At 42.2% G+C, this 288,358-nt stretch overlaps 3 protein-coding genes across 5 annotated transcripts; 1 reads left to right on the forward strand and 2 right to left on the reverse strand.

Moving 5' to 3' along the window:
- Positions 1-55,215: 55,215 nt before the first annotated feature.
- Positions 55,216-205,184, reverse strand: GSTCD (glutathione S-transferase C-terminal domain containing). 2 transcript variants are annotated; one of them, XM_075860600.1, is made up of 12 exons: positions 204,676-205,124; positions 176,811-177,249; positions 172,563-173,000; positions 166,756-167,007; positions 162,051-162,144; positions 78,220-78,335; positions 75,994-76,038; positions 69,946-70,074; positions 61,103-61,236; positions 60,668-60,698; positions 56,436-56,505; positions 55,216-55,857 (listed from the first exon to the last, which is right to left on the reverse strand). In XM_075860600.1, the coding sequence occupies exons 2-12, from the start codon at positions 177,228-177,230 to the stop codon at positions 55,721-55,723; spliced, it is 1,866 nt and encodes a 621-aa protein (XP_075716715.1). In that variant the 5' UTR covers positions 177,231-177,249; positions 204,676-205,124; the 3' UTR covers positions 55,216-55,720. The 2 variants fall into 2 exon arrangements, 1 of the variants encoding a protein (XP_075716715.1); XR_012883029.1 differs by lacking the exon at positions 55,216-55,857 and adding an exon at positions 57,408-57,490 and having other exon boundaries at positions 204,676-205,184.
- Positions 204,775-215,293, forward strand: INTS12 (integrator complex subunit 12). Of its 2 annotated transcripts, none has more exons than XM_075860601.1 (7): positions 204,775-204,985; positions 209,638-209,803; positions 210,655-210,798; positions 210,936-211,123; positions 211,535-211,694; positions 213,090-213,245; positions 214,599-215,293. In XM_075860601.1, the coding sequence occupies exons 2-7, from the start codon at positions 209,648-209,650 to the stop codon at positions 215,160-215,162; spliced, it is 1,368 nt and encodes a 455-aa protein (XP_075716716.1). In that variant the 5' UTR covers positions 204,775-204,985; positions 209,638-209,647; the 3' UTR covers positions 215,163-215,293. The 2 variants fall into 2 exon arrangements, with proteins under 2 accessions (XP_075716716.1, XP_075716717.1); XM_075860602.1 differs by lacking the exon at positions 204,775-204,985 and adding an exon at positions 205,060-205,103.
- Positions 215,294-229,243: 13,950 nt separating this feature from the next.
- LOC142735826 (rho guanine nucleotide exchange factor 38-like) lies at positions 229,244-269,837 on the reverse strand. Its single transcript, XM_075849616.1, has 10 exons — positions 269,716-269,837; positions 267,809-268,008; positions 264,196-264,326; positions 261,122-261,226; positions 260,788-260,910; positions 253,953-254,273; positions 246,763-246,903; positions 243,408-243,606; positions 241,129-241,391; positions 229,244-230,028 (listed from the first exon to the last, which is right to left on the reverse strand). The coding sequence occupies exons 1-10, from the start codon at positions 269,835-269,837 to the stop codon at positions 229,843-229,845; spliced, it is 1,791 nt and encodes a 596-aa protein (XP_075705731.1). The 3' UTR covers positions 229,244-229,842.
- Between the last annotated feature and the right edge of the window lie 18,521 nt (positions 269,838-288,358).

Consider the following 288,358-nt stretch of genomic DNA (forward strand, 5'->3'; position numbering starts at 1 on the left):
GAATGCGAACGGGAACCGTTCCATTCACTGCAGAGTACGCAGTCTTTGTGGGAACGGCGCATGCGCCGCTCCCACACAGACCAAAACGAAGCTCGTTAGCCGAGCGAAATCCGGCGCCATTTTCATGTGGACCGGAAGCTGCTGCCGGACAGTCAGATGACGACTTCCGGCCGTGGCTTCTGGGCCATATGTTTAAGAAAGCGAAGACGCAAGGAATAGGAGCGGAGGCGGCAGCAGCGGCGGCAGGAGCAGGTAAGTTATGTTTGTGTATGTGATGTGTGTATTATGTTCGTGTATGTCAGTGTTATACTGTCTGCTTAGCACTGTATCTAATCCTCCTACACAGTGTAGGAGGTTTTCAAGATTCAACCCCCTCCTTCTCCTGGCACTAGCCAGAATAAGGGAGGGGGGATTGTGTGAGGACACTAGAGCGAGTGTGTCTACCCCAAATTTGCAGCATAAAGCAATGAGGTTGCTTTACCACATTGACCATGATGCAATTTTGGGAACTGCTCCCTCTAGTGACCAGCACATGGAAATGTTATAAATTAGAATCTAATTTATAATATTTCCTGACTTGTGAAAAAATGTAAAAAATTAAAACAATGTGTAATCACTCAAATAATGATTGTTATACTAAAAAAAAAAAAAAAATTCTAGCGACACATTCACTTTAAGTTAACAAGTAGCAGGATGCTGCCCATGTCTGAGAATACCAACGTGGATATTTTTGTGGCAAAGGAGCTAGAAGAGCTGGGCTCTCATATCACTGTGTGAACCTCCAATCTTACATCGGAGGAAAGGCAAGCCCTTCTTAATATCAAACCCTCAGACAAGGATAATAACCTAATTAGGCTTCGTTCACATCTGCGTCAGGGTCCAGTTCTGACGTTCCATCGGAGCTTCCCGTCAGAACAGGACCCTGACTGAAGTCATGACGGGAAGCTCCAACGGATCATCAGAACGGGACCCTGACGAAGATGTGAACGAAGCCTAATTCGGGATCATCCTGATTATCAAAGAATGAGTAGAGCCGTTCTTAACAAACTATTACCGTATCTTGGGTGCTGATCCTACGAAGTCATTCAGTAGAGGACCTGTCCCTTTCCTAATATATACATTTTAGTAAATACTTGTATTACCTATGAAATAGCAATTCTGGAACATATTTTCTTAGAACTATGTGTTGTGCCGTTCCTCTGTTACTCCAACTATAAATTTATGAATAAATTGACAACTGTCTGGCAAAGGGGCGTATTAAAATGCATGTAGTAAAGTTAGAAAGGACCTTCTTTCTCCTTAGTCAAACAACAACAAATAAAAGCTATTATTTGGCACCTTTAATTAATACTATATGGGATCTGTAAATGCAAGCTGCTCTCAAGATGCTAAGCTACTACTGAGGGTTTTTGCAGCTGTTTTAGGAAGCCATAGAAATCGGAAAGAATCCAAATGTAAAGTGGACCCAGGTTAGAAAATGGAACTAATTCTCCACTTTTCCTATGCACTTCTTTTTCCATATCTATGCATTTCTTTTTAATATCTCCCATGTTCTTTGTATGCAACCTTCACAACATGAAGAGCATTACGCATAAGTTCTACCAAAAAATGTGCTGAATGTTTCCTAACAGTGTGGATAAAGTCTGGATTCAAACAGGTTTTTGCTGTCTATAAAATGTATAGCCTTTGAGAAGACAGCTATATGTCCTTGATGTGGAGCCAAATGAATCTTCAAAGCGATTGTAAATTATTTGATTGCACTTGGACACAGAAGTAAAAAATGTGAAAGGAAAACAAATCACTCCCTCACATTTCATTCTGAAAAGCACCGGTATAGTAATTTCTTCGCAGAGATCGAAAACTGACCATGTTCCATGGAAAGACCATAAGTTAAAGGAATGTTATCACACAAAACCACTATACTTCTGTGAAACTCGCACACTTGTAAACAATGGAGCACATGGTAATAAAAAAAAATCAAGTACTTAATTGGTGCTAGAAGTTTATAAAACTAACGATGAGAGGGTTTACTCTCAAAAGGCAGTAGAGCTGACACAGCATTCTTTTAAATCTATAAGAATGCTGTCGCCTCTACTGCCTTTTGGGATTTATGCTTGGAAGTAAAGACCATCACATATTTGTGTATCACTGCATCAGTCTGCTGCTGTGTCACCTTCTATACATTTTTGGGAGAGGATTTACTCTGCCCACTTTATATTGCGGCAAACATTTCCAGGGGCACTATAGGCACACTAAAGGCCCTTTTACATGGTCCAATTATCGGGCAAACAAGCGCTCACAGGGCAATGATCAGCCGATGAACGTGCCAATTCTCGTTCAACGGCTGATCCTATCGTTTTTACAGCCAAAAATTTTTTCGTTGTCAGCAGCACATCTTACTGTGTATACAGGGAGACGTGCTGCCGACATGATAGAAATGTATGAGGACGAGCGATTGGAGTAACGAGCACTCTTCCCCATACATAGAAGCATAGAAGCGCCGATCAACGAGCTGTCCTGTTGATCAGCTCTCGTACCGGCCAAAATGGGCCGGTGTAAAAAGATCTTAAAGCAAGTGTATTTTAACCTAATACGCACCATGCTATCTTCAAGAACCAAAGAACTTCAGTGTTTATAAGAGCTGATATATTCATCAGACTTGTAGTAAGACGCCACGCCAAGATCCTCTGGCGCATAACGTGGCACCAGTATTATCAATTATTATGAAAATTATTTATTTAAAGTCCTATCAATACCTGGGCACTATATATATATATATATATATATATATATATATATATATATATATATATATATATATATATATATACATAGTTTAAGTTCATAACATGAGACAATAAAAACAAGTACAATAAATATGAGCTCAATGAATGACAGACTGGTACAGAAGGTAAGAGGACCCTACCCGGGAGGGCTCAAAATGTACAAGGAAAGAGGAAAGAAGACAGTAGGTTAGGGTAGAAACCGTTTATCTGGTAGAGTAGTGGCGGCAGATTTTTTGCAGAGGTGGGTTTTTAGGTTGCTTTTGAAGGTTTGGATGGGGTAAAAGAATCTGATGTGTTGGGGTAGAAAGCTCCAGAGTATGGGGAAAATCTTTGAGATGATGATGTGAGGAGTAGGTAAGAGGAGAGCCAGTGCTCTTGTGAGGACTGGAGATCATGTGTGGGGAGGTACCAGGAGATTAGAGCAGGGATGTATGGAGGAGACAGGTTGTGGACAGCCTTGTAATTTATTGCTAATATTTTGAACTGAATTCACAGGGCAATGGGTAGCTAGCGAAGGGATTCGCAGATGTGAAATGAGGGAAGAGGTAGATTAACCCGTCTGTAGAGATGCGGGTGGATTGCATTAGAGTGTTAGATGGGAGGCCACAGAGAAGAATATTGTAGTAATCCAGGCGGGAGATGATGAGGACATGTACTAGCATTTTTGTTGATTTGAGGTTGAGGAAAGAGCGGATTCGAGAAATGTTTATGAGGTGGAGACGGCAAGAGGTAATAAGGGCTTGCATGTGCAGTTTGAAAGATAGGGTGGAATTAAAGGATATCCCGAGGCAACGGACTTGTGAGACTGGGAAAGTGTGGAGCAATTATCTGTGATTGACAGTTCTGGTAAGGGGGTCAGATGGGGGAAAGATGATGAATTGAGTTTTCTCCATGTTGAGTTTAAGGAAGCAGAAGGAGAAAAAGGAGGAGATAGCTGCTAGAAACTCTGGAAAGCAGAGTTACATCTGGGCCAGAGAGGTAAATTTGTGTGTCGTCAGTATAGAAGTGGTACTTATAACCATGGGCTATTATGAGTTGTCCAAGGCCAAAGGTTTAAATAGAGAAGAGCAAGGTTCCTGGTACAGTGCCCTGAGGGACACCAACATAATGAGGGCACGTTGTGTAGGTGGTGTGTGATTTGAAGGCACTAAATGTTCAGTTTGTGAGGTATTAGGAGATCCAGGGGGCAAGTCTGTGATACCAAGAGATGAGAGAATCTGTAAATGGCATATGATAGGTTGGGGGGCCTGTTACAGATTTTGCAATGGGGCCCATAAGCTTAAAGCGTAACTAAACGTTCGATCAACTTTTTATTTTCTAGCAGCATGTGTAATATAAATATGTTTTGTAATATACTTTATTAATGAATTTGGGCTCCTTTTTGTTTTATATGTGTTTTAAATGGCCACCCTGACACTTTTCTACCCCATTTTATTTCTTGTATTTCTCCTGTTGCTAGCAGAAATCCGTACACCGTTTGAATGTATCAGTGTACGAATTCTGCTGCCTATGAGTACGGGTGGGTGGTGGCCCCATCCTGACGTCAGATGTGCACGCCCCATCGTGACGTCAGGAAGATCTGTCTGCCTCTATACACTACACAGTTCTCAAGCAGCAGAGCGCATGGAAGAGACTGTGTGCACTGGTCTTTGTGCCTGCATGATTCTTCCCCCTTCTCTCCGGCAAAGACTGTCAGGACACTAATCTGAGCTGCTAAATAGCATCAGATAAGACTAGGACTGCTCCATCCGTCCCCAGCCCCTCCCCCCAAAGCACCCTGCCGTCCTGTCTTATCTTCCCTGCACTTGCCAGGGAAAGTGAAAAGAAAAACTGATTGCTTTCTCCTGGAGTGTGCAGAGATAATAGGATCTCAGCTAAGCCGGGACAAAAGTGGCAGCAGAAATCCCAAGTATTTATGTGTCTTCCATACTGCAGTTTTGTTTAAATTGTTGTGGTTTAGTTAAAGGCTATGTACACCTTTGAAAGGGATTTTTAAAATTTGTTTTTAATAAAAAGGTCAATCAGTGTGTTTTGTGCAACTTTATAATTAGTTTTTATTAAAAAAAATGTTTACGTTTTGAGATACAGCTGCTCTGTATTCTGAGTCTGTCAGGACCGCGGGACTGACGGGTTTAGTGTCAGCGGGTCCTGCGTTTCCCTGACAAGCAGGATCCACCAGTAATTGATCAAACCTAAGTTATAAACTTCGATGTGATGGATAACAGGTGGATCCTGCATGTCAGAGACACGCAGGACCTGCTTACACTTCACCCATCAGTTTGGCGGACCTGATGGGTACAGGATTCAGCAAAAGATACAGTTGCTCTGTATACAGAATACAGAACATCTGTACTTCAAAAAGTAAAAATAATTTTTAATAAAAACTAATTATAGAGTTGCACAAAACACAATGATTGAAGTTTTTATTAAAAAAAAAAAAAATCCCTTTCAAAGATGTACAAAGCCTTTAATAGAAACAATTCTAGAATTTCAGAATTGGAACTGTTTTTATTCAAGACAGATAAATGTGCAAAAACCATTGAAAAAAAATAATTAATGGAAACACAGGGCGGTTGATACCGCCACATTTGATTGTACCTTATGACATATATTTAAGCATACCTCCAGTGATTCACTTAAAAACCTCTTAGGGTATCTATTTTAGTGTGTACATTCAGGTTTCTAGTCTAGAAATAATTTTATTTTATTTTCTTCCTCCATCTGGCTGGAGCTGCTGTTAACAGAATTTAGAGATGTGCTTTACAGCAGCCACATGGACCATAGGGACCTGTATTGACTTCTATGGGAGAGTTTTATAGGCATCCTGTAACACCCATGGCCACGGGATTACATGATTTTAATATGTAATTAGCCCATACTCACCCTGGACTATAAGAAGGGCCCTGCCCCTTCCCTCATTGCCTGAGCATTGTTGTGTTTACCCGTGTTAGTCTTTGCAAATGGCCTCTTAGTGGTTTCCAGTTCCCAGTGTTCCCGTGCCTTCTACCTGCATCCTGTATCCCGTGCTACCTTGTTCCTGTGCCATAGAGAGTTGGAGTCTTGTTGTGCCGTATACTACGCCTTGTGTGTACACCGTGCCTGGTGTCTGCCTGCTGCAAAGGTCCCATCCAAGCCTACCATCGCTATTGTCTGAATTACCACAGGTACTCTTATTCGAACTATAGACATTGACTTGGTATCCTGTTGGCCAGCTGCTATCCTGCTACTGCGGTACGGCCCAGTGAGTCCACATACCCACAGATCGTGACACCTGCTCTGTGACCTGTGCAGAGGTCATTGTGCAGAAAGGGAGCTGTGCCCATCACTTATTGTCAATGGTGGATCCTGTGTTATCTACAGTATATATAGGTGTTACCTTTCATTGTAATCCTGCCTGTGATGATAATGAGATGACTGCTGAATAGGGGATCATATGTTATCTATATATAGGTGTTACCTTTCATTGTAATCCTGCATGTGATAATAATGACATGACTGCTGAATAGTGGATCATGTGTTATCTATATATAGGTGTTACCTTTCATTGTAATCTTGTCTGTGATGATAATGAGATTACTGCTGAATAGTGGATCATGTGTTATCTAGAGTATATATAGGTGTTACCTTTCATTGTAGTCCTGCCTGTGATGATAATGAGATGACTGCTGAATAGTGGATCATGTGTTATCTATCTATAGGTGTTTCCTTTCATTGTAATCTTGCCTGTGATGATAATGAGATCACTGCTGAGAAGTCATCTCTACAGAACAGGAAGTGTCAATCTATTGTTAGGCTCAGTGGTCAGAGTAAAAACTGCAAGATTTTAGAATTAAGTTTTATTATAGAAAAAAAACACAAAAAAATTCTTAAAAAATGTTTTACATAAATACTTTATTTAAACAATAGTTTATTTTGTGATGACACATTCCCTTTAAGTAACTTGAATATCTTACCCAGACAGGTGATTGCAAGCTAACAGTGTGTCTGTAAAGGGAAATGGCTAGCTAGTAAAGACCTGTTATTACTGCGTCATTGGCACTTATTAAAGAAGTCTCTGCAGCATAAGAGGGGTGTGAGTACAGGAGTGTACAAGGGGTGTAATCACTCACGGTAGATTTTGTTGCAGAAATTTCTGCGACTGAAAATCAGTACCATTCATCTGAATAGAACTTCCAGAAATCCATGCACCTGCTGCAAAAACAACCCAATTTAGAATTAATTTTCAGTTAAAGAAATTTCTGCAACAAAATCTGCTGTACTTGAATCCACTCTAACAGTGACTGTGACCGGGCTGCAGCTCCCCTGTATCTGTAAAATGTAAGGCGATAACAACTTCCTGTTATTGATTTAGGAAGTAGGAGAGGTCTGCAACACAAAGAACACTGTGAGGTTTGCTTTAACTGAAGATCAGTACAGATAACAGATATGTAAAACAAAGTATTTGCCATGTTTCTAAACAATTTGTTACACATGCCAAAAAACAATTATATATTGATTTAAATCAGGGGTCTCAAACATGCGACTCGCGGGGAAAGGGGAGAGCAGACGGAACGAGGAGCGCTCCGGCACTCCTTCATGACATCAGTCCTTTTCTCGCAGTGCCGACGCATTGGTGGTCGGTGAGCAGTGGCCCGAAAGTCCCCTGTAGTGCAACCCCCCTGTAGATAGTGCCCCACACACACAACTTTTGACAGCACTACATCCCCCTTCCTGTAAATAGCTCCACTGGGGCTCCCTCCAGGACCGGAATCCCCAGCCAGAGCGCTGCCTATGCACTGGCCTGGGATTCCTCTGCTGTAGATAGCGCCCCACACACACCAACCTGTTGACAGCACTACACACACCCTCCATGTAGGTAGCTCCATTGGGGCTCTCTCCTCAACCGGAATCCCCGGCCAGAGCAATGCTGGAGATTCTGGCCAGGGATTCCGCCCCTAGAGGTAGCCCCTGATGTCACTGTCCATATATGGTGATGACGGGTTTCCTCCAGCAGAGAATTACGGGCGAGAGCGTCGGCAATGCTCTGGCCGGGGATTCCAGTCGAGGAGGGAGCCCCAATGGAGATACCTACATGGAGTCGGTGTGTAGCGATGTCTAGCGCTGTGTAACGGGTGGTTTGTGTGAGAGCTATCTACAGCAGAAGAGTCCCAGGCCAGTGCATCGGCAATGCTCTGGCTGGGGATTCCACTACTATAGGGGGGATGTGTTACTATCTGTATAGGGTGTGTGTGTGTGTGTGTGTGTGTGGCAATACCTACAAAGGGGTGTGTGTGGCAACATTTACAAAGGGGTGTGTGTGGGGCTACATCTACAAAGGGGTGTGGGGCAACATATACAAAGGGGTGTGTGTGGCAATATCTACAAAGGGGTGTGTGGCAACATCTACAAAGCGGTGTGTGTGGCAACATCTAAAAAGGGGTGTGTGTGGCAAAATCTACAAAGGGGTGTGTGTGGCAACATCTACGGAGGGCACTGTGGCAGTATCTAAAGTGGGCATAGTGGCAGTATCTACAGAGGGCACTGTGGCAGTATATACAGAGGGCATTCTGGCTCTATCTATAGAGGGCACTGTACACTATCTACAGAGGGCATTATCTACAGAGGGAACTGTGGCAGTATCTAAAAAGGGGCTGCCAAATATTGACATTCTTGTGTCTGCCAAATGCTGCCAACTGAGCCACCAGACTACATTTCGCAAAACTTAAACTGGAAAACTGCAGTATTAAAATAAGCAAGTGAAGAAAATTTCCTGTAAGTTTAAACCTAGCGGTAATATTATAGTACTGTAGTATTGTTATAGTAGTTCAAATAACTAACTGATTAACAATAATTTGTTTTGTATCAAATTTGAAAGTAATGTGGCCTGTCAAAGTAATGCGGTCCATTTACCCGCCCGAATTTGAGACCCCTTATTTAAATGATCAAAATATTGTCCAAATTTGATTTGATTGCAATCTGTGTAGAGTGCTGTAATTAACCCCTTCCCGCTATTGGGCGTGACTGTATGTCCAGATTCAAAGTGAGTTCCCACACAAGGGTGTACAGTCACGCCCTGTAGATAAAGCCGGCACAGGAGCTGTGCGCGCTTCATCTTCAGCGGCTGTCAGCTGTAATACACAGCTAACATCCCGCTGCAACGGAGGCGATGGCAGTTACCACCGATCGCCACCATTTAACCCCTTCAATGCAGCTGTCAATGGCACCCGCCGCATTGAAGTGGTTGACAGAGGAAGGGGGATTGCGGGTGGCGATGGTTGCTATGGCAACCAGGAAGCCATTGCTAGGCTTCCTGCTTGCCCAGGTACGGGCCTGAGGCAGGACCTAATACGCTAAATGTCAGATGAAGTATGACAGTTACAATACACTGCACTACATAAGTAGTGCAGTGATTTGTACCGGGGATCAGAAGACCAGATCTTCAAGTCCCCAGGTAAGTGTAATAAAAAAACGTGAAATAGGTAACAAAAAATGTTAAAGAAAAATAAATAAATAAAAGTTAATATAATAATGTTAAATAATAAATAAATAATAAAAACAACAATCGCCCTGTTTCCCTGATCAACTCCTTTATAATAAGAAAAAAAATGAAAACATGAAAAAAAACTATACATAATAGGTATCGCCGCGTTCGGAACGGCCTGATCTATCAAAATATCACATTATTTTTACCGCATGGTGAACACCGTAAAAAAATAAAATAAAAAACAATGACAGAATTAAATTTTTTGGTCATCTTGTCTCAAAGAAAAGTAATAAAAAGTGATCAAAAATTAATGCAAAATGGTACCAATGAAAACTACAGTTCGTCACGCATTAAAACAAGCCCTTCCGCAGCGATAGCAACTAAAAGTATATATATATATATAAAGTTATGGCTGTCAGACAATGGCGACACTAAAACATGATTTTTTTTGAAAAGAGAATTTTTATTGTGGGAAAGTAGTGAAACGTAAAAAATCTAAATTTGGTGTTACTGTAATCGTATCGACCCGCAGAATAAAGTTAACATGTTGTTTATACTGCATGGTGAACACTGTAAAGAAAAAAAAGAAAAACCGTGCTAGCATTGCTGTTTTTTGGTTTCCTCATCTCCCAAAAAATTGAATAAATAGTGATAAAAAAAATCGCATGTACCCCAAAATGGAACCAATAAAAATTACAGCTCGTTCCACAAAAAACAAGCCCTCACACAGCTCTGCCAACGAAGAAATAACACGTTATGACTCTCAAAATGCAATGATGCAAAATGGTGCTAAATGACGGCCCAGACTAGTTTTTTAGGTCCAGTAGAATTTCACTAAATACCCCACATCGTCATTTGCTGGACCCCACAGGTGGACCCTGTAGATGCAGCTGAGATGAGGAAACTTTAGGGCCTTGTGCTGCTTATAGGGCTAGTGAGGAAGTCAAAGATTAGGCAATACTTGAGCGCAGATATTTAGTATAATACCCAATAAACGCGGCCTGTGCATAAAGGATTGGTTCAAAGCGTACAACACCAATACATGGATTATTCATTCACTCCATTATTACATCATCCTATTATGCCCTGATACACTCCGCCCAGCTTACATATACCCTGATGCACTCTGCCCAGCTTACATATACCCTGATGTACTCTGCCCAGCTTACATATGCCCCCACATTATAAGCTGAAATACCACTAAAACACCAAGCAAAATCTGCGCTTCAAAAGCCAAATGGTGGTCCAACTGAGCCTGGCAGTGTGAACACACAGCAATTTATGACCACATATGGGGTATTACTGTATTCTGGAGAACCCGCTTAACAATTTATGGGATGTACACTACCGTTCAAAAGTTTGTGGTCACCCAGACAATTTTGTGTTTTCCATGAAAACTCACACTTATATTTATCAAATGAGTTGCAAAATGACTAGAAAATATAGTCAAGACATTGACAAGGTTATAGAAATAATGATTTTTATTTGAAATAATAATTTTCTCCTTCAAACTTTGCTTTCGTCAAGGAATGCTCCATTTGCAGCAATTACAGCATTGCAGACCTTTGGCATTCTAGCTGTTAATTTGCTGAGGTAATCGGGAGAAATTTCACCCCATGCTTCCAGAAGGCCCTCCCACAAGTTGGATTGGCTTGATGGGCACTTCTTGCGTACCATACGGTCAAGCTGCTCCTACAACAACTCTATGGGGTTGAGATCTGTTGACTGCGCTGGCCACTCCATTACAGATAGAATACCAGCTGCCTGCTTCTTCCCTAAATAGTTCTTGCATAATTTGGAGGTGTGCTTTGGGTCATTGTCCTGTTGTAGGATGAAATTGGCTCCAATCAAGCGCTGTCCACAGGGTATGGCATGGTGTTGCAAAATGGAGTGACAGCCTTCCTTATTCAAAATCCCTTTTACCTTGTACAAATCTCCCACTTTACCAGCACTAAAGCAACCCCAGACCATCACATTACCTCCACCATGCTTGACAGATGGCGTCAGGCACTCTTCCAGCATCTTTTCAGTTGTTCTGCATCTCACAAATGTTCTTCTGTGTGATCCAAACACCTCAAACTTCAATTCGTCTGTCCATAACACTTTTTTCCAATCATTCCCTGTCCAATGTCTGTGTGCTTTTGCCCATATTAATCTTTTCACTTTATTTGCCAGTCTCAGATATGGCTTTTTCTTTGCCACTCTGCCCTGAAGGCCAGCATCCCGGAGTCGCCTCTTCACTGTAGACGTTAACACTGGCGTTTTGCGGGTACTATTTAATGAAGCTGCCAGTTGAGGACCAGTTGAGGACCTGTGAGGAGTCTATTTCTCAAACTAGAGACTCTAATGTACTTGTCTTGTTGCTCAGTTGTGCAGCAGGGCCTCCCAACTTCTCTTTCTACTCTGGTTAGAGCCTGTGTGTGCTGTCCTCTGAAGGGAGTAGTACACACCGTTGTAGGAAATCTTCAGTTTCTTGGCAAATTTCTCGCATGGAATAGCCTTTATTTCTAAGAACAAGAATAGACTGTCGAGTTTCACATGAAAGCTCTCTTTTTCTAGCCATTTTGAGAGTTTAATCGAACCCACAAATGTAATGCTCCAGATTCTCAACTAGCTCAAAGGAAGGTCAGTTTTATAGCTCCTCTAAACAGCAAAACTGTTTACAGCGGTGCTAACATAATTGCACAAGGGTTTTCAAGTGTTTTCTAATCATCCATTAGCCTTCTAACACAGTTAGCAAACACAATGTACCATTAGAACACTGGAGTGATGGTTGCTGGAAATGGGCCTCTATACACCTATGTAGATATTGCATTAAAAACCAGACATTTGCAGCTAGAATAGTCATTTAGAACATTAACAATGTATAGAGTGTATTTCTGATTAATTTAATGTTATCTTCATTGAAAAAAACTGTGCTTTTCTTTCAAAAATAAGGAAATTTCTAAGTGACCCTAAACTTTTGAACGGTAGTGTATGTCTTGTGGTACAAGCTGGGCACAACACATTGGGCACTGAAATGGCATATCTGTGGAAAACGGCAATTTTCAATCTGCAACATCTATTGTTTACTCATTTTTGCAAAACACTTGTGCGGTCAAAATGCACGCTACACCCCCAGATAAATTCTTTGAGGGATCTAGTTTCCAAAATGGGGTAATTTTTCGGGGGTTGCACTGTACTGGTACTATAGCTCAATGCAACATGGTGTAAAAAAAGAATCTTGTAAAATTTCCCTCCAAATACTAAATGGCGCTCCTTCCCTTTAGAGCATTGCTGTGTGTCCAAATAGAAGTTTATGACCACATGTGGGGTATTTCCCTACTCTGGAGAAGTTGCTTTACAAATGTTGGGGGGATTTTTCTCCTTTATTTGTTGAGAAAATGAAAAATTTTGAACTAATGCTACGTCTTATTGGAAAATAATTTCATTTTTCATTTTCACTGCCCAATTCTAATAAAATCTATGAGACACCCGTGGGGTCAAAATGCTCACTACCCCCCTAGATGAATTCCTCAATGGGTGTAGTTTGCCAAATGGAGTCACTTTTGAGGCGTTTCCACTGTACTGGTACCTAAGGGGCTTTGCAAATGGTGCAGAAAAACCAATCCAGCAAAATCTGCTCTCCAAAAGCCAAATGGCGCACCTTCCGTTCTGAGCCCTGATGTGTATATATACAGTGGTTTATTACCACATATGGGGTATTTCCGTACTCTGGAGAAGTTGCTTTACAAATGTTACAGTGCTTTTTTTCCTTTATTTGGTGAGAAAATGAAACATTTTGACCTAAAGCTACGTCTTAGTGGAAAAAAAATTACATTTTTCATTTTTACTGGCCAATTCTAATGAAATCTATGAAACACCTGGGGGGTCAAAATGCTCACTACACCCCTAGATGAATTCCTCTTGGGGTGTAGTTTCCCAAATAGAGTCACTTTTGGGGGTTTTCACTGTACTGGGTACCTTAGGAGCTTTACAAATGCGACATTGTGCAGAGAAATCAATCCAGCAAAATCTGTACTCCAAAAGCTAAATGGCGTGCCTTCCCTTCTGAGTCCTGCCGCTTGCCCAAACAGCAGTTTATGACCACATGTTGGGTATTTCCGTACTCGGGAGAAGTTGCTTTACAAATAGTGGGGTGCTTTTCCTCATTTATTTGTTGAAAAAATAAAAAATTCTGAGGTAAAGCTACATCTTATTGGAAAATAATGTAATTTTTCATTTTCACTGCCCAATTCTAATGAAATCTATGAAATACCTGTGTAGTCAAAATGCTCACTACTCCCCTGGATCGATTCCTCTAGGGGTGTAGTTTCCCAAATGGAGTCACTTTTGGGGGGTTTCCTTTGTTTTTGCACCACAAGACCTCTTCTAACCTGACATGGTGCCTGAAATATAATTTAAGAAAAGGAAGGCCGAAAAATGCACTAGGTGCTCCTTTGATTCTGGGGCCTTTGTTTCAATCCCATAGCACTAAAAACTGCAGAATCAGGGCAATAAATATTCAGTTGTGTTTCTCTGGTAAAAACATTCAGTATTACAGTAAAAATTGATTAAAATGGAATTTCTGCCAAAAAAATGAAATTTGCAAATTTCCCTTCCACTTTGCTTTAATTCCTGTGAAACGCATAAAGGGTTAAGAAACTTTCTAAATGCTGTTTTGAATACTTTAAAGGGTGCAGTTTTTAAAATGGGGTGATTTGTGGGGGTTCCTAATATATAAGGCCCTCAAAGCTACTTCAGATCTGAACTGTTCCCTAAAAAAATAGGCTTTTGAAATTTTCTTGAAAATGTGAGAAATTAATGCTAAACTTACAAGCCTTGTAACGTCCTAGAAAAATAAAAGGATGTACAAAAAATGATGCAAACATAAAGTAGACATATGGGAAATGTTAACTAGTCACTATGTTGTGTGGTATAACTATCTGTCTTACAAGCAGATACATTTGAATTTAGAAAAATGCTAATTTTTGCAAATTTTCTCTACATTTTGATGTTTTTCACAAAATATATTGAATTTATCCACCAAATTTTTTCACTAACATAAATTACAATATGTCACGAGAAAACAATCTCAGAATCGCTTGGATAGGTAAAAGCATTCCGGAGTTATTACCACATAAAGTGACACATGTCAGATTTAAAAAATGAGGCTGTGTCATTTGGTCCAAAAGTGGCTGCGTCCTTTTAGGGGTTAAAATACAGGTATGGTTTAAAAGGGTTGAAAGATATCAAAAACCTTGTTTTATTTTTTAGGTCCCTCTTCCAAAGCTCATTTTGTGAGATTATGTGGCAGGGAGCCACCCCTATTAACATTAACTGCAATGATTAGTCTTGTATTAGCAAGCGTGTCCACTGTTGACATGGATTACATTTGTATACCTTCTGTGCCAAGAACTGCACTGCATAGATTTAGCTAATAGAGCAGATACTAATAGCACCGACAAAGGGGAAGGACGCTGATACAATTTAATGTAGTGATTACAGGTTTTTAGAGACAGAGGCACAGGGCAAAAGACCGAGGGCATGTGCCCATGGGTCAAAGTGCTAGCAACGCCACTGCATAAGATGCTCGGTCAGATTGGGGAATCCACTATTTATTTAAACATAATAAACACAGGCTTGAAAAAACTTGTTAATGTAACATTTCACTACATTTGTGCTATTTTCTGAGCAGTGTTCATACAGACTGGTATTAGTGGATATGAGATTCTCCAGATGGTTTGGGTATTAATTGTTCGTATAATAAGTCCTGCATTCCTTCTAGTTAAAAAGTTTACATTATCACAAGTATATGGTTTGTACTAAAAATGGCATTAGAGCACATACCCGAGAAAGTGGTTATTTACAACTCTTTTCAAATTTCTCTTGTGCCCATTTTTCACAGGCCGTTAAACCTAGTCCATGTCCATAGTTCACATGGTTTATAACATAGCAGAAAAAGAGAAACGTGATCCAGCACTGGGTTTAAAAGGAGGTAATATTCCAACTTTATTCCAAATATATTAAAAAGTCCATATACAAATGCATGGCTTAAGTCTTGGTGTAGAGGAGAAGGCTTTGGGTTCCTAGAGCACTGGGCTGACTTTTCATTGGGGTACAAACTGTATTCTGCAGATGATTTGCACCTAAATGGAAGGGGGTCAGCTGTGCTGGGGGAGAGAATTCTAGCTGGGGTGGCGGAGTATTTAAACTAGGGCTGAGGAGGGAGGCCAATGTAGAAAATAAAGGGGTAGTTAGGTTAGAGAGGGGTCAGACTATATTGGTGGGGGGGGGGAGAAACAGACTGTGGCGAGAGGACTAGGCAACAAAATAAGGAGATCCTTTTGTTACAAAACAGCAATGAAAATAAGAATACCCAAATAATGTCAAATAATAATTTTTATGATACCAAATGTGGCAAATTGAAATGCAAATTAAAGTGTATGTTCACAAATGCCAGAAGTCTAGCAAGCAAAATGGGGGAGCTGGAGGCCTTGATACTGGAAGAAGATATAGATATAGTTGGTGTTGCTGAAACATGGCTGGACTCTTCACATGACTGGGCTGTAAATCTACAGGGTTTTACACTGTTTCGGAAAGACAGGACAAATAGGAAAGGTGGTGGTGTATGTCTGTATGTGAGAAATGATATGAAGGTGAGTGTGAATGAGACATTAGAGGGTGAAGATTGTGAGGAGGTTGAAACCTTGTGGGTGGAATTACAAAGGGAGGTAAACACTAAAAAAATTACTTTTGGTGTAATCTATAGACCCCCCCCCCCCCCAATATAACTGAGGAGATGGAAGGTCAGCTATATAAACAGACGGCGCAGGCTGCACAGGTGGGTACTGTAGTGATAATGGGAGATTTTAATTAACGGGATATTAATTGGTGTCATGGTTCGGCTTCAACTGCAAAGGGGAGACATTGTTGCAGGAACATTTTATGGGCCAGTTTGTGGAAGACCCGACTAGAGGTGAAGCTCTGTTGGATCTGGTCATGTCTAATAATGCAGAGCTTGTTGGGAATGTGAATGTTCGTGAAAACCTAGGTAACAGTGATCATAGTATAGCTACATTTTACCTATACTGTAAAAAGCAGGCTGGAAGGGCAAAAACACTTAGTTTTAACCCCTTCAGGACTGAGCCTGTTTTGGCCTTGAGGACGAAGCCGATTTTTTCAAATTTTTCAAATTTGACATGTGTCACTTTATGTGGTAATAACTTTAAAAAGCTTTTACCTATCCAAGTGATTCTAAAATTGTTTTTTTGTGACATATTGTACTTTATGTTAGTGAAAAAATTTGGTGGATAAATGCAATATTTATTTGTAAAAAACACCAAAATTTAGAGAAAATTAGCAAAAATTTGAATTTTTCTAAATTTAAGTGGATCTGCTTGTAAAACAGATAGTAATACCACACAATATAGTTACTATTTCACGTATCCAATATGTCTACTGTATGTTTGCATCATTTTTTGAACGTCCTTTAATTTTTCTATGATGTTACCAGGCTTAGAACTTTTGCAGCAATTTCTCACATTTTCAAGAAAATTTCAAAATGTACTTTTTCAGGGACTAGTTCAGTTCTGAAGACGCTTTGAGGGCCTTATATATTAGGAAGTCCCCATAAATCACCCAATTTTGAAAACTGCATCCCTCCAAGTATTCAAAACTGCATTCAGAAAGTGTTTTAACCCTTTAGGCATTTCACAGGAATTAAAGTTTTGTAGAGGTGAAATTAACAAATTTCATTTTTTTTGCAAAAAATAATTTGTAATACATATTTTTCTGTAACACAGAAGGTTTTACCCGAGAAATGCAACTCAATACTTATTGCCCAGATTTTGCCGTTTTTAGAAATATCCCACATGTGGCCCTAGTGTGCTAATGGACTGAAACACCGACCTCAGAAGCAAAGGAGCACCTAGTGACCCCATTTTAGAAACTACACCCCTCAAGTAATTTATTTAGGGGTATAGTTAGAATTTTGACCCCACAGTTTATTTGCTGAATTAATTGGAATTAGTCTGTGAAGATGAACATTTACTTTTTTTTTCTGAAAAAACGTAGACATTTTTAATTTTTACTAGGTATATAGGAGAAAAAACAACCCAACATTTGTAAAGCAATTTCTCCCGAGTACGGCTATACATTTGGTCATAAATGTTTTTCCCTCCCCGCTTTCCAAGAGACATAACTTTTTTATTTTTCAGTAGATAGAGTGTTGTGAAGGCTTGTTTCTTGCGGGAGTAGTTTTACTTTCTATTGACACCATTTAAAGTACCATTTAATATACTGGGAAACTGAAAATAACATTCTTTGCAGGCTGAAATTAGAAAAAACTGCAATTTCTCCATTGTTTTTGGGTTTAGTTTTTACGGCTTTCACCATGCAGTAAAATCGGCAACTTACATTTTTACTGCGACTCAATACGATTACGGTGATACCAAGTTTATATTGTTTTTTTTTATATTATACTACTTTTACAAAGTAAAAACTATTTGTTCAAAAAATAATTGTTTTGTTTCACCATGCCTCCGAGAGGCATAACTTTTTTTATTTTTTTGGTTGATTGAGAGGTGTGAGGGCTTATTTTTTGCAGGATGAGCTTTAGTTTTTATTGGTACCATTGTTTGGTACACACAACGTTTTGAGCAATTTTTATTAAATTTTTTTCGAGAGCTAAGGTGACGAAAAAACTGTGATTTTGGAGTTTTAAATTCTTTATTTATTAACGGCGTTCACTGTGCGAGTTAAATAATGGTATATTGTTATAGTTTGGACTTTTACAGACGCAGCGATACCAATTTTGTGCATTGCTTTTCTTTTTTACATTACTTTAGAGAAAAAATGGGAAAAGGTTTTTTTTTGGACTTTAAATATTTATTTAAATTTTATCACTAATAATAACTTTATTTACTTTTCTTTAACACATTTTATTAGTCCCCCTAGGGGACTTGAACCAGCTATCATTAGATCGCTGGTACACTACACTGCAATACTAATGTGTTGCAGTATATTGTCATTTTTACAGGCTCCTGTAACAGCGCGATCGCTGTTCCTGTCCGTCAGTCCCGGGTGTCAGCTGTAATACACAACTGACACCCACAGCGTATGACTGAAGACAAATACCTCATAAAATGTTAATCTGGTTCTCGCAGGTATGGCAATGCCATATCTGTGGACGTAAACTGCTGTTTTGGCACGCTGTAGGTCTCAGAAGAAAGGGAGTGTCATTTGGCTTTTGGAGCGCAGATTTTGCTTGGTAGTAGTTCTTTTTGGGGTTTTGCTGGTATTTTATTTTGTAATGTGGGGGCATATGTAAGCTGTGCGGAGTAAATCAGGGTACAACTAGAGGGTATACTAATGGGGTAAATAAATAATAATTCATAGATATGTGGCCAGTGTCGCACTGATCAATGGTGCCCGATCTTATCCGCTTTCGGAACACTCTGCACATTTTGCGTCGCCATAGTCTGAGAGCCAGAACTTTTCTATTTTTTCTCCAACTGAGCTGTCTGAGGGCTTATTTGTTGCCGGACAATCCGTAGTTTTCATTGGTACCATTTTGGGGTACATGCAATTTTTTTCAATCACTTTTTATTCAATTTTTTGGCAATTCTCACAAAGTTTTTTATTGTTTTTTTTTACGGCGTTCACCCTGGGATATAAACTACAAATTTAGTTTATTCTGCAGGTCGATACGATTACACTGATACCATATGTATATAGTTTTTTTTTATGTTTTGCAGCGTTTCCGCAATAAAATTGCTTTTTTATAAAATAATTACATTTTTTTTCAGTCAAAAAAGCTGTGTAAGGACTTGTTTTTTTGCGGGATGGGTTGTAGTTTTTATTGGTACTATTTTGGAATACATGCGACTTTTTGATCACTTTTTATTCTATATTTTGGGAGGGGTGGTGACCAAAAAAAATATTGATTCTGTCATTGTTTTTTAGTTTTATTTTTTTGCGGTGTTCACCGTGCGCGAAAATTAATATAATAGTTTTATAGTTTGGGTCTTTATGGACGCGGTGATACCAAATATGTGTACTTTTTTTGACGTTTTCATGTTTTTCCTATAATAAAATAATTATTATAGGAAAAAAAGCAGTTCTTGTTTATGTAACTTACAACTTTTTTATTTTTACACTTTTATAAAACATTTTTATTACCTTTTTTTTTACTTTTTTTTTTGTCCCACTAGGGGACTTAAAGAGGCTCTGTCACCAGATTTTGCAACCCCTATCTGCTATTGCAGCAGATAGGCGCTGCAATGTAGATTACAGTAACGTTTTTATTTTTAAAAAACGAGCATTTTTGGCCAAGTTATGACCATTTTCGTATTTATGCAAATGAGGCTTGCAAAAGTACAACTGGGTGTGTTGAAAAGTAAAAGTACAACTGGGCGTGTATTATGTGTGTACATCGGGGCGTGTTTACTACTTTTAATAGCTGGGCGTTCTGATGAGAAGTATCATCCACTTCTCTTCAGAACGCCCAGCTTCTGGCAGTGCAGATCTGTGACGTCACTCATAGGTCCTGCATCGTGTCGGCACCAGAGGCTACAGTTGATTCTGTAGCAGCATCAGCAGGTAAGTAGCTACATCGACTTACCTGCAAACGCCGATGCTGCTGCAGAATCATCTGTAGCCTCTGGTGCCGATGTGTCCTCGCTCGTCTGACACGATGCAGGACCTGTGAGTGACGACACAGCGTGATCTCTCGAGAAAACGGCTGTGTCTGCACTGCCAGAAGCTGGGCGTTGTGAAGAGAAGTGGATGATACTTCTATACACAACGCCCAGCTAGTAAAAGTAGTAAACACGCCCCGATGTACGCACATAATACACGCCCAGTTGTACTTTTACTTTTCAACACGCCCAGTTGTACTTTTGCAAGCCTCATTTGCATAAATACGAAAATGGTCATAACTTGGCCAAAAATGCTTGTTTTTTTAAAATAAAAACGTTACTGTAATCTACATTGCAGCGCCGATCTGCTGCAATATCAGATAGGGGCTGCAAAATCTGGTGACAGAGCCTCTTTAAAGACTTGCAGCTCTGATCTACCTATGTAGTGTAATGTATTCCAACTGTCATTGTGACGTGTCAGTCACTCTGACAGGAAGCCTATGAGGACCAGCCGGAGGCTGGTCCACATAGGCTTCCGTACATGGCAGCCTGGAGGCCATCGTGTGGCCTCCGGTTGCCATGACAACCATCGGCAACCCCCGAAATTGCATGTGGGGGCTGCTGATCTGCTGTAAACCCCTTAAATGCGGCGATCGCAATCGACCGCCGCGTCTAAGGGGTTAATTGCCTTTATTCAGCGGCGATGGGCCGCTAATCGGCAACGGGGAGAGCAGGGCAGACACATTGCACAGTTAACTGCTGCTGCAGTATAGCGCCGCGCGGCAGTTAACTGTTAATGCACGGATGTAACTGCACGCCCAGGTGCGTGAAGATACTGCTCACATGGACGAGCATGTAAATGAAAGGGGTTAAGATGGCTAATTTTCCCAGGATGAGGGCTGGATCTAGGACATAGACTGGGAACAACTAATGTTAAATAATGGGACAAATGGTAAATGGGAAAACTTAAAATCTACGTTGTATAATTATAGTGCAAAGTTTATTCCTATAGGTAACAAGTATAAACTACTAAAATTAAAAACCAGGCATACTATTGAAGAGTGCCACACAGCCATTGTAGAATGCCACACAGCCCCCCGTTGTAGAGAGTGCCACACAGCCCCCTGTAGATAGTGCCACACAGCCCTCCTTGTAGAGTGCCACACAGTTTGCCCCTTGTAGATAATCCCACACATAGGGCCCTGAGCGCCCCAGGCCACATAGGCCCCAGAGCAGAGAGCGCTAGCTTACCACTATGCTCTCCGCTCTGCCTGATGTGACTCACATTTAGCAGGTCACGCGGCAGCGGTCTGAGTGAGGTCAGAGCCGGCCCGGGAATGAACCAGTCCAGTCACTGATGCGATCTCACTCAGGCTTACTCACTTGGCCGCGGCCTGCTTATTTTTAAATTGAAAATCTGCCCGCGGCCGCCTACTCTTCCCTTTGCACTGCGCAGGTCCTTTTTGGCGCATGTACAATGTAATGTTCCAGGAGAACTAAATTCCCGGACGATGCTTTCTTCTGCCGGACACTACGGACGGCAGAAAAAAACACGTGTTTTTGTAGACTTAGAAGTCCTGCTGTTGTGGTGCTGCATGTAAAAACCTGATTCCGATTTTTACATGCAGGGGACCACGCAGGCCACAGAAAATGAGGTGGTGGGCCGGATGCGGCCCGCGGGCATTATGTTTGACATAATGATTAATAGCACTATTTCTATTTTTGCAGATTACACCAAGCTATGTAGTATTGTTCAGTCTATGGAAGATGTTCATAAATTACAAGTCGATTTGGACACACTGAGTGTTTGGGCATTCACTTGGCAAATGGGGTTTAATGTAGATAAATGTAAAGTTATGCATCTGGGTACCAACAATCTGCATGCATCATATGTCCTAGGGGGAGCTACACTGGGAGAGTCACATGTTGAGAAGGATCTGGGTGTACTTGTAGATCATAGACTAATTAACAGCATGCAATGTCAATCAGCTGTTTCTAAGGCCTCATTTACACGAGCGTAATATACGCGCGTGCGACGCGTGTGCTTTTCACGCGTGTCGTACGCACCTATATTACTCTATGGGGCAGTGCAGACAATGCGTGAATTTTTTTGCGCAGCGCGAGTGCGTTGCGTAAAACTCACGACATGTTCTATAATCGTGCGTTTTTCGCGCATCACGCACCCATTGAAGTCAATGGGTGCGTGAAAACCACGAAGGTCGGACGGAAGCACTTCCGTGCGAACTGCGTGATTCGCGCAAGAGCTGTCAAACTGAATGTAAACAGAAAAGCACCACGTGCTTTTCTGTTTACAAACATCCGAACGGAGTGTCTTAGAGATGAGCGAACCGAACTTCACCGGGTTCGGCCGAACTCGTTTTGACCGAACCCGGCAGGAGACAGTCACTGTCCAGGGTGCTGAAAGAGTTAAACTGGTTCAGCACCCTGGACAGTGACTTCCGATCGCAATATACGTGAACGTGTAAAAAAAAAAAAGTTCTGACTTACCGATAACTCCCGGCTTCTTCCTCCAATCTGACCTCCCGGGATGACAATTCAGTCCAAGTGACAGCTGCAGCCAATCACAAGCCAAGCACAGGCTGCAGCGGTCACAAGGACTGCCGCGTCATCCAGGGAGGTGGGGCCAGATGTCAAGAGAGGCGCGTCACCAAGGACGCGTCACCAAGGACGCGTCACCAAGGCAACGGCCGGGAAGTTCTCGGTAAGTACGAACCTCTTTTTTTTTAAACAGGTTACTCGATATGGTGATCGGAATTTACTGTCGAGGGTGCTGAAAGAGTTACTGCCGATCAGTTAACTCTTTCAGCACCCTGGACAGTGACTGATGTCGACAAGCCTCATCTCTATGATGGCGGCTGCGCGTAAATCACGCAGCCCGCATCATACACTGATGACACACGGAGCTGTCAAGTGCCTTTTGCGCACACTAAACGCTGCATTTTTTTGCGTGCGCAAAACGCACACGCTCGTGTAAATGAGGCCTAAAGCAAGGAAAATATTGGCGTGTATTAGAAGAGGCATGGACTCGCGGGACAAGGATATAATATTACCATTTTACAAAGCATTAATGCGGCCTCATCTTGAATATGCAGTTCAGTTCTGTGCTCCAGTTCATAGAAAGGATGCCCTGGAGTTGGAAAAAATACAAAGAAGAGCAACAAAACTAATAAGCGGCATGGAGAATCTAAGTTATGAGGATAGATTAAAACAATTAAACCTATTTAGCCTTGAAGAGAGATGACTTAGGGAGGACATGAATAACTTATATAAATATATTAATGGCACATACATAAAATATGATGAATTCCTGGTCCATGTAAAACCCCCTCAAAGAACAAGGGGGCACTCCCTCCGTTTGGAGAAAAAAAGGTTCAAGCTGCAGAGGCGACAAGCCTTCTTTACTGTGAGAACTGTGAATCTATGGAATAGTCACCGCAGGAGCTGGTCACAGCAGGGACAGTAGATGGTTTTAAAAAAGGGTTAGATAATTTCCTAGAATGAAAAAATATCAGCTGCTATGTCAATGTGTCGATTTTTAGTTTCATCCCTTCCCTTTTTCCCATCCCTTGGTTGAACTTGATGGACATATGTCTTTTTATTAACCGTACTAACTAAGTAACTACTTTTACAAAGAAAACCTTTTTTTTTTTTTTAAACAACCACTTTGTTTTAGTGTCACCATAAGTTTTTGATTTTTCCGATGATGGAGCAGTGCGAGGGCTTGTTTTTCATTTTTTTGGGGGGAGCTTAGATGTAAAAAAAACGAAAACAATTCTGGTGTTTTTTTTTTCTATGGTGTTTCTCCTCTGGGTTTAATAACAATACATTAGAATAGTTCTGACTTCAGCAGAAGCCGGTACAGGGTACTTGAACTTCTTTTTTGTAACTTTTACCGACCCCTACTACGAAGTAATGGCTTCTGGCAGGGCTTAATATAAGATAGATGGCAGACCTGGGGGCCTTCATGAAGTAAGGATGTGCTGCCGTTTGCTCCACCCCCACCCTGCCTCTCTCTGGGCGCACTGACAGCAAACCCGCCATTTGCTCCATGTGAAGGAGCGATGTGAGGGGAAGTCAGCGTGACCGACCCTGCACTTCTCCTGCCTCTCACGCCGCTTAGCACACTAGACCCAGACCCTGATGTTGTGCATACCACAGATATTACTAGTGACTCTAGTGCTGTTGCTGAGACTACCGCAGCCACTGATGCCTGATGCCATATTAACTCTGATATTAATGCTGATATCGCTTGTTATAACTGCTGGCCTCGCATGTGCTCCTGATCGAGCTTGATATTGCCTGGCGGAGGAACCCTGAGCCCAGCCTGATATTGCCTGACACCTATACTGTTTTTGGCCGCTGGCCCCTGAAGCTAAGTCTGAAGGCCGCATCCTCTTCGATAAACAAGCATTTTGATCCGGTTATTTTGGGGAGGAGCGCTGAAGATATTTCAGAGCTCAGGATAGCGAAGTGTTGTAATAGCTCCTAAACTTGCCAGCAGAAAATCATTGGGAGACGGATCCCTTAGAGATGAATTCACTAAGTCTAAACCCTAAGGTTAGAATGGACAAATAATGAAAATCACCTCAGGGTAAAATCCGGCTTGCTCAGAAAAACCTAATTGTGGAGACCACACAGGATGCAATGTTTCAGGCTCTAGATATGCGACTTCAATCAGAGACAATTTTAATAAAATGTGTAACCGACGTAAAGATGTGAAAGGAAAATTTGTGTTGCTAGTCGAGGAATCAGGTGCCATTAAAAAGGAAATTGATAAAGTAATAGAAGAAAATAAAGAGCTTAAAAATAAAATTACCGATCTAGAGGACAGGTCAAGAAGATGCAATATCCGTATGGTGGGTTTTCCGTAAGGCTCTGAGGGAAAAGATGTTGTTGCCTTTGTATCAAAATGGCTGCTTTAATTGGTCGGCACAGAGGTGTTATCTCTGCTATTTGGCGTGGAACATGCTCATCGTATGCTGGGTAGAAGACCGCTGCCAGGTACTTCTCTAAGAGCTATTCTCGTAAAAACCTTATGCTCGAATGATCGGGACACTATTTTTAGGAAAACGTATGAATATTAAATATAATGGGTGTCAGATTGCCTTATATTTCCCTTGGGCGACCCAACAAAAGAGACGTCATTTTTCTGAGGTTAAGAAGATGCTGGCTCAGTCTTAAATTCCGTATGCCTTAATTTTTCCAGGAAAGCTGAGAGTGGCATTCCAAGAGCAAGTGCAATTTTTTTCTCTCTCCTGAAAAGGCTGTATCTTCGTTGGACAGTCTTGGCCTGCGAAGGGATCTTGATGATCTTGTTTGTTTTTCACTTTTTTTGATACGGCAAAATAAATATGTTAGGCACCTTGGGGGGCAGGGGGTGGGAAAGGTGGTCTTGTGCTTTGAAAGCTGTTAATTTTTTTGGCAGGTCATGAAGTGGTTTTGGTAGAGGGGATTTGGGTGTGATATAGATCTAGTGTTTTTCTTTTTTTTCCTACTTCACTCTCTTCCAGATGTCCGCCAGCACTTTTCTACGTTTTGCTTTTTCTTCCTTTTTATCTAGTATTGATATTGTTCACTAGAATACTTGTTTGGAATGTAAGAAGGTTAGGGGAATGCATTAAGAGATGTACTGTTTTGGACATAATGAACAGGCTTCCTGCAATTATTATGCATTTGGAAGCTGTTGCTGTGAACCCCCAACATGAGGTCAAAGGAGCTCTCAATGAAAGTGAAACAGACCATCATTAGGCTGAAAAAAATGAAGAAATCCATCAGAGAGATAGCACAAATGTTAGGAGTGGCCAAATCAACAGTTTGGTACATTCTTGAAAAAAAAGAGCGCACTGGTGATTTCGTGAACTCCAAAAGGCCTGGTCGTCCACAGAAGACAACAGTGATGGATGATCGCAGAATCCTTTCCATGGTGAAAAACCCATTCACAACATCTACTAAAGTGAAGAATACTCTCCTGGAAGTAGGTGTATCAGTATCTAAGGCTACCATAAAGAGAAGACTTCATGAAAGCAAATACAGAAGGTTCACCACAAGGTGCAAACCATTAATCAGCCTCAAAAATAGAAAGGCCAGATTAGACTTTACCAAATAAAATATAAAGAAGCCAGCCCAGTTCTGTAACAGCATTCATAGGGCAGATGAAACTAAGATCAACCCGTACCAGAATGATGGGAGGAAGAAAGTATGGAGAAGGCTTGGAACGGCTCATTATCCAAAGCACACCACATCCTCTGTAAAACATGGTGGAGGCAGTGTGATGGCATGGGCATGCATGGCTGCCAAAGGCACTTGGTCACTAGTGTTTATTGATGATGTGACTGAAGACAGAAGCAGCCGGATGAATTCTGAAGTGTTCATGTATATACGTTCTGGTCACATTCAATCAAATGCAGCAAGGTTGATTGGACGTCGCTTCACAGTACAGATGGACAATGACCCAAAACATACTGCGAAAGCAACCCAGGAGTTTTTTAAGGCAAAGAAGTGGAATATTCTGCAATGGCCAAGTCAATCACCAGATCTCAACCTGATCGAGCTGCATTTCACTTGCTTAAGACAAAACTTAAGGCAGAAAGACCCACAAACAAGCAACAACTGAAGACAGCTGCAGTAAAGGCCTGGCAAAGCACCACAAAGGAAGAAACCCAGCGTTTGGTGATGTCCATGGGTTTCAGACTTCAGGCAGTCATTGCCTGCAAAGGATTCTCTACAAAGTATTAAAAAAAAAAAAACATTTTATTTATGGTAATGTTAATTTGTCCAATTACTTTTGAGCCCCTGAAATGAGGAGGCTGTGTAGAAAAATGGTTGCAATTCCTAAACGTTTCACAGGATATTTTTGGTCAACCCCTTGAATTAAACCTGAAAGTCTACACTTCAATTGCATCTCAGTTGTTTCATTTTAAATCCAATGTGGTGACATGCAGAGCCCAAATTATGAAGATTGCGTCACTGTCCAAATAATTCTGGATCTAACTGTCTATGCCAACTTAATTGAGAAAGGGGGCATTTTGGCTCCTTTCAGCCCTCCTCACCATAACTTTGCTACATAATTTGGATGTTTACTCCGTAAGCTCAATAGAACTATGGTTTCCATATCTTGCACTGATAAAGGCTGAAAAAGCTGTATGTAAGTTGGAATAAATGGCTCTGTACTTACTTATTTCTCTGCTATACACTAGTGTTTCTCGGTACATAGTTGGCCATTAGAGACAGAAAATGATTTTCAGGTTAAAAAAAACACTGGTCAGAACTGATCAGTAAAGAGCAAAGTTTATTAGAAAGCTCCCATTATACATCGAATAAAGTTTTGGTTCAGTTATTCACAAAGATTGTATTTTTGGCTAGGTATCTGGACCTTTAGAAGATGCATTGATTTTTATCATGTTGCTTTGACTTCCACCTGTTCAGGATGCAAACAGTAGGAAGAAAAAGCAGGGCGATTGTAGCGCTGCTAAACATCACAAACAGACTTCCAAGTAAACATGGTGGTATTTATTGGGAAATAACGGACAATGCGTTTCAGCACCGAACCAGAGCCAAGCCTGGGACTAGGACCTGACGAAGGCTCCGGTTCGGAGCCGAAATGCGTTGTCCGTTATTTCACAATAAGTACTGCCATCTTTACTTGGAAGTCCGTTTGTGATGTTTAGCAGCGCTAAAATCGCCCTTCTTTTTCTTCCTACTGTTTGCATCTGAATTACGGCCATTACTCACGGATCTGGCACCAGGGAAAGCAGCAGCTTGTATCATTTCAGCCTATTAACATATTCACAGAGTTGTGCCTGCTCAGCACATCCTGACCAGGTGAGCAGTTCATCTTTATTTTATGTTCATCCAAACCCACTAAGGTTCCACGCTATGGAACGCCATCCTTTTCTCTTTTAATCACCTGTTCAGGGTGGCAACTAAAAATGTTTTTTCAATTAGAGCACAAATGGGCATTCCCTTTCACCACTCTAAACTGTAATATCTCTTTAGTTCTCACTCCCTGCTGCTGCGATGGTCCTTCTCAGTCACTGCAATCTGCTGTGTGACATCTTAGAGAGAGCATACAGCTGCAGGATTAATCACTAGACAGAACAGTCTGTCTGCTGAGGAACCTAAAGGGAACTTCTACTGACGGAACCTGACAACAGAGTGGACTGTTTGTAGTCAGGAATGACTAGTTAAAGATAGGATTCTGTACACCTGTAGCCAATTTACCCAACAGTGAAACAGGACTATGGAGGCAAAATAGATAATTAAAATACATTACAAAGTGTTACATGTTTTATATGTTATAGCTTTTGGGACCCTATAAAAGATAACCTGTGCTTTAAAGAAACACTCCAGCGACGTTTTGTCTCATAGACTTACATTAAGTGATTAAGATCACGTGACCCAACGGGACGGGGGGGGGGGGGGCGGACATGGTAGTGCTTCGTTTAGCTTTATTTAGCTAAATTTGAAAACCACTTTATATTGTTTATCCACTGAAAACCTGCCTGTATTCTGTCTATGAAGAAGTAAATACAAGGTTTCATAAAAATGTGTCTGCTGGTGCATTGACACAAAAGTTTTTTTTATTAATGGAATATTACTCACAAAGTGCAATTCCGATATCTTTATATAATCATACATAACTTTGTAGGTTCAGTGTGGTGTTATAGGTAAGAGAATCAAAAGTAGGTTACTAGGAGGTAATTTCATAACTCCCTCTGACACAGAAGATACATCTGATTTGCATAGGAAATGCAGATCTTTGGCCATCAAAGGATGTCCACTGTCTGACAAATGTTTAATTGGCTCTTTCCTCACCAAGGTGCGAGATGTGCTGATTAAGGATTTGTCACTAGGGCTGACCAAACATCCTGACCAAACATCTAAAGCTATGCAAATGGCTGCCTGTGGTGTGTCTGTCTGTGGACCAGGAGAAACATGGGAGAATGGCATGGTGTTCAAAGAAAGTATGATACATCAAGGCAAACCCCGTCATAATTTATATTTGTAATGACCCACATAGCTAGTTATGATCAGGGAAAATAGCCCTCATATATATGTCAAATTCAGATCCCTACACTCAGAGGAACTACCTGGGATTGGCTATTGGCTAAAAACATGGGCCTATTATAGTGGTGTTTGATATGCCCTGGTTGGTAAATGTCTGCACAGGTGAATGCAGGTAATATTATATTTCTAGGGGATTCCTGCAAGGACACATGATCACTTTTATGTTTCTCTATAGAAATACAACTGTGTAATGGGAGGAGTACCCTTCATTATCATATGAACAGCCTCCTCTCAGTGACATCACCAGCCAGTGAACTGGAGGGAAAAAACTGGGTTTAAAATGCCAGGAGAAGTGAGGGTCAGTGTCAGTCGTTGGGGATCCATATCTCGGTTGGAGTGACTGCCCATATTTTCAGCTGTTCCCACAGCCAGGATATCGCCGCTGTACATCAGTAAGGTTTTGTTCTGTTTCTTTTATCCCTTTTATTTTCATAAACTGTTGGATTGCATTGTAACTGTATGTATATTTTTTTATCTTTTATTCTGACAACTATTTTATGTATTGCACTGCACTATTGTGTATTAAATCTGAAATATTTATAAGTCTCTTCCTTGTAGTCTTACAGAACTTAATCTTCCGAAGGTGAGGGACGTTACCTGTATTTTATGTTCAATTTAGATAACCTGTGTTATAGGAACTGGTCAGTGGCGTAACTACCGCGGTAGCAGCAGTAGCGGCTGCTACGGGGCCCGGGGCTTGAGGGGGCCCGGTGGCGCCGCTAGCAGCCGTTATGGCTACTACAGCGGTAGCGTCGCTACTGTGGGGCCCGCGACGCCGAGCCTTACACAGGCCCTCTCATGCCTGTAGGTGTCGCTAGCACCGGAGGGGGCCCCAGTGCTAGCGGCAGCCAAATACATGTATTAGCACTGAATGGCCGGGCATGTTCCGTGCCTGACCATCCAGTGCCTTACAATGACACTGATTGGCTAGCGGCGCGATGACATCATCGCGCCGCTTCCATGCTTGGAAGGTGCTGATTGGCGGGGCAAGTCATTCTGCCCCGCCAATCAGCGTCATTGGAGGACGCTCGTTCAGCTCCTGCAGACATGCTCAGAAGAGAGCATGTCTGCATCGCCAGTGAACAGCGTGGGAACCGGAGACTGTGAGTATGTCAAGTTTTTGGTTTTTTTCCCTCATAAAAATGTGAATGGCATTATCTATAGTGGGGGGGGGGGGTCATCTTTATGTGGGCTATTATATATAGGGGGTCTATATGTGGGGCAGTAGCTACAGGGGGGTCTATATGTGGGGGTGTGGGCCATTATATACAGGGGGCTCTATATGTGGGCCATTCTATACAGGGGGGTCTATATGTGGGGGTGTGGGCCACTATATACAGGGGGCTCTATATGTGGGCCATTATATACAGGGGGCTCTATATGTGGGCCACTATATACAGGGGGGGGGTCTATATGTGGGCCACTATATACAGGGGGCTCTATATGTGGGCCATTATATACAGGGGGCTCTATAAGTGGGCCACTATATACAGGGGGGGTCTATATGTGGGCCACTATATACAGGGGGGTCTATATGTGGGCCACTATATACAGGGGTGGGTTACCTGTGGGGCACTAGCAACAGGGTGGCTATATGTAGTGCACAGTCTACAGGGGTGGGCTATATGTGGGACACTATATACAGGGGGAGCTATATGTGAGACACTATATACAGAGGTGGGCTAACTATAGGGGAAGCTATATGTAGGGCAGCACCGTGGCTCAGTGGTTAGCACTATTGCCTTGCAGCTCTGGAGTCCATATGTGGGCACTATCTATAGGGGCTTCTATGTAGGTCACTATCTATAGGGGCCACGTTGTGTGTTTGTGACAGTTATATTTAGATGTGTTGAGAATTTTAACTTTGTTTACAGGTGCAGAAATGTTTTAAAAGTGAGAAGCTGAAGACATCTGAACGGAAAACTGCAGAAATGGGTCATGGCCGGTAGAAATCCATCATAGATGTCTGAACCGGAGGGAGAAGAAAAGAACTAGAATCTGAGACGTCACCGGTGAGTCACTTAATGTAAATGTTTATTCTGCCTCTAATCAGTAATGTAGTCACTGTATGATCTGCAGCGAGATGATGGTGATAGGATTTTTTTTGTGAAACCGCATCTCCCAGCATATCCTTATCATTGTTCAGGCCATGCTGGGAGCTGTAGTTTTACGCCGTACAAACCTATACGCAGTGGCGTAACTACCGCTATAGCAGCCATAGCGACTTCTACAGGGCCTGCAGCATGAGGGGGCCCGTGCCACCCGCCGGCACGGCCCCCTCCCATGGCCGCAGGCTCCGCTAGCAGCCGCTATGGCTGCTACAGCGCGACGCCACTGAAGGGGTTGTTCCTACATAAGACATGTATCCCCTATCCACAGGATAGGGGATACATGTGTGATCGCTGGCAGCGATGAGGAGAACGGGGGACCGAAAGTCCCCCCTAAGTTCTCCATGACAAACCTCGGACTTCCGGGGTCTGTGTCGGCAGCTCCGTAGAAATGAATGGAGCGCCGGTCGCGCTTGTGCGCATGCGTGACTAGCGCTCCTTTCATTTTTATTGAACTGCGCAGACGCCGGAAGTCCGAGGTTAGTCATGGAGAACTTCGGGGGACTTTTGGTCCCCCGTTCTCCTTATCGCTGCCAGCGATCACACATGTATCCCCTATCCTGTGGATAGGGGATGCATGTCTTTTGTAGGACAAACTATAGGCCGTTTTTTTTTGGGGGGGCTATATGGCGTTATCTACAGAGGGGTTCTGTATGGCGTTATCTACAGGGGGGGCTGTATGGCGTTCTCTACAGGGGGGACTGTATGGCGTTATCTACAGGGGAGCTGTATGGCGTTATCTACAGAGGGGGTCTGTATGGCGTTATCTACAGGGGGCTGTATGGCGTTATCTGCAGGGGGCTGTGTATGGTGCTATCTATAGGGGGGCGCTGTGTGGTGGAATCTATAGGGAGGCACTATCTACAAAGGGGGGGGGTTGCGTGATACCCAGCAGAGGGGGGGCCCCAGTCAAAAGTTTGCTATGGGGCCCAGTCTTTCCTAGTTACGCCCCTGGAACTGGTGTTAAGGGAACATAGAGACTTAGGCCCCTATTGCCTAGATAAGTATAGGTGGTGGTAGCATACTGTGGTATAAATTATTGGGGTGTTGGAAACTACGGGAGTAATTTAGCATAATCCTGTCATCTAGAGTAGGTGGGCGTGGATTTATGAGGTAAATTAATAAACTCAGTAGTGTAGTTCACCCCTGTGACGTGACCTGAGATCGGCGATCGTCACATTCAGTAAGAGTATAGTAAATAGACTGGATTTTGAATTATGGTGCAAGGCTATGGGGGTCTGTGAAAATGGCCTGGTCAAGTTTTCCAGTGTTCACTATTCAATTAACTGCTCAGACTTGCTAGAATACAGGGAGATGTATTGAAGCCGCTGTGAATCTTAAATCTTGTAAAGACAGGAGCAAAGCCAAATGTGCTGACTGGTTCATAAGAACTATGCCACCCGTGACCTTCCTCTTACATCATTTGTCAGCAGAATCAGCTGTCTGTAAAGATGACTCCTGGCAATGATCGTCTTGGATTATTAAAGCAAGAGTCTTGAACTCTTGTAGGACAGGTGAATGGATACAGAATGACTACATGCTGAACAATATCCATAGAGACAAGTATTCTTGTAAAATTCCTGTCAAGCAGAGCAATAAATACTTCAGAAAGAAATACAGTCTATGCCTATCAGAGGAATGCAAAATATGAGAAGGCCCGAGGAAAAGGCCTAAATTGTCTGGAAAGCTTTCAGCTAAAACACTGCTAAGCTATAAAAAGTATCATCTTCAGCGAACCATTTGGCGTTTTCTATAATAAAACATAATTTCACTATGACACATAAAGGCGTACTCACACACATTTGTTCTATTGTAGATACAAACTCAAAACTATGTTATAGAACTTGACACAATTTATCTGAAAACAGAAAAGATGAAGAGTTATATGGTAAAAGGTGGGCCAGACATCAAGGCACCAACATATTTCTTATCATTTTCTTGCTAATACATTTTCCATTTGTAGAAGGAGCGCCGGTTTTGAACTTGTTAAACATGATGTCTCTTTACTTAATATCTGTATTTTAATGCCTTCCCTGGAAAAATAAATAGGTATGCATTTCTTCTATTATGTAATGATAGCATTGACATAGCTATCCTATTAGTCAATGCTCCACCATGATCTTAGACTAGATAATGTTATAATGCTGGTTTGGATCATTTGGATTGATTGGGTTTTATTACAATATAGTGAAATGCTCTGGTTAACAATGTGAAGTGACATCTCAATTTAAACAAAGGAGTTTACCCACTCATTCCGTGAATGGTGGGTTTTAGTCCTGGCCATCGATGGAGAGAAGAATGCACATGTGAGGTGGCTTTACATTGAAAAGGCTATGGCCATTTTTGCAACCATTTTCTTTATTACTCCAATGTCAACAGCTCATGTGCAGACCTATGTGTAGTCATGGATACAGACTAGAGAAACCTTAACCCCTTAAGGACGCAGCCTAGTTTTGGCCTTAAGGCTCAGAGCCCATTTTTCAAATCTGACATATTTCACTTTATGTGGTAATAACGTCGGAATGCTTAAACCTATCCAAGCGATTCTGAGATTGTTTTCTCGTGACACTTTGGGCTTCATGTTCGTGGTAAAATTTGGTCGATATATTCAGTGTTTATTGGTGAAAAATTGCAAAATTTAGAGAAAATTTAGAAAAAATTGCATTTTTCAGAATTTAAATGCATCTGCTTGTAAAACAGACGGTTATACCACCCAAAATAGTTACTAGTTCACATTTCCCATATGTCTACTTTAGATTGGCATCGTTTTTTGAACATTATTTTATTTTTCTTGGACGTTGCAAGGCTTAGAACATAAACAGCAATTTCTCATATTTTTAAGAAAATTTCAAAAGCCTTTTTTTTAAGGTACCTCTTGAGTTCTGAAGTGGCTTTGAGGGGCCTATGTATTAGAAACCCCCATAAAACACCCCATTTTAAAAACTAGACCCCTCAAAGTATTCAAAACAGCATTTAGAAAGTTTTTTAACCCTTCAGGCATTTCACAGGAATTAAAGCAAAGTGGAGGTGAAATTTGAAAATTTCATTTTTCTTGCTGAATTTCAATATTATTCCATTTTTTTCTGTAACACAGAAGGTTTTACCAGAGAAATACTACTAAATATGTATTGTCCAGATTCTGCAGTTTTTAGAAATGTCCCACATGTGGCTCTAGTGCGCTCGTGGAATAAAACACAAGCCCCAGAAGCAAAGAAGCACCTAGTGCATTTTGAGGCCTCTTTTTTATTAGAATATATTTTAGGCAGCATGCCAGGTTTGAAGAGGTGTTGAGGTATGAAAGCAATGGAAACCCACCAGAAGTGACCCCATTTTGGAAACTAGACCCCTCAAGGAATTCATTTATGGTTGTTGTTATCATTTTGACCACACCGTTTTTTCACCGCACCTATTTGAATTGGGCTGTGAAATTAAAAAAATGATATTTTTTCCATTAAGATGTAATTTTTGTTCAAAATTTCTTATTTTCACAAGGAATAAAACACCCCATTTTGTTGCCCAATTTGTCCTTAGTGCGGCAATACCCCATTTGTGGTGATAAACTGCCGTTTGGGCCCATGGGAGGACTCAGAAGGAAAGGAGCGCTATGTGTTTGTTGGAGTCCAGATTTTGCTGGATTGGTTTTCGGGTTCCATGTCGCATTTGCAGAGCCCCAGAGGTATGAAAGCAATGGAAACCCACCAAAAGTGACCCCATTTTGGAAACTAGACCCCTCAAGGAATTCATTTATGGTTGTTGTTATCATTTTGACCACACCGTTTTTTCACAGCACCTATTTGAATTGGGCTGTGAAATTAAAAAAATGATATTTTTTCCATTAAGATGTAATTTTTGTTCAAAATTTCTTATTTTCACAAGGAATAAAACACCCCATTTTGTTGCCCAATTTGTCCTTAGTGCGGCAATACCCCATTTGTGGTGATAAACTGCCGTTTGGGCCCATGGGAGGACTCAGAAGGAAAGGAGCGCTATGTGTTTGTTGGAGTCCAGATTTTGCTGGATTGGTTTTCGGGTTCCATGTCGCATTTGCAGAGCCCCAGAGGTATGAAAGCAATGGAAACCCACCAAAAGTGACCCCATTTTGGAAACTAGACCCCTCAAGGAATTCATTTATGGTTGTTGTTATCATTTTGACCACACCGTTTTTTCACAGCACCTATTTGAATTGGGCTGTGAAATTAAAAAAATGATATTTTTTCCATTAAGATGTAATTTTTGTTCAAAATTTCTTATTTTCACAAGGAATAAAACACCCCATTTTGTTGCCCAATTTGTCCTTAGTGCGGCAATACCCCATTTGTGGTGATAAACTGCCGTTTGGGCCCATGGGAGGACTCAGAAGGAAAGGAGCGCTATGTGTTTGTTGGAGTCCAAATTTTGCTGGATTGGTTTTCGGGTTCCATGTCGCATTTGCAGAGCCCCAGAGGTATGAAAGCAATGGAAACCCACCAAAAGTGACCCCATTTTGGAAACTAGACCCCTCAAGGAATTCATTTATGGTTGTTGTTATCATTTTGACCACACCGTTTTTTCACAGCACCTATTTGAATTGGGCTGTGAAATTAAAAAAATGATATTTTTTCCATTAAGATGTAATTTTTGTTCAAAATTTCTTATTTTCACAAGGAATAAAACACCCCATTTTGTTGCCCAATTTGTCCTTAGTGCGGCAATACCCCATTTGTGGTGATAAACTGCCGTTTGGGCCCATGGGAGGACTCAGAAGGAAAGGAGCGCTATGTGTTTGTTGGAGTCCAAATTTTGCTGGATTGGTTTTCGGGTTCCATGTCGCATTTGCAGAGCCCCAGAGGTATGAAAGCAATGGAAACCCACCAAAAGTGACCCCATTTTGGAAACTAGACCCCTCAAGGAATTCATTTATGGTTGTTGTTATCATTTTGACCACACCGTTTTTTCACAGCACCTATTTGAATTGGGCTGTGAAATTAAAAAAATGATATTTTTTCCATTAAGATGTAATTTTTGTTCAAAATTTCTTATTTTCACAAGGAATAAAACACCCCATTTTGTTGCCCAATTTGTCCTGAGTGCGGCAATACCCCATTTGTGGTGATAAACTGATGTTTGGGCCCATGGCAGGACTCAGAAGGAAAGGACCACCATTTGGCCTACTGGAGCTTTTCTTGTGCTAAGTCATGTATGCAGAAGCCCCTGAGGTACCAGTACAGTTGAAACCCCCGAGAAGTGACCCCATTTTAAAAACTACACCCCTTAAGACATTCATCTAGTGGTGTAGTGAGCATTTTGACCCCACAGTTATTGTGTAAAAGGTAATGCGCAGCAGATGGTGCAAAGTGAGATTTGCAATTTCCTATGCATATATGCCATTTCAGTGTCTGATATATTGTGCCCAGCATGTGCCACTGGAGACATACACCCCATAAATTGTAATGTGGGTTCTCCCGGGTACGGCAATACCCTACATGTGGCTGTTATTAGCTGCCTGGGCACACGACAGGGCTCAGAAGGGAAGGACCACCATTTAGCCTACTGGAGCTTTTCTGGTGCTAAGTCATGTAGGCAGAACCCCTGAGGTACCAGTACAGTTGAAACCCCCGAGAAGTGACCCCATTTTAAAAACTACACCCCTTAAGACATTCATCTAGTGGTGTAGTGAGCATTTTGACCCCACAGTTATTGTGTAAAAGGTAATGCGCAGCAGATGGTGCAAAGTGAGATTTGCAATTTCCTATACATATATGCCATTTCAGTGTCTGATATATTGTGCCCAGCATGTGCCACTGGAGACATACACCCCATAAATTGTAATGTGGGTTCTCCCGGGTACAGCAATACCCTACATGTGGCTGTTATTAGCTGCCTGGGCACACGACAGGGCTCAGAAGGGAAGGACCACCATTTAGCCTACTGGAGCTTTTCTGGTGCTAAGTCATGTAGGCAGAACCCCTGAGGTACCAGTACAGTTGAAACCCCCGAGAAGTGACCCCATTTTAAAAACTACACCCCTTAAGACATTCATCTAGTGGTGTAGTGAGCATTTTGACCCCACAGTTATTGTGTAAAAGGTAATGCGCAGCAGATGGTGCAAAGTGAGATTTGCAATTTCCTATGCATATATGCCATTTCAGTGTCTGATATATTGTGCCCAGCATGTGCCACTGGAGACATACACCCCATAAATTGTAATGTGGGTTCTCCCGGGTACGGCAATACCCTACATGTGGCTGTTATTTGCTGCTTGGGCACATGGCAGGGCTCAAAAGGGAAAGATGAGGGGGATAAGCTGTGCGGAGTGCATCAGGGTAAATTAAAAATCAAGGGATGTATGGTAAATTTTAAAACAATCTTTCATACAGAGCCCTGGTTTTTCGGGACACGTGTCGCATTGGTATGTTGTGTCCTTCCTTATCCCCCTCTTATAGCACACTTTGCACCTCTTTTGACTTTTTCCCTTCTTGCCAGTTTGGGGAACTTCTCCTGGAAAGTGTTGCCCTGGTACGATGCGTGTGGCCCCGCTTCCAGAAGTACTGGGTGCCCCTCCTTCCTGGTCGCCAAAAATTAGGTTCTTTATAACCACCTCTTGAAATTCCAGGAAAGTTCCCCTCTGGCCTGCACATCGACGTAGCACGTACGCATTGTACAATGCCATCTGTATGATGTGCACGGCCAGCTTCTTATACCACACCCTCGATTTCCGCGTAGCGCTGTAGGGCTTCAGGACTTGATCTGACAAGTCCACCCCTCCCATGTACCTATTGTAGTCCAGGATGCAATCTGGTTTGGGGGTCTCTGTACTGGTACCTCGTACAGGTACATGGGTACTGGTGTGGCCGTGTATTGTTGTCAATACAAGGACATCTCTCTTGTCCTTGTACTTGACACACAATATGTTGCTGCTAGAATGTGCCCTGCTCTCACCCCTTCTGAGTGTTTGCCCAAGCAGTGTTTTAGGGAGGCCTCTAAGATTTTTTCTAGCAGTGCCGCATGCCGCAGTCCTTCTGGAAGCGAGGCACTTGAAGAGCGGGACGCTGGTATAAAAATTATCCAGGTAGAGGTGGTAACCCTGGTCCAGCAGTGGGTGCACCAAATCCCACACAATTTTTGCGTTAATTCCCAGTAAGGGGGGGCATTCTGGGGGCTGAATACTGCTGTCCTTCCCTTCATATATCCTGAATTTATATGTATACCCTGATGCACTCTCGCACAGCTTATACAACTTCACGCCATACCTTGCCCTCTTACTTGGCAGGTACTGGCGGAATTGAAGCCTCCCTTTAAAATGTACCAGGGACTCATCAATGGAAATACACTTCTCGGGGGTGTATGCTTGGGCAAACCGGGCACTGATATGGTCTAATAAGGGTCTCAGTTTATATAAACGGTCAAAACTGGGGTCATCTCGGGGTGGGCACTGCTCATTATCGGCATAATGTAGGAAGCGAAGTATTGCCTCATAACGCATCCTGGACATGGCCATACGGTACATCGGGGTGTGGTATAGGATGTCCGTGCTCCAGTAGGTCCTAATGGATGGCTTTTTTAGAAGCCCCATGTTCAAGAGCAGTCCCCAGAACTTGCCCAACTCTGCTGCGTCTACAGGAGTCCACCTCTGGGATTGGGCATAAAATGAGTTGGGGTTCTTGGTGATATACTGTTGGGCATATAAATTAGTCTGGGTGACCATTAGCTCTATAAAGTTATCAGTGAAGAAGAACTTGAAAAAGTCCATCTCACTGAACCCTGCCGTGTTAAATTTGATCCCTGGGCTGCCCGTGTACTCAGGGATTTGGGGTTCATAATGGTCTGGTGTGGGCGTCCAAATGGGGTCACTTTGCTCAGGGGTATCACTTGTTGTGGGGTCACTTCTCTCAGGGATTTCTACTATGGTGGTGGTCCTGGGGCGTCTCCTAGGGGGTCCCTCCTCTTCATCGCTGGATGAGGAGGTAGACAAATAAAATAGTGTATCGCCATCCGACGAGTCTGTGTCGGAGGCCAGAAATGCATACGCCTCTTCAGCAGTAAATGTCCGTTGGGACATGCTTGTTGTGCTAAGACAAAATTTATATACAGCAAAAAAATAAATCACTAACTGGGAGCAATAGGATAGCACAAATGTGTGTTTTGTTTTTAGAGAGCAAGTGGACTTCCCTGACACTAAAGCTAACTAGGGCGAGGGTTCCTAACACTAAACCTAACTAAATTTTATGTGGACTTCCCTAACGCTAAACCTAACTACGGCGACGATTCCCTGACACTAAACCTATCTAGATTATTTCAAGCTTCCCTGACACTAAACCTAACTACGGTGACGGGTGCCTGACACTAAACCTATCTAATTATTCCGAGCTTCCCTGACGCTAAACCTAACTACGGTGATGGATCCCTAACGCTAAGCCTATCTACGGTGACCGATTCCTGACGCTAAATTCCCTGACACTATACCTAACTACGCTTTTTGACGGTTCCCTGACACTAACTAACCCTAATACTAAACTAACCAGTTAAATTTTCAAAATTGGCTAAACTAACTATTTTTTTTTGTTTCTTTTTTTTTTTTATATTTTTTTTTTTGTTTTATGTTTTATATAGAAAAAAATGAAAAAAAAATCCCCAGGGACCAAGAAATGTGGTCCTGAAGACTGAAAAGTGGTCAGTGATAGGAGATCACTGACCAAAAAACGTGGGTAGAACTCAAAGAGGAAGGGAACAGGAGTGGGTAGTGGATGGGGTGGTGGGAAGCAAAAAAAACGTTGTTTTAGAAACTTTTTTTCACTTTTTTTCACTTCTTTTCTCTCTGACTCTCTGCTCACAACCGATCTCAACGCCTCGCTAACTCCAACAGGGCGTTCAGGGCGGTTGCAGCAGGATGTGAGGTCAGAGAGAGGAAGTGACGAGAATGATCGCTGCTATTGGCTAGTTACTCACTGACTAGCCAATAGCGGCGATCGGCGAGGCGGGACCATAGTAAATGGTCCCGGCCCATTATGCTGTGATAGCCTGCTGTCAGAAACAGCAGCTATCACAGCTCATGAACGCGCCGAGCGCGCGCACCGCTGTGCTCAATGAGACCGATCGCTGATATTGGCTAGTTACTCACTGACTAGCCAATAGCGGCGATCGGCGAGGCGGGACCATAGTAAATGGTCCCGGCACATTATGCTGTGATAGCGTGCTGTCAGAAACAGCAGCTATCACAGCTCAGGAACGCCGGGCTCGAGCACTGCTGTGCTGAATGAGACCGATCGCTGCTATTGGCTAGTTACTCACTGACTAGCCAATAGCGGCGATCGGCGAGGCGGGACCATAGTAAATGGTCCCGTCCCATTATGCCGTGATAGCCTGCTGTCAGAAACAGCAGCTATCACAGCGCATGAACGCGCCGGGCGCGCGCACCGCTGTTCTAACTGCAAGACGTACTATTACGGCATGGAGCGCGAACGATAGAGCTGCCATGACGTAATAGTACGTCAAGGAGCGGGAAGGGGTTAAATAGTCTGATCCTGCAGTCATGTCTTGCTTTACTCTCTATACCCTCCTTCTATTGACTCTAGGTTAGCAAGATGAAAGGTAGGAAGTGTGGAGTAACACATAACTGCAGCATCTAAAGCAGGGGTCGGGAACCGTTTTTCTGAAAAGGGCCATTTGGATATTTATAACATCATTCGCGGGCCATACAAAATTATCAACTTGAAAATGAGTCTGCTATATTTGGTCAAACATTTAATTAACTCACCCCTAATGTGATGGCTGGAACTGTTTCTCTTTGGTGAGGCGCGTGATGTTAGCCGGTATTGATGATGTTGCTACTGCATCAGTCAGTCTGGAGCGGTCGACTCTTTGGTAAGTTTTGAAAAGAACTCTCAGCAGAAAGTTGTTCCAACTTACTTACTTAAAGGGGTTTTCCCATCAGGGCCATTTATGACCTATGCACAGGATATGTGATAAATGTCAGATAGATGCAGGTCCCACCTCTGGGATCCGCACCTATCTCTAGAACGGGTCCCCCTAAACCCAGTTCTACCGCTCTGTGTTCCGGCTGATTTCCGACCATGAAGAAGAAGACAGCGTGGCTCGCTGAGCTGCGCTGTGTCCATAACTCCCCCAGTAGTGAATGGCAGTTATGGAAGCAGCGTAGCATGCGAGTTACGCTGTTTCCGTAACTACCATTCAGTTCTAAGGGACTTACGGAAACTACGCTGGTTTCTTCTTCATGGTCGGAAATCACAAGCTTCAGCCACAACACAAAGCGGTAGAATGGGGTTTAGGGGGCCCCGTTCTAGAGATAGATCTGGGACCCAGAGGTCGAACCCGCATCTATCTGTCATTTATGACATATCCTGTCAATATATCATAAATGCCCTTGGTGAAAACAAACCCCTTTAAGTCACCTGACCTCACTTCGAGTGAGTAGGGCATACAGACGGAGCCAAGGATGGAATGACACGGCAGCAGCGGTCAGAGTGATTTCGGGGCGTACTGTGACGGGAGTGGACAAGTCCAGTCACCTGACCTCACGTCACTGACTCAGGTCAGATGACCAGACTGGTCCACTCTTGGGCTGGCACGCACCGACCTCACTCAGACCGCCGCCGCCATGCTTGGCAACGTCCGCCCTTCTCCTGCTCCTAGATGCGAGTGAGTAGGGCGGACAGAGCCAAGTAGCGAATGACCTGTGCCGGACGTTCCCCACCCCTGATCTAAAGAGACACAGAGTTTGTTTGTAGTCTGTAACCATAGAGCAGTGACTCCCAACCATGCTACCGTGAGGGAACACATGAAAACTGTTTTCACACCTGGGGAACCCCTTCTATTTCTACCTCAAAGAAGCTTGGTGTAGGGGAGGGCAGAGTATTATATATTTTGCCAAACATTCGTTGACTGCTTTGTCTGTACCCATGAAAGCCCTCTATGAGAAGGCTGAATTTGCTATCCCAGCTGTAAAAGTGACATCTCTTTCTGCTTCTGGTGAACCCATCAGTTTCTAAGGAAACCCAGGGTTCCAGGAAACCCTGGTTGGGAATCACTGACATAAAGACACAGAGGTCTGCATAGGAGCTGTATACACATAACAGTAGAATATTTTTAATCAAGGCTATTAGCAAAGTTGCTTCATTTTTTTTTAATATGCATTAGAGTAATAAAAAATAGACCAGTGCAAACCAGGTGTTTGAAATTTCTGATAAGCCCCCCCCCCCCCCCCCGCCCTACCTGTCAGATTTTTGGACTTCTACAGCACTCTATTTAAATATTTATTGTCATTGTCCTACAGCCCAGATTTAGGGACAGAATCCCCAGGTAACAGAAACGTGTGCAGTGAAAACAATGTTATGTAAGTCATAGTTGTAAAAATCCTTTAAATGTACTGTCCTTATCCAATGCCGGGTGGACAATACATTATCTCCTGACAATTTTCTAACAGTAGCTTTTGTAGAATGTCCTTCAGTAGAGAGCAGCAGCATGGGAGTGAGAATGACAAAATAGTACTACGTATTATGCATAATTTCTTAAAACCATGTGCTCAAACTGATTAATTCTTATTTATGTAGATATAGAACCTAATTATTAACTTCAAATATTAATAATAAACTCTGTGTGCCTCGAGCAATTGATTTGTACAATATTCTCTTATGCGTGGCATAATAACTCATGATTTATATGCAGGAGATTTGGCAAGCTGACAGATTGTGCATAATATCTGGCTTTAGGCTGTGTCATGAAATACAGATTGTGGGTGTGGAAACCGTCCTAAGGCGGGGGCGAGTGGAGGCCAAATTATCTTACTTCATTACATTGCTAATAGCCAGAGATTATTAACACTGTTCTAGGGATATATCATAATAAGCAAATGATGGAGCTGTGGAAAATTTGACATTTCCGAGGTTCAAATAAGGTAAAACACTCAATAAGAAAATACCTTGGTAAATGCTGCATTGTAATAGGGCATAATCAGAGTTTAGCTGAGGTTACTTATTAACAGCTGCTAATTACTAAGTAAATGGGGGCACACGGACAGGTGTATTGTTAGCCAAATAAACACCCATGGGCAGAAATTTCAGCCCCAAGTAAAGAGTTTCTTGTCCTGGTTGAGTTGCACTTGAGTTTCGGAACCTTTTCCCTAATTTCTATACAGTACTAGAGGCTGTCTGCCCTAGAGCGATATACCTAACACCTGGGGTACCGTAGGAACACTATTTTATTGCCCATTCAGATAAAATAAAGAAAGCAAGGGCATAATTTGAAGCCACTGGGTCCCAGTGCAAAATTTTAATCAGGGCCTCCAAAGATGACATGCTATTTATAGTACTGCTATATACTGATGTGGCAGAGGGGTCAATGAGGCCACTTAGGTAGCAGATTCCAGGTCCGACTACAACCTTTGCACTCCCTTTAGCTATGCCACTTTACCTGCTGACATGTGTCCGCGAGAGCTTTTCCACCTAAAATAAAAAGATTGCAAGTAAATATAAATCCTTGGATTATCCCGTCCTATTATTACAAATAAGACGTATCATAGTCATATATGCTTCTGGGAAAGCTTAGTGACAAATATAAGCCACAGCTCCTACAGGACACGTCACCCATTTCTCAGCCTCTTGAATGGCAAATTTTACTAGTTTTATATTGGTACATCAAGTGGTCCAAACATATGTAAATCTGCCATTCTGGTTTTGTAAAAAGTTGGGTGTCAACCCATAGAGAACCTGTAATGGTAGGTGAATACATTAAAAAAGACGAAACGTCGATAGGCGTGGCCGGAACCCTGAGAGCATGGACGCCTGAGACCTGAGCTCCGTCCTCCTACACTCCCCATGGGGAAAAATAACTGCCAAAAACTCCAGCCACACTCTGCTGCACCTCCGGGTGGCTTCCCTACCATGGAGCCGTAACTCTTACCGCAGCCTCTTCCTGCGTGGCAGCCGCCCGCCATAGCTGCCTGCCACGTGACCTTCCCACCTCAGTGCCCGCACTGACTACTGCAGCGGATGAACAGTCTGAGACTCACCTATATCCAGCAGTGTCTTTGTCCTCACTATCAGGGGGATATATCCTCCCAACGACTACAAGGTCCAGAGCCCATATATCGGCTCTCCCTGCTGGGGTCACTACCTTCCAGCCGGCGGGAGACACCTCTGGAGGCCAGGTACGTCCTACCACGACATCCTTTTCCCTGGCGACTCCCCTACTGCTACCCGGGCCGCAATCGCCATCACGTCAGCATGCGTGTGATGCATCAGATATCCCCCACTGCACACAGGCCTTTCCCAGCCTGAACCACTCCCTCCATTACCAACATCATTGCGATGGTCGGACACCCAAGCTGAATTGGGGGCCACCCCCTTTATGAGTCGATATGGGATTGATGAGGACCCCTGGAATGGCCTCTCGTTTAGCCAGGCTGCTGACCCTTTGCCACCTTGCCAACTGCCCTTTACGCTGCCCCACTGGCTGCCATTCCTTCATGATCTACCCACCAAGACAGACTTTGATGCGTTGATATCTAAGGTCACTTAAACCTGCAAAGCAGAAATAGGAATTGTACGCAAAGATCTTAAACTGCTTGCTACCCAAGTGCTAAACAATAAAAACATAAAAAAAGAATAACAATGCGCACATAGTTCATGAACCAGTAAGGGAACAATTGAGGATGGAAACGGTGGTCAAATATGCTGACCTGGAGGAGTTATGCTAGGAGCACAACATCCAATAGAGCGTGATCCGATGATTCACAGAGCCAGAGGGGTTAATAAGGTTGCAGCCCAGGTTCTGATCCAAGACCTTGGCGGTCCAGATTTGTAGTAGATGTGAGGAAAGAAAAAACAGATTTTTTACTAGGGCACAGCCGAGAGGTAATATATCACTATATAGGAGAGAAACCAATTGAGTTCCAAAAGTTATTTATTTGTACAATTAAAACAACGCGTTTCGAGGTCGGACCGGCCTCTTCATCAGGTTAGGTACAAATGATGTATACGTACAAGGTGCATGCAAAAAAATTAAAAACATATATTGCTGTTGCATAACAGCACTTTAATATATTGTTAAAAATCTATGTATAAAACTATATCAGCAGAATATATATACACTACCGTTCAAAAGTTTGGGGTCACCCAGACAATTTTGTGTTTTCCATGAAAACTCACACTTACATTTATCAAGTGAGTTGCAAAATGACTAGAAAATATAGTCAAGACATTGACAAGGTTAGAAATAATGATTTTTATTTGAAATAATAATTTTCTCCTTCAAACTTTGCTATCGTCAAAGAATGCTCCATTTGCAGCAATTACAGCATTGCAGACCTTTGGCATTCTAGCTGTTAATTTGCTGAGGTAATCGGGAGAAATTTCACCCCATGCTTCCAGAAGACCCTCCCACAAGTTGGATTGGCCTGATGGGCACTTCTTGCGTACCATACGGTCAAACTGCTCCCACAACAGCTCTATGGGGTTGAAATCTGGTGACTGCGCTGGCCACTCTATTACAGATAGAATACCAGCTGCCTGCTTCTTCCCTAAATAGTTCTTGCATAATTTGGAGGTGTGCTTTGGGTCATTGTCCTGTTGTAGGATGAAATTGGCTCCAATCAAGCGCTGTCCACAGGGTATGGTATGGCGTTGCAAAATGGAGTGATAGCCTTCCTTATTCAAAATCCCTTTTACCTTGTACAAATCTCCCACTTTACCAGCACCAAAGCAACCCCAGACCATCACATTACCTCCACCATGCTTGACAGATGGCGTCAGGCACTCTTCCAGCATCTTTTCAGTTGTTCTGCGTCTCACAAATGTTCTTCTGTGTGATCCAAACACCTCAAACTTCGATTCGTCTGTCCATAACACTTTTTTCCAATCTTCCTCTGTCCAATGTCTGTGTGCTTTTGCCCATATTAATCTTTTCCTTTTATTAGCCAGTCTCAGATATGGCTTTTTCTTTGCCACTCTGCCCTGAAGGCCAGCATCCCGGAGTCGCCTCTTCACTGTAGACGTTGACCCTGGAGTTTTGCGGGTACTATTTAATGAAGCTGCCAGTTGAGGACCTGTGAGGCGTCTATTTCTCAAACTAGAGACTCTAATGTACTTGTCTTGTTGTTCAGTTGTGCAGCGGGGCCTCCCACTTCTCTTTCTACTCTGGTTAGGGCCTGTGTGTGCTGTCCTCTGAAGGGAGTAGTACACACCGTTGTAGGAAATCTTCAGTTTCTTGGCAATTTCTCGCATGGAATAGCCTTTATTTCTAAGAACAAGAATAGACTGTCGACTTTCACATGAAAGCTCTCTTTTTCTACCCATTTTGAGAGTTTAATCGAACCCACAAATGTAATGCTCCAGATTCTCAACTAGCTTTCTAATCATCCATTAGCCTTCTAACACAGTTAGCAAACACAATGTACCATTAGAACACTGGAGTGATGGTTGCTGGAAATGGGCCTCTATACACCTATCTAGATATTGCATTAAAAACCAGACGTTTGCAGCTAGAATAGTCATTTAGCACATTAACAATGTATAGAGTGTATTTCTGATTAATTTAATGTTATCTTCATTGAAAAAAACTGTGCTTTTCTTTCAAAAATAAGGAAATTTCTAAGTGACCCTAAACTTTAGAACGGTAGTGTAGATATACATTTATATATATATATATATATACATATATCTTATAAGAGCAAATTGTCTCACGTATATTAATAAAAGATGTTACGAACTTGTTCTGAGGTTGTATGCGAATTGAGAGGAATGAACGGCGTTGTGTGAGTGCATGGTCGTCATAGCGACATGACGCTAAGGGACTACGAAAGCCTAGGAGGCTCAAACCCAAAAGTGTTGTTAATGCCTGTGAAGACCGCAGTGTGATGATAGATGAAGAACGAAAAGAATGGCAAAGTGTCCTTTAGTAGAAGACTACAAAAGGGAAGTATGAACATGGAGTGTGCACATGGAGTAGCTACATAATGACTTGATAGAACTATATGGCTATTCCGTATGTCTTATCTCAATATCTATAGCATATAGTATCGGTGGTTAATGCAGTTTAAGGTAGAACAGTAGTTCTATACCTATTGTAGAGTCTGGTACAGCTTAAGATCTAGTATAGCTCTATAGAATAAAATAAAATAAATGTAATTATTGGGAGTAGATTTTTATATATTATTATTATTATGACTCCTCTAAAAACAATTCATTTATAATAAGATAATTAAAATTAATTATTAAATATTGGTTTCAGTAACCTCATTGAGACCTAACGGTGTGAGTGTATTTATAAACGGGAGGTCTTTTGGGTTTATAAATTAAATACACTCACACCGTAAATATAATGAGAGGTAACAAACCCCACACCCTTCTCGCCAACAGCTATGTGACCAGACTGAGCAATCAACGCCATGTGCTCCAAACTGTATTCTTTTCCGGACTGTTTACCCAGTGATCTGGGTGAGAGGGAGAATCGCTTGCGCTCTTACCTTGAGTCTTGTCATCTTCCCCCTCTCCTCTACGGAACTCGCCTCCATTAATGAACCCATCCCCATAGGAGAAATTGACTCTGTTATTAAAGACCTACCAAATGGAAAATCTCCAGGCCCTGACGGACTGACTTATCTCTACTACAAAATATTTAGCCCCGAACTCTTACCTCGACTCCTGCCTCTTTTTAACTACTTTATGTCTGGGGACCCCATCACCCCTACTATGTTGCATTCTTTCATTACTTTAATACCTAAACCAGGAAGGGATCAGACAGATTGTAAAAATTACAGGCCCATTGCATCACTGAATGCCGATCTTAAATTATTCACTAAAATTCTAGCTTTGCATCTTAACGACTGGCTGCTGTCTCTAATCCACAAAAATCAGGTGGGATTTGTCCCATTCCGACAACAGGGGACAATACCCGGAGATCTATAGACCTATGTATAGATCTATGTGATGAACAGAACATCAGAACCCACCCTCAAGCTGATCCTCGATGCCAAAAAAGGCGTTTGATCGCCTGGGCTGGCCATTCATGTTTTCCTGTATGAGGACTTTTGGTCTTTCTAGTCCCTTCCTGACCACCCTGACTCATCTTTATTCCAGCCCGACAGCTAAGATTAAACTCCTGCATACTTCTGCCCGTCCATTTCAAATTAGAAATGGCACCCGCCAAGGATGCCCCCTCTTTTTACTCCTTTTTGCCCTTTCCATTGAACCCTTGGCTGCTGCTATACTGTCTCATCCTGACATTAGAGGCGTGAAGGTCCAAGATAGAGACCTTAAATTATCCCTCTTTGCGGATGATATTTTCCTTACTCTTACCCACTTGCATACTACTTTCCCTAATCTTCACACCCTCCTGCAGGTCTTCGGCCGTATCTCTGGCTACAAGGAGAATACCACTAAAACTGAGGTGCTCCCGTTACATATTCCCCCCGTGCAGAGGATGAAGGCTAATTTCCCGTTTCGGTGGCAGTCTGACTCTCTCAATTATCTGGGGGTCTGGCTGACGCACACGTATCATTCTCTTTATGCCCACAATTTCCCCCCTTTGTACAGGAATATACGTAACTTGTTGAATAAATGGCTGAAGCTACCCCTTTCTTTGGTCGTATGTCTGCGGTCAAAATGACTGTGCTACCGAAGCTACTCTATTTGTTTGAAACGCTTCCTATTCCTGTACCCATGAGTGATTTGAAAGCAATATAGGCAGCATTACTACAATTTATATGGGCACGTGTAATGGCCGCGGATCGCAGACCCCTCTCATCCTGCCGACGTCTCCCTCCTCGGAGACGCCAGTACATGCGGTCGTCCTGCCCTGCAGTGACCACTAGGGTGCGCAAACAATCTCGTTCCCGGCCTTAAAGGGCCAGTGCGCGCACATGTAAAGAATTAAGTAATTATCCCCAGATCACCCTGAACTATAAGTAGGGCCCTGCCCTTTCACTCCTTGCCTGAGCGTTGTTTGTATTCCTATGTTAGTCTTGCAAAAGGTCCCTTAGTCGCATCCTGTTCCCAGTGTTTGCGTGCCTTGCTACCCGGATCCCGTGCTGTATTTGTTCCTGTGCTCATTCTAGTGTTGGAGTTGTGTTGTGCCGTCTGCTATACCTGCTCTCTTGCACCACGTTTGGTGTCATCTGCCATGCCTGGTACCTCCTGCCACGTTTTGCATCACCTGTCGTGAAAGTACCATCTGTGCCTAAGCCGTTGCTACTGTCTGGACCATTGCAGGTACCCTTGTGCTTTGTACAGACTTGGTACACTGTTTGGCCAGCTGCTACGGCGGTGCGACCTAGTGGGTCCACATACCCACAGATCGTGACAGCACGAAAAAGACACAGACTTGCGACTATTGGGCCTCACATCTCAGCTGTATCCCAGCATGGCCCACACTAGCAGCTTACACTAAATGGATGGAAATTGAAAAACTATGGTTGGCTCCTGCACACCCAAATTCTTTACTATGGAACCCATACTCCCCTCCCAATAATCTCTTACTAGGTCCCATGATGCAGACCCGTGACATGTGAAAAACGTGCTCTAGGCGATTCCCCCTCTGTTCTACGAACTCCCCCTTGACATCTTTCCTGTTTCATCCAGACTTTCCTGATGACCAGACAGCGCAACTATCCAGACCTTGGTTCAACAAAGGTTTGTTTAACTTTGTGGACATAGTTGATCACACCACCAGGAAAATACATCCCTTTGATTGGCTACAAGACAAATTTTCCCTGCTTATAAAGAGTAAATTCCATTATATACTCATAATACACTATGTCAATTCTCTCTCCCGTGGTCATTCAGTGTCCATCCCTACTCAGTTTAAACGATTATGTAGGCTGGGCACCAGGGGCGGATTGAGGATTAAAGAGGCCCTGGAAAAAAATGTAAAATTGGCCTCATGTTGTGGGTGGGTCCAAATTGGCAGCAGGTGGGGCTAACACAAGTAGTCAGGATCGGAAAACCTGTAGCCATATCCACAAGGTAGTAGGTTGGGCCAATGCACAAACACATTGGTAGGTGGAGCCTATCGGTGGTGTTAATGCACAAGTAAGCGAGGCATTGCATTTGGGTACGTATAATTTATTGATTAACTTTTATTAACTTTATTGGTGGGGTGATGGAAAAAAAACTCTGAAATTTTGCTATTCTTTTTTGCATCTTAAATTTATGCCGTTTACCTTTTGGTATAAATAACATATTAACTTTATTCAGCAGGTCGTTACGATTGCAGTAATACCAAATGTAGGCTTCGTTCACATCTGCGTCAGGGCTTCGTTCCATCAGAGCTTTCCGTCAGAACGGAGCTGACTGACACAAATGGAAACCATAGGTTTCCGTTTCCATCACCATTGATTTCAATGGTGACGGATCTGGTGCCAATGGTTCCGTCGTTTTGACGGAATCAATAGCCTAGTCGACTACGCTATTGATTCCGTAAAAACGACGGAACCCTTGCACAGAGGAGACAAACAGAAACCATTGGCACCTGATCCAAAATCAATGGTGATGGAAACCTACGGTTTCCATTTCTGTCAGTCAGGGCTCCGTTCTGACGGAAAGCTCCGATGGAACGCCAGAATGGAGCCTTATATAGTTTTTTTTATGCTTACTACTTCTAGGCTACAGTCACACGACCGTGCAAAAAGATGGCCATTAAAAACTGATCAACTGTCAGTTTTTCATGGCCATTTTGCATCAGTGTGTCTCTAAATTTTCATCCATTTCCAGTCCGTCTTTCATGGCCTTTAAAAAAAAAAAGCATGGATTTCATGTCAGTTTTTTTTTTGTCCAAATCCCCTGAAAACACCACAGTGCTCATGTAGATAGTGCCGCAATGTCTCTGTAGATAGAGCCACAGTGCCCTTGTAGATAATGCCCACATAGGGCCAGTACCCACACAGTGCCCACTGTAGATAGTGCCACAGTGCCCACATATAAAGTGCCAGTGCCCATTATAGATAGTGCCACAGAGCCCACATAGTGCCACCACACTGCCCATGTAGATAGCACCACAATGTCCCCTGTAGAGTGGTGCACCCCCATATAACACCCCCCTGTAGATAGCACCACTGTAGCTCACTGTAGGAGCGGAATCCCTCAGGCTGGGGATTCCTCCCATAAAGGAGCCCCTGACGTCTCTGTTCATATACGGACAGTGACGTCAGGAGAGCGGAATCCCCTGCCAGAGCGGGCTGGGGATTCCGCTCCAGGAGTAACCCCTTGATGTAACTGTTAATATATGGATAGTGACGCCGGGGGGCTTCTCCAGTAGCAGAATCCCCTACAATAGTGAGATCTGACCACCGGGGATTTCGCTCCTACAAGGAGCTACAGTGGCGCTATCTACAAGGGATGGGTGGGTTGCTATCTTCAGGCAGGGCGTGCTATCTACATGGAGGGGTGCTATCTACAAGAATAGAGTCCTCGGCCAGAGATCTTGCGATGCTCTTGCCGGGGATCCCATTGTTGACAGCCCTGACTTCACAGTCCTTATATGGACAGTAATGTCAAGGGCCTCCCCGAGCGCAGTGCTCAAAGTAGCACTGTGTGCGGGGAGTCCTCGAGCAGGATCAGTTTTTACCAGCTGTTACAAGGATTATTTCTTAAAAAACGACCGGTAAAAACTGATCCATTGAATTCTATGGGAGCCGTATGGCCGTGAAAACTGACAAAAATAGGACATGTCCTATTTTTTCATGGCCAATATTCACGGGCCGTTAAAAAAATGGCCATGTGAAAGGACCTATTTTACTTTACTGTTCTGAAAATGGCAGTTTTTCACTGTTGTGTGAATGTAGCCTTACACAGTAAAAACACTTTTTTCAAAACGATTTGTTTTTGTGTCACCATATTTTAAGAGCCATAACTTTTATTTTTGTTTTTTTGCGGGACGAGTTGTATTTTTTAATGGAACTATTTTGACTTACATATACTTTATTGATTAACTTTTATTAACTTTTGGGATGGGGATTGGAAAAAAAAACCAGCAATTCCACAATTATTTTTTGCTATTAAAATCTACACCGTTCACCGTGCGATAAAAATAACAAGCTACCTTTATTCTATGGTTTAATATGATTACGGCGATATCAAATATGTATAGGTTTTTCATGTTCTACTACTTTTGCACAATAAAAATTATTTTATTAGAAAATAATTTGTTTGGGCATCTCTGCATAACGTTTACATTTTTCTGTTGATGTAACCATAAGCAGGCTTGATATTTGCGGGATGGGCTGTAGTTTTTATTTGTATAATTTTGGGGTACATGGGACTTATTAATTAACTTTTATCACTTTTTTTGGGCATGGGGATGGGAAAAAAAAGCAATTTTGCAGTTTTTTAATGCATTTTTTACTTAGGCTGTTCACCATGTGGTTTAAATAACATGTTAACTTTATTGTTCGGGTCGTTACGATTAGGGCAATACTATATATGTGTATTTTTTTATTTTGTTTACACCGTACTACGTTACTATGCAGTTTTTTAATAAATATTATTTCACATTAAAGGGGTTCCTACAAAACACATGTATCCCCTATACATGGGATAGGGGGATACACGTGTGATCGCTGGGGGTCCGACCGCTGGGACACCCAGCAAAGAAGAGAACGGGGGACCGAAATTCCGCTGAAGTGCTCGATGAGAATAGAGCGGTGGTGCTCATGAACGACCAGTGCACCATTAATTTCTATAGAGCTGCCGGAGACAGCAGTCTCAGATGTCTCATAGAAATTAAGGGAGCGCTGGCCGTTCATGTGCACCAGCGCTCCATTCTCATCGAGCACTTCAGGGTAATTTTCGTCCCCCATTCTCCTCATCGCTGAGGGTCCAAACGGTTAGACCCCCAGCGATCACACATGTATCCCCTAGCCTGGGCTGACATGATTTCTGTACTAGGCGCTGATAATTAGCCCCTAGGATCCATAAGTTATATCAGCCACTGGTACAGAAATCATGTGAGCTCATACATAAGTAATCAGCCTCTAGCCTTGGGGGCATAAGTAATAGATATCAGCATGGAAAAAAAAATATGGCTACTAAACATAGACACACACACTTCAAACTCAGCTCAGCTTAGGAGACGGAAGACAATGGAAGCGGCGGAAGTGTGGGAGGCGGTAGACAAATACTGTCTCTGAGTCTGATGGCCAGGCAGCGCTAGCCCCACCAAGAACATTGACGCTGGCGCCGCTCACAATGCTCTGTCATTGGCCAGCACACTGTGTCTGGCCAGGGGGAGAAAAGATATACACAATAAATGTAAGCGCAGAGGAGGGACGGGTGGGCCAGGCAGCCCAATATGTCTTATATACGAGCGGCCCACCAGGAATCTTCCTGGTAATTACAATAGCCAATCTGCCCCTGCTGGGCACCTCCACTAAGGGCCTTATTTCTGCTATCTATAACATTTTGCTTTATCCAGCACCTGACCAATTACCCACACACTCTTACATGCAGCGGTGGGAGGGGTATTTAGGGAGACCAATTTCAGCTACTACATCTGGAGGAGGGCTGCTAAAACCTTGGTATGTATTTATAGGGAGAACCAATATAAAGTGTTGATACACCGATACCATACACCCGAATTCCTTCACCACCTGAACCTAACGATCCCTGCTACTTGCTGGAGATGTCAAAGTGCTAGGGGGTCTTAATTTCATATTTTTTGTGAATGTCCAAGAATAGGATTCTTGTGGGATGGAGCTAAACAAATCATATTCAATACTCTTCACTTGGACGTCCCGTTGGATCCTCTATCATTCCTGTTGAATGTCCTGCCCGTCCCAATAGGGAAGCTTTCCCTAGGACTTCTCTTACACATTTTGACAGCGGCCAGATGTCTCATAGCTCGCTGCAGTAAGCAACCTCCCATGCTAACTCACGTATACTCCAGGATTAAAGATATTAGATGTTTAGAACATCTTACTGCGGGGATTTTTGATCGCCTAGAGGATTTCTCAAAAGGTGACCTCACATGGGATGTTTTTACATGTCATTTACAGATAGTGACAATTGCCCCCTCAACCTTATTCTGACTGAAACAAAATGGTCAGGAACCCTGCAATCCCTCCCCTTTTGCCCTTATTGTACTCCTTGTCTCGTTACGTATGTCTTCTATGTTTTTGTCATTCTGCTCATCACAAAAGCAAGTGAATTGATACTTTCTAACTGGTATGTTATTACTGTTTATATGCCGTAGATATGCTTAACTTGCATTGATGTGATGCTAGAAGTACAATAGTGATGTGATTGTCTACCTACCTTGTTCATGGTTAGGGCTTGTCCACACGTAATAGAATTATTGCAGAAAATTTCTGCAGCATTTCCGCTAAAACGCACAGACATTCCACTGCGGAAAAAAGCACAATTTCCTGCATTTTTTTACGCAGAAAATGTTGCGGATTTTTCTTCATTTTTTTTACAAGTCAGTGATATCACCTCCGAAAAACGCAGCAATTCATTTTACTTTCCACAGCAGGAATTGACATGCTGTGAAACTAAAAAATACGCACCGCAGGTGAATTTCAGGACAGAAATTTTACGCGGCGTGTGAATGAGATTTGTTAAATCTCACCCACCGTGCTCCTACTGTATTCTGCTGCGTATTTTTTTACGTCCGGACAATTCCGGACGGAAAATATGCAGCAATTCCGTTACGTAAGCCCTTATTATCGCAGAGCAGAGCTTGTTTCTTTTTATTTTTTGTTTGTTTTTCTCTTTGTTTTTGTATCTGAAAAAACCCTTTCAATAAAAACGCAGTTGAAGAAAAACAAAAAAGACCACACGTCAACTCTTTTTATCTTTGTAAGGTATAGCTGTGTACACAACTGCGTTGTAGCCTCTGTTGCAGATTCCATCAATAATGTCGGAAAAAAATATCTCAGCATGCTGCGCTATTTTTTAAGGTACAATGACGAACACCATGACGGAAACCCGGTGGACCCCATTGAAGTCAATGGGGTCCGTCTGCGCCATGGGGGTCCGTCATGTGATGAATCCATTACAGTATTGCACTCCGCCTTTCTGCTCTTACGACGGAAGAGAAAAACAAAATTTATAACACATATGTGAACAAAGCCTTACATTCAAAGAAAATATGTAGACCGAGAAAGAGGAAAACCTCTTGAATTTTATTAACAAAATTTCACACTTGAGAAAATTATAAAGAAATACAAATTAAAGTTTTGATCTCCTTTATTATAGAACTTTTGGCGTGTAAATAAAACAAATTAAAACATACTGAGAAGAATTTATAAAAAATAATAATAACATGAAGTATTCTTGGTATATGGAAGAGTCAATCAGGCCACACAATTATTTCACCAAGTCAATTCCAGTCACTTAAAGGGGTTGTAAAGGATTAGAAAAACATGGCTGCTTTCTTTAAACAGTGTCCTTCGGTTAAAACCTATCCTTCAGTTGTGTCTGATATTGCAGCTCTGCTGGACTGAAGTGAATGATGCTGAGAGATAATACCACACACAACTGAAGGGCAGGTGTGGCATTGTTTTTGGAAGAAAGCAGCCATGTTTTTTTTTATTCTGTACAACTGATTTAGGATTAATTTCTACTGGATTATCTTTAGGCACAGCTATAATTATTCTTTAGACTAAGATAAATTACTCAGTACTAGGTTATATGTGGACAATATAAGAATGCAATAAAAAAACAAAACATCAACTCAAGTGGGGCACCCAACAATCAAGTTATTTTTTGGTGAACAACTCTCTGGTTCCATTGAGATAACCTGGGCTTTGTAGCCATATTGTTCAGCGGCCCATGCTCGATCCAGGTCAACCAAACCCATGCAGTTCTTTCCTGCAAAAGAACACAAAAAGCAGTTTAGAACACAAATACACTTCCCTATACACACTCGGTCTCAAAAGTCTATGCTATAAGACTGACAACTGAGTGAGCATATACACTTAAATGTGGTATACCATACAAAAAGTTATATTACGGACCAGTAGAAATTCCCATGTGCCGCTGTATAGTGCCCTTCTCGAGACACCGTTATCTCCCCTAAATGCAAAGCTTCTAGTAGAGAATACCTTCAATTACTTTACAGTTTTAAAAATCACAACAATAAGGTCGAGTAGGATAATGGCTGGTTCTTGGCCCACCCATGAGTCGGCATCAAGGTCTCGTAAACCCCATCTTCTCTGACGGCATACATATGAGTTCGTACTTGGTAGATTCAAAAACAAGACCATCACGAGTAATTCTAACTAGTAACTGAAACGTAAAACCTCAGTGAGCACCCGCTAATTTGCTGAGCTTTTATTTAGTATTCATATAATGATATTTAAATAGCCAAAATGTTATCTTAAGTGTTCTTCACATTCTAGAAACCGAGAACATGCATACTAGAAGTAGACAGCATAGCACATGCATACCTATCAGCCTCCGCTCCGGAGGAAGCTGGACAGCTGTCTGATCCGCAAATCTACACAGCATCATGTGCTCCTGGAAATGGGGAGAGAACATCTACTGAATCATGTAGGCATACAAGATATTTTAAGAAATCTTACTATTTTATCACAGGAAAGACATATTTTAGCACAGTCCCCATTGAAATTGCAACAAATTTACCAAAAACATACCTATATTTTTGGAATGTACATAACATTCATATTGTTATTCTACACAGGTAAAAGATGTTGGGTGATCACTAATAGGAGACTTTACCCACTCTGAATTGCATATTAATTCTTAGGTATCATGCAGGTGGCCTTATTACGGCTCCCTTTAGTACAGATAAGTAATAGGGCACCCACAGAGGTGCATGGGGACATACTATACTTCGGCTCCAAGTGGAGTATGGTATATATGTACTACGGAGCCACATAGGACTGCACAGATTCTTTAAGAAAGAAAAGTGGTGCTTGGGGAACAAGACTCACATCTAGTAAAGGCCACTTAGCATTAGAATAGCATGTCTTCTTAATACCGGAGAGAATGGTCTAGAGCTTGAAGTCTAGTCATTTATTTAGAAAGCAGTTTATAAAATATTCGTGTTTCGGATAACTGTGAATACAAACATTACAGATACTGAGATTTGCACCAGACATTGTGTGTATTTTACCCTAAGATTTCTTTTTCCAAGCAACCTAATTAAGAAAACCTTTGAAATACGTGAATTCCTCGCCACACTACACATTTTAAGTATTGGCTTTCAGAGTATGAATAAAGAAAAATCTTTAAACTGTGTAACTCCATCAAAGTGGGATTTAGCTTAGATAATTGATGGACGAGAGGACTAAATCTGCTTGTCCAGCCACGGGGACAATGTCTGAATATTGGGCCTTCCGCCAGTTATAAAGGCTAAGTCCAGAAATAGACCTATTAAAAGTACCACACATCCCTACCAGCATTAGCGTCCATAAATTGATGCATTCTGTCCTGTAGCTTGTGCAAACACATTGCCTCCTCACATTCTTACAAATGGCTCCTGGGGTCCGGGCAATATACAATATAAAAGAGGAATATGACTAGTCTAAACTTTTCACATAAAAACGTCTTTTTTTCCACAGATTGAAAATGGAAAGGAAGAAAACTTGACCTGCATTTTTCGCCCGCGGCCATTGATTTCAATAGGAGGTCAGATGTGAAACCACGTCAAGAAAGAGCATGGCGTTTTTTTTTACCACGAAAAAAAACGCCGCTGCCCTCCCATTGAAATCAATGGGAATCTGTTTCTGACTTTTTTTGCCGCTGATACTGACGCGGCTTCCGAGTCGAAATCAGCATAAACAAAACTGTGTGAACCGGGCCTTAGAAGGGTTTTCCAGGATTTCTTTTTTTTTTTTTACTTAGCCCACTTATTTAGGAAGTATTTCAATTACACGTTTAACGAAAATGCCTTCCGACAATACGGAACCCACTAAACTGAGCGCATACATAATCTTCTATATATTGTATGGCACACCCGTGCATTGCACAGAGAGGGTGTTCCTCTCAGTTTCTGACACAACTTTCAGTGGTTTAATCTCAAATGCAACTTAAAGGGGTATTCTATTTTTTGGCAAATAAAGCTTATTCATTGTGTAATGTAAAGTTATACAATTTCCTAATATACTGTCTCTATCAATTGTCTGCCTTTTTCCCTGTCTCTGCTTGCGGTCATTCAATAGGAAGCTTCGTTGTTTACTTGCGGTGGTTAAAAGTCAGTCCTGGTCATATATGAACAGCAGCTCAGCTGTGAGATGGCAGGTTGTTTATTAAAGGGGTATTCCCATCTAAGACATTTATGGCATATCCACAAGAAATGTGTGACAGATGCGGGTCTGGGACCTGCACCTATCTCGACAAGAGAGGTACCCAGATCCCATCAGGTAAAGCGGCTGCTGCATCCAGGTGGAGACTGTGTGGAGAGGTGGCACTGCTTACGGAAACAGCATAGCTCGCTGTGCTAATCTGCTTCCGTAACTACCATTCGCTTTTTCTGTAAGCCCGGCCGCATCTCCACAGTCTCTGACTAGAGGCAGTGGCCGCTTCACCAGGTGGGATGGAATTGGGGGAGCCCCGTTTTCAAGATAGCTGCAGGTCCGAGAGCTTGGACCCGCATCTATCAGACATTTATGGCATCTCCTGTGGATATGTCATAGATGCCTAAGATGGGAATACCCCTTTAATATAAATGGTCCAGTATACTTGTATGAAGCTATTTTGAGCTCACATTTAGTCATGTAATGTTACGTTTTGGACTTTTAGTACACTGTGGCTGCATCCATCAAGCCAGTGTTCCTGTCGCAGAAACTAGTCCTCTCTTTTCTGGAAGATCACTTACATATAAGTAAAAATTTCTCCTCCCACAAAAGGGGATAATACGGCTCACGTATGACATTTTAAGAGACACTATGTGACTCTGATGCTGTTTACATGGTGCTTGGCAATGGTTATTATTGAGATTATGTGATATGTATTGTGTAATATTACTTGCTTTTTAAAGCAGTTTTTTTTTTAACCAAACACAGTAGTAGATACAAAAGAAAGGAGAATACAAGTGTTTTTTTTTCTACTTTATTTTGGATCCACTCCTGGCTTTGGCTGAAACAAAAAACTGCACTTGTGAATCCAGCCTAAAGGCTCATGCACAGTGGCCTAGAACCTGTATGGTTTATACAATACAGATCTGCACAGGCTACGTCGGACTCCGTGGGTACAGAGATATTCTGCCTAGGATTGCTTCTAAGGGGAAATACCGCCGGACATACGGAGTCTAATTGAAGATACCTCAATGAATCATTTCTGCTACATTCATACAGAATCCGACAGAAAAAAACCTTTGTATGCCTCCAGAGGTATCCAGATGTACAGTAGAAAGCTCATGCACCTCTCTGGAAGCCCTATTATGGCCCCGTGTGCATGAGCCCTTAAACTGAATGTTCATCTTTACACATCCTCAGACCTGTCACTGAGTCATGTCAGAAGACTTCATTGGTGGGACCAGCTGGGACTTCCACTGATCTTTAGAATGAACAGCTTGCGTATTTACAGTCCAATTCATTTCCAAGGCAGCTCTGTCAACCAAGACCCATTATCTAGAAGTTAAAACTTGAAGGCGCACAGAACCCATAAGATTACTGTGGTCCCCTTATTCAAGAAAACTCCCATTGAATGACATGTCAGAAGATTCGTAAAGGTAAACTTAGTAAAGGTCAGGGATATATTTTCGTTAATACGCATAGTGGAAACCTATATTCAGAAAAACGGTGAGGGCACCTGATGCAGCAACAACAACCCTACATTATATTCTTTGAAAGGCGTCCGTTCACCAGTAGTTGTCGATTTAGAACTGATCTGCACTACGTGGACTTCCTATAGGGTCTCCACTACAGCTACAGCGTTCCGTTTTAGGATTAGGCTGTAAATACTTGGGTACATGCAGTAAGACACAAATCATATGAGAGCATGAACTGTGAGAATATGACCTGGCTGACTTACTAAGACAACAACCAAATAGCTTAAGCTGACTAAAGAGATCCTCGTCTGAGAATTAATTAACCAGGAGGTCGGTGACCCTACAGGAAAATGAAACCTCCCACACTACTTAAAAGGATTAACAAGAAGTATGTTTTCAGACTATATTGTTCCATAAATGCTATGTCCAGGGAGGACTTCTGTTCATTAAGCTGCAATTGTGTAATAGAGACCTGACTGTGCAGATCCAATATTAACTTCAATATCCAAGCAGCTAAATCATAGGTTTTATATCTCAGGCCTTGTTCACACATGATAATATGGATCTGAATGCAGGAAAGGGATATGTTTCATCTGGATTTTTGCATGTATTGATTGTTTCGTGTTTCACCTTTTTTCTTCCAATGTTGCTAATGTCTCACAAGCCTCCTAAGCTTAGCGACTTCCATGGAGACTCTGGCTCAACGTCCCCCCCACCTGCAAACCTCACGATTGGCATGGGGAGACGGGGTGTTTATTAGAAAGTTGGACCCTGTCCCAAATGCTGGCTCCATTATATTACAGTATAAAAACCCTTTAAGTTCACAGACAAAACACTTGTAAACACATACCTTGCAGTTCTCTATAATGATACCCTACTGTACATACAGTAGTCACAATCTATAAAACATTAACCCATATAATAATGACAGAACAGGAAAATTACCTTGTTAGACAGTACTTTCTGAAAGCGGCAACTGCAATTAGAGATAAGAAGTATTTAATGGTTGCTGGATATATCATCTTTTCCATTATTCCTGTACATCATAGTATAAAGAGTCGTATATACTAATGTGAATGGGAAATCAACATTAGGTCAGGGCGGACAATAATACCATTTCGTCATGCCAGTCAATATGAACATGAGCCTACCAGGTTAGGGCAACTGATTTGGTATAGCAAAACATGGCTCCTAATTCATGGAACCTTCATTCAGCTAAGAATAACTGTAATAACCGTGCGCATATAAAATGTGGACCATCTAAAGCGAAGAATCATATACCGCACACTAGCACCATGCGATCACATATTATAATTCATGTCTGCATTGGGAATATACATGAAATAATACAGTACGTTAATGGAGATATATTTCTTTTACCTTCGTGGAAATGTGGCCTTGACTGTATTCTGTATAAAACCGTAGCAGCACGGGCAGATGACGAATGCCGCTCCAGCAATGATGCAGTGCTCTATCACCATATCTGTTGCCACTCCACATGCGTGTAGTGCCACCTACAAAACACACATTCAGGGATATATGTAGACTTGTTACATGACAAATGATATCCCAATGAGGGAAAGAAGAATTGTGTAACGATAGGAGATAAATAGTCTGGGAAAACAATATAAAATGATTCTATTAAAGAGGTCCACAACATAATCAATGGGTTTTACGATGTTCTGTTCCCACGAGGTGTAATTTTACGAGTCGCTGTCAAAAGATGGCGCGTAAAAATACACCCGCGTCAAAGAAGTGCATGTCACTTCTTGGGACGTTTTTGGAGCCGTTTTTCATTGACTTCATTGAAAAACAGCTCCAATAAAGTCTGTAAAATACGACTCGAAAAACGGGCGTTGTTAAAAAACGGCTGAAAATCAGGAGTTGTTTTCAGGCGGAAACAGCTCCGTAATTTCAGACGTATTTTGCTACTGCGTGTGAACATACCCTATTACAGACGCTTAAATTCGGCCTCATTACGGCCATCTGAATGAGGCCTTAGTATTACGCATAGTATTTTCCTTCTTAGAGCAGCTTCTCATCCTTCTGTAACTGGAGAAAGGAAGTTGCAACCATAGGCAGCCATTTTGGTAAGTATGAGAAAAATGAAATTTCCACTCAGTCACATCAACGATGTACGGTTATGTAGTTCCTTACACTGCTCTTCACTCTCCTGCCTCCCACCTCTTCCATGTCAGTCATTATTATGTATGTTAGTCTCATAGTCACATGCTTGTGCTTTCTGAGACTGTTTGGATTACTAGAAAAGTGATGGGCACCCTGAGTTCACAAAGGGCCAATTTCACCTTGGGTGCTTGTAATGCAAAGACCTCTTAGAATGGTAATGTATTTCAATAGAGGTAACTGTGCAAAACCACATTCAAAACCTAGTAAGATGTGTATTTGCAACACTAGGGCCACAGGCTTCAATCTGACAGGGAAGACATCTGCATAGAGTTTGTATTTTCAGGTGTGTTTGCGTGGCCCCCCCCCCCCCCCAAAAAAAAAAAACATTCTAAGATAATTGATTTCCAATGAATTGGCTCTAGTGTGTCTGTATCTGAAGAGGGAAATTAGATTGTTAGGAATAGGAACTGATGACAATCTCTGTAGAGCGCTGTGGAATATGTGTCTGTCGTGATACATTGCAAACAAAATCTGTAGTAAATGAAGCGCAGCACTAAGCTCCAGGAATGTAGAAACACTTAAAACAAGCAAGGCTTCTTCAGATACGATGAGAAATGGCCATGATCTGGAGGGTCCAATTCCTTGCAAAACTATTGCTTTTTAAAGGCTGAGGAGATGTAATTGTCAGAGGTCAGAACTGACAGGATGATGATAATACACTTGCACATGACTCGTATATACGGCATTGTGGGAGAACAGGTCATGGCAAATCGCTTTCATCACTGGGTAAAACCACATTATAGGTCAGCATTCCTCCAACATCTTTAGGAGACTTGCTAATCTGGTACATTGTTTACCCAAGCTCAGTCTCAAAAAAAATTAAAAAATTCCACACGGACATCTTGTTTTGAACCGCTTCAACTGAGAAATGTGTACAAAATGCATGATTGTTTTACTTTACAATGGTATATACACTCTTCAAGTTGTCTGTTGAGGTTACGTACTCCAAATATGTGTGAAACACACACTACTGATCGCCAAAATATTTCATGAAGCTGTGCGACACTTTTGGTACACAGTAGATCTCATAGTACAGACTGTATATACTGCCACACAGCAATTGCCAATCCCCTTGTATATACTGCCACTCCACAATCCCCCCTCCCCTTGTATATTATGCCACACAGCAATCCCCACTCCCCTTATATATACTGCCACACAGCAATCGCCAATCCCCTTTTATATACTGCCACTCAGCAATCTCCCCTCCCCTTGTATATAATGCCACATAGCAATCACCCTCCCCTTGTATATACTGCCACACAGCCCCTCCCCTTTTATATACTGCCACACAGCCCCCCTCCCCTTGTATATGCTGCCACACAGCAATACCCCTCCCCTTGTATATACTGTCAAACAGCAATCCCCCCCTCCCCTGGTATATACTGTCACACAGCAATCCCTCCTTGTATATACTGCAACACAGCAATCCCCCCTCCTCTTGTATATATTGTCACACAGCAATCCCCCCTCCCCTTGTATATACTGCCACACAACAATCCCCCTCCCCTTGTATATACTGCCACACAGCAATCCCCCCTCCCCTTGAATATACTGCCACACAGCAATCCCCCACCCCTTGTATATACTGCCACACAGCAATCCCCCCTCCCCTTGAATATACTGCCACACAACAATCCCCCTCCCCTTGTATATACTGCCACACAGCAATCCCCCCTCCCCTTGAATATACTGCCACACAGCAATCCCCCCTCCCATTGAATATACTGCCACACAGCAATCCCCCTCCCCTTGTATATGCTGTCATACGGCAATCCCCTCTTGTATATACTGCCACACAGCCCCCCTACCCTTGTATATACTGTTACAGAGCAATCCCCCCTCCCCTTGTATATACTGCCACACTGCAATCCCCCACTCCCATTGTATATACTGCCACACAGCAACCCCCCTCCCATTGTATATACTGCCACACAGCAGTCCCTCCTCCCTTTGTATATTCTGTCACACAGCAATCCCCATCCCCTTGTATATACTGCCACACAGCTCCCCTCCCCTTGTATATGCTGCCACACAGCAATCCGTCCTCCCCTTGTATATACTGCCACACAGCAATCCCCTCCTCCCCTTGTATATACTGCAACACAGGAATTCCCCCTCCCCTTGTATATACTGCCACACAGCAATCCCCCTCCCCTTGTATATACTGCCACACATCAATCCCTCCTCCCCTTGTATATACTGCCACACATCAATCCCTCCTCCCCTTGTATATACTGCCACACATCAATCCCTCCTCCAGTTGTATATACTGCCACACAGCAATCCCTCCTCCCCTTGTATATACTGCCACACAGCCCCCTTCCCTTGTATATATACTGCCACACAGCCCCCATTCCCTTGTATATACTGACACACAGCAATCTCCCCTTGTATAGTGCTACACAGCAATCTCCCCCTGTATAGTGCTACACAGCCCCCCTCTCCCCTTGTATATACTGCTACACAGCACCCCTCCCCTTGCATATACTGCTACAAAGCCCCCCTTCCCCTTGTATATACTGCTACACAGCCCCCCTTCCCCTTTTAGATAGTGCTACACAGCAATCCCCCTGTATATTACCACACAGCCCCCTCAAAAAAAAAAAAAAAGATTGTACTTACCTTGCCCCGCTCCCACGGCAGAGCGCTACACTGCCTCTCGGGCGGGACGCATGCGCAGCCCAGCGTGATGTGATGTCATGTGATGTCATCACGCCGGCCTGCGCAGGGAGTCTTCCCAGCGTCTTATAGGCTGCAGGCCTAATGTGGCCTATAGCTTATAGTATTCATATGTATGTGCGTCCTGAGGACGCACATACAAGTGAATGTGGCTGTCACTAGCACCCAAGCCCCCTCCGGTGCTAGCGACGCCACTGCATCCACCCACCACCCGTTTAAGCTTTACTGAGCATGCGGAATGTGGAAGGTGCGCGGCCGCGCAGCCACGCACATTATAGGGAACACTGCTGAAGAGTATAACTAGGTATTAATTATTATTACTTAGCAAATAAGAAGTCTTTTTTTTGCCACAAGTTAGCATGTGAAATTTCTGATCTGCTAGATCTGCCATGGTAAACTGCTGTTATTGTGAAGTGGAAGCCTCTAGAAGTACAGCCATAAAGTGGTTGACAGCGCAAACTCACAGAGCGGGGCCACTGAGTGTTGAAGCGCGTGGCGTGTAAAAAATCGCCCATCCTCTGGTGCATCACTCACTACAGAGTTTCAAACAGCATCTGGAAGTGACATCAGAACAAGAACTGTGCGTCAGGAGCTTCATGAAATGGGTTTCCATGGTCGAGCAGCACACAAGCCTAAGGTCACCATGTGCAGTGCCAAGCGTCGGATGCAGTAGTGTAAAGCACACTGCAACTGGAGCAGTGGAAACGTTCTCTGGAGTGATTAATCATGTTTCACTATCTGGTAGTCTTATAGACGAATCTGGGTTTGGCCGATGCCAGGAGAACGCTACCTTACGGAATGCATAGTACCTAATGCATAGTGCGGCTAAAAGCTTTAGGATGCTGAAATCCCCAGCCAGAGCGCCGGCAATGTTCTGGTGGGGGATTCTGCACCTGGAGAAGCCCCTGACGTCACTGTTTATATGTGGACAGTGAAGTTAGGAGCTTTAAAGGGGTATTTCGGTTACAACAACTTACCCCTATCCGTAGGGTAAGGGGTAACTTGCTGATCGGTGAGTGTCCTACAGCTCGGACTGCCACCATTTACCAGAATGGGGGTCCCGAACCCCTCGTTTGAACCGAGCGGCAGGGCGCTCATGCACCCTGCCGCACCATTCATTCTCTATGACAGCGCCGGAAAATCTCTGGCGCTCCCATAGAGAATTAATGGAGCGGCAGTGCATACGAACGACCTGCCGTTCGGTTCAAACGAGGAGTTCGGTACCCAAGTTCTCGTAAATGGTAGGGGTTAGAGCTGTTGGACACCCAATAAGTATAGGGGGTAATTTGTTGTAACCGGAATACCCCTTTGAAGAAGCACTCCACTTTTTCTTCCCTTTATTTGTACATTTGTGTTTAAGTGGGGTGCTGTGTGCAGAAAAACTTACCGATTCCTACGTCATATAGTTTTCGGTCCGGCACTGCCCACGTGATCTTCACTCTGACCTGTCTGTGCTCACTGTGCTTTTGAGTAAACCGGAACTCAAGCTCTCAATGCATTCCTATGGGAGCCAGAACGAGGCTCCCATAGGAATGCATTGAGAGCCTGAGTTCCGGTTTACTGAAAAGCACAGTGAGCACAGACAGATCAGAGTGAAGATCACGTGGGCAGTGCCGGACCCGAAAACTATATGATGCGGGATCAGTACGTTTTTCTCCGAACAGCACCCCACTGAAACTCTAATGAAGGGGGCATAATAAGAAACAAGTAAAGATGCCGGAATCCCCGACGATAGTGTCAGCAATGTGGACAGTGACTTTAGGGGCTTTCCCAGGGCTCGAATCTCTGGGACGAGTGCTACCTGATGCTCTTCCTGGAGACTCCGGCCCTGGGGAAACTGCCCAACGTATACGTTTAACGTATATATGTGACTAAAGCCATACAGTGGCATCCGTCATGCACAAGATCCCATGTAAAAAAAAAAAACGTATACAATGCGGTACACATTGTTTTGCGGGATCCCTCAAGGATGCAACAGCGTAGTCTACTACTTTCATCCTTAAAAAGAAAAAAAAGTATACCAGTCCGACAGAGGCCAAAAGGAACAGGCCCTTATACATTTGGCTTGCCACATTTTTAGATTAAACCAAATAAATATATAAAGTCAAGTCAAATTTCACAATCACTTTTGTATTTATTAATCAACTTCAAAATCAATGCTATTTTGCAATGTGTTAATTTTATCATTGACTGAGTCATAAGTTTTCCACACACTTTACTCATCAAATAGCAACATGGAGAATTTATTAACATTACCTCATTTTTTCCTGACAGTAATGAACTTATCTGATCTGAATAGAAGAACTTATGGATAAAGGAATAAGAGATTAAAAGCTAAAATTCATCTATTTGAAGCAATGTTTTCCTATGATTAGAATTAACATGAACTGTTAGGCTGGGTTCACACGACCTATTTTCAGACGTAAACGAGGCGTATTATGCCTTGTTTAACGTCTGAAATAGGGCTACAATACGTCGGCAAACATCTGCCCATTCATTTGAATGGGTTTGCCGACGTACTGTGCAGACAACCTGTCATTTACGCGTCGTCGTTTGACATCTGTCAAACAACGACGCGTAAAAATACAGCCTCGGCAAAAGAAGTGCAGGACACTTCTTTCAGACGTAATTTGAGCCGTTCTTCATTGAACTCAATGTAGAGCAGCTCAAAATTTACGGCTGTCAGAGAAGCCTCGCAAAATGCGAGGAGGAGCATTTACGTCTGAAACGAGGCAGCTGTTTTCTTCTGAAAACAGTCTGTCTTTTCAGACGTAAATGCCTGCTATCGTGTGCACATACCCTTAATTGAAATGCATTGAAGTCACACAAACAGACGTTATTATTGTTTCAATGCACCTAAAATATAAAATGAATTAACTTTGCAAATAGAGGACATGATTAAAAATATCCTATCATTTTGTGTCTACAGCTCCTGCATATCTATACATCTCCATGGTAACAAACCCTGTGTAGTCTGATTCTTCAGTCATATTGCCATCCACTTGTCCTCTATTTTTTTTGCTAACCTACTGAATGTAGTGAAGAGTAGAAAAAATATGTAAGGGAGTGTGACTGAAGGATCAGACTACACAGGAGTTTTTGTTTGTAGTCTGTTACTATGGAGAAATATAGGTCTGCATCTGAGCTATAGACACAAAATGATAGGATATGCTTAATCATGACCATTTGCAAAGTTATTTCATTTTTTATTTTAAATGCATTGGAACAATTATCAAAAATGGTTGTGAAGATGGACTTCTCCTTTAATATAAACCTGTGAATTGTCATTGAGACAAGGGAACCCTTCCATAAACACAGCAGTCAGGGGTCCATATCAGAAATTGAGAACGTTAAAAGAGAAAGATATGCTCAACCCTTTAATTAAATCTTTCATTATTAACAACTATAGTATGTACTGCAATTATTATGCATGTAAATGGTGGACATCTCTTTAGGCTGCAGAATTTCCAGTAGTTTCCAGTTTGTTTGTTTTTTTTAGATAGTGGAGACCTAAAATGTTGTATATACAAATGTTGGGGTTTATAAAAATCACAAGCACATTCTGCAGAAACAAACCCATTCAGATGTATGGAATGAATTTCTACCATTAATATGCCTGTAAACGTGGCCGTGGAGAGCAGAAAAAATATTACTGATAAGTTCAAAATGACATTACTTTTCACCAGTTTAATATCTTATTGCTACATATTGTGGGGATGACGTCATTGTCCAGGTCTTTGTCATTATATTTTTTTGACCATGTTTATATCTATATGAAATTTACTTTTTGTATTTGGTTTGTTTGCAGCGATCACCCCTGTACATTTATGCAAAAGACAAATTTAGTCAGCACCTTCTAACAAGGTGAAATAAATGTGCAGGTGCTAATCTGCTGTGACTGCGATGCAAACAAACACAAGGAAGCAGCAGCACTCTGCGGGAAACAGAGAAAAAGAGCTAACCCGCAAATAACAGCACAAACATACCCTCTTGGAGCCAAAACGCTAGACACCATCTCGGATGACTGCCGTTTTTACTTTATTATCCAATTATTATTCTGTATACCCTGTTGCTATCCCAAACTGTTTGATTTGAGTTTGGTTGATGTGGCTTGGTAGTATCTTCATGAGTGACATTCATAGCGAGAAGGGGTTTTATTTTATATATTATTTTAGACTGTGGCTGAAGCCCCGACCATTTTTAAAAAGAGTTTGTCCATCTCCATTTGCTACTTTAGGTGGGAAACGTAAATTCTACATATACTTGTAGGATTAGCTTATGTGCAGTTGCAGACATTTTTAATTTCTACTATTTTGGTACATCAATCAGCACTGGGTGGTAAGTGCCTCAAGATGGGCCAAATCAGGCCTAGGGAAGAGCAGTTGGTAAGACTATATGTGGCAGAAGTTTTCATTTTTCCCAAAAAATGTTTGGATGATTGGGTAAGTCCACAGGTAGTGATAAAGATCACCTTAAAACTTAGAAAGGAATATATAGATGAATTCTCAATGAAGAAATTCTAAAGTGGTGAAATGTAGCCTCTAAAGGGAATGTGTAATGAAGATATCTTACGAGAGCTTACGTGTGAGTTAAGGTATCACCCCTAGAAATCCTGTTCGAGTGGTAAATTTTATTTTAGGCGTAATCTAGTGGTTGTCGTAGAAAGGTATAGCAGGCAATGGGCCTCTTATGTAAAATTGTCTTACCAGTCTATTCTCTTGATGGGCCATCCAGACACTTAAAAGGGGTTGTCCGGGTTCAGCAAATGAATGTTATTTTTTGTATAATTAAAAATTATACAGTTATCCAATACACTATCAGTATTAATTTCTGACAGTTTTCCAGATCTCTGCTTGTTGTTATTCAGTAGGAACATTTATTGTTTACTACCAGTGGATAAAATTCTGTCCATGGTCATGTGATGGACACACAGGTGCTGGGATCGTTAGAAGACACAGCTGTGATACACATACTGTAATCAATCCTGCACCTGTGCGTCCATCACATGACCATGGACAGAATTTTATCCACTAGAAGTAAACAATGAATGTTCCTACTGAATAACAACACGCAGAAATCTTGAAAACTGTGAGGAATGAATACAGAATGTATACTGTACTGTAAATTTATGAATTTTAATTATATAACGTTTACATTAGAGGCCCACCTCCGCCTATAGATCTAGTTACTGGCTTACAAATAATAAATGAAATGTATTTACCAGGTTTTCCAATATAACAGAACAATACCAAAGAAATATACAGTACCAACATAAATCCGACAAAAAAATATCTAAAACGACATTACATAGAAATTCCAACAGAAAACATAACTAGACGTGACAAATTACTTACCCCAATATTAAACTCTCCTGTAAAGTAATCCAGGTTTGCTTGAACGAACCAGATATTCGTTAATCCTAATTCATTACTTCTGTCCCTGGCCCGCATCAAAGACTCCTCTTTATTCTCTATCAGAACGATCTGAAGTCAGAGAAGCAAAACGTCTTATGTTATTGTATTACATGAATATGACTGTTCTGTCTATTTCTATTTGTACTGTAAGCAACAGAAATAAATAACATATATAGCCACCATGGTGATAACTGTCATCCACTGCTGGGACGTACTGCGGCAACATCATACAGTAAAGCATGACTAGAACTGTTCACCCCATGGTTCCTTCCTTCACATCAATCTGTGGTTGTCCTTTATGAAGAATGAAGCGGATGGGTTGAGATAAAGCAACTGCTGATATGTTTCTGAATCTCTGGATTCGAGCTATTGCTCCTGAGTTATAATAGAAGTACTGAATTATAAAATTAATTTCCCCACCATAATAAATCCCAATATTACCGAGTAATAGACATTATAAAATACTGTGCTGGAGTTTAGCCCGTAAGTGCTAATTTGGAAACGGCAATGAATGGGGATGGGGATGAAGAATGGTGAAGAGGCAGTGTACAAACTGTATGTCTTGTCCATTTGAATGGGATAGGGATACATATACAGATCTCTATATACTATGGACCTATGTAAACAATGCTACCCCTGTAGCTATGAACCTAAAGATCAATAGTTTATCATATAGCATATTGCACAGCTAGAGGGTATCTACCAGTGAGTTATATAAACAGCGTTGTGATATTCCAGTGAACACTATGAATGACAATGGTTTGTGGCTGGGGAAATGCTACATTTTGTCAGGTTAACTAATTTCCTTAACCCTATCAAGATGCTGTGAATGACCTGAAGAGGGTTGTGCATGTAAAGCTTCCCAGAAATATTGATGAATGGAAACACATTTGTAGGGAGGGATGGTCCAAATTTCCTTCTCAACGTTGTTCAAATCTTATTTGCAGCTACAAGAAACGTTTGGTAAAGGCGATTCCTGCTAAAGGGTTCACTTACTTTTTCTCCCTCCACTGTGTTGTATACTCAATGTGCTCAATAAAAGACATGACCAGTACAACTGTTAGTGTGTTATGTTTAGATTGTGTCGGTCTAGAATTGTGACTTAGGTAACAATCAGACCACATTTTATTAGTAATCAATGAAGAAAACCAGGTAATTCCAAAGGGTTCACTTCGTTTTTCATGCAACTCTATATAAATTATAGAAAGACCTATAGCAAAATATGTTTCATTCATCTTTTAATATGAAAAATAATCTGAATTTATTCAGTTAGAGGCCTGATCTTGGGTCTGAATTACAGGGTTATTCCCAACATAGATATGTATGCCATTTCCACCAGTTATGCCATAAATGTCTCAAAGATGCGGGTCTAAGCGCTGCTCGAGCTGTTTCCGCAACTCACAATGAACATAATGGAAAGAGCCACCAGTCTGGATTGTGGCCGATCCACCAGGCAGAATGGGGGTTGGTTAACTCCTGTTCTCTAAATAAGTGCAGGACCTGCAACTATCATGTGGATATGCCCCTAAATGAAGAATACCACTTTAATTTAGAGGTCTGGATTAATTTAGGGGACTGGTCTGTGGTCTGAATAAATTTTGGGGTCTGGTCTGTTACATAGCTGGAAAAAAGACACAGGTCCATCAAATTCAACTTTTCTCAATCAAATACTTGTCTTTCATTGCTAGATTAAATATAACCCTCAATGCCATTCATGAGTAAATAAACATCTAGGCCTTTTTTAATGATGACATAGTATCTGCCATTACTAGCTCTTGGGGTAGGGCATTCCATAGTTTGACTACTCTAACTGTAAAAAACCCTTTCCTATATTGATGTCTGAAACGCTTTTCATACACACACAATGAATGTCCCCTGGTCCTTTGAAAGAACAAACCATGTGCTAGTTCTTTATATTGACCACACATATATACATGTTAATAAGATCAACTCTAAGGCATCTATTTTCCAAATTAAATAAAGCCCAATTTTCTAGCCTTTCATTGAAAGAGAGACCTCCTATTCCATATAATAATCTAGTCAACCGGCTTTGCACCTTCTCCAGCTCTCATATCCTTTTTACAACGTGGAGCCCAGAACTGAATCCCATATTCAAGATGTGGCTTTATAAGTGACTTAAAGAGGCTCTGTCACCAGTTTATAAGTGCCCCATGTCCTACATAATCTGATCGGCGCTGTAATGTAGATAACAGCAGTGGTTTTTATTTAGAAAAACAATCATTTTTGAGCAAGTTATAAACAATTTTAGATTTATGCTAATTAGTTTCTTAAAGACCAACCGGGCGTGTTTTTACTTTTGACCAAGTGGGTGTTGTAAAGAAGTGTATGACGCTGACCAATCAGTGACCAATCAGCCTCATACACTTCTCATTGTTCCAGCCCAGCATGATCCACAGCACAGTGTGATTGTGCAGTGAAAGAAGCTGGGCTGGAACAATGAGAAGTGTATGACGCCGATTGCTCACTGATTGGTCAGCGTCATATACTTCTTTACAACACCCACTTGGTCAAAAGTAAAAAACACGCCCAGTTGGTCTTTAAGAATCAAATGAGCATAAATCTAAAATTGCTCATAACTTGCTTAAAAATGATCGTTTTTCAAAATAAAAACCACTGCTGTTATCTACATTACAGCGCCGATCAGACTATGTAGGAGAGAGGGCATTTATAATCTGATGACAGAGCCTCTTTAAAGAGAGGTAACATTAAATTTGAATCCCAGGTTTTTATCTCCCTTTTTATACACCCTCAAATCATATTTGCTTTTGCAGCTGCTGCTTGACATTGAGTACTGCTGCTTAACTTACCTGTAACCAGAATACCAAGGTCCGTCTCTTGTTCTGCTATCCCCAGTTTTATTCTATTTAATGTATGGGTGTGGTTTGGGGGTCTGAATTTATTTAGGAGTTTGGTCTGGGGTCTGGCATAAGGATCTAAATTTATTTATTGGACTGGGTTATGAATTAATTTAGTTATGGTCTGGGGTTTGAATTAAGTTAGGGGTCTGGTCTGGACTCTGAATTAATTTAGAAGTCTGGTGGCGGAATTATTTAGGCGTCTGCTCTAGGGTCAGAATTTATTTGTATTGTAATAGAAGCTGGGGATGGGCTGCAGAAGTTTGGGGTCAGAAATGTCTCAGCAGCAAATTTTGCAGTCGACAGGATAAGTCGTCAACGGTCTGGGCCGGATGGAGACGAAAAGAAAAAATAATACTCCAATCAGAGAAGATGTTACCGGTGAGTCACTGGGTTTATAGAAGACCTGTGTGCTCGCCTGACATGCCTGTTTTAGTAAATACTTGTATTGCCCATGAGATAGCACTCCTGGAAATGTATGAATAAGGCCTGGCCTACAAGTAGACTTTTTGTAATGCAACTTATTAATTTTACCTATTGAACTACAGCTGTAGTACCAAGCAACACATTGAGTTGCAAGCAATCTTGTGGACTGCAGCTATCACTCGATCAAGTAGCGCTACATATAGTCTCTAAATAGCCCAGGCCTAACTGAAAACTGGGTATTACTATTTCCCTTGTCAGACCGATACGGTCAGCGATAATTTGACAGTGTCAGACTGTGTAGGGATATTCCCCTTTTACAAATTGAATGGTAACACTCATTTGCCAATTTATTCATACAAGCAGAGCAAGGGCTTATTGTTTGACCATAATTAAACCTGCTTGCAAAGAAAGGTGGTATGGACTATTGACAAAGCGTATGAATATAAACTGTGGCACTCTGTTAATTTTCCGGGTGCTGTAGGTAGGGTTCCCACCCCATCAATACTGTAAAGACAAACTCGAGCACTCCGTTTGAATATGCAATTAAAGGTTAATTCGGAAGTAGGCAACAAATTGAGACTTATAACGTCTCGGCCAATACATCTGGCAGACAGCACCTATCATTGGTATTACATAGCCCCTACTGCAGCGCTACTTTCCACCAGCATTTACACAATTGACGAGCGGCAATAGAGTTTGACAAAGGCCAGATGTATTGGCCTGAAACGTTATAAATCTCTATTTGTTGCATACTTCTGAATAATCCTTTAATTGCATGTTCAAACGGAGTGCTCGAGTTTGTCTTGACAGTATAGACACAGAGTGGCAGGGGAAGGTGGAGTTTGGGGAACAGCCCAGAGTCTATGGTTTACTTAAATGCTGTGTACACCTTCGACAGCTATTTTGTTTTTGTTTTTTTATAAAAATATGAATCAGTGTGTTTGGTGCAACTTTCTAATTCGTTTTAATTAAAATGTATTTAAAGTTAAGGGGGTTTTACACTGGGCGAGTATCAGGCAGACAATGTGTAAACAGGGCAGCGATCAGCAGATGAACGAGCAAGCGCTCGATCATCTGCTGATCGTATCGTTTTAAAAAAGTAAAACATTATTGTTGTCGGCAGCACATCTCCCTGTGTAAACAGGGAGACGTGCTTCCGACATCATAACGTATAGGGACGAGCGATCGGAGTAACGACCGCTCGTCCCCATCCATAGCTCCTTGTGAGAGGAGCAAACGAGCGCCGATCAATGATGTCTTGTTGATCGGCACTCGCTGCATCGGCCGATAATTATCGGCCGGTGTAAAAGGGTCTTTAACTGGTTGCCGACACAGCGGCTGCGGGCGGCAAGTACTTGGCGCATTAGGATGAGCATTCTCGTCCAGTGTGACAGCCGTCGGTGCACGCGATCGAGAGCGGGGCAATAGCTGTAATACACAGCCACGGCCCCGCTCTGACAGCGGAGAGGAGAGAAACCTCTTCTCTCTGCCATTAACCCTTTGAATGCTGCGATGAAAGCTGATCACGGCGTTCAAGGAGAGGGGACTGCACTTTGATCGCGTCACAGAAGATAAATGTGACGCGATCAAAGCCCACAACTTGTATGGCCAGACAGCCCAGGGTCCATTGAAGGACCCCAGGGCTGTTTGAACTTATTTCCTGTTGTTAGGGCATACTGAGGTATGCCCTAACAACTGCCTGTGTACAATCAGTACACAGGCTAATGTACTGTAATATAGATCGATGCCAGTACATTACAGTTACAAAATAAAAATCAAAATGATAATCCTTTATGGGATTAAAAAAAAAAGTTAAAAGGAATGTAAAAAAAATTAATGATAAATAAATAAAAAGTAAAAAAATACACAGAAACACACACATTTTGTTTTATAATAAATAGACTTTTTAAAATATAAGTCCCAAAACATGAAATAATATAGACATATTTGGTATCGCCACGACCCTAACAAGCTGTACAACAAATGTATAACATTATTTATGATGATCGGTGTATGGTGTAAAAAAAAAATATATTAAAACTGCTGCGGAACTGCTTTTTTTCTGCATTTTCGCCAAAATAAAAATTTATAGAAATTAAACGATAATGTATTTGTACCAAAAAATGGTACCTACATAAAGTACAACTCGTCCCGCAAAAAACAAAGTCTCATACAACTACCTCGTACAAAAAATAAAAGAGTTATGAGCATCGGGATGCAAAGAGGGAAATATAAAAAAATTGTTCTGTCCTCAAGGCCAAAATTGGCCCTTTCCTTAAAGAGTTAAAGAAAGTTATGACATCTGGTTTATAGTAATAACTTTGAACACCTACTTCTGCAAAGAAGCAAATCCTTACTATATGCTACAACACCACAGCAATGATTTAATGTCAATTTTAGTAAAATGTGCAGCTACCACCAATTTTATAAGGACTAGGTTAACATCCAAAATAAAACAGCTGGTCTATAACGCTGGATCTCCTCCTATTTCCTTTGTTTTAGCAGTTTATCTAAACTTATTTAATTTTTTTCCTTTTTCCTTTTCTGGCTACCACACAAAGAAACAGCTGTTAAAAAAAAGTTAATAAATAAACAAATTAAACATCCTATAAAATAGAAGAATGCTTTCATGCAAAACCATGTACGTGTGTGATCCGAAGCTCTCTTATATATTGCAGATGCTTACCTGACATGATCGCAGCATATATGCCAAAACAATCCCAACGTGACCCTGTATGAGAAGAAAACACAGTTTGCAAATAGCAAACCAATCAGGTCACTTGAGATGAGAATACATGTGAATGGGAAACCACAATGTTGTAAGTCACCTGCTCTGGATTGTGGGCAATGTAGAGGGAAGTCCCCATATATTGGAATAAGTCTGTGTATAATACAAGGTATCTCCTCCAATACACCACCCAATATAGTTTAGATTATTTAACAACATCCAAGTGACCCATAAACAAAATGATTGATTGTAATGCTTTCTTTCCCCTGTGGTGGCACTTCAAGGTAACTAAACACTTGCTGCTGTGTTCCCTCACAGACTACAGCTGAACATTGTGGGTGCCAGCGGCAAAATATCCTGTTAACTGCTTCTAAGGCCTAATTCACACCACCGTGTTCGGTCCGTGATATACGGACCGCTTGTCGGCCGCATTTCCCGTCACAGGGAGCCGGGCTCCTAGCATCATAGTTATATATGACGCTAGGTATCCCTGACTCCCCGTGGAACTACTGTCCCCTGCTGAAAACATGATTACAGTACGGGACAGTTTTCCTACATGGAGGCAGTAAAAATGTAACAATGCCTTCGTCCTCCATTTCCCCTATATAGCGATGTTTACAGTTTACATGTTTAGCAGTTTTGAGGCTTCAAAACCGAGACTGATGCTTCTAGTAAGTGCTTTACTGTCTTGCTCCAGTGCAGGATTCTCAGCTACCCTGCTTATTACTACTGTATAATGACCTCCATGCTGCTGCTATTTCTGAGTGTGTAAGAAAGATGGGCGACTAGGATCTTTTCTCTGTGTGCTGTGTATGGGAGCCATCATAGCAGCTAATAACCACTACAATTTGCCATTAAGACAACAAAACCCTATTTCCCACTCTACTATTCCAATGAATCTGGATTTATTCTTAGTAATCAGAAACATTTAAAATGATAACCTTTACTAGAAGGCACTTAGCCTCACAGATTTGAACCCCACTTGGGGTCCAATGTTGGCCGTAAAAACGAGCACCAGTCAACGAGACAGCTCATTAATCGGTGCTCATTTGCTCCTTTCACAAGGATCTATGCTCAATAATGTAAGGGGAAGAGTGCTTGTTACTACGATCGCTCGTCCCCATACATTTCTATCATGTTGGCAGCACATCTCTCTGTTTACACAGAGAGATGTGCTGCCGACAACAATAATATTTCTTGCAGCATAAACAATACGATTTGCTCGTTCATCGGTTGATCGTTGCCCTGTTTACACAGGGCAATTGCTCGTGAACGAGCATTTATATGAGAGGTCGTTTTGTCTGATTATTGTCTCGTATAAAAGGGCCCTTAGTGTTTTGTCAACAAGTCACTATATATATATATATATATATATATATATATATATATATAAAAGGCCTATCAATCTCTGCTATCTAGCAGTAGAGGAAGTGTATTCAGTAGCAATCGGTACTTTATACATGTATAGTACATGGAGAGCGACTGCAAATCGCTACCGCGGGCCATGATGGCACATTGGGGGGGGGCACCCCGATTCTTATTATTTAAATGTCACGGTCACGATTTACCGCTGCATTTACGCGGGTGGGCTCAAAGTGATCTTGGATTCTGTCTATTGCAGTGAGGTGTTGGCTGTATAACACAGCCATCACCTGCTAAGTATGGAGCGAGCTCAGCCCGTGTGCCCACTCAATACTTCCCCTACCGGCTGTCACGTACATGTACGTGACATGTCGTTAAGGGGTTAAATAGTTCTGATTGCTAAGATTAAAACCCAGATACATTGGAATAGTAGAGTGGGAAATAGGGTTTTATTGCATTAATGGCAAATCGTAGTGGATATTTATAAAATTTACCTGCTTTTACCACTTACTAGGGCCTTTTTTCTTTTGTTATTTATGCAAGGTGAGAATCATATCAGCTAGTCTCCTGCACCCTTGGAGCTTAGGGGCAAATGACAATTAAAGATAGAGCCTACAGGGGGGGGGGGGGGGGGTAACTGCTAAAAAATGCCATATAAATGGTGAAGATGTAACCCATAGAGATAGAGATGTCTATGCGGAGGTCACTGTATCAGGATCGGCCAATAATAATCCTTATATAACATGCAATGTAACTGGATGATTAAGTGAGAACTAAAAAGACAAAAAGAACCAAAACAGTATATAACACAAGATACATTACCCCTCCACTGCAAAAGTCCACAATTGTGTCTCCTGGTTTTGCCATATTAGTGACGACAGATAAGAGATTATTCAGTTGCTGCTGTTTCCTCAATGCACGGTCACTGGACATTTTACCTAAACAAAATATAAAAATACTATTGAACATTGTGTGGAAGGCATTTTGCTTAGTGCACATTATCCCTGTATTCCTAGTTATTAATGTTTATAGGATTTCCTTGGAGTGCGGTCATATGAGCGGACGTGTGTGTGTGTGTCCATTCTCATTTTTTCTCCGGCCCATGTGTTCCTACGCCGGCGTGGCGCTCTGCTGTTTGCAGCTAGGTTCGGAGCTCCTATAAAAAAAAAAATGTTAAGAAAAATTTCTGTGTGGATTGAGTCCACTGGATTTTGGTCAGATTTTATAACCCAGCAGGAATTTCCCTTGGGACCATATTGTTAAAACTGCTGTGCTATTAAGATAGCAACACAATTCTTTGTGAGAAAAGAAAGAAGGGGCATCTGTTTTTCAATAGGGCTCGGATTTTAATTTATCCAGATTTTACTATGGCTGCAAAAAACCTGAGTTTTTTGGAGGTTAAAAAGAAGCTGACGAGGGCAAATATCCAGTACTTTCCCGTCTTTGATAAAGCTTAAGATTGTTCATGAAGCAATTGTTTTGTTTTTCATGTCAGCAAAAGAAACGGCCCAGTATTTAGATTCTAAGGGCATCTGAAGGAGAAAAAAATGTATTTTTTTTTTTTCTGTCTGGAACGAGTCCACCGGATTTTAATATTGGTCAGACCCTATAGACCAGCGGGAATTTCTCTTGGGCCTAAATTGTTAACATTTTTGTGTTATCACGATAGGGACACGATTCCTTGTGAGAAAGGGAAGAGAAGGTATCTGTACAGGCTCGGGTCTTATTCTTTTCTAGATTTTTCTATGGCTACAAATATAGTTAAGGCTAAAAAAAGAGGTTGATGAGGAAATGCTTAAAGAGGGGTTAAATTACAGCGTGATCTCGCGAGATCACGCTTGCTGTCATTAAGTCCCACACAAACGTTACCGAAGTGTCGGGATTGTGAACAGATATCGCGTCCTGGCTGGAAGCCATGTCTAGTCACTCTCAAGACACTCCAGTAAAGTTAATGTGTGAGTAAGTGACAGCACATCGTGATCTCTCAAGATCACTATGTGCTGAGTAAATGAATGGAGAGAAGTGTATGACACTGATTGGTCAGCATCATACACTTCTCTCCACAATGCCAACTTGGTCAAAAAGTAAAAACACGCCCAGTTGAGCATTAAGAAAGTCATTGGCATAAATATAATAGGTCAAAATTGATCGTTTTTCTAAATAAAAAAACACTGCTGTAATTTACATTACAGCACCGATAACATTATGTAGAAGATAGGGCACTTATAATGTGGTGACAGAGCCTCTTTAAGATTGGTCATGAAGGAACTGTTTTGCTTGTTACACTGGCAAAAGAAGTGGCCTCGTGTTTAGGTTCTAAGGGTATTTGAAGCGCATTTTGTCATTTTCTTATGCATGATAGCTCTTTTGTGAACCTATGTATTTTTCCATCTTGTGGGCCCGTGGGAGGGAGAGGAGGGAGTGTGGGATGTTGATTAGGAGTTTTTCTGATGCACGGAGTGGTTGGTGCATCGGGGAACTATAGGTGGCGAAATGGGGTGGTGTTCAGCTGGGGGGGTGGGCAGAGGGAGGAATTATTTTTTTTTTTTTTTCTCTTCACTTTTTATATCCAAAGGTTATATATAAAGGACAATTATGTTGAAAATAGTGTCATGGCATATTAGGGGGGCCGGTGCAAGCATAAAAAAAATATGCCATCTTTAATTATATGTCTTCAGGAGACCCATCTGGTTAAAGACAAAACTGGTTGTTTTCAGAGAGGCTGGATATCCCAGTCATATCACTCGATTTATACATCCTCCTCAATAGGGGCCCCTATACTAATACATCAGAAGGTAGATGCTCAGATTTATGAAATTTCTATTGATACTGAGGGAAAGTATATTATATTATATGGATGGTTTGATCTGTGTTCTTGAATCGGTTTACATCCCCCGCCCCTCTCTTCAAGTTGATTTTACAATACGTGATCTCTAAATCGAAGTGCCCCTTTTTGATAATAGGTGATTTCAATGAAGTGATAGATGAAACGTTAGACTGTGTCATGCCCATAGCCGCAGGTTGTCAGGCTCACTCACCTTTTGACGGCCGCAGCCATAGATCTGTGAGCGTTGGCCCCCATCTCCTCCTCAGGAGACGCCAGCACTCAGTTCCGTTTCTCTCGGCCGGGTCCCGTAGGGTGCGTGCGCACGCTCGTGCCCGCTCTTAAAGGGCCAAAGCGTGCACCTGAGTTAAAGTACCAAATTAGCCCATGAGCACCCTGGGCTATAAGAAGGGATCTGCCGCTTTCCGCATTGCCTTAGCTTTGTTGTCATTACCCTAGTCTGTCTTTGCAAATGGTCTCCTAAGTGTTTTCCAGTTCCCAGTGTTTCACGTTCCTACTACCTGTAACCTGCATCCAGTGCTATCCTGGTCCAAGTGCCGTATTGAGTTGGAGTCGTGCTGCGCTGAGTACCACGCCTGTCCTGCTACACCACGCCTGGTGCCTGCCTGCTACCTAGTCCCAGCCGAGCCGGTCTTGCTACTGTCTGAGCTACCACAAGTACACCTATACGAACTATACACTGTGACCTGTGTCCTGTTGGAAAGCTGCCATACCGTCAAAGGCGGTGCGGCCCAGTGGGTCCACATACCCAACGTGACAGTAAGCTAGGGCCATGGACCCCGCTGGACAATCCAAGACCATGATGACATCACAAGAGATGCTGGCGGATATACTAGACCTCCGGTCTAAACAGGACCAACTCCTCCAGGCATTGAACATTATTGCACATCAGCTGGATGTGCAAGCTGCCGTTCCTCCTACTAAACCTCCTGGCAGTACAGATCCTCCGACTACACCTCCTGGCAGTGCTGATCCACGATTTTCTTTGCCGCTAGCTCACCGCTATGATGGAGACGCGAAGACCTGCGGTGGATTTTTGAACCAGTGCCAGATCCACTTTAACCTGTATGCAAGGGTATTTTCGACTGATGGTGCAGGGGTTGCTTTCATCATCCCTCTGCTCACTGGCAGGGCCCTTGCATGGGCGAACCCTATCTGGGAAAGACAAAGACCAGAGACCCGTGACTTCCAGGGGTTCCTACGGACATTTCGCACGGTGTTTGAGGAGCCTGGACGTGTCTCGTCTGCAGCCACCTCCTTGCTGAACCTACGCCACTTCCGTTGGCGAGTACGCCATCGCCTTCCGCACCCTGTCGGGAGAATTGTTGTGGAACAATGAGGCCCTGGTGGCTACATTCTGGCAGGGACTGTCTCCTGAAATTAAGGACGAGCTTACGGCCCGAGAGCTTCTGGCCACCCGGATTGATATAAGGATCCGAGAACGGTTCTAAGAGGCTCGCCGGGAGGGAGGACTCCCTAGCCCGGTTCCTACTTTGCAGCAACCCCTGCTGTCCTCATCAGCTGTTCCTCCAAAGGAGTCTTTGAAGATGGACCATCTCAAGCTGTCTACCCTGGAGAGACATCGCAGACGACGCACTTCGGGACTGTCTGTATTGCGGCCTTGGAGGCCATCTTGTGCGGCTGTGCCCCCAAAAGCCCAAGAGCCTAGGGTTGGTTGGAGAGACAACCCTAGGTGAAGAACTTATTTTTTCTAAATTGTCCATTCCAGTGACCATAATGTCCGACGAAAAAACGCACCGTCGCTGCTTATCTGGACTCTGGATCCGCTGCTAACTTCATTCGGAGAGACCTAGTGGATCTTCTCCAGTTGCCCACAACCCCTCTGGAGAGGCCTTTGATGGTTGCTTCTGTGAATGTACTACCTCTGCCAGACCCAGTTGTAGCTGTGACCAAGCCGCTCAGGGTCCAAGTGGGAGCCCTCCATTCCGAGCTCCTCTCGTTCTTTGTCCTGGATAAGGCCGTCAACCCTGTTCTGCTGGGCCTGCCCTGGCTCTGACTCCATGCCCCAGTCCTGGACTGGAATTCTGGAGAGGTTCTCCAGTGGGGTCCCGAGTGTCTCAACCGCTGCCTGGTACAGGTTCATCCGGCTCAGCCTACTCTGCCTCAGTCCTTGGCAGGATTGCCTTGTCATTATTCTGCGTTCTCGGATGTCTTCAGCAAGAAAGAGGCGGAGACGCTGCCCCCACACCGGGCGTATGGCTGTCCTATCGAGCTGATTCCTGGTGCATCCCTTCCCCGTGGTAGGCTATATCCTCTCTCCTTGAAAGAGACTCAGTCCATGTCCGCCTATGTTAAGGAGAACTTGGAGATGGGCTTCATACGGAAGTCTTTCTCCCCGGCAGGAGCTGGGTTCTTCTGTGTCAAGAAAAAGGATGGTTCTCTGCGTCCCTGCATCGACTACCGGGGTCTCAACCAGATCACGGTAAAAAAAATTATATCCATTGCCATTGATTTCTGAACTGTTTGATTGTATATGAGGAGCCAAGATTTTTTCCGAAGCTAGACCTGCGTGAGGCTTACAACCTAATCCGGATTTGCCGGGGTGACGAATGGAAGACGGCATTTAACACCCGTGACGGACATTATGAATATCTAGTAATGCCCTTCGGCCTGTGTAATGCTCCCGCGTTCTTCCAAAATTTCTATAATGACATCTTCCTCTATGTTTGTGTCGTGGTCTATCTTGATGACATCTTGATTTTTTTCTCCAGATCCATCAGAGACATGTCCGTCACGTTTTGCTGCGGTTAAGGGAGAATCGCCTGTATGCCAAGTTAGAGAAGTGCGTGTTTGAGAAAAATGCTCTACCCTTCCTGGGCTACATCATCTCGGATCAAGGCCTCAAGATGGATCCTGAGAAGGTAAAGGCCATCCTGGAATGGCCACGCAGCGCTTCCTGGGATTCGCTAATTTCTACAGACAGTTGATTCCAAACTTCTCCTCACTGACATCTCCTATCACTACCCTCACCAAGAAAGGCATGAACGCCAAGGTGTGGACTCCTGAGGTGGAATTCGCATTTAACAGCCTGAAGAGTGCCTTCACGTCAGCCTCTATCCTCCATCATCCAGATGTATCTCGACAGTTCTCGTTGGAGGTGGACGCCTCCTCTGTCGGTGCTGGTGCACTCCTGTTCCAGAGAGGTTCCAAGGGCAAGACTATGGTATGTGGCTATTACTCTAAACTCTTCTCTTACACAGAACGCAACTACTGGATTAGGGATCAGGAGTTACTGGCCATCAAATTGGCTCTGGAGGAGTGGAGACATCTACTAGAGGGTGCAGTTCATCCCATCTTGATATTCACGGACCACAAGAACCTCACGTATCTTCAAACGGCCCAACAACTGAATCCCAGTCAGGCAAGGTGGTCACTGTTCTTTGTCCGGTTCCAGTTTGAGCTCCACTACCATCCGGCCGACAAGAATGTGAGGGCTGATGCCTTGTCCAGGTCGTTCGAGACAGAGGACACTATGGAGTCTCCACAGAATATCATGAATCCATCCTGTATCATCCCTGTCAACCCTCTGCAAGTTAGAGACATTCACCCGGGGAGGACTTTTGTGCGTCTGTCAGACAGAAGACGAATCCTCCGCTGGGGACACAGTTCCAAACTGGCAGATCAAGCGGGTGCCCGTAAGACCCGAGACCTGATTGCTCGTTAGTTCTGGTGGCCCATGCTGCCCAAAGACATCACAGACTTTGTCTCCTCCTGCAATAAAGTTGCCCACTCCAAACCGGCTGGCCTGCTCCAGCAGCTGCCTGTGCCCGATGCCCCCTGGCAACATATTGCTATGGACTTTTTCACGGACCTGCCTCCCTCTGCTGGATGCAGTACGGTCTGGGTGGTGGTGGACCGATTCTCCAAGATGGCTCATTTTGTTCCACTCACCGGCCTATCTTCTGCTTCCCGACTGGCTGATCTCTTAATCCAACACATCTTCCGTCTGCACAGCTTGCCTCTGCATATTGTGTTGGATCGGGGGGTTCAGTTCACCTCAAAGTTCTGGAGAGCCCTCTGCGGACTCCTCGTGTGAAGTTGGACTTTTCCTCAGCCTACCATCCCCAGTCCACTGGTCAAGTCGAGAGAATAAATGAGATTATGGAGAACTATCTACGACACTTTATCTCCAGGCAGCATGATGACTGGGTGCAGCCGCTTCCTTGGGCTGAGCAAGAAAGCATGAAAAGAAAGGCAGACACAAGAAGACGAGAGCCTCCCCAGTTTCTTCCAGGCACTAAGGTCTGGCTGTCCTCTAAGAATATCCGCCTGAGGGTGCCATCGTACAAGTTTGCTCCCAGGTTCCTCGGACCCTTCGAGATTTTGCAACAAATCAACGCTGTCTCCTACAAGCTTCGACTGCCTCGTACCCTCAAGATCCCCAACTCCTTCCGTGTCTCCCTTCTGAAACCTGTGGTCCTGAACCGCTACTCCAAGATTCCTAGTCCTGGAGTGGCTCCTGGCGGTTCATCAGATACGGTACGGCCCAATGGGTCCAAATACCCAACGTGACAGACTGTTTTAGGAAAATCTAATAACAACACAGAGGTTGGCAGCTAAATTAGCAGGGTTAACATCTGAGCTTGACTGGTTTGATATTTAATGGATGAGGAATCCATATGCTAAGAAATTTTCATGCTATTCTAGTTCCAGGATTGTGATGTCGAGAATTGATATAACCTTTACAAATGAATTCATTCTGAAGTACATAAATAAGGTGTCTTATGAATCACGAGGGATCTCAGATCATGCTCCTCTTATGGTGGAGTTGACCTGAGACAGGGATCGGCTAATAAGGACTATAAGATCTTTCCTTCGGTTCTGATGAAAATACAACTTCAGAAAATAGATAGTGAACTATTAAGTATTCTTGGCAGCCAACTCCGGTTTTCCGGATTTGGGATTGTATGGGCCACCCTAAACACATATACTAGGGGTATTATCTTTTTAAAATCAAAAGATTATTAAAGCGGCTAAGAATAAGCAGAGTGATATAATTAAAAAATAACTGGCTGAAGAGGAAAAATTATTTATAGAAAATCCCTCAGAGGCGGTTGAAACCCAATGGGAATATATACAAATGAAGTATGATAATCTATTGATGGAAGAAGCACAATGTGACTTTTTAAAGTTGCAAACAACATTATTTTGAAGCTAATAAAACTAGTAAATTTTTAGCTCATATTGTAAATAACCAACAATCCCCCAAGTACATCACTTCTATTAATATAATAGAGGGCAACTTTTACATGAGATACATCAAATCGTACAGGAATTTAAGGGATACTATCAAGACCTATACTGCTCAAGATGTCAAGTTGCTGGCCAAAGTTTTGGCCAACAGATGATAAACGTAATGAACACCCTGGAGTTTTATGGCAAATAATGTTCGCCGTGTTTTCTCTAATTTCCAGTTGATGAAAATGTATGCTATGGGTGGGGCTATCCTCTCAGTTGATGTGATGAAAGCCTTCGATACATTAGAGTGGCATTTTCTTTTTCAGGTACTGGGCCATTTTGGTATAGGGAAAAAATTTATAGATTGGATCAAACTATTATATAGACCAATGGCTAGATTAAGTCTGAATGGACATAAATCACCTTACTTTAACCTGGAAAGAGGGGTGCGACAGGGCTGTCCCCTCTCTCCTCTCTTATTTACTCTGGTAATCGAGAACTTGGCTATGAAGATCAGGACAGCTGAGAATATAGAGAGTTTTCAATTTGGGACTAAGGTCAATAAGATTTCGCTATATGCAGACGATGTTCTTCTGTTTACTGGTAATCTAGCCTCGGTGGATCATGTAGTCCGCTTATATCAAGACTTCAGGAATTTAGCCGGTCTCCAAATTAATTCGAATAAAACAAGTCTGCTAAAAATCTCAGCTGAGGTAAATGCCAACACGGATTCCTCCTTGAATCTAGTTGAGGTATTTCAATACCTAGGGGTGAAATTCTCTATAAAGTCAGAATATTATATTACATTAAATATAATTCCTCTCTTTGTATATCTGAGAAGTAAAGTTAGAGTATGGAATAAATTACCCTTGACTATAGCAGCTAGAATAGCATTGGTAAAAATGATCTTTTTGCCCAAAGTATTAAATTTCGTTACTAATTGCCCGATCTGGCTTCTGGATAAAAAATTTAAAACACTGGAAGCTATTGTTAATAACTTAATTTGGAGGGGGAAAAAAACCGCATTAAGTATTCTGCCTTTACTAAATTAGTAAGCAAAGGGGGCTTTGCCCTTCCAAATTGGAGAAAATAATTTTTGGCTTCACAATTCCAGTATTTACGGGACTGGGAGAGGTTAGGTGCCAATAATTCTCTGGTGGCGACACTAGGTGACAATTGGATTAGAATGTTTGTACTACTAAAGGCTGGAGTTTTGATGTCTTCAGAATTGGGATTAGGGTGTGTGTATGAAAAATCAAAAAAAGGGTCTGGAATGCGGTTAAGGCTATTGAAAAGATAAAAATGGAAGTTACCCCGCTATGAGGCAACAAGGATATTACCGAGTTTGCCGGTCTTCCAGACTCCCAATTTTGGCAAAAGTACCATATCACTAGAGTGTCACACTTATTTGATAATGCACAATTAAAACGTTTTACCCAATTGCAGAGACTGTATAAGGTCCCTGATTACGGGCTCTTTAGATACTTTCAAATAAAACACTCCTTTTCGGCCATTAACCCCTTCCCGACATTTGTCGTAAGTATACGTCATGGAAAGCCAGTGCTTCCTGCAAAAGGTCGTATACTTACAACAAATGTTTGGCACAGGCTCAGAAGCTGAGTCGGTGCCATAATCGCCGGATCTCAGCTGTATCTGACAGCTGACATCCGGCTGTAATGGCGGGGACCGAAATTAGCTTAGATCCCCGCCATTAACCCCTTAAGTGCAGCGCTCAAACGCGACTGCTGCACTTAAGGTGTTTGCAGCTCATCGGAACCCCAGCAATGAAATTGCCGGGGGTTCCGGTGGCTGAAATGGCAACCGGAGACCTAATACTGGCCTCCCGGACTGCCTAGCACCGAAGCCGGTCAAGATCCGCCCAGCGGCGGAGCCTGATCGGCTACCGTAGCCGCCGGAAAGATGGCGCCGGCTCAGGAGCTGATCTGGCGTCATCAGCGGTGGAAGTCAGCTGTATATTACAGCTGACATCCACCTGTAACGGCAGGAACCGGAGCTAGCTCCGATCCCTGCCATTAACCCCTTCGATGCAGCAATCGAAAGCGATTGCTGCATCGTAGCGGTTACTAGCAGATCGCCAGCCCTGACAGGCAATCAGGACTGGCGACTGCTGCTATGGCAACAGGAGACACAATGGTCCCCTGCTCTGCCATTACGGAAGCCGATTTAGGCCTCGCCGGGAGGAGAAGCCTAATCGGCTTGCTGTCAGTCAATGACTGACAGATCTAATACATTGCACTACGTAGGTAGTGCAATGTATTAGAAAAAAAAAAAATCTGACCATTGGACCTTCAAGTCTCCTAGTGGGACTTGAGAAAAAGTGTAAAAAAAGTATAAAAAAGTGCAAAAAATAAAAGTTTGAAAACAATAAAAGTTTCAAGTAATAAAATAAAACACAATCCCCCTTTTACCCTTATCAAGTCATTTATTATTGAAAAATAATAATAAACCATACGTATTTGGTATCGCCGCGACTGTAACGATGTGAGGTATCAAAATATTATATTATTTATTGAACGCGGTGAACAGCGTAAAAAAAAAACTTAAACTTTACCAGAGTTTCTGTTTTTTGGTCACCTTGCCCTACAAATATTGGAATAAAAAGTGATTAAAAAGTCGCACGTATCCAAAATTGGTACCTATAAAAACTATAGCTCGTCCCGCGAAAAAACAAGCCCTCATACAGCTCCGTCGACAAAAAAAAATTGAAAAGTTATGGTTCTAACTTGGCGACAGAATAAATACATTCTTTTTACAAAAGTAATTTTATTTAGCAAAAAGTTGTAAAACATAAAAAAGTGCTATAAATTAGGTATCGCCGGAATCGTACTGACCCGCAGAATAAAGACAACATGTAATTTAACGCATGGTGAACGCTGTATAAAAAAAACTAAAAAAGCTGTGCCAGAATTACGTTTTTTTTGTTTACCTGGCCTCCCAAAAAAATAGGATAAAAGGTGATCAAAAAGTTGCATGTACGCCAAAATGGTACCAATAATAACTACAGCTCGTCCCACAACAAACCAGCCCTCATACCACTACGTCTATGAAAAATAAAATTAGTTATGGCTCCAATAAGTCAGGAAATAAAAAAATATGCAGTTGTGCAGGTCCGAAGGGAACATTTCTTCTGTTTCAAGAGGCGATTTATCAAGGACCTAAAATTAGGGAACCAGGAAGGGGAGAGCCCAAACATATCCGCTGGAAGCGACGGTGCCCGTATTATACTAGGACAACACTTCCCAGCAAAATTCCCCAAACTGCAAAGGTGCGGAGTGTGGACCAAAAGGGGGATAAGAAAGGACGCCATTTATCAGTGCGACACCAGCCTGTGCAGAAAGGATTGCTTCACAGCATAACACACATCTATGGATTATTTTATTATTTTTTTACCCCATTATTATACCACCTGACTATGCCCCTTATATACTCCGCCCGGCTTACATGTACCCCCACATTATAAATGGAAACACCAGCAATACTCCAAAATCCGCTCTCCAAAAGGCAAATGGTGCTCCCTCTGCTCTGAACCCTACAGCGTGCCCAAACAGCAGTTTCCTTCCACATATATGGCATCGTCATACCCGGGAGAACCCTTTTAACAATTTTTGGGGTGTGTGTCTCCAGCGTCATAAGCTGGGCATGACTTATTTGCCACTGAATGGCATATCTAGGGAAAAATATAAATTTAGAATTTGCACTATCCGCAGTGCAATCATTTATGGAAAAGACCTGTGGGGTGAAAATGCTCACTACACCCCTTAATAAATGCCTTGAGGGGTGCAGTTTCCATAATGGGGGTCACTTCTCAGGAGTTTCTTTTTATTATTTCACATCTGAGCCTCTGCAGTTGTGAACCAATACTTTGTAAATCGCCAAATTAGGCCTCAATTTGACATGGTACGCTTTCACTCCTGAGCCTGGTCGTATGTCCAGGCAAAAGATTAGTGCCCCATGTAGGGTGTTACTAAAACCAGGAAACCCAGTATAATCATTAGAGAGCTGTCTTGTTATGGTGGCACAAGCTGGGCACCACATATTGGCATATATATGGAAAAAATCCCATTTTCACTCTGCAACATCGAGTGCACACTAATTTCTACAAAACACCTGCAGGCTTAAAATGCTTACTACACCCCTAGGTAAATGAATTGAGGGGTGTAGTTTCCAAAATTGGGTCACTTCTGGGGTGTTTCCACTGTTTTGGGCCCACAGGCGCCCAGAAATCAATCCAGCAACATCTGAACTCCAAATGGTCGGTCCTTCCCTTCTGAGCCCTGCCGTTTGCCCAAACAGCAGTTTATGACCACATATGGGGTATTGCCGTACTCGGGAGAAATTGCGTTACAAATGTTGGGTTCTTTTTTTCCTTTATTTGTTTAGAAAATGAAAAAATTTGCGCTAAAGCTACGTCTTATTGAAGAAAAAGGATTGTTGTTAAGGATCTGCCAGGCACAGCTTCTGTATCCACGCCCATAGGTAATCAGTCTGCACCTGCTTCTATGTCTGTGAGACTGACTCCATCTTCCACCACTCAGGATGGCAGGCTTAGGAGTGGGAGAGCCTATCACAGCCTGGCCAGACGGAGCTAGCTCCCGCCCTCTGTCTATTTATACCTGCCTTTCCTGTTCCTCCTTGCTTGTGATTCTTGTTTTGCTTCCTGGCCCTGCTGCAGCTTCTTTAACCATTTGACCCTGCTTCATATCGACCCTGGCTTACTGACTACTCTCCTGCTCTGCGTTTGGTACCTCGTACACTCCTGGTTTGACTCGGCTTGTTTACTACTCTCCTGCTCTGCGTTTGGTACCTCGTACACTCCTGGTTTGACTCGGCTCGTTCACCACTCTTGTTGCTCACGGTGTTGCCGTGGGCAACTGCCCCTTTTCCCTTGCTTCTGTGTACCCTTGTCTGTTTGTCTGTCGGGCACTTATTGAGCGTAGGGACCGTCGCCCAGTTGTACCCCGTCGCCTAGGGCGGGTCGTTGCAAGTAGGCAGGGACTGAGTGGCGGGTAGATTAGGGCTCACTTGTCTGTTTCCTTACCCCCATCATTACAATTGTTTTTATTTTCACTGCCCAATTCTAATAAATTCTATGAAACATCTGTGGGGTCAAAACGCTCACTACACCCCTAGATGAATTCCTCAAGAGGTGTAGTTTCCTAAATGGAGTCACTTTTTGGGCGTTTTCATTGTTTTGTCCCCTCAGGGGCTTTGCAAATGTGACCTGGCCTCCGCAAACTATTTCTGCTAAATGTGTTCTCCAAAAGCCAAATAGTGCTCTTTCCCTTCTAAGCCCCGCTGTGTGTTCAAACAGCCGGTTATTACCACATGTGGGGTATTGTTTTACTCGGGAGAAATTGCTTTGCAAATTTTACGATGCTTTTTCTCCTTCAATCCTTGTGGAAATGAGAAAAAACCTAAATTTTCTTTGAAAAAATTTAGATTGTCATTTTCAGGGCCTACTTCCAATAATTTATGCAAAAAACCTGTGGGGTCAAAATGCTCACTATACCCCTAGATAATTTCCTCAATGGGTGTAGTTTCCAAAATGGGGTCACTTGTGGGGGGTTTCCACTGTTTTGTCCCCTCAGGGGCTTTGTAAATGTGACATGGCCTCCGCAAACTATTCCTGCTAAATTTGAGCTCCAAAAGCCAAATAGCGCTCTTTCCCTTCTAAGCCCCGCTGTGTGTCCACACAGCCGTTTATTACCACATGTGGGGTATTGTTTTACTTGGGAGAAATTGCTTTACAAATTTTGCGGTGCTTTTTCTCCTTTAGTCCTTGTGGAAATTAGATAAAAGATCGCTAAACCTACATTTTCTTTGAAAAAATGTAGATTTTAATTTTTACGGCCTAATTCCAATAATTTCTGTAAAAAACCTGTGCGGTCAAAATGCTCACTATACCCCTAGATAATTTCCTTGAGGTGTGTAGTTTCCCAGATGGGGTCACTTTTGGGGGATTTTCACTGTTTTGGCAACGCAAGAGCCCTTCAAACCTGACATGGTGCCTAAAATATATTCGAACAAAAATAAGGCCCCAAAATCCACTAGGTACTCCTTTGCTTCTGAGGCCGGTGCTTCAGTCCAGTAGCACACTACGGCCACATGTGGGATATTTCCTAAAACTGCAGAAACTGGGCATCATACTTGTTGCATTTCTCTGGTAAAACCTTCTGTGTTATAAAAAATATTGTATTAAAAAAAAAATATGAAATTTGTAAATTTCACCTCTACTTTGCTTTAATTCCTGTGAAATGTGTAAAGGGTTAAGACATTTTCTAAATGCTGTTTTGAATACTTTGAGGGGTGAAGTTTTTAAAATGGGGTGACTTTTTGGGGGTTTCTAATATATAAGGCCCTCAAAGCCACTTCACAACTGAACTGGCCTCTGTGAAAATAGCCTTTTGAAATTTTCTTGAAAATGTGAGAAATTGCTGCTAAAGTTCTAAACCTTGTGATGTCATAGAAAAATAAAAGGATGTTCAAAAAACTATGCCAATCTAAAGTAGACACATGGGGATGTTAATTATCAACAATTTTGTGTGGTATAACTGCCTGTCTTACAAGCAGATACATTTAAATTGAGAAAAATTCTAATTTTTGCAATTTTTCGCTAAATTTTGGTGTTTTTCACAATTAACCCTTTCAAGACCGAGCTCATTTTGACCTTCATGACCAGCCCCATTTTCTCAAATCTGACATGTGTCTCTTTATGTGGTAATAACTCCGGAATGCTTTTGCCTATCCAAGCGATTCTGAGATTGTTTTCTCGTGACATATTGTACTTTATGTTAGTGGAAAAATGTGGTCAATAAATTCATTGCTTATTTGTGAAAAACACCAAAATTTTGAGAAAATTTGCAAAAATTATGATTTTTCTAATTTTAAATGTATCTGCTTGTAAAACAGATAGTAATACCACACAAAATAGTTACTATTTCACATATTCCATATGTCTACTTTATATTTGCATAGTTTTTTGAACATTATTTTATTTTTCTAGGACGTTACAACGTTTAGAACTTTAGCAGCAATTTCTCACATTTTCAAGAAAATTTCAAAAGGCTATTTTTACAGGGACCAGTTCAGTTCTGAAGTGGCTTTGAGGGCCTTATGTACTAGATAGACCCCATAAATCACCCCAATTTAAAAACTGCACCCCTCAAAGTATTCAAAATAGCATTCAGAAAGTTTCTTAACCCATTAGACGCTTCACAGGAATTAAAGCAAAGTAGAGTTGAAATTTACAAATTTAATTTTTTTTGCTGAAATTCATTTGTAATAAAAAAAATTCTGTAACACAGAAGGTTTTACCCGAGAAATGCAACTCAATATTTATTGCCCAGATTCTGCAGTTTTTAGAAATATCCCACATGTGGCTCTAGTGTGATAATGGACTGAACCACAGGCCTCAGAAGCAAAGGAGCACTTAGTGGATTTTGGGGCCTCCTTTTTTTAGAATATATTTTAGGCACCATGTCAGGTTTGAAGAGGTCTTGTGGTGCCAAAACAGTGGAAATCCCCCAAAAGTGACACGGTTTTGGAAACTACACACCTCAAGGAATTTATCTAGGGGTATAGTTAGCATCTTGACCCCACAGGTATTTTGCTATATTTATTGGAGTTTGTCTGTGAAAGTGAAAATCTACTTTTTTTCTGAAAAAATATAAAAAAAAATTATATTTGCAAGGAATAAAGATTAAAAAGCACCCCAGAACTTGTAAAGCTACTTCTCCCGATTACGCCAATACCCCATATGTGGTACTAAACTGCTGTTTGGACCCACGGCAGAGCTCAGAAGGGAAGGAGCGCCATTTGGATTTTGAAGCGCAGATTTTGCTGGATTGTTTTTCAGTTCCATGTCGCGTTTGCAACGCCCTGGAGTAAGCAAAACAGTGGAATCCCCCCAAAACTGACCCCATTTTGAAGACTACACCCCTCAAGGAATTGTTCTAGGGGTATAGTTAGCATTTTGACCCCACAGTTTTTTTGCTGAATTTAGTGGAATTAGGCCGTGAAAATGAAAATCTACTTTTTTCTGAAAAAACATAGAAATGTTTAATTTTTACAATGAATAAAGGAGAAAAATTACCCCAAAATTTGTAAAGCAATTTGTCCTGATTACAGCAATACGCCATATGTGGTAATAAACTGCTGTTTGGACCCTTGGCAGGACTCAGGAGGGAAGGAACAATATTTGGCTTTTGGAGCTCAAATTTAGCTGGAACGGTTTTCGGGGGTCATGTCGCATATGCAAAACCCCTGAGGTACCAAAATAGTGGAAACCTCCCAAAAGTCCCTTTAGGGGACTGGAACGAGCGATTATTAGGTCGCTGGTACAATACACTGCAATACTAATGTATTGCAGTATAATTTCATTTTACAGGCTCCTGTAACAGCGCGATCGCTGTTCCTGTCCGTTAGTCCCGGGTGTCAGCTGTAATACACAGTGGACACCTGCAGAATATGGAGCGTGCACAGTGCATGAGCCCGCTCCATAAATAACTCCTCGCACCACGACATGCTATTAAGTCGTGGTGCGCCAAGGCGTTAATGTGCAGCGGATGGAGCAAAGTGAAAATTAAAATTTTCCACTGATATGCCAATTTAATGCACAATATATTGTGCCCAGTTTGTGCCACTGAAGACAAATACCTCATACAATGTTGAGCGGGTTCTCCCGGATATAAAATGTCATATATGTGGACGTAAGTTGGTGTTTGGACACGCTGTGGGGCTCAGAAGGGAGGGAACACCATTTGGCTTTTGGAGCGCAGATTTTGCTTGGTAACTGTTCTGTTTGGGGTTTTGCTGGTATTTCAGTTTATGATGTGGGGGTATATGTAAGCTGTGCGGGGTACATCAGGGCATAATAAGATGGTATAATAATGGGGTACATAAATAATAATTTGCAGATATGTGGCCGGTGTCGCACTGATAAATGGCGCCCGATCTTATCCGCTTTTGGAACACTCTGCACATTTTGCATCGCCATATTCTGAGAGCCAGAACTTTTTTATTTTTTCTCCAACGGAGCTGTGTGAGGGCTTATTTGTTGCGGGACAATCTGTACTTTTCATTAGTACCATTTTAGGGTACATGTGATTTTTTTTAATCACTTTTTATTAGATTTTTTTGGAAGCAAAGTGACAAAGAAACATAAATTCTGACAATGTTTTTTGTATTTTTTTTTTTTTACAGTATTCACCGTGCGGTATAAATGACATTTTACTTTATTCTGCGGGTCGGTACGATTGCGGCGATACCATATGTATATAGGTTTTTTATGTTTTGTGGCGATTGCGCAATAAAATCACTTTGATAAAATTATTTATTTTTTGTGTCACCATATTCTGAGAGTCATAATTTTATATTTTTCCGTCAAAAAAGCGGTGTAAGGGCTTGTTTTTTGCGGGACGGGTTGTAGTTTTTATTGGTACTATTTTGGGGTACATGCGACTTTTTGATCACTTTTTATTCTATATTTTGGGAGGGTTGATGACCAAAAAAAAGTGATTCTGACATAGTTTTTTAATTATTTTTTTTGCGGTGTTCACCGTGCGGGAAAAATAATATTATAGTTTTATAGTTTGGGTCGTTACGAACGAGGTCATACCAAATATGTGTACTTTTTTAACATTTTCATTTTTTTCCTATAATAAAAGACTTATTATAGGAAAAAAAGCATTCTTTTTTTTTTGTAACTTTTATAACTTGTTTTTACACTTTTATAAAACTTTTTTATTACTTTATTTGTTACTTTTTACTTGTTTTACTTGAAGCCTGGCAGCACTGATCGCTGCTATAATACATTACGCTACCTAGGTAGTGTAACGTATTATAAACTGTCAGTGTGACGCTGAGAGTCACACTGACAGGAAGCATATGAGAACCAGCATCCGGCTGGTTCTCATAGGCTGCTGTGCATGGCAGACCCGGGGGCTGTTATATGGCCCCCAGTTCTGCCTTATAACCGACTGCAGCACCAGCAATCGGTCCCCGGGAAAGTTTGTTGTAGCAACAAACTTTCCAGTTTGTTATAGCAACAAACTTTCCAGTTCGTTGCTACAACACACTTTCCCTGCGATCACATGACCGGGACCTGAACTAATCAGGTCCCGATCATATCTCCGGGACCAGAGGCAGGTGATAACAGCGCGATCCGGGTGTCAGCGCTACTCTGAGACACCCGGATCGCGCTTTTAACACCCACCGTGAATTCACGTCGGCACTGCACAGAGCCCAGCAAGTGCCGACGTGAATATACAGTGGGCGGTCGGGAAGCGGTTAAATACTGAACATATAGAGCAAATTTTGCCAGTAACTTAAAGTGCAATGTGTCACGAGAAAACGATCTCAGAATCTCTTGGATAGGTGAAAGCATTCAGACGTTATTACCACATAAAGTGAAACTTGTCAGATTTGAAAAATGAGGCTCTGTCAGGAAGGTCAAAAGTGGCTAAAGAGGGAAGGGGTTAATTATAAATCAAGGTTTAAACTTACACCTTTTTTTGTCTTTAGAATGTTTAATATCACAAGAAAAATGTGATATGGATCTTGGGATTATGATTGACTGGGAGACAGTTTACAAACATATTGGGAAAGTTTCACTAAATCATTCACATAATTTTGTTTGTTTTATGGTAAATCATAGACTTTATTTTATCCCGATGCTTCTAAAAGTGATGGGGCTAAGAAACAATGATAAATGTCAAAGATGCTCAGTACATCATGCTGACCTAATTAATTTGTTATGGAGTTGCCCCAAACTCCACAGGTACTGCAGTAGGTTTGCAGAAACTATTGCTAAAATGACTCTATTGCTCTATGGCTCTATTTCTCTTTGGAATAGCTGATTCAATGAAAGATTGTGGTTGTAGAGGATTAATTAGGAAGATTTTGTTCCTTGCAAGGTTGGTTATTATTCAAAACGTTACTTCCAAAAATCCGCCATGTGATATAGTATGGCATTATAGGGTGAATAGGGTCATGCTTTTTGAAAGAACTTATAACCTAACATAAAGTTAGGGGAAAAACGCGTGTGTATATAATTTATTTCTTTTTTTCCTCTCTCTGCAACCCCCCCCCTTTTAGGGGATATTTAGGGTTTATTGGGATAGGTGTTTTTCTTCTACAAGAGTATCTGTTCTGGTCAATATTATCAATTAGGATCTGAAAACGGCAAAAGTTTAGAGGTCATAAAGCTCTTACCAGGTGACTGGTATTTAATATAAGTTGGGCTAAGTGGAGGAACTTTTGGTGGCAGCTGAGTTTGAGCATAGATAGTTTTAGTTAAGTAAGTGGCTTAATTATAGTTGCTGCTACAGTCGGTCTGGCTCATAGAGGTGTTGTGACGTGAGTAATTCTGCAGTATTAGCCAGTTGGACCAGCTGGTTTATTTGTGATGTACTGGTTGGGCGGGTTTTTACTGATGTTGTACGATACTTTGTTTCATGGGTTGGAGACTTTTATCGCTTTTTTTGTGTTTTATATTTGTATGATGAAATATTTATAAAAGTTTATAGGATTTCCTTGAGTGGACTTGGAGCACCATTGTTAAATCACCTCGATCTCAGCACCATCATTTATAGAAGAGCATCCATAAAAGCAACATTTTCATATTTAGAAATGACAGGAAGTTAACTCTTATCTGGCACCTGCTTGCCGTGCAATTTGTGATTGTGTGTGCCAGCTTTCATGTTTCTTGAGAAAACACAGCTGGACTAAATGGACTAAGCATGTGCATTCATTAACCAACTAAAATCTACGAGGTAATGTGGCTGTAAAACGTATTGAAAGCAAAAGGACTTCATTAGCTCTACTGAAAGAAGTCCCTTTGCCTCCAAAATAGTTCATATTTAGATGATAACAGAATCCAAGTGACTGGAGATCGACTTTACTGAGCTTGCAGCCATTGGGACCAAACAAATCTATACGTATGATATCTTGTTGTGACGATTATTATGAACAACCAAAAATGGTGCTCACATTTTAATCATTTTAGCTTGAATTTTTTTTTCTTTAAAAAAGCTCTAGTACCTTAGAGAACCCCCTTTTTTTTTTAGTGATCTGGCTGGTTACTTTCATAGAAGGTGGTACTACACAATAATCAGCTCGTCAATCGGCACTCATTTGCTTCTTTGCCAAGGAGCGATGATCGGTAATGTATGAGGAAGAACAATCATTACTGCAATGAATCGTCCCCATACAGTTTCATCATGATCGGGAACGAGTGTTCATATGAATGCTTTTTTGCCTGATCATTGGGCCGTGTAAAAGGGCCCATAGACTCCCATTAGACCATGCAGGCTAAAGTCACTGATCATAGCTTGAGTAGAGCAAAAACAAAAAAAACAGCCCTGCCCCCAACACTTAAGAAAACACATTTCAAGTAAGAACTACCCATAAGTAGGAGGGAATAAAACTGTTGTTAACTTTTCAGAAAACCAGCTACAATATTTCCCTAGCCACGATAAGGGTTAACTTCCTCATAAAATCTTTTTTTATCCGGCAGAGAACAGTAATAGGAGCTAAGCTTTAAATAGAATTCTGTACACAGGCAACTGAGTTTTAAATATTCCCTTCGCCCTGAACCAGAAAGCTTTTCTGCTAAGTATTTGTTCTCCAGAAGATTCATTATTCTGTCCGACATTCCATGGGGGGTTTCTCCTGCAGTTTGCTAAAGATCTCAATGATCAGTCTCCCTGTCAGCAAGTGGAAGAGTGAACAGCTCCAGGCGCATCGGTATACACATAGCTGATAGATGTAGCCCCAATGTAAACATAAACAGGCGCAGTCAGGAACTGACATGTAGTGGTAACCTCAATCTCCTGTCTCTCTTTCTCCTTATCTTCCTGGGTAAACCCAGGATATTCTTACCGCTGAATGACTTATACAAAGAGCGATTGCGTAGCAATTAGTATCATGCAGGCCTGAATGCTACACCAAGGTTTACCTGCAACTCAGAGCCATACACGCTGCTTTCATCACCTTCACAATCTATACATCTTCTCCAAATATATTATCTTCCTTCCTGTCATTCATTCATATCTTCAACAAATCAGCTGTTCAAGCTCGATCATCGAAAGTTTAAAGTTACAACGTTCTTTACTGCTCAAATCGGGGTCCAAACCAAGAGGAACTAGAGAATACAGTAGTCAGTCCCAAAGAGAAAGTGTTGGCATCGGCATCTCTACTTCCATTACAACGATGCCTAGTCTCTGGATGGTGCCGTCAAGCAATCCATCCCTTATGGGGTTTATCCTACTAAAATAAAAAATTACCAGTAAACAAAAGTTCTCTATGTCTGAATTATTCAACCAATTCTCAATATCCGTTTCTGGTAAAATTGGGTGATGACTTATATGTCCACAATTATAGCTCCACAGCTTTACTAGAGCTCTAATTGGCATATTTGCTTGGTAAAGTAGTAGAGGGGCATGTCAAAATATGGGCATAAATGTAGAAAGAAATACGAATCTGTCTCTTTTTAAATTTAAGGTCATATTTATTTCCATATTGATTTTTAAGCTTTTTTTTGGTCAGTGTTTTCATTGTTCTTTTCATCCGTATTTACTGCCATAATATATATGGATATGGATAAAACTTATAGGGTAATTTTTCCGGGCTCCATTTACTTTTATGAAGAAAATATAGTACCTTTATGGACAACAAAATATTCTGCATATTTAAAATATAAACCTGAAATATATAAACACATGAATAACTGTATTTGACTAACATAAGCTCCATATACTTACATAAGATAGACTGATGAGAATGAGGACTAGCACAGAATGCTGCCATACAGTTTACAGTCTAGAGAACTGGAGAATAAAAACGATGCCGATCATTACAGTTTCCCCTCCATTGGAGAACTTGACCATTGTATATACAAATGCAGGCGTTGAATATACATTTTTAAACAGCTATTTCAAATCTAAAGCTTCCCATACATACTATATTAATGTCCTTAGACGGCAGAAGGTGAGGGAAACGGGGATTGGATTTTACATGCCAAATCCTTTTGTTCTGCTGGGAGAAATATCTGGCGGTGGTTTGTCTCCCCAATGAATCCGAGCGTGCATCTTTATAGTGAGGTTAGCAAGATTGCTGTCGTTCCATATAATTTTATGTATACAGCCATCTTAACAAATTACAACTTTTCAGAAGCTTACGATACATACAAATGCAAATTCCATTCTGGCTAGCGTCTAGAGGTTCGGTATCAAATAAAGGGAATGTGTCACTAGAAATTATTTTTATTTTTTTCAGTTAAACAATTAGTATTTAAGTGATTACACATTGTTTTAATTTTTTCACAAATCAGGAAATATTATAAATTAGATTCTAATTTATAACATTTCCATGTGCTGGCCACTAGAGGGATCAGTTCCCAAAATTGCAGCATGGTTACTGTGGTAAAGCAACCTCATTGATTTATGCTGCAAATTTGGGGTGGACACACTCTCCTCTAGTGTCCTCACACAATCCCCCCTCCCTTCTTCTGGCTAGTGCCAGGAGAAGGAGGGGTTTCAATGTCTTCAAACCTCCTACACTGTATGTCGCCATTTTCTGAGTGACTGCACAGTGTAGGAGGATTAGATACAGGGCTCAGCAGACAGTATCACACGAACATACACGAACATACACGAACATAATACACACATTACATACAAACATAAATTACCTGCTCCTGCCACCGCCTCCGCTGGTCTACTCTCCTCTTCCTTGCATCTTTGCTTCATTGAACATATGGCCGGAAGCCGCGGCCGGAAGTCATCATTTTACTGTCTGGCAGCAGCTTCCGGTCCACCTGAAAATGGCGCCGGATTTCGCTCTACAAACGAGCTTAGTTTTAGTCTGTGTGGGAGCGGCGCATGCGCCGTTCCCATATAGACGTGCACGCAACTGAGAATGGAACGGCTCCCGTTCGCATTCTCTATGGGGTTGTATGTGCCGTATAGCATCTCTGTATGTGTCGTTAATCGACACATACAAAGATGAAAAAAAAAATGGCAGCCCCCAAAGGGAAGTAAAAGTAAGAATACATTAAATAGTAAAACATGAGAAAACAATTAAAATTTTTGAAAATATTATATTAAAAGCAATATGATGATAAAAAAAAAAAATCATGACACCTTCCCTTTAACCTCTAATAGTAGTTCAAGTATTTCATTCTGACTAGCCATGCTGACCCAACCCAGAAATAAAGATCTGGTATATGAACTATTTATCAGTTAAAAACCATCTGAATGTAAAAACAATATCTTTACATCCTGACAACAGCAATAGACAAAATTCTCCAATACTGGCGGTTATGATCGGTTACATAGCACATTTCACCTTCAGTGCCGCAATGTTTAGGAAGTCGTCAGGTAGCGTGATGAATACACATTCCTGCCGTGTTTCAAGAAGAATGGCACAATCCTTTTCAAAGCAGATTCCATTCCCTTTCTAGGAAAATCATTCTACCACCCACTGTGGGCTTTGAGGGAACAAAACCATGTATATAAATGCGTGTACACAGTGTGTTATGCTTGTACGACAGATGTATGAATTCTGCTTGGACTAAAATGTTGTAAAAGAATGATTGGATTTCTCATGTGAGAAACAGAAAGCTTCATAAAATTCAACAATTGTCTCCAACATAATCCAATATAGAAAAATCAGCCTCAAAGTAAATCACTATGTCCTAATGTATCTCACATCCCAAGGTGTACTAAAAATCTGAAAAGTAAAGCTCAATCGTAATTACAAAGCTAAAAATACTTTTTTCCCTGTATTTATTTATTAAGGATTTATGCAAGAAAATAAGAAAGTCCATAGCCATCAAATCAGAATACAAACCAATTGAATGTAGAGAACTAGACACACTAATAACATGTGCAACATAAAAATAGACTAGATGGACTCTCAGACATTTATAGATATGCTATATGCCAAGAATGCTTGAAAACAGCAGGGGTTTACTATAATTTGGGTGCACTATTTGCAATGTGTCTATAAAAAGCATTGAAGATCTATATTCTAATCGGACACCCGTTTTTAATATAGTTATATTGATCATTTTGGAATTGAACCCAACATATCTCATACAGAGGCACTTTAAAGCTCTATTTAATATAATGATCTCTTTCAATCACTGCTTCACTGTTTCAGGGGATTACAGTATAAATATATCTGTATCTGGAGGGTCCAACTGCTGGTCAGTCAGTACCTGGCAAAACAAATGACACTAAGAAAACATAAGAACACACCATATTATACCAAGGTTATTAAAAGTACCAGTCTGGGGATGGATACATAAAAATTTATTTTTAATGGCTAAAAAGCTAAATTTTGGACTCATTAGACAATTGGACCTTTTCCCCTTGATTGGACATTCTCCACATGCCTTTTGGCCATCATGAGAGCAATGACAGATCTGAGAGGTCAGAAAGAAGAGACACTACTAAAAACAAACTTGAGGACTTACTGCATAGTTGGCTAAAAGGCCTGTAGGAAAATCTGGAATCAAGTAAAACAAGCCCTATGATCTGATACGGCCCAAATGCAGCTTTTTCGCCATCAAAAAAAGTGCTACGCTTTGCAAAAGCCAAAAATTGCACACAGTCAAAACTCATGCCATCCCTGCCATAAAGCATGGTGGTGGCGACATCATGCTGCAGAGATGAATCTTTGCATCAGGCCATGGAAGCCTTTATTAGTGTAGAGGTTAAAATAAATACCTGGAGATCCCGGAAGAAACGTTGCAGTCTGCTAGAGAACTGCACATTGACAGTGTTGTCAGGGTCTTCCCCAGAGCGGAGTCCCGGGCTGAGCGCTAGTACAGGCTCTGCTCCGGGACTCTGTGGAATTCCCTGACATCGCTGTCCATATATGGACAGTGTTGTCAGGGTCTCCCCAAGAGCGGAGTCCAAGCAGAGAGCTAGTATAGGCTCTGCTCCGGGACTCTGTGGAATTCCCTGACATCGCTGTCCATATACGGACAGTGTTGTCAGGGTCTTCCCCAGAGCGGAGTCCCGGGCAAAGCGCTAGTATAGGCTCTGCTCCGGGACTCTGTGGAATCCCCTGACATCACTGTCCACATATGGACAGCGATGTCTAGGGCTTCCCCAGAGCTGGACAGTGATGTCAGGAGCATAGCTGTAGTCCCAGGCAGAGTGCTAGAAGGGGCTCTGCTACGGGACTCCAGCTCTGGGCAAGCCCCTGACATCACTGTCCATATATGGCATTGTGGCAGCCTCTACAGAGGGCTCTGTGGCAGCCTCTACAGAGGGCTCTGTGGCAGCCTCTACAGAGGGCACTGTGGCAGCATCTACAGAGGGCACTGTGGCAGCATCTACAGAGGGCACAGTGGCAGCATCTACAGAGGGCACGGTGGCAGCATCTACAGAGGGCACGGTGGCAGCATCTACAGAGGGCACAGTGGCAGCATCTACAGAGGGCACTGTGATATAATCTATGGGTGGGTGTGTGGCAGTATCTACAGAGGACACTGTGGCATTATCTATGGGTGTGTGCCATTATCTACCGAGGGCACTGTGGCACTATCTTAAAAGGGGCTGCCCAATCTTGACATTTGTGTGTCTGCCAAACGCTGGCAACTGAGCCGCCGGACTGCATTTAGCGACACAAACTGGAAAACTGGATTGTTGAAATGCGGCCCGTCAACTTCTAATTTTTTCTATATGTGGCCCACTTACCCGGCCGAGTTTGAGACCCCTGTCCTAGAGTGACCAAGACAGAATCTAGATCTCAATCGGATTGAGACATGGCTGCTTACATTCCCCTTGAATAATTTAGCAAAGAAGAGTGGGGAAAAATGATGAGGACATTTGCACTGTTCACACCAATTCTCATAGACTCAACTGCTGCTAAAGTTGCATCTACAAAATACAGATTTTTTTCAAATTTTTCCCCATTTCACATTTTAAAAATTTCTCAAACACAGACTTTTATGGCACATTGACTCCATATGCCATAAAAGGCTTATCTAAAAAAGGTTTGGCCAATGAGACCTTGTTCCCATTCCTGGCAGAGAAGTGGTCATGATCCACAAGCCGTCAGACCCCAACTGATCAAGAAAACAGGAGGGTATGGGAGTTTCCATTCCCCGTGGTGAAGTGGCTGCACAAGGGCAGTCACTGACCATTATAATGAATGGGGGATATGGAAACAGATGAGTGAGTGTGCATACCATACCGTTCTTACACTAATAGGACAGGATATGCACTAATAACACAGGAGATGCCTTCCCAGTTATTGTGGATCTTGTCAAGTTGGCACTACATTCTTCATTACCAGTCTACATTTAGAGATATGCTTAGATTTACCTCTATTAATCATAGTGTATGTCTACCAATCTGACTAATATGTACCATGAGACAAGACCGGAGTCTGAGGACAAATGTGATCTCACTACTATACAAGTCTACACTCACTGTTTCGAAACATTACCTATGACTCTTTCAACACATCTTTGCTTGAATTTTTTTTCTAATGACTTCTGTTTTGGCAGAAATAAAAAAAACCTTATAGCCAAGAAGTCATGTAACAAGATAATGAGAAAAACACTCAGACGTACACTTGTGTGTGGTAGAAGAATGATAATAATAACATGCTTGATGCATGCACAATATTTCATATAGAGGAACATGGATATTTTGTGATGCTTATATGAAAACAAATCTTATACTTGTATGTACATAGAACTTGTGAAAAGTTTAGTTTACACAATTATTTAACACAAACATTGTGTCACAAGATTGAGTGGAATATTACAAGATCTCCTCTACTGTTTTAGCTTTCATACTTGGAGAATAGTGTTTGAATAGTTGGAGAAGACCTGAACATCTAGGATGAAGCCACCACTGCTTACGAGACTCCTGTCCACACAGGCAGATATGGTGTGTTCAATATGCTACCTTCTTTGTAAAAAGATCTGGAAAGTGTATTCCATTCAAAGTCTGTAATGTAATGGTCCTGATACAGAAATGGTATAACATCCAATTAATCTAACATCCGTTTAGCCATCCATCATCTCTAGTGGCCAAAATGCCTGAACGAAGTTGGGCATTGCTTAGCAAGTTTGGCCCTAACTGTAGATTATCCACCAAGAAGTCTGAAGGACTCAGATTAAGAATAATGTTACTCATCTTGCTGCAGTCTACCGTGACCCTCCTGCCTCCGTTGATATCTTATTGCTTTCCGCTGCTGTCCGTGTCAGGTTGCCATGGCAACCAGAGCAGCCTGCTGTCATTACCACAGATGGCCCATATGAATCTCCCCTGGCCTCCAGACCTTGCCTGAACCTCAGGTAAGTTTGCTGTGAATTATCTGTTGTAGGGATGCACGATGCATCGAAACTTCGATACTGTTTCGATACTGTGCATCACCAAACGGTTCGATACCGTTATTTCATGTATTTCAATACTAAGCTGTGTGGCCGCACAGCTAAGTATAGTCATGAATGTATGACAGCGGGGCTGCGGCTGTGTTATACAGCCATCGCCCCGCTCCTGAGACCTGACAAGTGTTCGCCGTCAGAATGATGTGATGCGGCCAGCGCTCATTAGTGCGGCGCCGGCCGCATAACTTCATGTTGACCGCGCGCACCTAATGTCAGGAGACGGGCAATGGCTGTGTTACATATCCACAGCCCCGCTCTATAACGGCGGAGATCAGATAAACCTCTGATCTCCACCGCTATTCCCCTGTAAGCTACGATCAAAGCTGACTGCAGCATTCAAGAGGAAGTGAGATGGGGGATGCCCCTTGGATCACATCACAGGAATCCCTGTGACGTGATTGAGGGACATACCATATATGGGCAGACAGCCAAGGGCCCATTGAAGGACCCCAGGGCTGTCCTACCATATTTCCTGTTGTTAGGGCATACTTAGGTATGTCCTAACAACTGCCTATGTACTATCAGTACACAGGCTAGTATACTGACATATAGATATATGCCTGTGTATTATCAGTGTATAGATATATGCCAGTACATTAAAGTTTAAAAATAAAGTAAAAACAAAGTTAAATAAAAAAAAATAATACACATACACCTTTTTTACAATAAAATAAGTCTCAATACATAAAATATACACATATTGGGTATTGGCGCGGCCGTAATAACCTGCACAACTATTTTTTTTTCATCATTTATGATGTGTACGCTGTAAAAAAATAAAATAAAAACTGCTTTCTTTCACTTATTGTAAGGCACGAGGTGTGATGAATTTAACCTCCATGTGCCTCACATTAATAGTAATTAACCCCATCATGTACCTTACACATTAACACATTATGACTGAGAATTATGATAGGATTAATTACTATTAATGTGAGGCACATTCAAAATTCATCACACCTCGCGCCTCACATCAGAAAATGGAGGAACTTTTTTTTTTTATTACTGTTGGCAAAGTATCGTTTTGGTATCGAAATCACAATACTACACAAAGTATCGGTATCGAAGTCCAAATTCTGGTATCGTGAGATCCCTAATCTGTTGCATTCTATCCTTTGCCTGTTTCTTGGTTTGAACCCATGTTTCGTTCTGAACATTGCTCCATAAGCAAAAAAAAACAACCAGTATATCTCTCAGAATATGGCGACACAAAATATATATTTTTTTAACTAATTGTTTTTTCTTTTAAAAGTAGTAAATAATTAAAAAAAAAATACAAATTTGGTATCGCCTAACTGTATTGACCTGCAGAATAACGTAAACATGTCATTTTTACCGCACGGTGAACGCTGTAAAAATAAAACCTAAAAAAAATAAAATTGCAGAATTGCTGTTTTTTTTTCTATTCCACGCCACACAGAATTTTTCAGTTTTTTTTAGTACATTATATAGGGGTGCCCTTAAAAACTACAACTCGTCCTGCAAAAAACAAGCCCTTACACGGCTATGACGTTGGAAAAATAAGTTCTGCGCCTTGGAAGGTGGGGAGGAAAAAATTAAAATGAGAAAATATGCAAGTGGCCTGGTCCTTAAGTAGTAGTCCAGGGGTTAAACATACCTTGCAAAAGTTATAAGATACAACTACCACATACTTAACTTGTTGCCGACACAGGACGTTAATGTTCTTGCTGAGCGGTGGGTACTTCATACATTAGGACGAGCATTCTCTCAACAGCCGTGTCCGCACGAGATCGGGAGCAAAGGAACGGCTGTAATACACAGCCGCAGCCCCGCTCTATCAGAGAAGAGAAACCTCTTCTCTCCGCCGTTAACCCCTTGAATGTCGCGATCAAAGCTGATCGCGGCATTCAAAGTAAATAAAAGGAGTGGGGACTGCCCTTTGATCAGGTCACAGAAAATCCAGACATCCTAGGGTCAATTGAAGGACCCCAGGGCTGTCTGACCATATTTCCTGTTGTTAGGGCATACTGAGGTATGCCCTAACGACTGCCTGTGTACAATCAGTACACAGGCTAATGTACTGGCATATAGATATATGTCAGATCATTACAGTTAAAAAATCTAAATCAAGATGAAAAATCCCTTGATGGGCTTAAAAAAAAAAGTTACATTAATTAAAAAAAAAAAAAACAACTTAAAGAGAACCTTTTACCTGCCCATACATGTGAAGCTGAGTGCAGGATGTAATAGGCAGGCTTCACAAACACTGTCTCACTTGAAATAATTTTTCTAACTTCCTCCGTTATTTACATATCGATGCCGTTATATTTGGCGTCCGATATGTAAATAAGCCCCTGAACTGTCAATGGGGCGTGTAAATGGCAAGGGGACGTGATGGCTTCGCTATGACACTGTCCAATCAGCTACGGACAGTGTCAGGGCGGCTCACGCTGTGTTTCCTCCCACGAGTACGCACACAGACAGAGAGCGCTGAAGAACCACCAGCCTATGTTCTTCTTCGGAACACAGCGCAAGCCGCCCTGACACTGTCTGTAGATGATTGGACAGTGTCAGAGCGAAGACAACACGCTCCCTTGCCATTTAGTTAGATAGAAACGCCCCATTGACAGTTCAGGGGCTTATTTACATATCGGGTGCCAAATATAACGGCACTGATATGTAAATAACAGAAGAAGTTAGAAAAATGATTTCAAGTGAGACAGTGTTTGTGAAGACCCTATTACAAGCTGCACTCAGCTGCACATGTATGGGCAGGTGAAAGGTTCTCTTTAATGTTAAATTAAAAAAATACACAGAAATACACATTTTTTACAATTAATAATCTTTTTAAAATATAAGTCCCAAAACATGAAATAATATAGACATATTTGGTATCGACCATAACAACCTGAACAACACATGTATAACATTATTTATGATGATCGGTTTATGGTGTAAAAAAATGAAATAATAAAACTGGAGCGGAAGTGCTTTTTTCTGCATTTTCGCCAAAATAAAAATTTATAGAAATTAAGCGACAATGTATTTATACCAAAAAAGTCTCATACAACTACGTCGTACAAAAAAAATTAAAGAGTTATGAGCGTCGGGATGCAAAGAGAGAAATATAAAAAAATTGTTCTGTCCTCAAGGCTAAAATTGGCCATGTCCTTAACCCCTTAAGGACGCAGCCTAGTTTGGGCCTTAAGGCTCAGAGCCCATTTTTCAAATCTGACATATTTCACTTTATGTGGTAATAACGTCGGAATGCTTAACCCCTTAAGGACGCAGCCTAGTTTGGGCCTTAAGGCTCAGAGCCCATTTTTCAAATCTGACATATTTCACTTTATGTGGTAATAACGTCGGAATGCTTAAACCTATCCAAGCGATTCTGAGATTGTTTTCTCGTGACACTTTGGGCTTCATGTTCGTGGTAAAATTTGGTCGATATATTCAGTCTTTATTTGTGAAAAATTGCAAAATTTAGAGAAAATTTACAAAAAATAGCATTTTTCAGAATTTAAATGCATCTGCTTGAAAAACAGACGGTTATACCACCCAAAATAGTTACTAGTTCACATTTCCCATATGTCTACTTTTGATTGGCATCGTTTTTTGAACATTCTTTTATTTTTCTTGGACGTTACAAGGCTTAGAACATAAACAGCAATTTCTCATATTCTTAAGAAAATTTCAAAAGCCTTTTTTTGAAGGTGCCAGTTCAGTTCTGAAGTGGATTTGAGGGGACTATGTGTTAGAAACCCCCATAAAACACCCCATTTTAAAAACTAGACCCCTCAAAGTATTCAAAACAGCATATAGAAAGTTTTTTAACCCTTCAGGCATTTCACAGGAATTAAAGCAAAGTGGAAATTAAATTTGCAAATTTCATTTTTTCTGCTGAATTTCAATTTTATTCAATTTTTTTTTAGTAACAGAGAAGGTTTTACCAGAGAAACACTACTAAATATGTATTGTCCAGATTCTGCAGTTTTTAGAAATGTCCCACATGTGGCCCTACTGCGCTCGTGGACTAAAACACAAGCCCTAGAAGCAAAGAAGCACCTAGTGCATTTTGAGGCCTCTTTTTTATTAGAATATATTTTAGGCAGCATGCCAGGTTTGAAGAGGCGTTGAGGTATCAAAACAATGGAAACCCACCAGAAGTGACCCCATTTTGGAAATTACACCCCTCAAGGAATTCATTTATGGTTTTTGTTATCATTTTGACCGCACAGTTTTTTCACAGCACCTATTTGAATTGGGCTGTGAAATGAAAAAAATGATATTTTTTCCAATAAAATGTCATTTTTGATCAAATTTTCTTATTTTCACAGGGAACAACATACCCCATTTTGTTGCCCAATTTGTCCTTAGTGCGGCAATACCCCATTTGTGGTGATAAACTGCCGTTTGGGCCCATGGGAGGGCTCAGAAGGAAAGGAGCGCTATGTGTTTGTTGGAGTCCAGATTTTGCTGGATTGGTTTTCGGGTGCCATGTCGCATTTGCAGAGCCCCAGAGGTATCAAAGCAATGGAAACCCACCAGAAGTGACCCCATTTTGGAAACTACACCCCTCAAGGAATTCATTTATGGTTTTTGTTATCATTTTGACCGCACAGGTTTTTCACAGCACCTATTTGAATTGGGCTGTGAAATGAAAAAAATTATATTTTTTCCAATAAGATGTCATTTTTGATCAAAATTTCTTATTTTCACAGGGAACAACATACCCCATTTTGTTGCCCAATTTGTCCTTAGTGCGGCAATACCCCATTTGTGGTGATAAACTGCCGTTTGGGCCCATGGGAGGGCTCAGACGGAAAGGAGCGCTATGTGTTTGTTGGAGTCCAGATTTTGCTGGATTGGTTTTCGGGTGCCATGTTGCATTTGCAGAGCCCCAGAGGTATCAAAGCAATGGAAACCCACCAGAAGTGACCCCATTTTGGAAACTACACCCCTCAAGGAATTCATTTATGGTTTTTGTTATCATTTTGACCGCACAGTTTTTTCACAGCACCTATTTGAATTGGGCTGTGAAATGAAAAAAATGATATTTTTTCCAATAAGATGTCATTTTTGATCAAAATTTCTTATTTTCACAAGGAACAACATACCCCATTTTGTTGCCCAATTTGTCCTTAGTGCGGCAATACCCCATTTGTGGTGATAAACTGCCCTTTGGGCCCATGGGAGGGCTCAGAAGGAAAGGACCACCATTTGGCCTACTGGAGCTTTTCTGGTGCTAAGTCATGTGTGCAGAAGCCCCTGAGGTACCAGTACAGTTGAAACCCCCGAGAAGTGACCCCATTTTAAAAACTACACCCCTTAAGACATTCATCTAGAGGTGTAGTGAGCATTTTGACCCCACAGGTACTGTGTAAAAGATAATGCGCAGCAGATGGTGCAGTGTGAGATTTGCAATTTTATATATGTATATGCCATTTCAGTGTCCAATATAGTGTGCCCAGCATGCGCCACCGGAGATATACACCCCTTAAATTGTAATGTGGGTTCTCCTGGGTACGACAATACCCTACATGTGGCTGTTATCAGCTGCCTGGGCATACGGCAGGGCTCAGAAGGGAAAGATGAGGGGGGTAAGCTGTGCGGAGTGCATCAGGGTAAATTAAAAATCAAGGGATGTATGATACATTTTAAAACAATCTTTTATACAGAGCCCTGGTTTTTCGGGACACGTGTCACATTGGTATATTGTGTTCTTCCTTATCCCCCTCTTATAGCAGACTCTGCACCTCTTTTGACTCTTTCCCTTTCCACCGGTTTGGGGACCTTCTCCTGGAAAGTGTTGCCCTGGTACGATGCGCCCCCCCTTCCTGGTCCCTAAAGATTAGATCTTGAAATTCCAGGAAAGTTCCCCTCTGGCCTGCACATCGACGTAGCACATACGCATTGTACAAAGCCATCTGTATGATGTGCCCGGCCAGCTTCTTATACCTCACCGCATGGCGCTGTAGGGCTTCAGGACTTGATTTGACAAGTCCATCCCTCCCATGTACCTATTGTAGTCCAGGATGCAGTCTGGTTTGGGGGTGGCCTTTCCTTCATATATCCTAAACCTGTAGGTATACCCTGATGCACTCTCGCAGCTTATACATCTTCACGCCATACCTTGCCCTCTTACCTGGCAGGTACTGGCGGAATTGAACCCTCCCTTTAAAATGTACCAGGGACTCATCAATAGAAAAACACTTCTCGGGGGTGTATGCTTGGGAAAACCGGGCACTGGAACGGTCTAATAGGGGTCTCCGTTTATACAAACGGTCAAAACTGGGGTCATCTCGGAGTGGGCACGGCTCATTATCAGTATAATGTAAGAAGCGAAGTATTGCCTCATTTATTTATTTTTTTAGGTTCCAGTTCATTTCTGAAGTTGCTTTGAGGGGCCCATATATTAGAAACCCCTATCAAACACCCCATTTTAGAAACTAGACCCCTCAAAGTATTCACAACAGCATTTAGAAAGTTTATGAACCCTTTAGGTGTTTCACAGAAATTTAGAGCAAAGTAGAGGTGACATTTACTCTTTTTATACCATTTTTTTTATAACACAAAAGGATTTATCAGAGAAACGCAACTCAATACTTATTGCCCAGATTCTGCAGTTTAGAGAAATATCCCACATGTGGCCCTCGGGCGGTAATGGACTGAAGCACCGGCCTCCGAAGCAAAGGAGCACCTAGCGGATTTTGAGCCCTCGTTTTTATTAGGCACCATGTCCGGTTTGAAGAGGTCTTGTGGTGCCAAAACATTGGAAACCCCCCAAAAGTGACCCCAATTTGGAAACTAGACCCCTTGAGGAATCCATTGTAGTTTTCATGGGGTGCATGCGGCTTTTTGATCAGTTTTTATTCCATTTTTAGGTGGCGTGGTGCCTAAAAAACAGCAATTGTACTATTGTTTTTGTATACTTTTTTTTTTTACAGCATTCACCGTGCGCTATAAATGATATATTAACTTTATTCTGCGGGGCGATACGATCACGGCGATACCAGATGTTTATAGTTTTTTTTTATGTCTTATGGCGTTTGCACAATAAAGTACGTTTTGTAAACAATCATTCACTTTTTGTGTTACCTTATTCTAAGAGCCATAACGTTTTTATTTTTCAATCAATAAAGCCGTGCGAGGACTTATTTTTTGCGTAACGAACTGTATTTTCCATCAGTACCATTTTTCGGTACATGCGACTTTTTGATCTCTTTTTATTCCATTTTTTGGGAGGTGAAGTGACCAAACAATTGTGATTGTGGTACGGTTTATTAATATTTTTTTTTACGGCGTTCACCGTGCGGGATAAATAACAAAATATTTTTGTAGTTCAGGCCGTTACAGACGCGGCGATACCAATTATGTATAGTTTATTTGTTTGTTTATATATTTTTATTAATAATAAAGGCCTGATAAGGGAAAAAGTGGGACTTTTACTTTTATTACTTTTAAAACTTTTATTTTCTTATTTTTACACATCTTTTTTTAACTTTTTTTTTACTTTATTACTTTGTCCCACTAGGGGACATGAGGGCAGGAGGCCCTGATCGCTATTCTAATACACTGCACTACATGCGTAGTGCAGTGTATTAGAACTGTCAGCTACTCACTGACAGCAAGCATAGTGGGTCCTGACGTTGTCAGGACCCACTAGGCTTCCGTCTATGGCATAGCCGGACGCCATTGTTTGGTGTCCGGTTGCCATAGTCACCATCGCCGGCCGCTATCGCGTAGCAGGCCGGCGATGGCAGCTTAACCCCTAAAAAGCCGCGATCTCTATAGAACGCGGCTTTTAAGGGGTTAATCAGCGGGGACACAGCGATCGGTCCCCGCTGTAGGAGCTGTGACAGCTGCTGAACAAGACAGCAGCGTCACAGCTCCTGTATGTGTCGGGAGGACGGCCGAAACGGCCGTTACTCCCGAGACGTACTATTACGGCATGGAGCGCGAACGATACAGCTGCCATGACGTAATAGTACGTCAAGGAGCGGGAAGGGGTTAAACCTATCCAAGCGATTCTGAGATTGTTTTCTCATGACACATTGGGCTTCATGTTCGTGGTAAAATTTGGTGATATATTCAGTGTTTATTGGTGAAAAATTGGAAAATTGTGAGAAAATTTTGAAAAAATAGCATTTTTCTGAATTTAAATGCATCTGCTTGTAAAACAGATGGTTATACCACCCAAAATAGTTACTAGTTCACATTTCCCATATGTCTACTTTAGATTGGCATCGTTTTTTGAACATTCTTTTATTTTTCTTGGACGTTACAAGGCTTAGAACATAAACAGCAATTTCTCATATTTTTAAGAAAATGTCAAAAGCCTTTTTTTTAAGGTACCTCTTCAGTTCTGAAGTGTCTTTGAGGGGCCTATGTATTAGAAACCCTGATAAAACACCCCATTTTAAAAACTAGACCCCTCAAAGTATTCAAAACAGCATTTAGAAAGTTTTTTAACCCTTCAGGCATTTCACAGGAATTAAAGCAAAGTGTAGGTGAAATTTGCAAATTTCATTTTTCTTGCTGAATTTCAATTTTATTAAAAAAAAATTCTGTAACACAGAAGGTTTTACCAGAGAGACACTACTAAATATGTATTGTCCAGATTCTGCAGTTTTTAGAAATGTCCCACATGTGGCTCTACGGCGCTCGTGGAATAAAACACAAGCCCCAGAAGCAAGGAAGCACCTAGTGCATTTTGAGGCCTCTTTTTTTATTAGAATATATTTTAGGCAGCATGCCAGGTTTGAAAAGGTGTTGAGGTGCCAAAACAGTAGGAATCCCCCAATAGTGATCCCATTTGGGAAACTACACCCCTCAAGGAATTCATTTATGGTTGTTGTTACCATTTTGACCGCACAGTTTTTTCACAGCACCTATTTGAATTGGGCTGTGAAATGAAAAAAATGTCATTTTTTCCAATAAGATGTCATTTTCTATCAAAATGTCTTATTTTCACAGGGAACAAAATACCCAATTTTGTTTCCCAATTTCTCCTGAGTACGGCAATACCCCATTTGTGGTGATAAACTGCCGTTTGGGCCCATGGGAGGGCTCAGAAGGAAAGGAGCGCTATTTGTTCTTTGGAGTCCAGATTTTGCTGGTTTGGTTTTTGGGTGCCATGTCGCATTTGCAGAGCCCCAGAGGTATCAAAGCAATGGAAATCAACCAGAAATTACCCCATTTTGGAAACTACACCCCTCAAGGAATTCATTTATGGGTGTTGTGACCATTTTGACCACATAGTTTTTTCACAGAACTTATATGAATTGGGCTGGGAATTAAAACAAAATTTTTTTTTTCCAATAATATGTAGTTTTGGCTGAAAATTTCTTATTTTCACAAGAAACAAAATACCCCATTCTGTTGCGCAATTTGTTCTGAGTGCCGCAATACCCCATTTGTGGTGATAAACTACGGTTTGGGCCCATGGGAGGGCTCAGAAGGAAAGGACCACCATTTGGCCTACTGGGGATTTTCTGGTGCGGTCATGTATGCAGAAGCCCCTGAGGTACCAGTACAGTTGAAACCCGCAAGAAGTGACCCCGTTTTAAAAACTACACCCTTAAGGCATTCATCTAGAGGTGTAGTGAGCATTTTGACCGGAGACATACACCCCATAAACTGTAATGTGGGTTCTCCTGGGTACGGCAATACCCTACATGTGGATGTTATCAGCTGCCTGGGCACACAGCAGGGCCCAGAGGGGAAAGACGAGAGGGGATAAGCTGTGCGGAGTACATCAGGGTAAGTAAAATTGGGGTAAACTATAAACCAAGGGATGTATGATAAATTTTAAAACACTCTTTCATACAGAGCTCTGGTTTTTCGGGACACGTGTCACATTGATATATTGTGTCCTCCCTTATAGCAGACTTTGCACCACTTTTGACTTTTTCCCTTCTTGCCAGTTTGGGGAACTTCTCCTGGAAAGTGTTGCCCTGGTACGATGCGTGTGGCCTCGCTTCCAGAAGTACTGGGTGCCCCCCCCCCTTCTTGGTCCCTAAAGATTACATTCTTGATAATCACCTCTTGAAATTCCAGGAAAGTTCCCCTCTGACCTGAACATCGACGTAGCACGTACGCATTGTACAATGCCATCTGTATGAGGTGCACGGCCAGCTTCTTATACCACACCGCATGGCGCTGTAGGGCTTCAGGACTTGATCTGACAAGTCCACCCCTCCCATGTACCTATTGTAGTCCAGGATGCAGTCTGGTTTGGGGGTCTCTGTACTGGTACCTCGTACAGGTACATGGGTACAGGTGGGACAGCTCTCTTGTCCTTGTACTTGACACACAATATGTTGCTGCTAGATTGTACCCTGCTCTCACCCCTTCTTGTTTGCCCAAGCAGAGTCTTAGGGAGGCCTCTCAGATTTCTTCTAGCAGTGCCGCATGCCGCAGGACTTCTGGAAGCGAGGCAGTTGAAGAGCGGGACGCTGGTATAAAAATTATCCAGGTAGGAGGTGGTAACCCTGGTCCAGCAGTGGGTGCACCAAATCCAACACAATTTTTGCATTAATTCCCAGTAAGGGGGGGGGGCATTCTGGGGGCTGAATACTGGTGTCCTTCCCTTCATATATCCTAAATCTGTAGGTATACCCTTATGCACTCTTATGCTTATACATCTTCACGCCATACCTTGCCCTCTTACCCGGCAGGTACTCGCGGAATTGAACCCTCCCTTTAAAATGTACCAAGGACTCATCAATAGAAATACACTTCTCGGGGGTGTATGCTTGGGAAAACCGGGCACTGAAACGGTCTAATAGGGGTCTCCGTTTATACAAACGGTCAAAACTGGGGTCATCTCGGGGTGGGCACGGCTCATTATCAGTATAATGTAAGAAACTAAGTATTGCCCAATTTATTTATTTTTTTAGGTTACAGTTCAGTTCTGAAGTTGCTTTGAGGGGCCCATATATTAGAAACCCCTATCAAACACCCCATTTTAGAAACTAGACCCCTCAAAGTATTCACAACAGCATTTAGAAAGTTTATGAACCCTTTAGGTGTTTCACAGAAATTTAGAGCAAAGTAGAGGTGAAATTTACATATTTGTTTTTGTCAGAAAATCCTCTTTATACCATTTTTTTTATAACACAAAAAGTTTTATCAGAGAAACGCAACTCAATATTTATTGCCCAGATTCTACAGTTTTGAGAAATATCCCACATGTGGCACTAGTGCGGTAATGGACTGATGCACCGGCCTCCGAAGCAAAGGCGCACCTAGTGGATTTTGAGGAGTCTTTTTTATTAGGGACCATGTCCGGTTTGAAGAGGTCTTGTGGTGCCAAAACAGTGGAAACCCCCCAAAAGTGACCCCATTTTGGAAACTAGACCCCTTGAGGAATTCATTGTAGTTTTCTTGGGGTGCATGCGGCTTTTTGATCAGTTTTTATTCTATTTTTAGGTGGCGTGGTGACTAAAAAAACAGCAATTCTACCATTGTTTTTTTATTAGATATTTTTTACAGCGTTCACCGTGCGCTATAAATGACATATTCACTTTATTCTGCGGGGCGATACGATTACGGCGATACCAGATGTTTATAGTTTTTTTTTTATGTCTTATGGCGTTTGCACAATAAAATATGTTTTGTAAAAAATCATTCACTTTTTGTGTTACCTTATTCTAAGAGCCAGAACTTTTTTATTTTTCCATCAATAAAGCCGTGCGAGGACTTATTTTTTGCGTAACGAACTGTAATTTCGATCAGTACCATTTTTAGGTACATGCGACTTTTTGATCTCTTTTTATTCCATTTTTTGGGAGGTGAAGTGACCAAACAATTGTGATTCTGGTACGGTTTATTATTATTTTCTTTTACGGCGAATAACGAAATAATTTTGTAGTTCAGGCCGTTACGGACGCGGCGATACCAATTATGTATAGTTTATTTGTTTATTTATATATTTTTATTAATAATAACGGACTGATAAGGGAAAAGGGGGGATTTTTACTTTTATTACTTTTAAATCTTTTATTTTCTTATTTTTATACATCTTTTTTTAACTTTTTTTTTACTTTATTACTTTTTCCCATTAGGGGACTTGAGGGCAGGAGGCCCTGATCGCTATTCTAATACACTGCACTACATGCGTAGTGCAGTGTATCAGAGCTGTCAGCTACTCACTGACAGCAAGCATAGTGGGTCCTGACTTCGTCAGGACCCACTAGGCTTCCGTCGATGGCATAGCCGTACGCCATTGTTTGGTGTCCGGTTGCCATAGTCACCATCGCCGGCCGCTATCGTGTAGCAGGCCGGCGATGGCAGCTTAACCCCTAAAAAGCCGTGATCGCTATTGAACACTGCTTTTCAGGGGTTAATCAGCGGGGACACAGCGATCGGTCCCCGCTGTAGGAGCTGTGACAGCTGCTGTACGAGACAGCAGCTGTCACAGCTCCTATATGTGTCGGGAGGACGGCCGTTACTCCCGAGACGTACTATTAGGTCATGGAGCGCGAACGCTATGGTTACCATGACCTAATAGTACGTCCAGGAGCGGGAAGGGGTTAAGGGGATTTCCCATAATCAAGATAGATCACCTATCCACAGGATATGTGATCAGTAGGGAGTCCGACCGCTGGGAACCCCACTGATCACGAGAACGGGCTTACCATGGTTGCTCCTGGTAGTCCCATAGGAATGGAGCGTTGGTGCAATAGGTGATAATTAATTATTATGGAAATACCCCTTTAACTATGCGATTTGTTGCCACTGCTTTGGTCTAAATAATAAAAGTTCAAAAATAATATTTCTCATCCTTCCTCTTCATAACACTCTAATTGATAGTATACTAACCATGCACCCTTAAGAGAGGCCTGTCACTTGGACTAGGAGATGACTGCACATTATGTATTGAAAGTAATTAACCAAATACTTGACCCAAAACCAATGGCAGATCATCATTGGGTGTTTTGGGCGGCCGCACGTGGCCTGAGGCTCCTGGGGGGCCCATGGCCACCCCAAGCACAATACTTTTTTGACGCGAATCGCCGCAAAAAACGTGACAAAACGGCATTGTGTATATCATGTAAAGGACCTGCAGACATAAATGTCACATGACCTTATGTCTGCAGTTCTTGTTACAGACTAGAGACCTGCTGGTCACATGACCGCAGCTCCTAGAACAGCAGCAAGAGAGAAGACCGTGAGGTGAGCTGCGAGTTAAGTATAGGGGGATCATGGATTTGTTTAAGGGGTCTGGGGTGTGTGTTTAGGGGGTCTGTATTTAGGTGGTCTGGGGTATGTATTTAGGGGGTCTGGTCTGGAGTCTGTATTAGTATAAGGGGTCTATATTTAGGGGGTCCGGTCTGGGGTCTGTATTAGTTTATGGGGTCTTTATTTAGGGGTCTGTAGTAGTTTAAGAGGTCTGGTCTGGGGTCTATATTTAAAGGGAATGTGTCGCTAGAAAAATTTATTTTTTATTTTTTAGTTAAACAGTTAGTGTATAAATGATTAAACATTGTTCTAATTTTTTCACGAGTCAGGAAATATTATAAATTAGATTCTAATTTATAACATTTCCCAGTGCTGGTCACTAGATGGATCAATTCCCGAAATTGCAGCATTGGCATGTGGTAAAGCAACCACATTGCTTTATGCTGCAAAATTTGAGAAGACAGACTCGCTCTAGTGAGCTCACAGAATCCCCTCTCCCTTATCCTGGCTAGTGCCAGGAGAAAGGAGGGGATTGAACGTTCAAACCTCCTACACTGTGTGTCGCCATTTTTTGAGCGAACACACAGTGTAGTAGGTTTACATACAGTAGTAATCACACACTAAAACACGTATATACACAGAAATAACTTACCTGCTCCTGCCGCCGCCGCTCCCTCCGCTCCAAGTGCTTGCATTAGAACACAATTCGCTCGGCCGAAAACCTTCCATTTGGACTGTGTGGGAGCGGCATATGCGCCGTTCCCACACAGACGGCGTACAGCATAGTGAATGGAACGGGTACCTTTCGCATTCACTATGGGGCTGTATGTGCCGTATTCCATGTCTGTATGTGTCGTTAATAGACACATACATAGATGAAAAAGAAAAATGGCAGCCCCCATAGACAAGAAAAAGTTCAAAAGTAAAAAAAAGTAAAACACAAACACACAAATAAAACATTTTTTAATAAAACACTAAAAGCAAATTGATATAAAATTATTTTTTTTCGCGACACCCTTCCTTTAAGAGTCTGGTCTGGGGGTCTGTATTTAGGAGGTCTGGGGTCTATATTTAGGGGGTCTGGTCTGGGGTCTGTATTAGTTTATGGGGTCCGTATTTAGGGGGTCTTGTCTGGGGTCTGTATTAGTTTAGGGAGTCAGGTCTGGGGTCATTATTAGTTTAGGGGGTGTGTATTTAGGGGGCCTGGTCTAGGGTCTCTATTAGTTTAGGCATGTCAGGTCTGGGGGTCTGTATTTAGGGGGACTGATCTTGGGTCTATATTAGTTTAGGGGGTCTGGTCTGGGGTCTGTATTAGTTTAGGGAGTCAAGTCTGGAGTCAATATTAGTTTAGGTGATCAGATCTGGGGTCTGTATTTAGGGTGCTTGTTCTGGAGTCTGTATTTATTTATGGTGCTTGTTCTGGGGTCTGTATTTATTTAGGGTGCTTATTGTGGGGTCTGTATTTGTTTAGGGGGTTCTGGTCTGGGGACTGAAATTGTTTAGAAGGTCTGGGGTCTGTATTTATTAGTCTGAGTAAAAGGAGTTGTCCCGGCACATCGATAGATCACCAGTATGACAAACCAGTCCATACCCAGACAACCCCTTTAATGTTTGGTTCCGGGCCTCGGTGTCTGAATTTTTGTGTTTCTATAAAGGCTGGAAATGACTGCAGAAGCGAGAGGAAAAGATGTCTCAACAGGAGAAGTCGCCATACTGGTCTGTGTCAGATGTAGAAGAAAAGAGAATGACTCCAATCAGAGTAGACGTCACTTGTGAGTCACTGGATCTATAGAGGATATGTCCCCTCTACGGACATGTCTGTCGTAGGAAATCCTTGTATTCCACATAAAGTCTTTGCGTACCAAGAACTAATAGAAAAATGTGTTACCATTCCCATTGTCAAGAGGATGTGTGACACAGTTAGCGATGGTTGGAGACTGTCAGTATGTAGGGACACAGCCCTTTGACAAGAGGAATCGTAACACCCATTTGTCAATTCTCTCACAGAAAGGTAGTGTTCACTATAGACACAGCAGAGCGGCGGTGGGGAAGAGGGGCCCAAGTTTGTGGAACAGCCCAGGGTTTATGGTCTACTTAATCTACCACTGCCCAAAACGCCTGATCTTATAATCTGATCAATGGAGACTTGTTTAAGAAGACAAAAGGTCATGAAAACACAATACTGCGGCTTCAGTCATCATTGCGTGTGGCCAGTATAACAGAAAATATATGGCGTTGTCTGACGTGATTCTTAAAGCAAATAAATAAATGACATGCTGTGACTTTTAAGGCCATTTGGTTACACATAAGCAGGTTAAAAGAGACTAGCTGCACCTGTCTCTTTAAGTGACTGTCAGTATACGCTACATGTGCCAGTGTGCTGCTATGCACAGTAATGACTAAAACCCCCTTCAAGATTGACGCGGCTTAAACAGGCAAACAAAAAAAGGCAATTCTTCAGCAACATATAAAAAGTCTACTAATGGAAAAACTAACAAAGCTTTCCCACAAAACCCACGCTGATTGATAAATATTAGAAGAGAAAAAAAATGAATTGCTATGCTAGGGGAGGATTAATTTTATCATGCTGTCCCTCCCTACCTGGAACATTCCTAAGGCAATGGAATGACAGATTTACAGTAAGCCCTTTGTTTTTATCTGTCAAGTAATGTGCCGTGAAGATCTGCTTCTTATCATAATACTGTCAGCTGCTGCTGCCACACCAGACTCCTTCCCCTACACCTCTACATTCATTTGTATCTTCAGCTAGATAAACACTGGCAGCAAGCCAGAAGTAGGAACCTCATGAACCTCATAGCCCTTGGCTTGTATTTTCTTCTTTCTTAGAAAACCAGCTATCTGAATAATTACAGGCAAACAGCGACCGGCTTAACGAATACATTTAATTAGACGAATTGTCCAGGAAAGAAAAAAAAAATGAAAAGAGCCGGAATAATGACGTACTTTACGGAGGAATAGTTTGAAGGTCTTGTATAGGAGCTGCACATTTTCCACCAAAGTACCTAAAGTTATGTGCATATGGCCATTATTTTATTACCTATTTTAGTTGCACGGGACGGAAGGTGCATTCGGAAAGTCTTCAGACCCTTTCACTTTTTTCACATTTTGTTATGTTTAGGCCTTGTGCTAAAATAAAACAAAAGACCTCGACATAACAAAATGTGAAAAACTTGAAAGGGTCTGAAGAATTTCCGAATGCATTGTAGGTTGCCAGATAATACCTTGTTGATGCAAGCAAGTCAGATGACATCGATAATGGTTCATATGTTTATGGATAAACCAGTACATGGACTAATGTATTTAATATGTTTCTATTGGAGTATATATATATGTTCAATCATTTTCATTTGTATATATACACCTTTTGCCTTTTTAAATAATCTATTATCTACATTATATTATATGTATTCTATGAATGTTATGTGTTACTTTATAACTTTGTATTACCGGCCTGAGGAAGATGCTAGTCCAGCTTCGAAATGCATAGCCACAAATAAAGTAATCTTGCTATACTATATACTACCACTACTGCTTGTTTCTTAGTCAGCAGCGCCCTCAGAGAGGTTCCTGTTGTTTTTCCTTTGCTTTATCTTTCCTCTGTTTATGAAAACATCAGAAGACAATGATGCTTGCAGACTAATTTCACTACTAGAGGCACAGCTAGAACGAAAATCCACCTCAAATCCATAAATTGGCGGTGTGGAAAAACGCTAAAATTAGCCAAGTCTGAACATGGTTTTACTATGTTTCCTGTTTTTCTACATGTATTATTTATACTTTTACAATTATCCAAAATAACATATTAGCAAACTACTATGTATGCAATTGCCAATTTCCACCAGTACACCTTTGGCTTTTGTGTGTTGCACGGTTCATCATTTCACAGATATTACTAGGATTAACATGGTATGTACTGTAGTGCCTCCACATTGTCCACACACAGTGCTGCTAGAGTAGAGGCCCGGGTTGTGACTGCAGCCTCTGCATCCTCCATAACTACACCACTCAGACTGGGCATCGAGAGCTAGATAAAACATGACTAGGCAAGAAGAGAATGGCCATGGAAGAGAACAGCAGGAAGTAAAAGTCCAGAGCCCATATCCCCAGCATAATGCATTTCTGTCACTGGAGGACCCAAAACATCTGTGCATTTCTTGTACAGCCTAGTGATTTACAAGGGAAACATGTAATGTGTCATTTCACCTGTGGTGGTGCTGTGGGAAAATGAAACACTTGCTGCCAGGTTCCCCTGCAGATCACAGCTTATCGCTGGGGGTCCGAGCAACAGGGTATCCTGTGATCAGCTTATTTTCAGGGTGATTTTTCAAATAAAAATGGGTTGTCAAAAAAAGACAACCCTATTAGTCACGCCCCTTTTCTGAACAGTGTTGCTAATGTTGAAACAATTTAAGAAAATGACAGTGTTAAATAAATTAAATTTAGTCACCTGACTCCAATTCACATCTCTGACAGTTTTAATACATGACCCCCGGAGGACTAGAAATACATTTCTAGCTCAAGGTATACATTGAGGGTAATCCAAAACACCTGGCCTTTTAACAGGAGATGAAAAAAAAACAAACTGAGACACAACACCTGCTTCAGTAGTCTATTGCTTATGTCAAAGGGGTTGCAGGGTTGAGATGAAGACACAACATGAGCTTAGATGTCACAAACATGAATATAAATGCAAACAGTAAATGCTATTCACGAATTAGGCCTCATGCACACGACCGTAAGGGTTTTTACTGTCCGCAAATACGGATCTGCAAAAAAGGATGCAGATCCGTAACGTCCGCAATTGCGGCGGTGCCCATTGGCTTCTATTGGCGAGTCTGTAGCGCGATTGCGGACAGGAATAAGACATGTTCTATATTTTGCGAATCATTTCTATGGCCCGGACACACATCCATAAATATACAGAAAGGTGTACGTGGCCTACAGAAATTAATGGGTCCGAAATGTCATCCGTAATTACCTGATCCGTAATTAAAGATGAAAACTACAGTCATGTGCATGAAGCCTTAGTCTTGTTATTATGTTTTATAATCCAGAGAAAATATCAGCTTTGAATCTAAAGTCAGTTTGCCAGTATTTGTGTACAAGAAATAGAATGCAGTATGTTAAAATAATGACAAAACTGTCAGCGGTTAATAAAAACTGCAATGACAAGAAACCTCTAAGCACACATGATGTAATATAGAAGATGAGCATACTGATCTGGTTTGCCAAGAACATTAAGTAAAATCTGTGAAAAGAAATGCATTTGACAGCTTGAAGTACGGGGATAATGAGTTACGATGATGGACTGAAATGATGGATGTGCATTTGGGATGAACGCACTGAATTCTATATTCTATTAACTTAATCTGAAGAGTACACATAACTAATGAATGTGCAGAGCAGAAATGTCCCATCAAGAAGTTCACTGAGATCTCATGTGCACACATTAATTGAATTTCATTCGTTCTTCATATGCCAAATGACGGACATTTATGAAAGGAAGTGTAAAAAATCGAAGCGTCGCTCATAGCAACCAATCAGATTCCAGCTGTCATTTTCTGGAGAGGTTTCAAAACGAAAGGAGAGACTTCATTGGCCACTTTTGCTTTTCACAATACTTTATAGGATAAGTAATGTCCATTTTTATGTTGTACATGGTCTGTATGGGATGCAACAGAATAAGGCTGGGTTCACACGACCATGTTACGTCCGTAATGTACGGAACGTATTTCGGCCGGAAGACCCGGACCGAACACAGTGCAGGGGGCCGGGCTCCTAGCATCATAGTGATGTACGACGCTAGGAGTCCCTGCCTCTGCGTGGAACTACTGTCCCGTACTGTAATCATGATTACAGTACGGGACAGTTGTCCTGCAGCGAGGCAGGGACTCCTAGCATCGTACATCACTATGATGCTAGGAGCCCGGCTCCCTGCACTGTGTTCGGTCCGGGTCTTCCGGCCGAAATACGTTCCGTACTTTACAGACGTAACATGGTCGTGTGAACCCAGCCTAACACATCAGTTAGCTTGTATTTAGCACTAGAATGCTCCTAAACAAAAAACAGAGTAGAAGTGTAAAGATGCTCAAAGACATTAGGTCATTCTCACCAATGGCTGCCATTGAGAAAAACATGGATAAGAAAATACGTGGTGCCTCCATTCTATCAAAATAACATACATGTTTATCTAAGCCAAACATGCAGTCAATTGGAGGGATCGGGGCTGATAACTTTTTGCACAATGGCACTCACCAGCAAGTATTGTAAAATGTTGCGTCAGATTTTCAGTAACAGAAATCTCTGAGAAGAGGTTTATGCATTTTATAGAACCTTTTTACTCTGGAAAGTAGTGATAGTCCAAGATCACAGACTTCCCCAATGTGACCTTCTCAAAGGTGGCTATGATATATCAAAAAAACATTTTGACTGGATTTCCATTTAAATGGCTTTTTGTGAAATGTCAATCAGACATAGGGCTGGGCAATTATGACTTAATTCAAAATGATGATTAATTGAACATGTAACCTCGATTACGATTATTGAACTATTATTTAGGCCACATCCCTTTTTGTATGCCACATCCACTATTTGCATGCTACGCAGAAGCGATTCAGAACCACAGGCTTAAGGAGGGACACATGGAATGAGTTGGGGATCTTGAGAGTGGGAGGCAACCGAAATTTATAGGATGCAGGGTTAATCCGTTGAGGAACTTCGAAAGGACCGAGGAACCTGGGAGCGAATTTGTGGGAGGGCATCTTGAGATGAATGTTTCTCAAGGATAGCCAGACGTTGACTCCAGGGGAGAAGTGAGGACGAACATTTCTCCTTTTATCGGCATGCTTTTTCATGTGGTCCACTGCTTGGAGAATCGCAGACTTAGTCGGCTGCCAGATATGAATAAACGTCCCAAAAGAAGAACTGTCTGCTGGTACCTGAGTTATGGCTGGCACAGAGAGAGGAACTCGAGGATGCTGGCTGTACACGATGTAGAAGGGAGACAGGGCAGTAGACTCACTTGTGTGATTATTGTATGAGAACTCCGTCCAAGGCAGAAGTTGCACCCAATTGTCATGTTGGGCAGAAACGAAATGGCGGAGACAGTTATCCAAAATTAGATTGGTCCTCTCCACTTGACCATTGGACTGTGGGTGATAGATGTAAAGCTGGACTTCTCCTCTGCCTAAAAGGTTGCACAGGACTCTCCAGAACTTGGGATGCAAAGTGTACTCCCTGGTCCGAGACAATATGCAGAGGAAGGCCGTACAAACGGAAGATGTGTAGAATAAACAAATTTGCCAGGCGAGGGGCAGACAGAAGGCCAGTCAGTGGAACAAAATGTGCCATTTTTGAGAAACGATCCACCACTACCCAGATTGTAGTAGATCCAGCGGAAGAAGGAAGGTCAGTGATGAAGTCCATCGCAATATGCTGCCAAGGGGCATCAGGAACAGGCAGGGGTAATAGTAGGGCAGCAGGTTTGGTGCGGGTAGATTAGTTTGAGGCACAGTTCGTACATGAAGAGACATAGTCTGCAACATCACAAGGCAGAGTGGACCATCAATAGTGACGAGCTATCAAATCTTATGTCTTACGAACACCAGAGTGCCCAGCTAGTTTAGAGTTGTGGCCCCAGCGGAGAATTTTCTTCTTGTCAGCATGACGGACAAAAATTTTTCCAGGCGGGATGTCTCTGATTTGCAGGGGGTTAGCAGCAATAATCCTAGAAGGATCTATGATGTATTGAGAAGTCTCCTTAGTCATTGGTTTTGAAGGAGCGAGACAGGGCATCTGCCTTCACATTCTTGTTTGCAGAACGGAAGTGAAGCAAAATTGGGCCGACTGTAGGTATGTGAAGTTCTTGTGGTATGTATAGATGATAATAGCATGAATAGCACCCTCCAGCAAGTGTCTCCACTCCTCTTAGGCCAACTTGACGGTCAGCAATTCCTGATCCCCGATGGAATAGTTGCGTTCTCCTGGGGAGAAGAATTTTGAGAAAAAGCCACAAGCCACCATCTTGCTTTTGGAACTCTTTGCACAGTAGTGCTCCCATGCCTACGGAACAGGCGTCTACCTCCAGAAGAAATTGCCGAGAAGCATCAGGGAGGAGGAGAACAGATGCGGTGGTGAAAGCGCTCTTGAGATCAGAAAATGCAGATTCTGCCTCCGGAGGCCAGACCTTGGCGTTCACCCCCTTTCGGTGAGGGCCGAGATTCGAGCAGTCAGAGATGAGAATTTCTGGATAAACTGCCGATAGAAGTTTGCAAATCCCATAAATCGTTGTATGGAACAAAGACCCTGAGGTCGTGGCTATTCTAAAACGGATCTCACCTTCTCAGCATCCATCTTGAGACCACGGTCAGACACGATGTAGCCCAGGAAGGACACACATTTCCCGAATTTAGCATATAGACTGCTCCCCCTTAACCGCAAGAGAACTTGGTGAATGTGCTTCCGATGTGTCAACAAATCAGGTGAGTAAATCAGGATGTCGTCCAGATAGACCACCACACAGACATGCAGTAAGTCTCTGAAAATGTTGTTCACAAATTCCTGGAACACAGCTGGGGCGTTACATAGTCCAAAAGGCATTATGAGGTATTCATAATGGCCGTCTCGGGTGTTAAATGCGGTTTTCCACTCGTCACCCTTGTGGATACGGATCAAGTTATAAGCCCCGCGTAGATCCAGCTTCGTGAACACCTTGGCCCCACGAATTCTATCAAAAAGATCGGAGAGGAGTGGTAGGGGGTACTTATTCTTGACCATAATTTGGTTCAGACCCTGGTAGGCGATGCATGGACGAAGAGATCCGTTCTTTTTCTTCACGAAGAAGAACTCATGACTTCCGGATGAACCCTCTCTTGTGGTTCTCCTTAACATGGGCAGACATGGCTAGGGTCTCTGGAAGGGAGAGATGATAAACTCAACCTCGAGGTGGCGATGCGTTAGGAAGTAATTCAACAGGGAAATCATAGATACGATGGGGGGGGGGAAAGCATCTCTGTCTTCTTCTTACTGAAGACGTCCGCAAAACTGGCATACTCTGATGGTAGATCGGAGAGTAACTTAGGCAGTAGCGGGAAAACAGGACGAACCTGTGGCAGGCAGCGGACAAGGTACTTGTGACCCCATTGGAGGACCTCACCGGAACGCCAGTCGAGAACCAGAGCATGTAGTCTGAGTCAAAACAGGCCCAACAGGACAGGATTGATGGCTTTAGGCTGGACAAGGAAGGTGATCTTTCTCGAGTGAAGAACTCCGGTTTGTATGGTCAGTGGTTTGGAGATAGACACAATAGGATCGGGCAAAGGTAGTCCATTTACAGAGGCATCAGCCAGGGATCTCTTTAGAAGAACTGTGGGTAGATGTAGATGTAGACAATGCACTAAATCCTGCTGCATGAAATTTGCAGCTGCTCCGGAATCAAGATAGGCAGAGGAGGAATGTGATGTTTCTCCAGAGATGATGATCACAGGAATAGATCATTTGTAAGAGGTTTTGACGCTTGGAGTCGTCTCCCCTAGAGTTGCATCTCCAACCAACCCTAGGTGCTGGAGTTTCCCAGCTTCTGTGGACATTGGCACACGAAATTACCCTTAAGGCCGCAATACAGACATATACCAGAAGAGCGTCTGCGCTGTTTCTCCTTCTCGGACAACTTGACTCTGTGTATCTGCATTGGTTTTTCAGGTAGCGCACCAGGGGAAGGCAATAGTGGTCTCTGGACCGAGGGTGCTAGTCTGTGAAACCGGCTCACACGTTGACCCGGGTGGCCAACAGGATGAGGGCATCCAAAGTAGAAGGAAGGTCGCGGGCTGCTAGCTCATCCTTGATGTGTGAGGACAGTCCCTGCCAAAAGGTCGCAACCAATGCCTCATTGTTCCATGCCAACTCTGCTGCCAGGGTATGAAAGGAGATGGCATACTCTCCTACTGTGGAGCCTCATTGCTTGAGGGTTAGCAGAGATGCTGCGGCAGAAGATGTTCGGCCCGGCTCCTCGAATACGGCATGGAAAGACTGCAGGAACAAAAGGTAGGTCCGAGGATTCAGGTCCCTGTTGTTCCAAGATGGGGTTCGCCCATGCGAGGGCCTTGCCAGCGAGAAGGGAGATAATAAATGCTACTTTGGCCTCCTCAGAGAGGAAGAGATGAGCTCGTAGTCTAAAACGAATGGTGCATTGATTGATAAACCCTCTACAAGCTCTAGGGTCACCGTCATAATGAGGAGGAAGAAGCAGTGAAACTGTGGATCCGGAACAAACAGGAGAAGTAACAGGCAGTGGAACAGCAGCAATCTCTGGAGGAGCCGCCGGAGGTGGAACAGGGAGTTGATCCAGTCGGGCCATGATGGAGTTTACAGCCTCAAAGAGTTGACCCTGACGTGCCCGAAGGTCATGCATATAGGTCTGTATCCTCTAGACTGCGGTGTTAGGCTGGCCAGCTGGTTCCATGGCCCGATCTAGGGGTATGTGGACCCACAAGGCCGCTCCTCCGTAACGGAGAGGCAGCTGACCAACCCACAGTCTATGCACAAAGTCTATGGTAGGAGTGTAGCCCAAGTGTACCTGGGATAGTCCGGATGGCGGCAAAGGCTCTGGCACAGATGGGGCTGGAGGTGGTGAGTTGGCGGATGGTATCCGGGATGACAGTCGACAGCAGACGTGGAATATTCCAGCAGGTGGGGCAAGCCACATCTCAGGTAATATACAGGCTCGGAAACAAGGCAGAGCAAGGGATACAGGATATAGGAGGCAGGACAAGGGAAAACTGTGAGCAGGAAAAAACACCAAGGGACCACTTGCAATACAGACATGGGAAAACTACAACAACTCTCAAGCAGGGAGTGGAAGGGTGAAGCCCTTCTTATAGTCCAGGATGGACAGGGGTTGATTAGGGAAATTTAAACATGTGCGCGCGCTGGCCCTTTATGGCCGGGGCCAAGCGCGCGTGCACCTTAACAGTGAGAGCAGGACCAGCCGGCCGCGAGTGCTGGCGTTTCCTAGGAGGGAGACGCCGGCAGAAAGCCAATGGACTGTGGCTGTGGGCGTCGCCAGGTAAGACACGGCAGCGGTCCGCGACCACAGCCATGACAATATGAGCTTCACTTTTTGAATTGAATTACTGAAATAAATTAACTTTTTGATGATATTCTAATTCATTGAGAAGGACTAGTATGTATGGCTAGAAGCAATCATTTGAAGTAGCGGCAGCCTACACTCTCAACAAAATAGTGTTGGTTTTTTTGGCACAGTACACTGTGCTTATTCCAAAATAAATAAAGTTAGAGCAGTGATGACAGCTACACATGTAACATCAGTATCCCCATCAATGAAAATGTCTGACATGTTTTCAAAAATGTACTCAACATTTAAAGAGGTTTTCCAAAAAGGACCTCTATGTGTCTGAATGCTCACCAAATGGTGCCACCATAGCTCAGAAGTAGTTATTTTTCATCATCTTGCTCAACTCTGTGCATTATTGTGGTTTTGATGCAGCAAGGACTTTTGTGGGCAGGATTACCATGTAAAAGCCTACAGCTAACAGGATTCCTCTCCCCTGCTATAGAATGCCTATATTTACAACTGCCTGAGTGCCCTTCTATTACAAGGTGTAAAGTAGTGTTTTAATTACTTACTCTCTGCCACGGAGACGCAGCTCTGCCGTTCTGCTGATAGACTCTGCACTATCTGCTGCCCAGCATGGGAAACATGTACCCTCCAGAGACGTGGAGGGAGGGTGGAGAGCGGCGAGCAATCGAGACTTCAGGGAGTGGGGGAGAGGGGAATTAACCATGTAATCAGTGTACAAAACGTCACACAAGCACGAGACGAGCAACAGGAGCATTGTCATGTGACAATGTAGGACTGGTTTACAGAGGCAATTCAGCTACAGACAGTGACTGATCTTACTGCAGTTACACTATTTGTACAGATTTTTAAAGACCGAAAAATTCTTTGAATAAAGATTTCATACAAACAGGTCTCCTTAAAAAAACAAACAAAAAAAAAACAGAACATACCTTTAGAGTGCCACATATGTGGCTAATTTATTAGACATTATTAATTAGAGATACAGTACATGTATATTAAATCTACAGTTAAAGTGCAGCTAAACGTTTGATAAACTTCTGACATGTCATAGTGACATGACAGAAGTTTGGATTGATGGGGATCCAAGCACTGAGACCCCCACCAATCTCCAGAACGAAGCAGCTGAAGGTCTCGTGTGAGCGCTCAGCCGCTTCGTGTTTGTTCGGCTTTCCGTAAATAAATGTATCGGTGTACGGACTCAATAGAAAGTCTATGAGCCCGTACTCCGATACATCGGCTTTCCGGAAAAAGCCGAACAGACACGAAGCGGATGAGTGCTCACACAAGACCTTCAGCTGCTTCGTTCTAGCGATTGGTGGGGGTCTCAGTGATCGGATCCCCATCAATCCAAACTTCTGTCATGTCACTATGACATGTCAGAAGTTTGTCAAATGTTTAGCTGAACTTTAAAGGGGTTTTCCACTTTCTGACAACTGATGACCTATCCACCGGATAGGTCATCAGTATATGATCGGTGCATGTCCGACACCCGGACCCCGCACCGATGAGCTGATCCGGCTGCTTCCAGGCATCAGATGTTTGGAACGGTATGCAGTAGTTGGGGCTGGAAGCAGATGGCTCCGACCACTGCATAGCGGCCGTTCGGCAGAACTGCGGCTCTGCTCCTATTCATTTGAATAGGAGCAGAGCTGCAATACTGCAGCTCGGCCGCTATTCGTTGACCGACACCATCTGCTTCCGGAAATATCATCCGATGTCCAGACGCTGCCACAGAAGGTGATCGGTGCGGAGTCCGGGTGTCAGACCCGCACCGATCATATACTGATGACCTATACGGTGGATAGATCATTAGTTGTCAGAATGTGGAAAACCCCTTTAAGTTGCTAAACGATATGTGAATATACACTTTGGAAAAACTGAATCATGCAATAAGACAGTTCAATGCAGGTCCTCCACAGACTCTAATAAAAAGCGGAAACAAGGATACTCATAAAAAAAAAACACAGGGTGCCCTATACTGGCATTTGTGCAGTATGCTTTCTCCATTGATTTTAATGGGAAAAAACATTGCATACATGTGTTTTCTGTGGTGTGGATTTTTGCTCCACCACAATCCAATCATAATTGCAGAAGTGGGGAGCAGAGGCCAGAAAATGGGCAACACGATCCTGCCCTGTCAAGTATCATCTGCTTTTCGGGAAACGGTGGGGACAGACTATTATGCATTATGGAGTATAAAGAACTTTATACAATCTAAAACTTAGATTTTTACGGTTCCTGTATATATATATATATATATATATATATATATGAGTGATGGTATGATTGATTATACTGTGCCTCTACCAAAATGAAATAATTACATATACCATTCTTTGTAGAAATCCTTACATGAAAATATTTCCATCACCATTTCCTATAAACAATGAAAGCATGAAAATTTACTACATCACTCGCACCCAGGGAAGCTGTATGTGATGTAGAGCTTCTTCATGAATAGATTCTGCTGCCCTCTAGTGTTTGTACCAAACGATTGAATAATAACAAAAGAAAAAGTTTTAATGGAAGAAGGAAAAAAAACAAAGTTTTTTACTATTTTTACATTACGGTTTCCAACCATAATTGGGAAAAAAAAAGGAACAAAGATGTAGCAAAATATCACAACAGGAATTTCCAATATAAAGTCTACAATGTATATTTTTGTCATTGATCATTTGTCTAATGCTACCGTACAACAGTATAATAGTTTTTGTGTGATCATTTTTTTTGCCATCATTAAAATATAATGGAGAAGGAAAGGTTTTCGAAAGTAACACCATTTCAAGGCTTGGCATTATTCATAAGGGAACCGCTTGCCTGTGCAGTTCTAGTCGATGACTCTTGACGTTTGGGATTGATCTTATCAAATGTGACCACTACTCGCTGTGATGGACTGTTCTAGAAATTAACATTAAAATGCCCCAAGGGGCTTTAAATTCCAATTATTGTTCCTTCCTTTAATAATTGCTGCTTTATGCTGTAGTTTGATACAGTAAAATCTGATAATCCAGCAATGCTAATGGTGCTGCACATATGTTTAAAAAAAACAAAACACGTCCTGAATGCATATTTTGCCTGGAAACAACAGCTATACCAAGTGACCTATGTATATATATATATATATATATATATATATATATATATATATATATATGATACACACATGTGCACACACACACAGTACATACACATAATATTCCGTATTGAGCTAACGTTTGAGGCTGAGTTCACACGTAGCGTAAATACTGTGGAAAATCTGCCGCATACTACAGTTGCAGCAGAGTGGATGAGATTTGAACAAATCTCATCCACGCTACGTAAATGCGGAGTGGAAAAACTGCTCAGAAATTGACATGCGGTGCGCTTTTTCAATCCGCATGTCAATTGTATTTGCGTAAAGGCTGCTTATGTGTTGCGTGATTTCCCGGGATTGAATTTAATGGGGAGGTAAAACCCGCAACAAATAGCAGATGTTGCGGTTTTTTTGCGGCAGAATCGCCATACCCATAAGTCTGTGTGTCTTCGTCCAGGCCGGCCTCCTGGGATGACGTTTCATCCCATGTGACTGCAGGACGTCGGAACGACGTGTCGCCATGGCAAGTATTCTTTTTTTTTTCTGTGCAGTTTTCTGCAGCGGACATTCCGGGCGGAATACTGCACCACAATTTGGTGCGTTTTTTTGGGCCGGAATTCCCTGCGGCACACAGGGCGGATATGCTGTGTGCTTTTACGCAGCGTATCTGCTCTGTGTGAACATACCCGGAAAGTCATTTTATTTCTAGTGTCCTACACATTTACATTCACTGTAGGGCTATGTTCAAATATGGTAGATTTATTGCTGAAATTTCTGCAACTAAAAATGTGTTCCATAAATATGAATGGGGTTCTTTTAGAAGCATGTGCATGGATTTTTACAAACACCATTCAGATGTATTAAACAGTTGCAGTAATATGTGCAACAAGTTTGCTGCATGTGAACATACTCTTACAGTTCTCTGTACGGAATTATAGTTCTGCTCATTCTGAGTTTCCTGGTTCATGAAAAAAAAATAATACAAATATATATATGTATATCTATATACAGTGTGTATATATATATATATATATATATATATATATATATATATATAAAATTTCATAATTATGCAACGGTTCTAAACACTCTGATGCTTATACCTGTTTAAATTGAGTAACATTTGAATCCCAAATTGTAGGAAGGTCTGACCCCATTCTGTCTGGAAATTACTAGAAATGCTCTTTTTTTTAATACAAAATTTACGTAAGCCCCGTCCCTGACCAGTGAAAAATGGTATTGTTGTATGCATGTTTTACCAATAGTAAACCCTTAATAGGCCTCTTATAGAATGCCCTTATTTAGGCTACGCTTACCTGTAGAGGAAATGCTGCAGATTTTCTGTCCGGATTTTGCAAATAGAAAATCTACAGCGGAATACAGTAGCAACAAAATAGATGAGATTTGAACAAATCTCATCCACAAGCTACAGAAATTTTCTGCGCATTAATTAACCTGTGGTCACGTGTCGACATAACCCATCATCCATAGCGGCCGGGTGTACAAGGACTGAGGGATGCATTGCCATGGGAGCCTCAGGGAAGGTAAATATAGTGTTTTGCTTTTTTTTTTGCAGATGCTCAGCTACTTTTCCGCAGGGAAATTTGCACAATTTGGTATGTATTTGTCGCTGTGGATTTTCCTGCAGCTGACAGCAGATTTGCTATGGAAATTTTCTACAGAAAAAGCTGCCGCATGTGCACTTACCCTTAAAGGGGTTTTCCCCACGAGGGACATTTATGACCTATGCACAGGATATGTCATAAATGTCAGATAGATGCAGGTCCCACCTCTGGGACCCGCACCTATCTCTAGAACGGGGCCCCCTAAACCCCGTTCTAGCTTTGTCTGCTATAACGTACTCCCGGCCACTTCCTGACTTTATGGTCAGGAGTTACGAAAAACAGAATAGCCCGCTGAGCTACGCTGTTTCCGTAACTCCCATAGTAGTGAATAGCAGTTACTGAAGCAGCATAGAATGCGAGCTACTTTGTTTCCATAACAACCATTCCGTTCTATGGGGCTTACGGAAACAGCGTAGATCAGCGAGGTGGGACCCGCATCTATCTGACGTTTATGACATATCCTGTGGATATGTCATAAATTTCCCTCGTGGGAAAACCCTTTTAAAATGTCTCTTTCTCGTAATGAAGGGCTTTTACATAGCTAACCTGCATGCATTAAAGGGGTTGTCAGGTTTTTAGCAAATTACTGTTATTGATGTTATTTTTTGTATAATTAAACATTATACAATTTTCCACTATACGTTATGTATGAATTCCTAACGGAATTCATTGTTCATCACATGACCATGGACAGATTTTTATCCACTAGAAGTAAATAATGAATGTTCCTACTGAATAACAACAAGTAGATCTTGCAAACTTTGAGGCATTAATACAGAAAGTATATTGGAAAATTGTATAACTTTTCATTATACAAAACAATAAAAAATAACATTCATTTGCTGAAACCGGACAACCCCTTTAAACGATCCCATTTCCCCTTAAATAATACTTTCTCTTTATACAGACATAAGAACTATGCATTGTCTTAGTTATGACATAGCAGAATCTAGATATCATTTATAATAAAAAGTTCAAATGATAGAAACAGTTGGTTGGGCTAAAACAAATCATAACGTAATAAAGCCATTTATGACAGCTGCCTCGTATCTGCCTTAGGCCACAGTTCACACACGCGTTTTGCCTGTATGTACCCACAATACACATTTGCTTGCCACCTGCCCAGTGTCTTGTGCTGCGTCACAAGATTAAGTGCATTTCCCAGAAGACAATCCATCTGTGTGTCAATAGCCAGGTTTACAATATTCCTTTATTCCCTTAAAAGGGGAAAAAAAAGCACAGAAGCTTTCAGGAAATAAATCACACTGTCTGCCGTGAGGGATTTGGGTATTTTTTACTAGATGCTTTTTCTGTGTTCAGCTACGGTATGTGATTTGTTTAAAATCCCCTCCAAAAATTCTTCTTTAAGCAATGATGAAATGTCTGAGCTTTAGATGGAAAATCCCGTGCCAATAGTAAGGAGATGCATTCTGCCAAGAAGGGTCATTAGGATTCAGCCAACCCCAATAATCACTCAGCATCCCAGTCAATAACCTGTGAGTTCGTAGCTTTACAAGGGATTAACACATACAGAAGTGGTTTGCTTAGGTCAAAGACATAAGCATGTCCCTGTAGATCCGTCTGGAACGGAAGCTTTTAACTCCATCAGCTGTCTTTGCCAGGATATACATATGCAGGTGCATTTAGAGAAGCTCACAGCAGACGCTGAGGATTTTTCTGTGATTTTTTTTTTATCCACACAAAACTGTATAACATATTCAGTTTGGCTAAAAAAAAAAAAGAGATTTATGCTACATTTACATATTACAATCCAAACTTGAATGACACACCATAGTCGGAATCTCTATACGTTGGCTACAATAACCATCCCCATTGGATGGGGGGCAACAGTGCAGGCTGAAATGAATATAATAAATTCCCCAACTATTCTAAGTGTACATGCATGCACAGAAGCCACTGAAATATCGGAACGATTGTCTGACTGTGGGTCACATCATAGGGTATAGATTTACAATGGTCAGCGGTCATTGCGTAGCAGCAACTTTAAGTTGTGTCAAGGTTCCCAATTTTTCTAAATTTACTTTATCCATTTGACATATTGAACAGGAAAACCTAGAAGAAAAAAAAAGCACCATCAGATGCCCCTTAAGGGTCCCCTTACACGGCCGACATGGGCTGTGTAAACGAGCGCCGATCAATGAGACAGCTCATTGATCGGCGCTCATTTGCTCCTTTCACAAGGAGCTAGTATGGGGATGAGAGCTTGTTACTACGATCGCTCGTCCCCATAAATTTCTATCATGTCGGCAGCATATCTCCCTGTTTACACAGAGAGTTGTGCTGTCGACAACGACAATATTACATGTTGCATAAACGATATGATCAGGCAATGAAGGTGCATTTGGTAATTTATCGGCTGATCGTTGCACTGTTTCCATCATGGCGGAGTCGCGCCATGGCTGCCTGATATGCAGATGTTTTGCCACATACATACCCTCATTACTTTTGCCCTATATATACCGTTTTTTTAGTTCACATTAGCCTCTTGACGAAGCTATAGGCGAAACGTGCGTTGAGGCGAGCTTGCAGTGCCCTCCTTTGTCTTTCCCCAGACTCCCATCATGGCCACCTGGTTACTAGTACTCACTATATTTATTGGTTCCAGAGTTACGTCTCTTTTACCTACGTATAGTTCGGTATGTACATTGTACCATCTAAATGTATTTTTTATTTTTTCTGTGGTACTTCATTTATTTATAGTCCACTTTATTAATATCCTTGACCTGGCATCACAGTCTGGCTGCATGCTTAATGCTATGTAGGAGAGAAAATAAATATCAGCAACACAACCAGCAACCAGACCATAGGTACCACATAGAAATCCCAACTTCAGGGGGGTGCTCGCAGAAGATAGTCCCAGTCCAGGGGAAATAGCAGATCCAAATAAAGAGAAGGAAACCGTAGCACTCCAGTGGAAAAATGTGTCTTTAATCCACCAACATATCACCTGCAACGTTTCAATTCTCACAGGGTCTTTTTTTTATGCTTTAAAATGACCCTGTGAAGGTTGAAACGTTGCAGGTGATATGTTGGTGAATTAAGGACAAATTTTTCCACTGGAGTGCTGCGGTATCCTTCTCTTTATTTTAATGCTATTTAGGGTTATTCTATGTGGATCTAGTTGATCCCTATATTTGCACATTAATACCCTTTCTTTTTTTTGCCTGCACCCGGCCTGATATCCTCAGTCATAAGTGGGTTTATTTTAGTGCATGATATATTTAAAATGTATTATTTGTATTCTACTCAGACCCAGATATGTTATAATCTCTTGATCTTGATGGAATGGAGAGACTACTTTGGGAAGGAATCCCGGTAAAGTCTTCATGATAACTCTATCTTCTAACAGCAGAGTATATGGAGGAAAGGCAGAGAGGGCCTGTATATCACTCACTCTACGGACTGTAGTATGGCTAATAGAAACGTTATCTTGAGTGTCAGCATCTTGAGGGTTACAGTGTCTATGGGTTCAAAAGGCAAAGTTGTCATAGCAGTGAGAACAGTGTTTAAATCCCATGGAGGGACTGAAGACCTATTCTGGGGTTTAAGCTGTCAGAAATCTCCTGACCCAGGGGTGTTCTGCCAACCTAAAGACAAAAAAGGAACTCAGGGCAGAGATCTTGACCTTTAAAGTCTTTGGCTTGAGGTTTTTATTCAACACTACCTGGAGAAAATCTAAAATTAAAGGGATATCTGGTTTAGCTAGGGGATCTATGTCTATTTATAAATGTTCTCTAGACTCAAATATATATCTGAGGTAACCTGTTTCCTACTGGCTAGCAGAGTGGAACTGACGGACTCAGAGAACCATCTTTGCCTAAGAATTACCCTTTCAGTTGCCAGGCTGTCAAATGGAGTTTTGATATTTCTGGGTGTATTACTGGGACAGGAGATCGGATATGGTCGGGAGAATCCAAGGTTGATCTGAGGACATTCTCCTCAACCATGTGAACCAGGGCCTCTTTGGCAAGAAGGGGGCTATTAGAATGACTGAGGCCCTGTCCTTGATCTTCCTTTTTACCCTTGATAGCAGACATAAAGCGGGGGGGGGGGGGGGGGGCATAACCCTTCTCCTGGCTCCAACATTAGGCAAATGCGTCTACTGCTGCTGGGTAGTCTGTGGGATCTAGGGAAAAAAATCTCTTGACCTTCCTGTTTTCCATGGAAGCAAACAGGCCTATTGAGGGAACACCCCATTTGTACACTATCTTTACGAATTTAGTGACCACTCTGACTGGAGCAACCTCTTTCTGCTTAAAGAGGCTCTGTCACCACATTATAAGTGCCCTATCTATTACATAATGAGATCGGCGCTGTAATGTAGGTAACAGCAGTGTTTTTTATTTTGAAAAACGATCTATTTTCACCAAGTTATGAGCGATTTTAGCTTTATGCTAATGACTTTCTTAATGCCCAACTGGGCGTGTTTTTACTTTTGACCAAGTGGGCGTTGTGGAGGGAAGTGTATGACACTTGCTGTGCTGTAAGTCCCACACAAACGTTACCGAAGTGTCAGGATTGTGAATAGACATTCCGTCCTGGAGGTGATGTCTATTCACTGTCAAAACACTTCAGTTACGTTAATGTGTGAGTAAGTGACAGCACACGCTGTGCTGAATACATGAATGGAGAGAAATGTATGACGCCGATTGGTCAGCGTCATACACTTCTCTCCACAACGCCCACTTGGTCAAAAGTAAAAACACCCCCAGTTGGGCATTAAGAAAGTCATCTGCATAAAGCTAAAATCGCTCACAACTTAGTGAAAATAGATAGTTTTTCACTGCTGTTACCTACATTACAGCGCCGATCTCATTATGTAGGAGATGGGGCACTTATAATGTGGTGACAGAGCCTCTTTAAGAAGTCTGCCACCTGATTATCCCTTCCCTTTAGATAGACGGCTGAGAGGATCAATATCTGTGAGGATTAATCCATCAGTGGGATCGATCTTGTGCCCCCCCCTGGTGGCTTATATACGCCACTGCTGTCGAATTTTTCGGAATAGATTCTTATATTCCGACCCAAAATTGTTGGTATAGAGTTTTTCAAAGCCTGAAAAACTTCCGCTAGCTCGGAGTCTCAGTGAGTTCCCCAACACCAAGGGCTAACATCCGTGGCTTATACTGACTGTAGTTACCCATGAAATACTCCTACTTAGATTTTCTTTGTTCAACCACCATCTGAGAGACAGCCTAAGATGAAATGTGACGGGAATGATCTAAAGAGAAACTGCTCTTGCCCCATTTCCTTAGAATGTCCAGATGTAGAGCCCTGGATCTGAACTGAGCCCACATTACTGCTCAAATGCATGACATCAAGAGGCCCAGGTCTGACATAGCTCTTCTGAAAGATGTCGTAAGGTTTAAATAAAGTTCTGAGAACCTGTCTATCAGAAGTTGGGTCTTCCCCTGTGGATGGAAAGACATCTGCCTGGAGGAATCGAGAAGAAACCCTAAGAAAATTCATTTGTTCGAAAGAATCAGATTTTACTTTTTAAAATTTGTGTTCCACACCAACCTTAATAGGATAGAACGAACTATTTCTATCTGAAGTGCTGACTCTGCTACTATTAAGAAATCGTCTTGATAAGGGGACAGGAGGATGTCCCTCGTCCTGATGTATGACGTCTTCTCTGCAATCAACTTGGTGAAGACCCTTCGGGCTTGTGAAATGCCAAAGGAGAGGACTCTGTACTGAAGGTGGAATACTAAGTTATTGCGGGTCACTGCGACCCGTAGATATCTTTGGTGAGAATTGCATATTGGGACATGATAATATGCATCCTCCAGATCTAATGATGCCATCACACAGTCATTGAAGAGAAGATTTATAGTCGATGGAATACTCTCCATGCAAAATTTTTGTAGACTAGGTATGTATTTAGTTCTTTTATATTTATTTCCCTTCTGATTTCCTTACTAAAAATAGAGGGGAATAGAAGCCCTTCCCTATCTCTAGACTTGGAACTGAAATCAGAAACCCTTTTTATAAGGGAAAAAAATTCTGACTCTAAGGCTACCTGCTTTTCTAGCAGGTCTTTTAACTTTTGCAGCAAGGAACCTGTCTGGGGGAAAGGACTTGAATTCTAGAACATATCCCGATCTCATAATTCCCAGGATTCACTGATTGGCAGAGATATATTCCCAATTTTGGTAGAACAGGGATAGACAACCCCCCACTGCGCTTCTTTTGGTGTCATTGTTGGTGATCCTTGTTTTTTAGGTCATTTTGAGGCCTGAAAAATAAGCCTTTATTCTTCCTAGGAAACTTTGAGGCCTTTAAGGCCTCATGCCAACTTCAGTTATTTTCTTCAGGGTGCTATCTGTTTTTCTAACGGATAGCACTATGACACATTCATTTCTAAGGGGCAATGAACACTTCCGTTGTTTTAACAGTTATCCTACTTCTGTCCATTGTTCAGTGTCCGTCTGGCCCACTGAAGCCTATGGGTCCGTCAAAACAACGAACGGCACATGAAAGGCATCTGTGTGCCATCAGTTTTTCATGGATCCATTGCCAAGCAACGGCAGGGCGTGCCAAAGCTCCCTGCATTAAACACACAAGATGGATTTTAACGGACTGTTTAAAACAGAAAACAAAACGTCTGTTTAAAACGGAACAGATGCGGAGTCATCACGGAAACCACACGAATGTCACAACAGACACAGATACGTTTTAAACGGACGTAAAAACAGTGAAGGATATGTGCATGCGGCCTAAATCCTTCTGGGACAAAATTATTTTGTTTTGTTTCCCTTGAGTAGGGAACCCCTTTTTTCTATCAGAGGCCTTTTCTAATAAATCATCTAGTGGGGGTCCAAACAAAAATTCCCTGAACAAGGAATGGAGCACAGTCTCCCTTTTGAGCCTATGTTTCCCTTTCAATTCTTCAGCCAGATAGCCCTCCTAGCTGAATTTGAAAGGGCTGCTGATCTATTAGAGAGCTATCCAGAATCTACCGAGGTGTCAGCCAAAAAATCTGCCGCCTTAGATAGAACTGGGAGAGAGGAGAGGATCTGCTCTCCAAAGGTTTTCGCTCTAATATGAAGCTCTAATTGTGCGAGCCAAATTTTTAACGATCTTGCCACACAAGTGGCCGCAATACCCCATGTAGAAGCTTCCCAGGTTCTTTTTAGATAGTAATCTGCCTTTCTATCCATAGGGTCAGAGAGGGAACCTAGATACTCAAAAAGGTAAAGCATTCTTCCTTGAAATTTTTGAACTGGAGCGTCAAGTCTAGAGGTACTATCCCAATCTCCACAGACCTCCTCCTCAAAAGGATATTTCCTAATTAGGGGATACCAATCTTTCTATCGGGGTTCTTTTAGTCCCTTTTAATGAGACTTGCTACATTTTTATGAATAGGAAAAGTTCTTTGCTTTCTAGGCCCTAAACCCACAAACATTATGTCCTGGACAGAACGGGGTTCTTTGGGGTCATCAATATTCATTGTTACTCTTACAGTTTTAAGGAGCTGATCCACATCCTCAGCTAAAAACTGATTTTTATCCCCCCCACCCCCCCAGAGGAATCATCTGAAGAGCTCAGCTCTCCTTCTAACGGAAAATTATCTTTGCCGGAAGAATTGGATGAATTCATCCAACTGGAAGAGGTAGAGAAAGATCTCCCTCGTTCTGGCTCCCATACGAATGCATTAAGAGCCTGAGTTCCGGTTTTCTAAAAGCATAGCGATTCCAGACCATGTCAGAATGTGATCACGTGGGCGGCGCTGAACCCGAAAATGACGTGATGCACGGATCGTTAAGTATTTCTGCACACAGCACCGCACTGAAACACCAATGTACAAATGGAGGGGGAAATAAATAATAAAACGTGGAGTGCTTCTTTAAGGCCAAAATATGCCTGGTCGTTAAGGGGCAAATCCAGGAATTACAGAAGATTTATGATTTTTTCATACAATAAAGTTGTCATTTTGTATATTGTAGCCTTGCTTTCTGATAATTCTTGTAGGTTATATACTGCATTGCCGAGCACGGCTGTTACTATTATTCCTGTCAGGGGTTTTTACACTTTTGAGCTGCATATTTCCCCCCCCCGTGGTTGCCTTATTGGTATTTCTAAATGTAGCCACTAGTACAACGTATTATGGTATCATACTGATATCTTTAATACAATCAGTCTGGCAAAAGGACATCCAATGGTGCTTTTTTCTTCTTCTAGGTTTTTCTGTTCAATCTGTAAAATGGATAAAGTAAATTTACAAAAATTGGAAAACTTGACACAAGCTAAAGTTGCTGCTACTCAATGAGCACTGACTATTGTTAATATATACCCACGTAGCCTCGTGTGCTCAGAATTCTTGTAGGTTATATAGTGGATACAATTACCATACCTCCACAATCCCTTTAGTGGGACATTTTAAGCCCAGCCCTCAATCTGCATAGGAACGACCATAAGACCTCCCAGAAATGTCCATTTTGGACACATTTGCTGAAGCTCCAGCCCCTCGTTTCATGTGACCATTCCATGAAAACCGTTGAGGTTGAAAAGAGAGCACTTTGTGATTCTGTGGGGGTCACATGGTGTAGAACATCTAAGGATAAGGCCATCAATTTTTAAATATAACACAGAGAAACAATTGAGAGCCTTTGACGCCAATGTATGAATATACATTTTTTTTATTTTATTAAACAAACACCATATAAGTTAAAATCAACAGAAAGATATGACTCTAGTATAGCAAGCGGAGACCGCACACACAAATTGTTGCTGACTATAGTCTATGGGCAAACATGTGAATATATTAGACCAACCTCCTTCAGGAGTATATATAACATATATACATATATGTAACATCCCCTTGAGGAAGCATACGTGGAGAAACGCGCGTCGGGGTTTATACGGCGGAGCAGACACTCTTTCCACTCTTTGTTGCTATTTATGGGTAAGTCCATGATTTTGACCAGTTAACTCTGTTTAATGCACTGTCTTTGGTAATATATTCCTGAAGGAGGTTGGTCTAATATATTCACATGTTTGCCCATAGACTATAGTCAGCAACAATTTGTGTGTGCGGTCTCCGCTTGCTATACTAGAGTCATATCTTTCTGTTGATTTTAACTTATATGGTGTTTGTTTAATAAAATAAAAAAAATGTATATTCATACATTGGCGTCAAAGGCTCTCAATTGTTTCTCTGTGTTATATTGATTAGTACATGGAGCCGCCTAGATGACATGGGGGGACAGTGGTGGTTTAAACAGTCTCCAGCCTCTATTATAATTCTGTTTGGAGTCTATATATTGATTCATCAATTTTTAAAGCCTGGAAAACCCCTTAAAATGCCTGCCAGAGACGATAACGGGAATGTTTTGAGCATAATTAATCAAGCAATGAATGATGAGTAATTTATTGAGAAACGTTGGACCTGATGGACCTATGTCTTTTTTCAACCTATGTAACACCATTTTTTTTTTTCCTAAATAGGCCCAGAATTATGTGTTGATTAATTTTCCTTATTTATTTTTATAGCGGTCAAAGTTCAGTTTTTCTGATACAGAGCACCAAATCCCCTGCATAAACATTGAGTTAAAGTGTAATTGTCATTTGCATTTTGTTTTTTTTCAATGTACAGATTAAGCGATATATAATGCTTTTTACTATATTTACCTCAAACTGTTAGCTTTCGTGTTAAAATCCATGTTGAATGTCCGCCCTTGTCACCCATCCTGTTATGGAATATTCATATTCAGCTCCATAGATGTTTCATCAACGTGCACGCTCCAGGCCGAAACCTGATGCACTGTGCCTTAGTACATCTGTAATAGATTGTGACTGTGCATGTTTCCATGTTTCTGAGCTACTGATAGCTCATTGGGCAAAAGCAGATATGCGCTCCAGAGGGAGCCGCACTGCACTGTGGGATCTAAGGGAACTCAGTGCCGGAATAATGCCGGAGTGGTGGCAGACATCAGTGAAGAGCAGTACAGCCCCTATCAGTCATCTTCTACAGCGTTTTTTCATGTATAGTACAGAACGATCGGTCAAAAAGATACCAAAATAAGCCTAACATTGTTTAGCTGGCATACGTTCGGGTACATATACAAAGCACAATCCATATTTTTTTCATGAAAAAATACATAATAAAAAGTCTGCCTGCAACCACCACTAGAGGGAGCTTAGGCGCTTACTGCATACTGTTTATACATTGAACACAATAATAAAAAAGCATGTAGGGCTCCCTCTAGTTGTGGCAGAAGGAAGCCAGAACTGTTTAATTTAGTTTTATGTCCATGCAGGCGATTTGGAGCTATGTATCAGGAAATTCTAAATACATAATAAGAAAATAATCAGCACAGAACTCCGGACCTAAAAACAATAATGTGTTAAAACGTGAAAATTAATTTTATGTTCTTGGTAACCTACAGACCGTAGAAGAGGGGGCAGATGGAAGGGGGTGACACAAGATTTGACTACACATAGGGTTTATTATATATTTATTACTGCTTTTAAAGCATGCTAAAACAGAATAAGAATGGATATGGCTTGTAACCTTGATTGGCCAGAATGCTGTCAGAAAAAAACTAGGTAAGTAAAAGAAGCCACATAAAAAGGTATAAACTATGTAATAAAAACGACATACTATCAATAATAATATAGTCCATTTCTCCTAGAATGGACTGGTTGCCTTGTGTATATATAACACAGGAATAGATCAATGTAGATAACAGTAAATATGTAAGGAATTTAAATGGCTATGTAGAATTTATCAAAGGTTTTACAAGTCAAAAATGCAAAAAGTAAATTCCTTGTTTAATGTGCCAGAGATAAGACATAGATAACACAAGAGAATTAATGTTCCCACATCTCAGGACTTAAACAGCACATCCACTACTGATAAAAGGCACTCTCTAAGTTCAGAGAATATTAACGACTATGTATGCCTTTGAAAACTATTTTTTTTTATATAAAAATGTGCATCATTGTGTTTTGTGCAACTTTCTAATTACTTATTATTAAAATAATTTTTACTTTTTCAGATACAGCTGCTTTGCATCCTGTATACTGAACAGCAGTACCTAGACCTGAAACCTGTATCTGCCAGCTCAGCGGCACTGACGGGTTCAGTGTCAGCGAGCCCTCTGTGTCTCTGACACGCAGGATCAAGCTGTTATCAATCACATCTAAGTTCATAATTTAGATGTGATCGATAACACGTGGATGCTGCGTGGCCCGCTGTCACTGAACCCGTCAGTCCCGCTGTCCTGACGGATTCACGTCTCAGCGCAAGATACAGCTGCTCTGTATACAGGATACAAAGCAGATGTATCTCAAAAAGTAAAAATAATTTTTATTAAAAAGTAATTAGAAAGTTTCACCAATCACACTGATACACTATTTAAAAAAAGAAATAAATAATTCAAAAGCGCTCATAGCCTTTAAAGTCTGATTTTCATGTACTAGTTCATGGAGGTTGGGTTCACGCCAATACTGTACCGCATAAAAGGTTGGTATATAAAATTAAAATACTGGGACTGGGGGAAAATATGTGAAATTGGGTTAACAACTGGCTCAGTGATAGAAAACAGAAAGTGGTTATTAATGGTACATCCTCAGAGTGGGTCACAATTTCCAGTGGGGTTCCAGTATTGGGTCCTATTCTTTTTAACATGTTAATTAATGGCCTTGTAGAGGGTTTACAGAGCATAATTTCAGTATTAGTAGATGATACTAAGCTCTGTAAAGTAATCAACACAGAGGATGATAATGTAATATTACAGAGGGATTTGGGGTAGCTGGAGGTTTGAGCAGAGAAATGGCAAATTAAGTTTAATGTGGGTCGAGGAAACAAAAATGTAAAATTATGGATTAACCATTTCAGGCCCAAGGGTAATCGATGCCTCAATGACCAGCCCCATTTTTTCAAATCTGACGTGTAATTTTATGTGGTAATAACTGTGGAATGCTTTTGCCTATCCAAGCGATTCAGAGATTGTTTTCTCGTGACATATTGTACTTTATGTTAGTGGAAAAATTTGGTCAATAAATTCATAGCTTATTTGTGAAAAACACCAAAATTGTAAGAAAATTTGCAAAAATTATAATTTTTATAATTTTAAACGTGATCTACTTGTAAAACAGATAGTAATACCACACAAAATAGTTGCTAATTAACATCCCCCATATGTCTACTTTATATTTGCATTGTTTTTTGAACATTATTTTATTTTTCTAGGACATTACAAGGCTTAGAACTTTAGCAGCAATTTCTCACATTTTCAAGGAAATTTTCAACCTTATGTGGCCTGGTCTGTATATATAAACAGCAGGAAAGCAGCACAGTGATGATAAAGATAATCCGGGTGCAAGCCCTTAAATACCAATCCAGCATTAAGATTGTATATAAAAAGCAAAAAAATGGCAGCACTCCAGCAGGATCAGTGAAAGAGGTGGACTTTATTTATCTTGCAACGTTTCAGCTCACTCAATGGTGCCTTTCTCAAGCTTGAGAAAGGCTCAATTCCATGAGCTGAAACGTTGCAAGGTGAATAAAGTCCACCTCTTTCACTGATCCTGCTGGAGTGCTGCCATTTTTATACACATACATACATGTACACAAATTACACCTACAGGAGATTTTATGACATCCCATTCTAAATCCATAGGCATTAATATGGAGTTTGTTCCCTATTTGCAGCTAAAACAGCTTCCACTCTTCTGGGAACGCTTTAGACAAGATTTTGGACTGTGTCTATGGGAATTTTTTCCCATTCATCCAGAAAAGCGGTTGCGAGGCAGGCCCTCTCGTTCAATATCATTGTCTAACCTCACAATCTCCGTTCTCGTTCATCCCAAAGGTGTTCAATGGGGGTTGAGGTCAGGGCTTTGTGCAAACTAATCAAATTCTTCCACAACAAACTCACCCAACCATGCCTTTATGGACCTTGCTTTGTGCACTGGGGCACAGTCATGCTGGAACAGAAAAGGGCCTTCCCCAAACTGTTCCCACAAAGATGGAAGAAAACAATTGTCCAAAATGTCTTGGTATCCTGAAGCATAAAGATTTCCCTTCACTGGAATTAAAGGGGCTAGGCTAACCTCGGAAAAACAATCCCATAGGATTATCCCTCCACCACTAAACTTTACAGTTGGCACAATACAGTCAGGCAGGTAACGTTCTCCTGGCATTCACCAAACCCAGACCGGCCCATCAGACTGCTGGATAGAGAAGGGTGATTCGTCACTCCATAGAACATGTTACCACTGCTCCAGAGTCCAGTGGTGCTGTGCTTTACACAACTCCATCCAACGCTTAGCATTGTGCTTGGTGATGTAACGCTCGCATGCAGCTGCTCGGCCATGGAGACCCATGCCATGAAGCTCCCAGAGCACAGCTTTTCTGCGGATGTTAACCCCTTAGTAACCACCAATACGCCTTTTCACGCCTGAGTCACTAAGGGGCCTTAGGCTAGGCTGACACCTATTGACGTGAGCCTAGTCTAAGTCCTGCACGGGTCTCCCGTGCAGGCTGGAGCCGGGGGCTCAGCTGTCTGATGACAGCTGAGCTTCTGCTCCAACGCCCGCGATCGAAGTTTACTTCGATCGCGGCCGTTTAACCCGTTAAATGCCGCCGTCAATAGCGACCGCGGCATTTAACTTTGTTTACAGAGGGAGTGAGCTCCCTCTGTCACCCATCGGCGGCCCGCAAATGCAATCGCGGGTCTCCGATGGGGTGTCATGGCAGCTGGGGGCTTGATAAAAGCCCCCAGGTCTGCCCTGGACATATGCCTGTTAGGACGTGCCTCCGATTTACACTGACAGGCAATAATGCTCTGGTATACGAAGTATACCAGAGCATTATAGCAGCGATCTGAAGATCGCATAGTAAAGTCCCCTAGTGGGACTAATGAAATAAATAATAAATGTGAAATAAAGATAATAAAAATTACAGTAAAAAAATAAATCAATTTTTTTCCATAAAAAGTGGTTTTATTTAGTAAAAGTGTAAAAAAAAAAAAAGTACACATATATGGTATCGCCGCGACCGTAATGCCTCCATTAATAAAGTTAATATGTCATTTAAACCGCAAGGTGAACACCGTAAAAAAAAAACGCAAAAACAATGGCGAAATTGCAATTTTTTTCCATTGCCCCCCCCAAAAAGTCATAATAAAAATGAATCAATAAGTGCCATGCACTCCAAAACAGTACCATTCAAAACTACGTCTCGTCCCGCAGATAACAAGCCCAAAAAATCACTACATTGATGGAAAAATAAAAAAGTTACGGCTCTTGGAAAGCAACGATGCAAAAACAAATAATTTTAGTTCAAAACTGTTTTTATTGTGCAAAAGTCGTAAAACATAAAAAACCTCTACATATGTGGTATCGCCGTAACCGTACCAACCCATAGAATAAAGGTAACATGTTATTTATGCTGCACAGTGAACGGCGTCAATTTAAAAACGCATAGAACAATGGCGGAATTTCAGGTTTTTTTTATAATCCCCCCAAAAAAGTTAATAAAAGTTAATAAAAAAATTATATGTACCCAAAAATGGTGCTATTAAAAAGTACAACTAATCCCGCAAAAAACAAGTCCTCATACAGCTATGTAGACGAAAAAATAAAAAAGTTATAGCTCTTTGAATGCGACGATAGAAAAACGAATAAAATAGCTCGGTCATTAGGGCCTAAAATGGGCTGGTCACTAAGGGGTTAATGTCAGAGGAGTTTTGGAACTTTAAAGTTATGGAGTCAGCAGAGTGTTGGTGACCTTTATGCCCCTCAGCACTCGGCGACCCCACTCTATAACTTTACGAAGTCTGCCACTTCGTGGCTGAGTTGCTGTGGTTCTACTTTGCAATGATATCATTCACAGATGATTGTGGAATATCACAAACTGACTTCTGGCAACGGTGGCATCCTATTACAGTACCACACTCAAATTAAGTGATCTCTTTAGAACGACTCATTCTTTCACAAATGTTTGTAAAGGCAGACTGCCTTTCCAAACATTTGAGAGAAATAAAAAGTAAAAAAAGAGAGACAAAATTTTAAGAATAAGACAAAAGATTAAATTCAGGACAATACAATTATTTGTTAATATATTTGGACAATCCCTTTTAGTAAGGGCTCCATGACAATAAGCTGATCACAGGTTGTCCTACTGCTTGGACACTAAGCGAACTGCTGTAATTTGCAGGAAAACCTGGCAGCAATGCTCAATGTCGCTGCAGCGCCACCACAGGGGAAATAGCGCACTACACAGTGTCCATTGATATCAGTGGGTCATCTGTGTAATGCACAGATGTATTGTGTACTCCAGGGAAAGAGTCATTCTTTAACCCCTTAACGACATCCAATGCAATAGTCTGTTGTTGTCGTTAAGGACTTAACGCAACACAACGTACTGATACGTTGTGTTGCTGATGCGGGCTCAGAAGCTGAGCACCATCGCCAGCAGGTGTCAGGTGTATATTACAGCTGACACTCTGCTGCATGGCCAGGACTGGAGATAGCCTCCGATCTGGACTCTGTGGAATTCCCTGACATCGCTGTCCACATATGAACAGCGATGTCTGGGGCTTCCCCAGAGCCGGAGTCCCGAGCAGAGCGCTGGTGTCGGCTCTGCTCCGGGACTCTGTGGAATTCCCTGACATCGCTGTCCACATATGAACAGCGATGTCTGGGGCTTCCCCAGAGCCGGAGTCCCGAGCAGAGCGCTGGTGTCGGCTCTGCTCCGGGACTCTGTGGAATTCCCTGACATCGCTGCCCATATGTGGACAGTGTGTCAGGGTCTTCCCCAGAGCGGAGTCCCGGGCAGAGCTCTATTATCGGCTCTGCTCCGGGACTCTGGGGAAGCCTCTGACATCGCTGTCCATACATCGACAATGATGTCAGGGGCTTCCCCAGAGCAGGAGTCCCAGTGATGTCAGGAGCCCAGCTGGAGTCCCAGGAAGAGCCTACTAGCGCTCTGCCCGGGACTCCAGCTCTGGGGTTGCCCCTGACATCTCTGTCTATATATGGACAGTGATGTCAGGAGAAGAGCTGGAATCCCAGGCAGAGTGCCAGAAGCACTCCGGGACGCCAGCTCTAGGCAAGCCCCTGACGGCACTGCGGCAGCATCAACGGAGGGCACACTGCGGCAGCATCAACGGAGGGCACACTGCGGCAGCATCAACGGAGGGCACACTGCAACAGCATCAACGGAGGGCACACTGCGGCAGCATCTACGGAGGGCACACTGCGGCAGCATCTACGGAGGACTCTGCGGCAGCATCTACGGAGGACTCTGCGGCAGCATCTACGGAGGACTCTGCGGCAGCATCTGCATTTAGCGACACTTAAACTGGAAAGCTGGATTGTTGAAATAAGCATGTGGAGAAATATCTCAAATTTTAAACCTAGCGGTATTATTATAGTAATATAGTGTTATAGCAGTTCAAATAACTAATTGATTAACAATAATTTTGTATTGTATCAAATTTGAAAGTAATGCGGCCCGTCAACTTCCCATTTTTTCTATATGCGGCCCACTTACCTGGCCGAGTTTGAGACCCCTGATCTATGGTATTTCCTAGCAGATCGGAACCCCGCAATGCCAATCACGGGGTTCCAATGGCTGTTCTGGCAGACTGGAGGCCTAACAATGGCCTCCTGTCTGCCAAGTACAAAAGCCTGCTAAAAGGCTTCCGGCCGCAAAATAAAGATGGCGCAAAAGTGGAGCCTGCGACATCAGAGGGTGGTGTCAGCTGTATGTTACAGCTGACACCATGCTGTAACGGCGGGGAACGGAGCTAGCTTCCACTAATTCCTTAGATGCCGCGATCAAAAGCAATCGCGGCATCTTAGTAGTTTGTAGCGATCGGCAGCAATACGATGTGATCGTGAAGCTGCCGATCATCACTATGACAACCAGAGGCCTAACAATGGCCTCCTTGTCCTTCCACGTACGATAGCCTATTAGGCCCTGTCCCCAGAGATGGGACCTAACAGGCTTGCGGTCAGTAAATGACTGACAGCTCTAATGCATTGCACTACGTGGGTAGTGCAATGCATTAGAGTAAAGATCAGAGGTGCAGGCCTTCAAGTCCCCTAGTGGGACAAAAAACAAATGTTGAAAAAAGTGTAAAAATAAACGTTTCAAGTTAATAAAAACAAACACTGCCTTTTTTCCTATAATAAGTCGGTTATTATAGGAAAAAACGGAAAACGTTAAAAAAAAAAGTACACATATTTGGTATTGCCGCATCCGTAACGCCCCAAACTATAAAACTACAATGTTTTTCCCGCATGGTGAACACCGCAAAAAAAAATAGTGACTCTGGCATTGTTTTTTTATCACCACTCCTCCCAAAACATGGAATAAAAACTGATCAAAAAGTCGCATGTACCCCAAAATAGTACCAATGAAAACTACAACCCGTCCCGCAAAAAACAAGCCCTTACACAGTTATGGCTCTCAGAATATGGTGACACAAAATAAATAAATAAAAAAGTGATTTTATTGTGCAAACGCTGCAAAACTTAAAAAAACAACTATATACATGTGGTATCGGCGTAATCGTATTGACGCGCAGAATAAAATAAAATTGTCATGTAAAGCCCATGGTGAACGCTGTAAAAAAAAAGAATAAAAAACATTGTCAGAATTGATGGTTTTGGGTCACCTTGCTTGCCAAAAAATTGAATAAAAGTGATCAAAAAATCGCGTGTACCCAAAATGGTACCAATGAAAACTACAGATTGTCCCACAACAAATAAGCCCACACACAGCTCCAGTGGAGAAAAAATATAAAAGTTCTGGCTCTCAGAATATGGCGACACACAATGTCCAGATTGTTCCAAAAGTGGATAAGATCGGGCGCAATTTATCAGTGCGACACTGGCCACATATCTATGAATTATTATTTATTTACCGCATTATTATACCCTCTTACACCGTGTTCCAAATTATTATGCACATTGGATTTAAGAGTCATAAACATTTAATTATTAGTTTTTCAATTAAACTCATGGATGGTATTGTGTCTTAGGGCTCTTTGGATCATTGTAATCAATCTCATACACCTGTGATAATTCGTTTTCCAGGTGTGCACAATCAAAGGAAAACTACTTAAGAAGGACGTTCCACATTATTAAGCAGGCCACAGGTTTCAAGCAATATGGGAAAGAAAAAGGATCTCTCTGCTGACGAAAAGCGTAAAATAGTGCAATACCTTGGACAAGGTATGAAAACATTGGATATTTCAAGAAAACTTAAGCGTGATCATAGTACTGTGAAAAGATTTGTGGCTGATTCAGAGCACAGACGGGTTCGTTGAGATAAAGGCATAATGAGGAAGGTTTCTGCCAGTCAAATTAATAGGATTAGGAGAGCAGCTGCTAAAATGCCATTGCAAAGCAGCAAACAGGTATTTGAAGCCGCTGGTGCCTCTGGAGTCCCGCGAACCTCAAGGTATAGGATCCTTCAGAGGTTTGCAAGTGTGCATAAAGCTATTATTCGGCCACCCCTAAACAATGCTCACAAGCAGAAACGGTTGCAGTGGGCTCAGAAATACATGAAGACTAATTTTCAAACCGTGTTGTTTACTGATGAGTGCCGTGCAACCCTGGATGGTCCAGATGGATGGAGTAGTGACTGTGGAAACTTCACACTGGACCGCAAGCAACTTGGATTAATGCCTCTCCACTCTTCCTCCAGACTCTGGGACCGAGATTTCCAAATAAAATGCAAAAATTTACTTTCTCCTGAAAACAGGACTTTGGACCACTGAGCAACAGACCAGTCCTTTTTCTCCTTAGCCCAGGTAAGACGCTTCTGACGTTGTCTCTGGGTCATGAGAGGCTTGACACAAGAAATGCGACAGTTGTAGCCCATGTCCTGGATTCGTCTGTGTGTGGTGGCTCTTGAAGCACTGACTCCAACCGCAGTCCACTCCCTGTGAATCTCCCCCAGATTCTTGAATAGCCTTTTCTTGACAATCCTTTCAAGGCTGCGGTTATCCCTGATGCTTGTGCACCTTTTTCTACCACACTTTTTCATTCCTCTCAGCCTTCCATTAATATGCTTGGATACAGCACTCTGTGAACAGCCAGCTTCTTTAGCAATGTCCTTTTGTGGCTTACCCTCCTTGTGGAGGATGTCAATCACGGTCTTCTGGACATTTGTCAAGTCAGCCGTATTCCCTTTGATTGTGTAGCTACTAAACCCGACTGTTGGATCATTTAGAGGCTTAGGAAACCTTTGCAGGTGTTTTGTGTAGATAAGCTGATTAGAGTGTGACACCATGAGTCTACAATCTTCAACTTTTACCTAATATTCTAATTGTCAGAGATAATAAATTTTGGGTTTTCATTAACTGTTAGCCATAATATTCAACATTAAAAGAAAAAAATGCTGGAAATAGATCACTCTGTTGTGTAATGGATCTATGTAATATATGAGTTTCACTTTTTGAATTTAATTTCTGAAATAAATGAACTTTTTGATGATAAACTCGTTATCAACCGATTCTAAAGATGGAATTTTTTAAACCTTGAATTTCTTAAAGATCCTAAATTCTAAGTTTTTCTTGAAAAGTGTATTTTAGTGACTTCTTGTGAGTCAGTCAGGTGGTTTCCAGGTTAACAAAGATTGTAGCATCTTCCATTGTACCATATATCAAGTGTATCAAACAAATGTAAGCTAGAAATTGTGCATCAAATATGCTATTTTTCTATCACAACACTAATATATGATACTTATCTGGTGTCATGAAGGGTCTGTGGACCCACTGGGCCGTAGCGCCTTGGCGGTAAGGCAGCTGGCCAACAGGGTGAAGGTCAATATCTATAGTTCCTATAGGTACCTGTGGCAGCAACAGGGCAGGCTCGGCTGGGACTAGGCAGCAGGTAGACATCAGGCGAAGTGAAGCAGGTCAGACGTGGGATACAGCACGACACGACATTGGCACAGCACAGTGCTCGACTAGGATAGTATGGAATGCAGGGAACAGGAAAACACTAGGAGGCCATCACATAGACAAACTTAGGAAACATCAACAACGTTCAGGCATAGAAGCAGGGGACTGGAGCCCTCTTATAGTCCAGGGTACTCACAGGTTCAAGTTCATCAGAAGTCCGGTGCGCGTGTTGCCCCTTTAAGAACGGGCACGAGCGTGCGCGCGCACCCTACGGGATCCGGGTGAGGCGAGTGCACGTGAGCGCTCGCCGACTCGTGGCTGCGGCTGTCAAGGGGAGATTGGAGCTGACGGCCCGCAGCCACGGACATTACACCAGGATTATTATCATTTGTTTAACGTTAATATTTTTTATTTAATATGTTTCATTCCAAAGACAGGTGGATACGTCAATGTCATGAATAAAGTACTGAACTTATATTTAAAACACTTAAAGGTGTATTCCGCTTTCAGCAAGGAAATATTAATCATTGTATACTGAAAAGATATACAATTTTCCAATATACTATCTGTATTAAATCTATACTGTTTTCAAAACCTCTGCCTGCTGTCAATCAATGCGAACCTTCATTGTTTACTTCCAGTGAATGAAAATTTGTCCTGGTCACGTGATGAACAAACAGATGCATGGATCATTACAGTTACATTATGTGCATCAGAGTTCTGTGTGTCCATCACATGACCAAGGATAGATTTTCATTATCCTGGAAGTAAACAATGACGGTTCTTATTCACTAACAGCAAGTGGAGCTCTTGAGAACCACAAAGAAAAGACACAGAAAATAAATTGGAAAATTGTATAACTTTTCATTATACAAAGAATATAATTTATTTGCGGAAACTAGAATACCTGTAATGGCCGGAAGGAGGTGAAGGGAAAGTGAGCCCTAATCTACCCACCGCCCTGTCCCTGCCTACTTGCAACGACCCGCCCTAGGCGACGAGGTACAACTGGGCGGCGGTCCCTACGCTGTCTAAGTGCACAGGAAAACAAACAGGGAACATGCAAGGGAAGGGGCAGTAGCCACGGAACGCCACGAGGAAACGGAGCGGCGAACGGACAGTCAGGACCAGGACGAAGTGAGTACACCCAAGCGGGCAAGGAGACAGAAGCAAGCCAGGGGCAAAGCAAAGCAGGTCAAGCAGAACTGCAGCAAGGCAGAAGCACGGCAGAAGCAGGCTGGAGCAAGCAGCAGTGGGGCCAGGAATCCAAAAGAATTACAAGCACTGAGGGAGAGAACAGGGCAGGTAATAAAGGACAGGGGGCGGAGCTAACTCCGACAGACCAGGCCGCGATAGGCTCTCCCACTCCTGAGCCTGCCACCCTGGTTGGTGGGAGATGGTGTCAGTCGAACAGGTCTGGCCTCAGGTGTGGATTGATTAATCCCAGGAGTATACCTAGATGAAGTACCTGGCAGATCCCTAACAGTACTCCCCCTTTTATGAGGGGCCACCGGACCCTTACTAAGGGGACCCGGTTTAGTGGGGAAGAGAAGGTGGAACCTCCTGATCAATACCCCAGCGTGAACATCACGGGCAGGTACCCAAGTCCTCTCCAATGGACCAGGTACTGGAGGGAGCCCTGGACCATCCTACTGTCCATAATCTTGGCCACCTCGAATTCCACCCCCTCAGGGGTGAGAACGGGAACAGGAGGTATCCTCGAGGGGGACCAGGACGGGGAGCAGCGTTTAAGGAGGGAGGCATGGAAGACGTCATGTATGCGAAATGATGGGGGGAGCTCCAGACGGAAGGATACAGGGTTGAGGACTTCAATGATCTTATAAGGTCCAATAAATCGGGGAGCAAACTTCCTGGACGGGACCTTAAGGCGCAAGTTCCTGGACGACAACCAGACCAAATCCCCGACGACAAACCGGGGGTTAGCAGAACGTCTACTATCCGCCTGAATCTTTTGTGCGCTCTGGGACGCCTCTAGGTTCTTCTGAACCTGGGCCCAGACAGTGCACAGTTCCCGATGAACATCCTCTACCTCAGGATTATTGGAACAACCAGGGGAGACGGAGGAGAATCTTGGGTTAAACCCGAAATTACAGAAAAACGGGGAGACCCCTGACGAGTTACTGACCCGGTTATTCAAGGAAAATTCAGCAAGGGGAAGGAATGAGACCCAATCGAATTGACAGTCAGAGATGAAACATCTTAAATATTGTTCCAGGGATTGGTTGGTCCTTTCCGTTTGGCCATTAGTTTCGGGATGGAAGGCGGAGGAGAAGGACAGATCAATCTCCAACTTTTTACAAAAAGCTCTCCAAAATAAGGAAACAAATTGTACCCCTCTGTCAGAAACGATATTGACTGGGGCGCCATGGAGACGCAGGATGTGTTTCACAAACAAAGAAGCTAACGTCTTGGCGTTAGGTAGCTTCTTAAGGGGCACAAAGTGGCACATCTTGCTGAAGCGGTCGACTACCACCCACACCACCGACTTGCCCTGAGATGGAGGCAAATCGGTGATAAAATCCATGGAGATATGGGTCCAAGGTCTCTGGGGAATGGGCAAGGAACGTAGTAGGCCCGCAGGTCGGGACCTAGGGGTTTTGGACCTAGCGCAAACCTCACAAGCGGCGACGTAAGCCCTAACGTCTTTAGGCAACCCAGGCCACCAATAGTTTCTGGTAATGAGGTGTTTGGTGCCCAAGATGCCAGGATGACCAGATAGAGCGGAGTCATGGTTTTCCCTGAGTACCCTCAGCCGGTATTGCAGGGGAACAAACAGTTTGTCCCCAGGGACGTTCCCGGGAGCTGCACCCTGATCAGCCGCGATATCAGAAGCTAAATCAGAATCCGTGGCAGAGACGATTATACCAGGGGGTAAAATACAAGCAGGATCCTTCTCAGAAGGAGGATTGGCCATGAAACTACGTGACAGAGCATCAGCCTTAATATTCTTGGACCCAGCCCTATAGGTAACCAAGAAATTAAATCTGGTAAAGAATAGTGCCCACCGAGCTTGTCTAGGATTAAGCCTCCGGGCCGATTCTAGGAAAACCAGATTCTTGTGATCCGTAAGGACCGTTACCTGGTGTCTGGCCCCCTCCAGGAAGTGCCGCCACTCCTCAAAAGCCCATTTAATGGCTAGAAGTTCGCGGTTGCCAATATCATAGTTACTCTCCGTGGGCGAAAACTTCCTAGAGAAGTAAGCACAGGGGCGGAGATGGGTGAGGGAGCTGGTACCCTGGGACAAGACGGCCCCCACTCCCACCTCGGAAGCGTCAACCTCCACAATAAATGGCTCCTCTTGGTTGGGCTGAATCAGCACGGGGGCCGAGATAAAGCACTTCTTGAGGGTCTCAAAGGCCAGGACGGCCTCAGGGGGCCAATGGAGGACATCAGCACCCTTGCGGGTAAGGTCCGTAAGAGGCTTAGCGACGACCGAGAAGTTGGCAATAAATCTCCTGTAATAGTTGGCGAACCCTAAAAAACACTGTAACGCCTTAAGGGAGGCAGGTTGGACCCATTCCGCCACAGCCTGAACCTTGGCAGGGTCCATGCGGAATTCATGAGGAGTGAGGATTTGCCCTAAAAATGGTATCTCCTGTACCCCAAAGACACATTTTTCAGTCTTAGCAAACAGATTATTCTCCCGAAGGACCTGGAGCACCTTCCTGACATGCTCCACGTGGGAGGACCAGTCCTTGGAAAACACCAGTATGTCATCAAGGTACACAACAAGAAAATTACCCAGGTACTCTCTCAGGATTTCATTAATAAAATTCTGGAAGACAGCAGGGGCATTACACAACCCAAAGGGCATGACCAGGTATTCGAAATGACCCTCGGGTGTGTTGAACGCAGTTTTCCACTCATCCCCCTCTTTGATGCGGATAAGGTTATATGCCCCCCGTAGATCGAACTTAGAAAACCATTGGGCTCCCTGAACCTGATTAAAAAGATCCGGAATCAAAGGAAGTGGGTACTGGTTCCTTACGGTGACCTTATTCAGGTTACGATAATCAATGCACGGCCTAAGACCACCATCCTTCTTCCCCACGAAGAAGAAGCCAGCACCTATAGGAGAAGTCGAGGGGCGAATGAAACCCTTGGCCAGGCATTCTTGGATATACACCCTCATGGCTTCACGTTCAGGACATAAAAGATTAAATATCCTACCCTTAGGAAGCTTGGCACCAGGCACCAAATCGATAGCGCAATCGTAATCTCTATGGGGGGGCAACACCTCGGAGGCCTCCTTAGAAAACACATCGGCGAAGTCCTGAACAAACTCAGGAAGCGTGTTTACCTCCTCCCGGGGAGAAATAGAGTTAACAGAAAGACATGACATAAGACATTCATTACCCCATTTGGTGAGATCCCCAGTATTCCAATCAAACGTGGGATTATGCAACTGCAACCAGGGAAGGCCTAAAACCAGATCAGATAATCCCTGCATCACCAGTACAGAGCATTGCTCCAAATGCATGGAGCCAACAAGGAGTTCAAAAACAGGAGTATGCTGAGTAAAATAACCATTAGCAAGGGGAGTTGAGTCGATACCTACTACAGGGATAGGATAAGGTAAATCAATACAAGGCATCTTTAGAGACATAGCAAATTCCGCAGACATGATATTAGCAGATGACCCTGAATCCACGAAAGCACTGCCCGTGGCAGCCCGGCCAGCAAACGAGACCTGAAAGGGAAGCAAAATTTTATTGCGTTTCACATTAACGGGAAATACCTGTGCGCCCAAGTGACCTCCCCGATGATCACTTAGGCGCGGAAGTTTTCCGGCTTCTTATTCTTGCGCCTGGGACAGGTGTTCAGTAGATGCTTGTCGTCCCCACAGTAGAAGCAGAGACCATTCATTCTGCGAAACTCCCTACGTTGTCGAGGGGACATGGAGGCCCCGAGTTGCATAGGTACCTCCGAGTCCTCCGTGGAGGGGCGAGGAGACGGGACCTCGGGGGGGATCGCAGAAAAGTCAGAGGGAAGCACACTGAAGCGTTCTAGCTGACGTTCCCTGAGACGTCGGTCAAGTCGTACTGCTAGGGCCATAACCTGGTCAAGGGAGTCAGACGAGGGGTAGCTAACCAGCAGATCCTTCAGGGCGTCAGATAATCCTAACCTAAACTGGCACCTTAGGGCCGGATCGTTCCACTGAGAAGCTACGCACCACTTCCTAAAATCAGAACAGTATTCCTCAACCGGTCTCCTACCCTGACGTAAGGTCACCAGCTGACTCTCGGCTAAGGCAGTCCTGTCAGTCTCGTCGTAAATGAGTCCGAGGGCAGAGAAAAAACGATCAACAGAGGAAAGTTCAGGGGCGTCAGGAGCCAAGGAGAAGGCCCACTCTTGGGGCCCTTCCTGGAGTCGGGATATGATGATACCCACCCGCTGGTTCTCGGAACCTGAGGAGTGGGGCTTTAGGCGGAAATACAGTCTGCAACTCTCCCGGAAGGAGAGAAACGTCTTACGGTCCCCTGAGAACCGGTCAGGTAACTTGAGGTCGGGTTCTAGAGGTGAGGTGAGGGGTACTACTAAAGCAGCGTCACCCTGATTGACCCTTTGGGCCAGGGCCTGGACCTGTAGGGAGAGGCCCTGCATCTGCTGGGCCAGGGTCTCAAGGGGGTCCATGATAGCGTCAGCGTAGGAGAAATGGTAGACTAGGTAAGGGCTTGTAATTATGTAATGGCCGGAAGGAGGTGAAGGGAAAGTGAGCCCTAATCTACCCACCGCCCTGTCCCTGCCTACTTGCAACGACCCGCCCTAGGCGACGAGGTACAACTGGGCGGCGGTCCCTACGCTGTCTAAGTGCACAGGAAAACAAACAGGGAACATGCAAGGGAAGGGGCAGTAGCCACGGAACGCCACGAGGAAACGGAGCGGCGAACGGACAGTCAGGACCAGGACGAAGTGAGTACACCCAAGCGGGCAAGGAGACAGAAGCAAGCCAGGGGCAAAGCAAAGCAGGTCAAGCAGAACTGCAGCAAGGCAGAAGCACGGCAGAAGCAGGCTGGAGCAAGCAGCAGTGGGGCCAGGAATCCAAAAGAATTACAAGCACTGAGGGAGAGAACAGGGCAGGTAATAAAGGACAGGGGGCGGAGCTAACTCCGACAGACCAGGCCGCGATAGGCTCTCCCACTCCTGAGCCTGCCACCCTGGTTGGTGGGAGATGGTGTCAGTCGAACAGGTCTGGCCTCAGGTGTGGATTGATTAATCCCAGGAGTATACCTAGATGAAGTACCTGGCAGATCCCTAACAATACCTCTTCAAATTTACTTAAATCTACTAAAGTTATTTTTAAGAAAGGCGGTTAAAATATATTATGTGTAATAAAGTGCTGCATTTGTAAGGATATTTGTGGCTGAAAAAGTAAATAAATCTATATTTAATTTATTATGCAAGTTTAAAACTTCGGATTTCACATATTTTTGGAGTGCTGACATTTGCAAGTTTCTTAAATCCCATAGACTTGAAAAAGTGAAGCAGGTGAAAGCTACTATTTCTATTACTGCCTGCCTGAGGCTGTAGCTTTAGGTTTTCTTTGCCTAGTGTACTTCTCAGCCTACTTTTTAAAGGTAAAATCTATAGACTTGAAAATGGCTGTGGGAGGAAAAACTTTAGCCCTTTAGCTCAGTCATAGGAGGTGTCCCAAACCATACGGCTGGCGAAGGAGTGATTTCTCATATGGGAGAGCTATGAGAGAGTGCTCTCCTACGTAGGAGACCTGGGTGATGGAGTAGTCTGGAACACATAAAAGAACTTGGGAGGAGTGTTCTGGCACAAAGGAAAGCTAAGAAAAAATGGTCTGACACAAAGGAGAGTTGAGGAAAAAGTGGTCCGGAAAACAGGCTTACGTGGCACATGTATAAAAACGTAGAGAAGTGGTCTGTCACAATGAAGAACTGAGTGAGGTTTGCAATATCATTCCCGGAGCTTAAATGGAAATTCAGATGAAAACTATAGTTGCTATCCCTTGAAGTTTCTGAATATTAAAATGTCAGGCAGAATGTGCCTTGGTTGTTGTATAGCAACAATCCAAGAATGCACTGGGTGACAATGGAAAATCTTCTTAGCCCTGTGTATTCTGCGGTTGTCACTAAATCTTCTCCAGACTGCTTCCTGTAGATGATGTAAGGCTATTGCCAACCAATTATCTCTATCCGCCCTTGCAGTGGGATAGAGTTTGCACACTGCCTGTGCCATGCATGCTGCTGCATAGAGCACAGTCTACAGCCTATCCTGTGCATCTTATGGTTTCTTACTCCTTCATATGTGGCTCTCCAGCATCCTGATCACAATTTGAAATGATCTATATAACTATAGCTTCAGATATATGTGATTTAGCCACATCTCCCTATGTGATGCCTGGGCAAGGCATCATGGGATATGGAGTTACTACAGTTACTGCATGCAGACAGTGATTTCTACAATCAGGATAGCAGACAGAAGCCAGATTATTCTCTTCTAAAAATCTAGTTAGAGGTGGCCAGAAGGTAATAGAGCACTGTTACAATGGGGACTGGGTTAGCGAATGGTGGCTATAATTTCCAGTCTGCTTCTCTTTTACAAAAAATTTTGACGCGGAAACCGCGTCTGAAAATGCGCCAAAACACGGCCAAAAATGCCTCCCATTGATTTGAATAAGAGGCGGAGGCGTTTTATTCCCACGAGCGGTAAAACCGGCTCTCGGGAAAAAGAAGCGACATGCCCTATCTTCGGGCGTTTAAGTCTCTGACCTCCCATTGACATCAATGGGAGGTAGAGAAAGCGTTTTTTACATCGTTTTTGCCCACGGTAAACGGCGTACAGGCAGATCAAAATCTCCCTTTAAAATTCCATATGGATTTTTGAGGCAGAATTTTCAGCCTGCAAATAACTCAGTGTGAACATACCCTTATAGAGAATTAGAACACACTGTAATAGTACATTTCTATTTAAACAATTAGCTAAAGCCCAAAGGTGCTTCACATGAGGAAAACTAAAAACAGAAAGCAAAAGCAGCTTCTGCAGACTAATAAAACAATCTTGAAGATTTGTTTTTAATATTGAATGTTCCATTAAGTCACGAGATGAACCAAAATGGTATCAAGGTTTAAAGTTAGGCAAATGCAAATATAATTTATATATACTGAATTTTATATGAACATTTTGTAGATATAGTTCACAATATGTTTCTATAAGTTAAAAAAAATATATGTTAGATAAAAGTTAGAAATAGCATTTTTGGTCAATGGAAATATACTTTATTCAACCAAGTTAAATGTATTAACTCTTGTTAGGAATATTCCCACTGACCTTCTGCTGGGCATACTGCTGCAGGAAGACTTCCCCAGTCAATAGTCTGGGCTGGGCAGGGATGAGGAGAAAAGAACGCATCAACGCCATGGTCCTGTATGACAAAGATAAAATATTATAGCAAATAACATATAAACAACTGTACTGATACTATAATTCAAGAGTATGTTACAATCTTATGGCACATTCTAGAACAGGCTGTTTTATTTTATGCCCTAAACATCCCTTAATCCAGCACCCACCTGATCTAAAATCTAAAATACAGTAATTATTTTTAGGCAGTACCTATAAAGCAATATGAATTGTATTGTATGAATCTAATTTTACGCCTTGTAGATGCTCTTAAATGGACACTAACGTTTCAAAGAACTTATGTTAATCTAATAGTATACCTGATATAGTTCAACTTTGTAATTTACTTTTTGCTAAAATTTAGTTAAGTAGAAAGACACAAACAGACGCGCTGCAGCTTCCTGGTAAGTGTTATTTCTCCCCCTAGTGCTGGATTCCCAGCTACACTGGTCTGTACTGCTGTATAATCTCCTCCATTCTGCTGCAGCTTTTATATATATATATATATATATATATATATATATATATATATATACACACATACACACACACATTATATATATATATATATATATATATATATATATATATGTGTGATAGCTAGAGATAGGAGAGTTGGATTCTCCTCTTCTATGTGTGCGGTGTATAGAAGACACGATAGCAGTTATGTTCCACCCATTAGCTCAGAGAAAACAGAGATTTAGACATAAAGCCTGTAGAGGGGAAACTGCTATAAGATGCAAAAAACAAGTCATATAATGGCCAGAAATAGTGTTATTCTTCATGTAAACATATGACAGCTTATTCTGAAAAGTCATCTGAAAAGTTAGATACACTTGAATTCAAGAGCGTTTGTCATAGTGACAGATTGATTGTGTCTGTTGACTGCAGTAGTGAAAAGTGGTACTAAAAGTCACAGAACTCACTGTAAATCGAGAATGTAATATGCAAAAATTCTATGGAATTATTATAAATCTGTCTAATCCACTCTGTACGTTCTACCTTTACCAATGCAGGCTCTGAGGGAGACACAGGATTCATATCACCACAGTGTACCTGTAAAGGATCTGCCAGGCACTGCGGGGTTAACTCCCAGAACTAATCAGTCAGCACCTGAGAATACATCCCTGAGACTGACTCCTGCTTCCACCATTCAGGCTGGCAGGCTTAGGAGTGGGAGAGCCTATCGTAACCTGGCCAGACTCAGCTAGCTCCCGCCCTCGGTCTATTTAAGCCTGCACTTCCTGTCCCTCGGTGCTTGTTATTGCTTTTGTTTCCTTCCTTGTGGTTCCTGGCCCAGCTACAGCTCCTGCTATTTTTGATCCTGCTCCATACCGACCCTGGCTTACCGACTACTCTTCTGCTTTTCGTTTTGTACCTCGCACACTCCTGGCTTGACTCGGCTCGTTCACCACTCTGGTTGCTCACGGTGTTGCCGTGGGCAACGGCCCCTTTTCCTTGCTTGTGTTCCTTGTATGTTTGCTTGTGTTTGTCGTGAACTTACTGAGCGAAGGGTCCGCCGCCCAGTTGTACCCCGTCGCCTAGGGCGGGTCGTTGCAAGTAGGCAGGGACAGAGTGGCGGGTAGATTAGGGCTCACTTGTCCGTCTCCCTACCCCCTGCCGTTACAGTACCATTTCTCTTTTTTTTTTTCTAAATAGGTCTTAAATTCTGTGCTAATTACTAATACAATATACCTTTATAAGGGGGAGTTCACACAGAGTTTTTTGATGCGGAAACCGCACCGCAAAGCGCGCCAAAAATGCCTCCCATTGATTTCAATGGGAGGCAAAGGCGTTTTTTTCCCGCGAGCGGAAATACCGGCTTGCAGGAAAAAGAAGGGACATGCCCTATCTTTGGGCTTTAACGCCTCTGACCTCCCATTGACATCAATGGGAGCCAGAGAAAGCGTATTTCGCTGTGTTTTATGCCCGGAGCGCTGAATAGCCGCGGGAGAAAAAACGCCGTGAAAATCGGCGTGCAGGCAGAGGAAAATCTGCTTCAAAATTTGAAACACAATTTTGAGCCATATTTACCTCTTGCAAAAAAAAACTCAGTGTGAACCCAGCCTAAGTGTTAGACCTTTGGTACTTTGTGACAAAGCTCCAAATGAAATCTCCTTGTTCCTTTACACTGTCATAGAAATGAATTATATAATGCTGGCTGCCGGCATGGGCCACTAGAGGGAGCTAAGGAGCTTACTGCAAATGGATGTATTACTGAGTTCAATAGGAGCTCTCTAAATCTGTCTAATCAGCTCTTCCTAGTGAAAAAGCAACTATGGCTATGAGATAGGGACTTTCTATCAGAAGAAAGGAGATCCAACCCCTGTAAAGATATATTAGGAAATTAATCAGCACAGAATTTGTTTTATACCGTATTAGAAAAAAAATAATGAAACATTATGAAATGTAAGATTTTAAACCATAAAATACATTTACTGGTCACATGTAGTTCCACCTACTACTATATTATTATATCACCCTTACACAGCCAATTTCTCTAATATTAACATTTACCTTTTCTAATATAATATTTACTTTACGGTCTTTCAAGTTTAAACCAAAAAGTACATGAGTAGCGAGCATGGAATGCAGGCGGCACATTGCTTTCATTAGCAGCTGCTTAGGATCTGTTATTTAACAAAACAATGAAATACAACTTCTGAACATCCATGGTTCACAAATCTCTGTAGATTCCAAAAAAAACAAAAAACATTTTAAAGGGAAACTCCACCTTTGAAACACAACTTACGACTACAATTGCTTTACTTATCTTGCATTGATTATGAATTCACATCCAAAACTAAAATTCTGAATTACCAGAGAGCAGTGCATGATGGGAGCCTACATGACACATAATACGTCACATAGCCGACAGCAAATTCGAGACTAACTGCTGTCAGCTTCTAAGGGTACCAGTAGACTTATAAATACAGCTATGACCTATGAAAAAGGGGATGTCGAGCATAAAAAAAATTAAAAAAAAATTGGCAGTTGCTTAAGAGCTAAAATAACACTCGCCTTTTGGTTAAATTCACATGTTACATATTTGTCATGGATATTTAGTACGAAATCCACGCCAAAAATCTGCAACAATTTACAGTATGACTCATGTGAATGGAGAATTCCACCATATCTGCCACGTCTGGACTCTCTTTTAAATCCTATGGTGGGCATCAGCTTTCTTTTTATATGGTACATACAGATGTGTCTACCCCGACTCTTTCTTGAACGACGTTATGTTATTCAATTTGTCATGATCGCAATTCAATACGATCTCGCGCCATCCAGTAATATAAAAAAAGTATACGTTGAATGTATACGTCTTTTTTTAACATGGAATAAGCTATGGAAGACGGATGGCCGACAGATGTCTCTGATGAATGCCATCCATTGCCCATAGGTAAAAATTAATACGTTTAAAGTAGACCTTTTTTTTTTACTGACGGCTGTGATGAAGACCTTTTTTTAACATGGGAGTCTATGGGCGATGAATGGCTGACGGATCGTATCCGCCGGAAGTAAACCTTTTTTTTTTACAGGTTTGTTTAAAATCTTGCGCCAGACATCTCAGGTTTTGCCGGATTTAGAGAGCAGGTAAGGGATGGCACATCTATACTGGAATCACCACTGTGGCCAGTGATTGGCTGCAGAGGTCATGTGTCATTTTGGTACATTAACACTGCAGTGACTGGGTGTGGGTATGGGCTTATCTGTTATTACAGCCCATATGCAGCTGGGGCGACTAACCAATTGTATGCAGATATTGCTTCTGGTTGGACACCAAACACCAGTGCTGCGTGGCCACAGTGCTAACCATTGAGCCATTGATAATTATTTAGGTATATAAATGTTACAAGTATTACATCATTTTTATTATTCCATTAGCAAAAGCCATCTCATGCACTGTATGTGTATGTTTGTTTGTTTTTTAAAATTCTTCCAATCTCTGTGTGTGCAAAGTAAAACTTAGGCTCTGTTCACATCTGTGTTGGAGGCTCCGTTCAGAGTCTTAGACGCAGATTCCGACATATTTGATGGAAAATCACCCTTAGGACTCAACTCAAGGAATAAGTCAATGATTTGTCAGGAGTCGGTGGTATCCGTTGTACGCCGGATCCGGCAGAGTTTATACTTACATTATGAATGGAAGCCACAACGCAAATGTGAACATAACCTTATTTGCGCTTAGACTCTCTTCCCTCTAGTGTCATTGCTTCCGTTCTTAACAGAGCTATGCCAGATCCAACAAATTCTGTGGAATCAAATCCTAAAAATCCGGTCTGTCATGTTCCCATTAGAGTTCGGGTATTTTTGTTGGCAAATATAGCGCTGAAGATTGCACTTTTCTTGCCATCAGAGATGTCAGGAAGCATACAAGGACTACTTTAAAAGGGGTGGGGGGTGTTCAAAGTTAAAGTTTTGAAAAAAGTTAAAAATTATTCCTGTAATTGGACAGTATGGACAATGTATTTGAGATAGAAGCCAATGTCTTTTTTAATGCTATTGCTATATTCAGGTAAACTGTACTACGTGTAAAGACAGTGGTCACCAATACTGGAGTCAATCTACAGGAGTACAGAGCAAGGAATGATGAACATTAGGATCAATCTATGCTTTTGGATATTCTTACTTTTAGCTTGGTCATGGTTGGTCTGGGTCCTCCTAAAAAATGGCTTTCTGGGATTCCTTTTTCTTCAGTGTCTATTTTGAAGGATGCTGAAGGCTCTTGGTGCTGGGAATCCACATGAAGAAAGTGGAGAAAGACGATATTACAATCAGCAGCTGCCGTCTGCACTCCTTGGACCTGTCGGACCCGTTCATACCAGCCTTTTATAAGAGGAAGCCCATAGATCTTCTCTGGTGATATTTTCTGGAGAGCAACCTACAATGGAGCATACAAAAAGTATATTTCTTGAAAGTTTTCCAAAATAGGGGCTGTGCCATATGCCATAAGATCCAAAAACTGAAGCCCACACGAGACCCTAACCTAGCCCCACTGTGTAAATCTTGTCTATATGCAGCAATCCTTTCTACAGAAGAGAATCTTAAAAGGGAACATTTCCAAAAACCCACTGTTATGGGTTCAGAAATATTCCAAATGATGAAAAGTATTCCATGATCAGATTGAAATGTAATTTAAGTTCACCGGTGACAAAAGTATCAAGTACGACATTATCTCCAGTGACAACTTGGTCTCAATACTACATCACTGCCCAAATATAACAATTCATCTGGAGAGATACTCTTGTCACAAATTAACTAAAATTTTATTATATTGGCAGGCTGCGGTTTATCAATAGGAAATAACTGGACTATTCCCTCTGCATAAACTTCTATTCGTTCCAGAGAGAATATGTAGAATTATATAAACTACACAAAAGTTTGAACAGCACATTCCAACAAAATGAAACAAAACTTGTATACAGGGGCAAGAACGTCTGTGACTGCAAATTTATACAGCACACAAAAAAATGGCGACAGCACACTGCGAACACTAATGCCACCTAAGCCACTAAATATAAATAAATATGCATTACTACTAAATCTACTAACAATAGGGAGGTTCTTAGCGCACATTTTGATCAAATTGTGTGAGCCCACCTGCCACGACAAGGCGACCTCTATAAGGTGGGAACCTACGCTTCACATACACCCAGAACTGGGACTAAACCTACATATTCTTGGGGATGGTAGGAACCCTCATTAAACTAATTAAAATCACCCCAAAATCATTCATTTTGTTGGAATGTGCTGTTCAAATTTGTGTGTTGTTTATGTGATTCATATATGTGGGGTTAGTGACTGCCTCCATTTTTGATCTTGCACTCCTCCCATTCTGCCCTGGGTGATTTTAATTTGTTTAATGCTGGTTACTACCATACCCAATATGTAGGTTTAGCCCGAGTTCTGGGTGTATGTGCAGCGTAGGTTCCCACCTCATAGAGGTCACCTTGTCGTGGCAGGTGGGCTCACACAATTTGATCCAAATGTGCGCTAAGAACCTCCCTATTGTAAGTAGATTTAGTAGTAATGCATATTTATTTATATTTAGTGGCTTAGGTGGCATTAGTGTTCGCAGTGTGCTGTCACCATTTTCTTGTGTGCTAGAATTATGTAAAGATATAGAAAACTCAATCAGGACAAGAAATTGCCAGTGACTTTGCTTCCTTCAAATAGAAGACAATACTAGAATCTATCCACATCATCATATCAAACGTTCATTCTACTCAATAATTTCTGTTACCGCACATTGACTGTCTGGTGTACGCAAACCCTAAATGTATTCAATGAGCAGATTGAAAGATTTTACCCATTACTGAAAAACCTGAGCAGTGCCAAGTAGATTCCGGTACTTTGTTGAGGAGAATGCTGGGGGTCCCAGGAGAAAAATTGTATTGATTGAATTTCCAACACACATCAATTACAGGAAAGCAGAAAGATCCCGTCTTAAACACACATGGTCTAACCAAAAATCATTAACCCTTAAACTGATAAGGATGTATACCGTTTGTCTCAACTAGACTATAAGGGCTAATGCTTAGATCTCTTAAATGGTGACATATTAAAGCCCAGAATCTTAGCTTTCATATTACACCAGGCTCAATATTGTAGGTGCAGTATTCGGGGTACAGCATTGTTTTGAAGCCGGGGAGAAGCTAGAAAAGTTTTAGTTCCTGGTTTTGTGTCTGTGTAAGGGAGGGGAGAAGCTGCAAAGTCACAGCTGGAAGAATGATCACAGCCTGTCACTGTCATCTCTCCCCCTGTACAGCCTTCCAGTGACCACAGGGGGGGGGATACATGAACTGTTCTTCATGTTATCACCCCTCTTATCAATGAGAAAGGATATGTGCTCTCTGATTGTCACATTTAGGGGCTCCTTTTTTTCCTACTACAGCGGTGAGAAGATTAGCAGATGCGTCAGACCATTTGTTTGTTGACTGGGATGTTTGTTGGCATTTGGATCACAGACATTTTTGGTCTCTTCAGTTCTGGTGATTATATGAAGCTATATGTGAAAGTAGACATAGGCACAAGTTTCATGTATTAACTCTGCACATCTTAAGCTTTTATTTTTAGACAAAGTTGTGCATCTCAAGCTCTGCTTGGGTTACATTTTTAGCCATAAACTTGACATTTTATATATTTCTTACATAATGTTAACATTTTAATGCAAAATTGCATGAAGGCACCCATGAGTATAAAATGCTGGATGGCATTTTCACAATATATGGTATGGGGGTATATTATGATTCACATCTGCGTTGGGACTCCGTTCATGGGTTACGTCGGACCTTTCCGTCAGGGGAACCCATGAACGAAACCCTGACTGAAACAAACGGAAACCCTGGGTACCCGTTTGCATCACCATTGATTTCACTGGTGACGGATCCGGTGAAATGGTATCCGTTTGTCACTGTAGTGTAAGGGTTCTGTTGTTGTGACAGAATAAATACTGTAGTTGACTGCGCTATTCATTCTGTCAAAACAACGGAACCCTTACACAACGGTGACAAACGGAAACCTTTTGCATCGGATCCGTCACCATCGAAATCAATGGTGATGCAAAGGGAAACCTATGGTTTCCGTTTGTTTTAGTTTGGATTCCATTCATGGGTTCCCCTGACAGAATGGTCCGACGGAACCCATGAGCGGAGTCCCAATGCAGATGTGAACGAACCCGAACACAAAATCAATATTGGATATAATTTACATCAGTAAAAACATGAAGCATATAAAACAATGTATGTGTGTGTGTATGTATGTATGTATGTATGTATGTATGTATGTAAACCGGTAACACTGAACTGATCACTATATCAATAACATTGCTGTTATTACATATCAACATTAATGTAACATAAAAAGCCACATAAAGTGTATTGTGACATTGTGTCACCTTGCTCCTAAGAAAATACACCTAAAGCGCAAAAAACTGCTACTGTATTATAGGAGAAATTTCTTATTGGCTTTCACAGTCTATTAAACTTAATGTATGGCTCGAATTAGCAATGCATTTTTCACATGTTCTAAACATGTCACAAATACTCGACAGGAACTGAAGCAGGTGATACCGTATATTAAGAAGACAATGGAGGAGGATTTCCTTAGATGGCAGCTGATTCTTTGGATTACAAACCACAAACAGTAAAACTATGCATAGTTACACTGCACGCAGACGGGGCTGGCCCGATCCCACAGAAGAGATTCTGTAGCACAAGTTAATGCTTGCTATGATAGAAAGGTGTCAGAACACACAGTGCGCTGCAGCTTGCTGCGTTTGTGGCTGTGTAGCCGCTGACTGGTCAGAGTGCCCATGCTGATCACCGTCCACCACCAAAACAGCCTACAATGAGCATCGGAACTGGACCAGGGAGCAATGGAAGAAGATGGCCTGGTCTGGTGAATCATTCATGGAACATGAAAGCGCTAAGATCATAAATATTTACAGGAACTGGTGATTTTTTATTTTTTCTATGTCAATATCTTTATTAAAAATAATCCTGAAATTACACTTTCCACTGATCCTCCCAATAGATTGACACTTCCTGTTCTGTAGAGATCACTTTTCAGCTGTCATCTCATTATCATCAGGCAGAATTACAATGAAGGTAACACCTCTATTATACAGCTGGAGTCCGATAACACAGGGTCACACGATTGACAAAAGCTGATGGACACAGCCCCCCTCCTCCCCCTTCCAGTACACCAGCAGGTCACAGAGCATGCCCACAAAATTCTCCCATAGAAGTCAATAGGATAATTTCTTAGGTCTACGTTGCTTCTGTAATGCAAATCTAAGGGGCATGGACTTATGTAAGCGACTACAATCTGCGCAGCGCTGCATAATATGTTGGTGCTATATTTAAAAAAAAATACTAATAATAATAAATAACACTAAAGTATGCCAATGTCCTGTCATTTGGAAGGCAATAATCTTTTTAACATCCCTGATGTAGACAACATGTTTGACATGCTAGTGGAGATCTATGATGGTCATGACAGTCGTCTGAACATGTGATATCAGAAACCACTAATTATTGTAGAAGGTATCAGCCGGAATTATGGAGCCTCGGTGTCTGCACAGCTTTGTTTTCGTAGAAGACGTGTCTACCCATGTCTTGTCAGATAACCCAAGGAGTTGAGATGTGTCAGGTCTACCTGTAATATGATATTCTATGAGTACAGGTATGAAGTCATCACCTGCAAACATTTATTTACTATGAAGTACTACGGAAACAAAGAAAATACCCAACAATTGCTCCATTACCTTTACAACTGTATCTGCCTAAGAGCACACAATTGCAGAATGTAGTTTGAGAAAATATTTTGGTTTCCGTTCACTTCACATTTAAAGGGAATATAATATGCACCACCAATGAAACCTTTAAAAGGGGTCGTCCGGTTTCAGCAAACGTTATCTTTTTTTTGTATAATTTTAAAAAGTTATACAATTTTTCAATGTATTTCCTGTAGTAGTTCCTCACGGTTCTCAAGATCTCTGCTTGCTGTTATTCAGTAGGAACATTCATAGTTTACTTCCGGCGGATACAATTCTGTCCATGGTCATGTGATGAACACAGGTGATGGGATTGTTACAGTACGTGTATCACAGCTGTCTTGTAATGAGTTGTGCACCTGTGTGTCCATCACATGACCATGGACAGAATTGTATCCACTGGAAGTAAACTATGAATGTTCCTACTGAATAACAGCAAGCAGAGATCTTGAAAACTGTGAGGAATACAGAAAGTATATTGAATTATTTTTTTTAGAGCTTTTAATTATACAAAAAAATGATTCATTTGCTGAAACCGCACGACAACACCTTTAATAAAGAAAGTGCTCTTTGCCCACAAGAGTGCCTGAGGATTTTACTGACCTACTGTTATGTAGGCTTGTAGAAAAAAAAAAAAGTTACAAAGTGAACTGGGCAAAGAACATACAGAATTAAGGCCTCCCCGCACACGAGATATACGGTCCGTATGTCGGCCGCATTTCCCGGACCGAACACACTGCAGGGAGCCGGGCTACTAGCATCATAGTTATCTATGACGCTAGGTGTCACTGCCTCGCTGCGGGACAACTGTCCCGTACTGTAATCATGTTTTCAGTACGGGACAGTATTTCCGTAGGAAGGCAGTGACACCTAGCGTCATAGATAACTATGATGCTAGTAGCCCGGCTCCCTGCAGTGTGTTCGGTCCGGAAAATGCGGCCGACATACGGACCGTATATCACGGACCGCACACGCTGATGTGTGAGGCTCCTAAAGGGGTTGTCCGGCCTCGACAACCCTTTGTCTCTTTGCGAGATTTCCGGGTTACTAGCTGATAAAGGGATGTCTGGCTGCTTCCAGGCACAAATGCTGCATACTCTTTCTCTAAACAGTTCAAAGGTTTGTTTTTTTTAAGAAGAAAGAATGAATGCGTTTCTTACCAGGTAATGGTGGATGCACGGCAGTAGAACAACATCACTAAGAGTAAAATAAAGGCCCTCAGCAAAGACATGCTCGAGAGATGGCAGATCTGAGATCTTGACCTTCCTGATGTGTGCCGGTTCTCTTGCTGTTTTTGATGGCACGTCTTGAACACTTAGTTTGGACAAAGCTGCTGTCAATTCCACACTAGGAGGTGTTTGAAGGTTGATTTGCGAGGTTTCTCCACGTACTTCATTTCTTTTACCAGTCTCATTGGATTTCATTTGTTGCTGCATCTTTTGTCGACGTATTTTGTCATCATTGTGGACTCTAACTGGTTCGCCAAGCTTTCTTTCCAGCTGAACAACTTCTGCAGGAATGGTGGCAGATGGGTCTTTTAGAAAGTTTTCCACAGCCAAAGGGATGCTGATCTCACAGAGCCTGGTCCACTGGCTAACCTATAAAGAACATATTATAGGGACTCATATATTATATGTTTCATTTGAAAACCACATGTAGGAGTAGGTAGATGAGAGCAAGCAAACTTCTGCTTCCATTTCAGACAGTTAACCTGCATGATGTCACACCTTTGCCCAATTTAACTTAAAAGGATTGTCTGGTTTCAGCAAATGAATGTTATTTTTTTGTATTATTAATAGTTATACAATTTTCCAATATACTTTCTGTATTAATTTCTCACGGATTTCAAGATCTCTGCTTCTTATTCAGTTAGGAACATTCATTGTTTACTTCCACTAGATAAAATTCTGTCCATGGACACAGGTGCTGGGATCGTTACAGTTACAGGATGCGTATGAGAGCTGTGTCTTCTAATGAGCACCTGTGTGTCCATCACATGACCATGGACAGAATTGTATCCACTGGAAGTCAACAATGAAGGTTCTTACCGAATAACAAGCAGAGATCTTGAAAACCGTGAGGAATTAATACAGAAAGTATATTGAAAAATGGTATAACTTTTAACTCTACAAAAACAACATTCATTTGCTGAAACCGGACAACCCCTCTAAATATATTCATATGTTTTAGATTTATACTTAGATTTAGGGTATGTGCACACGATGAGAGGCTTTTACGGCTGAAATGACAGACTGTTTTCAGGAGAAAACAGCTGCCTCGTTTCAGTCGTAATTGCTCCTCCTCGCACTTTGCGAGGCTTCTCTGACAGCCGTAAATTTTGAGCTGCTCCACATTGAGTTCAATGAAGAACGGCTCAAATTACGTCTGAAAGAAGTGTCCTGCATATAATGTATATAAGTGCCCTGCACTTCTTTTGACGAGGCTGTATTTTTACGCGTCGTCGTTTGACAGCTGTCAAACGACGACGCGTAAATGACAGGTTGTCTGCACAGTACGTCGGCAAACCCATTCAAATGAATGGGCAGATGTTTGCCGACGTATTGTAGCCCTATTTTCAGACGTAAAACGAGGCATAATACGCCTCGTTTACGTCTGAAAATAGGTCGTGTTAACCCAGCCTTATACTTAGATTGATGTTAAGCTTTGCAATTTCTATGATACATATGAAATATTTAAAAAAGATATCCCTTATATCTACAGAGGTTTGGATCTTAAATGACCGTCAAGATAAATGCAAAGAAGGGTCTACTTCAAAATTAGAGTTGCCTATTACAGTCATAGTATGGCCCTCATAGAGTGTCAGCCTCAGCCTGAACTCCCACGGTGTCAGCCTCAGTCCTCTTTCCTACTACCAGCTGGAACATCCATCCCATTATTGTCAGCAACAATACCCCCCACTATCGCAGCCCCCATTTCTAGCCAGAATGCCCTCCCTAGTGCCAGCAACAACAGTCAGAATGCCCCCCAGTGCCACCTCATGTCAAACAAAATGCTCCCTTAGTGTCAGCCACAATGCCCCCAGGTGTAAGTCACAGCACCCTATTAACCAGCTAATGCCCCTCTTGTTCTTTCCTCTTCTCCTATATGAGTGACCTATTCGTGGCTGCTAAACGAGAGGAGGAACGATCGTTCACAGATCACTTCTGTCATGATAGGTCGTATTTAGCTCCGATTTCTCTGCCACAGTACTTGTTATGTTCAATATTTTATTAAACAGACCTATATAGGGCTTGGAGGGGAGGTATAGGAGTGCAAAGGCAAATCTTAAAGAGGTTTGGTTACAAAAGAATAGGGCTACAGGAAAAGAGAAGTTTCTGTGTCTTTGGAGTATTATAAGATTATATGGTGCCTTCTCACAGGTAAAAACCAAAAAAAACCAAATAGTAATATCTGAAGGTATGACATAAATATACGCCGGACCAGTCATCAAGTCACTATTTTCCTATTTAGCGGATGGTATGTATCAAAAGTAGTACAGCTGACAACTATCAGTAGCTTCTCTCACAACGTATTAGAAATGGTTGATAAATGTTGTACTTATGTACTACATTACCCCTGTACACCGGTGATGGAACCAATATGTTTTCCAGTCCGACACAAAATCCCTATGAGACATTTTCAAGTAAAGTTGGCACCTGACATGTTACAATAACAAACATCTGTCATGACCATCTTAATGGAAAAAGATACATTTTTGGAAATCCAATGCTAGGATGTGAGACAAAACATTTCTTCCTAAATGTTCCTCAGCATTCGGAGGAGATTAGTACCTGACATGGCAGACAGATGTAAGCGTATCGCGCTAGACATAATTAGAGGTTAATTAAGGTAGAGTTTCTCCAGCGCAGGCGAGGTCTGCTCCAACATGTCTCTGAACCGTGTACAGCTTCCTGGCATCAAATATATAAACACTTACCAAGCCACATTGTAACAGCAGAAATGTCATGAAATAACTTAATTGAAACATGGCATGTCCTCATCACATACACCAGTTACGCTTGTTGGCACGCTCAACATTTAAATAGGGTAAATCTTGATTAAAAGGGAGTACATTGAATAAATTGTCTTAATAGCCGCAAGGTTTCCAAAAACGTGATTTTTACAGATCTCATTAACATTAATGTAACATCCGTTTTTCCCGCTGCCCAGAAAAGTGTGTCGTTGGGTAATGTATGCTCAGAGGGGAGAGCCGCTAGAGAGAGCAGCACCCACTCTGCCAGCATGATCATATATTACATGGGCGGAATAAAGCAGCATATATAAGTGGCAGCACGCAGCTTCCCCCCGGCAATATCAGATGACCAGCGATCACCGGAATCTGTAGCGGTCAGCAATGATAAAGGGCTGCTTCAGTCTTAGAATGTATTATGTAGTTGACAAGTCCTTTACCTTATCTAAAAACAAGGTGACCAACTAATCCTAGTTGGCTAGGAAAACGTATCTAAAAAATTTTTTTTTTACTACCTGCGTTTTTTTTTAGGTGCCGTTTTTCATATTGCATTTTGCATTGCAAATCATGTGATTTAAAGATCATGTGATTCAAAGTTTCCTCTTTGCGATACATGATTTATTCTGAAAAAACAGCACACACACGCGTTTTTAGTTTTTTTGGAAAAGGCAAAAAAAAACTATGGAGCTTTATGAGAGAAAAACGCCACTAAATGCTGGAAAAAACCGCCAAAGCCAGTCTTGCTGCAATTTAGAAAAAGTGCCACGAGCTATGTTTGTAGGGCATTTTATATTTCCTCATTGACTTTAAGCTACGAAAAACGTGGCATTTAAAAAAAAACAAAAACTGCTGCTTGTCAATCTACCTTTAAAGGGGTTACCCCCCTTTATAAAATATCTGACAGCAGGTAGAAATACCAAACAGTATTGTACACACTTTTTTACATTTCACAAATAAGTAATCGCACAGTCAAATGTTGGCTGCAGCAGTAACGTCAGTATGAACGGAGGTCACCGCTGAGACTGGCTGCACGGTCATGTATAGAACACATCATACCGCCAACATAAGAGAAATACAAGAGCAGCGGGGAATAGAGTGGAATTTAAAAGGTAAGTACATTACTGTTGTTGTTTTTTTAGCAATTTAGGGTCTGCTTGGGAATTCAATACAGGTCGGAAAAAAACCCATTAAACAATATATTGCCTAATTGAAGAGAAGCAGATGACCAGTTCAAAGCAACTTAGGAGACTCCTAGCATCTAATAATTATAGGCCCGGACTGATGCAGTCAACATCTAGAAGCATATTCTTGATATCTGCTTTTAAGGGCCAAACATGAAAGCATTTTGTGATATTGTCGTGAAAACATTTTTATAAAACACCCCAATATTCTACATCTACCCAGAACCCCAAATTGAGAGCAAGAATATTGAACTTACTTCAGCGCAAGCCTTTAAACAGGTCTTTTTGAAACCTAGAAGTTCCAGGACATCCTTTCTCGAGGGATCGGCAATGTACGTATTCTGTATGATGTGTCTAAGGACCACGGCCAGACCTGCTCTACAGAACACACCAGATCCCTCAATAACAGCAGGCAGGCGACAGCTCTGGACAATGGCTGGAAGATCTTTTCTGGAGATGATGGAGACATCCAGGCTCCTTGGGAACAAACCTTCCTTGGATATGCTGTGCTTGTCTTCTGGTACTACTGCAAACGTTTTATACAACTTGCAATCACAATAAGACATTAAAAACAGTACAATGGATGTATGAAGAGGTAATACTGTGTCCTCGTGGTGAAAGTCAATAGCAAGGAAAAGTTGCTCTTCAGTATTCTTGAAGCTTTCGGAATCTTTCATATTCACGGCAATGGAAAATCTGAAAGAAAAAGAACAAAAACTGGCATGAGTCTACAAGTGAATGTGAAAACCGTGGTATTTTAGGCCACGCTCAGATGTGGTGGAATTAACGTGAAAATCTGCAGCATGCCCTGAATTCCGTGTTGATTTTTTCCGCTACATGTAAACAGAGATTTTTCAAATCCAAGATGTCTGAACATACCCTTAAAGAGGCTCTGTCACCACATTATAAGTGGCCTATCTCCTACATAAGAAGATCGGCGCTATAATGTAGGTGACATCAGTGCTTTTTATTTCGAAAAAACGATCTGTTTTTACCACTTTATTAGCGATTTTAGATTTATGCTAATGAGTTGCTTAATGCCCAAGTGGGTGTATTTTTACTTTAGACCAAGTGGGCGTTGTACAGGGGAGTGTATGACGCTGACCAATCAGCCTCATGCACTCCTCTCCATTCATTTACTCAGCGCATAGGAATACTGCTAGATCCTTATGTGCTGTCTTATACTTACACATTAACAATACTGAAGTGTTTAGACAGTGAATAGACATTCCACGGGATGTCTATTCACAATCTCTGCACTTTGTCAAGCGACAGCCTCGAAATCTTAATGATTTACAGATGATCTGCAAAGAGGAGTGGGCCAAAATTCCATCTAACATGTGTGCAAACCTCATCATCAGCTACAAAAAATGTCTGACTGCTGTGCTTGCCAACAAGGGTTTTGCCACCAAGTATTAAGTCTTGTTTGCCAAAGGGATCAAATACTTATTTCTCTGTGCACAATGCAAATAAATATATATAATTTTGACAATGTGATTTTCTTTTTTTTTTCTTATATAATTTATCTCTAACTGGTAAAATTAACCTAGCCTAAAAATTCTAGACTGTTCATGACTTTGACAGTGGGCAAACTTACAAAATCAGCAAGGGATCAAATACTTATTTCCTTCACTGTATGTGCTATAAAAATGGAATACCCCTTTAACCCCTACCCGCACGAGTACGTAACTATACGTCGTCGCGGGAGGTTACTTCCCGCACGAGGACGTATAGTTACTGAGTTGTTTCCGGTGCACAGTCAGCGACAGTGTGCATCAAGAAGTCAGCTGTCGCCGACAGCTGACACTCCACTCTTGCCGACCAGCGGTGATTTGCCACTGATTTAGGCGAATTAATCCCTTAATTCGGCGATCGGTTGCAATCGCCAAATTTTAGGGGTTTCTAGCATATCGGCAGACCCCGGTCCGAAATCGCGGGGTTTGCCGATAGTTAGCATGGCAAACGGAAGCCAAACAATGGAATCGGTGTCTGCCATGGACGGAAGCACATCAGGACCAACCTTCGGCTGGTCCTGATAGGCTTCCTGTCAGAGTGACAGGAAGTCACTGTGTCGTTCCCGATGCACACTGTCGGCGACAAGGTGTGCATCGGGAACTGGGAGATCAGATATCCCCGACACCTGACACTCCATCGCCTCTGATTTCGGAAATTAACCCGATAAATGGGGTGCTCGATTGCGATCGCCACATTTAGGGGGTTTGTAGCACATCAGCAGCCCCCATGCAATTGTGGGGGCTGCTGATACTTGTGATGGCATCCGGAGGCCAGGCAACGGCCTCCAGGTCTGCCATGTATGGAAGTCTCTGAGGACCAACCTCTAGCTGGTCCTCGTAGACTTACTGTCAGAGTGACTGTGACGTCACACTGACAGTTGGAATACATTACACTACCTAGGTAGTGTAATGTATTCTAGCAGCGATCAGAGCTGCAGGTCAAAAAAATTAAGTGTAAAAAGTAAAAAAAAAGTTAATAAAAATGTTTTATAAAAGTGTAAAAATCAAAGTTTTTGTTTTCCTATAAGACATTTAGAAAAAAAATTAAAACATTAAAAAAAGTGCACATATTTGGTATCACCGTGTTCGTAACAACCCAAACTATAAAACTATAATGTTATTTTTTCCGCACGGTAAACGCCGCAAACAAAATAAACGGAAAACTATGTCAGCATCGCTATTTTTTGGTCACCACCCCTCCCAAGATATAGAATAAAAAGTGATCAAAAAGTCGCATTTACCCCAAAATAGTACCAATAAAAACGACAACCTGTCCCGCAAAAAACAAGACCTCCCACAGCTTTTTTGACGAAAAAAATAAAAAAGTTACGTCTCAAATATTTTATAGAAACGTAATTTTATTGTGCAAACGCTGCAAAACTATACACATATAGTATCGGCGTAATCGTACCGACCCGCAGAATAAAGTAAAACGTAATTTATTGCGCACAGTGAACGCTGTAAGAAATAAAGAAATTAAAACGCCAAAATCGCTGTTTTTTGGTCACCTTAGCTCTAAAAAAGATCCTGTGGGGTCAAAATACTCACTATACAAATTCCTTGAGTGGTGTAGTTTCCAAAATAGGGTAACTTTTGGGGGGTTTCCACTGTTTTGGTCCCTCCGGGGCGTTGCAAACCCGACATGGCACTGAAAACCAATCCAGCAAAATCTGTGCTCCAAAATCCAAAAGGCACTCCTTCCCTCCTGGGCCTTGCTGTGGGTCCAAACATCAGTTTACGACCACATATGGGGTATTGCCGTAATCGGGGGAAATTGCTTTACAAATGTTGGCATGCTTTTTCTCCTTTATTCCTTGTAAAAATGAAAAAAATCTATGTTTCCACAGAAAAAAAGGTGATTTTCATCTTCACAGACTAATTCCACTAAATTCTGCAAAAAAACTGTGGGGTTAAAATGCTAACTATACCCCTAGAAAAATGCCTTGAGGGGTGTAGTTTCCAAAATGGGGTCACTTTTGGGGGGTTCGACTGTTTAGGTACCACAAGACATGCCATGCCTAAAATATATTCCTAAAAAAAGCAGGCCCCAAAATCCACTAAGTGCTCCTCTGCTTCCTAGGCCTGTGTTTCAGTCCATTAGGACACTAGGGCCACATGTGGGATATTTCTAAAAGTTGCAGAATCTGAGCAATAAATATTGAGTTGCGTTTCTCATGTAAAACATTCTGTGTTACAGAATTTTTTTATTACAAATGAATTTCAGCAAAAAAAAGACATTTGTAAATTACACCTCTACTTTGCCTTAATTCCTGTGAAACGCCTAAAGCGTTAAAATACTTTCTGAATGTGGTTTTGAATACTTTGAGGGGTGCAGTTTTCAAAATGGGGTGATTTATGGGGACTTTCTAATATATAAGGCCCTCAAAGCCACTTCAGAATTGAACTGGTGCTTGAAAAAATTGTCTTTTGAAACTTTCTTGAAAATGTGAGAAATTGCTGCTAAAGTTCTAAGCCTTGTAACGTCCTAGAAAAATAAAAGGACGTGAAAAAAAATGATGCAAACATAAAGTAGACATATGAGGGATGTTAACTAGTAACTATTTTGTGTGGTATTACTATCTGTTTTACAAGCAAATACATTTAAATGTAGAAAAATTCTAATTTTTGCTAATTTTCGCTAGAATTTGACGTTTTTCACAAATAAATATTGAATTTATCGACCACATTTTTTTACTAACATAAATACAACATGTCACGAGAAAACAATCTCAGAATCGCTTGGATAGATAAAAGCATTCCGGAGTTATTACCACATAAAGTGACACATGTCCGATTTGAAAAAATCATCTGTGTCCACAAGGCCGAAACAGGCTGGGGTTAAGGAGCTCAAAACTCCCCACATTAGGTTCCTGGAGCACTCTGACCATAACATTGGCAGAGAGGAGGTAGGTGAACACCTGTATAGATTTTGAGTGGAGTTACGCTTTAGGAGGAAGCTAGATAAGGTGCGGACTCTTCCTTTAACATCTAAGTGTTGATGTTAGTGCTGCTGCCAGCTATGCCGCCCTGAAATAATGTATTCTAGACATGCTTATCAATACAAAGCCTGATGCACATGGCGCAGCTGCTTTGTCCTATGGATTATCTAAAATTGGATTCCGTTTCTGGGAATATAAAAGCATGTCTTTCATACATTCTTAAAATTAAGCCTCACCACTGCTGTACACAGAAAGAAAAAAAAAATCAATCTGCTCTGCCAGTGTTTATTTCTCCTTCTCAGAATAACAGAATACTGCCGATTATTTATTAAATTCCAGCTGCGCCACACAGCAAAGTATTTATGGGGAATTTATTGGTGACCAGCACTACTAATGGAACGTGCTAGAACACAGCAGCAGAGTAACCCGTTCACTGCCAAGGATATAAGCAATACGTCACGATTGCCGCCACAAGAATATAAGGACTAGCTTTGCTTCCAGTATCATTTTAAAGGGAATGTGTCGCTAGAAAATTATTATTATTTTTTTTTAGTTAAACAGTTAGTGTATAAATGATTAAACATTGTTCTAATTTTTTTTATTTTTTCACGAGTCAGGAAATATTATAAAATTAGGTTCTAATTTTTAACATTTCCCAGTGCTGGTCACTAGATGGGGCAATTCCCAAAATTGCTGCATTGGCATGTGGTAAAGCAACCATATTGCTTTATGCTGCAAAATTTGAGAAGACACACTCGCTCTAGTGAGCTCACAGAATCCCCCCTCCCTTATCCTGGCTAGTGCCGGGATAAACGAGGGGGTTGAACGTTCAAACCTCCTACACTGTGTGTCGCCATTTTTTGAGCGAACACACAGTGTAGTAGGTTTACATACAGTAGTAATCACACTAAAACACGTATATACACAGAAATAACTTACCTGCTCCTGCCGCCACCGCTCCCTCTGGGCTGTCCGCTCCGTCTGCTCCCTCCGCTCCAAGTGCACAAGTCCGGAAGCCGCGACCGGAAGTAGTATTCTTACTGTAAGGCCGCGGCTTCCGATCCACAAGAAAATGGCGCCGGGCTTCGCTCGGCCGAAGACCTTCCATTTGGACTGTGTGGGAGCGGCGCATGCGCCGTTCCCACACAGACGGCGTACAGCGTAGTGAATGGAACGGGTCCCGTTCGCATTCACTATGGGGCTGTATGTTCCGTATTCCATGTCTGTATGTGTCGTTAATCGACACATACAGAGATGGAAAAAAAAATGGCAGCCCCCATAGAGAAGAAAAAGTTCAAAAATACAAAATAGGAAAACACAAACACACAAATAAATAAAACATTTTTTAATAAAACACTAAAAGCAAATTGATATAAAAAAATTTTTTTTTCGCAACACCCGTCCTTTAAAGCCCCAAGTTTAATCTTTCAAATGATACCAGGATACCAAGCTCCAGGGCAATACTACTAACAAACGAGAGCAGTGTAAATTGCAGCAGGGCCAGGCATATAGCGAGCGGGCACTTTGGGGCAAGATTACATTATAGTGTCTGAAGTCTTTATCAGGACCCTGTACAATACTGGCCCCACAATGGAGGTCTAAATAAATGACAAATAAAAAGGCTGGATTCACATGACCGTGATTGGACTGTGAAAAACAGTCCGTGTGTCAGACGGATTTCCCGACCCGGCCACGGTACATGTGAAAGGGACTCCTGGTCATTTAGGCTACATTTAGGTCATTAGTCATTTAGGCTACAGTCACACGAAAAATGGCCATTAAAAACTGATCAATTGTCAGTTTTTCATGTCCATTTTGCATCAGTGTCTCCAAATGGATTCCCTTTGTCAGGTTTTTTTTTGTCCCAATCCCCTGAAAACACCACAGTGCCCATGTAGATAGTGCCACAGTGCCCACGTATAGTGCCACAGTGCCCACATATAGTGCCACAGTGCCCACGTATAGTGCCACTGTAGCTGCCAATAGGAAATAAATTCCCGGCCAGAGGTTGACGACGCTCTGACCAGGGATTCAGATCCTAGAGGGAGCTACAGTGGCGCTATCTACAAGAAGGATGGGGGTAGGGGGTGCGATCTACAAGGGCGGGTGGTGGTGCGATCTGCAAGGGGGTTGGTGGTGCGGTGCGATCTGCAAGGGGGGTGCTGCGATCTGCAAGGCAGGGTGGTGGTGCTATCTACAAGGAGAGGTAATATCTACAGGGCGGTGTGGCTATATACTAGGAGTCCCTGCTTCCCCACCGAACTGCTGTTTCGCACTGTATGATTTTGTTGAGTACAGAACGGCAGTTCCGTGGGGAAGCAGGGAAAGAACGGGGAGCAGCTTGTCAGACGGGGCAGACCAGGCAGTGACGGCTTCCTCCTGCAGCAAGGCGCCACTAAAAAAAATAGATTCAACGATTCTGTTAAAAAAGAGGATAGTCAGAGGCCTTGAGGGCAAATTAATCTAACTAATTTAGATGAACAAAATCTATGGCAAACAAAAGAGAGCTGAAATCTGACTGGTGCCACGGGACGCACGCACGCACGCACGCGCACACAGATCATGTCTAGACAGAATCCAGGGGCCACTACTAGATACTACCACAACAAACATTTGAATGTGCCAGGAGGATGAGCATTCAGTAAGACAATAATTTCCATATCGCCATATTAAAACAAAAGGTTTCTAATATTTGTAATCACTTATAGGTATACATTAAATAGTAGGTAGATTATTCCTTCTAATAACAGCTGCTGCAGGACTTCTTTACAATGCCAGCCATAACGTCATTATACAGTTCCAGCCAGTGTGTCCCCAATGGCAGCCACAATACTCCCCCAGTCGCAATCAGGCCTACCGTCTCATTCACAATGTGTCCCCAAAAGTCAGCCAGAATGACTCCCCACCCCCACCAGTGATAATCTCTCTGTCTATAAACTAACAGACTGCTTCTACCAAGAGAGAAAAGAGGCACCTGTATAGTTCTGCTTATCTCTGTATAATCGGTTATGATGTCAGAACGTGACGATTATAAAAAATCTAATTTATATCAAAAAATATTGTCTCTCTTTCTCGATTGTAACTTTCCCTAATTGCATAACATGAAAAAAAAAATGTTTCCCAAGACGGTAACATAATATGATCTATGACTTATGTATAGGGTACATTTTTGAATATAATTTCACACTGTGACCAAAATAGTAAAAGGTTAATTTGCATCTTTCCTCTAGTCACTAGGTGGCACTGTGTACCAGTATTACAGATCCTCCTACGTGTCATAGAAACACACAATGACCCATAGAGCACCGAGAAAACGTTACGATTGTTATACATACATCCAGATACAACGTCCATCTAGATTTAAATCATGAATCTATATCATATTATGGTTGTGTTCAGATAGCACAGGTTTCCTTGGGTGCTCGAGGTAGGGTCCCAACCCGGATGTAGGTCAAGAATTTGTAGTCGGCACACCTTGCTTGCGTTTCAGAAATTATATTTATTGAATTCTCAAGATGGATGCCAGAGGCTACACGTGCGACGTCGACGTTTCGGTCATACGACCTTCGTCGGGCACTAAAGAAATATGTATACACAATTAGAGCATATCATGAGTTTAGAAAGTTGTCACTTCATTTACATCATAACATCACATAATATGTCATATAAATTCTCGATGTAATATAGAACATATAACTAAGTCAATCTTAACATAGTAATTCCTTACAAAAATAAGACTATGAAATTGACATGAGGATTAAAAACAAAGGGAGGAAAGAGATACATGGATCCCAGGTACATACACCACATCAGGGGGAGCGTCAGATGGCTATAGGGAGATAGCTGATGTCCTAGAAAGTCGTACACCTTCAAGTAAATATGGCCGGGGATTGGGGATTCCGACTCCTACAGGGAGCAAAAAAAGACCCTCCTCCTCCTCACATGCACTCTGCACTGTGAGGAGGAGGAGGAGAGAGAGCGCGAGCGATGGTAGACCCGGCCATCACTCGGGACACATTACGGTGATGGCCGTGTATTACCTGGCCCCATAGACTTCTATGGGAGCCGGGCGGCCGGGTACACGGCCGAAAATAGGGCATGTCCCATTTTTTGACGGCCGGTTTTCCCGGCCCGTCAAAAAATCGGTCGTGTGAATAGACCCATTAGGGGTCTATTGTTCCTAATGCAGCCAGGTGCCAGCCGATTTATGAACGGCCGGCACCCGGCCGGGAAACCCTGTCGTGTGAATTCCGCCTTAGTCATAGACGGTAGTGGGGGTTTGGAGAGTGCTCACATGCTGAGCTCGTGCCACACGCTGCGTAATGTCAGATGCGTAATACAGCGGACACCGCACTAATCACAGGGATAGGGGATAACTCCAATCCCTGCCGTTTAGCAACCAATGAAACTAATCCTTTAGAAAGAGAGGGAAGCCATCTCTGTCACTCCATCAGCCCCCCAGAATGCTATCGCTGAGTGATGATGGTTGTCATGACAGCCGAGGGCCTTATGAAGTCCCCTAGGTCTGCCATGTTCATGGTCTGATTAAGCCCTGCCAGAGATTAATAGGAGCTGGTAAAAATCAAAACCCATAAGTATTGCAGTGTTTTATACCAGCATCCAATGTTCGTTTGTTTCAGCCACTTTTTTTCTTTAAAAAAATTGTTAAGGTCTGTTCACACGTAGCGTAAAAACTGCGGATTTTTCCGCAATGGATTTTGTTGAGGAAAATCCGCAGCATCATAAAGTAGCAGCAAAGTGGATACGTTTTGAACAATACTCATCCACATGCTGCGTAAATGCAGAGCGGAAAAAATTTACATACGGTGTGGTGGAATCGCTGTGATTCCGAAGCAAAAAACGCAACTCAGAGAAAAAAAAATCTTAGAATTATCCAGAATTCTGAGCTTCTTCGTCTGGACGAGGCTCCTGGGATGACGTTTCATCCCATGTGACCGCTGCAGCCAATCACAGGCTGCAGCGGTCATATGGGATGAAACATCATCCCAGGGTAAGGCTGGATTCACACGAGTGTGGCATTTTTGCGGACGCAAAAACGCTGCGTTTTGCACGTGCAAAAACCACTTGACCGCTCCGTGTGTCATCAGTGTATGATGCGCGGCTGCGTGATTTTCGCGCAGCCGCCATCATAGAGATGAGGCTAGTCGACGGCAGTAAATAGTCACTGTCCAGGGTGCTGAAAGAGTTAACTGATCGGCAGTAACTCTTTCAGCACCCTCGACAGTGAATTCCGATCACAATATCGAGCAACCTGTTAAAAAAAAAAAAAAAGACGTTCGTACTTACCGAGAACTTCCCTCCGGCCGTTGCCTTGGTGACGCGTCCCTCTCTAGACATCTGGCCCCACCTCCCTGGATGACGCGGCGGTCCATGTGACCGCTGCAGCCTGTGCTTGGCCTGTGATTGGCTGGAGCTGTCACTTGGACTGAATTGTCATCCCGGGAGGTCAGACTGGAGGAAGAAGCAGGGAGTTATCGGTAAGTCAGAACTTCTTTTTTTTTTTACACGTTCATGTATATTGTGATCGGAAGTCACTGTCCAGGGTGCTGAAACAGTTTAACTCTTTCAGCACCCTGGACAGTGACTATCTCCTGACGTCGCGTACCGGAAATTTTTTTTGCCGGGTTCGGTCAAAACTAGTTCCGCCAAACCCGGTGAAGTTCGGTTCGGTTGTCCGGGTTCGCTCATCTCAAAGACACTCCGTTTGGATATTTGTAAACAGAAAAGCACGTGGTGCTTTTCGGTTTACATTCAGAGTTTGACAGCTCTTGCGCGAATCACGCAGTTCGCACGGAAGTGCTTCCGTGCGGCATGCGTGGATTTCACGCACCCATTGACTTCAATGGGTGCGTGATGCGCGAAAACCGCCGAAAGAACGGACATGTCGTGACTTTTGTTCAGCGGACTCACGCCCCATAGACTAATATAGGTCCGTGCAACGCGCGTGCAAATCACGCACGTTGCACGGACGTGATTCCCGTTTGTCTGAATAAAGCCTAACTTAGCGTCATGCCATCACAGGGATGCGTCGCCATGGTAAGTATCCTTAGGTCTTTTTTCTGTGCAGTTTTCTGCTGCAGAAAACCGGTTTTAATTAATTTTCTTTCTGTAACACGGAAGGTTTTACCAGAGAAACACAACTCAATATTTATTGCCCAGATTCTGCAGTTTTGAGAAATATACCACATGTTGCCCTAGTGTGCTAATGGACTGAAACACAGGCCTCAGAAGTAAAGGTGCACCTAGTGGATTTTCGGGCCTTGTTTTTATTAGAATATATTTTACCCATGTCAGGTTTGAAGCGGTCTTGTGGTGCCAAAACAGTGGAAACACCCACAACATTTGGCAAACTACACCCTTCAAGGAATTTATCAAGGGGTATAGTGAGCAATTTAACCCCACAGGTTTTTAGCTGAATTTAGTGGAATTAGGCCGTGAAAATGAAAATGGATGTTTTTTCGAATAAAATTTTGTTTTAGCTCAGATTTTTCAGCTTTAGATAAAGTAGAAAAAGCAACCCAACATTTGTAAAGCAAACTCTTCTGAGCACGGCTATACTACATATGTGGTTATAAACGGCTGTTTTGACCCACGGCAGGGCTTACAAAGGAAGGAGCGCTATTTGGCTTTTGGAGCTCAAATTTAGCTGGAATGGTTTGCAGCGCCATGCCAATGTGCAAAGCCCCTGCGGGGCCAAATCAGTGGAAACCCCCCAAAAGTGACCTCATTTGTAAACAGGGAGATATGCTGCCGACATTATAGAAATGTATGGTGACGAACGATAGGAGTAACGAGTGCTCGTCCCCATACATTACTGATAATAGCTCATAAAAGGAGCAAATGAGCGCCGATCAACGACCTGTCTCGTTGATCGGTGCTCGTTTACACGGCCCCCTTCGGAACCTTATGGCTGCAAACAAAACTTCCCCCTCATGTGTAGTTTGGGGATTCAAGATTTATTCCTCTAAACACTACCTATCCTACTGCTTTCTGTAAATGAACAATGCCAAGAGGGCTAGTCAAGATGCTGATTTGCTGAGAGAAGAGACATAGGCAAGGATAACCTTCTACCTGACAGATCACTGGAGATTGTAGACAAGGTGTGCCATGTAAGAGGGTATGTTCACACGGCCTATTTTCGGCCGTTTTTCGGGCCATAAACGCACGAAAAACGGCCGAAAAATCGGAAGCAGAATGCGACGGAGCGTTTTTCGCTGGGTTTTTTTTACGCGTAAAAAAACGGCCGCGAATATGAAGTGCAGGACACTTCTTGGGGCCTTTTTACATAGACTCTATTGAAAACAGCTCCGTATTTTGAGACGTTTTTGACTCTGTGTGTTACCCTACGACTTTTTGTCATGGAATCCGCACTGAAAATCCACACCAAAGTATATTACAATACCAGTGAATGCGGTTTTACAAAAACGGATTTGCAGCTTGATGTGCGGCTAATCCGCGTGTGGAAATGCGCCATCCTTTTGACATGGAATCTGCATCAATAACGGACATGTCACTTTTTTATTTTCTATTTTTAAATTTGCGCTGAAAATTTCCTCCCCACATTTCTGCTGTCAATTGGAGGTGGATTGCATTGTGATATCCAGGAATGTGTGAACCAGCTCATTAAGAAAACAAAACACTAACCTATATCATAAAAGTATAGATATAAACATAACCAACCTTTAAAGGCTATGTACACCTATGAAAAGGCATTGTTTTTTCATCAGTGTAATTAGTGTAACTAAAAATTATTTTTAATAAAAACTATTTATAGTTTTTGAGATACAGTTGCTCTGTATTCTCTATACAGAGCAGCTGTATCAGCCCTGCAAACGATCACATGTAAGTTCATAACTTAGATGTGATAGATTACAGGTGGATCCTGTGTGTCAGACACACGCAGGACCCGCCGACACTGAACCCGTCAGATCCGCGGGACTGACGGATTCAGGTCATAGCGAAAGATACAGCTGCTCTGTATAGAGAATACGGAGCAGCTTTATCTGAAAAAGTAAAAATATTTTTTAATAAAAACTATTTATATAGTTGTGCCAATCACACTGACTGACCTTTTTATAAAAAAAATAATAAAATTAAAAAGCTATTCAAAGGTTTACATAGTCTTTAAATATTTGGAAAGGTGCCAATGATGTGCAACATCAGATGCAACAAAAAAAGAGGGAGATTTTTCTTCGTAGTACGTTCTGCATTCCCGGCTTGCAGACATTGATCCCATTATAATCAGGGACCCAAGCAGCAGAACATAGACTGTCAGGCACAGGGGTATTATTAGCACATTAAGAATATTCAGCAGCCAGTGAGCCAAATCCACGCTAATCTGTGATTCTTAATTTTACCTGCTGCTTAATGAGCCACCTCGGCGCATGTTGTTCAGAGCCCACAATGCAGAAAAAAAAAGATGGAAAACACTGCAAACCCTCAAGAGGAAAATATAAATTACATTTTAGCAATAAGACTTTAATCCGTCAAGACATGACAAAAATATATTCCGAACATAAACAATATGTCAGTGGGTTTAGCTGCACCCCGTGGCTAATTGGAAGCTGCGATGTCACCTTGGAATGAGGCTATTGATCTAAACAGCTTCAATATATTCAGGAACCAAATAATAATCCATGAAATCAGGCGGTTGTCAAGAAATCGTGAATTTACGAAAAAGGGCACATACAAATGGGGTTAAATGACACTCAAAATTATTAGCATACTTCCCAAATGCTGCAGATGCCTGGACGTTATACCTGCTGTGGCATTCTTTACCGAAAGATATGGGAGACAGCAACTACATGTTGTAGGAGCCAGCGATTGCTACTCTTGGTTAACACGGCATATGTTTGAGGCTGAAAAATACGTGGCCGATTTAAAGTGAAAACAGGCGTTTTTGGCGTTTGCAAACGTTTTAACCGATTCAGGACACAGCCTGTTTTGGCTTCGTGGACACAGATGATTTTTTAAAATCTGACGTGTCACTTTATGTGGTAATAACTTTGGAATGCTTTTACCTATCCAAGTGATTCTGAGATTGTATTATCGTGATATATTGTACTTTATGTTAGTGAAAAAATTTGGTCGATAAATTCAATATTTATTTGTGAAAAACTTCAAATTTTAGCGAAAATGTGCAAAAATTTAAATTTTTCTAAATTTAAATGTATTTGCTTGTAAAACAGATCGTAATACCACACAAAATAGTTACTACTTAACATCCCCCATATGTGTACTTTATGTTTGCATAGTTCTTTTTCACGTCCTTTTATGTTTCTAGGACGTTACGAGGCTTAGAACTTTAGCAGCAATTTCTCATATTTTCAAGAAAATTTCAAAAGGCCATTTTTTCAGGGACCAGTTCAGTTCTGAAGTGGCTTTGAGTGCCTTATATATTGGAAAGCCCCCATAAATCACCCCATTTTGAAAACTGCACCCCTCAAAGTATTCAAAACCACATTCAGAAAGTATTTTAACTCTTTAGGCGTTTCACAGGAATTAGGGCAAGGTAGAGGTGAAATTTACAAATTTAATTTTTTTTGCTGAAATTCATTTGTAATAAAAAAAAAATTCTATAACACAGAAGATTTTACCAGAGAAACGCAACTCAATATTTATTGCCCAGATTCTGCAATTTTTAGAAATATCCAACTAGTGCCCTAATGGACTGACGCACCAGCCTCAGAAGCAAAGGAGCACCTAGTGGCTTTTGGGGCCACCTTTTTTTAGGAATATATTTTAGGCACAATGGCAGGTTTGAAGAGGTCTTGTGGTACCTAAACAGTCAAAACCCCCCAAAAGTGACCCCATTTTGGAAACTACACCCCTCAAGGAGTTTTTCTAGGGGTATAATTAGCATTTTGACCTCACAGTTTTTTTGCAGAATTTAGTGGAATTAGTCTGTGAAGATGGAAATTAAAAAAAAATTCTGTGGAAACATAGAATTTTTTCATTTTTACAAGGAATAAAGTAGAAAAAGCACCCCAACATTTGTAAAGCAATTGTTCCCGATTATAGAAATACCCCATATGTGGTAATAAACTGCTGTTTGCTCCCACTGCAGGGCTCAGAAGGGAAGGAGCGCCTTTTGGATTTTGGAGCGCAGGTGTTGCTGGATTGGTTTTCAGTGCCATGTCGGGTTTGCAACGCTCTGGAGGGACCAAAACAGTGGAAACACCCCAGAAGTGACCCTATTTTGGAAACTACACCCCTCAAGGCATTTTCTAGGGGTATAGTGAGCATTTTAACCCCACAGGTTTTTTTGTAGAATTTAGTGGAATTAGGGCGTTAAAATGAATATCAACATTTTTGTCCACTAAAGTGTTGAATTTGTTAATTTTCACAAGGGATAAAAGAGGAGAAGCACCCCAGCATTTGTAAAGCAATTGCTCCCGAGTACGCCAATACCCCACATGTGGTCATTAATGTTTTTTTATTAGAAATTAATTAACCCTTTCAGGACTGTACCATTTTATGGTACATACACCTTCCTGATCACTTTTTATTACATCTTTTTTAGTGCTAAGTTGACCAAAAAACGGTAATTTTGGCGTTTTAAATTCTTTATTTCTTACAGCGCTCACCGTGCGCAATAAATTACGCTTTACTGTATTCTGCGGGTTGGTACGATTACGGCCATACCATATGTATATAGTTTTTTTTACGTTTTGCAGCGTTTGCACAATAAAATTAAGTTTCTATAAAATAATTTATTTTCTGAGACACCATATTCTGAGCCGTAACTTTTTAATTTTTTAGTCAAAAAAGCTGTGGGAGGTCTTGTTTTTTGCAGGACGGGTTGTAGTTTTTATTGGTACTATTTTGGGGTAAATGCGACTTTTTGATCACTTTTATTCTATATCTTGGGAGGGGTGGTGACCAAAAAATAGCGATGCTGACATAGTTTTCCGTTTATTTAGTTTGCAGCGTTCACCATGCGGAAAAAATAACATTATAGTTTCATAGTTTGGGTCGTTACGAACACGGTGATACCAAATATGTGTATTTTTTTTTTTAACGGTTTCATTTTTTCCTATAATAAATGACTTATTATAAGAAAACAAAAACTTTTATTTTTACGCTTTTATAAAACATTTTTATTAACTTTTTACACTTTTTTTTTTGTTTATTAACTTTTTTTTTTACTTTTTACACTTTCTTTTTTTACCTGCAGCTCTGATCGCTGCTAGAATACATTACACTACCTAGGTAGTGTAACGTATTCCAACTGTCAGTGTCATGTCACAGTCACTCTTGACAGTAAGTCTACGAGGACCAGCCAGAGGCTTCCATAGGACCTCATAGGCTTCCATACACGGCAGATGCCATCACAAGCATCAGCAACCCCCACAATTGCCCACCACACAGTAAGGTATCCCACTTAGGGATGTCACGATACCAGAATTTGGACTTCGATACCGATACTTCGTGTAGTATTGCGATTTCGATACCAAAACGATACTTTGCCAACAGTAATAATAAAAAAAAAAAAAGTTCTTCCATTTTCTGATGTGAGGCGCGAGGTGTGATGATGAATTTTGGATGTGCCTCACATTTAATAGTAATTAACCCAATCATGTTTCTCAGTCATAATGGGTTAATGTGAAAGGTACATAATGGGGTTAATTACTATTAATGTGAGGCACATGGAAGTTAAATTCATCACACCTCGTGCCTTACATTAATAAGTGAAAGAAAGAAGTGTTTATTTTATTTTTTTACAGCGTACACATCATAAATGACGCAAAAAAATTGTCGTGCAGGTCATTACGGCCGCGCTGATACCGAATGCGTATATTTTATGTATTGAGGCTTATTTTAATGTTTATTGTAAAAAAAAAGGTGTATGTGTATTTTTTAAATGTAACATTACTTAATGTTTTTACTTTATTTTTAAACTTTCATGTACTGGCATATCTCTATATGTCAGTACATTAGCCTGTGTACGGATAGTACTCAGCAGTTGTTAGGACTTGACCTAACAACAGGAAATATGGTAAGACAGCCCTGGACCCTGAGCTGTCTGCCCATATATGGTATATCCCTCAATCGCGTCACAGGGATTTCCTGTGATGCATCAAAGGGACATCTCCCTTCTCATTTTCCCTTTGAATGCTGCAGTCTGCTTTGATCGCAGCATTCAGGGGAATAACGGCGGAGATGAGAGGTAATACAGCCATTGCCCCGCTCCTGAAAATAAGTGCGGGGCGCGATCAGCATGAGGTGATGCGGCCGGCGCTGCACTAATGAGCAGTGGTTCAGGCACTGAAAACAGAACATAGGGGTATTTTGCAGTGCGTCCACCATGTTCGGTCTTCATTGCCGGCACTCATTAGTGCAGCGCCGGCCGCATCACAGGCCTTCTTTACTGTGAGAACGGTGAATTTATGGAATAGTCTACCACAGGAGCTGGTCGCAGCAGGGACAGTAGATGGCTTTAAAAAAGGCTTAGATAATTTCCTAGAACAAAAAAATATTAGCTCCTATGTGTAGAAATGTTTTACTTCCCGTTTCCCATCCCTTGGTTGAACTTGATGGACATGTATCTTTTTTCAACCGTACAAACTATGTAACATCATGCTGACGACGTGAACTTGTCAGGACTCAGGAGCGTGGCAATGACTGTATTACACAGCCGCGGCCCCGCTCTAACAACATTCATGTGTTACATTGCTAAGCTGCTTAGGGTATGTTCACATGGCCTATTTTCGGCCGTTATTTACGGATGAAAAATCGGAAGCAGAACGCCTCCAAACTTCTGCCCATTGATTGCAATGAAAAAAACAGCGTTCTGTTCCGACGAGCCGTTTTTTTGCGCGGCCGTTTTGAAAAACGGCCGCGTAAAATAACGGCCGCGAAAAAGAAGTGCAGGTCACTACTTGGGACGTATTTGGAGCTGTTTTCATAGAGCCTATTGAAAACAGCTCCAAAAATGTCCGTAAAAAACAGCGTGAAAAACGCAGCGAAAATCGCGAGTGGCTTAAAAAAGTCTGAAAATAAGGAGCTGTTTTCCCTTGAAAACAGCTCCGTATTTTCAGACGTTTTTGCGTTTGCACATACCCCGAGTATCAAAATACATTAAATAATGTTATTGAACAATTTGAGGGTGCACGGTATCGAAACAGTATCAAAGTTTTGATGCATCGCGCATCCCTAATGTGGACCCACTAGGCCGCACCACCGTAGCGGAGTAGCAGCTGGCCAAAAAACAGTCCTAGTACAAGGGTACCTTTGATAGTCCAGACAGTAGCGGAAGCTAGGCACAGATGAACTTGCAGGCAGATGACACCAGACGTGGTATATAACAGCAGGCATGACAGGTGGCACAACACGACTCCAAGGCTGGGTTCACACAACTTATTTTCAGGCGTAAACGAGGCGTATTATGCCTCGATTTACGCCTGAAAATACGGCTCCAATACGTTGGCAAATATCTGCCCATTCATTTGAATGGGTTTGCCGACGTACTGTGCCGACGACCTGTCATTTACGCGTCGTCATTTGACAGCTGTCAAAAGACGACGCGTAAAATTACAGCCTCGTCAAAAAAAGTGCAGGACACTTCTTGGGACGTTTATGGAGCTGTTTTCTCATAGACTCTATTGAAAACAGCTCCAAAAACGGGCGAAAAAACGGCGCGAAAAACGTGAGTTGCTCCGTATTTTCAGACGTTTTTGGCTCAGCGTGTGAACATACCCCAACACTTTAAGGCACAGGAACAAATATAGCACGGGATACTGGATACAGGTAGCAGGGCACGGGAACAGGTTAACACTAAGGGACCATTTGATAAGACTAACATGGGTAAACACAATAACGTTCAGGCAAGGAGTGAAAGGGCAGAGCCCTTTTTACAGTCCAGGGTGATCATGGGCTAATTACAGATTTTACACATGTGTGCGTACTGGCCCTTTAAGGCTGAGCGCACGCACCCTATGGGAACCAGCACAGTGATGCGGAAGGGAGTGCCAGCGTCTCTCAGGAGGGTTATCCTGCCCAGCACTCACTCGTCCATGGCTGCGGCCATCAAGGGGTAAGTTAGAATGATGGTCCGCGGCTGTGGACGTTACAGTAAACTTCCAGCAAATGCAATTAGGCATATGCCTGCCCATTTTGGTAAAAAAAAAACATGGCAAAAAATCCCTCATGTAAATACACCTTTAGGCCTCATGCACATGACCGTATTGGTTTTGTGGTCTGCAAAACCACAGATCCGTTTCGGTCCATTTGACTGCAAAAAACCTTTGTCGTGCAGCAGTGTGTCATCAGAGTTCAGGGCTCACAGATCCACAATTTCACCAGTTTAGTGAAGCCGCAAATCCGGACCGTAAAAAGACTTGCCTTGAGATTTTGCGATCCGGATTCGCAGCTCCAGCGCGGATTCGTGAAAACCAGGGTCGTGCGCAGGAGGCCATAGAAATGAATGGGTTTGCAATTTATCTGCAAAAATGCAAATATATTGTGGACGCAAATGCACGGTCGCGTGCATGAGGCCTTACATATCACTTAAAGAGTCACTGTCATTTCATAAAACTTTTGATCGGTGTGGTTTCAGGTGCTGAGAGCCGGGGTAAACCAAATGGGCACAGAACGTCTACGCCTCAATTCAGCAATTGGTGGGGGGTCTCCGCACCCAGATTCCCACTGATCAAAACTTCTCACATGTCAAGAGTATTATGAAATGACAGTAAGGGTATGTGCACACGTAAACTGCATTTACGTCTGAAATTACGGAGCTGTTTTCAGGAGAAAACAGCTCCGTAATTGCAGACGTAATTGCTCGTCCTCGCATTTTGCGAGGCGTCATTGACGGCCGTAATTTAGAGCTGTTCTTCATTGAATTCAATGAAAAACGGCTCAAATTCCGTCCAAAGAAGTGTCCTGCACTTCTTTGACGAGGCAGTCAATTTACGCGTCGTCGTTTGACAGCTGTCAAACGACGACGCGTAAATTACAAGTCGTCGGCACAGTACGAATGGGCAGATGTTTGCCGACGTATTGTAGCCCTATTTTCAGGCGTAAATCGAGGTATAATACGCCTCGTTTATGCCTGAAAATAGGTCAGTTCACACGGCTGAATTTTTGCATTCCACCTCCCATTCATTTAATGGGAGTCAGACGCTTCTCTTTCCTGCTAGATTATTTTTTTAAGCTAGCGGGAAAAAGAAGCGTCCTGCTCGATCTTCGTGCGGATTCCACCCCAAACCCCACTCATTGAAGTCAACGGGAGAAGGAATCTTCCTGCCAACAGCATGAATAATTAGATGGTGGATTTTTTGGTGGGACCCGTTAGTGGGAAAATATAAAAACGCACTACAACATTTTTTTTAGGTGGTTTTTTACTTCTGTCTTTTGGTTCAGTGGTGTTTTAACCCCTTCAGGACTGAGCCTGTTTTGGCCTTCAGGACGAAGCCGATTTTTCAAATCTGACATGTGTCACTTTATGTGGTAATAACTCCGGAATGCTTTTACCTATCCAAGTGATTCTGAGAATGTTTTCTCGTGACATATTGTACTTTATGTTAGGGAAAAAATTTGATCGATAAATTCAATATTTATTTGTAAAAAACACCAAAATTTAGAGAAAATTAGCAAAAATTTGCATTTTTCTAAATTTAAATGTATCTGCTTGTAAGACAGATAGTAATACCACACAAAATATTTACTAGATAATATTTCCCATATATCTACTTTATGTTTGCATCGTTTTTTGAACATTCTTTTATTTTTCTAGGACGTTACAAGGCTTAGAACTTTAGCAGCAATTTCTCATATTTTCAAGAAAATTTAAAATGCCTATTTTTTCAGGGACCAGTTCAGTTCTGAAGTGGCTTTGAGGGCCTTATATATTAGAAAGTCCTCATAAATCACCCCATTTTGAAAACTGCACACCTTAAAGTATTCAAAATAGCATTCAGAAAGTATATTAACCCTTTAGGCATTTCACAGGAAATAAAGCAAAGTAGAGGTGAAATTTACAAATTTAAATTTTTTTTAATGAAATTAATTTGTAATACATTTTTTCTGTAACACAGAAGGTTTTACGAGAGAAACGCAATTCAATACTTATTGCCCAGATTCTGCAGTTTTTAGAAATATCCCACATGTGGCTCTAGTGCGGTAATGGACTGAAACACCGGCCTCAGAAGCAAAGGAGCACCTAGTGGATTTTGGGGCCTCTATTTTATTAGAATACATTTTAGGCACCATGTCAGGTTTGAAGAGGTCTTGTGGTGCCAAAACCGTGGAAACCCCCCAAAAGTGACCCCATTTTGGAAACTACACCCCTCAAGGAATTTTTCAAGAGGTATAGTGAGCATTGTTAGCCCACAGGTTTTTTGCTAAATTTATTGGAACTGGTCTGTGAAAATGAAAATCTACTTTTTTTCTGAAAAAACATACGAAGTTTTAGTTTTTACAAGGAATAAAGGAGAAAAAGCACCCCAACATTTGTAAAGCAATTTCTCCCGATTACGGCAATACCCCATATGTGGTAATAAACTGCTGTTTGGACCCACGGCAGGGCTCAGAAGGGAACGAGGGCCATTTGGATTTTGGAGCGCAGATTTTGCTGGAATGGTTTTCGGTGCCATGTCATATTTGCAACGCCCTGTAGGGACCAAAACAGTGGAAACCCCCCAAAAGTGACCCCATTTTGGAAACTACATCCCTCAAGTAATTTTTCTAGGGGTATAGTTAGCATTTTGACCCTACACGGTTTTTGCTGAATTTATGGGAATTATGCAGTGAAATTGAAAATCTAAATTTTTTCTAATAAAATGTAGTTTTAGCTCAGATTTTTTCATTTTTACAATAGATAAAGGAGAAAAAACACCCCAATATTTGTAAAGCAAACTCTTCTGAGCACAGCAATACCCCATATGTGGTAATAAACTGCTGTTTGGACACATGGCGGAAGTTAGAAAGTACGGAGCGCCATTTGACTTTTGGAGCTCAAGTTTTGCTGGAATGGTTTGCGGCCCCATGTCACATTTGCAAAGCCACTGAGGGGCCAAAATAGTACAAACCCGGCAAAAGTGACCCCATTTGGGAAACTATACCCCTCGTGGAATTTATCTCGCGGTATAGTGAGCATTTTGACCCCACAGTTTTTTTGCTGAATTATTGAAATTATGCAGTGAAAATGAAAATCTACATTCTTTCCACTAAAATGTTGAATTTTTTTCATTTTCACAAGGAATAAAGGAGAAAAAGTGTCCCAACAATTGTAAACCAATTTCTCCCGAGTACGGTAATACCCCACATGTGGTCATAAACTGCTGCTTGGATACACCACAGGGCTCAGAATGGCAGGAGTGCTACTTGGCATGTAGATTTTGGTTGATTGTTTTTTGTGCGCCATGTCGCATTTGCAGAGCCCCTGAGATACCCGTACAGTAGAAACCCCTGAGAAATGACTCCATTTTGGAAACTATACCCCTCAGGGTAATCATCTAGGGGTGTACTGAGCATTTTGATCTCACAGGTGTTTCATAGGTTGTATTAGAATGAGGAAGTGAACATGAAAAATTATTTTTTTTTCCCAAAAATATCTAGTTTTGCACCCAATTTTTTTTTCCACAAGGGGTAATAGGAGAAAAAACAACACATAATTTGTTACCCAATTTCTCCCGAGTACGGCAATACCCCATGTGTGGCCCTAAACTGCTGTTTGGGCACATGGCAGAGCTCAAAATGGAAGGAGCGCCATTTGGCTTTCAGAGCGCAAATTTTGCTGGACTGATGTATGGGCGCCATGTCGCATTTGCAGAGCTCCCTTAGGTACCAGAGTAGAGTGTAAAACCCTGAGAAGTGACCCCATTTTGTAAACTACACCCCTCAAGGCAGTTATCATTTTCCTGGACATATGACAGGGCTTAGGAGTGAAAGGCGCATGTGAGACCTATTTTGGTGATTTTCGCAGAATTAGCCCACAATGGCAGGGCTCTGGGGTCAAATAGTAAAACAAACCCCCAAGTAGTGACCCCCATTTTGGAATCTGCACCCCTGAAGGCATTTTATTAAAGGGTGTAGTGAGCATTTTGACCACACAGGTTTTTTTTTTTCTATAATAAATGAATGCTCAGTGGATGGTGCAAAGTGAAAATTTCCACAGGTATATGCCATTTTAGTGCACAATATTTTGTGCCCAGTTCATGCCACTGAAGACAAATACCTCAAACTGTTAAGCGGGTTCTCCCGGGTATGGTGATGCCATATATGTGGACATAAACTGCCCGTTGGGCACGCTGCAGGGCTCAGAAGGGAGGGAGCGCCATTTGGCTTTTGGAGCGCAGATTTTGCTTAGTGGTAGTTTTGTTTGGGGTTTTGCTGGTATTTCAGTTTATGATGTGCGGGCATATGTAAGCTGTGCAGAGTACATCAGCACATAATAAGAGGGTATAATAATGGGATAAATAAATAATAATTCATAGATATATGTCCGGTGTCGCACTGATAAATGGTGCCAGATCTTATACACTTTTGGAACACTCTGCACATTTTGCAACGCCATATTCTGAGAGCCAGAACTTTTTTTTTTTCTCCACCGGAGCTGGGTGAGGGCTTATATGTTGCGGGACAATCTGTAGTTTTCATTGGTACCATTTTGGGGTACATGCGATTTTTTTGATCACTTTGTATTTCATTTTTTTTGTCAAGGAAGGTGACCAAAAACCTGCAATTCTGATGTTTTTTATAAAAAAAAATTTACGCCGTTCGCCATGCGCTATGAATGACAATTTTACTTTATTCTGCGGGTCGGTACGATTACGGCGATACCATATGTATATAGTTTCTCTTATGCTTTGCAGCGTCTGCACGATAAAATCACTTTTGTTTCAAACAATTAATTTTTTGTGTCACCATATTCTGAGAGCCATAACTTTTTTTTTTTTCCGTCAAAAAAGCTGCGGGATGGCTTGTTTTTTGCGGGACGGGCTGCAGTTTTTAATGGTATAATTTTGGGGTACATGCAACTTTTAGATCCCTTTTTTTATTCTGTTTTGCGAGGCTAGTGACTAAAAAACAGCGATTCTGGAATAGTTTTTTATTAATTTTTTTTACGGTGTTCACCGTACGGGTAAAATAGCATGATATTTTTATAGTTTGGGTCGTTACGGACGCGGGGATACCACATATGTGTACTTTTTTTTATTTTTTTCCTATAATAAAAGACTTATTATAGGAAAAAAGGCTGTTATAGTGTTTTTTTAAACTTATTTTTTTCATGAAACATATTTTTTTTTACTTTTTTTACAACATTTTTATTAACTTGTTTTAACTTTTTTTGTGTCCCACTAGGGAACTTGAAGGCATGAAGCCCTGATCGCTATTCTAATACACTGCACTACCTACATAGTGCAGTGTATTAGAGCTGTCAGCTATTCACTGACAGCAAGCCTATTAGGCTTCGCCTCCCGGCGGGGCCTAATAGGCTTCCGTACTAGGAAGCGATTGTTAGCCTAGCTCCGGTCCTGGCCGTTGCAGAGGGGTGCCGGACAGCTGATTACTGGCAGTGATAGCGCTGGCTCAAGCTGAGCCAGCGCCATCACATACACCACGTCATGGAGCTGTGATTGGTCAGTCTGCTTTGACTGACCAATCACAGCGATCGCCGGCAGGAGACCGCTGTGATTGGTCCCCTGCCGTCTTACTGTGCCGGTCAACTGTCATAAACAGTTGACGGCACAGTTCTGTCACCTTGTCCTTTGACAGGGTGACAGTTTTTAGCCAGGACGCACCGGTACGCCCTGGTTCCTTAAAGCACTTCAATGCAGGACGTACCGGTGCGTCCTGGTGCGGTAAGGGGTTAAGTGGGTACCTGCCGACAGAGCTCAACAGTAAGCTAGAGTGAGGCACTTGTGAGCAGCCGGTGGTGACTGGTTCATTTAAACAGTCGAGTCACATTATCATCACCACCTCCTACTTTCGACATTGGCAGCGCGTAGCCCATGAAGGAAGTGATGTGTCGTGGGCTGGCTTGGTGGGTATATAAGGTGTGCGATAGGCTGTCTGAACACATATCACTCGTTGTTGCCATGGGTAAAAGTGGCAATTTATCAGAGTTGCAAAAAGGGACGATTATTTCGGGCCAAGAGTGGCAGTATTTCTCAAAACTCGAAGTTTGTGAACTGTTCACGTGCTGCTGTGGTGAAAGTGTATCGTGAGTGGATAAATGGCACCATCGACTACGAAGGTGCGCGTGGGCCGAATGACACGATATAGTGGAGCAGCTCACCATGAAAATCAACCAGTGGGCTACCAGACGTGTGTCTGAAACAATACTTCAGCGAACCCTACTGCGTATGGGACTCCAAAGCAGACAGATGGTCACTGCTCCTATGCTAACAAAGAAAAAAAGGCTTCAATTTGCACGCCAGTATCGTAATTGGACCACCGACGATTGACGATTGGCAAAGGGTTGAATTCTCCGATGATTCACGTTTTCTGCTTCATCGAACAGATGGACGTTGGCGTGTCAGGCGGAAAACATCAGAGAACAAACACCCTGCAACCATTGCTGGAAGAACACAAGCTGGTGGCGGCAGCGTTATGGTCTGGGGAATTTTTTCATGCCATTCTCTAGGCCCACTCATCCATGTGGAAGGCACTCTGAACCGATTTGGGTATAAATCCGTCGTTGCAGATCACCCGTCCACCCATACATGCTGCTTGTCTTCCCTGGGGCAGATGGAATCTTCCAGCAAGACAATGCGACATGTCACACGGCTTGAAATGTCCCACAGTGGTTGGAAGAGCACAACCAAGATTTCCAAGTACTTCCCTGGCCCCCTAGTTTGCCGGACTTGAACCCAATTGAGCATCTATTGCCATCTGCACCTCGATAGTCTTGTTCGCTTTATGGATCCTCCCCCACGCACGCTCCAGCAAATGTCGCTTCCAATACAGTCAGCATGGCTCCAGATACCTAAGACAACCTAGCAGCACCTTATTATGTCATCCCCCAGACCGTCAAGCTGCTGTCCACGGAGGTGATCTGGATATTAGACCCCATAGCTGCCCTCACACAGTATAATGCCCCCCATACAGTATAATGCTCTCCATAGCTGCCCCCACACAGTATGCCTCCCATACAGTATAATGCCCCCATAGCTGTGCCATACACTATGTCCCCCATAGTTGCCCCACAATATAATGCCCCCCATAGGTGCCCCCACAGTATAATGCCATCCATATCTGTCCCCACAGTATAATGCCCCCATAGCTGTCCCCACAGTAGAATGCCTCCATAGCTGTCCCCATAGTATAATGCCCCAATAGCTGCCCCCACAGTATAATGCCCCCATACAGTATAATGCTCCTATAGCAGCCACCATATTAGCCCCCCTTCCGTACCCAGTGTAATGCCCCATAGTGCCTAATAGAAAAATAATAACATAATTACTTACCTATTGCCGTTCCCCCGACGGGTGGAGTATCCTTTTCCTCCAGTCTGTGCGCCGAGCCGCTCACGGCAGAGTGAATTCAGCTCCTTGCTCCAGCATTCATGAAGCAGGACAGGCTTCCCCCAGGTTTAGGGGCCCGGTCACATTTCCGACCCCTGGAGCTACGCCGCTGGTGACTAGACTGTGTATAATATATACACACACACTATATGGTCAAATGTATGTGGACACCTGACATCACACCTATATGAGCTTATTAAAAATCCCAGTCCAAAGCCATGGGTGTTAATATGGAAATTTCTGGCTTTAACAGCCTCCACTCTTCTGGGCAGGCTTTATTTGGACAGGCACAATATTCTGGAGTGTCTGTGGGAATTTTTGCCCATTCATCCAGAAGACCATTTGTGAGGTCAGGCAATGATGTTGAATGAGAGGGCCTGGCTCACAATCTCCATTCTAGTTTATCCTAAAGGTGCTCGATAGGGTTGAGGTCAGGGCTCTAAGTTCTTCAACACCAAACTTGACCAACCATGTCTTTATGGAACTAGCTTTTTGCACTGGGGCTGTAACATAAAAGGACCTTCACCAAAGTGTTCCAACAAAATTAGAAGCATACAATTTTCCAAAATGTCTTGGTATGCTGAAACGTTAGGGTATGTTCACACGCTTTACCAAAAACGTCTGAAAATACGGAGCTGTTTTCAAGGGAAAACAGCTCCCGATTTTCAGACGTTTTTTAAGCCACTTGCAATTTTCGTGGCGTTTTTTCGAGCTGTATTCTACAGGGTCAAAACGCCGCGAAATACCCTACTTCTGCCTCCCATTGATGTCAATGGGAGGTCAGAAACATAAACGCCCGAAGATAGGGCATATCCCTTCTTTTTCCCGCGAGATGGTTTTTCCGCTCACGAGAAAAAACGCCTCCGCCTCCCATTGCAATCAATAGGAGGCATTTTTGGCGCGTTTTGCGACGCGGTTTCTGCATCAAAAAACTCAGTGTGAACTGGCCCTAAGATTTCCCTTCAGTGGAAATAAGATACCTAGCCCGAACCCAGAAAAAAAAAGCCCTTTGCCATTTTCCTCCTCTACCAAATTTTACAATAGTAACTTTGTATGCCGGTAAGTAGCGTTCTCCTGGTATTCGTCAAACCCAAACTCGTGCATCAGACTTCTAGATAGAGAAGCATCATTGGTAACTTCACAAAACACCTTTCTTCTGCTCCAGAGTCCAGTGTTGGCGTGCTTTACACCACTCCAGCCAACACTTGGAATTGCAAATGGTGATCTTTGCAGCTGCTCGACCATGGAAACCCATTTCATGAGGCTCCTGAGCCGCAGTTCTTGTGCTGATGTCACTTCCTGAGGCAGTGTGGAACTCTGTAGTCAGCTATGCGACAATCAGCATTTTTTACATGATACGCACTTCAGCACCGCTGTGTGAGTTTGCGTGGTCTACTGCTTCGTGGCTGAGCTGTTACTATTACTAGACACTTCCGCTTCACAATAGCACTTAAAGGGGTTGTCCACTTTCTGAAAAATGATGACCGGTCATCAGTATACGATTGGTGCGTGTCCGACACCCGGACCGATCCGCCACTACGGCTGCCTCCGGGCGCCGGACGATGTTGCCGGAAGCAAATGGCTCCGGTCAAAGAACAGCGGCCGAGCTGCAGTATTGCAGCTCTGCTTTTATTCAAGTGAATAGGAACAGAGCTGCAGTTCTGCCGAACGGACGATATGCAGCGGTCGGAGCCCAAAATCATGCCCTCATAGTACTATATAGACGGAAAAATAAAGACGTTATGGCTTTTGAAAGGTGGGGAGGAAAAAACGAAAATGAAAATCTGAAAAAGGGTTTAGGCGAGAAGGGGTTAACTGACGGGGAAAATCCAGCAGATTCGAAATTTAATGAACTGACACGTGGCATCTTTGGCAGTGCCACATACTGAGCTCTTCAGTATGACCCATACGACAAGCAATCTTTGTTTATCGAGATTGCATGGCTGTGTGCATGATTTTAAGCATGTTTGCAATTGGTGTGGCTGAAACACCAGAACTCAATAATTGTCAGGGGTGTTTTTGGGTATACAGGCAAATCATGCGCTTTCTAAATAAATGATGAGGCTGAGCTGGCTAGCCGTGTAGTCCGGACAGGATGAGGCATAGCTTTCCACTGAATGTGTCACATTGACAATACATATATTACAAGAGCGCAGGATACATAGAGGCGTCTTCTACCTGGAGCTGCTTTCACTACAGTCTATGCAGATGATGCTTCCGCGCAGATATCCATGTGCAAGAACACTTCCGGCTCAGCTGTGCAACTTCCAAACAAGTCCCCCTGTCTAGCACCTCGTACTCGTATAAACCATTGGTAGCGATCACACACAAGCTACTTCTCCCGCATACATCAACTAGTTGCCGTCGGAACTGTTCTTCTAGCTAGGTACAAACGGAACGTTCAGCTCTGGTTCACGGAACAGGGGGAGGACGGACCGCTAATTCATACACCCGGAAGTGGCCGCTGACCTGTGTCCCGGGCAGTCAGGTACTGAGCCGTGTAGTGTGGGTGTATGGACAGGGTACATGTGTGGTACTCAGCAGCCACGTCTATGGTTACACTAATAATAGAAGGCTAGCAGATGTTTAGTATGGCTTCCTGGCGGGTGAGAGACCTGCTGATAATGGAGGCTTCCCAGCACGCAGTGTCCTTATAGTAATATACTACCCGTATTGATTCTGCGCCCTTGTTTACATCCTCGACACCATGAAGTGTTGTATACTACGTGACCATGACGTCAGTATGGACGACATGTGATGCGTTCGCTCTGAGAGTGTAGACACCATGGCCAGCAATAGAAAGTATATTTATTCTTTTGTTGTTTTAACCCTTTCGGAACTTGTTGGGGGTTATTTATGTGTTCGGTTTTACTTCTTTTGTTGTTAGATTTTCACTGTGGAATCCGCACCTAATATCCACAATAAAGTAAAGTGCAATCCTTGTGAGTAAAGTTTTACAACATCCCATTTATATGCTGCCTAAGCAATCAACACGGATTGGAGGATACGCTGACGCACATTTCTTCCGGTTTTGGAGATGAGCGCCGATGACCACAAATGACACAAACCCAATAGCAATGATTGGATGTTTTTATAAAACTGTGAGGACGTCCTTATACCTGCTACAAGGCTGTCCCGAAATGCTTGAGTTGCAGATGAACAAAACTTCATGATATTCTAAAAAACCAATAAAATATCCTTAAAGTGGCTGTCAAGACTTTTAAAACGAGATCAGGGTAGAATTGCTATATTGAGCCATGACGTCCTCTCTCCTGTAGAATTGCGCTATATATATATGTGTGTGATTGGTACAAGTCATAATTCGTTTTTATTAAAAATTCTTACTTTTTGAGATACAGCTACTCTGTATTCTCTATAGAGCAGCGGTATTGTTCGCTAAGACCTGAATCTGTCAGTCCCGTGGACCTGACGGGTTCAGTGTCAGCAGGTCATGTGTGTCCCAGACATGGCAGCAAGAGAAAAAAAAGTTATGATCCAGCACTTCATGATGAAATCTCCGTACTTTATTGTATAAACGTTAGAAATCCACCCAGCACATAAAGACAAAGGACCAGTATGCTTACGCGTTTCAAACGCCAACTGCGTTCTTAGCCAAAGCCTTTATACAATAAAGTCCTGAGATTTCTTTATGAAGTGCTGGATCATGCCTTTTTTTTTTTTTTTTTTTTTTTTAACTGCGGGTGCCAGGGATCACTGAAGACACTAGAAACCGGTGAGCTGGAAAAATCTTTTCATTTTAAGCTCTCGGCTTAGCTCAGTTCTCTTCACAATATTGAATGTACTAAACAGGCTATGTCTTTTCTCCTATCATGATTATTTATTACAATACAGCACTGGTTAGATACCATACCCTTATGTGATCACTTCATGTGCCAGTGGTCAGATACTAAATGCATGGCTTTTATTAACCGCGCTACATACACCGTTCAGCCATAACATTGATATTCTCCTTACAGTCGCACTTGACATGGGGTAGGGTTAGGGCTGGGCGATTTTTGACCAAATAAAATCTAGATTTTTTTTCAAGCCTATGGGCGATTTTCGATTTGAATCTCGATCAGTTCATAAATTACTTTCTTTATATAAATAACTACATATATTACTATAATAATACTTGTATGTAACTTCACAACTTTTAACCTCTGCAAATACTTTATCAGAAAGACTATTGGAAAAATGTATATCTGATTATAATTTCTGTGTTCCCCGGCAGGGAACAGGTTAACAGAATCTATAATAAATGATGCGCTGCGTGCACTAACATCCCCCTCTGCCCGTCACCACCTCACCCGGTCTCCGACGTTGCAGGCGAGAGCAGTGTAAATTGCAGTAGGGCCAGGTAGATAGCGAGCAGCCACTTTGGGGCAAGATTACATTATAGTGTCTGAAGTCTGAGCAGGACCCTGTGTAGTACCGGCCCCACCATGGGATGTTAAATAAATTACATTAAGGTCAGATTCACACAACCGTGAAAAACGATCCGTGTGTCAAACACGGTACATGTGATCAGGACTCCTGGTATCAGTCATGTAGGCTGCAGTCACACGACAGTGAAAAAAAATGGCCATTAAAATCTGATCAATTGTCAGTTTTTCATGTCCGTTTTCCATCCTTGCCTCTCCATATGGATTTCCTTTGTCAGAGTATTTTTTGTCCCAATCCCCTGAAAACACAGCAGTGCCCCCGTAGATGGTGCTTCAGTGCCCCCATATAGTGTCACAGAGCCCACATATAGTAACAGCAACACAGGGCTCACATATAGTAACAGTGCCCCCATAGTGACACAGGGCCCACATATAGTAACAGTGCCACCCCCCATATAGTTCCACACACCCTTGGAGATCGCACCCCCACCCGGTGGTGGCGCGATCTGAAAGGGGGGGGTCTGGTGGCGTGATCTGCAAGGGGGGGGGGGCTGGTGGCGCGATCTGCAAGGGGGGGGGGGCTGGTGGCGGGATCTGCAAGGGGTGTTAGTATATACAGGGCGGTGTGGCTTTATATACTGGGAGTCTCTGCTTCCCCGTGTAACTGCTGTTCTGTACTGTATCATTTTGTGCACAACAGAACAGCAGTTCCGTGGGGAAGCAGGGACAGACAGGGGCAGATCAGGCAGTGACAAGACGGCGGGGCTTCCTCCTGCAGCACGGCGCCACTAAAAATAATCTAACGATTCTGGTAAAAAACAGAATCGTCGGAGGCCTTGAGGGCCAATTAATCAAATTAATTTGATCGCCCAGCCCTAGGTGGGGTATATTAGGCATAAGTCAGTTCTTGAAGTTAATGTGTTGGAAGCAGGAAAAATGGGCAAGGGTAAGGATCTGAGCGACTTTGACAAGTGCCAAATTGTGATGGCTAGATGTTTGGGTCAGAGCAACTCAAAAACTGCAAGTCTTGTGGGGTGTTCCTGGTGTGCATTGGTTAGTAACTACCAAAAAGTGGTCCAAGGCAGGACAACCGATGAACAGACAGGGTCTTTTGCGCATGTGGAGCGAGATCTACTGTAGCACAAATTGCTGAAAGAGTTAATTCTGTCTATGATAGACCGTTGTCCGAACAGACAGTGCATCACGACTTGCTGTGTATGGGGCTGCATAGCTGCAGACCTGTTACCGTGCCGACGCTGATCAATTTTCAACGGCGAAAGTGCCTGCAATGGGCACGTGAGCCCGTTCTGAACCATGGAGCAATGGAAGAAGGTGGCCTAGTCTGATGAATCACATTTCCTTTTACATCATGTGGACATCTGGAAGTGTGTGCATCGCTTACCTGGGAAAGAGATGTCAGCAGCGTGCACTATGAGAAGAAGGCAAGCCTGCGGAGGCACTGTGATGCTCTGGGAAATCTTGGGTCCTATAATCATAAACATTGTGGCAGAAAAAAGTGCACCCCTTTATTGCTATGGTATTCCCTAATGGCAGTGGCCTCTTTCAGCAGGATAATGCGCCATGCCACACTGCAAAAATTGTTCAGGAATGGTTTGGGGAACATGACAAGGGGTACATGGCGTTGACTAGGCCTCCAAATTCCCCAGATCTCAATATGATAGAGCATTTGTTGGATGTGCTGGAAAATAAAGTATGATCCATAGAGGCCCCACATCGCTAATTACGTGTCTTAGAGGATCTGCTGCTAACATCTTGGGGCCAGATACCATAGAACACTTTCAGAAGTCTTGTGGAGTCCGTTTTAGTGGCCCGAGGAGGAACTACACAATATTAGACAGGTGGTTTTATTGTTATTGCTGAACAGAGACTAAATAAACTGCTCATCTTTACAATATAAAACCTATACAAAGTGGGCTATATTCGAGGCTTTCAGAATGTTTACTAGCTCTGAACCCATGAACTAAACCTATTTAACACTGAATCGCCAGAGCGCACGAATTTTAAAGCACCCTATGTATCCGGAGTAGGCAACCTTGATGAGGTAGAGCTCTACTGTAATAATACAGAAGGTACTAAAGTATGGAGGGAAGCAGAAGAATAAATCCCTGTATCAGAAAACACCAGAGCTCCGACCCCTGTAAAGATATGTTAGGAAATAATTGGCACAGACTTGTGGACCTGAATATGAGATGATGTTTGTAGTTGGAGGTGCACTTTAAGATCTGCTGTGACAAAAATGTCTTGTTTCACGCAGAAGAGAAGCCACCTCTGTAGGGCCCAAATTGTCTTTGCACAAAACTGTCATTTTGTTAAAGACATATATTTTTTTAGGCCCAAAGCATTACTTTCATAGGGTGAGTTTAAGTTTTCTCACACACCAACAGTATGTATTCAAATTTAATATTTTAAGCTTGCAATTTTTTTTCCCCAAAATGTAGTAAAAACATTGGTTATTTTTCACATCTTTGTTTCATTGGAGCAGAGGAAAGACAATTCGTATGGTAACATAAACAAAAGCAGCGCCCCCTATGGACTATAACAAAAACAACTGCTGCTTTACTCCCACACTTCACTGTAATGATCTTTAAATTCATGACTGTGAACTAAAGTGTCCTAAGGCACCAGTGACCTACTCGGGACCTGTCAGTAGTTCTATATTTTTCTCCTAGTGTTCGATTGTGTTTCCATGAATACTGGATAGCATTTCTTCATGCAGATATTTTTTCCATTTCAGGGTTCTAAACATGGCGGCTGTGATAAATGCAGAGTTGGACCCAGTTTTTTTGAAAGCACTTGGGTACCTCCACTCTAAGAACAAAGATTCTGCTGAGAGACTGAAGTCTTTGCTGGATGAATCTCTGTGCAAGGGCCTTGACTCTGGGTATCGGCCTCCACAAAAGGTTTGACCTAAGCATAAGGATAAAATTTAAGTCAGTGTGGTTTCCCCAAAGCACCTGCATGGCCTATCATTTTATGATAATATAAGCTCAATGTCTCCAAGCGAAGGTGGTCAGAGGCGGCACACGGCAGCTGTCATATAATGTTAGCAGAGACTGATGAAGTAGGCTACATAGCACAGTCAATAATAATAGACTGCTTGTTCGTCACTTTCTACCAGCAGAGGGTATATTGCTGAAAGTGACTCCATAGGGAAGCAGAAGCTCTGACTACTGGGGAGGTGCTAAAAAAAAAAATGAACAGAGCACTTCATAGGACTGTCATGGGGAGGGGGGATGTGAAGAGTCTTCAGTTGTGACTACTAGGAAAGTGAGGGGGGGACTGCTGTGAATGCTGATAAAGTGGATGACGTGACTAGATGGTGGGACTGCTGTGAGTACTAGGGGGTAAACAATTTTTACTACTATATGGATAGAGGGGCACTTCTGTGACTTCCATTAAGGGGAGCTCTATCCTGACTATTGCGTGGGTTAAAACTTCAAGTGATGTGTTATACCTGACGCTGATACACTCTCTGGTGACTTATAGCTTTTAGAACTGTCTTCTAGACCTTGCGAGAATTAGTCTAGGCCTGTAATGCATGAATGTCTAATAGAGGGGTCCCCTATTCCCATATGAGGTCATTCTCCACTGAACTGTATGGCAGATGGGGGAACAGCGAGTTCTCAATTCTTAAAAAGGGAAGCATAAGAGCTAGCTGAAGAGCTTTATATGGGGATTTAGTAGTTGTAAGTGTAATGAAAAACAAGAGACCTAAAAAGAATAAGGTTGACATTTGTCTCTTTTGTTGAAGGATGTCGAGCAGCCTAAAGTGACACTGCCTAAACCTAAGTCCGACGTTAAGACTAGCAACAGTTCTACTGCAAGCAGCGTCCTGAGCAAAGCACTGCCAACAGAGAAGGTGAAGAAAGAGGCAGAGAAGAGGTCCTCAGATAAGGTAGGTCTGGTTCTTCGTCATATGGATCTGAACACATATTTTCTAGACTTTTGGTTATAAATCTGTTCTTGTAATATATAGTGAGTTTATAGAATGTTTGTTTTTGTATCTTACTTACTTTATGTTTTTGGTGATAGATGAAGGTGGATATTAGTGATCCCGTTGATTTACCAAAGAAACCTCGCTTGGAGAAACCAGAGGCGCGCTCCTCTCCAATCACTGTGCAGACTAGTAAGGACCTACCTATGCCTGATCTGTCCAGCTTTGATGAAACTAGTGCTGATGACTTTGCCATGGAGATGGGTCTAGCCTGCGTTGTCTGTCGGTGAGTGACTGCAAATGGTAGTATGTTATTATGGGAAAATTAATGTAACACTCATTGTTCGCTTTGCTACATTATTTTGTAATAGAAAGACATGGCTTTTGACATCTCAGCAATTAATGGACACATTGTATTAGCCTTGGCTCTTTTCAAATCTGCGTCAGGGCTTTCCGTTGTTTTGCTAAGTCATAGGAACAGAACAACGAAAAATCAGAGCCGCCGAGTCTGTCGGATGACCGAAACCAACTACACCCATTGCCACGGTGTCCGGCAAAAACTTCTGAATCTGCAGCGGAGGCTCCTGACAGAGACTCCGACACAGATGGGGACTGTGCCTAAAATACAAAAAAAACTGTCATTAGGCATTAATCACTTTGGACACCATGTAACATTACATTTTTTCAATAATTCCAGACAGATGACCGTTTTCTCGGGTAATCAGCTGGTAGAATGCCAGGAATGCCATAATCTCTACCATCAAGATTGTCACAAACCGCAAGTCACAGATAAGGATGTGAACGATCCCCGTTTGGTTTGGTACTGTGCGCGCTGTACTAGGCAGATGAAGAGAATGGTAAGATCCTTGAATGTAGGAATCTGATTCTCAAATGATAAACTTGTATTTTAAAACTGTCAGATAACAACGTCACATTGGCCAAAGACAGAAAAAATAGCAGTTGTGTTGTGGCTCGTCTAGTTAAAAAAAAAATACAACAAACAAAAAAAAACCTTTTGCAACAAGTTACTGAGGCACCAGAGTGTAACATCACATGTAATCTACTCTTGACCAGGATAAGAAGAACATGGCTGCTTTCTTACAGAACAGCGCTACATCTATCCATGGGATGTGTCTAGTATTGCAGCTCCACTTAATTGGCGTGAATGAGGATGAGTTGCAATACCACACACAACCTGCAGACAGGTGTGGCGTGTGTCCTGGAAGATCACCGCAATGTTTTTCTAATCCTGAACAACACCTTTGCTGTCTGTAATGTCTACTTTTTATAATCTAACTCCAGAATTCTTTGCTGATTATTTTTATCTTGGATTGGAGCTCTATTTTTCTGATTAAAGACCTGAAAGATCACCTGTTTCCCTTCACACTGCCACATTAAGGCCTTATTCACACGAGCGTATTTCACGTCTGTGTTATGAGCGTCACCCGGACCTATGCAAGTCAATGGGGCCATTCAGACATTCAGTGTTTTTCATGCAGCGTGTGTCCGCTCCGTGAAACTCACTGCGTCTCCTATACTTGTGCATTTTTTGCGCATCACGCACCCATTGAAGTCAATGGGTGCGTGAAAATCATGGTCACGCAACAGTTGCTAAAGAAATGATGACAAAAAGAAAGTTTATTTTGCTGACGTAAAGAACGGATGACATACGCGCGTAAAAAATGCTGACATACACCATACACTGAAGTCGCACGGAACTGCGACGCAGCAAAAACGCAGCGTTTTTTTACGCGTGCAAAACGGACACGTTCGTGTGAATAAGGCCTAAGAGGAGCATACTGAAGATGGATTTGTTACTGAGATCAGCCGGAGCGCTTCTTTACCTTGCAATTAGGAGCCACAAAACGTGTTGTAATTCACTGGATACTAATTGTGAAATGTAACGTTTAGCTCCAGTGACTTGAGGCCCTTTTACAAACGAGCGTTCGCAGTACACTTGTGCCTGATAATTGTCCTGTGTAAACAGGGCAGTGATCAGCTGATGAACGGGCAAACACTCGTTCATCAGCTGATCGTATCGTTTTAAATTCTGAAAATCTTATCATTGTCGGCAGCGCATCTCCCTGTGTAAACAGGGCAAAAACGACAAACCTTGTATGTAACTTTCTTCCCAAGATGAAAACACTTCAGTCCAAGTTGTTAGGCCCATGTATGTGACCCACTATTTAATATGCTCTTTATTGTTACTAGTCATTTATTTACTTATCTAATTGATTCATTTGTTCTTGTAGGCACAGAAGAATCAGAAACCCTCACAAAAGCCTTCCCCCTCAGCTACTTCTGCAACAATGCTGGTCGTGAAGGACCCGTCCATCATCAAACCTGAGCTGAAGACCAAAGCCGATTCTGCGCAAACGTTCTTAGCTTTCAAACGGACAGAGGTTAAGGTATTACTGTATGTTACCTGTCAGTCACTGGCTGGGGAGCTGGGAATAGATATGTGTTGGAGTTCCCTGCATAGCGGGTGGCTGGGAGTGCCGCTGTGAAGATGCCACAGCGCTAAATATCTGTGGCCCCTTCCTTCTCAGGATCGTTAAATACATGCAGATTGACACCGGGAATCACATTAGGGTATGTCACCCTGCCCCATGTCTCCTGCATCTTCCTGTTGTAACTATTGCTTATTTATCTTTTTTCCTCGTTTATGGGTAAAAAAAGGTACGTATCTGTATGACGTCCATATGCCCCATAAGGCTGTTCCGATGGGAAAACTCCTTTTCATTTTCCGTCTGATATGACAGTTTAAAGGTCATCTAGCAGTAGAAAGGTGCGCTTTAAATGAGACCTCGTCAAGAAATCTTTTACAAGTTTCATTGGAGCGCCCCCAATACAGCCTCCCAAGTGGGTTTCCGGTTGCTGCAGTCTTCCATCTGTCCGCTTCAGTGACCGGAATAGTGGGTACACTTCTAGTTTACTGGTTTAACCCTTTATGAACATCCTCTAGATGTCTGTTGACAGCACACCTGTCTCACGGTAGGTGCACCTTTTTTAATGGTTTGGCTTTTCTCCTCTATTCCCATTCTCTAATGTTACACTTTCGTCACAATAATCCCTATCATCCTCTACTAATTAAAGATACAGCGTCTTCTTGAGATCCTAAATACTTCTGTGCCGCAGTATTTCTAGCGCTAACTCCATTTCTGAAACCAATGATCAGTGCGGGGCTACTCTCTTCAATATTGTATTTGTTTCCATGATGCAGCTCAAGGTGCGCTCCGTGTATGGACTGCATCATCTTTCCAGCTATTAATAATCCGGTTCCACACAGGTTGTAAAAGGATCCGTGTGCCATCTGGCAGGCCATGTTTTGTTTAGACAAGATAACAATGCAGAAAGGTAGATGTTGTGTGCTGAGTAAACCATTTTTGATATTTTCTTTGTCGATATTCTGTCACCCACAGTGCTGCCTTATCTAAATCATAGTTGGGTGCATATGTTCATTGCTAAGGGGATAGGAGCAGATTTGGATGTGTGTACATGGATTTGTATATACAAATACAAGAATTATCTGGATTTGCATCCAATGTTGCGTATTCATATAAAATATTTTATTTGTTAGATTTAACCCTGTTACTCTGGTGACAACCGATCGAAATAAATGTTTTTTCTCTTTTATATCCGTATATTTTGAGTCCATCTGCCATGCTAATATGCAATCTGAATAATTATGTTGTTAGAATAATAGTTGAATATATTATTACTGAAGTCTTACTGTTTTTATTCCTTATTTACATATCAAGGCATCCGCTGTAGCATCTGGGAATTCCTCCAATTCTGGAACATCATCCTCTGCTGCAAGTGGTCTTACAGGGTGGGCAGCATTTGGAGCAAAAACTGCCTCTGCAGCAATTGCAACCTCCAAACTAGGTAACGTAACACAGGCTGCTGGCGGAAAGCCTCCCACTCTGTCTGCAGGTCAAAAGCCAATGGGTTCAATTGGCTTGGCACCCTTGAAAACGGGATCAGCATCTAAGCCAGGGTCTGGAAACAGCAATACAAATTCTATTCCGTTAAAACCTTTGCCACCTCTAATATTGGGAAAGACCGGTCTCAGCCGTACCATGAGCAGCGAGAATGTCAGCAAAACAGGCCTTCCTAGTCCGAGCATAAGTTCTTCTGGAAGTCAGATCAGCAGTGGTAATGGAGGAGGAAGCAGTGGAAGCTCCAGTAGTAAATCTCCTGTAGATCCCGGCTCTCAGCAGTCCGGAGCCAAAGGTCCGACGTCTCAAGAATCTCAGTTAAATGCCATGAAGCGACTCCAAATGGTGAAAAAGAAAGCCGCTCAGAAAAAACTGAAGAAATGACCATTCAGACAAAAAGATGAAACTCAACAACTGTACTGGTGGAATGAGATGCTACTGTAGTAGGTTTAATGTAAAATGCCTTGGTCATGTAACTGCACAACTTGAATATAGTAAAATTACATTCTTAGAAATACATTTCATTTTGTTTTTTTATTCACAGTACTAAACATTATTATTATATGTAATAGAGAGAATATCTGTGGTATTGGCCACTGATTTTGTTATGTGAACTCCAATGTATTCTATGGACAACGCTGAAGAATTCCCTAGCGCCGTACCTCATGTGCCTTCCTGCCAGGATTAGCCAGGGGCATATCTGATCCGTCCTTGCTACCAACGGCTGTAACTCAGACTGGGTCGCAGCTAGGGTTGTCCCGATACCAGAATTTGGATTTCGATACCGATATTTAGAGTAGTATTGCGATACTCGATACCAAAACGAAACTTTGCCAACCATAAAAAAAAACCTCAAAAATATAAAGTCCTTCCATTTTCTGATGTGAGGCACGTGGTGTTATCAATTTTGAACCTCCATGTGCCTCACATTAATAGTAATTAACCCCATCATGTACCTCACACATTAACCCAATGTTGCCCATTACAACTGTGAGCGAGTTACTCGATGGGATCACTTATTATAATTTGTACCATTGGGTTAATGTGTGCGGGAAATGATGTGGTTAATTCCCATGGCTGTGTTTGGAGCATGAGATACGAAACGTATGTCGCCCGCTTTTCCTGGATCCAACATAGTTGAGAAAGCCGGGCTCCTAGCATCATAGTCATCCATGCTAATGTGAGTCACTGCCTCCCCGCGTGACTACTGTCCCATAGTGTAATCATGTTTTCAGTATCGGACAGTAGTCCTGCGGGCAGGCAGTGACTCACGGCAGCATGGTTCCTCCCTCCTACGGTGACGCGGCTGGCACTCTTGACGAGCAGGGTGGTTGCAGAAGGAAGAGAACATCCCAGTGCTGTACAGTGCACGCGCCATGTTCTCCATTTATCTCAATATTAAACTGTGCGGCCGCACAGCTTAGTATTGATTTATACATAAATTGATGGTGTTGTACCGTTTCAGGGTGCACGGTATCGAAATGGTATTCAAATTTCGATGCATCCCTAGTCGCAGCTAGAGCCAAGAATCTTAACTTCAAAACAAGTGATTACACTGTACCTATCCTGTCTGTACCTGATCTGTAGTGTGATTTCCACTGGCCGCTTCACTAGTGATATACAAGTTACACGCTTCAGTCATAGCAATAACCATTATCACTGGAGATGAATTTTTAATACATTTATGATGGATTAAAAAGATTTGTCAATCTAAAAAGACGTTTTCATCCATTGACTGTCGCCTTAACGATCGTTTACAACTAGTTCACTTAAAAAAAAAAAATAATTGTATTAGCAAATAGATTAAGTTTAGGGATTTACGATTATTGATTAAGGGTAGGCTGTGTTCATAAGTTGCAGTCAATTCGCGTTTTTATTTTTTTTTTGGCGAGAATTTATGGGAAAATGGAGCAGTTTTGCAGGAATTAATTTTGCTAAAATCGCTGCAAAAAAAAAAAAAACTTGCTTTGACTGCGACGTGTGAACATAGCCTTACAGCTTGTATAGGAGGATTGAAACTTATGTATCTATGTAATCCCCAATTTAATTTGCATGCATACATTGATCGGTGCATTCCTGCTATTTCAACGTTTCTTTAGAGGCTCTGTCACTACATTTATAACTGCCCTATCTTGTACATAATGTGATCGGTGCTGTAATGTAGGCAACAGCAGTGTTTTTTATTTAGAAAAACGATCTATTTTCACCAAGTTATGAGCAATTTTAGTTTTATGCTAATGACTTTCTTATTAGACAACTGGGCGTCTTTTTACTTTTGACCAAGTGGGCATTGTAAAGAGAAGTGTATGACGCTGACTCTCCATTCATTTACTCCGCACATAGTGATCCTGCATTGTTCACTATGTGCAGCCACATACATACACATTAACGTTACTGTGAAATGTCTTGACAGTGAATAGACATCACGTCCAACCAGGACGCAATGTCTATTCACAATCCCAACACTTCGGTAACGTGCCTGGTTGGACATGATGTCTATTTACTGTCAAGACACTTCAGTAACGTTAATGTGTGTGTATGTGGCTGCACATAGATGAACAACGCAGGATCACTACACCGTGTTCCAAATTATTATGCACATTGGATTTAAGTGTCATAAACATTTAATTATTCATTTTTCAATTAAACTCATGGATGGTATTGTATCTTAGGGCTCTTTGGATCATTGTAATCAATCTCAGACACCTGTGATAATTAGTTTGCCAGGTGTGCCCAATCAAAGGAAAACTACTTAAGAAGGACGTTCCACATTATTAAGCAGGCCACCGGTTTCAAGCAATATGGGAAAGAAAAAGGATCTCTCTGCTGCCGAAAAGCGTGAAATAGTGCAATACCTTGGACAAGGTATGAAAACATTGGATATTTCAAGAAAACTTAAGCGTGATCATCGTACTGTGAAAAAATTTGTGGCTGATTCAGAGCACAGACGGATTCGTTCAGATAAAGGCATAATGAGGAAGGTTTCTGCCAGACAAATTAATAGGATTAGGAGAGCAACTGCTAAAATGCCATTGCAAAGCAGCAAACAGGTATTTGAAGCCGCTGGTGCCTCTGGAGTCCCGCGAACCTCAAGGTGTAGGATCCTCCAGTGTGCATAAAGCTATTATTCGGCCACCCCTAAACAATGCTCACAAGCAGAAACGGTTGCAGTGGGCTCAGAAATACATGAATACTAATTTTCAAACCGTGTAGTTTACTGATGAGTGCCGTGCAACCCTGGATGGTCCAGATGGATGGATGGAGTAGTGGATGGTTGGTGAATAGCCACCATGTCCCAACAAGGCTGCGACGTCAGCAAGGAGGTGGCAGAGTCATGTTTTGGGCTGGAATCATGGGGAGAGAGCTGGTAGGCCCCTTTAGGGTCCCTGACGGTGTGAAAATGACCTCTGCAAAGTACGTGGAGTTTATGACTGACCACTTTCTTCCGTGGTATAAAAAGAACCGTGCCTTCCGTAGCAAAATTATCTTCATGCATGACAATACACCATCTCATGCTGCAAAGAATACCTCTGTGTCATTGGCTGCTATGGGCATAAAAGGAGAGAAACTCATGGTGTGGCCCCCATGTTCCCCTGACCTCAACCCTATTGAGAACCTTTGGAGCATCCTCAAGCAAAATATCTATGAGGGTGGGAGTCAGTTCACATCAAAACAGAAGCTCTGGGAGGCTATTCTGACATCCTGCAAAGATATTCAGGTAGAAACTGTCCAAATACTCACAAATTCAATGGATGCAAGAATTGTGAAGGTGATATCAGAGAAGGGGTCCTATGTTAACATGTAACTTGGCCTGTTAAGTTTTTTTTGATTGAAAGAGCTTTTGATTTCTGTAAACATGACCTCCTGATGCTGCAAATTCAACAAATTACCATTTTAGTTCACTTTACAACCTTTAAAATGTTTTGATCTCTGTTGTGCATAATAATTTGAAACAGTGCATTTTGAGTTTTTTACTTCTAAAAAAAAAATCTGTTATTAGATTTGTTCAATAAAATTTGCATTATACTCCAACGGTTGATGGCTTGAAGATTATACTGACTGTCATTTGCATCGACTATTTAGGAAAATCAGCCAAAAATAAAATTTGCATAATAATTTGGAACGCGGTGTAGATATCGGTGCCATTATATTTGGTGCCCGATATTTAAATAACCCCCTGAACTGTCAACTGGGCGTGTACTGGCAAGGGGGCGTTTTACTATGGCTGTGACACTGCCCAATCAGATATGGACAGTGTTACAGCGAGAAGAGAGAGAGTGTGCGCGCGCGCTCTCACTCTTCAGCTTTCAAGATGAGTCTTCTGCCGAACTGGCAAGGGGGCGTGTCACTGCTACGGACAGTGTTAGGGTATGTTCACACACTTAACAAAAACATCTGAAAATAAGGAGCTGCTTTCAGAGAAAACAGCCTCTGATTTTCAGGCGTTTTTGAAGCTGAAAATGAAATTTGGAGCTTTTTTTGAGGCGTTTTTCATAGTGTTCAATGGAAAATCAGCTCAAAAAAACGCCTCAAGAAGTGACATGCTACTTCTTTTTACAGAGCGTGTTTTTATGCTCCGTTTTTTGAAGCAGAGGCGTAAAAAGACGCCCTGTATGAACTAAATGCTGTTTTTCCAATTGATTTCAATGGGCAGATGTTTATAGGCGTTCAGCTTCCGTTTTTTGAGGCGTAAACGCCCCAAAATACACCTGAAAACACTGCGTGTGAACATACCCTAAGTGCTGTGGAGAAGAGAGTGCGCTCTCATCTCTTCAGCTCTTGCGAGAGATCGGTCTTGTATTGTCTACAGGAACTGGCAAGGGGGCGTGTCTCTGCTACGGACAGTTCAAGCGCTCCCCAGTTCTTACACTGTCCGTAGCGGGGACACGCCCCCTTGCCAGTTCAGCAGACAAAGTACAAGACTGATCTCTCACAAGAGATGAGAGCGCGCATGCCCACTCTCCTCTCCACAGCTCTTACACTGTCCGTAGCAGTGACACGCCCCCTTCACAGTTCAGGGGGTTATTTAAATATCGGGTGCCAAATGTAACGGCACAGATATCTAAATAATGGAGGGACTTAGAAAAAAATGTAAAGTGCCCCAGGGTTTGTGCAGCCCTCCCCATTACATGCTGCACATGTATGGGGAGGTGAAAGGTTCTCTTTAACGACAACGACGTACCCATACATTGGATGTCGTTAAGGGTTTAAGGTATAATTTTTCTTAACCCCTTAAGGACGCAGCCTAGTTTGGGCCTTAAGGCTCAGAGCCCATTTTTCAAATCTGACATATTTCACTTTATGTGGTAATAACGTCGGAATGCTTAAACCTATCCAAGCGATTCTGAGATTGTTTTCTCGTGACACTTTGGGCTTCATGTTCGTGGTAAAATTTGGTCGATATATTCAGTCTTTATTTGTGAAAAATTGCAAAATTTAGAGAAAATTTACAAAAAATAGCATTTTTCAGAATTTAAATGCATCTGCTTGAAAAACAGACGGTTATACCACCCAAAATAGTTACTAGTTCACATTTCCCATATGTCTACTTTTGATTGGCATCGTTTTTTGAACATTCTTTTATTTTTCTTGGACGTTACAAGGCTTAGAACATAAACAGCAATTTCTCATATTCTTAAGAAAATTTCAAAAGCCTTTTTTTGAAGGTGCCAGTTCAGTTCTGAAGTGGATTTGAGGGGACTATGTGTTAGAAACCCCCATAAAACACCCCATTTTAAAAACTAGACCCCTCAAAGTATTCAAAACAGCATATAGAAAGTTTTTTAACCCTTCAGGCATTTCACAGGAATTAAAGCAAAGTGGAAATTAAATTTGCAAATTTCATTTTTTCTGCTGAATTTCAATTTTATTCAATTTTTTTTTAGTAACAGAGAAGGTTTTACCAGAGAAACACTACTAAATATGTATTGTCCAGATTCTGCAGTTTTTAGAAATGTCCCACATGTGGCCCTACTGCGCTCGTGGACTAAAACACAAGCCCTAGAAGCAAAGAAGCACCTAGTGCATTTTGAGGCCTCTTTTTTATTAGAATATATTTTAGGCAGCATGCCAGGTTTGAAGAGGCGTTGAGGTATCAAAACAATGGAAACCCACCAGAAGTGACCCCATTTTGGAAATTACACCCCTCAAGGAATTCATTTATGGTTTTTGTTATCATTTTGACCGCACAGTTTTTTCACAGCACCTATTTGAATTGGGCTGTGAAATGAAAAAAATGATATTTTTTCCAATAAAATGTCATTTTTGATCAAATTTTCTTATTTTCACAGGGAACAACATACCCCATTTTGTTGCCCAATTTGTCCTTAGTGCGGCAATACCCCATTTGTGGTGATAAACTGCCGTTTGGGCCCATGGGAGGGCTCAGAAGGAAAGGAGCGCTATGTGTTTGTTGGAGTCCAGATTTTGCTGGATTGGTTTTCGGGTGCCATGTCGCATTTGCAGAGCCCCAGAGGTATCAAAGCAATGGAAACCCACCAGAAGTGACCCCATTTTGGAAACTACACCCCTCAAGGAATTCATTTATGGTTTTTGTTATCATTTTGACCGCACAGGTTTTTCACAGCACCTATTTGAATTGGGCTGTGAAATGAAAAAAATTATATTTTTTCCAATAAGATGTCATTTTTGATCAAAATTTCTTATTTTCACAGGGAACAACATACCCCATTTTGTTGCCCAATTTGTCCTTAGTGCGGCAATACCCCATTTGTGGTGATAAACTGCCGTTTGGGCCCATGGGAGGGCTCAGACGGAAAGGAGCGCTATGTGTTTGTTGGAGTCCAGATTTTGCTGGATTGGTTTTCGGGTGCCATGTTGCATTTGCAGAGCCCCAGAGGTATCAAAGCAATGGAAACCCACCAGAAGTGACCCCATTTTGGAAACTACACCCCTCAAGGAATTCATTTATGGTTTTTGTTATCATTTTGACCGCACAGTTTTTTCACAGCACCTATTTGAATTGGGCTGTGAAATGAAAAAAATTATATTTTTTCCAATAAGATGTCATTTTTGATCAAAATTTCTTATTTTCACAAGGAACAACATACCCCATTTTGTTGCCCAATTTGTCCTTAGTGCGGCAATACCCCATTTGTGGTGATAAACTGCCCTTTGGGCCCATGGGAGGGCTCAGAAGGAAAGGACCACCATTTGGCCTACTGGAGCTTTTCTGGTGCTAAGTCATGTGTGCAGAAGCCCCTGAGGTACCAGTACAGTTGAAACCCCCGAGAAGTGACCCCATTTTAAAAACTACACCCCTTAAGACATTCATCTAGAGGTGTAGTGAGCATTTTGACCCCACAGGTACTGTGTAAAAGATAATGCGCAGCAGATGGTGCAGTGTGAGATTTGCAATTTTATATATGTATATGCCATTTCAGTGTCCAATATAGTGTGCCCAGCATGCGCCACCGGAGATATACACCCCTTAAATTGTAATGTGGGTTCTCCTGGGTACGACAATACCCTACATGTGGCTGTTATCAGCTGCCTGGGCATACGGCAGGGCTCAGAAGGGAAAGATGAGGGGGGTAAGCTGTGCGGAGTGCATCAGGGTAAATTGAAAATCAAGGGATGTATGATACATTTTAAAACAATCTTTTATACAGAGCCCTGGTTTTTCGGGACACGTGTCACATTGGTATATTGTGTTCTTCCTTATCCCCCTCTTATAGCAGACTCTGCACCTCTTTTGACTCTTTCCCTTTCCACCGGTTTGGGGACCTTCTCCTGGAAAGTGTTGCCCTGGTACGATGCGCCCCCCCTTCCTGGTCCCTAAAGATTAGATCTTGAAATTCCAGGAAAGTTCCCCTCTGGCCTGCACATCGACGTAGCACATACGCATTGTACAAAGCCATCTGTATGATGTGCCCGGCCAGCTTCTTATACCTCACCGCATGGCGCTGTAGGGCTTCAGGACTTGATTTGACAAGTCCATCCCTCCCATGTACCTATTGTAGTCCAGGATGCAGTCTGGTTTGGGGGTGGCCTTTCCTTCATATATCCTAAATCTGTAGGTATACCCTGATGCACTCTCGCAGCTTATACATCTTCACGCCATACCTTGCCCTCTTACCTGGCAGGTACTGGCGGAATTGAACCCTCCCTTTAAAATGTACCAGGGACTCATCAATAGAAAAACACTTCTCGGGGGTGTATGCTTGGGAAAACCGGGCACTGGAACGGTCTAATAGGGGTCTCCGTTTATACAAACGGTCAAAACTGGGGTCATCTCGGAGTGGGCACGGCTCATTATCAGTATAATGTAAGAAGCGAAGTATTGCCTCATTTATTTATTTTTTTAGGTTCCAGTTAATTTCTGAAGTTGCTTTGAGGGGCCCATATATTAGAAACCCCTATCAAACACCCCATTTTAGAAACTAGACCCCTCAAAGTATTCACAACAGCATTTAGAAAGTTTATGAACCCTTTAGGTGTTTCACAGAAATTTAGAGCAAAGTAGAGGTGACATTTACTCTTTTTATACCATTTTTTTTATAACACAAAAGGATTTATCAGAGAAACGCAACTCAATACTTATTGCCCAGATTCTGCAGTTTAGAGAAATATCCCACATGTGGCCCTCGGGCGGTAATGGACTGAAGCACCGGCCTCCGAAGCAAAGGAGCACCTAGCGGATTTTGAGCCCTCTTTTTTATTAGGCACCATGTCCGGTTTGAAGAGGTCTTGTGGTGCCAAAACATTGGAAACCCCCCAAAAGTGACCCCAATTTGGAAACTAGACCCCTTGAGGAATCCATTGTAGTTTTCATGGGGTGCATGCGGCTTTTTGATCAGTTTTTATTCCATTTTTAGGTGGCGTGGTGACTAATAAACAGCAATTCTACTATTGTTTTTGTATACTTTTTTTTTTACAGCGTTCACCGTGCGCTAGAAAAGACATATTCACTTTATTCTGTGGGGCGATACGATCACGGCGATACCAGATGTTTATAGTTTTTTTTTATGTCTTATGGCGTTTGCACAATAAAATACGTTTTGTAAACAATCATTCACTTTTTGTGTTACCTTATTCTAAGAGCCATAACGTTTTTATTTTTCAATCAATAAAGCCGTGCGAGGACTTATTTTTTGCGTAACGAACTGTATTTTCCATCAGTACCATTTTTAGGTACATGCGACTTTTTGATCTCTTTTTATTCCATTTTTTGGGAGGTGAAGTGACCAAACAATTGTGATTGTGGTACGGTTTATTAATATTTTTTTTTACGGCGTTCACCGTGCGGGATAAATAACGAAATAATTTTGTAGTTCAGGCCGTTACGGACGCGGCGATACCAATTATGTATAGTTTATTTGTTTGTTTATATATTTTTATTAATAATAAAGGCCTGATAAGGGAAAAAGTGGGACTTTTACTTTTATTACTTTTAAAACTTTTATTTTCTTATTTTTACACATCTTTTTTTAACTTTTTTTTTACTTTATTACTTTGTCCCATTAGGGGACTTGAGGGCAGGAGGCCCTGATCGCTATTCTAATACACTGCACTACATGCGTAGTGCAGTGTATTAGAACTGTCAGCTACTCACTGACAGCAAGCATAGTGGGTCCTGACGTTGTCAGGACCCACTAGGCTTCCGTCTATGGCATAGCCGGACGCCATTGTTTGGTGTCCGGTTGCCATAGTCACCATCGCCGGCCGCTATCGCGTAGCAGGCCGGCGATGGCAGCTTAACCCCTAAAAAGCCGCGATCTCTATAGAACGCGGCTTTTAAGGGGTTAATCAGCGGGGACACAGCGATCGGTCCCCGCTGTAGGAGCTGTGACAGCTGCTGAACAAGACAGCAGCGTCACAGCTCCTGTATGTGTCGGGAGGACGGCCGAAACGGCCGTTACTCCCGAGACGTACTATTACGGCATGGAGCGCGAACGATACAGCTGCCATGACGTAATAGTACGTCAAGGAGCGGGAAGGGGTTAAAGGACATCATCTATATTATTCTCGTGGTGTATGTGTGCATATTTATTCACTGGCAGTTAATCTGTCACCAGTATTGATGGTGCTAAAGTGTTGAGATGTTTAGAATTTAAACTGTTGGCGTTGAGGCAACCATTTTTTGGGCTTAGCTTACGTTCATGAAAACCAAACGACGTTGCTTGATTTATGCATGTTTAGGCTGTGTGCTCAGGTTTAACGCACAAGATGACTGCCATATTGATGAGCAGGGATGCAGAAGTATGAAAGTACAGTTACTGCTTGAAGTCATATGTTAAAGTGGTTGGCACCCCCCACCTCTGAAACTTGTCGATGGGCTGTGGCTGGTATTGCATCTCATGCCCACTTAAGAGCGGCACTCTTTCTGGGGAAAAAAATAACTTTTTTTTTTTTTTTTTTTTTTTTCCCTTCTCAATCCGGAATATCCCCTAGAGGCTGGAATTGCATGTTTTTTTGTGATTCAAGCCTAAAAAAAAAATTTATTGACCAGGATATGCCGTGATTGCCTGATAGCTGGGGATGCTGTGAAACCTGTTTTGCAACCCACGGCTGCCAGAAATAGGAGAATACACAGCCTGCTGTCACCTTTTCCTATTTGTGACCATGATCGATTGCAAAAGAGGGGCTCCCAGATCTCCGGAGAGGTGGGGTTCTCAGAGGTGGGATCACTAACTGTCAGGCATTTATGGCATATCCTGCTGTTGAAATACCCTAATAAAAATCTTTCATGGGCAATTGTAACAGTCAATTTTAATGAACATTATATTCAATCTTTGAGATGGGGAAGTAATAAATGTTCACAAACATTCACAATACAAAGGTTTGCACATGCATTGGGGCTGCAGATGTTCTGTTATCATAAAGCGCACTGATCCCTCCCTATCTCCATGTATAGGTTTTAGTTCTAACTTTAAGCCATTTTAGATGAATAGATAGGAGTGGATGTTTTTCATTTAGAATCTAGACATCATTTCACAAAACATATTAATATTAGCTATAGATTATAAAAAATACACAAAAACACAAACTGATCCGAATATAAACATTTATTATATATTAGCATCTATACATAATTTCTTTAGTAGACTTCTATCTGTACAATTACAGCTGCATGTTAATGACAAAATATACAAATTGTTAAAATTTTTAATTATATCTTTTGCTATCATACAGTTACATTTGTGCAACCATCTAGCAGGGTATTACTTATAAAGAAAAAGGGTGTTATTACAGTGAAGTTTCACCTCCGTCTAACGTTGGCTACAATGTCGCAAATGTAAATCTAGCATCTCTGTAATGTTGCTTCATTATCTTTTTTGCTGTTTTTACTTAATTTTCAGTTCATTTTTACGTTGTTCAGAATAGAAAAATCTGCTTTTTACCTTTGCAGCTATCTTCTGCAGACTTTTTGCAGCTGTCGCAAGTCTATGATCTTGTAATCCCACAGGGATATGGTGAGGTTGTCTCATAGTAGTCCTGCGATTGTGCCTCAACTAGTACATGACCAAATGTCACCCACCAGCTTTATTTTGGCATTATTTCTAATTCTGACTGGAGAGTGATCGGAAAGCTAAGTATATTGAGAAATTATTTTGCATCATTTTGTACATCTGTAATGCAACAGCCCATTCACAACAGTACAACTTTATTTACTCACGTGAGACACATACTAATAACAAATGGATCCATCAAATGGACCTGCACTTCTTTTTCGCGGCCGTTTTTTTACCCGGCCGTTTTTCAAAATGGCCGCGTAAAAAACGGCCCATCGGAGCAGAACACTGTTTTTCCCATTGAAATCAATGGGCAGATGTTTGGAGGCGTTCTGCTTCCTATTTTTCGGCTGTGTGAACATACCCTTAGGCCTAATGCACATGTATGTAACTTCCCATACAACCTCTGAGTTGTATGGAGCCATAATAGGGAACCCATATCCTTCTATGCGGTCCTGCTGTACCTCTGTATGCCTCCAGTTTTATATCGGGGCCTATAGAACTTTTTTTTTCCCTTAATGCCGTATTACAAAGGTATTTTCCATTAGAAACATTGCTCCTAGGGTAGAATATCTCCAGCATATTGTGCTGCATCAAGCACCATAGGGTGGAACATGATGTCCGCCTAAAACAGAAAAATAGGTAAAAACAGCAAAGCTTGTAATAAAGATCTAGATTTTAGATTCTAGATGTTATATTTGATAACTATAGAGCGAAGTTTGAGACTCCATTATACAATGACACTTCTCACATGCTCAGTATCTTTGAATTATTGGCTGCCTATCCGCACACAGCACATATGCGTTACAGCCTTCGCAGTGTACTTCATTCTGGCAGTTAAAGTGTTAAACCTCAGTATACATGCATCTACTCTGTTCTCACACATGAATAAACTAAAAACATTGCATATGAATTATTAAACTCCTTACTACCGCTGCGAATCATAAGTGTGTTAGGAGGCCTATTAGAAGGCCGAGAGTCTTGTAACAAAACCGCTTCATGACTTTGCCCGAAGAGAGATTTTATAACTAAACGGGCTAAAATCAGCGACACAGCCCAGCTTTACAAGTAATTAATGTGTAGCTCAATAGGTTGTTTGGCCTTTACCTCAGCTGAAACCATGGCAACAGAGATAAATGGTGACCGCTTGCTTCTCAGACGGCGCTGTTAATCATGGACTACGCGTCTGAACAAGAAATTGTCACAGAATTAACAACAGAGTCTACGCCATAAAACGGGTCAAGACTCGTATAAATAGGACAGAAAACAATAACATGTAGGGACTGCTATCATTAAAGGCTACATAAACACACTCTCATGCCCCCCTATTGATGTCACATTATTATTATAGCTGCCATATATTTTCTATCATGAGATAGGGGCACTTCAAACTGGGGCCCATAAAGAGTTGACCTAGTGAAGGCTAGGAGACGCCATTATCCGCTGTCATGCTATGTCACACTATAGTACCCTATCCTGCTGAATTGGCAATGACGTAAGAGGGAAGCCTTGTCTGCCAGAGGCTCCTATCCAAACAAAGAGATCCGATGACAAACAAGACCACCCCCCCACCCACAATGCATCACCCAGGGGTAGATCAGTGTGGATATTATGGCTATGTCTGCAACATTCACATGACAGGAGGACTGAGAGAGTCCAATTCAGCAGCGATTTACAGAGATATAATGACCGACATATTAATTGCAAAACTATAGTCCCCCTCGCTTCCAGATGTGCTAGAAAGCAATATAGTATGCCCCCTTCATACCTCATTTAGGATCAGAAGAGCATCACTATTATTGTATATACTTATAATATTGGGGAAGAAAAAAAGAAATATATATCTGTAGGGGACGCTCTAATACATAACACAATGCATGACCATATGTATAAAACATCAAAAGCAGGAGTGCAATCGTTTCTTTTTGCATTTGGCTCTGTATTCGGCAGCCTGACAATACACTTTCCAGCTATCTATATAGGGAATTGGGAACGAGAGACAATATAAGTCCCCATACGTCCTTCCTATCTGTGGTGTAGATGTTCACAACTGCCATAGGGTTTTTATTCTTTTATTTTTTGCTTTATGTATAATGAACTATACAAAATGTTCTAAAATCAAGTTTTTAAAATGACTGGACAGTATTGACATGGCAAGACAGGAAAGGTTTTGGTGAAAAGTAGGGTATGATGTTAATGCAAGGGTAAGGAGATTCATTCTCGCTTCGGCCATCAGATAAGCCTCCTGCTCCGCTAGGTTCAGATCCATTATCATTTTTGGTTTATCAAAATAGAACAAAGTCCTTTTAGTAGAGGCAATGAGGGAAGAACAGCAATATGTAAGAGTAATTTAGTTACCCTAGATGCTGTCACAGCCTTCATTCAATATTATTTGTTATGGGCTTGAGACATGACCTCATAACTGTCTGATAAAAATGTAACTGCTCCTCTGGTAAACCAAAGATAAATATTAAGGCTGTTCTTGTGGCCTTGACAGTGTCAATAAGACACTTTCAATCCTGAGTACCGTTCATATTTGATTAGGGTCTGTTCACATCAGCGATGTCTTTCCGTTGAGGGGTTCCATCTGAGCTATCCATCGGAGGAACCCCTCAACGGAAAGGCAAATGGAAACTATAGCTTCCGTTTGCATCACCCTTGATCTCAATGGTGACGGATACTTTGCTAATGGTTTCTGTTTGTCACCATTGTGAAAGGGTTTTGTTTTTTTACGGAATCAATAGCGCAGTCGACTGGAGTATTACCCTGTGAAGGGCTCTCCCAGGTTGACATCTCTATGTATGAACTGATTTGGCCATTGGCTTGCCAACAGATGACTGATATCACTGGACCAGACCCCTATTAGAAGACCAAGCTAAAGTAAAAAAAAAAAAATGTTCCGCGGGAATACAGCAATAAGTGTTTAATTCTTTAACAGTACCACAGCAGGAAAAATGAAGGCTTACAGGATGCCCAATGAATTGAACTAGCTGTCCATGTGATACCAAGACATGTCCGGTCTTCCAGAGCGAGAGATTCTCTTTGTAGCTGCACTCTGCTGTGGCTAATAGAAGAGACTTGGTCGGGGACCCGCCGCACTCAGAATTCCCTGATAGGGATAATGTTTTTTCTAAATCAGATATTAGCCATGTGATAAACTGGATATCGACACATTCAATAACCACCTCTATAAACACTACTATAAACTAGTGCAACTTTTTTGTTTTACCTGGATTGCTGACTATAGTTTTTTTTTTAACTCTCGCTTGGTAGTGCTTATGTTTGGATTGTGTTAAGTTCCGCACATTGATCATACTTCATACACTTTGCAGCAGTTTATAATCATACACCATATTATACTGTAATTATAAGTGCTTTAAACAAAAAATATCTGTGCTCCGTAGAGATTACAATCAGTTTCGCCTGTCAGCGGTTTATGCATTGACTTCAGTTACCGTGTTATGTCACATTATTATGTCATACTTTGCAAACCTAAAACACAGCAATAAGATCCTTCACATTGGATAATATAGAACACTTCTGATGAGGAAATGTAAAATGCCACTGTTATAATAGAGAAGAACATAATTCTAAGCGTAGGTCATCTTCCCAAGATAATTCGCTGGCACATAACCTCTTTGGCCATGTGCCTCTCCAAGCCACCACTCCTTGTTTCCACTCAGGTCACAAAACTTAAGGATTCTGACCCTCTGATGTTCCTCAAGGGTAAGTTCCTGCTGACTCCGAGCTTCAAAAGCATAAACGGCATAGAAAATCTGAAATATTCAAAATATTACATAGCCGGTTAGATGTAAATGTTATAAATGTATACTTCATCAGATCGTCAATACCGTTTATTTTCACACATCACATGTTAAATAATGTGAAGTGTTTTTATAGTGGTCATATGTTGTATCTCCATTTAATGTGGGAAAAATTCTGGAAAACCTGTAAAAAAATAATTTTTTATTTAAATCTCTGCCTAATGTTGGTTATAAGTCAAGAGGGCGTTTTCACTCAAAGATTGACAGACTTCACTATATGGGTATGTTCAGACAGGGAGGATATGCTGCGTAAAAGCTCACATCGTATCCTCCCTGTGCGCCGCAGGGCATTCTGGCCGACAAACCGCACCAAATTGTGGTGCAGTTTTTCACCCGGAATGTCTGCTGCACCAGAAAAATAAATTTAAAAAACTCATACTAACGGAGCGATGGCGACGCGTCCTGCTGCTCGGCCTCCTGGGATGAGGTTTCATCCCATGTAACCGCTGAAGCCTGTAATTGGCTGCAATGGTCACGTCATCCCAGGAGGCCGGCCTGGACGAAGAAAGACAGAATTCTGGGTAAGTATAAGATTTATTTTTTTCTGAGTTGCGTCTTTTGCAGCTAAAAATAACGCACTGCTGGTCAATTTCTGAGCGTTTTTTCCACTCAGCATTTGTTCAAATCTCATCACTCTGCTGCTACTGTATTATGCTGCGAGTTTTCTGCAACGAGTTCCATTGCGGAAAATCCGCAGTATTTACGCTACATGTGAACTGACCCTATATGTACTATGAGTGGACATATATGGAAGGCTGTCAATCACTGGGTGAGACCGCCATCTCGACTTATAACCAACAATGGGCAGGGATTTAAATCAAAGAATTCTAAGTTATACAAAGTCTTTTACCCACTATAAACTAAATAAATTAGCTCAGCTCCTCCCGCTCTATAACATCAGATCCACTTTGATAAACTTTGGCCTTCATATTATAAAAACACATTATTGCACCGTTATTTCTTGAATTTGCTCTCCTGGTAATAAAATAGACATTACAGCTTCTAAAAAAAACTGACATATTCTGCATATTGGCAGCTAAATTAACCCCTTAAGGACGCAGCCTAGTTTGGGCCTTAAGGCTCAGAGCCCATTTTTCAAATCTGACATATTTCACTTTATGTGGTAATAACGTCGGAATGCTTAAACCTATCCAAGCGATTCTGAGATTGTTTTCTCGTGACACTTTGGGCTTCATGTTCGTGGTAAAATTTGGTCGATATATTCAGTGTTTATTGGTGAAAAATTGCAAAATTTAGAGAAAATTTTGAAAAAATTGCATTTTTCAGAATTTAAATGCATCTGCTTGTAAAACAGACGGTTATACCACCCAAAATAGTTACTAGTTCACATTTCCCATATGTCTACTTTAGATTGGCATCGTTTTTTTAACATTCTTTTATTTTTCTTGGACGTTACAAGGCTTAGAACATAAACAGCAATTTCTCATATTTTTAAGAAAATTTCAAAAGCCTTTTTTTTAAGGTACCTCTTGAGTTCTGAAGTGGCTTTGAGGGGCCTATGTATTAGAAACCCCCATAAAACACCCCATTTTAAAAACTAGACCCCTCAAAGTATTCAAAACAGCATTTAGAAAGTTTTTTAACCCTTCAGGCATTTCACAGGAATTAAAGCAATGTGGAGGTGAAATTTGCAAATTTCATTTTTCTTGCTGAATTTCAATATTATTCCATTTTTTTCTGTAACACAGAAGATTTTACCAGAGAAATACTACTAAATATGTATTGTCCAGATTCTGCAGTTTTTAGAAATGTCCCACATGTGGCTCTAGTGCGCTCGTGGAATAAAACACAAGCCTCAGAAACAAAGGAGCACCTAGTGCATTTTGAGGCCTCTTTTTTATTAGAATATATTTTAGGCAGCATGCCAGGTTTGAAGAGGTGTTGAGGTATGAAAGCAATGGAAACCCACCAGAAGTGACCCCATTTTGGAAACTAGACCCCTCAAGGAATTCATTTATGGTTGTTGTTATCATTTTGACCACACCGTTTTTTCACAGCACCTATTTGAATTGGGCTGTGAAATTAAAAAAATGATATTTTTTCCATTAAGATGTAATTTTTGTTCAAAATTTCTTATTTTCACAAGGAATAAAACACCCCATTTTGTTGCCCAATTTGTCCTTAGTGCGGCAATACCCCATTTGTGGTGATAAACTGCCGTTTGGGCCCATGGGAGGACTCAGAAGGAAAGGAGCGCTATGTGTTTGTTGGAGTCCAGATTTTGCTGGATTGGTTTTCGGGTTCCATGTCGCATTTGCAGAGCCCCAGAGGTATGAAAGCAATGGAAACCCACCAGAAGTGACCCCATTTTGGAAACTAGACCCCTCAAGGAATTCATTTATGGTTGTTGTTATCATTTTGACCACACCGTTTTTTCACAGCACCTATTTGAATTGGGCTGTGAATTAAAAAAATGATATTTTTTTCCATTAAGATGTAATTTTTGTTCAAAATTTCTTATTTTCACAAGGAATAAAACACCCCATTTTGTTGCCCAATTTGTCCTGAGTGCGGCAATACCCCATTTGTGGTGATAAACTGATGTTTGGGCCCATGGCAGGACTCAGAAGGAAAGGACCACCATTTGGCCTACTGGAGCTTTTCTTGTGCTAAGTCATGTAGGCAGAAGCCCCTGAGGTACCAGTACAGTTAAAACCCCCGAGAAGTGACCCCATTTTAAAAACTACACCCCTTAAGACATTCATCTAGTGGTGTAGTGAGCATTTTGACCCCACAGTTATTGTGTAAAAGGTAATGCGCAGCAGATGGTGCAAAGTGAGATTTGCAATTTCCTATGCATATATGCCATTTCAGTGTCTGATATATTGTGCCCAGCATGTGCCACTGGAGACATACACCCCATAAATTGTAATGTGGGTTCTCCCGGGTACGGCAATACCCTACATGTGGCTGTTATTAGCTGACTGGGCACACGACAGGGCTCAGAAGGGAAGGACCACCATTTAGCCTACTGGAGCTTTTCTGGTGCTAAGTCATGTAGGCAGAACCCCTGAGGTACCAGTACAGTTGAAACCCCCGAGAAGTGACCCCATTTTAAAAACTACACCCCTTAAGACATTCATCTAGTGGTGTAGTGAGCATTTTGACCCCACAGTTATTGTGTAAAAGGTAATGCGCAGCAGATGGTGCAAAGTGAGATTTGCAATTTCCTATGCATATATGCCATTTCAGTGTCTGATATATTGTGCCCAGCATGTGCCACTGGAGACATACACCCCATAAATTGTAATGTGGGTTCTCCCGGGTACGGCAATACCCTACATGTGGCTGTTATTAGCTGACTGGGCACACGACAGGGCTCAGAAGGGAAGGACCACCATTTAGCCTACTGGAGCTTTTCTGGTGCTAAGTCATGTAGGCAGAACCCCTGAGGTACCAGTACAGTTGAAACCCCCGAGAAGTGACCCCATTTTAAAAACTACACCCCTTAAGACATTCATCTAGTGGTGTAGTGAGCATTTTGACCCCACAGTTATTGTGTAAAAGGTAATGCGCAGCAGATGGTGCAAAGTGAGATTTGCAATTTCCTATGCATATATGCCATTTCAGTGTCTGATATATTGTGCCCAGCATGTGCCACTGGAGACATACACCCCATAAATTGTAATGTGGGTTCTCCCGGGTACGGCAATACCCTACATGTGGCTGTTATTAGCTGCCTGGGCACACGACAGGGCTCAGAAGGGAAGGACCACCATTTAGCCTACTGGAGCTTTTCTGGTGCTAAGTCATGTAGGCAGAACCCCTGAGGTACCAGTACAGTTGAAACACCCGAGAAGTGAACCCATTTTAAAAACTACACCCCTTAAGACATTCATCTAGTGGTGTAGTGAGCATTTTGACCCCACAGTTATTGTGTAAAAGGTAATGCGCAGCAGATGGTGCAAAGTGAGATTTGCAATTTCCTATGCATATATGCCATTTCAGTGTCTGATATATTGTGCCCAGCATGTGCCACTGGAGACATACACCCCATAAATTGTAATGTGGGTTCTCCCGGGTACGGCAATACCCTACATGTGGCTGTTATTAGCTGCCTGGGCACACGACAGGGCTCAGAAGGGAAGGACCACCATTTAGCCTACTGGAGCTTTTCTGGTGCTAAGTCATGTAGGCAGAACCCCTGAGGTACCAGTACAGTTGAAACACCCGAGAAGTGAACCCATTTTAAAAACTACACCCCTTAAGACATTCATCTAGTGGTGTAGTGAGCATTTTGACCCCACAGTTATTGTGTAAAAGGTAATGCGCAGCAGATGGTGCAAAGTGAGATTTGCAATTTCCTATGCATATATGCCATTTCAGTGTCTGATATATTGTGCCCAGCATGTGCCACTGGAGACATACACCCCATAAATTGTAATGTGGGTTCTCCCGGGTACGGCAATACCCTACATGTGGCTGTTATTAGCTGCCTGGGCACACGACAGGGCTCAGAAGGGAAGGACCACCATTTAGCCTACTGGAGCTTTTCTGGTGCTAAGTCATGTAGGCAGAACCCCTGAGGTACCAGTACAGTTGAAACCCCCGAGAAGTGACCCCATTTTAAAAACTACACCCCTTAAGACATTCATCTAGTGGTGTAGTGAGCATTTTGACCCCACAGTTATTGTGTAAAAGGTAATGCGCAGCAGATGGTGCAAAGTGAGATTTGCAATTTCCTATGCATATATGCCATTTCAGTGTCTGATATATTGTGCCCAGCATGTGCCACTGGAGACATACACCCCATAAATTGTAATGTGGGTTCTCCCGGGTACGGCAATACCCTACATGTGGCTGTTATTAGCTGCCTGGGCACACGACAGGGCTCAGAAGGGAAGGACCACCATTTAGCCTACTGGAGCTTTTCTGGTGCTAAGTCATGTAGGCAGAACCCCTGAGGTACCAGTACAGTTGAAACCCCCGAGAAGTGACCCCATTTTAAAAACTACACCCCTTAAGACATTCATCTAGTGGTGTAGTGAGCATTTTGACCCCACAGTTATTGTGTAAAAGGTAATGCGCAGCAGATGGTGCAAAGTGAGATTTGCAATTTCCTATGCATATATGCCATTTCAGTGTCTGATATATTGTGCCCAGCATGTGCCACTGGAGACATACACCCCATAAATTGTAATGTGGGTTCTCCCGGGTACGGCAATACCCTACATGTGGCTGTTATTAGCTGCCTGGGCACACGACAGGGCTCAGAAGGGAAGGACCACCATTTAGCCTACTGGAGCTTTTCTGGTGCTAAGTCATGTAGGCAGAACCCCTGAGGTACCAGTACAGTTGAAACCCCCGAGAAGTGACCCCATTTTAAAAACTACACCCCTTAAGACATTCATCTAGTGGTGTAGTGAGCATTTTGACCCCACAGTTATTGTGTAAAAGGTAATGCGCAGCAGATGGTGCAAAGTGAGATTTGCAATTTCCTATGCATATATGCCATTTCAGTGTCTGATATATTGTGCCCAGCATGTGCCACTGGAGACATACACCCCATAAATTGTAATGTGGGTTCTCCCGGGTACGGCAATACCCTACATGTGGCTGTTATTAGCTGCCTGGGCACACGACAGGGCTCAGAAGGGAAGGACCACCATTTAGCCTACTGGAGCTTTTCTGGTGCTAAGTCATGTAGGCAGAACCCCTGAGGTACCAGTACAGTTGAAACACCCGAGAAGTGAACCCATTTTAAAAACTACACCCCTTAAGACATTCATCTAGTGGTGTAGTGAGCATTTTGACCCCACAGTTATTGTGTAAAAGGTAATGCGCAGCAGATGGTGCAAAGTGAGATTTGCAATTTCCTATGCATATATGCCATTTCAGTGTCTGATATATTGTGCCCAGCATGTGCCACTGGAGACATACACCCCATAAATTGTAATGTGGGTTCTCCCGGGTACGGCAATACCCTACATGTGGCTGTTATTAGCTGCCTGGGCACACGACAGGGCTCAGAAGGGAAGGACCACCATTTAGCCTACTGGAGCTTTTCTGGTGCTAAGTCATGTAGGCAGAACCCCTGAGGTACCAGTACAGTTGAAACCCCCGAGAAGTGACCCCATTTTAAAAACTACACCCCTTAAGACATTCATCTAGTGGTGTAGTGAGCATTTTGACCCCACAGTTATTGTGTAAAAGGTAATGCGCAGCAGATGGTGCAAAGTGAGATTTGCAATTTCCTATGCATATATGCCATTTCAGTGTCTGATATATTGTGCCCAGCATGTGCCACTGGAGACATACACCCCATAAATTGTAATGTGGGTTCTCCCGGGTACGGCAATACCCTACATGTGGCTGTTATTAGCTGCCTGGGCACACGACAGGGCTCAGAAGGGAAGGACCACCATTTAGCCTACTGGAGCTTTTCTGGTGCTAAGTCATGTAGGCAGAACCCCTGAGGTACCAGTACAGTTGAAACCCCCGAGAAGTGACCCCATTTTAAAAACTACACCCCTTAAGACATTCATCTAGTGGTGTAGTGAGCATTTTGACCCCACAGTTATTGTGTAAAAGGTAATGCGCAGCAGATGGTGCAAAGTGAGATTTGCAATTTCCTATGCATATATGCCATTTCAGTGTCTGATATATTGTGCCCAGCATGTGCCACTGGAGACATACACCCCATAAATTGTAATGTGGGTTCTCCCGGGTACGGCAATACCCTACATGTGGCTGTTATTAGCTGCCTGGGCACACGACAGGGCTCAGAAGGGAAGGACCACCATTTAGCCTACTGGAGCTTTTCTGGTGCTAAGTCATGTAGGCAGAACCCCTGAGGTACCAGTACAGTTGAAACCCCCGAGAAGTGAACCCATTTTAAAAACTACACCCCTTAAGACATTCATCTAGTGGTGTAGTGAGCATTTTGACCCCACAGTTATTGTGTAAAAGGTAATGCGCAGCAGATGGTGCAAAGTGAGATTTGCAATTTCCTATGCATATATGCCATTTCAGTGTCTGATATATTGTGCCCAGCATGTGCCACTGGAGACATACACCCCATAAATTGTAATGTGGGTTCTCCCGGGTACGGCAATACCCTACATGTGGCTGTTATTTGCTGCTTGGGCACATGGCAGGGCTCAAAAGGGAAAGATGAGGGGGATAAGCTGTGCGGAGTGCATCAGGGTAAATTAAAAATCAAGGGATGTATGGTAAATTTTAAAACAATCTTTCATACAGAGCCCTGGTTTTTCGGGACACGTGTCGCATTGGTATGTTGTGTCCTTCCTTATCCCCCTCTTATAGCACACTTTGCACCTCTTTTGACTTTTTCCCTTCTTGCCAGTTTGGGGAACTTCTCCTGGAAAGTGTTGCCCTGGTACGATGCGTGTGGCCTCGCTTCCAGAAGTACTGGGTGCCCCTCCTTCCTGGTCGCCAAAAATTAGGTTCTTTATAACCACCTCTTGAAATTCCAGGAAAGTTCCCCTCTGGCCTGCACATCGACGTAGCACGTACGCATTGTACAATGCCATCTGTATGATGTGCACGGCCAGCTTCTTATACCACACCCTCGATTTCCGCGTAGCGCTGTAGGGCTTCAGGACTTGATCTGACAAGTCCACCCCTCCCATGTACCTATTGTAGTCCAGGATGCAATCTGGTTTGGGGGTCTCTGTACTGGTACCTCGTACAGGTACATGGGTACTGGTGTGGCCATGTATTGTTGTCAATACAAGGACATCTCTCTTGTCCTTGTACTTGACACACAATATGTTGCTACTAGAATGTGCCCTGCTCTCACCCCTTCTGAGTGTTTGCCCAAGCAGTGTTTTAGGGAGGCCTCTAAGATTTTTTCTAGCAGTGCCGCATGCCGCAGTCCTTCTGGAAGCGAGGCACTTGAAGAGCGGGACGCTGGTATAAAAATTATCCAGGTAGAGGTGGTAACCCTGGTCCAGCAGTGGGTGCACCAAATCCCACACAATTTTTGCGTTAATTCCCAGTAAGGGGGGGCATTCTGGGGGCTGAATACTGCTGTCCTTCCCTTCATATATCCTGAATTTATATGTATACCCTGATGCACTCTCGCACAGCTTATACAACTTCACGCCATACCTTGCCCTCTTACTTGGCAGGTATTGGCGGAATTGAAGCCTCCCTTTAAAATGTACCAGGGACTCATCAATGGAAATACACTTCTCGGGGGTGTATGCTTGGGCAAACCGGGCACTGAAATGGTCTAATAGGGGTCTCAGTTTATATAAACGGTCAAAACTGGGGTCATCTCGGGGTGGGCACTGCTCATTATCGGCATAATGTAGGAAGCGAAGTATTGCCTCATAACGCATCCTGGACATGGCCATACGGTACATCGGGGTGTGGTATAGGATGTCCGTGCTCCAGTAGGTCCTAATGGATGGCTTTTTTAGAAGCCCCATGTTCAAGAGCAGTCCCCAGAACTTGCCCAACTCTGCTGCGTTTACAGGAGTCCACCTCTGGGATTGGGCATAAAATGAGTTGGGGTTCTTGGTGATATACTGTTGGGCATATAAATTAGTCTGGGTGACCATTAGCTCTATAAAGTTATCAGTGAAGAAGAACTTGAAAAAGTCCATCTCACTGAACCCTGCCGTGTTAAATTTGATGCCTGGGCTGCCCGTGTACTCAGGGATTTGGGGTTCATAATGGTCTGGTGTGGGCGTCCAAATGGGGTCACTTCGCTCAGGGGTATCACTTGTTGTGGGGTCACTTCTCTCAGGGATTTCTACTATGGTGGTGGTCCTGGGGCGTCTCCTAGGGGGTCCCTCCTCTTCATCGCTGGATGAGGAGGTAGACAAATAAAATAGTGTATCGCCATCCGACGAGTCTGTGTCGGAGGCCAGAAATGCATACGCCTCTTCAGCAGTAAATGTCCGTTGGGACATGCTTGTTGTGCGAAGACAAAATTTATATACTGCAAAAAAATAAATCCCTAACTGGGAGCAATAGGATAGCACAACTAGCACAAATGTGTGTTTTGTTTTTAGAGAGCAAGTGGACTTCCCTGACACTAAAGCTAACTAGGGCGAGGGTTCCTAACACTAAACCTAACTAAATTTTATGTGGACTTCCCTAACGCTAAACCTAACTACGGCGACGATTCCCTGACACTAAACCTATCTAGATTATTTCAAGCTTCCCTGACACTAAACCTAACTACGGTGACGGGTGCCTGACACTAAACCTATCTAATTATTCCGAGCTTCCCTGACGCTAAACCTAACTACGGTGATGGATCCCTAACGCTAAGCCTATCTACGGTGACCGATTCCTGACGCTAAATTCCCTGACACTATACCTAACTACGCTTTTTGACGGTTCCCTGACACTAACTAACCCTAATACTAAACTAACCAGTTAAATTTTCAAAATTGGCTAAACTAACTATTTTTTTTTGTTTCTTTTTTTTCTTTTTATATTTTTTTTTTTTGTTTTATGTTTTATATAGAAAAAAATGAAAAAAAAATCCCCAGGGACCAAGAAATGTGGTCCTGAAGACTGAAAAGTGGTCAGTGATAGGAGATCACTGACCAAAAAACGTGGGTAGAACTCAAAGAGGAAGGGAACAGGAGTGGGTAGTGGATGGGGTGGTGGGAAGCAAAAAAAACGTTGTTTTAGAAACTTTTTTTCACTTTTTTTCACTTCTTTTCTCTCTGACTCTCTGCTCACAACCGATCTCAACGCCTCGCTAACTCCAACAGGGCGTTCAGGGCGGTTGCAGCAGGATGTGAGGTCAGAGAGAGGAAGTGACGAGAATGATCGCTGCTATTGGCTAGTTACTCACTGACTAGCCAATAGCGGCGATCGGCGAGGCGGGACCATAGTAAATGGTCCCGGCCCATTATGCTGTGATAGCATGCTGTCAGAAACAGCAGCTATCACAGCTCAGGAACGCCGGGCTCGAGCACTGCTGTGCTGAATGAGACCGATCGCTGCTATTGGCTAGTTACTCACTGACTAGCCAATAGCGGCGATCGGCGAGGCGGGACCATAGTAAATGGTCCCGTCCCATTATGCCGTGATAGCCTGCTGTCAGAAACAGCAGCTATCACAGCGCATGAACGCGCCGGGCGCGCGCACCGCTGTTCTAACTGCAAGACGTACTATTACGGCATGGAGCGCGAACGATAGAGCTGCCATGACGTAATAGTACGTCAAGGAGCGGGAAGGGGCTAATACTAAACTAACCAGTTAAATTTTCAAAATTGGCTAAACTAACTATTTTTTTTTGTTTCTTTTTTTTCTTTTTATATTTTTTTTTTTGTTTTATGTTTTATATAGAAAAAAATGAAAAAAAAATCCCCAGGGACCAAGAAATGTGGTCCTGAAGACTGAAAAGTGGTCAGTGATAGGAGATCACTGACCAAAAAACGTGGGTAGAACTCAAAGAGGAAGGGAACAGGAGTGGGTAGTGGATGGGGTGGTGGGAAGCAAAAAAAACGTTGTTTTAGAAACTTTTTTTCACTTTTTTTCACTTCTTTTCTCTCTGACTCTCTGCTCACAACCGATCTCAACGCCTCGCTAACTCCAACAGGGCGTTCAGGGCGGTTGCAGCAGGATGTGAGGTCAGAGAGAGGAAGTGACGAGAATGATCGCTGCTATTGGCTAGTTACTCACTGACTAGCCAATAGCGGCGATCGGCGAGGCGGGACCATAGTAAATGGTCCCGGCCCATTATGCTGTGATAGCATGCTGTCAGAAACAGCAGCTATCACAGCTCAGGAACGCCGGGCTCGAGCACTGCTGTGCTGAATGAGACCGATCGCTGCTATTGGCTAGTTACTCACTGACTAGCCAATAGCGGCGATCGGCGAGGCGGGACCATAGTAAATGGTCCCGTCCCATTATGCCGTGATAGCCTGCTGTCAGAAACAGCAGCTATCACAGCGCATGAACGCGCCGGGCGCGCGCACCGCTGTTCTAACTGCAAGACGTACTATTACGGCATGGAGCGCGAACGATAGAGCTGCCATGACGTAATAGTACGTCAAGGAGCGGGAAGGGGTTAAGGGAAAAAAAAGAGGTGATATTTACATGAAAATCCTCGCTGTTTTGGAAGCTTTCTGTATCTGATTCGTTAATCTCATGTTTTTCATCGTCTCCATTTGAGGATGGACTGCTATCTCCCGCACTTCCCTGAGATGCATGACTGTTTCTGTCTCGAGAAGGCCGAGAGGAGACAAACAGACTAAGGTCATCAAAATCTTCTTCACAGAAAGCACTGTCTGATGAATCTTTTTGTTGTCGTCCTGGGTTGTAGGGTTTTAGAAATGATGAGTAGACATAGCCTTGTACAACTGTAAAGGGGAAAGTAAGGAAATAAAATATAATACCAAAGTAAATATACACAACCACTGTATAACCAGCCATCGTCACTCCATAATTCATTGTATTCTCACAAAACAGAATATCAGCTCATCATTTAAATACTCAACTAATACTTATGCATACAGTATAACAGTATGAGGACAACAATGTAAATCTCTCTCTGAGATTGGATTTGCTCTAAAAGTGGTCCTACCAACACAAAATTAAAAAAGACCCTTTAGCATACATTAAAAAAATGTGAAACTGATTTTTAATATCTTACTTCTATGCTGAGAGTTATTATCACTTGAATGTATAGGCCTAAAGCCTGACGCTGCAGATCAGAGATTCTGACAACATGACGTTTCTTGTTCTGATTTCTTTCAGGTGCAGGATTCTCATAGGGACACTGTGTGGATGCAAATCACTGAATACATCCATGTCTCCACATTCACACATAACGTTGTATTTGGTCATTTGATTCCACACAAGGTCTCCATAATAGCATTGCACCTGACAGAAATCTGGAGGGGAAATGTCATCGGACTCTCTTCAGGCTTTGGGCCTAAAAGTTCAAGCAATCATATCTAGTAAAGAAGATATTAAAACAATGGTATTAACTTATTTCATTTACGCTAAAGAGTCTTTCTGCTAATTTACTTCTAGCAGGTCTCCTTTACAAACCTAATGACTCACAAGCACGATATTTAGCCATTGGGAAAATTGACCCATAGCCAACTAAGATATTAAACTGGATCTGTTATCAGACAATACTGTCCCTATATAAGGGCAACATAGTATGTGAACAGGCCCGCTCCCCTATTAGCCAAAATGGCGCAAAAGAATATTGTGCCGTTTGGCTAATGGGAGTGTTTAAAGACTCTGATATCACTCTATTTATATTGATGATGAGAGGGCTCCCCCTACTTTCTCACAGTAATTGGGGGCGGCTGTGCATGCACGTGCATATTACAGCCGAGATGGGCAGGGGGACCGCTCCCCTCATTAATACACCAGAGTCTTATCTTCTTTAAACACTCCTACTAGCTGAACCGCACAATATTTTTTTGTGCCGTTTCGGTTGATAGGAGAGCTGACCTGTCATCATACAATGCTGCCCTTATATAGAGCAGCATAATCTGATGACAGATCCGCTTTAATATCTTAGTTGGCTATTATCCCAATGGCTGAATATTGGGCCTGTTTGTCATTAGGGTGGTAAAGGAGACCTGCTAGAAGAAAATGATAAATGACAGGACAGATCGACTTTAAGGACACGACCAATGGACTTGTAGGACGTTAGAGACTGGGCTAATAGACACCTAAGACATTGCAATTTGGACCTGGAATGCTAATATGACAGAGTGAAGTATATGGGGTGGCACCTACTGTATATGCATCTAAAACTACAGTTGTCAGGAATATTTGTTGTGAAGGGTTTAACTAAAAAGCTTTATTTTTTATTTGTATTCCATACTGTACACTGTATAACAGAGGTCCATAACCTTTTCTAGCTACTTTCACATACGACAGGTAGGGTTGAGCCACACTGGGTATTAAAAGGAAAGAAAAAAAAAGTCTATAAAGGATTTAACCGAGTCACAGAGTTTTTACACTACTGTTACCTTGCAGTAATATGTTTTTAAACCTAGTGTGAAGTTTCAGTAATATTATGACCTCCCATTTTAGTTTCTATTTTTTTATCTTAATGACTTAGTGAAGAAGGGTGTATAGCAACCGAACACCAGCTATGAATTCAACCCTTGCTGCAAGTATTTTACGGAAGAGGTGGTAACTTTACATTACGAGTAACATGGTCTCTTAAATAAGACTGAGATGTTTGTCCCTAAAGAAATAAAAAGTCGCAGAATGTTGATGTTCGACAATTACAGTAGGAACCAATTTTCGAATTGATTATAAAGAAGGAAACCACTGCGGAGAGAGTGGATCAGGCTGATAGTCCTACAAAAGAAAGTCAATATTTGATTGAGTGTTCTTCTACTTACTTCCTGTGTCCACCAACCACCTGCTAGTACTTCCTAAAGGGTCCTTGTATTCCACAATAGCCACCAGCTCCCCCTCATACAGATCTATATCAAGGTCCTGGGAAGCGTTGCACTTGCGCTTTGCTTGGTAAATTTTATCCGCGCCATAGGTAGACAATAGCTTGCACCTGTGGCTCTCAGTCTGTCGAGGTAGTTCAGGCTTAATGGAATACAAATGGGAGTTATTGACTGAGGAGTTTGCAAAAAATTGCTAATGTGAAACAGAATATTTAATTGTCAATTTATAAAGTGCTTTATTCTGGCTCAATGAGAGCTTCATATAGGGTTAACTGTTCCATTACCAGTGGACAGTGTTTATTCATGACCCAACATGCTTAAAATACTAAAAGCAGATGATAATGTGACATGATTTTTGTAACATCAATTAAATGTAAGGCATTTTATTTATTTCTACTTAAATAAAGTGGCCTAAGTCACAACCACAGATAACCACATATAATATACTGTAAACATATGGCTTTCCAACAGCTAAAAGCTCCATCAGTCCGCTGTTATCCATGGTAAAGCTGCAAGCTGTTGCACATATTGGCCGCTGTATGGTACCCCTACATGACATCTATATTCCTAATTAGTTCTAAATTGGACAACCCCTTTAAAGCTTCTTATAGGTAATGTATAATCACAAAATGATATTAAATCAGCTTTTTATTCTAAACAAAAAAATTTAAATATTGCAGTTTTCACACTGGCTACTAGAGTACACACAATAGGCTGACACTTCCTGTTTTCTGTAGCCCACTTGTCAGCTTAAGGCTGGGTTCACACAACCTATTTTCAGGCGTAAACGAGGGGTTTTACGCCTTGAATTACGCCTGAAAACACGGCTCCAATACGTCGGCAAACATCTGCCCATTCATTTGAATGGGTTTGCCGATGTACTGTGCCGACGACCTGTAATTTTACGCGTCGCTGTCAAAAGACGACGCGTAAAATGACTGCCTCGTCAAAGAAGTGCAGGACAATTTGAGCCGTTTTTCATTGAATTCAATGAAGAACAGCTCCAAATTACGTCCGTAATGGACGCCTCGCAAAATGCGAGTACGAGCAATTACGTCTGAAATGCAGGAGCTGTTTTCTCCTGAAAACAGCTACGTAATTTCAGCCGTAATGGTCGTTATCGTGTGCACATATCCTTACTCTGTGGTAGAGACAGAATAAGAAAAATCGATAACATTTCTATGTAAATTGATTTCTATTCATTTAATTTACCATAAAGCACACACACCCTGCCTGTCTTTTTGGACAATACAGGTAGAGTGTATCTCCAATATGGCCGCCCCAGGAAAATAAAAAAATGAATAGCTACAACAAAAAAGGAACACCTTATTTCTCTTGAACAGACTTACGGTACATCTTAGAGAGAAAATGAGACAAAATTAAATACCTGAGAAATTCCCTTTAACTGGTTGCCGACACAGGAAGAGAATGCTCGTCCTGAGCGGCAGGTACTTTGCGCATTAGGATGAGCATTCTCATCCTTTGTGACAGCTGTGTCCACGCACAATCAGGAGCGGGGTAACGGCTGTAGTACACTGCCGCAGCACCGCTCTAACAGTGGAGAGAAGAAAAACCTCTTCTCTCCGCCGCTAACCCCTTGAATGCCGCGATCAAAGCTGATCACGGCGTTCAAAGTAAATAAGAGGAGGGGCACTGCCCTTTGATCGCCTCACAGAAAATCTCTGTGACGCGATCAAAGCCCTTAACTTGTATGGCCAGATAGCCCAGGGTCCATTGAAGGACCCCAGGGCTGTCTGAACATGTTTCCTGTTGTTAGGGCATACTGAGCTATGCCCTAACAACTGCCCGTGTACAATCAGTACACAGGCTAATGTACTGGCATATAGATATATGCCAGTACATTACAGTTAAAAAATCAAAATGAAAAATTCCTTTATGGGATTAAAAAAAAAGGAAAATTAATGTAAAAAAAATTATGTTGTAAAAAAAATACACAGAAATACACTTTTTTTTACAATAAATAAACTTCTTAAAATATAAGTCTCAAGACATGAAATAATATAGACATATTTGGTATTTCCATGAACGTAACAACCTGTACAACAAATGTACAGTATAACATTATTTATGATGATCGGTGTATGGTGTAAAAAAATTAATATTAAAACTGCAGCGGAACGGCTTTTTTTTCTGCATTTTTGCCAAAATAAAAATTTATAGAAATTAAACGATAATGTATTTGTACCAAAAAATGGTACCTACATGAAGTACAAATCGTCCCGCGAAAAACAAAGTCTCATACAACTACGTTGTACAAAAAATAAAAAAAGTTATGAGTGTCGGGATGCAAAGAGGGAAATATAAAAAAAATTGTTCTGTCCTCAAGGTCAAAATTGTCCGTGTTAAGCTAAAGACCGGAATAATGTGAGATGGACTGTGTGTTAGGGATAGGGTGCCTGGGACCCCTATTAATTGGTGTAACTCTTAGGCCTGATTTACACGAGCGTGTGCGTTTTGCGCACGCAAAAAACGTGGCGTTTTGCGTGCGCAAAAGGCACTTAACAGCTTCGTGTGTCATCAGTGTATGATGCGTGGCTGTGTGATTTTCGCGCAGCCGCCATCATTATGACACTCCATTTGGATGTTTGTAAACAGAAAAGCACGTGGTGCTTTTCTATTTACATTCAGAGTTTGACAGCTGTTGCGCGAATCACGCAGTTCGCACGGACTTCAATGGGTGCGTGATGCGCGAAAAACGGCGAAATATAGAACATGTCGTGAGTTTTACACAGCGGACTCACGCTGCGCAAAACTCACGGACTGTCTGCACTGCCCCATAGACTTGTATAGGTCCGTGCGACCCGCGTGAAAAGCACGCGCGTCGCACAGACGTATATCACGCTCGTGTAAATGAGGCCTTAGGCAGTGTATGCCTGGTAACCAGTCAAATGACTTAGTTGTTCAGTTTAAAACAGGAGTGTCACTGTGCTGCCAGCAAAGAAGAAAGGCAGACTGGCACCAGTCAATCCAAGTCCCTCTCCATCACGACTTCCTGGAGTGATCACATTTTTCCAAAAATACATTTAGGTGGCAAACTTCTTTAACTATAAAAGCACCATTGCATTGTTCTGAATGGGGAACAAAGAGTCCTAACACTGTTATAGGTTATTTCAATAGAATAATTATGTTTTTAGTAGTAGTACCTTCTTATGACCTTTAGGTGTCACTGCTGCTATAGCCGTTCATGAAGAAATAGGTAAAGTATACGCCCATATACACTAGGACTGGAACCCACCACTATTACATCATTTTATATAAATATACAAATGTCTCTTACCAGTGGAGATAATGTCCTCTTCCTCTCAAAGCTCAGCTTTCTCTCAATAAATGTGCCATTGTTGTTTTCCTTCATAAAGTTTAGATTCTGAAGCTCGTCCATGATTCGTTGCTGAACTTCAATCACATTGGCAGTGATAAGCTGTCAGTAATATTAAAAGAGTGAGTGTGCATATCCTGAGAGTGAGTGTGCATATCCTTAGAGTGAGTGTACATATCCTAAATCGGTAATGCAATTGTGGTACTGTAAAATGTAAAATTCCTTATATTTCTTTAATATAGGGGCTACAGCTTAGCTCTTGATATACAGTATTAAAGCTCAAAGCTTAATATTTGGGGAGCAGCGCTCAAAGTTTTACTTTCCGGTTCTGTGTGGGGGCGGGAAAACTGCAAGTGACAGCAGGAACAAAGATCACAGCCTGTTACTGTCATCTCTCCCCTGTACAGCCTTCCAGTGACCCCAGGGGGGAATACAGGAACTTTTCTTAAAAGGGTTTTCCAGTCCCAAAAATTGATGGCCTATCCTCAGGATAGGCCATCAATATGTGATCTGTCGGGTCCAACTCCCAGCACCCCCGGCATTAATTTGTTTTGTACGAAAGCTACTTCACCTTCATTTCTACTGCGCACACTGTGAATCGCTGACACACTTGTAGTGTACTTGAAGTGAATGGGAGACGGTTGTAATACTGTGAACTGCTAACAACTTGCCATTCCGGGACGCATAGAAAGGAGTAACTGAACAATAGCATACTTTAGACATGAAGGCTTTCACGTCAAGGCCCTTTTACACGGGGCAATGATCGGCCAAATCCAAACGCTCGTTCAATGGCTGATTGTATTGTTTAAGCATCACAAAATATTATCGTTGTCGGCAGCACATCTCCCTGTGTAAAAAAGTAGATGTGCTGCCGACATGATGAAAATACATGGGGACGAGGGATCGCAGTAAGGGTATATTCACACGCAGTGACCAAAAACGTCTGAAAATACGGAGCTGTTTTCAGGCGAAAACAGCTCCTGATTTTCAGACGTTTTTGTAGCAACTCGCGTTTTTCGCTGCGTATTTTACGGCCGTTATTGGAGCTCTTTTTGCAATGGAGTCAATGAAAAACGGCTCCAAAAACGTCCCAAGAAGTGACATGCACTTCTTTTTCGCGGGCGTCTTTTTACGTGCCGTATTTTCACAGCGACGCGTAAAACGTGGGAACAGAACACCGTAAAACCCATTGAAAGCAATGGGCAGATGTTTGTAGGCGTAGTAGCGGCGTTTTTTCAGGCGTAATTCGAGGCGTAAAACGTCCGAATTACATCTGAAAACACTTCGTATGAACATACCCTAATGATCGCTCGTCCCCATAGATTACTGATCAAAGCTTCTTGTGAAAGGAGCAAACGAGAGCCGATCAATGACCTGTCTCGTTTATCAGCGCTCGTTTTTACGGCCCATATTGGCTGGTGTAAAAGTACCCTTACTTTGTCACATCTAAAAGATGCTACGATTACTCTGTGGAATCAATGATAGCAAGTATGGACTGAGAGTGACCTGAACCCATGGGCATTAAAGGTCATGGGCCTCTTACCAACCAAGATTGTTGCCATTCCTCAGTGCTGGTTCCTGGATATCTTGTTAAAGGGGTTGTTCAGTTTCAGGAAAGTAATGTTATTTTTAGTATAATTTAAAGTTAAACAATTTTCTTATATACTTTCTGTATTATTTCCTCACGGGTTTCAAGATCTCTGCTTGTTGTTATTTAATAGGAACATTCATTTACTTAAAATTCTGTCCATGTTCATGTGATGAACACACAGGTGCTGGGATCGTTACAGTACGGGTATGTTCACACGCTTAGCAAAAAACGTCTGAAAATACGGAGCTGTTTTCAAGGGAAAAACAGCTCCTGATTTTCAGACTTTTTTTAAGCCATGCTCGAGTTTCGCAATTTTTTTACGGCTGTTTTTGGAGCTGTTTTCTATAGAGTCAATGAAAAATGGCTCCAAAAACGTCCCAAGAAGTGACCTGCACTTCTTTTTCGCGGCAGTTTTTTTACGTGGCCGTTTTTCTGCTTCCGATTTTAGGCCGTGTGAACATACCCTTAGTGTATCAGAGCTGTGTCATCTAATGATCCCAGCAGGATGGCCAGGACAGAATTTATCCACTGAAAGTAAACAATGAATGTTCCTACTGAATAACAACAAGCAGAGATCTTAAAAACTGGAAGGAATTTATAAAGAAAGTATATTGAAAATTTTTATTAATTTTTATTAAACAAAAACGTAACATGTATTTTCTGAACCCGGACAATTCCTTTAAAGGCTACGTACACCTTTGAGGACTTTTTTTTTTAATAAATAGATCAGTCAGTGTGATTAGTGTAACTTTGTAAATACTTTTTATTAAAATTTGTTTTACTTTTGGAGATCCAGCTGCTTTGTATTCTCTATAAAGAAAAGCTGTATACCATGAATCCGTCAGTCCCGCAGACCTGACGGGTTCAGTGTTGACGGGTCCTGCGTGTCAACGGTGTACATAGCCTTTAAGTATTAAGAAGTATTAGGCTGGATTCACACGAGCATGTTACGTCCGTAATGGATGGAACGTATTTCGGCCGCAAGTCCCGGACCGAACACACTGCAGGGAGCCGGGCTCCTAGCATCATAGTTATGTACGATGCTAGGAGTCCCTGCCTCGCTGCAGGACAACTGTCCCGTACTGAAAACATGATTACAGTACGGGACAGTTGTCCTGCAGCGAGGCAGGGACTCCTAGCGTCGTACATAACTATGATGCTAGGAGCCCGGCTCCCTGCACTGTGTTCGGTCCGGGACTTGCGGCCGAAATACGTTCCATCCATTACGGACGTAACATGCTCGTGTGAACCCAGCCTAACTAGTATTTAACATCTGGGAAGCCAAGCAAAAGACATCATGCTCTTGTAACCTTATTTGCACTATTTTGTGTCACCGCCGCTTTGAGCTTTTGGTGTATTCGAGTGTTTCGAGTGATAGTGAACTGCACACTGTCTTAAAACCGTCTGTGTTACTTTTTCACAAGTGCCATGTGTATAATATTTTGCATGCAATTCAAGCAACATTATACGCTCACACATATAGTTTCAGAAACATATTCTGCAAACAGCTTCAAGTCTTCCTCCTGAAACTGATTTTCGTTTCTGGGATGATGATCTGCTATGAATAAATGTCAAGTAAAATAAAAGGATTCACGCTACACGGACAGAAGATATATGAGCAAGGTGATTGGCTGTGGCTGCGTGGATACAGAGGTGTTTGGAATTCAGCTCAGCTCTGTGGGGATTGAGCAGGATATAAACTGGAAGCTGATAAGCTTGAGGCAACACAGATAAGCTCCTTCTTTTTGTGGCTTATCAGAATACTAAAACCCATGTGACTGCTGATACCCCTCGCATCCTATTGTTTATCTCCCTTGCTAATACAAAGCCACGGAAGCCATTGTTGTGCTAATTGTCATTCACTGCCCGGGTTTTCTGGGATGCAGGGAGTTAATCCAAGCCTGGAACCCAACAGATGTGAACATACTGAAACGTGTTTGAGGGGGCCAACATGCGGGAGATGAGAAACACATGCTGGCTCGCTATATTGCTATATTTCTATTATCACTGGAAATTCACTTGCAAGAGACTCGGCAATGCCAGCAGCACGTATAAAATCCATTCCGATATTACATTTTGGGACCATACAGTGACAGCAAATAGATATTTATGGAACTTTGTCCTTTAAGGGCATAGCCAGACGTGGCGTATTTCTGCCGACACTGTCCGCATCAATGCCGCACATAATCTGCGTTGCAGATTCTGTTTCGGCTTTGCCTAAAATGTGAAGTAAATTGATGCGGATTGAGTGGGTGCACTAGCGTTTGTACGAACACTCGTCCCCGATCATTGCCCTGTATAAACAGGGCAACGGTAAGACGATGAACGGCTTATGTAAATAGGGAGATGTGCTGCGGACATGATGTAAATGCCTGGGGGTGACCGATCGTATGATCCCTATATATTAACGATCGTTGCCCCTTGTGAATGGAGCAAATGAGCGCCGATTGACGTGCTGTTTCATCGATCGGCACTTATTTTTCTGACCACTATTGGGCCGTGTAAAACCAGCTAGATTCTTTTCAATTAGGGACATTGTGAAAATCGCTTTTATTGGTACATTTTTTAAAATAAATAATAATCTATGTATTTTAGGGTTGACTTGCGTGGAAATTGTGACTTGTGAATGCAGAAATAGGTTGCGGAGGATTGTTTCGTATTTTTATTCGTATATCAGTACACTATATAAAAATATATATATATATTTTTGGTTTTGCTCTTCTGACAGCATTATATATACATAATTGCAACAATAAAATGAATGCATTTCTTCTGTATAGAAAACAATAAAACTAGCTAATGCCCTATAGACTTTAATTAGAGTAGGTCTGTGTTATATATCATTGGGTTGAGCTTCACAACCTATAAGTAAACATTTTATATGCATACCAGAGGCATAACTTGGATCTCCTGGGCCCCAGTGCAAAATCTTTAACAGGGCCCCCACCTACCATGTGCCATTTATAATACTTGTGTCTTCTTATGTGACAGAGCCGTTTTGGCCCCTCCAAGCACCAGGACCCGTTTATGACTACTGCCGTTGCACTCCTATAGTTACGCCCCTGATAAGTAAAATCAAACTCCTTCTTTAGTTTTTGGTAATCCAGTACTCTCCAAGGCTGGGTTCACAAGACCTATTTTCAGACGTATTGGAGGCGTTTTACGCCTCGAAATACGTCTGAAAAAAAGCCTCGAATATGTCGGCAAACATCTGCCCATTCATTTAAATGGGTTTGCCGATGTACTGTGCCGACGGCCTGTAATGTTAAGCGTCGCTGTCAAAAGACGGCGCGTAAAATAACAGCCTCGTCAAAGAAGTGCAGGACACTTCTTGGGACGTAATTGGAGCCGTTTTTCATTGAATCCAATGAAGAACAGCTCCAAATTACGTCCGTTATTGACGCCTCGCAAAACGCGAGTACGAGCAATTACGTCTGAAATGCAGGAGCTGTTTTCTCCTGAAAACAGCTCCGTAATTTCAGCCGTAATTGACGTTATCGTGTGCACATACCCTTACTGGTATTTTTCAATGCATTCAAACATGTTGAAAAAACACTTTGCGCCACTGGCAAGATCTATCAGTCTAATTTATCACCATTTGCCGAGCTTCTGCGCTTTCTCTTCCCCCATGCTTTACACTGCAGTTCTGCTTGTCAGATTGGCTGCTGTATATTCGCACAAACCTACCACAAGAAAACCAAGAAGATAGGGAATGGAGAGCTACGGTATAATGCAAATAATTTCATTTATTTGCCACATATGCAAATGAGCCTCAGAAAGTCGGAGTTTGGATGTCCGCTTTAAATGGAGTCTGTCATCACATTTTCAGCTCCCAAACCGCTATATAGGAAAGCCTGATTGTTTTTCAAACATACCTATATTGCCCAAGTCAGCCCATCGTGAACCATAAATAAGTGTTTTTATTCCTCCTGGCACCGTATATAAATGTGAACTTACTGCATGTGAACATCCAGTAAGTGTCCTACATTCTACGTGATTTCTGCTTAGAATGTAGGACGCTATTAGGCCTTGTTCACACGGCGCTCAAAAGCAACAACGTGCAAACGCGTAAAAAACGCTAGCGTTTTTGCAAAGTGCTTTTTAAAGTACAGGTGTTTTTTATGCGTCTTTGATGCGTTTTTTTGACGTGTCTTTGGCGTGTAATTATGACTCCCATTGACTATGGGAATTAGGCGCGTTTTTGGTGCGTTTTATGCGACAAGTATTGACCTGACACTTCTTTTCTTACACAACGCGTTTTTTAAACACGCGAGCGTAAAAAAAAAAACGCGTTGTATGCACTACAATGTGTTTTCCTATTGATATCAATGGGAAGAATAAGGCATGCGTTTTTTACGCTTTTTTGATGCATACTTCGCAAAATGTGGCAAAAACGCGTTGAATACACGCCATGTGAACAAGGCTTACTGGACAGCAGGACTCTTCAGTGCTTGTTTGCATACTGCACCTGGAGGAATAAAAGCAGTGTTTCTTATGGTTCACGATGGGCTAATAAAGTAGGTATGTTTTAAAAACGATCATCCTTCCCTATATAGTGGTATTAGCGGTTTGGGAGGTGAACATTTAATGAAAGACTCCCTTTAATTTGAGTGGAGGTGGACAGGTTAGGCCCTAAAATGTTCGAAAATAGGCCGTGTGAACATACCCTAACCGTTAGGGTATGTTCACACGGCCTATTTTCGAACATTTTTCGGGCCGTAAACGGTCGAAAAACGGACGAAAAATCAGAAGCAGAACGCCTCCAAACATCTGCCCATTGATTGCAATGGGAAAAACTGCGTTCTGTTCTGACAAGCCGTTTATCCGCGCGTCCGTAAAAAACGCTGCTAAAAATGCAGCGAAAAACACGAGTTGCTCAAACAACTTTTGAAAATCAGGAGCTGTTTTCCCTTGAAAACAGCTCCGTATTTTCAGACGTTTTTGAGTTTGCTTGTGAACATACCCTTAGGCTTCGTTCACATCTGCGTCAGGGCTCCGTTCCGTCTGAGTTTTCCGTCAGAACAGGATCCTGACTGACAAAAACGGAAACCATAGGTTTAAATTTTCATCACCTTTGATTTCTATGGTGACGGATCTGGTGCTAATGGTTTCCGTTTGTCTCCGTTGTAAAAGGGTTCCGTCGTTTTGACGGAATCAATAGCGTAGTCGACTACGCTGTTGATTCCATCAAAACGACGGAACCTTGCACAACGGAGACAAACGGAAACCATTGGCACCAGATTCGCCACCATAGAAATCAATGGTGATGGAAACGGAAACCGATGGTTTCTGTTTGTCAGTCAGGGTCCTGTTCTGACGGAAAGCTCAGACGGAACGGAGCCCTGAAGCAGATGTGAACGAAGCCTTAGCTGTTGCCAAATCCTTGTCAGTGCTTATCTCAAGGGAAAACAATAAGAATTAACCCAGGAAGAGAGAACCCAGTAGATCTTTTTCCTAGAAAATAGATGTTCAAGGGCATCTGACAAGCCCCTATAGACAATAGATTGGCCAAAAAAAAAACTGAACAGGAACGAAAAAAAAAGTACACTTTGTAACTTACCGTAAAGCTGTCAGAAGCATGTGAGCACGAGGCCATTGCTGCAGACATGACTTCTTTCACAAGAGCGATGAAGAAATGTAAGCAGTTAAATAAGATGCTTCTTGCTGCCTTGTTAAACACTTGCAGTTCTTCTATCAGTTGTGCATTTAGAGCTTCATAGTCCTTTTTCGCCTGATCTAGCTGAGAATCAGCTGGCTTCTGGAGGTAGCTGTGGTAATCGAGAAGTTTATCATAGCGTTTCTGTATCAGCTTTTGAGGCATCGGAAACATGGACTGCAAAGCACTAAGTGGTGTACAGACCAGTCGGTCCAATTTGCTTGCCTATAATACAAACACATTGAAAAGTTTTATTTATAAATTAGACTTATGATACACAGTCAACTATAGAATCTGCAACAAGTTATTTAAGAGAACCTGTCACTAGGTCTTATAAGTTTAACTGCTTATCAGACCTGAATAGCGCTTTCTCTCTGATCCCAGAGCCGTTTTTTTCTTGAATCCCCCCGTTTCAAAGATAGGGCCCACTGTTGTATTAAATCTCTATATGCTAATTTGCTGTAGTTAGCCAACGGGGCATGAACTACCCTCATTCTCCCGAGGTGGAGCTAGCTTCCCTGCCTCTGATGCTGACTAATCAGCACGAGGCAGCTTGAGGGTAGTTCACGCCCCTTTGGCTAACTACAGCAAATTAGCATATAGGGAGACAATACAGTGGGCCGTATCTCTGGAAATGGTAGGACAGGTACTGGAAACAGGGAGACAGCGTTTTTCAAGTCAGTTAACCAGTTCAACTTATGTGACCTAGTGACAGGTTCTCTTTAAATATTTTTTTTATATCATTGAAACCATCATGAAAACGAATACGTGCCCAGGTCCCCACATATGAGCAGTATATTGTTTACTATGCATATAACATAAAGCCTCCAGTAAACATGAAAAGTTAGTAAAATACAGAAAAGCCTTAAAACGTAAAAAAAGGCTACATAAAACATGAAAACATTTATTTACAATGTATTTCATATGACCATGTAGGTCTTGAGCAAACAAGTAGTACCAAACTATGGAAAGTGTGGACAATATTTTACAACTTTTGCAACGGTAAAGAACACTTGAAATTACAAGACATACTATGCAGTTATAGGTAAAACATGGGGAAGTAAAGAAAAGAGGGCATTGAAATGCATTGCGAAACAAGGGAACCAGAAAATATTGTAAATGCATCTATTTTACAGAGAATGAAGGACAGAATTGAAAAAGTCTAAAATGCTATATAAAATGATATATTTGGTCACGTCTAATGCCAAGCTTATTTTTATTCTGTGCTTGGCTACTCTGTGTCCTTGTACAGGGAAACCAATAGTTTTCATTAATTTGACTGTATTTTTTATTGAAGCATCTGAAGTGGACTAGGCATACTTAAGCTACGTATACACATTAGATAGAAATTGTCAGCAATGCGGTTGAACAATTGTATGTCAGAACGTTCATATAAATGATCCCTCTATAAACACGCCAGACTAAACTGGCCAGTTAGGGGACTTTTTGACACAAATGTAAGGAAAAGCCCATAATGGACATTGAAAAAGTGACAAAGGATGGGCTATTAACGGGCTGTGACGCCATATATTTATAATTTCAGATGTGAAATTAATGAAAAAAACACAACATAACAGAGCAACTTCTCAGTGGATGTTGCTCATGATCGTTTTCATAAAATTTTCATACAATTATCATCCCTTATGGCCAATGTTGACCAATTCACCTGATGATTTATGCAAATCTTATGTAAAGGTAGGTGTCTAGTGACACTTATCCTGTTTTCATCAGAGAAATAACAGATGACCCATACTGCCACGTTTACAGTGGCGTAGCTATAGGGGTCGCAGTTGCGACCGGGCCCCTAAGCCTGGGGGCCCACGGGCCCCCGTTGCCATACAGCAAACTTCCTAAATAAATCTTCTGTGCCGTGAAGCCGGCACTTCCTGGTTACTACGGTCACATGGTACACTTAGTGTACCATGTGACCGTGTTCTCACGTGACACGTCTTCCAGACAGTGGAGTGGAAGAGTCGGTTCGGAGGACTCCAGGTAAGCTGCAGTCTGTAATGTAATGTGATGCGTTGTAATGTGTTGTAATGTAATGTAATGTAATGTAATGTGTTGTGACGCCTTGTAATGTATTGTGTTTTATTGTGCTGTTTGCGGTGGAGAGGGGGGAGCGTTAAATCACAGCCCCCCCCCTCCTCTCTCCACCGCAAACTGCACAATCCAACACAATACAGTATAGTACACATGAATGTATGAGTGCGCGGCTGCAGCTGTGTAATACAGCCATTGCCCCGCTCCTGAGTCTTGACATGTGCGCGCCGTCAGGATGATGTGATTCGGCCGACGCTGCACTAATGATCTGCGGCACTGAAGACAGAACATGGCGGGTGCGCTGCAAAACACCCCCATGTTCTGTCCTCAATGCCTGAACCGCCGCTCATTAGTGCAGCGCCAGCCACATCACCTCATGCTGACTACGCGCACGCACTTAATGTCAGGAGCGGGGCAATGGCTGTATTAAACAGCCCCGCTCTATAACGGCGGAGATCAGAGAAACCTCTCCACCGCTATTCCCCTGAAAGCTGCGATCACAGCTGACTGCAGCATTCAGGAGAAAATGAGAATGGGGGATGCCTATGGATCGCGTCACAGGGAATTCCTGTGACGCGATTGAGGGACATACCATATATGGGCAGACAGCCCAGGGTCCATTGAAGGACCCCAGTGCTGTCTGACCATATTTCCGGTTGTTAGGGCATACTTAGGTATGTCCTAACAACTGCCTGTGTACTATCGGTGCACATGCTAATGTACTGGCATATATCTTATATATGCCAGTACATTAAAGTTTAAAAAACAAAGTAAAGTTAAATAAAAAAAATACACATACGGCTTTTTTACAATAAACATTAAAATAAGTCTCAATACATAAAATATACATATATTCGGTATTGGCGCGGCCGTAATAACCTACACAACAATTTTTTTGCATCATTTATGATATGTACGCTGTAAAAAAATAAAATAAAAACTGCTTTCTATCACTTATTGTGGGGCACGAGGTGCGATGATGAATTTAACCTTCATGTGCCTCACATTAAGAGCTCATTTACACGAGCGTGTGCGTTTTGCGCACGCAAAAAACGCGGCGTTTTGCGTGCGCAAAAGGCACTTAACAGCTGCGTGTGTCAGCCCTGTATGATGTGCGGCTGCATGCTTTTTGCGCAGCCGCCATTATGATGACACTCCGTTTGAATGTTTGTCAACAGAAAAGCATGTGGTGCTTTTCTGTTTTCATTCATACTTTTGACTGCAGTTGCGCGAATCACGCGCGTCCCACGGAAGTGCTTCCGTGTGGTGCGCGTGATTTTCACGCAGCCATTAACTTCAATGGGTGCGTGATGCGCGAACAGCACACAAAGATAGGACATGTCGTGAGTTTTTTTCAGCGGACTCACACTGAGCAAAACTCACGGACTGTCTGCACGGCCCCATAGACTAATATAGGTGCGTACGACACGCGTGAAAAGCACGCGCGTCGCACGCACGTATATCACACTCGTGTAAACGAGCCCTAACAGTAATTAACCCCATGATGTACCTTACACATTAACCCATTATGACTGAGAAACATGATGGGGTTAATTACTATTAATGTGAGGCACATTCAAAATTCATCATCACACCTCGTGCCTCACATCAGAAAACGAAATAACTTATTTTTTTTTATTACTGTTGGCAAAGTAAACAAAGTATCGGTATCGTAGTGCAAATTTTGGTATCGTGACACCCCTACACTGTGGGTCGCGTCCCCCTGGGGGTTTGTGTGAAGACCTCCGGGGGGTCGCGAGTCACTCACCGAGGTCCCGGTTCCATTCAATGCTGGTGCAAGGAGCTGACATCGCCTTGATCCAGCATTCACTATGCCCTGAGCGGCTCGACGCAGGCAGGCGGGATGTAGCGACATCATCGCGCCTGCCTGCGCTGAGTCATTCATAGCACACACCGAAGGAGGCGAAGGATCCTCCACCCGACGTGGGTAGGTAAGTAATTATGTTATTTTTCTATTATGCACATATGGGGCATTATACTGTATGGGGGCTGATATTGCGGGGGGGGGGGCATTATACTGCATGGGGGCTGATATGGGGGAATCATACTGTATGGGGGGCTGATATGGGGAGCATTATACGGTACGGGGCTGTTATGGGGGGGCATTATACATTATGGGGCATTATACTGTGTGGGGGCATTATACTATGGGGGCTGTTGGGCAAGGCGTCTGGGCATAGGCGCGCGCAGGGGTCTGATGATGGTGGTGGTGTTGGGGAGTGGTAGGGGGGCCCAAGCTGAATTCTTGCACCCGGGCCCATGAGCCTTTAGCTACGCCCCTGCGCATCTCCCTGTGTAAACAGGGACACGCGCTGCTGACATGATAATAATGTATGGGGACGAGAGATCAGAGTAACGACCGCTCGTCCCCATCCATAGCTCCGTGTGACAGGAGCAAACGAGCGCCGATCAACGATGTCTCGTTGATCAGCGCTCGCTGCACCGGCCGCTTATCGGCCTGTGTAAAAGGGTCTTAACGCATGTGCATATTTGGCTAACAAAGAGGTGAAGGAGGACCCCCTCTATAGTGTCCATGTGTCTTAATAGGGCATATGGAAAGGGGCTGTCAAGTTGAACTCCTTTAACCCTTTTTATCTTCGGGCTTTTAAAATAAAATTTATTCAAAATAAACGACTTGGGCCTCATTCAGACTAGCATGAAACAACGCACAGCACACAGACCCATTGATTTCAATGGGGCTATTGACACATGCGTGCGTTTTCACGCAAAAAGTGCCTGTTGCGTGAAACTCACTGCATGTCCTATATTGATGGGCACCTAGTCACCCATTGAAGTCAATGGGTGTGTTCAAGCCACGGACACATCCATGTGCTGTCCGTGTTTCACGCATCAAATACATTAAAAAAGAAAAAATAAGTGCTCTCAACTGCGTGAAAAACACATGCCACTAGCAAAGCACACAGACAGATTTACGCGTGTTTTTTATGCACGTAAATCTGTCACGCTCGTGTGAATGTAGCCTTACAGATACCAAACTGCTTATTTGGAAGGCTTGCTCTGTATAGTTAGATGATGTTTCTTGCCATACTTATAGTCTTATATTAGCATGTTCATTAAATTGTAGATCACCATGTAAATCTGATTGTATGGATAAGTCACTAGTAATCACATTCATTTGGATAGGTCAATCTTAACCACATTAATATGAAATTTCACTTTGTCTATGTTCCTATGATTTTTGTGTATAATTATGTTCATTAATTCAGATACCTATCTAGAAATGGAATCTGCCTTTTAATTAATCTGGCTTTAATATCTAGAAATCTGTTTAAGAATAAAATGAGTTGATTTTTTTTTCGTAATAAAAGGGTATCATAAGTGAATAAATAAGCGGACAATATTATCACATAGAATATTATATATGTATCTGGATGATAGAGGGTTAGCTATCCAACCCCTTTGGCCTTTAGGACTGCCCAGTGGAAATAAGCACTTTTAGGTAAAATAAATATTTATGGTATCCTTTGCCCTTGCTTCATATCCTAATGCTATTCTACAGAACATATACATAGCCAATGTTACAATTCTGTAATACCACCGTTGTAAGCAACAGTTACTAAATATAAAAATAATATGGACGGTCCCTACAATGCATAAACTATACAAAAAGTCAAGCTCCTCTAAATTAAAATTGTGTTGATTTTTTCCAATTGTTTACACCCAAAATAACCATTTAGTGATTTTGTATGTGAGATTCATCAAAGACTTTAATGCTAGCAGTGTTTTTATAGAACAAACACAAACAGGTCTATGCAGAGTGGTACCAAAGTGTTTGGAGGCTGCATTGACGTGTAGTGTACATTAAGCTGGCCATACCCACAAAGTAGGTTAAGTTCAGCCAACAATGCTCTCCCCCAAATTCTTCATAAACATGCATACTGAGATTGTCCGAGCTTGCATGTTTACTGCCATAAGGAGAGGGGGATAAGCAGCAACCAGACAGCTTAGGCAACAAGCTTTGGGAGAAGAAAAACGTCTGGTCCTTGTTACCACAAGATGTCAGGAGACAGTCCAGCTGCCAATATATACATTAGATTGTCAGCGGGATCCCTTGACATTTAATTAATGTGTATGGGCAGCTTTACGGCTTTGTGTGCTTCCGCATAGCCTCCGTGCACGAACCGTTAGTGTTTTATATAAGTGTTTAAGTAAAATACATCATTTGAATGCTACGGTCAAAACCCTGTGCCAATCATTTCCTGAAACCTTCGGAAATTCTTTTTAGAAAAAAAAAACTACAGAGGACTCAAAGTCAAGGAAAGTAATGCAATGGCCTTACAACCAGGGTGATAACTTACAGCAGGACCCAAAATGACAAGAGGATCTGCCATATTGGTTGTCACCTATGAATTAGCATCATCGAAACTGATGATACACTGTCAATGTCAATGTTTAGCATGTACTGCTAATACCAGGTCCTCACTGGCAGGCAGGACTAAATTCAATCCTGAATCTAGATCATTGGGGTCTCAACAGCCTGACATCCACCAATCATTGTTTTATAACACTTTGATATTTGAAATCCCCTTTAAAAACAAACCGTGACTTGGAGAGGTTAAGAAATTGACATTTGTCGTCCAGTGCTTTCCTTTTCTTGATTTTTTTTTGTGTTGCTTAGCAATTATACTTATTGTATTGAGAAAGGTAAACTCACCAGTGGCTCATACTGTATTCCCACACTGCTTTGCAGGTTTATATCGTCATGACTTTCTTGGGTGTCATCATACAATAAATCTTGTAGCCCAATAACATTCTGGCCAGCCAGAGGCAAAGCATCCTAGAAAAATTCAATAGATTTAACAGTAATAATGCATATCAACATAGAAAAGCACATCAGAGCGCCAGGTACAAAATGGCCCAAAAAAGTATGGGTGAGTTTGGGCAGATAAGGGCATATATTTAGATATTGAAATAGCGGGAGACATAATATCACCAATAACTGTCCATATTAGCAGCCAAAAGAACGTATAGCTCACATAAATTCTCACCTGCATGAGCTGCAGCGTACACGAAATGTTCTTAACACAGGATCTGACAGTCTTTTCCAAACCTCTGAATGTTTTTTCTTCTTTGTTAAAAATCTGGTCTTTCACCTAAAATTTGTTACAGAATATCAGCGAAGGAAAACATTTTAGCTAAAAAATAAATTACACAAATCAACCCGTTCACCCACTATTATTAGGGGTTGTCAGGATATACAATTTCTAGGGATAAATGACTATATGAGGCTAATAAAAAATACAAGGCCCCTAATGAAAAATATAATCTATAGGTTTGGTAATTTGTGACTTTCTATTTTATATTCTTGCACATGTTTTAATCATCTACAACAATTTTACAACATTGTTGGTTATTTCCCAAAGATATTAAAAGCAGCAACAATTTAAAAGATTTTCCCTCTAAAACACAATTTTACATAAGCAAAATTTTACATAATTCAATTGTACAAATCATTTTTGAGCCTAATATATAATGTTCACAGAGACACAGTCCAGCGAAAACCTGAAAATTTGACTAAAGTAAAGCTGATACTCCCAGTCTCCTCTAAAGTAAGATTTACAGGGGTCCCAGTAGTCGAGATCTTGGCTGCTGTATGCAGCGTAATTTCACTGAAGGGATAAATCAGCCACTTAGTTCCTAGCCCCTACAAACAGAACCCCATATCTCAACTTCCTGTACCCCTGAGGGTTAGAAAGGGATTTTGAACCCAAACTTTTATTTTTTTTCTTTCTTAGTGGACATGTGATTTTTGGCCCTTTATGTTAGTTTTATCATTCTGTCTTCTTGTAAGTCTGTATAGCAAGTACAGCACGCTCTACTGAGTGATAATTTTAACTTGACAATGCCTCACTAGAAAGTAACTTTAGATGATATATTGTTTCATGCAATATGTGTGCTTTATCTAAACACTATAATTCCTGTAAGTGGTACAAAGAAACTTTTTTCTCAAGCCCTCCCCTGCCTCCTGCTGGACCGGCAATTTTCCAGGGGTCTGGGGCACCGTCCACATAACAGACGCAAGCAGAGGGAGACAATCAATGCTCCTTCTTTGTCACGAACCTGGCAGGGAGGATGGGATTCCTTTTCGCCAGCTTCTAGTAGTGCTTAAAAGCACTGAGGCGTCAATACTAACAGACCCCCTGGTATTCACCAGGGCCCGCCACAAGGCTGTTTGGACTTCGCTATGGGGAATCTGCAGATCGCGTCCCATAAAAAAGGGGCCTTGAACCATGCAGATGTTAACACGGATGCAGTTCAGGATTACAGGAACAGATGCAGAGATCAGAGATGCAAGCAGAGACATAACACAGGAAGCCAGATCAGGTATAGTATAAAGCTGGCGCTAGGTAGAAATTACCTGATACTCTGGCACCTGTTGGTGCTCAGAGAGAGGCTTATATGGGCTTTCCTATAGTTAGGCGTCATGTGACGTCAGGGGGGTGTTTACCAGAATTGAGGTAATGCCATGTACTAGCCACTAAAGGGAGTTCCAGATTGTATTTTGCATTCCAGCCACTATTCCTGCCCCGTCTCTGCCCAGGAAAGTACGGACTGAGGCCCCATGCACACGAACGTATTTTTTTCCTCCCGTAAATACTGGCGTAAATAAGGGTCCTTTGTCACACGTATTCGACCCGTATTCCACCAGTATTTACGGATCCGTGCCCGTAAATACGGGTTCGTTGTCACCAGTATTCCACCCGTATTTGCGGACCCGTTTTCTCTGCACTAATCGGCAGCCCCTTCTCTCTATCAGTGCTGGATAGAGAGAAGGGGCAGCCCTTTCGGGCAGAGTTTCCGCAGCCATTGAAAGTAAAAGAAGTTCATACGTCCCCCGGCCGTTGTCTTGGTGACGCGTCCCTCTTTTGACATCCAGTCCGACCTCCCTGGATGACGCGGCAGTCCATGTGGCCGCTGCAGGCTGTAATTGGCCTGTGATTGGCTGCAGCGGTCACATGGGATGAAACATCATCCCGGGAGGCCAGACTGGAGGAAGAAGCAGAGAGTTCTGGGTAAGTTAACTTTTGATACTATTAACTCCAGAGGTAGTCACTATCCCGGGTGCTGAAAGAGTTACTGCCGATCAGTTAACTCTTTCAGCACCCTGGACAGTGACTATCCCCTGACGTCGCCTAGCAACGCTCCCGTAATTACGGGTGCACACACGTAGCCACCCGTAATTACGGGAGCCCCATAGACTTCTATGGGCCTGCCCATGCCGTAATTACGGCCTGAAATAGGACATGTTCCATATTTTTCAACGGCCCGGGCACCTTCCCGTAAGCAAACGGGAAGGTACCCCTGGCCAATAGAAGTCTATGGGCCCGTAATTACGGCTCGTAATTATGGGAGTTTTCACTTTCGTGTGCATGGGGCCTAAGCGTTGTTTTGTGACATTCTTCCTCTCTGTGGTATGATGTGAGCACTGCACTGATAGATTGAACAGCAGTCAGCAGGGGCTACTGTCTGCTGCTCAACTAATCACAGCCTGCAGTCTGCAGACACTCACAGCGCACTACTGAGGAAGACTCTGCATATCCGCTCACCCACCTCAAAGTCAGATACGGGTGGCCCTGCAGATTATCGGACAGGCTGACTGCAGTAGTTTGTGACTAAACAGCTGTACAGACAATGTAAGTAGTACTTATACCGATTGATTAGCATTTTCTACTGTTGTGATATTTGTGGCATTTTTCACATAGAGGAGGATGGCACAGACGGGGGAGCAATGCACCACTAAAGAAGCGCTGTCCACTTCACTCACCCAACTCAGAGTCAGTCAGATACCGCCCTGCAGATCATCGGACCACAGTGTGACACAGCCGTACTGTATATCAGGACTAATAAATATACAGTATAAACATATATATGCCAGGACGCTGAACCCATATAGTTTGATCGTTGTACTTCTCCTTTGTTAGCACTGACCAATCATCATTACAACTGCTCAGAAACGAGCGAATCATGACGATAATTGGCGAGTGTAAATGGGCCTTTAATGGTGAATATTCAGGCTTAGCGCTTAGGGCAGCGTGAGCTGTAAATACGGCCCTGAACCTACCTGTTCTCTACCTGTCAGTATCTTCAGGTGGCTGGTCACCCTCTTTGACTTCTTTGTAATTGAATGAATACTGAGCTTGGAAAGTTTGTCTTTCAGAGATTCTTCTTCATCTACCCTCCTGTACTTCAGCACTGAAAAAATATAAGATATCAAAAGGCATCAAATATTACCACATAGATGTTAAAGGGCAAACTCCTTCTGTAATATTATATTGACATCAACGTCAAAAAAGCACCTAGCCTGGATTCATAGAAGAGGATTAATCTATTGATAATCAAAGGTTTGGCGTTCAGGGAACATTTTGTGGCCGCAGACTATTGGAACAAACGACAAAAACTATAATGAAGCTTGTGGTTTTGTTTCTTTTGTGTTTTGCTGTTCAACAGGCTCAAAGTCAAGGGTTATGACACCAGAGATGTTCTCATAATTAGAAAATACAATACACTAGAAATGTAGGCAATTATATCACAAAGTTTCAGGGTTAACAGAACGAGATTAAAAATAAGGATGTACGCAACATTTGGTGTATATTTCGGTGGGACCAGGGACATAGCTATGAGCAGCATTAGGCTATGTTAAGACAATGGATTTTTCCGACAGGAAAATCCTTTGCCGTTTTGCCCGACAAACAGCGGCAGAAATCCAGGCTGCCCCTCAGATTTCTGCCACAGTTTTGAAGGTAAAACTGCCACGGACCCACTCGCAGATCAGCCCCATTTAATGGGACTAATCAGCGCGTGGCTACCCGTCGTGGTTTTGTGCGGAATACAGTTTACAATTCCGTATGTAATAAGTTTCTTACTAAAAGCAATAGGAAGTTTTTTTTCGCATGTATGTAGGTCACCTAATAAGCGTGGTTTCTACGCCAAAACCAACGGGAAAATCCACCATATAAGGATGGCCTTAGTAGTCCCACTCGGCCCTTCTGCTGCATAAGAAGTCACCGGTATTTTTTATAAGTGGTACATGGAAGGTGGGGTGCCCCCGTACATATTTTGAATTGGGTCCTAGGAGCTTTAATTTACTCCTCTGGGTGGGACTCAACGTAACTTCATTCAATTATATATAACTTTTTCTGTGGCAACCGCAGGAGCTGGTCACAGCAGGGACAGTAGATGGCTTTAAAAAAGGGTTAGATAATTTCCTAGAACAAAAAAATATTAGCTCCTATGTGTAGAAATTTTTCCTTCCCTTTTCCCTTCCCTTGGTTGAACTTGATGGACATGTGTCTTTTTTCAGCCGTACTAACTATGTGACTATGTAACTATGTAACTATGTAACCTGCAAAAGGTCTCCTGCAGAAAAATGTTATTCATATGCGAATATCTCATACCACTAGACCAATGCTATCTGGTTACATATCCCATGCTGCAGTCCAGTATAGGAAACATGCAGGTGTAGCAGGACTAATTTTCTCAATTGTCACTATTCAATGTGATATCACCACGTGTTACCTGTGGTTCTCCATAGGAACTTCAGGTAATCTTGTTGAGTTATGCACAGAACTGTTAGGGTAAGGCCACACGGTATGTCATTGACGCGGTTTTGTTGTGTTTGAAAACCACGTGCGGTCCACTGCATGCGTTTTTTGTCTCTGTAATGCTGCAGTTCTGTTGCGTTTGTAAAGGAAATAATTGATGGACATAGTTTTCACCCGTGTTGGAGTTTGTTAGGTGCTTCCTGTGTATAGTTCATTACATTGCATTGCAGAACTGTTAGCAAAAACGCAAGCAGTTCAACAACAACTTTGGCAGCGCGGTCATTAACTGCACGCGGTGGGACATTATGAAGATGCAGTAAACCGCACAAAAAACACATTGTAATATAATAGCAGCAGCCTGTCCATAACATACATTTCACCATTGACTTCTACTGAAAAATGACTTGTTGCGGTTTAAAAACGCAACATAAACGCACCTGTGACCGCAACGTGTGTCCTTACCCTTAAATGACAAATTCAGACCTGCTACATTTGCATAGACTCTATTTTTTTGCAGGCAATTCCATTTACATAACTTAATGGTACATTTAGTCCATTTAAGAAAAAAATTTGTTTAATATAAAATAAGCATTTACAGAAGATATTTTAATGCTGGTGTGAAGATTGATATCAGAAATAACGCGGCTACTACAGAAAACCAATGTTAAAAGATGCCTTAGAATTCCGAAAGTATGCAAAAAAGCTTCATGTTCTGTCAGGCCAATCAACGATTAATTCATGTTAAGCCTCCCCTCCCCATCCAAAAGATGTTCTTCAGCAGCTGAGGTGTTGATTATGATATCTGCAGCAGCTGTGGCAATGCAACTTTTAGTACACACCTTCAACTGCTGTCAAACCTTCTTTTTGAGGTAAAATGTTAGGCTTCGTTCACATCTGAGTTGGGACTCTGTTCATGGGTTCCGTCGGACCTTTCCATCAGGAGAACCCATGAATGGAATCCAAACTGAAACAAACGGAAACCATAGGTTTCTGTTTGCATCACCATTGATTTCAATGATGACGGATCAGATCAATACTGTAGTCGACTGCACTATTCATTCCGTCAAAACAACAGAACCCTTAAACAACGTAGACAAACGGAAACCATTTGCACCGGTTCCGTCACCATTGAAATCAATGGTGATGCAAACGGAAACCTATGGTTTCCATTTGTTTCAGTTTGGATTCCGTTCATGGGTTTCCCTGACGGAAAGGTCCGACATAACCCATGAACGGAGTCCCGACACAGATGTGAATGAAGCCTTAGGCCCCATGCACACGACCATATTTTCATCTATCAGTAAATACTGTCCGTAAATACTGATCCGTAGTCATCTGTAACGTATCCGTATATATGGAAAGGTATCCGCAAATACGTCCCGTAGTGTATCCGTATTTGATCCGTATATATGGATCCGTAAAAAAAGAGGGAGGCTGCAAATGATGTCACCAAATGTTGCATAGCAACACTTACGTAAATATGGGAGAGTCCGTGACGTAATTACAGACAAGAACAGGACAGGTTCTATCATTTTTCAGCAAGGACACCCATCCGGAAAAATACAGAAAGGTGTCCGTGGCCAATAGAAATGAATGGGTCCGTAATTACGGATGAAAATTACGGTCGTGTGCATGGTGCCTTAGCTTCATGTCAATAAATCAATGACTGATCTTCTGTTGTAAATGATGCTGTGCAGATGTTGGAGCATTTTTTACTCTATAAAAAACATACCAGTTGCTGCAAAACATCTTTGAGAATAAAAGAAGGTTCATATCAATCAAAATTATATTTTTCCATTACTGATTTGTACACAGCCACAACAACTGCACAACATCTTCCAAAGGAGGAGAAAGGAGCATCACGGCAATCACTGTCAATCCCGGGCCTCGAAGAGGAAATATCGGTTGATAAGAGGTTGATCCAGGTAAGAGGAAAGAAGAGAAGCCATGAAAAAGAAGTTTAGTAATGGCAGAGATGGTTTGGAGACCACAGTGGGACCTGCCAGTGGTGCAGGCAGCAGTCTGCTGAACTGTCAAATAACATAGTAGTTCACGGCCACTCTGTACTGATGCTATGTATAGGTGAGTGGAAATTCTCCATTAAAGTGTAACGTATACTGGCTGTTACTGTACCTAAATCCTTCCGTCTCTTGAGCTCGTTAATGTTGCCATTAATGTCTTTGATTGCTGTAAAGGCTTCCTGTAGTGTCCTGAAGTCTGGGTGACATGCGGGAGTGGAGTTCAGCAGTTCACAAAGCAACAGAGGATATTTCATTACTCGCTGGATTGGCTTAATCACCAGGGATCCCATGTCCAGCAGATTAGGTTTACTTCTATGGGATGAAAATAATGATATGTGTTACACTGAGCAACAATGCACTTTAAAAAGACAAGAAGCAAATTAAACGTAAAAACAGCAGACAACGGCTATTAACATTAAAAGCTATCAGTTATATCCTGCATGAATTGAGTAATACTGTTCCAATGGATTGCTTGTGACATACTACATGATTATCTCTTCCAAGAGACACAGGTTTAGTCTTTGCTGGTCCTCAGTTCATCTGCCATATGGGTGCATACAACGGCATAACTTGAAGCTCCTGGGCCCCAATGCAAAATCTGTAATATGGCCCCGAAAATATTATATATTACAGTACTGTTCACCTCACTTAAAGGGCTCTGTCACCACATTATAGGTGGCCTATCTTCTACATAATGTGATCGGCGCTGTAATGTAGATTACAACAGTGCTTTTTATTTAGAAAAATGATAATTTTTGACGGAGTTATGCCCTATTTTAGCTTTATGCTAATGACTTTCTTAATGCCCAAGTGGGCGTGTTTTAATTTTTGACCAAGTGGGCGTTGTGGAGAGAAGTGTATGACGCTGACCAATCAGTGTCCAATCAGCGTCATACACTTCTCTCCATTAATTTACACAGCACATAGTGATCTTTCAAGATCATGATGTGCAGTCACATACACACACATTAACGTTACTGAAGTGTCCTGACAGTGAATAGACATCGCTTCCAGCCAGGACCGGATGTCTATTCACAATCCCGACACTTCGGTAATGTTTGTGTGAGACTTACAGCACAGCACAGCACGCGTGATCTCGCGAGATTACGCTGTAAACTGTCATTTACAGCGAGATCACGCTTGCTGTGCTGTAAATCCCACACAAACGTTACCAGTGTCGGGAATGTGAATAGACATCGTGTCCTGGCTGGAAGCGATGTCTATTCACTGTCAAGACACTTCAATAATGTTAATGTGTGTGTATGTGACTGCACATAGTGAACAACGCAGGATCACTATGTGCAGTGTAAATGAATGGAGAGAAGTGTATTACGCTGATTGGTCACTGATTGGTCAGCATCATACACTTCTCTCCACAACGCCCACTTGGTCAGAAAGTAAAACACACCCAGTTGTCTGTTAAGAACGTTATTAGCATAAAGCTGAAATAGGTCATAACTCATAAAAAAACAGTGCTGTAATCTACATTACAGCGCCGATCACATTAGGTAGAAGATAGGCCGGCCACTTATAATGTGGTGACAGAGCCTCTTTAAGGCAGAGGGACCTATTAGGACCCCTGTTGCTCAAGGGCCTGGGTGCGACCACAACACACCTCAAATAGTTACGCTCCTGGGCACATAGCTAGATCAAATTAATTTAAAGGGTTTTAGTTTCATAAATTAAATATGAGTTTGTAGAAGAGAAATAATGGGGTTGTTATTTTTTAAAATCTAACATATTGTGGACGCACACTTCCTTTCTGTGTTGTCTGTATAGACAGTACTGCAAGGTGTGTGCTTTATGGCAGCTGAACTGAATGGCCACTGAAGGTAAAAGAGAGTGAGCCTGTCCCCGACCAGGAGGAGAGTTGAGACAAAATTCCCAACTTTACCAGGAGATAGGGTAGATGGTCTACCATGGCCTCTAGACTTTCTTTGTGAACCCTTTTGGCCTAAAGGAGCCCTGGAAGCTTCCCCATCTGGTGATGGGGGACAAAAAGGCGGAGAATCGGGATACCTGTGGGGCCTTCTCCTCTTCGATTTGGCAGGGACTGTAAGGTAGTTGCCATTTTTGAGGGACAAGTCCTTCATTAGCTCATAAAGCTGGGTGCCAAACAACCTGTCAGGTTGATACTCCATTGCGCATAGGACATTTTCAGAATCGCTGTATGCAAGTCAAAGTTTTATCCACAGGGCTCTGTGCCCTGCTGTTACTAAAACCATGGATCTTGTAGCCAACCTAGAATTCTGCTCAGCAGCATCACAAAAAATCTAAGCCTAGAGAAATAGCTTTAAAGACCTTTAAGAGATCATCTCTATGGACTCTATGATGAATGTCTTCTTGCAGTTGAAGAAACTAATTTCTTAGGGCAAGGCCTACTTCATTGGGGGCAATAGCAACTTAAGCTAGCTCCACTCTAGACATATAACTGTGCTTTAGGTCTAGATCCAAATTCCTGTCTATGGGATGCTTGAGGGCTGCACTATCTTCAGATGGGACTACCAAGCGCCAGGAGAGTTTGGATATTGCGATGTCCACTTTTGGTGTTGGTCTCCAGTTGGTTGGCTTGTCCTCTTGAAAAGGATATAACACCTTAAAACTTCTGTTATTAAAGGGCTGGTTTTCAGGAGCCTTCCACTCCAAAGCCATGAAACTCCTGAGGGAGTATGATTACATAAAGACTCTTTAAGTCTAGAAAAACTGGTCCTCAGAGGAAACCTAGGGGCTACTATCCTCCAGGAGGAGCACTTTCAGCAGTCTACCTATCTTCTCTAATGAAAACAGAGAACATTTGGAATCCTCCTCCCCATCAGATGAAGATAACCCAACTTCATTGTAGAATCACTAAGTGAGGTAGCCTTTTGAACAAGGCCACACATCAGGATTTTAACTGTTTCGGATGAGGGGCCACAGAAAGCTGCCAGATCCCGGTAAGGAATCGGCTAACTAGAAACTTAGGGGGTGGGGTAGGGGCTTGGATAGTAAAGTAGGGAGCTTCTCGGATCAAGTGGAAGCCCTGTAAAGGCTCCCCAAAGAAGAAGATCACTTGTAGAAGCTGCAACACTGAGTGCAGGATAAAACAGCAATAGATACTGTAAAAAAAAAATGCAGGAATCCTATTCTCAGGGAGAGGGAATCAATACACCAGATAACCTCAACAGGTAGGAAGAAAAAAAAAACATAAGGAGAGGTGGGTGAGATTGGACGCTTGTAGGGTCTAATCTCTTTGAGCTTGACACCTATCCTGCCTCTCAGCCGGCAGAGGAGTTAACCCCATATGTATGTCCTGCTGTGAGGTCGTACAGGAAATATGTATGCGGTTATCAAGAGTACTACGTATTTCAATTACCAATTAACAAATCACTCTCAGGTTATTGGAGACTGATTTTTGCAGCCAATTCACTGTTTATCTTGAAGGTTATCCCATTTATTTTTATTTTTTTTTAATGTATTTGAATATGTTTAATATTTTGTTGCTACTAATTCTGCATTGAATGCAATAATTTCATCATTCCATCCTCCCTGTAGGTCAGCCAGTAAATGATGAGTTTGAGCTTGAGCATAATGATAAAGACTTGCTGAATAGATTTGTCATCTGAAGTTTTGGAACTGTGTATATATCTGTACTACTTGTGGTTTCCAGATTTTGCTTGTTCATCAAATTGCAGGTACTGGGAGCAAACTCATTGTGGTGGATGAAAGATTATGAATGCCAAGCAAACAATAATTTGTGAAATGTTTGGTCTTGCCAACAGTCTAAATTCGGGACAGTCCCGGCAAATTTGACAGTTCTCGGGACGCAGATACAATTGAATTCTATGGCAGAGCAGGAAACTATCCACTGCTCTGATATTCTCTAGGCTACAGGACACGCTAGGTCTGCAGCCTATAAGATGCAGGGACTAGCACTGGATCGTGCCGGCCTATGCAAGGATCTGGTCACAGGCGGCTCATAGGCTGCGGGACTTAGCAGACTGTGGATCTCCGTTCTATAAAGGGAGGAGTGTGTGGCCCTATCTACAAAATGAAGGAGTGTGTCACTATCTATAAATTGGTGGTGTGTGGTACTATCTACAAGGGGTGTGTGGCACTATCTACTGAGGGGCATGTGTGGCACTATCTACAGAGGGCACTGTGACATTATCAAAAAGCGGGTGTGTAGCACTATCTACAGTAGAATGTATGGCACTACCTATAGGGGGCTGTTTAGCACTATCTACAGGGGCTGTGTGTGGCACTATCTGTAGGTGACTGTGTATGACACTAACTACAGAGGGCACTGTGGCACTATCTAGAAAGGGGGTGTATGGCACTATCTAAAAATGGGGTGTATGGCACTATCTACAGGGGGGCTGTGTGGCACTATCTACAGGACAATGTGTGGCCCTGTCTACAGGGCGCTGTGTGGCACAATCTACTGAGGGCACTTTGGCACTATCTACAGTGGGCCATGTGGCATTATCTACTGAGTGCACTGTGGCAATATCTAAAAAGTGGGTGTGAAGCACTATCTACAGAGGGCCCTGTGGCACTATCTACAGGGTGCCGTGTGGCACTATCTACAGGGGGGCTATGTGACACTATCTCCTGGGGGCTGTGTGTGGCACTATCCACAGAGGACACTGTGGCATTATCTACAGGAAGCAGTGTGTGGCAATATCTACCGAGAGCAGTGTTTGGCACTATCTACTGGGGGAAGTGTGGGGCACTATCTACAAGGGGTGGCACTACCTACGCTATTTTTTACGCTACCAGTAGTGGTCAGCACATATTGCCTAGCCCTAGTGATAAAGTGAGACATCACCTGCCTGTATACAACCAGATAACAGAGGGAGATACTGGCCACCATAGTAGTTGTCAGCCAAATGAAGAATTTTTTGTTTATTTGTATGCAGAAATTCTGTGAAGAAAGCCAAGCCCCATTAGCCACACCTGCCAGATAAACAATGCCCCCATAAGACACACTATGGAAAAAAAATAAGATATTGGTAACGATGCTCTTGTAATATACATATATAAAGAACAACATATAATTGATTGATGTGAAAACTATACATGTTATATTGGCTTCATGCAAGGCATCAAAATAGTAGTAAAAATTTCAGCAACCAAGTTTGTGCCCTACATCAGACATATATGCCTGTATGCCAAAAACATGGTTTACGTGTGTATCTCAAAAAGCCAAGGATGTCACGTGTTTTAAAACAACAAAAAAGTGTACATTTAAAAAAAGTTAAGAAAACATGGTGTTACATGCTATCGGCTGAGCAAGCAGGAGAGCATTTTTATACAGGTATCGTACATTCACATTGCTTAATTAAAAGCTGCCTTTTTATTACATTATTCATTCTGTAAGGATCTATTCGCACATGCTAGCTTGGGCATTTCTTTTTAAACACAATTTTTGCAAACTCACGACAAAAAAAAAAATGCTGTAATTTGAGGTCTTTGCCACGTTTTTGCAAAACAACAATATCACCAGCACATGTGAAAACACCCTAACACTATTATTTGTAACACTTTTTAAGAAGGTAATATAAAAAATACTTACTGCTCTTCATATATTTTTCTGTGGAGTAAAAAAGAGAAAATGGACAGCGTTAGCTTAACTTAAGTTACGAAAACGACATATTTTTATCTGTAAAGAAATAGTAGACAATATATTATGACGTCATGAGTATTGTCAAATATCAATATGCAGGCTAGGAAGCTTATTGGTTTTCATTGGATAGGCTTACCGGGCTAATACTAAAAAAATTAACATGAGGATACTATAGGCAAAAATATTTCTTTAAAAAGGAGATGTGGTGTCCATGGTTAGACTAGGCCATTATAATACAGACAGTTCTCGGGACATTGATGACATTCTGATAATGGAACTCAATCATATAATATGTTTATTGTCATGGAGACACAAGAAATGCAATATAATAAGTATACAAAATACAAACTGCTTAAACTTTACAGTTCAGGTTGTAATAGAGGGTTCAGACCATGCTTCATTTAAGATATGCATTTGAATAATCTTACAGAAATACCCAATAATATAACCATCGGAACCATATGTGTCGGCAGGTGTGGTGAGGGTGTTTTTTTTTGGTTACTTATATCTTTACAAAATATCTAAAAAAAAATTCTAATTCAAAAAGCAGATACTGCATTGTAAAGTATAGGATTACTGTTGAATATCATTTTACAGGTTAACAAGTTAATATAAATTAAACATGGTTTTATGCAAATACATTGTATTAATAATCTCCTACCAATTGAGTTAAAGCGACTCTCTCTAGTCCCGGGACAACATTTTAAATATGATGGTGTATATAGAGTAATATTACCTAGTGCCCACCAGTTGAATCACGGCAGAGGGACACTAGCTAATATTATTCCATATACCCAATCACATTTATCATTTTGTCCTGAGACCGGAGGGTCGCTTTAAAGTGCTGCATTCAATTTTGTGATGGTGGTTACTTAGAAGCAGGGACAGACTGGCTCACAAGAGTACCCAGAGGATCCTCTAGTGGGCCCAGGCTCTGATGCATTATTATGCCCCATAGGTCAAGCAGAAGACAACCCCATTTGGAGCTGACTTTCGAGCCAATCACTTGAACAACAGGGTTTATTTCTAATGGGTTGATTCACAAATAACTGATTAGACCTTATTGATTGGGCCCCTCATGGGGGACAACACTGTTTAGAGCCAGTCAACACTGTGCAAAACCCCTCAATGGCTTAGTTGAGCATAAAATAATGCACTCTGCTGCCCTGCATTCTGGGGCTATTCATCAGGCTACATAATAATGGCTGGTATCAACACTACACCACCACAGAATTACATGCTCAGTGCAGACATTGAACCAATAGGTGGTTGCTGGAAGATATGAGGTCATTGCTGAGAAGACAGCAGAATACTACATGGAGGTGTGGATGAGAATGGACTATAAAGGACCAATGATCAATACAAAATAATAAAAGCAAAGTACTGGCAAAGGTACTCAACACTATATGGAGATTACATCTAGATGTAAACTGTGAAATGTGTCCCTATAGAGATCCTATGTTTTACACATGAACAATGACTGATATAAACATCTAGAATAGTGTATAAAAAGTTATGCTTTATTGAAAAGAAAACTATTATTTACACTATAATGATAAATATATAATCATTATATAATGATTCCAAATTGTCAGTGGCGTGTCTGATATACTACAGGGCTTTTAAATTCACATGGTTCTGCACTTAACTGTCCAGAAAACATGTATAAATCATGCTATCCTGTAGAGGTCACTGTAAGCTGTCCACAGGGTCCACACTGTACCGCATTCTACATCAAATGACCTTGAAACATGAACTTTCCTATAATAGTAGACAAAGAAATATTTCTCATAATGATTTATGCCTCTCGATCAATATCTAACCCTTATTGACCATGATGAGTGAGTGACATTGCATTTCTGAAATTATAACTTTTAGGGAAATTTTGCAGTGTGACCATGGACTTTTATGGACATTATATTTGCTATTTATCAGTATAGCTATGAAACCAGATAAAAATTTGGAAATCTACTCTAGACTTAATGTACACTTTTGTAGCCATTTTTTAAATATAAATCAATGTTTTCTTTGATTTTAAGCAACTTTTAAATAGATTTCTATGAAATTTAGTTTTTTTACTTTTTCCGATAAAGCTTTTATGCGTCCTGTATACATAGAAGCTGTATCGCTTCATCAAAGCAAATTCGGCTGGAACCAGCTTTCCACCAAGCCATCAGTCCAGCTGACCTGACGGAATCGGTAATATATACAGGATACATAGAAGCTGTATCTGAAAAAAAAATTATTTTTTTTAATAAAAATCTATTTAAATGTTGCTTATAATCAAATAAAACATTGATTTATTAAAAAAACAACAACATTTTTTGGCTACAAAAGTGTACATAGCCTTTAAATCCAAATTAACATTTTATTCATATAAGTACCACAGTCACAAACAGATATATCAAAAATTAGGTTTAACAAGTAGAAATGGTGGACATTTGCCACTTCTGCCTAAAGTTATAGTAGTTACACTTAATGGACACTTTATAAGAGACACCTGCCCTTTCATGACTGGAGCCCTCTTGTATGGAAATTAGACACGTGACCCTGGAATGCAGCATAAAATCAACTGAGCAAGTTTTCTGTGGATAAGTTTTAGAGTGAATCCACATTAGAATGAAAAAATCTGGCGATCTCAGGAATTTCGTACCAGGCATGGTTATCGGGGGTAGACTAGCCGGGGCCAGTATTTCAAAAACTACCAAACTTGTGGGGTTTACACATGTCAAGAGTGTATCGAGAATGGTGTGATCAAGGAAAAACATCCAATGAAAGGGGATCCTATGGAGGTAAACAACTTGTCAACAAAAGGGGTCAGAGCTGGAGAATCGTTCTGGTGAACAGGCGGTGCACAGTCAAGCAAAATGGAGCTGAATACAACGCTGATGCTCCAACTAACATGTCCGAAAGTGCCACACATAGTTTCATGTGAAAGGAAAAAAGGAAGAGAAGAGGACTAACAGCGCTCCTCTAAGGCCTCATGCACACGACCGTAAAAACTCCCGTTATTACGGGTCGTAATTACGACCCGTAATAACGGGCTCATAGACTTCTATTGGCGACGGGTGCCTTCCCGTTTTCTCACGGGAAGGTGCCCGTGCCGTTGAAAAAGATAGAACATGTCCTATTTCAGGCCGTAATAACGGCACGGACAGTCCATAGAAGTCTATGGAGCTCTCGTAATGACGGGTGGCTACATGTGTGCACCCGTCATTACGGCAGCGTTGCTAAGCGACGTCAGTAAATAGTCACTGTCCAGGGAGCTGAAAGAGTTAACTGATCGGCAGTAACTCTTTCAGCACCCTGGACAGTGACTACCGATCAGTATAAACCTGTAAAAAATAAAAATAAAAGATGTTCATACTTACCGACAACTTCCTGCTTCCTCCAGTCCGGTCTCCCGCCCGTTGCCTTGGTGACGCGTCCCTCTCGACATCCGGCCCGACGTCCTGGATGACGTTTCAGGCCATGTGACCGCTGCAGCCAATCACAGGTCAATCACAGGCTGCAGCGGTCACATGAACTGCCGCGTCATCCAGGGATGTCGGGCTGGATGTGAAGAGAGGGACGCGTCACCAAGACAACGGCCGGGTAAGTATGAATTTCTTTAACTTTTATTACAGAAAAGGCTGTCCCTTCTCTCTATCCTGCACTGATAGAGAGAAGGGGCTGCCGATTAGTGCAGTGCTATTTTGCCGCCAAAAACGTGCTCGTAAATACGGGTGGAATACGGGTGACACCGGACCCATATTTACGGGCACGGGTTCGTAAATACTGGTGCAAAACGGGCGGAATACGTGTGACACCGGACCCGTATTTACGCCAGTATTTACGGGTGGGAAAAAATACGGTCGTGTGCATGAGGCCTAAGGTAATACTGCTTTGAAGGTATATAGATAACAATGCATAGTGAGCTGGTTTACTCACCTAGTTTTGTTGTGCAAGTATAGGCACAACGCTACTGCTTTCCATTTATAGCAGTGATGATCTCTCTGCCACCCGCTGCTATCCCTCGGGTTGAATCCACTGTGCCCGGGGAGAAGGAATCAAATAGATGGGAGAAAAAGGTGCAGCACTCGGGACATGGCGCCTGGCAGGTAATTATTCCAAAAGAAGTATATTTTTCTTAGGTATATGTTTTAATGTCACACACTATGCGTTTCAGGACCAGACAGGTCCCTTCCTCAGGCTTATCTCATCGTTCGATAGCATGGATGGGCTATAACAGCAGGCGACCAGTTAGAGTGCCATTGCTGTCTAAGGGAAACAGAAAGGCAAGCCTCTGGTGGCCAAAGAGCGAAAAAATTAGATCACTCAGCAGTGAAAAAACATCTCCTCGTCAGAGGAACCTAGATTTTTGTTGGACCACGCTCATCGGAGGGTCAGAATTTGGCCAAGCAGGACGAATCGATTAACCCTTCCTGTGAAATGTCAACATTTCAGGCTGGTGGAGGTGGAGAAATGGTGCGGGCAATGTTCTCTTGGCACACCATGGTTTCTCAGATGCAGGACCACCTCTGGATGGACGTTTCAACAGTGCAACTAATCTAAGCATTGTGGCCGACCACGTTTATCCCTTCATGGCAGCTGTTTACCCTATGGCAGAAGTACACTTTAGCGGCAACTGCAAGAAGCTATCCTGTCCGCATGGGCAAATATTTATGGAGAACAATTTCAACACCAAGTGGAATCTATGCCACAATGAATTGCTGCAGTTCTGAAGGCCAAAAGAGGTCCAACGTGCTACTAAATGGGTGTCTCTAATAAAGGTTGCCATTCAGTGAAGATTCTTTTCCAAGCCTATTGCATTGTACCATTGAGGATAACTTTGTGCTACGTAGATTCTCCTTCAGAGAGCATTCACTATTATATAAAAATGTATACATACATAGCAATTCCTATATACAATTTTGGACTAGGGGTTCCTTAAAGAGGCTCTGTCACCAGATTTTGCAACCCCTATCTGCTATTGCAGCAGATAGGCGCTGCAATGTAGATTACAGTAACGTTTTTATTTTTAAAAAACGAGCATTTTTGGCCAAGTTATGACCATTTTTGTAGTTATGCAAATGAGGCTGGCAAAAGTCCAAGTGGGTGTGTTTAAAAGTACTTTTACTAGCTGGGCGTTGTGTATAGAAGTATCATCCACTTCTCTTCAGAACGCCCAGCTTCTGGCAGTGCAGACACACAGCGTGTTCTCCAGAGATCACGCTGTGACGTCACTCACTTCCTGCCCCAGGTCCTGCATCGTGTCGGCCACATCGGCACCAGAGGGTACAGTTGATTCTGCAGCAGCATCAGCGTTTGCAGGTAAGATCGACTTACCTGCAAACGCTGATGCTGCTGCAGAATCAACTGTAGCCTCTGGTGCCGATGTGGCCGACACGATGCAGGACCTGTGAGTGACGTCACAGATCTGCACTGTCAGAAGCTGGGCGTTGTGAAGAGAAGTGGATGATACTTCTCATCAGTGCGCCCAGCTAGTAAAAGTATTAAAAACGCCCCGATGTACGCACATAATACACGCCCACTTGGACTTTTACTTTTAAACACACCCACTTGGACTTTTGCCAGCCTCATTTGCATAACTACAAAAATGGTCATAACTTGGCCAAAAATGCTCGTTTTTAAAAAATAAAAACGTTACTGTAATCTACATTGCAGCGCCTATCTGCTGCAATAGCAGATAGGGGTTGCAAAATCTGGTGACAGAGCCTCTTTAAGCCCTCTCTGAGAATTTATTCCGGGGGGCCCAACCTCCATCCATACAGAACATACAGTAGTGTTAAACATCATTAACCTGATAAATCAATTTTTTGGGTACAAGTGATAGTTCTACATTGCAAATTGGAAATGTAGTAGATATGCATGCCGCTCATTCTGAGTAATTGAATCAGTAATTGAAATGGGCTTGTTCAAAATAATAGCAGTGAGGAGTTAAGGGGGTTTTAAACAGGATGATTATTAGGCAGAAATGGATTCATATAACGCTCGTTGCCGATAATTGCCCTGTGTAAATGGGAACGACCAGCAGATGAACGAGCAAACGCTCGATCATCTGCTGGTCATATCGTTTTAAAAAAGTAAAAGATTATCATTGTCGTCAGCACATATCCTTGTGTAAACAGGGAGACGTGCTGCCAACATGATAATAATGTATGGGGACGAGCGATCGGAGAAACAACCACTCGTCCCCATCCATGTGTCGTTGATCGGCACTCTCTGCACCGGCAGAGTGTCAGCCGGTGTAAAAGGGCCTTTACACTGGTGTAGTCATTCCTTCTGTGGAATAACAGGTGTCAATTTCGGCCTTTATTTAAGGTAGGAGGGTGGAAAATGTTGCACAAGTTGATTACAGAGGGAAAAACTTATAGAAAAGTGCAGCAAATTATAGGCTGCTCAGCTAAAATTATTTCAAATTCCTTGAAGTGGCAACCAAAACCTGAAAGATGCGGAAGGAAGCAGAGAACTACTGTTCAAATGGATCGAAGAATAGCCAAAATGGCAAAGGCTCAGCCAATGATCACCTCCAGAAAGATCAAAGAAGATCTGAAGTTACCAGTGAGTACTGCTACATCAGAAGACAATTAAGTGAAGCCAAGTTACCAGAAGAACTCCCCGCGAAGTCTCGTAGTTGAAAAAAAGACATGTCCTGAATAGGTTCAAATTTGCCAAGGAACACATTGACTGGCCCAAAAAGAAATGGCACAACATTTTGTGGACTGATGAAAGCAAAATTGTTCTTTTTGGGTCTAGTGGCCGCAGACAGTATGTCAGACGATCCCCAAGCACTGAATTCAAGCCACAGTACACTGTGAAGACCGTAAAGCATGGTGCTGCAAAAATCATGATATGGGGATGTTTCTCATACCATAGTGTGGGGACTATTTATCGATTTATCGCATACAAGGTATCATGGACCAGATTAAATATGACGAAGAAGAAATGCCCTTGAAATGTGTGTTTCAACACGACAATGACAAACACACCAGTAAGCGAACAACATCTTGGTTACAGACAAACAGGAATAAGGTAATGGCGTGGCCACCCCAATCCCCTGACCTCCATCCCATAGAGAACTTGTGGAATGTAGTCCAATCTTCCTTCACTGGAATAACTGTTCAGTGGTGCCAGAAGTTGGTCGACTCCATGCAACGCAGATATCAAGCAGTTCTCAGAAACAATGGTTATGCCACGAAATATTAGTTCAACAAAGTGAAATTGTAAAAAATTTTTTGCGTTTATACATTACATTTTGGAGTTCTTAAATAAAAATCAGCCTAATATTCTTTTTTCTTTACTTTCTGTAAAGGATTAACACAAACTGGATAAATGTTGTTATTGTTGTGATTTGGAACGGAATGTTTAGTATTTCCAGTGCATCTGCATTTAGGCAAATAAAAGTTATTATAATGATTTTGCCCTTTATTTGCTTTTTTAAACTCACTGCTATTTTTTTTGAACACTACTGTATGTATGTCCACTTGTAGGTGAAATTCACACGAACGTCTGCGTTTTGTGCGCGCAAAAAACGCAGTATTTTGCGCGCGTTGCAGTTCCGTGTGGCATCAGTTTTTGGTGCGTGGCTGCGTGATTTTCGCGCATATGCCATCCTTATGACACGCGGTTTCAATGCTTAGAAACTGCAATGAATGAGGTGCATTTTTTTCCCCTTCATTTATTTAACAACTGTAGCATGATTCACTCGCGACACACGGAAGCGCTTCTGTGTGCTCTGCGCGATTTTCACGCACCTATTGACTTCAATGGGTGCGTGATGCGCGAAAAGCGCTCAAGTATAAGACATGTCGTGAGTTTTACGCAGCGGACACACGCTGCGTGAAAATCACGGAATGTCTGAACGGCCCCATTGACTCTCATAGGTCCGTGCGACGCACGTGATTTTCACGAGCGTATCACGGACGTTAAAAACGCTTGTGTAAATAAGGCCTAAATTGTATTGTAAACATAGGGTATGTCATCAATAAGGTCTAATAGATTATTTTGGAATCGACACAAGATACTTGTGGCAAGTGATTGGCTCCAAAGTTAGCTCCAAATGGGGTTCTCTTCTTCTTATGGGTACCAGTATTGTGTCAGAACCTGGGCCCTTTGGAGGATCTTCTTGAACTCTGGTGAGCCAGTCTAATCCTGTTTATATAATCTTATTATTGGAATATTTCTTATTACAGTTTGAGTAATCTGATAATACATTTACAAGACAGTGGATCAGTCGAATTTACTACTGTTGCTAATGGGAAGATGCTGAAAATATGAGGAGACAAAGGTATTAAATTATGAATTATGATCATAGTAACCATTGATTATAATGTAAAACATAATTTTGAACACCTCAATATTTCTGCAAATCCTAACCATAAAAATAACACAACTTGCACTAAGATGGGTAGATGTTGAAAAATAATTAACATAACTATTATATAAAATGCTCTATAACATATAGGAAATATGTGTAAAAAGGTTGCTGGCTTATCTGTGCTTGAAGTTGTAGGCCCAAAGCCTGCAATTCCTCTACCCTGATATTCCCATGACAAAACTTCCTGATGGTTTTCCAACAGGGTCGCTGTTATTATAGGGACTGTGTGGATCCAAATCACCATCAATATTAGGGCATACAGAAGAGACACTAGCCAAGTGATTTAGGATGTGGAGCTTGAGATGTGAACATTCATTGAGATTTGGACCTATACAAAGTCCCCAATGGAAAGTCTTGCCATATGGACATAGGAATACAGTGAAGGAAATAAGTATTTTATCCCTTGCTGATTTTGTAAGTTTGCCCACTGTCAAAGTCATGAACAGTCTAGAATTTTTAGGCTAGGTTAATTTTACCAGTGAGAGATAGATTATATAAAAAAAAAAAAAGAAAATCACATAGTCAAAATTATATATATTTATTTGCATTGTGCACAGAGAAATAAGTATTTGATCCCCTACCAACCATTAAGAGTTCTGCCTCCTCCAGACCAGTTACACGCTCCAAATCAACTTGGTGCCTGCATTAAAGACAGCTGTCTTAAATGGTCACCTGTATAAAAGACTCCTGTCCACAGACTCAATTAATCAGTCTGACTCTAACCTCTACAACATGGGCAAGACCAAAGAGCTTTCTAAGGATGTCAGGGACAAGATCATAGACCTGCACAAGGCTGGAATGGGCTACAAAACCATAAGTAAGACGCTGGGTGAGAAGGAGACAACTGTTGGTGCAATAGTAAGAAAATGGAAGACATACAAAATGACTGTCAATCGACATCGATCTGGGGCTCCATGCAAAATCTCACCTCGTGGGGTATCCTTGATCCTGAGGAAGGTGAGAGCTCAGCTGAAAACTACACGGGGGGAACTTGTTAATGATCTCAAGGCAGCTGGGACCACAGTCACCAAGAAAACCATTGGTAACACATTACGCTGTAATGGATTAAAATCCTGCAGTGCCCGCAAGGTCCCCCTGCTCAAGAAGGCACATGTACAGGCCCGTCTGAAGTTTGCAAATGAACATCTGGATGATTCTGAGAGTGATTGGGAGAAGGTGCTGTGGTCAGATGAGACTAAAATTGAGCTCTTTGGCATTAACTCAACTCGCCGTGTTTGGAGGAAGAGAAATGCTGCCTATGACCCAAAGAACACCGTCCCCACTGTCAAGCATGGAGGTGGAAACATTATGTTTTGGGGGTCTACTTCACCGCATCAATGGGAGAATGGATGGAACCATGTACCGTCAAATCCTGAGTGACAACCTCCTTCCCTCCACCAGGACATTAAAAATGGCTCGTGGCTGGGTCTTCCAGCACGACAATGCCCAGAAACATACAGCCAAGGCAACAAAGGAGTGGCTCAAAAAGAAGCACATTAAGGTCATGGAGTGGCCTAGCCAGTCTCCAGACCTTAATCCCATCGAAAACTTATGGAGGGAGCTGAAGATCCGAGTTGCCAAGCGACAGCCTCGAAATCTTAATGATTTACAGATGATCTGCAAAGAGGAGTGGGCCAAAATTCCATCTAACATGTGTGCAAACCTCATCATCAACTACAAAAAATAAATGTCTGACTGCTGTGCTTGCCAACAAGGGTTTTGCCACCAAGTATTAAGTCTTGTTTGCCAAAGGGATCAAATACTTATTTCTCTGTGCACAATGCAAATAAATATATTTAATTTTGACAATGTGATTTTCTTTTTTTTTTTTTTTTACATAATCTATCTCTCACTGGTAAAATTAACCTAGCCTAAAAATTCTAGACTGTTCATGTCTTTGACAGTGGGCAAACTTACAAAATCAGCAAGGGATCAAATACTTATTTCCTTCACTGTACATGAGCTGCAGGCTCTGCATGTACCTGAAAGCACTAGTATTTCAGCAAACACTTTTTCAGTTATACTAAAGGACATTTTATTGAGTCCTCTTTAAGATATTTTTAAGCTAACCCACACACAGCAGAGCAGTCAGCACAGCAAACAATTAGAAATAATTATAAAAAAAAATTATACGAAAAATAAATCAATCGGCAGGTCAAAGTTCTGTGCCAGCATTATCTCTAATATATTGTCTTTTTGTTACTTATATATGCATACAAAGCAATAATAAAATATCAATGTTTAATAAAGTCTGATATATATAATATGTGCAGTACAGTTGTGATAGGTTAGTAATCTATAATCATCAATCATTAATGTTTTGTATGTATTTGTACTAGAACACTAGAAGATATCTGCTACAATTACATCATGGTGTAATAACAGCACATGTCTAAAGGTGGTGCCAGGCAGGGCCGGCCTTAGGTTGAATGTTGCGCTGTGCGGGACTCTCTATTGCCGCCCCCTACACAAAACAAAAATTAACCACATATATAGACACGCTGGAACATATATACCATACATACATAAAGACAGATATTTAGACATACAGGCAAATATACATACACACATTCTGGAATATATACATACAGGTAAATATATAGACGTATAGACGCATATAAACACACACACACACACACACACACACACACACACACTCACACACACACACACACCGACAGATAAATACACAGACAGGGACATATACAAATACATAAAAGGCACATATATACAAGCACAAAGACACATTCACAAACAGACCCATACACACACACACACACACACACACACACACACCCAGTACAGATAACGTTGTAGATTTCATGTGCAGCCCTATGTAACACCACACATAACACATAGTAATAACTGAGTACAGATAATGTAGTAGATATTGCCTGCAGTCCTATGTAACACCACAGATAACACAGCGATAAATCTCCGAGTACAGATAATGTAGTAGTGTTACCTGCAGTCCTATGTAACACCACAGATAACACAGTGATAACTCTCCGAGTACAGATAATGTAGTAGTATTACCTGCAGTCCTATGTAACACCACAGATAACACAGTGATAACTCTCTGAGTACGGATAATGTAGAGGTTACCTGCAGTTCTATGTAACACCTCTGATAACACAGTGATAACTCTCTGAGTACAGATAATGTCGTAGATGTTACCTGCAGTTCTATGTAACACCTCTGATAACACAGTGATAACACAGTGATAACTCTCTGAGTACACACACACACACACACACACACACACACACACACACATATATATAAGGGCAGCAGGGTATATAGGAGGCAGCAGGTTATATAGGGGGTAACAGGATATAAAGGGGCAGCAGGGTACATAGGGGGCAGCAGGGTATATAGGGGGCAAAAGACCCCAGATAAAAGACAATACTCTTTGTTGAATAACCATTTTGAGCATCTATTAACAATTTTACTCAATGCCTGCAATTCAACATAATTAGCTTTTTTTTTGGTATTCTTTGATTTTAATACCAGACCGGCTGTGGTGTCAGACAGAGGCACATTTTATGCTCTCAAAAGAGAAAGACATACTAAAACTATGTGAGAAAGTCTGGGCTATTCCTGTGATGTGGTTGGAGCAAGCAGATTGTTTGCTTTGGGAAGTACCTCTGTAGGCCACTGATCAATGCGCTCTGCGGATACTTATAGTGAGGATGAGCATCAAACCAGACCAAGGTGTCTAGAAGATGTCTTTGTTGAAATATAAATACACGCTTTGAAGAATAGGTAATTATTTAACCCCCTCAAGCACACAGAGGAATCAATTGTCTCACATTTTCATTGAAATGGTAATTATGTTTCAGTATGAAGTATCCACTTATGACTATTATTGACTATCACTAAAAAGAACAAAAATTGTATTCTGTATGTGGCTCAAATGATGCCCAAATATGCATAGAAATAATTGTGGTTTGTAATGGCATGGTGGGGGTATTTTTTCTAAGCTTTGTTTCCAATACATACTTCTTTCGTATACATGATACAAGTTCTGAAGGTGCAGGACTTCTCTCTAGAGGAACTACATTGTAAGAAAGACTGGAGTGGGTAATTGGCCCATATATGGACAGTGACGTAAATGGCTTCTCCTGGAGCGGAATACCCGGCCACGCTCTAGCTGTGCTATCCTCGGGGGGGGGGGGGGTGTAGCGCTATCTACTTGGGGGGTGTTGCTATCCTCATATTTGGACCGTGACGTCAGAGGTTCCCTCTAGGAGAGGAATCCCCGGGCAGAGCGTCGGCAATGCTCTGTCCAGGGATTCCATTCCTGGAGAAGCCACTGACGTCACTGTCCATATATGGACAGTGACGTCAAGGGCTTCCCCAGGCTCAGCGCTTAAAGTAGTGCTGTGCCTGGGGAGTCCTTGACAGTGGCACCTTAGGTGTTATAAACAAGGGCGGCCCCCTGTGGCGTTGCATCAGCCTCACTGCGATGCGATCGCAGTGTGCCGATGGTTGGCATGGCAGTCTGGGGGCTTAATGAAGGCCCCCAGGTCTGCCATCTTTGTACTCCTATGTAGTCCTATGGAGGCATCGCTGTTCTTCTCCCATTCCACCCCACAAATAATTTTTTTTTCTAGTATCCCACTACATTATATCGTAAAATAAATGGTGCCTTGAAATCTGCAATTCGTCCCCCAAAAATCAAGTCCTCATACAGCTATATCGACACAAAAATAAAAAAGTTATGGCTTTTAGAAGGTGGGGAGGAAAAAACAAAAGTGAAAAAATGGCTGCGGCGGAGAGGAGTTAAGCCAAAGACAAAAAAGGGGATGTGTGTGGAGCTATCTACAGGGGGGGGGCTGTGTGTGGAGCGATCTACAGGGGGGCTGTGGCTGGCACTATCTACACACAGCCCCCCCTTGTAAATATTACTAACTTTATTCTTTTGTTTTGCTGGTTCTGCTGGACTGTTTAGACTACGTCGTAGATTCGTTGGACTACTTCGATTTTCTATGTTTTTTTAAAATAAAATGGTTAGCGAGGATTGTGTGGGGGAGTTCCTATTTCAATAAAAAAATATTTTTTTATGTCTCTGTGTTTTTTTAATACTTTATTAGCGCCTGGATAATGGCATTTGTCTGATTGACAGCGTCCATTACTAAGGCGGGACTTGGTTTTAGCCAGTAACAAGGCTGCAACTAACCCCCATTATTACCCCGGTTCCCACGGCCGCCAGGGGTGCTGGGAAGAGCCGGGTATGATCCAGTACTTGACCATCTGCAGTGATGGGTGGGCACTGGAGCGGCAGCAGGCTTATATTATGAGGCTGGAAAGGGCCAAAAACCGTGGCCCCTACCACCCTGGTAATGCAAGGCTGCTGCTATGTTGTATCTGGCTGGTTATGAAAAATGGGTGGGACCCCACGTCGTTTAAAAAAAAAAAAATGAAGAAAATGACATTGCGTCCCCCCCATTTTCATAACCAGCCAGATACAACACAGCAGCAGCAGCCTAGCATTACAAGGTAGGAAGGGCCACTGTTTTTTGGCCTTTCCCAGCCTCATAATACTAGACTGCAGCCACCCCAGTGCCCGCCCATCACTACAGATAGTCGGGTACTGGATGGTACCCGGCTCTTCCTAGCACCCTGGTGGCGCTGGGTACAGGTGTAATAATGGGGGGTTAGTTTCAGCCTTTTTACCGGCTCACATTAAGCCCCGCCTTAGTAATGGATGCTGTCAATAAGACAAATGCCATTACGAAGGCGCTAATAAAAGTATTTAAAAAAAACAGAGACATAAGAAAATATTTTTTATTGATATAAAAACTCCCCTACACAATCCTCACTAACCATTTTATTTAAACAAAAACCGTAGATCATCGCAGTAGTCCAACGAATCTACGACATAGTCCAAACAGTCCAGCAGAACCTGCAAAACAAAAAAAAATAAAGTTAGTAATATGAAAAAAATTCCCAATCATGTAACTCTGCTACCTGTCAATTGAAAAGTCATCCACCACAGGGTCTCCCTACTGACTTTCATTGTTCTCAGCCTTTTGGTTTGTCCTGCAGCTGCTGCCACCATGATGAGCAAATGTTATACCCAAGATAGGAAAAGTAACATAAACACGACATAACCTGATTCATAAAATTGATATTCATAGTTTTATTTTTTTTTGTAAATCTAGGAGATCCACAGTGAGAAAATCTCTTGTTATTTGAAGAAGGATCTGGCCGTGATTTGATGTTTTGTGGGATATTGGGCGTGGTTAGAGGACGTGGCTTAATAATGTCCCTCTTTTCCGAATTCAAAAGTTGGGAGGCATGCTGTTGGAACTCCATGTGCTGCCATATGGTGCCTCCATAAGACACAGTATTACAAAGATATTGTCCCCTAGAAGCAATATTTATTAGGGAGAATACCTCTGCAATACAATGTCACAATGTAATTTACGCAATTGAGGCATACAGAGGTAATAAAGGGCTCCACACATTGCTATGGGTGCTATATTACTGCTCTGGTGCAAAGTAGAGGTTGTACAGATTTATAATATGAATCCTTATGGTCAGTGGTGAAAGAACATCTCCTTAAAGACTATGTTAACTTTTGAAGGCAGTTTCTTTCTTTTTTTTTATTATAAATTAATGTTTTATTTTATTTTGAACCAAATTTTTAATTGTTTTTTATTACAAAAAAC

Source organism: Rhinoderma darwinii, chromosome 1 (assembly GCF_050947455.1).
Source record: "Rhinoderma darwinii isolate aRhiDar2 chromosome 1, aRhiDar2.hap1, whole genome shotgun sequence".
Classification (NCBI taxonomy): domain Eukaryota; kingdom Metazoa; phylum Chordata; class Amphibia; order Anura; family Rhinodermatidae; genus Rhinoderma; species Rhinoderma darwinii.

Coding starts and splice junctions, on each gene's coding strand:
- GSTCD (XM_075860600.1), bottom strand. CDS start 177,230: ATGAAAGATTCCGAAAGCTTCAAGAATACTGAAGAGCAACTTTTCCTT. Junction 70,075..75,993: donor ATATGCTGCGATCATGTCAG/GTAAGCATCTGC, acceptor CTCTGACTTCAG/ATCGTTCTGATAGAGAATAA. Junction 56,506..60,667: donor AGAAAGTACTGTCTAACAAG/GTAATTTTCCTG, acceptor CCCCATTTCCAG/GAGCACATGATGCTGTGTAG.
- LOC142735826 (XM_075849616.1), bottom strand. CDS start 269,837: ATGGAGTATCAACCTGACAGGTTGTTTGGCACCCAGCTTTATGAGCTA. Junction 268,009..269,715: donor AAGAGGAGAAGGCCCCACAG/GTATCCCGATTC, acceptor TTCATCCCATAG/AAGTAAACCTAATCTGCTGG. Junction 230,029..241,128: donor AAAACAGCGAGGATTTTCAT/GTAAATATCACC, acceptor TGAATATTTCAG/ATTTTCTATGCCGTTTATGC.
- INTS12 (XM_075860601.1), top strand. CDS start 209,648: ATGGCGGCTGTGATAAATGCAGAGTTGGACCCAGTTTTTTTGAAAGCA. Junction 210,799..210,935: donor AGAAGAGGTCCTCAGATAAG/GTAGGTCTGGTT, acceptor TTTTGGTGATAG/ATGAAGGTGGATATTAGTGA. Junction 213,246..214,598: donor TCAAACGGACAGAGGTTAAG/GTATTACTGTAT, acceptor TTACATATCAAG/GCATCCGCTGTAGCATCTGG.